This window comes from Natator depressus, chromosome 2 (genome assembly GCF_965152275.1).
Source record: "Natator depressus isolate rNatDep1 chromosome 2, rNatDep2.hap1, whole genome shotgun sequence".
NCBI lineage: Eukaryota > Metazoa > Chordata > Testudines > Cheloniidae > Natator > Natator depressus.
The window spans coordinates 99368844-99586318 of record NC_134235.1 but is presented as its reverse complement, the minus strand read 5'-3'; the positions used below and the strand labels follow the sequence as shown (position 1 = coordinate 99586318).

At 41.4% G+C, this 217475-nt stretch overlaps 1 protein-coding gene and 1 long non-coding RNA gene across 3 annotated transcripts; one reads left to right on the top strand and one right to left on the bottom strand.

The window, feature by feature from the left end:
• Window positions 1-6602: 6602 nt before the first annotated feature.
• On the bottom strand, window positions 6603-179560 carry ZNF236 (zinc finger protein 236). The gene is made up of 33 exons (XM_074944735.1): window positions 179500-179560; window positions 155771-155913; window positions 154799-154963; window positions 150847-151025; window positions 143933-144057; window positions 137263-137435; window positions 133735-133881; window positions 115949-116020; window positions 110316-110519; window positions 108554-108782; window positions 98824-99096; window positions 97746-97949; window positions 90014-90158; window positions 87765-88025; window positions 87192-87442; window positions 86386-86487; window positions 80036-80187; window positions 78434-78537; window positions 75797-75948; window positions 75409-75621; window positions 73964-74246; window positions 73240-73343; window positions 65801-66166; window positions 63823-63968; window positions 60550-60793; window positions 57871-58050; window positions 52026-52181; window positions 46916-47103; window positions 37883-38014; window positions 30522-30719; window positions 24678-24807; window positions 8943-9119; window positions 6603-8635 (listed from the first exon to the last, which is right to left on the bottom strand). Exons 1-33 carry the CDS (start codon window positions 179558-179560, stop codon window positions 8514-8516), a joined length of 5781 nt encoding a protein of 1926 aa, XP_074800836.1. The 3' UTR covers window positions 6603-8513.
• Window positions 179561-179631: 71 nt separating this feature from the next.
• On the top strand, window positions 179632-200844 carry LOC141982539 (uncharacterized). 2 transcript variants are annotated; one of them, XR_012638114.1, is made up of 5 exons: window positions 179632-179815; window positions 183863-183986; window positions 198806-199102; window positions 199479-199555; window positions 200181-200844. It is a non-coding gene; the product is annotated as an uncharacterized LOC141982539 (long non-coding RNA). The 2 variants fall into 2 exon arrangements; XR_012638113.1 differs by having other exon boundaries at window positions 198806-199555.
• The last annotated feature ends 16631 nt before the right edge of the window (window positions 200845-217475 follow it).

The following is a 217475-nucleotide window of genomic DNA, read 5'->3' as shown; positions in this document are numbered from 1 at the left end:
ACAAGATAAATGGTTTCTGCTTTCCCTAATATGAGTAGCATAGGTACATTATATTACTGCCTGGGCCCCTTTCAGCCAAAAGATGCTTCTGCAGCAAAGTCAGGCCTGCCGATGAGGCGGCAAAGGGGGCAATCGCCCAGGGGCCAGGGCAATTTAAAAGCCTCGGGCCCTTTTAAATCACCTGTGAGGGCGGCAAGGCTCCTAGATGTGTGTGACCGCTCGCAGGCCAACCCCAGAAGTGACGGATTCATCACTTCCGACCTGGGCTCCGCCCCCTCAAGGACAGCCCTGGGGCCCAGAATTCCTGTCAGTGGGCTTGAGCAGGGTGAAAGTCAAGTTTGCAGTACTTCCTAAGTTATTGATGGGTGACAATTTTGTAAGATTTCCTCTGTGGTGGCTAGCACCCCTTCTGCCCAGGAAGTTGTGATGGAGTATGCTGAAGGAGTTCTGACTCTTTGGGCAGTCTATTTGCAACTAACATGCTTCAAGTGATCTGGGATTTAGTCCCTCATCCAACAGATGGACTAAATTACTCTAGATACTATTTTCACTTTCCTTTGCATGTCCTGTTGAAAATGGTTCCAAGGAATTTCTGAAGCACTGCCACATGCAGTCTAGCCTATAGATTAATCTGTATGCATGAGACAAGACTACCAAAGAGCAGCAGGTAGTGAGAGAGGGAGGATCCTCAGTTCCATGAAACTCCAAGAATCACTACCTGGAAATTGCCAAACATTTCTTGTGATGGAAATTCTCTTGTTCTCCTTGTATCTATCTAAATAACTTTTAGATGAACGATGCTCTGTGAGGGGATCAGCAATGATGACAGTCCATCTGACAATTCTCAAAGTCAGAACTAAATCCAGGGAAGATAATGTAATGCTATAGAAGTTGCTTGACCTAATGAGGTCGCCAAAGTTTTCTTAAAAAAAGGAAAGACTGCACACAGTGGTATATCAATATCCTTAAGCTGACTGTTCTGTCTCACCTCTCAATTTATTTCATTTAATCTGTTTCATTATTTCAGTGTTGGCATGCTCTCCTGTTTCTTCATGACCTGATTTTCGAAAGTGCTCAGTGCCTGCAAATCCCCCTAAAATCAATTGGAGCTACAGGTGTTCAGAACTTTTGAAAATCAGGCCATTATAGTTTGGCAATATTTTTTCCAAAATACAAAGATTTTATAGGCAACAGTGTTCAACAAAATTTTCCCCATTGTTGGTCTGTCGTGGGATACCATGTCTGACGAGAACATGCTCATAACTAGTATTATCATTCTCAATTGGTGCATTTAGATCTCCCATAAGAATAACTATAATATTTATTGATCATGCCAAGGCCACTCTGCAATCTTTCACAGAAACAGCGTTTGACTTGTTCATCACTATAATTTATTGCACATAACACTAAACTATCACAAAACAAGTAGTCAGTATGTCTGAGTTTACAGGTTCCCACTTCTTCGGTGCTTTAGTAGCTTCCTTGCTCAATAATAAGCCTAAATCTTCCAGCTGCTTGCCATCCTCTCTTCCAGAATTAAAAAAAAGTCACACCTCCCAATGGTACTTTACCTTGTCCAGTCCATCTCATATCGTTTCAGTCAAAGTAGACTTAAGCCAAAGAATTTCTTTTCTCTGAAATAGTCTACCATGCTGCAAAATAAGCTAACATGCCAACTCCCAATTCTTGTCTTAACTTTGGCTGTGAAGATATCCCATTTCAGACAAAACTTCCTTGGGGTTTTGATTCTCCATCAATTGACAAGGAGATCAAATGATAGCTTCATCCAGAAAGAGCTTGACCACACTGCCATTAATAGGCACCGCAGAAGATCACTGTTGAACACCAGGGTATATACGAGTGCTGATGTTTTAAGTGACAACCATCTTGTGATTGGGAGAATCAAAATAAAACTAAAGAAGGCACTACCAAATAAGACAGACAGCATGCATGATACTCAAAAACTAGTAGTTCTTCTTCAAGTGATGGTCCCTATTGTATTCCACTGAGCGGTATGCGCATAAGCAGAGAGCCAGAGCTTTTTAAAAGTAGTAGTGTCCAGTGATCCGCACATGCGCCCTTGTTTCACCTCATGGTATCAACCAAAGCGATTAATGGCGGGGTGGACTGACTGCGCTCTCAGTTCCTTCTCACTGCTGCATGGTCCGAGTCGAAGCTTCTGCTGTTCTTTCATCCCCTGTGACGCACTTCAAACTTTGCATAAAAGACTGTTCTTGTACATAGTTAGCATTTTGTTTTTACTGTTAGAAGCAGTTTCCCCTAGGATTTAAGGAGTTCGGGAACACCGCTTTGGTGGTTTCCCACCAGCCCTCCCCACCCAGCACCCAGGCCAGGGTACTGGATTAGGACAAAGACAACAGGGTTCAAGATTTGCACTTCCTGCCCTTGCTCATTTTCGATCAGTGATGACCCCCAGCACTGCCTATACTGCTTGGAGGGAGCCCAGCTTGTGTCCAAGTGCAGTATCTGCCTCTCCTTCCCTGCCCGTACCTGGGAAGGCTGAGCTCTCTCACCTTTAAACAGCATCACTGCATGGTCCGCTGTTGTATCCAGGCCGGGGACACCCCTCACCCCCTCGCCATACACTGGCCTGAGCAAATCAAAGCGCGCACCTCCTACAGTGGAGCTCCAGTGCTACAGACCCCGTGCCGGGGACTAGCCATGAGGCAAGGAAGCATGTGAGTAGGCATGCCAGAAGGTCTTGCTCGAGGCCTAAGAAAGACACTGCATTGTCCATGAGTTCCAGCCACCAAGGAGCAGAGAAGAACAATGGCAGTTTTTTAAAGAAGTAAGTGTGAATGCAGCCTGGACTACAGTAAGGGTGAGAAGATCTAAGAAAGAAGAATGGAAATATTAAAGAAGAGAATTCAACAACGAGACAGAACTAAAACTGCTGTTCTACAGCAAGAACATGCGGACAAAGACAAGTAAGTCAGAAGATCAGCCAGAAGAAATAAGAAAGGGACAGAAAACAAAGCAAGAGAAGCTCAGGAGGCATGCTAGTGAGGGGTTTCCGAAAACCTTTTTCTAATATCCTAATGAGAGGAACAATTTTAGCCACAGAGGATGGAACATTTCTAGGCTGTGCTCAACCATCCAGAACCACTAATACATACAAAGATGTGAAGAAATAGTGGACTTACCAATATCACTAAGAGTAGTTGCTTTTGAGGAAGTAACTAAGGCCATAAACCAAGTAAGGAGTGGTAAAACACCAGGCTGTGGTAAGAAACATGCTAAATGCTAAAAGCTCAAAAAGAAATGAATTTGAGTTACATATCTAGGTTGTACAGAATGGTTTCGGAAAAGAAGACCTATCCTGACTGGAGAAGAGGTGTTATCCGTGAAATCCCTAAAAAGGTGGATTAATTTATTTGTGATAACAGGAGATAGATGACACTCTAATCTGTACCTGGAAGAGTGTTTTGCATTATCATTTTAAATAGGATGAAAACGGCTGTTGACAAACTACTCAGAGATAAGAAGGCTGGAATTTAATCTGATAGGTCATGTTCAGAACAGATTTTCCCCTTGACAAGACTTATTCAACAAGGTTTAGAATACTGGCAGAAGATGGTTTTTAACTTCACTGATTTTACAGAAGCGTTTGACAGTGTCCACGGACAAGCCCTCTGGAAGATCCTGAAATGCTATGGAATTTGAGCAAAGACAGTTAATCGGATAAAAGCTTGGTAGAATGAGTCTGCATGCTGTCAGGACAAAAAATGGCTTAAGACTGTTACTGGTGTAAAGCAAGGTTCAGCACTATCCCCGCTTCTCTTCTGCATTGCCATAGACTTTGAGATGAGAAAAGCGACAGCTGCTTTTGAGGCCACTGTCATTGTTTGGACAAGAGATGAGCTGCAGGATCTAGATTTTTTCAGATGACAGTCATACTGGATACCAGCTTTGAGGAAATGAAAAAAATTGAGAGTATAAAAGTGGAAGCTACCAAAGTGGGAGTTTGAGACCAAGAGTATGGAGATAAGAGAGAATATGGTCAACACTGACAGATGTGTGAGTGAGTGATGGAGAAGAGTACAAAAGGGTTTACAACTTTTTTTTTAAAAGATCTAGGAAGTAAAGTATTTCTGCTAATGGTCAGCTCATTAAAGAACTGAGGGCAAGAATTGGCAAAGCCAGTGGATCAATTACTTGTTTGCCAAACACCTGGAACAGTAGCAGGGTACAACTACATCTTGAAGTGAAATTGTACAATGGTATTGTCCTTTCAACATTACTGTATTCCTCAAAAATGTGGCAAAAGTACACAACAGGAAGCTGAATGCATTTCACCAGCATTGTTTGAGAAGGATTTTAGAATTCATTGGAGCAACTGTATAACCAACGTGGCAGCATTGCACTGCACAGGTCAGCAGACTGTGGACTTAATAAATCAGCTAGAAAACACTCTGGTGGTTTGCCCATGTCATCAGGCTACTCCATGGGAGAAGCACAAGCTACATCTTAGATTGCATTCCAACTGGATGGAAAAAAGAAGGCATGGGGGAGAAGAAATGACCTAACCCCGGACAACTGAAAAGGATGTTGCTATCATGGAAACAACTTATGGACAGCAGTGGGAAAAATGGGTCACCTCATGTGCCACTAGGCACAGAAGATTCTAAGTCGTATTTTGTTGGTTATTACAGAAGAGCTGGAGCTTAGATCCTCCTACAAAAAAAGTGCTGTTTCTGGGAACTCGCACTCACTCTGAGCACAGCCATTAGGCAGTTGTGTTAGTGCTTAAAGCTACTGTGTCATTTTGGATTGATTTGTCCCCCACAGAAAAATTAGAGGGACTCCCCTACCACACATTGGCTGCTCTGACATCTACTATCACAAACTTCTTCCATACCACCATGGTCAGGAGGCTCCATGGAAAATACATCCTTGGGCTATACTACGTTTTCTGTGAAATTTCACAACCTGGCCACTCAGCCCCACAGCCAGTACAGTCTCCAACCCCCTCCAGTATAAACCTCAGATACATTAGAATCACTGCCGGGTTCTGGGGAGGCAGCTCAGTCCCCTCTGCTCTGTGGAAGTGGAAAGAGCCAAAGGCAGCCCTCCATGCACAAATCCAGGTGGTATGATTTGGGCTGAAGTTGGCATTTAAATCACAATTAGGACTTTAAGCTCACACCACATAGGGTGATAAACTAGGGAAGGGATGAGTTCTCTCCTCTGCTGGATACTATTTGGCTGAAAATAGTTTTCTGCAAGAAGCCAACCTATTTACATTGTAATGGTTTATATCTACAATCTAAAAAGACAGAAAATCAAAAATTGCAGGATTCATGATATGATTTTTTTTCCTAGTGATCTTCTCCTGTTTATGTGAAGGAGGATTTGAGAGTTTCTTCTTTTGAGGTTACCACTATGTATTCCAATAAAAGATTCACAATGTCTCTCATACAAGGCTCTTCCAGGTTGGGCAGAGAAAATACAAAATATCATAAATGGGCTGCAGTAGCCAATCAAGGCACGGCCATAAAATGGTGTTCACAACAGTTTTTTAAAAAAAATTTAAAATACAAGAGAAAAAATAGGTCAAGGCAAAATTAAATTGATTTATTGCTAATAACTACATCTCAGCTATCAATGGTATATGATGCTCTTACTCAGAGAGCAAATGCCCAGTTGCCAAAGCAAGATGGACTAAGGTTTCTAGGGCATGCAGAGGTTATATTTGATGTTATCTTTCTCCAATGTGATGCTGTTAGGGCATGCTCCACATTCCATTTCTTTATTTTAGCAAGAAAGTTCCTAAACAACCTGATCTTGTCCTGGACACCAATGTAATTGTCACAACCTCTTCACTCCTACAGAGCATCAGCAGATATCACACATTTGAAGGTTTCCAGTTCAAACTTACCCAAATAATCTGGAGCAGCTCCTATGTTTAAAGGAAGGACATTAAATACCTTTGTGTCAGGCAGAAGACATTCAAGGCATGATTCTAAAGTATATACTGTATCTTATTAAAATGTTCAAAAAGGATATTTACCATAATTGGCAGGACTCTCCCTATTGTGGTGGGTTGAGAACTCGGGAAAAAAAGGCAAGTCTCCCTATTTACTTGTTACTTACTATACTTACAAATATCCACTCATTACCTGATTGGTATGTGATCAAGAGTCTTAAAGCATGGCCCTCTTGGAAAAATGACTATGTATTTCAAATGGCACCTCCTTACTGAAAAGATCTGCTTTCCGTGTACAGTGAATTCTGCTTATTAGCAACCTCTTGGTTCCCAGCAAAAGGCTGTCATTCTCCAGAAATTACCAATAAGTGTAAGGCAGGTTTGCACGGCCAAACAACTTGTCTGGAATGAGATACACTGCTGAAATGAAAGGAGAACGTCAGTCCTTTATGTTCAATATTGAGCTGCATAATTTTAGTCATCCACAGTTTCCTTGAAATAACTAAGAATACCCATTTAAAATTGTCTTTTAAAAATAACATACACAAAGGAAAGTTGGAAAAAATTAATATTATTAACATTTCTGACTTAAATATTTCCACATAACAAAAATGTTATTTTTATGTCACCAGCTATATTACTTATATACATATGCAAAGAGTTAAAGAAACAAGAGATTCCCTATCAAAAAAACAGTGATTTCTTTCTTCAGGAATCTAAAATGACTTATAGCAGACAAAGTATAGATAATATTTACCAAAAGGGGAAAAAAGTGTTTTTTGTATCCTAGAGTAAATAAAAGGCGATTATTTTTCAAATGGTAAAATAAAACCCAACTCTATTTTACATTACAATGAATCCAATACTGATCTAGAAGTACTCATATGAACTCGAAAACTTGATGAAATCTTCCTGCAATTGGGATTACTATTTACAAAATATACTGATCAGCCACACAGAGGCCCATATATTTGTATATATATATATACACACACACACACATATATATAACATATAAATAAATTCAAAGGAACAAAAAGTAAAAGTAAGCGAAGAGCTTTCTGTCTTTGGAATGTCTAAAACATGACTTAAGTTTTACTCCAGTGTTTCTTTGTTATGAATACACTTAAAAGTGGCACCTTTTAGAGCAGTACTAAGGCTATGTCTACACTTACAGCGGCAAGTAGAGTAAAGGCACTACACCTGTAGCTACATGCCATGGCAAAAGGCAGGTGGCATGCCATGTCACTAAAGTGAGTAGCTACATACTGCTGTGTGCAGGCAGTAACGAAAAGGCTCTGGCAGTAGAGAGGCAGTGGGACATTACACTGCAGAAATTAGCAGCATAGACATGGGAGGCCCTGCTTGGAAATGCAGAGAGGTGTGTTGGATATATACCCTGAGGGCTGAGATATGTAGGCACTCTACTCTACCCACCTAAGCACTGCCTCACCATCCTCACTGCTATTTATACCCCTGTACTCTACACACTGCCGTAGCTGTAGATGTACCTTAAGTTAACTAGGTAGTTTTACTGAAAAAATAATTAAAAAACAAACAAAAAAACACCACAGTAAAATGCTTTCAGAGTTGATGCAAAAGAAAATAATGATGCTTTTACAGATTTGGAACTATAAATGTCTACAGTACAGATTACTTTTACGTTAACTGAGGTGACCTGTACTGCAGCTTACTTCCAGTCTACTATTAAAATGTACAATTTTAGGTAACCTCCCAACTTTAGTATATGGCTTGTGCTTTCCACAAATACTCAAGTATCTGCCTGCTGATCCTTATGGCTAACCTAAAAACAGGGGTGTTCAACCAGTTTAATCTCTTTTAGTTTGGATTTTCTTTGAATATTTATTGCTGAGTTTGAAGCCTCAGACATTTTGATGGAAAAAAACCTAATAACTGTCTCTACAACTGGAATGGAAATAGCCTGGTCACTTCTCAAGAGATTAGCTACATAAATACCATTTAATGCAAGGGCAATTCACTTTCCAAAATTCCTCAAATGCACCAAAAGAAACTAAGAACAGACATTTAACATTTTACTTTGCATTGTAAAAATCAATTCTGTACTGCATGCATCTCTATTGTAACACTTTTCTTTCTAACCTCAAATGTTTTTGCTATACATTAAAAAAATAAAATAAAAAGGTAAATGACAATTTTCATGGTTTTCCCATGAAGTTACTTTTCATCTTCTTTACTAATGCAAGGGAATCACTCTTTCCTGATATGAAGCTCCAGTTAATTGTTCAACTAGATATACTGGCTGTGGATTAGAAGATGAAACCGCACGTAGTATTACCTGAGTTCACTGATTTGTAGACATCTTAACACAGATTAATTGATGTTTTTTCAATATTTTCCCACAAGCTTACAAAAACAATGATTCTTTAAGTACTTTTTGTAAATAATTAAAAAAACTATAATATATTATTCTATTGTTAATATTTTCAATGCTTGAAGCATCAACTGTAAAATCCATATGCTTTACTTTTTTCAAAACATATGTTGAGAAATTCAAGTCCTGAAAGCAAAGCTTTCAACTAAGGTGTCATCGAAAAACATTGCTTATACTCTGCCATTCATTTGAAGATTCTTGAACAACTTCTTCTAAATTCAAAGCCCGATTAATATCTTCCCCTTCTTGTTGACAGGCAGATTCTTGTATAGTACCTATTGTAATACAATAGAGAAAGAAAGGAATGACCAATACAGATAACATAAGACTATTGCAAATACAACAAAAACAAGGAATGAGGAATATGCACAAATTATTTTGGTTCATAAATCAGAACATCCCCTTGAAATGGAAAAAAAAATCAAAGGGAATGGAGCATTTCACTAGAACTGTGTATCATCTACATTCTATGTTTTAGATCGTCCCCACCTACACTACAGAGCAAAGGGGATACTGAAGCCACTCACTGATCTCTGCTTCAAAAAATGTGTGCTTAACATTACTACATATCACGTTACCTACCAGCATAACCATGAGCTCGTTTCATATGGAGTTTCATATTGCTTTTCTGTGTAAAGCCCATTGCACAGTAATCACATTTGTAAGGCCTCTCTCCTGTGTGCTTTTTCATGTGCACCTGAAGGGCACTCTTCTGGTTAAAAGCTTTATCACACAGCGTACACTGAAATGGACGTTCCCCTGCACAACAGAAAAATTTACATGGTAACTTTTCAGGTAACAGAACTACATGGGACAGAATACACTTATAATCCTTGAAGAAAGCATTAACATTTCTACTTTATATTCATATTATATTCATGATTTTGTTAAGTTTGACAGATTTGTGTTTTAGAATACCAAGTTATAAAGAAGCTTACAAGTTTGATACTTTTTGCCCTACCTCAGAAAGGTAATATAAATTAGGCCATTTTATTAATTTCTACAAAACTGAACTACTCTCAGACTTGAAAGGTGTGCCATTAAAAAATCATTTCTGCTAGATTTGCAATAAAATACCAAATGTGACCCCTGTCCTCTGTGCCAAGAGGTGAATGATCTCCATACAAGTAATATAAAAGCAAATAAACTTTTCCCTAATTTGCTAGACTTGTTTATTTACAAGGATAAACACAATTTCAATTAGAACTTATTCATTTCTAAACAAACTTATTTACCCAAAACAGACCATTACTCAGATGGTAGGTCTACACACATTTTATTTTTTTATGTTATACATAAATTATAGCACAGTGCTATAGCTCTGCTATAGTCAGTGTGTGTGTGTGTGTGTGTGTGTGTATATCAAATAGTCTGTTTTCTTTAACAGTTTATGAAGCACTGTTTAAATATACAAATGTAAAGTATTTTTCTTATTGAAAAGTGCAATAAAAGAAAAATCAGAAATTTCTTATTGGTAATCTTATGTTAGCAGCTTCCCTCTTCATTAATCACTAATGGGTAAATGCTACCCCAACCAGGGTGGATAAAATTTTTTATTTTAAAAAATGATTTTTTAAAGTTAAATCCGTTTTTTTAATTGGATTTTTGTTTAAATTAAGGTTTCAGAGTAACAGCCGTGTTAGTCTGTATTCACAAAAAGAAAAGGAGTACTTGTGGCACCTTAGAGACTAACCAATTTATTTGAGCATGAGCTTTCGTGAGCTACAGATCACTTCATCGGATGCATACTGTGGAAACTGCAGAAGACATTATATACACAGAGACCATGAAACAATACCTCCTCCCACCCCACTCTCCTGCTGGTAATAGCTTATCAAATTAAATCCATTTTTCTTTTAAAAAATAAACCTATTCAAAATTACAACATATATTAAAGCCCAAACTTACTATAAACTAGTAAAACCATTAAATTTAAAAAAAAATTTAAGCAGTAAATATTTGCTGCTGAAGTTTTAAAGAAAGTAAGTCAAGTCTAAATCACTGGCTAAGCACCTGGAACCAGAGTTTGCCAGCAGTAGCCTCTTCTGCAGTTGCAGAAGTATTTTCTTCATTTTGATTGATTCAACAAGTTTATTTCAATAACTAGTTCATTCCAAGTTGAGAAATTGATTGGGAATTGAAAAGCAGCAAAACTCGTCTTCCTCTTTCAACCTATGAATAAAAACTAGGTGAGAGGATGAGATCTACTACTACTTAAACCTTGAAGGACATGGTAACGAGAAACAATCAGTTCAATTCACTAACTATAGATTATACCTCCTTTGTTTAACACATCAATTTCTTCAACTGCAAAACATGTTTTGATAAACTTTGTTTTTTATGTATTCTTCATATTTAAGGTAGTTGTATGTAATTAATAAAATACCATTTTAAAATTCTGGTTTTGTTAATTTTCAATTGAATTTTAATTTCCATCCAAACAGAGGTTGATACAAATCACAAATACAAATTAATTATTATGCAGTAAATAGGAAATGCATCATTCACTGTTTTCCAACGTAATACAAAACATAGAAATAAAGAATCTGAATAAATATACGTTAAGTTATATAACTGCTTAAATAAATATATTTAGGCAGAGTATCCTCCTGGTTAGCAAAAAGAAGTACCAAATTTGTTGAAAAGGCTATATTAAATTGCAAATCAACATGTTTTAATGGTTCTCAATCAATGGGAATGAACCTCTCTTTAGGAAAATTACTAAAAAATACAAAGCAAAACAAAAATGAATTATTTAAATCAAGATCTCCTGCTTGCTGATTTAAATTATTTAAATCAATCCACCCTGACCTCCAGCTATAGAAATTAAGAGGCAGTCCAGTGTTTTTGCTGGAGGCTCAAGGACTACGCCCTGCCCTTCATCTTAGGCCACCAGAAAAATTCTTCCAAAGCTGAAGAAACACTGTAGCAACCAATTATTAGCATCAAGACAACCTGATATAATGCATTAATTAACCTTAAGAGAATATGTCTACATTTTCCTTTAGACAAAGATTTCCATTTTTAGTCTGGTCATTTACTAGACTATCCAAGTGGACTGAATGAGGAGAAAAGCTACGCAACAGAAAGACAATTATCAGGTAAATTACATATTCTGTTGCTCAACTTCTCTCCTCATTCATCACTAACAGAAGTAGCGAGCAGTGAATCACAGAAGTGTGGGGCAGAACAAGCAGTGTTTTAATTGATATAGTAGAACAACAGGCAGGAATGACAAGGCAGTATGTGGGAAACAACTCAGCAGTACCTTCCTACCAAAGGAAGCAAAGGAATGGAAACACTTACTTGTAAAATCATCCTCAGACTAGGCTCATGACCTGTGAATAAGTTCTGCCGGTTGCTTAGCATACTAGCTGGTGCATGATTTTAACCACTTGCCTGCAGCAATTCTGAGGCCCTAAGGCCTTAGCATTTTGGACTGAAAGAGACACCTGGCATGTGAACTCAATATGTTTGAAATATATCTTTTAAGTTCCATGAAAGCCCATTTATGTCATACTCTTCCAAAGGAGTACTAACGGTTAGAACAAAATGATGGAAGAACTATTTTCCAGGAATAGTGGAAAAAGGAACCTACTTGAATAGAAAATTTTCTGAAGCTACAAGAGTAATTTTATACTTTTGACAACCACAGTGTGGTTCTTGTAGAGACAGGAACCAATTCCAAAAACTACCTATTAGAGATAATGAGAGCAGGTCAGAGGCTCTCACTGATTAATCTTGGCATCTGATACTCAAAGGGAGAGTCTGATGTGCTACATACAGGATACCACTAGAGCTGGTACCCCCATTTCTATTGTGCTTGGTTGTAGGGCTCCTATCGACCATTCTGGAGAAACAATAAGGTGGCAGAGATCACTAGAACTTTGTGATTATTATTATAATTCCCTGCTATGTAGTTTCTTTCACATTCTTCTGGAACAGCTGATACTGGCTAATGCTACTGTCAGGATATTGGACTCAATGGACCACTGGTCTGATCCCATATGGCCATGTCTGTGGGAGTGAGGTTTGCGGGTTTGTTTGTTTGTTTGTTTTTTTGGGGGGGGAGAAAGGGGAGGTTGTTCAGAGACACCACTGAAAGAGCTGCTGAAGTTAACTAAAAGGACGTGTACTCTGAGATTTTGGAAACTTGCCTTCTAGATATGCTCCCCACCGTACAAAACTTTCTCACACAGTGAATATGCAATGGTCCAGAATGAACATTAGGTTGACTTTCTGCATGTTATTTGTACTTAAACTATGGAGGCCACCCTGCTATTTCAGCTGCTAATTTTCTCTAATGTTCTCAGAGAAGCAACTCACCTCTAAATCTGGATGCACAAGATATTTGTTTAAAGATGACTGATTGCTATTCATGGGTATAATATTACCTTTGTAGCTGCCGAGTCAGAAGCCATTGCTCATCACAGATCACATCAAAGGTCTGACAAGGTCAGCACATGAGATGTTCAACTCCAGGCAAGGATTATACTCCTAAATGAACCACCTGCTTACCATCAACTAGGTTTTCCTTACTAAGTATATGAAAAACCTCTGGTCTGAATGGCTATAGGTGAGGCTTTGAAATTGCAGCACTGTATGTCCTCTCTCTTATGGTCCTTTGGAAAAAAGCTCCCTTCTGAAGCAGTGCCTGTCTTTCACTGGAGAAGCTATTGCTGCACCAGCCTTAGGTTTCCAAAACATATTACATGTTTTTGTTATATAACATTTAGTTTAAAATTTAGTTTTGATCAGACATCTTCATTTGGATCCCAAGATGATCTCAAAGGAGGTGGCTAAGGAAAAACTTCTATTTAATAACGTTTGAAAGAGAAGATACTTTGTTGCAAGCCACTATCCTCTTGTCCAGTCTTGCACGTGGTGGTGCATGTGGTACTTCCCCAGGCTGTTTACATGGGGGAGATAGCATGCTACTGATCCTGACTTGGAGGACTACTCAGCTGAGGAGGGATACTGATACAAATACCTCAACTCAATTGTAGAAGCAGCTTGCTAGATGTCCCCAGGAACATGAAAGGTTGCCTGCCTGCTTCCCCAGGATAGCTAGCATCCAAGTATTATAGGAGCAACCTAGCTCCTCTCAGGTCTTTATTCAGTAAATCAGGATAATTTTGAACACAGAAAGGGAGTTCTCACTTAACCACTGTAATCCCATGATGGTGCAGCTTTGTGGGGAGTGGAATGTCACATCTCACAGTCAGCATGGATTTGTCAAGAAAAAATTGTGTCAAACCAACCCAATAACTTTCTTTGACAGGGTAACAAGCATTGTGGATAGGGAGGAGGCGGCAAACGTGGTATTTCTTGACTTTAGTAAAGCTTTTGATACTGTCTCGCATGACCTTCTCATAAACAAACTAAGGAAATGCAACCTAGACGGAGCTACTATAAGGTGGGTGCAAAACTCGTTGGAAAACTGTTCCCAGAGTAGTTATCAGTGGTTCACAGTCATGCTGGAAGGAAAGTGGCGTCCCACAGGGATCAGTTCTGGGTCTGGTTCTGTTCAATATCTTCATCAATGATTTAGAATAATGGCATAGAGAGTACACTTATAAAAAGTCTGTGGAAGATACCAAGCTGGGAGGGGTTGCAAGTTGTCATAACCATAAGGGTAGCCTAAAATTCCTCCTTACCTGTAAGGGGTTAAGCAGCTCAAATAACCTGGTTGGCACCTGACCAAAGGAACCAATGGGGACAAAAGATACTTTCAAATCTGGGTGAGGGGAGAGGCTTTGTTTTGGGTTCTTTGTTTCTGTGTTCGTTTGCTCTTGGGACTAAGAGGGACCAGACATCAATCCATGTTCTCCAAACCATTCTGAACCAGTCTCTCATATTACAGAAATTTTAAGTACAGCCAGGCAAGGCATATTAGTTTATCTTTGTTTTCTCAATTTGTGAATTTTCCCTTTGCTAGCGGGAAGTTTATCCTGGTTTTTTTGTAACTTTCAAGTTTTGCCTAGAGGGGAATCCTCTGTGTTTTGAATCTGATTACCCTGTAAAGTATTTACCATCTTGATTTTACAGAGGTGATTCTTTTACTTTTTCTTTAAATAAAATCCTTCTTTTAAGAACCTGACTGATTTTTTCCATTGTTCCAAGACCGCGTGGTTTGGGTTTTTGATCATTTTGTAACCAATTGGTTAGGATATATGCTCAAGCCTTCCTCAGGAAAGGGGGTGTAGGCTTGGGGAAATATTTTTGGGGACTAGGACTCCAAGTGGTCCCTTCCCTGATTGTTTGTTAAATCACTTGGTGTGGCAGCAATCCCAAGGCAAGAAAGAAATCTGTGCCTTGGGGAAGTTTTAACCTAAGCTGGTAAGAATAAGCTTAGGGGATCTTTCATGCGGGTCCCCACATCTGTACCCCAGAATTCAGAGTGGGGAAGGAACCCTGACACAAGTGCTTTGGAGAATAGGATTAAAATTCAAAATGATCTGGACAAACTAGAGAAATGGTCTGAAGTAAACAGGATGAAATTCAATAAGGACAAATGCAAAGTACTCCATTTAGTAAGGAACAATGAGCTGCACACATACAAAATGGGAAATGACTGCCTAGGAAGGAGTATTGCAGAAAGGGATCTGGGGGTCACAGTGGATCACAAGCTAAAGAAGAGTCAACAGCGTAAGGCTGTTGCAAAAAAAGCGAACATCATTCTGGGATGTATTAGCAGGAGTGTTGTAAGCAAGACATGAGAAGTAATTCTTCCGCTCTACTTCTGCACTGATTAGGCCTCAACTGGAGTATTGTGTCCAGTTCTGTGGACCACATTTCAGGAAGGATGTGGAAAAATTGGAGAGTGTCCAGAGAAGAGCAACAAAAATGATTAAAGGTCTAGAAAACATGACCCATGAGGGAAGACTTAAAAAATTGGGTTTGTTTAGTCTGGAAAAGAGAAGACTGAGGGGGGACATGATAACAGTTTTCAAGTACATAAAAGGTTGTTACAAAGAGGAAGGAGAAAAATTGTTTTTCTTAACCTCTGAGGATAGGACAAGAAGCAATGGGCTTAGATTGCAGCAAGGGAGGTTTAGGCTTCCTAACTGTCAGGGTGGTTAAGCACTGAAATAAATTGCCTAGGGAGGTTGTGGAATCTCCATCACTGGAGATTTTTAAGAGCAGATTACACAAATACCTGTCAGAAACGGTCTAGATAATACTTAGGCCTTGTCTACACTACAGGGAAAAGTCAATCTAAGCTATGCAATTTGAGTTACGTGAATAGTGTAACTCAAGTCGACGTAGCTTAGATCTACTTACCACAGGGTCCACACTACGCAATGTCGACGGGAGATGCTCTCCCGTCGACTCCCCTTACTCTTCTCGATCTGGTGAAGCACAAAAGTCGACAGGAGAGTGGTCTGCGATCGATTTAGTGGGGTCTTCACTAGACCACTAGATCAACCGCTGATGCATCGATTGCTGCGTGTTGATACCCCAGTAGGTGTAGACAAGCTCTTAGTCCTGCCATGAGTGCAGGGGACTGGACTAGATCACCTCTCAAGGTCCCTTCCAGTCCTATGATGCCTCTAATCTGCTCAGAGGCTGCCTCAAGTGTTCCTTTACACTTTAATATAGAGCCAGCTTGTGCAGTGGGGAAGGGGCAGGGAAAAGGGGCAGAGAAAAAGAGATCCTTTCCCACCTTTCAGACTATGAGCCCCTTTCTCTGGCAAAGACAGGGTTTATGGCTGATGATCATAAGGCACAATTCCCACAATTGAAATGAGTCACTTTCCCTAACAGAGAGGGGGCCCTTAGGCTGAAAGCCAGACAGACAATTCCCACTGCACCACATCCTGAGGCAAGGCTTCACAGGAGTGACCGGCTTTTCTACATGTCCACACACATGCTGGTGGGGAGGGTATAGTGAGTTTGATACAGAGCACCGAGAGCGCCTCGATGTAGGAGAAAAATCTCAGCAAACACTCCCGCAGTGGGAGAAGGGATTCAATCCTGGGGTTGCAATTGCACTCCACTTGTTATTAACAATATTAATTGCTGCTTTGCAAAAGTGATGCTTGCTTTTGCCTTTTTGGGACCTGTGTCTCTGGGGTTTGCAAGACTTACCTCTGAATAACATGAAAATCCCCTAAGTCATAAGGGGAGGAAATGGAGTTGTGTAGGAGCCCTGCTTCTTTCAATAGGGAGCTGAGGACCACTTCAGTATCTTGTGGGCAGAGTAGAGAATTTTGGCTCCTCCTCATGGATTTTTCCTTGTAGCCCACATCTGTGGTAGCCACATCACCCCACCCCACTCCCTGAGCTGGCTAGACAATGTTCTCTTCATCTTTAAATTCTCTCCCTCTCTCTATCTGAAGTGCTCAGAAGCTCCTGCCTGGGCTTTTCTGCATTTGAGTCATGGTTCCTGGAAGCAAGAGGGGACTTGACTTGCGGATTGAAATCTGAGGCCTGTACCCTGGGGTCAGCTTGCTGTGAATATGCAGTGCAAGATTTGCCCTTTGCAGAACCTGTAAATGCAGAACCTGTAAACAGGGAGCACTGTTTACATAGCCTGGTGTTTGAAGACACTGCAATCCTGGAGACAAGGTGCTGCAGCAGATTGAAACCACCATGCTGCCAAATACCTGCTTGGAGATAAGTCACTATTGCATGAAAATGAATACAAATTGAAGTTATAAAACAAAACTGTCAGGAGAAACTGAGCCACCAGAGGCAGAAAATCTGGTGGCTTGAGCTCAGAGCCAGGGCTTAGTCCTGGAGCCTCCTGCAACACAATGCACCACCTCTGAATTGTACAAGTGAGGGGTATTAACCCATTAGTGATGATGATGAGAAACGATGTACATCAGAAATATAAAGTACATCTTATAATAAAATTATTTTACACCACTTACAACACTTGAGACCATTTTTTTCTATTTAAATATAGAAATTAAAGCCCTGAGAGCTATTCTCATGCAAATTCTACATTTTAAAATTTCATCTGAATGACACCTGATAGACTCCCAGCACTTCATCAAGAAGTCTGTTCCTATAAACAGTTACATTGTATTTTTTTCTTTTTGGCGGTATTGCGGAACACTCTTAATTAGAAGAAAGCAATTTTCTCAAAATTATATTACCTAATTCATCTATAAACATCTTTGGAATCCCTGGATGTCTCTATTCCAAGTATTCATGGGTTTCTACTTGGTGAACCAACCACATTTCAGACTACTTTAATTTTATTTCTTCATGAACTGCAAGTGAAATTGTAGCTAGAAACCATTTAGAAATCTAGCTACTGAGACTAGAAAAAAGGCCAACAAGCTAAAATGGAACAAGAAGCCCAAAGTTCCCTTTTATTTTGGGACATCAAGGAATATCAGAAGTAAAAACTTTTTGCCTGATAACACGAAGGGACTTTTTCTATTGGTCCCAACTGAAGCATGAATGGACACGGTCACCTAGTACTCACTCATGAGAGAGGTTCATGGAAAAGGATGGGGGAGAAGGAGGTAGTGTAGTATGGAGTGAAACTGAATAAAATAATTTTACTAATTTCCAAAATTCACTTATCTGAGACAATTCCAGTCCATGTCACTCAAAAGAAGGATGAAACGTACTCAGAGGGGAATGAAGGAGGGAATAAGTCCACAAAGCATGATTCAAGGTTCTTATTAATGGGTTTTGTGTAAAATGGTCTAATTTAGGTATTGTAACTAAAACTGTAACTTGAGAATCAATTAATAAGGAGTATGGCAGTAGAAATATACTACCGACCACTTGACCAGGATGGTGAATGACTGTGAAATGCTCAAGGAGATTAGAGAGACTACAAAAACAGAAAACCCCATAATAAGGGGGATTTCAACTATCCCCATGCTTACTGGTATGTCTCACCACAAGGCAGGATGCAGAGATAAAATTTCTAGACACCATTAATGACTGCTTCTTGAAGCAGCTAGTCCTGGAAACCACAAGAGGAGAGGCAATTTTTGATTTAGTCCTAAATGGAGCATAGGATCTGGTCCAAAAGGTTAATATAGCTGAACCACATGGTGATAGCGACCACAATGTAATTTAATTTAACATTCTGAGGGTGGAAGCGGGGAAGAATAGCAAAAAACCCCACCATAGTAGAATTTAACTTCAAAAAGGGGGAACTATACAAAAAATGAGGGAGACAGTTAAATGGAAATTAAAAGGAACAGTCAGAAGAGTTAAATGCCTGCAAGCTGCATGGAAAAATACACCATTAATACAGGGTAAACTAAATGTATACCCCAAATAAAAAACAAAAACAGTAAGAGGACCAAAATAATATCACCATGGCTAAACAGCAGAGTAAAAGAGGCAGCTAGAGCAAAAAGGCATCCTTTAAAAAATGAAAGTCAAATCCTACAGAGGAAAACAGAAAGGAGCATAAAGTCCAGAAGGTCAAGTGTAAAAGCATAATTAGGCAGATCAAAAAATAATTTGAAGAACAAATAGCAAAACACACAAAAATTAACAGCAATTTTTTTTAAAGTACATCAGATGCAGGAAGCCTGCCAACAATGAGAGGGGCCACTGGACAATCATGGTATTAAAGGAGCACTCAAGAAAAACGAGGCCATTGTGGAGAAGCTAAATGAATTCTTTCCTTCAGTCTTCATTGCAGAGAATGGGAGGGAGATTCCCAAACCTGAGCCATTCTTTTTAGATGACAAATCTGAGGAACTGTCGCACACTGAGGTGTCAGTAGAGTATATTTTGGAACAAATTGATAAATTAAACAGTAATAAGTCACTAGGACCAGATGGTATCCCCCCAAGACTTTTGAAGGAACTCAGATAAGATACTGAAGAACTCACTGTGGAACATAACCTATTGATTAAATCAGCCTCTGTACCGAATGACTGGAGGATTGCTCACATAATGCCGATTTAAAAGAAAAAAGGCTCCAGAGACAATTCTAGAAAATAAAGGCTGGTAAGCCTAACTTCAGTACCAGACAAACTGGCTGAAACTATCGTAAAGAATAGAATTATCAGACACATAGATGAACACAATATATTGGGGATGAGTCAACATGGCTTTTGTAAAGGGAAATCATGTCTCACCTATCTATTAGAATTCTTTGAGGGTGTCAACAAGCAGGTGGACAAGGGTGATCCAGTTGGTATAGTGTATCTTGATTTTTGGAAAGCCTTTACCAAGGTCCCTCTCCAAAGGCTCTTAAGCAAAGTAAGCAGTCATGGGATAAGAGGGAAGGTCCTTTCAAGGATCAGTAACTGGTTGAAAGACAGAAAGCAAAGAGTAGGAATAAAGGGTCAGTTTCCACAATGGAAAGAAGTAAATGGCAGGGTCCCCCAAGGATCTGTACTGGGACTTGTGGGGTTCAACATATTCATAAATGATCTGGAAAAGGAGGTAAAAAGTGAAGTGGCTATGTTTGCTGATGATACAAAATTACTCAAGGCAGTTAAGTCCAAAGCTGACTGTGAAGAGTTACAAAGAGATCTCACAAAACTGGATGACTAGGCAACAAAACATCAGATGAAATTCAATTTTGACAAATGCAAAATAATGCACACTGAAATAATCCCAAATATACATACAAAATGATGGGGTCTAAATTAGCTGTTATCACTCAAGAAAAACACCTTGCAGTCATCATAGCTAGTTCTCTGAGAACATCTGCTCTATGAGCAGCGGCAGACAAAAGAAGCGAATAAAATATCAGGAACCGTTAGGGAAAGGGATACATAATATGATAGAAAAGATTATGCCACTATATAAATCCATGGTATGCCTTCATCTTGAAGACTATGTGCAGTTCTTGTCACCCCTTCTCAAAAACAATACATTAGAACCGGAAAAGTTATACCGAAGGGCAACAAAAATGTTTAGGGGTATGGAACAGCTTCCATATGAGGAGAGATGAAAAAGACTAAGACTGTTTGGCTCAGGAGAGAACTGACTAAGGGGGGATACGATAGAGATCTTTAAATAATGAATGTGTGGAGAAAGTGAATAGGGAAATGTTATTTACCCCTTTACATAACACAAGAACCAATGGGGAATACACATAAAGTAGTACTTCTTCACACAATGCATAGCCAGCCTGCGGAACTCATTGCCAGGGGATGTTGTGAAGGCCAAAAGTATAACTGAGTTCAAAAAGGCATTAGATAAATTCATGGAGGATATGGCCAACTACAGCTATTAGCCAAGATGGTTAGGGACATAACCCATGCTCCAGCTGTCCCTAAACCTCTGACTGCCAGAAGCTGGGAACAGACAACAGGGGACTGATAACTCTATAATTTCCCTTCTCTCTGAAGGGATTATGTCCATTCTCTCTGAAGCATCTGGCACTAACCATGGTCTGACCCAGTATGGCCATTGTGTTCATGAATATACCCATATAACCTCAAAAACATGGGTTCACTGAAAACCGAAAGTCTGATGTCACAGAAGCATATCTCTGTTTCCGGAGCTTGGAATTATAATCTAAGCATCTGAATTGGTAAAGAAAATTTAAGAGAACATTTATACAAAATAAATGTAGTTGGTCACTTATTTTCTGTATTTCCTTTATTATTTCAAAAATTAATGTATGACTATTAGGGCTGTCAAGTGATTAAAAAAATAATCATGATTAATCGCGATTAAAAAAATTAATTTCAATTAATCGCGCTGTTAAACAATAATAGAATACCATTTATTTAAATATTTTTGGATGTTTTCTACCAAGTGTACAGTGCTCACTTTATATTTATTTTTTATTACAAACATTTGCTCTGTAAAAAAACTTCAGTTCACCTCATTGAAGTACTGTAGTGCAATCTCTATCATGAAAGTTGAACTTACAAATGTAAAATTATGTAAAAAAAAATAACTGCACTTAACAATAAAACAATGTCAAACTTTAGAGCCTACAAGTCCACTCAGTCCTACATCTTGTTCAGCCAATCACTCAGACAAACAAGCATTCAGTGTTGGGGGAGGAGAGGGGAGGAAAGAAGGAAGCAATGACTTGTGCAGGAGGAAAGCCTGGGAAGACAGGGGGTGACAATGGGGAGGAGTAAGCAATAATTTGTGCAGGAGGGTGAGGAAGGTGTCTTTCTGCTGCTTCTGGAAGGGTGGTTTCTGGTACTGGGCTCACCAGGCTTGACTCATTTTACTGAGCTAGGTGGGCTCCCTTCATCTGAGTGAGCCTTTGTTTGCAAGGGAGGCTGGATTTTACCTCAGGGACTTATCATACTGCACGGGAGGAGAGTCTGGTGCAGGGAGGCTGAGCTGGCCAGGCCCATGTTCTCTATGGGTTATCCCCGGAGCGAAGGGCCGGCTAAAGGCAATGGGGCACGACGCAAGGGGGTTGATCCCGCGAGTGAGGGGCTGGCCAGGAACAATACGTCCCGTTTTGGCCAGGACAGTCCCCTTTTTCAGCTCTGTCCCAGCCATCGCTACTTTTTCATCAAAATTGGGTATTTGTCCCGAATACAAGGCAGAACAGAGAGTGGCGGCTGCTGCCTGGTGATCAGCTAAAGGCAGCACTGCTCGCCAGCAGGAAAGTGGAGAAATCTGCTGCTGGTGGGGAGTGCTAGCTTCAGAGCTGACCCCTGGGCGGTGCAGAGCTTGAGGGTTGTGGGGTGGGGAGAAAGAGAGATCAGCCTCAGACATGGAAGACTCAGAGCTCGGGGAGCGGAGAGATAAGCCTCAGCCGGGGGAGGCGTGGAGCTTTGTGGGGGGGGAGAGGGTGTCAGCCCCAGCTGCAAGTGGCACAGGCTCGGGGGGGGGGAGGGAGGGGGGCGGGGGGTTGGTCAGCCTCAACCCCAGGTGGCATGGGGCTCAGGAGGGGGGCAGTCAGCCCCAGCTGCAGGTGGCACGGGGATGGGAGCGGGGGTCAGCCCCAGGCCCGGGAGGAATGGGGAGGGCAGCTCGGGCAAGCCCTGCAAAGGGAAGGGGGAGCTCCAGCGAGCCCCTGGCCATCCTGTTTTTACTTTAAAAAATATGGTCACCTGGGGGCGTGGGTGTGTGTATCAACATCTCTACTTCTCCGCTGGAGCGGGAAAGAGAACCACTTCTTTCTCTAGCCTCTTCTCTTCCAGCCCCCTGGTGGCAGCTTGCGTTACTGCACCTGATTGACAGGGTCTCCAGAGCAGCTCATGCTGCCCTCCCGCCCAGAGGGTCTGTGATTAACATGTGTTAAAAAAATTAATGCATTAATTGTGCTGCATGCGTTAACAGCAGTTAATTGACAGCCCTAATGACTATATTTCCTCTTATCAATACAATCTCTCCTCCTCTATTACTTGCTAGTTCTGTGTTGGGCGCACACTGCCTGTACATCCTTTCACTCAGACCTTTTTCCCTGTCTTCCTATTTACAAAACCTAGCAGCTGTTGAAGACTAGCTTCCACCCAGGCCATTTCAGGATCCTACTTTCAAGATGCAGTTTTAGATACACCATGTAGCAGAAGTAATGAGCTTAAGTTGCAGGAAGAGAGATTTAGTTTGGACATTAGGAACAACTTCCTAATTGTCAGAGTGGTTAAGTACTGGAATAAGTTGCCTAGGGAGGTTGTGGAATCTCCATCATTGGAGATTTTTAAGAGCAGGTTAGATGAACACCTGTCAGGGATAGTCTAAATAATACTCAGTCCTGCCATGAGTGCAGGGGACTGGACTAGATGACCTCTCGAGGTCCCTTCCAGTTCTATGATTCTATGTAAATTAGACCATTTTACACAAAATTTATTAAAGATAGCAGTGCCCAACCTTTTCAGCTTGATGGTCAAACATTATTTTAAAAACGTTGAGAGACACAAACTACTGAGGGCCAGAGAATTGTTCCGCTCCCTTACCAATACTGAGGCATCACCAAAGGGGGAAAAAAACAATTAAAAAACCCCATGTTGGGATCCTTCCACTATGAGAAAGTCCCAAGAAAGCACAGAGCCATTTCCTATACCTCCCTCCCTGCAGTCTCTGGTGCAGAGGAGCCTGCTGAGAGCAAGGAGAGTGTGACTGAAGCCTGCACTCTGGCTGTCCCTCAGGTAGTGCCATCATCTCTAGGGAACTGTTGTCACCTGATCACCTAATGCAAATTAGAGACAGCGAATTGGGGAGCTATAACTAGAGGTTGTTTCTCAGCTTCTCCTCCTTTTTCCTCTGTCCTTGGCTACCCTGGGTATCTAGCTGTGTAGAGGAAAGGAGCTATCCTTTGCTAGGAGCTCCCCTCTGCTTGGACACAGCAAATCAAGCTTCTGCCCTGACATCCTTGGGCCTCCCACAGCCCAACAGGGAAGCAGGACACTGAGTAGCCAGTTAGTAACTTACTTTCCTGTTTCTGCAATCCAACAGCCAGCTGGACTGCTACTGAGCAATGGGTAGTGGAGAAAAGACAGCAGCTTCTCAGAGCTCCTGCCAGAGCTGACTGTAAGGCCTTGTCTACACTACCTCTTAATTCTACGTAAAAAAACCAAAACACCCTACTGAGCGACATAACTTACATCTACTTAACACGGTGTCTACACCGCACTATGTCTGTGGGAGATGCTCTTCCATCAACATAGCTTCTGCCTGTCATTGAGGTGGTGCCAATTTAGTGCAATAGTGAAGACAATCTCTAAGATGTAGAGCAGGCAGTGTGAGGCAGCTGTAAGTGTGGTTCCTCCAAGCTGCCTCTTGTAGCAGGAACCTGAGTCACAGGTTGCACATACTAAATTAAAATAATTAGTGTAAGTATTTTCTTGGAAAATATAGTACAAGCTATATAATAGAAATCATGTACTTACTGCCACTATGGTCTTGGAAAACAATCCATCACAGAGTAAGACACTAGTATTAAGTTTGAGAAAACAAGTAATCTTTGAATGACAATGCAGTATGATTCATAGGACTGAATTCCTATAGGCAGACAGTGCCTACTTTGTGTGTGCTCCACCACTGGCAGCCATGCAAAGACAACAGACAACTGCATGCATGTAAATGTTCACCTACATGCCTTAGAAAAATCAAGTCCAATTTTTTAAAACCCTTATATTTAAGTAATGCTTTACTGATATGTCTCTATTAGCATGTACCAGCAACTGACAAAATACCATTTATATAAAAGGGAAAAACTCATGAGAACTTTAAAATAGTAAGTACTGGGTTCTTTTTCTTTGCTTTTTGCTGTTTTCAGATTTTAAGGGTTCTGGCTTTTTCCCCACAATCCTGAGACCTAGAAGCTTTTTTATTATTATTTATGAAAGCTGATATTCTTATATATCCACATGAATCCAGGAGCAGCTTTAAGGAAAACAAAATATCACAAGATCCACAGTAAAATCGCAAGAGCAGGCACAATGTAGTTATTACCTGTGTGGATGCGGCTATGCCTCTCCAGCTGACTTGGCTTAGCAAAAGCCTTTTCACAAGTATCACATTTAAACACTCGTGGCTTCTGGGAACTTAGTGAAGGTCCAGCCTGATGGGTTTGCATGTGCTCCTAATCAAAATATGGAAGAGGAAATGGCTTTATAAATTCATTTTTTAAAAAACATGTTTATTTACATTTTTGGGCCAATAGCAGAGGACTTTAGTCATCAATAGAAACAACAGAGTGAGGAAGACGGAAGCTGATATTCTGTTCTTTAAAAATGGTGGAGGTAATTTTCTAAATGAAATCTGAGTAATGGTTGAATGATGTAAGATTTTCTTTGTCATTCCATGTAGTTTATATACTTTTGTTATTACAGTTAACAGGCTAAGCATTCATCTGGCATTTGAGAAGTCTTTTTCTCACACCCAGAAGGCATGTTTTCAAGCAAATGAGATTTTAGGCTTCAATATTTGGTTCACTGTAGTTATTAATGGTGTTTCTAATAGGTGCCTCTGAAATACACTGCCAATGGTGGAATTTTTCATTGCTTTGCGTGTTAACTGAACACTGAACATATGGGGTAATCTTGTACATATTAGACATCTAAAGCAAAATAAAGCCATCTATTTGTGTGACACTGTTCCTTGAAATTGTTTCTATGTTTTCTTTAACCAAATCCCTTTCTTCCTCACTATTTACATCTAGAGACCACAAAAAGAGTTTCTAACAGATTCAGCTTCTGGGATTCTTGTAGTGTTCGATATAATGTCAAATTCTGTCCTCAGATACAAGCAAACAAAACTTTGTAGAACACAATCATTTTCAAGGATTCATTTTTCACATAGTGCTATTTGATCCCACATGACTCATCCTTTTAATTCTTCCCTGATGCTGTATATGCATGGCCATGCAGGCACATTAAATAACATCAGAGATGATTAATCATTTTGCACACCTGGAAGCTCTGGTTCCTCAAATTACATAATCCACTAAATATGATGACAACTAACTCTGGCCATACAATGCTTAAGCACCTGCTATAAAGAATAGAAAAAATCATATTTGATAATTTTGTCTCTGTTAGATAGCATCTTCAGGACTTCTACACAATCTGGAGAATAGTCCGGTCTTCTGCAGAATTTGGAGACAGCTGAAATTTGTTGCTTAACAACAACATCTACTTTGCCATGCCTATTCCACTCAGGGCACTAGACGAATGCTTCCAAAACAATAAACTTGATTCATAAAATAGGAAGAAGGATGTTGACAAATTGGAGAGGTTCAGAGAAGAGCCACAAGAATGATTAGATGTTTAGAAAACATGCCTTATAGTGACACACTTAAGGAGCTCAATCAAAGAGAAGATTAAGGAGTGACTTGATTACAGTCTATATGTACCTAAATGGAGAAAAAATATTTAATAATGGTATCTTCACAGTCTGGCAGATAAAAGTATAACCCGATCCAATGGCTGGAAGTTGAAGCTAGACAAATAAATAAAGCATACATTTTTAACAGTGAGAGTAACCATTGGAGCAATTTACCAAGGGTCATGATGGATTCTCTATCACTAACACTTTTAAAATCAAGATTGGATGTTTTTCTAAAATATATGCTCTGGAGATTATTTGGAGGCAGTTTGGGCCTATGTTATGGAGCAGGTCAGATTAGATGATCACAATGGTATTTTTTGGCCTTGGAATCTACAAATCTATGAAATTAACAACCCTTAATTAACACTGCTTGAAACATTTAAACAGCTATATAACTGGACTAAACCTAAGCCAACTGGGGAGGATGGACTAGTGAAGATGCTGTTTAGCAGAAAAAAATTACACAAAACATTTTAATTTCCAGCCCATCGCATCTTAATTAGTCCCATGACTTCTGAGTAGTGAGCAATAAGAATGACTACTAAAGATATAATCTCAGGTAGTTTATCATAATGGGTTAGCCTCCCTGACAAAAACAGGCATTTAGACGCTATGTGCCATCTTTATATCTATAGAGATGGTCAGGTAGCAGTTTCACCTCTCTTCAGGTGTAGCAGGGGATTTCTACACTTAAGATGCTGATATTTACTTAACAGAATTGGATGTGATCTCTTAAAAGAATCAGTTGCTTAGAGGTGATCTAAGATTTTCTTATACTTTCCCTTGTAAGCCTTTGTACAAAGATGGTCTGGGCCACTTGCAGAGCTAGGCATCTGCCCCCACACGTCTGAGATCTCTCGCTCAAAAAAGTATGAGCTGGCTGTACTTCCATGGGTGAATAAATCCACATATGGTATCCCCAAAATCCTTCTGGTTTTTATTTGGAATACTATTTTGTTCAGGGCCCAGTCTGAGGTCTCTCTCCTCCAGCAGCAAACCAGTAGCCTTTTGATGTGCAGGAATCTTATGAAAATCTATTTTACTGTATCTGCTGGACTGTTTCTAGTGTTTCATTTTCAGAGGCCAACTCCTTGCTTTTCCCTGGCTATGTAGATATACTATTGTTGTGGTGTTGCCCGACTGATTAGATACCCCTACTCCTTTGTGTTCAAATGTTAGTTTTTCTGTTTTTAATTCCAAAGTCATGCTTAGTTTTTTTCCTGTTCTGGCCAATACCCCTGGGTTGTAAATTGTTGGACATAGGCTCACATTGGCTTTGATCACCTTGCAATATGGCCTTGCAAGAGACAACTATGTGCATTCTTTATGTCTTCCACCAAATGGGGGGAACTCAGGACCAATTTGCTGACCACTGTTCCTCATTCTTTTACATTGAGGTCAAATACTTGGAGTGGTGTCATATACAGCCTTGCCCAGGCAGGATCCCAATACATGACACCAGTGGTAACAGACAATGTACCCTGAACTGCTGGGATTGGATCTCTTTGAATCTACATGGTTTTATCTTGGAATTTAATTCCTGGGTTAAAACAATTGTCCCAGACACATAGGGGATATTTCTTTCCTAGGTAGCATTTTCTGAAATTCAATTCGGTATATTTCAGGTTCATAATGTAACCCTGTTCCTAGAGAACTATTTGGGTTTTCTATGTTGCTATCATGGAGATCTGACTCTTATCAGTATGTTGTCCAGAAATAGCTGACAGATGGGTGCTTGATGACCACCTCCCTACTGGTTTTGTGACAATCTTGGGAGTTAACAGGCTAATTGGAAGTGTTCTAAACTGGAAGTGGTGTCTTATCTATACGTAAATAGAGAAACTTGCAATGGCAACAGCAAATCCAGACTTGCAGGTATATATTTACCCACTCTAACATGGGGAAATAGTCTCCTGAAGAGAATGCAGCTGTTAACATTTCCATTCTGAATCTGGATTTCTTCATATTTGTTGTGATGTTTGTGGTCTAGTAACACCCTCATTTCAGGATCTGTTTTTTTACCATGAAGTCACTGTAGAACCTTTCTGGTAATGCAACAGTTCCTTTGACCCCAATTCAGAGAAAAAACTGGGTTTTTTTGATAGTTTGATGTTTACCAGCATTGAGAGAGGGAATGATTACGAAAAAAAGAGAGTGAAGTTTAAACTAATCGATGAGGGAACCCTCACTGCAGCACAGGATTTGTCTTGTTTGTTGAGGCTGCCAAACTGGATTGCTTCCCAGGGCTTTTACTGACATGCAGTTCTTTTTTTTGCCAGTCACCAAATGAGGAGGACCTCTAGTGTTTCTGTTCCAGGCATTTACCTCCAGTGTTTCTGCTCCAGGACCAGCTTTCTATTGGTTTCCATACTTCTTTTCTTTTTGTTGATGAGAACAGGGCTAACGAACTACATCCTGTAGCTGGGATTGAACTCTTTCCCTGTGTTTCTTAGAAGAATTTGACAGGGAACTTGACAGGGTATGTCCTTCGGCCTGCGCCGCTTCCAGCAGTTCCCATTAGCCTGGAGCAGCGAACCGCGGCCACTGGGAGCCACGATCGGCCGAACCTGCGGACTCGGCAGGTAAAAACAAACTGGCCCGGCCCACCAGGAGTTTTCCCTGCACAAGCGGCGGAACAAGTTTGGGAACCACTGCTCTAGCAGATCAAATGTGTGCTACAGGTGCTTGCATCAAGACAGTGACAGATTCAAAACTCTGCTGCAAAGTGAGCTTTCAAAGAAGCCATTTCTGCATCTGCCTTTGAGATCAGGGTCAGATTCCCCTTCAGACCAATAGAATTTCATAAAGTCTCATTAGGTGTTTACAAATCCTCTTGGTTTTAAGTGAGACAGTGTCACTTACCTAATTATATTCTCCAGAGAATTTTGACATGGCAGGTTTGCTTACCTTTACCTGGCTGAATACCCTGCATTTCTGCACAGGGTAACAAAATAGGCAGGGGTTAAGTGTCGTGTTCCTTCTTTTCAAGTTTTGATAAAAAAAAAAAAAGCTGTTTTCTCTAGAAATAAGCCTGATGAGTAGCGCAATCTCAAGTTTTTTGTTCTTAGATTTTTATTTCAAGGTTTCTTCCTTTTGACATTGCTCAGCTTTTTGCGAAGGTCCATGCCTTGTGTTTGAGAATGGAGTGCCTTTAAAAAAAAGTTAAGCTAGTAACAATCCAGTTTCTTTTCCTCATCTACTTCCGAGGAAAGAAAAATCTATTTAAATATGATCATCTTGACAATCTTGCATGTTTGACAGCACGTCTGCCCGTTTGCACAGGCTGGAGAGAACCCTCTTTAGTACCAAAGTAGGCACTGCATGAATTTTGGTAAAGTTATCTTAAAGAAGAGCTGTTCTTGTAGAAAGGGAGGTATTGGCATTTACCTCAATCTGAAATGTAGAAAGATCATCTACATCAGAAGTACAGCAATTTTGTAGATGTAGCCTTCCTGATACCTGTAATGAATGCTCCATGCTTGCTGCTGAAAAATTCTTGCTGTGTTGCAATTTTGCTGGAATATTATTTATATGCCATGAGTTTTTTACGAAGGTCGGTCTGTGGACCGAGAATAAGTCTGGCAGAGCTCACTGTTTGCCGAGGAAAGGAGGGGAGCTTCAGAGATGAATTTTTGCCTTTTAGGGGAATATTTGTTTACCTAGCCACATGCAGTAGTGAAAGGGAGTGGCAAAGGAACGGCAAAGGAGCACTCTGAGAATAATAATTAGAAAACTCCAAAGTAAAACAATATTTACTCCTTCCTGTAAAGTCCAAATACTGTAAGACTGCTCACTCTTTCCAGAAATTCTGAAAAAACACTAAGACAATAGTAACAAAATAAGGAAGTTAAAAAAAGAAAACTTTGGAAAGCAGGAGCTTTCACACTTGCTATCTGCCCTGATGCAGAAGGCAGAACAACTAGAAGTCAAATGGACGTGGGTACTAAGCCACAAGTCTCACCAGTCTCCATATTCTGCAAAGAGAGGAGACACCCAGAAGTCAGGACTAATGGAGATGGCATGCATTAGATTTGCAGAGTTAAAGTTAATTTCTGTTTCAGTACATTTCATCTACAGAGTTAAACACCATTAGAAAACTGAAATATTGAATTAATGTTCTATTTGAAAATGCAAAACAATATAATTCCCCACAAGTATATTTGTTTTGGTATTTTTAATAATACTAGGGCACTATTATTTAAATTCCAGAGTACTGTCTTTTATTAAGTATTTCAGCAGAGATCTGCAGTACAAAAAGATATATCTATTGCTACAGCAAGAGCGAGTGTGTGAGAGAGAGAGAGAGAGAGAGGTATTTTTGCATAAAAATGCTCATGTGATGCATGCCCTAAGGCCTAATACCAAAAAGGAAAGATTAAGCAGATGACAATTCATTTACATGACTAAAATTCTAAAGCAAAAGAATGAGTGAACATATTAACTGGGAATTAAGTTATTACCAAGTACCTTGAGATGTGTTGCCCGTTTGAAGGCTTTATTGCAAACATGGCACACATGAATTCTCTCCTTGCCATGAACCTCTTTACTGTGGTGCATTAACATCGTGGCTGAAGAAAAGGTCTCACTACATTCAAAACATTGGTGTACACGGCCCTCTTTTTCTACTTGACTGCCCTTAGTCAGGTTAGAAGAAACCTCAGCCACCTGTAACAATTTATAAAACATGATTATACATTCAAAAGTGGAGGATGACACTCTCAAAAACCAACAGAATTATTTTTCTTGTTATGTACTCTAGTCTGATCAATGTATTTTCAAATGAATCACATGAGCTGGGCTCCAAACATAAATAAAAAGAACAGAACGAGATTAGGGGTAAATATAAATTTGTGTTTGACCATTCCTCCTATGCCTCTGGCAATTTTTTTAAATGGAAGATTTGCTAGATACAGTCAATATCTGAAAATAAACAGACAATATATTGTGGTATTAAGGGTACATGGGGTACATGGTGTGCATGCAGTCAAGTCTATGGAGATCTAATTCACAATATTCTTTATGTAGAAGAGATTGTAAAACCACATATTCAGTACTGGAAAGAAAAAGGACAAAGTAAATGATGGCTGCTTCCTAAGGTGTCACTAAGAGGTTCCAAAATATATTAATTGTCTTACAGGATAATTTCCTTTGATTTATGTCCCTCCCTATCAATCCATCACTGTGAACTCCCTCTGTGTGAGCAAAGACCATAGGGAGTTCAAGCATTGTGCCTGAAAACTCCAGGCTTATACCCCAACTACTTGGCTTCCCACCAGGAGAGTACTTTCAAAGCCATAAACAATAACTCAGATTAAATATTTAATTGTGAATTATCTTTTTTGTGAACTACTGCATGTACACAAACTATCCTTGAAAGCGTATAGGAAAAAAATGAGATGTAGTCAACTGCTAGACTTGGGAGAGTCCATATTGAAAGAGACATTAATCAAAAATATTGGGTAAGAGATTTTCCATTCCTCATGTTGTCCTTTTCCCCCCACCTCCCCCAATCTATTTATCACTAGGGAAGATAGTGCAGGGGTAGTAATTTGGAGGGAGAGAGAGAGAGAGAGAGAATGTCAGAAATAAAGTAGATTTTGGTGAAACCAAGTCAAGTGAGTGGCCATTTTGGCAAGTGGGAGAGTTGATCCATAGTTCAAGATCACAAAGGGCAAAGAGGTGGTCAGGTCAGGTCGTGGATCAAATGGAATATCAACATGGAAACTGAAGTCACTAAAGATGATTGGAGATTGAGATGAGGGGGAAAGGTAGGCATCACAATCAGGGAATAAGGCATTTGGGGAAGGATCGGGGCAGTAGACAAGAGCTGTAAGTAGCTGAAGGAAGAATAAAGTCTGATGAGTGCTACTTGAAAGAGGAATGGGAGAGAATGGAGAGACCGTCTGCAGGAAGAGGAGGAATCTGACACCCTGAGTATCGTTCTTTGGGTAGGATATACAGTGTGGAGAGAGAGAATTAAAATCCCCATATTAGAACACAACTTCAAAGGTCAGGGATGTGGGGAGTAGGAAGTGGACGGGACTGTGGTATTCTTTTGTAGAGGAGTGAAAAAGGGAAGAGAAAAATAGTGGTCTTAGTAATGAAATTGGAAGCGTATGGGACCCAAAGGGACAGGAAGGGTGACAGAGCAAGGTATGGTTGGTGAGGAACAAAGGGCGATGTAGACAGGGGCAAGGTTGGGTGAGATGTTACTTGATGCAAAAAGAGTGGCATTATGGGATGATGGCAGCAGAGAGATGTAGAATGTCATGGAGTTGCAAGGAGGCTGTGAGGTGAACCTGGCAATGAGTGAAAAGAGAAAAAAGAATGGAAAGAGAAATTGTGATGTAGGGCAGTGAGAAGGGAAGATAGGGTGGAACAAGAGGGTGTCAGGAACAAAGTAATGGAGGACAACTATGATGAGCATGGCTGCTAGAAGTCAAAAATCAAATAAGTAGTGAAGCAATTAAAAATGTGTGTGTGGTAGGAAAAATCACATGAACAGCAGAAAAGTTAGAGCAATGAAATCCATTGTATCAATCAAATGGGGTAATGAATTCATGCAAAAATTATTCGGTGACAATTTATTATGAAGAAAATTGAGAGCAATGAAACAGTTAAAAATATGGAAAATCAAGTGATTAATTGATGGATCAATATGCAGAGAATGAGACAATCAAAGGGATAATGAAGTGCTCAATCACTCAAAGAGCAGCCCACTAAACGATGAATTCACTAAGACACAGCTGAGAGGGTATCTCCAGAGACTGATAATAACTAAAATTTTCACCATTGAAAGATGGCATGACACCATTGAGGAGGATTTAGAGATATGCTCCTCAAGTCCTTTCATCCTGTCCCCTGAACTCTTCAGAGATAGGAAAGATGGCAGCAGTAGTCGATTAACTCTGGATGGGTGCAATGTCCCAGTGGTGGGGACTGGGGAAGCTAGCTGTGAACAAGAAATGAGATTTTGCCACACACACCTTTTCCCAACCTCAGACAAATCTATTGTCTCCGGTGAAACAGATTTTAATGGAATATCTTAGACACAGAGAGAGAAAGGCAGATATCTGGTGTCGATGGGTCCAGGCCATTGACAACCTTAACGATAAGGATCACAACCTCTAAACTATTCCAGTTTTGACCCACATCTCCTTATTTGGCAGTTTACTATTTTGCTCTATACAGATTTCTTTAAGATTTGATTATCTCTTCAAAGTAATAATGAAATGGAACAGTCTTTTCTGCCTAGATCTGAAAGATAAGTATTACTCGTAACTTTTTCCTCTTCTTTTTGTAAAAGTGTATGACAAAGAGGATTAATAACACTACCACCCACTGATACAAATCAAAGTTGTTTTTGGCTGTGGTCCAGCCTCTCGCTGCTCATTTTTTGGTTACTTTTAAAAACCTTTTTTGTGGGGTTCCACAGACCACTCGTGGCAAGGAAAGAACTTCTTCTTGGATGAATAAGACATTACTCCCAAGTCCATGCTTTATGTTAATCTCAGAACAGGAGGTGAAATCCAAATGGCACAGTACTCCTTCATACTTTTTATTCTAAAAACAATGCTTTTTCAACTGCTTGAGTGTGGTGCTGTATGGGGACAGCCTAATTGTCAAGCAGCATTTTTTACTGAGTAGTTTCTGAAAGCTTAGAAAAATGGAGAAACTACTTCCCAAAATGAGAGGGAAAGGTCAAGAAGGATAAACAAAGGGAAATGTCCCTGCTACTTTATGAGGAATTAAAAGAGGAAAGCTCCAGGAGAACTTGAAATTGCTGCATCTAGCTACTGATGGGAGGCAGAGCTAGCAGAAACCAGAGTACTTCGGGCTTAAGCCCGGAGTTTACTGCCAAAGCTTTCAAGCTTCCTACAATCTTTGCACACAAGGGAAAGCTCCACAATAACTGATGGATGGAAGTGTTACACTAAATTAACTTTTCTGCATAGATACTTGAAAAAAATGTGGGTAAATGACACCAGGCGTTACCAGTGGACCAATGGCAAGCCCAATGAGAGTGGAAGGGAGGAAGGCCAAATTGTATGAGAGACAACAGAATCCAAATATTCTACCATAGTTCTAGACAACACAAAAGCAGAATTGGGTAAGTGGTTTTGAACAACTCCTAAGCTTTCCTCTATGTTGTCTGGGATACTAGAGCCTAGATCACCATTCTTAACGATCTGCTATTTTAAAGGAATTAATAATTTAAGTGGAGACTGTTACATGTAGTCCTTCCCTTGCATAAACTCAAAGCATTGAGAGTCAGACAGCATTTTTACTGTAATCATACTGTAACTGTGAGAAATTCAATACCCAATAAAAATTTCCATATCAATTTAAAATATTTCAGTGTAATTCTTTTATTACTAACCCGTACATAAGTGTTTTTAGGGCTTTGAAAGAAGCTCCATGGCCAAATGTAAAGGCGAGATTCAATCTGTTTAGTCCATAGAGAAAGTCTAGATTGAAATTGAGCCTGCTAAACCACAGTAAAAGGTGTTAACCTGTGTCTAGACTAGGGAAGAGGTCGATATTAGATCTGGGTTAGCTAAAACATTTTAAATAATCAGGACCTAAACTCAACCACTGAAATTTCCTCATCTAGACAAAGCCACAAACCCCATTTTTCACATATTAGGGGAGATGATGTGCGCCAGAACAAACATTTTCTGTGATGTTTTCTGGATTAATGTGTCGAGTACCACTAACGTTCTCAGAATAAGCCCTCAATTTTGCAAATGTTTACTCACATGCTTAACATTAAGCCCATAAATTGTCTCACTAATACCTGTGGGACTACTCACGTGCTTAAAATTAAGCAAGTGCATAAGTACTTTATTCTTTTAAAAAATGGATTGCATCAAAGATGTTATTAAGCTAACTACAATATGAAAAGCTTGTTCTCTGTACAGTTTCTTGAATGCAGCTAGTCTATTCCTCAAATGGTAAGATGATTTTTAAGATTTTTTAAGTGTAAAGCAGGTAAGGACTGTTTGCAAGGGAGAAAAAGTTAATTGCCTTTTATAGGGCAACCAAGGAGATTCAGGTTTATCAATGTTTTGAAACGAAAGCATACCTTATCTACGAATAAAAACTGATAATTATGATTAGAAAAAGTAATGTGTCATCTATTTGATAACAATATCCATCTGTCTATTTTTACCTAACAGATTTTTTCCCATAGGTCTGGCTTGCATGATTTACAGAAGAAATAACTAATTTAGAGAGAGTGATTTTTTTCCCCTCACTATGTAATACACGAGGAGTTTCTGCAAGAGACGAATGCTCTTTGTAAAAAGAACTGGAAGAAAAGAGTGATAATATATTTAGTGTGACTGTATTTGTGATGTAACCATTTTCTGAAGTGCAATATGATCCACTAAAACAAATTATAGGGCTAGCATTTACATGTGTTAGCTTGTTGGTTTTACAGATCATGAGCCAGAGATACTTGTACCAGATGGAGCTTCATTTCAATATATCTGTAGTTAGTGCACATAATTAAAATGGATAGACAAAAAACCAAAGACCTTCATCTCAAAGCATAGCTAGAAATACTGTTCTTCCATCTCATTAGAGAGAATGTACTTTTAATAAAGCATTTGAACTGGTAATATAAAAAGCTCTTAACCAGCTCAATGGCTATGAGCAATAGGGGTGATAAGAGGGAATGACTCTGTCATACTTCAAAATAAGGAGAGTAAGGCCTCACTTAGAAGAATTCAGTAAAAAGGCATTTATGTAATAGAAATGGAATTTTAACTTTGACCAATACATGCCTTTATGTTCTGGAAAAGAAAGAACACTGGTGGTTAGATATTTTGTGTACATTCAATGGCAATTCTGAGCATACATGTGTATCAGATGCAAGAAGGTGCATAAAGTTCTGGTGTAGTCCGTTTCTGTTTTTTCTTTAGCAAAGGCCACTTGCTCAATAGCAGAGTTAGAAAGTGACACACTTTTTACCAAACAAAATTCACAATTTTTTAAAGGATTTGGAAATGAGGGAGCGACATGCCTATAAACCTGTAGATTGTGCAAGTGACAGGATCTTTTCCATTTCTTTTATTTCTTCAGCAGAAGTAAAATTTTCAAATGTTTTAGTGACTTAGAAGTCAAAAGCCCATTTTCAAAAGGGATTTAGGCACTACAGGTGAAATGGTTAAAAGTGCCTATGTCCAATTAAAATTCAATTGGATTTAGATGCCTAAGTTACTTAGGCATTTTAAAAAATTTCACCCCACATCGTTTTTTAAGGAAATAACTTGAGGCTGCTTGAGAGCTTATTTAAAAATTCAGTAATTTCTAGAATGAGATAAACAACTCAAACATGACAGCACACATTAATGTACATGAAATTATTGAGGGTAATCATGACTAAAGAAGATGTATAGAATTTCAATAAGAACTAAACTAGAAAACAGAAATGGTAGATTAAGTTTACTAAAGTTAAGTGCAATGTAAAGCACATTGAAAAGAACAGTTTAAACTGCAAATTTATGCACTAATGGGTCCTAAATTAGCTGTAATCTCTCAGAAAAAGACTGAAGTGTAGGCAGCAAAACCAAGATGTCAGCAATGGTTAAATAAAAACAAACACGATGCTACTGTAACCTGTATGAACAGGGAAAGTAGAGAAGAGTATTATACACAATAGGTAAATTGCTGTTACTCTTGTGTTCATATTGGTCACCTCACGGTAAGAGAAAAGGGCAATGAAAGTTATTTGACACACTGCGATGGTGGAAATCATGTATATATCAAAAAGGCTAGGATTAGTTTGCAAAAAGAAGAGAAAAAGGAGATATAAATATTTGCATTTTTAAAGCATCCATTTTTAAAACAGAATTTTGGACACTACAAATATTCAAAAGCAAATTTAAACCGTAAGTTATGCACCTTGTAGCAGTGATTAGGCATAGAGCTGCAGAAACTGCATGCATAAATTATTTTTTTGTCATTTGCAATATTAAAAATCTAAGTCTATATGAATTCTAAGACAAAAGCAATGGCAAGATGGAAGTTATGGATGAGAATTCATAATAGTTATTCATAGTCAGTACATTACAGGGATGATGTAATTCTCCCAAAACCGATCATTATAAAGCCAAGAAATTAAGAGTTAAGGTTAAACTTAATGTTATGAATTGGCAATGCACAGACAGGGATACTAAACCTTTACTTGCCCTGTACTGATGCCATACAATTATCACACTATTATGAGTATGGTATTTTCATGGCTGTGGTTCCACATATGATTAAATTAATTTTCAAAGATTATATTTTTTCTTTTTTCCCCCACCTTATGGTAATTTGATACAGAATTGATAGAAAACTTGCGATTAATCTTTTAAAAATTATTCAAATGTAATCCATGCACAAGATTTAAGCAAGTTTCAACTATATTGGAAAGTATGCATTATTCTGTTATTAAAATCACAGAGGAGGTTGGCGGGGGAAGATCTGGAAGGCGGAACAGGTTGGAGTACCAACTTTATTTAAGGACCCATTTTAAAGCCTGTACTAGTTAATAGATTTACATGGAAATTCCCATAATACGTATTCTATACTCAAAAAGTGCTATACTTATCATGAAGATATCAGATATTTTTTCATAGTTAACAAAAACCCTGAATCCCTGCTTTAAGTGCAAAATCAACCCAGTCTTAACTATAAAGCTAGAGCCTCTGTAATAAGCTACTTTAAGATAAAGTTAAAAAATTGTATGAAACTCTCTGCTTCAGGACAAACGGATCATTTTCATATCTGAGTAAAGTCATGTTTTTATACATAAGAGTACACAAATAAACTACATCTACCTGATATGTTATTTCATCAGAGTTTGTAGATGTTGAATGTGGAGTATGGCTCACCAGTATGACTTGTTGTGAGCCCGAACCGCTTTGGCTGGAGAGACTAGAATCTGTGAGTAAAGCGGGGAACTGCTGACCCTATCAAAATAAAATTATTTAAGTGATTGTATTTACAAGCACAGTCAACCGTCATAATTAACCAGTAAATCCTAAAAGAATTATAAAATGGGGTTAAATAGAAACTCATTTTATCACTCAAGACTACTCTTTAAAAAGATTACTTCAAACATCAGTCTGAACAAATCACTTTAAAAGAAAAAAACCAACCAAACAAACAAACAAAAAAAAACCCCTAGCACTTTCAGGCCAATGGGGGTTAAAAATATATCCAAATAAGCATATCAACTGTGCTAAATCCACATATTTTGAAGTGTCACATTATCTGAAATTAAACCACATAATGTATTACTGCCAACTCCACAGAGCAGGAAGTCACCAGACCAATGGTATAATACATTATATCATTATATATTTTGACCTACCATTTGCATGGTATATCATGACAGATATACCTTGTATAAGCTGTTTGGGAAGCCCACCATTTTTATTTTTCCAACTCAAGATAAATATTTTTAATGCAAAGCTGAAGAGATTGGGGATAACTGGGAACGTAGTTACCTCCACAGACTGTATGTGTAAATATATATATATATACACACACACACACACACACGCACCCCAATCCACAGAAAATAAATAAGCAAACAACTTAGTCCTAGTTCAGCAAAGATAGAAGCCAGCAGTGGTTTTCACATATTAAGATTGAAGGAAAATGTCACAGAGGATCTGACTGTACATGTGGCCTATGTACAACACCTAAATGTAGTCAGTGTTATTAACGTCTAACTTTCAAGGACAACAAATGTAATTCAGCTAAAAATTATATGAAGAGGTAAGTTATTGCTGAACGTGCAAATGGTTTTGCTTTGCTACCAACCACTGAAGTCCTTTTTCATGTGAAGCAATAGGGATTTTTTCTTCATACTACTTGCCAATGCACCTTTAGCTCTATTGACGTACTGGAAAGGTTCCTAAACAGTGGCTCATGAACCACGGGCAGATAGCGTTGGAGAGCCAAGTGGTCACATGGTGCTGGCTTGCATTGTTTTTTTCAGCTGCTAACTTATTTTAAAAAGACAGTTACCAACTATAATAAATACTCTCCTATTATTTTCCACAAAAGAAACAGCTGTATTGCCACAGAAATTATGTGGTCACAAATGGATGGACAGCAGGTTCACAAGACAACATACTAAAGTCTGGTCCACGCTACAAAATATTTTGGAGGCCTGGATCTAAAGTCACTGATTACTGTGCACCAGCGTTTTCAAGATGAAAAATAAATATCTTATTTAAGTCTCTGTAGGTTTATTCACATTCACAAATACTTGCTCCTAGAGGAAGATACCACTGTCAACCTTTATATAATGTGTCTTCCTTCACTATCTCACACTGGTGTTTCTCCTGTTAATTTTCCTAACCGGACATGAAATGGAAGAGGTCACTGGGATTTACTGTTAAAATTTCTAAAATGTGTTCTTGTATTGTGACTAATTTGTCTAATTTTGATTAAGTAGAAATCACTATTACAAACCCAGTGAACTTTCTCTTGTATTGCAGTGTTACAGAGTAGACAGGAGCAAGGAGCAGAGTTACATATCCTACAACACATGGAAAGAACAGTTTCTTGCCTTACAGCAACCGTGACTCTTTGACACGATGTACACAGTGTCAATCTCACTGTAGGAGGCACGCACCTGACACACACAAGACCAGATTATACTGGATATGAGGGTTGCATAGGCATCCTTGTGCTCCCATCTGAGGGATAAATGGTGGAGGGTCATGACTCTTCCTCAGTTCCCTTGCAACTCGAAGCCCACATTGCAGACTACTCCAAAAAATGGGGATGGAGGGTTGATCATGGAACCACACTGACTACAGCATCTCAAAGAACCACAGTTACTGTAAGGTAGGTAGCCATTCTTTTCTCTTCATGTACAATGTGTGTCAGTGCAGGTCCCACTGTAAGTGACTAGCAAGCAGTCTCCCCTTCAGATGGTGGGAGTAAGAAGCCACAGCTGTACAATCAAAACCTATGTCTACACTTACGATCCTGTGTAAAGAAGACACTTTACACTCCCACCTAGCATGGATATAAGTATCAGCATAGTTGACAAGGCACGGCTTAGGTGAGCAGAGTGCCCTACCTATACAGCCAAGATGTATAGCCTACAACTCTCTACGTGCCAAAGCAGTGCTTCCCATGTCTGCACTGCTATTTTTAGGGTCCCTTTGCCTCAGCCTTTCCCCACCACAGTGAAAGGCTATGACAGCGGGGAGGTACCAGGGAACAGCTCAGACAACTATCTGCTGCTGGAGCCTTTCACTGTCACGTGTAGCTATACCCTGCAGTGTCAGGTGTGAACACAGCCTGCCTTTCACTGAAGCATGTAGCTACACATGTAGTACCTGTATTCTACACACTTCCCTAAGTGTAGATATAGCCAAAGATTGCAATCCCACTTTTGGTGTCTGCCCTGGCTATCCTGTCAGGTGCATATTTTTAAAAAGATCAAAATCTCTGAGCTCAGCACATTTCTGAAGCAGGCCAACGAGGTTGCCTGTGCTCTGTTCAGCAGCGCTCCTTGTTGTTTAGCAAGACACGCTCATTGACTAGCTGGTAACAAATGGTAATGTACTCTGTGATCTGCTTTGAGAGTCTCTGGGAAGATATTGCTTGGCGTTTACATACATCTGATAAAGCCACAAAGAGAGACACAGTGAGTTTGAAGGGCTTTGTCCTTCTAAATCGTAAAGTAGGGCTCTGGAGACATCCAGAGTGTGAAATTTCTTCTCTCTTGGAGAAAACAAGTGTGATTTTGAGAAGAAGACTGCCAAGATGAGTGACTGATTCTGATGGAATTCTAAGACCACCTAGGGGATGAACTTGGGGAGGGGACTCATCATCACCACCTTATCCCTGTTAAAACAATGTGTATGGTGTCCAGCCATAAGGGTTTAGATCTTGCTGACTTTCCATACCAACCTGATAGCAACAAAGAAGACTGTCTTGATGGTAGGTGGTATAATGAACATTTTGATGAAGCGTCAAAGGAAGGTTTCATGAGCCACAGGAGGGCAAAAAGAGGAGTCAGGTCTCTAACTGGATGTCAGGCACGAAGGAAGCCCTTAATAAATCTCACCACTGTACAGTGTGAAAAACTGCAGCAGCATACAGTCCAGAATCTGGAATCAGGTTTTCAACAAGATTTCCATTATTTTGGGCTGCCTATATGGAAAAAAAAACCCACCATTTGAAAAAAAAAAGTTCTGCTAGTTTTCTTGCTCTGCATAAGAACCTCTTGCACCTGCCACAATCTGTGTCATGAATGCTCATCCACACAGTATCCAAGACAGCTGTGTGCAGCAAGTGCAAGTACAAGTACAGGTGCAGTATCTGTCCAGTGTTCAGAGACACTATGTCTGGGCAAAGAAGGGACGCATATAGGAGGCTGGCTGGACATCTATAATAGGTCTGACAGACAAAACTGTCCCTGCCAGTTGGGGGCTATCATGATAATGGTAGCCTTGTCCTCTCTGATCTTGGATATTATCCTGGGGATCGGTTGGAAGGCATAAAAGAGACTGTGAGACCACCAAAGAAAAAAAGCATCCAGCAGAGACCCTAGGTATATGTCTCCATTGGAGTAGAAAACCTTGCATTTGGCACTCTCTATTGTGGCAAAAATAAATCTATGGCTTATTTGGATGGGTCCCCCATCATCAGAATATTGGGTCTAGGATGGATTCCACAGCAGTCATTCATGGTTAGTTACCACATTTCTGCTCAAGAAGTCTGTAAGGTCATGGCTGACTTCTGGAAGAAGAAAGTCTGGTGGAAAATCATCCCGCACTGGTAACACTATTCACCAAATTTGATGGATTCCAGATAAAGTGAGGACCATCTGGTACCCCGCTTGCTGATACAGTGTATCACCATCATACTGTCCATCACAGTTTGCACTATATTGTTTCACAGACATTGCACGAATGCTATGCAGGCCAAGCTGGTGGCCCTCATCTTGACGACGCGTAACTTCAGATTGCCTGGTGACCACACTCCTTGTATTTGGAGTTGATTCAGGTGGGCACCCCAACTTGTCCCTGTTTCATCTGTAATAAGCTTCACTGTTAGCAAGGGGGTCGAGGACGAGACCCACCTTTCCTCATATCAAGAGGTTTAGTCACTTGGTAAGTTCTCACAAAACTTGGGACGGGACAGTGACCAACAGGTTCATATTGTGTTTGGATGGGGAATACGCAGTCCTTAGTCAGTGCTGTAATGGCCACAGGTGAAGTCAGGCAAGCAATATCACATAAGTACATGCATGTATGTGTTCTAATAATCCCAGGCATATGCAAAAGTTCATGGATAGTCTCGTCCTTATGTCACACACAAGCAACTGAAAGGATCTCAATTTGTCTTTTGACATGTATGCTTATGATATCTGTGACTTGAGCAGAGTTCCTCTGAATTCTACATTCTTAGAGGGCATGAAAGATGATTCTTCATAGCTCATCAGGAGCCCTAACTGAAAGAACTGGAGGAGAACTTGATCTAGGGCTGTCTTGTCTCATCCCGGAATTTGCCCCTGAACACCCAGTCATCTAGGTATAGACAGACATGATGTCACTGTTTCCTTACAAGTGACACTACCATGGCCAAGCACTAAGTGAATATTCTTGGTGTCATGGAGAATCGAAAGGGTAGAAAGTTGCATTGAAAATGGTTGGGCCCTACTATAAATTTGAGGTTCTCCCAGTGAGGGAGGTGGAGAGCTATGTGGAAGGAGGCATCCTGCAAGTCATGAGATATGAACGAGTCTTGAGCTGGGAGCAATGGAATGATAGAAGCAAAGTGTTACTATCCTAAATCTGAGGCAGCATACGTATTTGTTTAGTTTCCTCCGGTCTAAAGACAGGGATAAAGGATAAAGACGGGGAGTAAAAGCCTCTTCCTCTGTAGTCCTGAGGCACCTCCAATATGGCTCCGAGGGAGAGAAAGAAGGCCAATTCTGTTTGTAAAGGGCTCTTGTGAAAAGGGTCCCTGAAAAGGGACATGGAAGAGGAAACAGGGGAGGGAAAGGAACTGGGTAATATAATCTTGAGTTATGATGTCCAGCACCCAATTTATCAGTGGTAATATCCGATCAATGCCCATTGGAATAAGGTTAGACAGTTTCCAAAAAAGGGCTCCACGGACCTGTCCTGGTGCAACTCTCGTCTGAGTAGTCACATCTGCTGCCATTATGTGTGGACAGAGTTCATGAAAAATGATGTCCTCTACTGTACCTCATCAGCTTCTTGGAATGGTATTTCGGCTGCCTACAGTAGGACAGCGTGTGCTGTCTTTGCTGGCGCAAAAGGGAGCTCAGTCACACTGGAGTCCTTGAGCAAGCATAAAGGCAGTGTCAGTTTTCTCTCTGATCCTTCGAATGGCAGATCCTCAACCATAGTTTGTACTCCATGAAGGCACACAGCCTGGAGCCAACATGCCTTCCACATTGGCAACACTTAGGCCATGTACCTAGTTGCAGTGCCTGCTCTGACCATAGCTGCTTACAAGGTCATTTTGGCCACCAGCTGAGTTTTCTTTTATGATGTCCCTGAGCTCCTCTCTGCTCTCACAACATTCACTCTGCCCCAAGTTAAAACGTCACATTTGGCTTGGAAACCCTGATAGCCACTTACAATTGAAACAATGCACAGAGTAGGATTCCCCCCAAACAAATCCAGTCTTTATCTTTTGGCACATTATTGGCCGAACAAGACTTCTCTTGGACAGTTGAGACCACTAAAGATCCAGCGACTGTGGCTGAGGCAAGGATGCTGCTGGAGAAGGAGATCTTTTCCTCTTCCATGACTGAAACAAGGGGCTTGGAAGGTAGAGACCTGGCAAGATGGACCGTACACCACAGGGGCCAAGGAGGCATCCCATATGCATCCATGTGGCTGGTAAGTTGCTGACTGGACCAATGCCAGTCCTGGCAGGCCAAAGATTGGGCTCTGATGAATTCCTTGGGTTTCTTGCTGGCACCACTCATGGATCACATGGGAGGGACAGCTAACTGCTAGTACCACCTCATCACCAGGATGCAAGCTGTCTATCTCTTTCATGGGTGGCACTGATGGGTAGGGAGCCCTAAGTGCTGGGGCCTTGTTGGCCCTGTTGGATACTGCAGTGCTGATGTATGTCCTGGGTGTGGTCCACGATAGTTCACCCAATGCCAGGGTTGATGATAGTACAGGTGCTTTTGGTACTAAATGTAGTCTGCTGCCCTGCAATCTACTCCTTTTCACTCATTTTTCATGTTGGATAAGGTTTATCCTCTTGCCTTCCGGTCTCTTTCTGCATGAGAAGACACTGAGCTTTTCCCCAAACTCCTGTCCCAGTGTTCTGGGTGGCCTGTTTTAGTGTCCTGTTTCAATGTCTGTGGTGGGGAGCATGGATCAGCTTTCATGTTGCACTCCCCATCAGTTTCCAGCCCAGGCTGGGGAAGCTAATGATCCAACTAGCAGACCAAATTCAGTGATGAATCCTGGCCATATGCCACCTAAGGCTCGCTGTGTATACACTAAGAAGAACGTCTATGATGTTGACTAATTTATGCTGGCTATCATACATATATTTAAAGCATTAAGTATCCATATTAAGTATTAATATAGCAGTTATAAATCCCAAATTAGTCTGTACCTTGGAAATAATCCCGTTCACCTATGTGAAATATCCCATACCACCTTGCATTAACTTTGGCTTAGAGCAGATAGGAATATTGTCAGTATCAGGACATATAATTGTTTCCTTATAGAAACAGAAAGGCAGTTACCCTCACAAACCTATTTATCCTAGTACAGGCTTAGGAGGTGTCTTCAGATCCCTTAGTACCTGAAATGCATTTACCCATACTAAAGATAAGGGTCCATCATGACCTAGAATGCACAGTGTGTTCAGAACAAAGATAAGGGGCACATCAGAAAAACAAGATAAAAAGCTAATTAGTTGAACCTAGTTTCAAATGAGGAATATGGTTTCTTTTAAGATTGCTTTAGGAGTAGAACTTTGGAGAACACACCTTCTGTAATAAGGTGAACGTAACACTGCTCTACAGGACCTCTACAGGAAGATTGGTGTCATATAGAACCTTTTTCCTATACCATATTAATAAACTTGACTGACATTGGTTATTTAGTCTCTTGACCAACTGACCATACAATTTATCAAAAATGGCATCATCTTTAATGTCAAAAGTTTTGATAGGTTCAATGCTGCAGTTGGAGACAGTGTACATCAGAGGTGGGCAAACTATGGCCCATGGGCCACATCTGGCCCTCTGGACCCTTCTGCCCGGCCCCTGAGCTCCTGGCCTCGGAGGCTGGCACCCAGCCCCTCTCCTGCTGTTCCCCTCCCCCACAGCTTCAGCTCGCTGTGTCGCCAGCGCAACGCTCTGGGCGGCGGGGCTGGGCAGCGCAGCTGCAGAGCCGCAGCCTGACCCGGTGCTCTGTGCTGTGCGGTGGTGTAACTGGCTCCAGCCGGGCGGCATGGCTGCCTGTCTTGGTGCTCTGGGCGGCACGGCTGTAGCACCACCAGCCACTGGTGCTCCAGGCAGTGCAGTAAGGGGCCAGGGAGCGGGGGGGAAGGGAGGGGGGGTTGGATAGAAGGCAGGGGAGTTCGGGGTGGTGATCAGGGGGCGGGGGTGTGGATAGGAGTTAGGGCAGTCAGAGGGCGGGGAACAGGGGGTTGAATGGGGGCAGGACTCCCAGGGGGGCAGTCAGGAAGAAGAGAGGGGGTTGGATGGGGCGGCGGGGAGCAGTAGGGGCAGGGGTTCTGGGGGCGGTCAGGGAGAAAGGGTGGTTGGATGGGGCAGGGCTCCCGGGGGAGCATCAGGAATGAGAGGAGGGGTTGAATGGGGTGGCAGGGGGCAGTCAGGGCAGCAAGAGGTGGATGGGGCAGGAGTCTTGGGGGGGGCCGTCAGGGGGCGAGAAGCAGGTGGGGTGGATAGGGAGCGGGGGCCAAGCCACGCCTGGCTGTTTGGGGAGGCACAGCCTCCTGTAACCGGCCCTCCATACAATTTTGGAAACCCAATGTGGTCCTCAAGCCAAAAAGTTTGCCCGCCCCTGGTGTAGATATTAATGTCAGTGCCAGTTGTTTTCTTGATGCAGTCTTCTTTGCTGTGGTCTTGGCATTACCTGCCTGCTTAATGGAGTGCTGGATGGTGCAAATTTGAGCAGTATGGGGATACTAGAGCCTAGATCTTCTGGGTCTCACGTCACTCTCAGACTGTTCTAAGAGATGGAGCTTCAGTCTCGCTTCTCTTGACCTTTAAGATGAGTAGAGAATGAAAGGCAAACCGAGCACATGCTGCTTGGATGAATTATACACCCCAAAACCAGGCAACTGCTGTGTCCGTCTTTAAGAAAAATTAGTCTGTCAAAGGATGGACAAGGCTTGAAGGTTTTGACTCCACCATCTTGAGATCTTTCTATAAAGGGGTATGTCCTGAGGGGGGAGGGGGAATGGGGAGAGAGTGTTGTATAAGGGGATCAAATCAAAGAAATTCAATCTGGACAGGGATTCAATTGCAGTTGAAAATTAAAGAACTAAAAGCTGTTCTAAAGATTGGTTCCGTTTTGCTGCCACTGACAGTAAGAGGAAACTTGGGGAGGATCACGGGAACTCGGGCCTTCACGCTTTCCCATGGGAGCATGAGGTGGCATAAGCTGTAGCTCCACATAAGAAATTCTGTCATGGTTCTAGGCAACAATGTGCACACTGTTAGCAGCAAAAATGTTTATTGCATCTTCATCTACTGTGCGTAAGTGCTAAAAATTACTTTCTGAAAAAACATTCAGACACTCCAGTCCCTTGAGGTTGTACTATTACTTTACCAAAAGAGCAGAGCAGTAAATTGCACTGACCTGTGAAGTGATATTAAGGGTAACTGAATCAAGACCACTAGATAACATGCCCTGAGTATCAGCCAAGGTCAAGGTGACACTACCATCTCCTCCAACTCCCGACGAAGACATTACTAAATTCTGAGCAGAAACTGTGGATTGAGACATGGGTGGTGTTGAAGGAAGATTTCCACTTGAAGTATTAAGTTCTGCAAAAAATAAAGTATGCACAACATTAAAAAAGGAAACAAGCATCAATCCTAACTACAGAGCTACCTTATTTTAGGTGAATAACTTAGGTGATAATTTCTTGCTTGCTAATTCTTTACTAAGAGTTGGTGGCACTACTGCAGATCTTTCTCCTCTTTTAGTCAGACAGGTGGCAAACAACGGGAAAAACAATTTACTTTCTTGTAACTGGAGTTTGCCAGATATGTAGCATCACAAAGATGTATGTGTGAGAGCCTTGCGCTGTGCTGCATGGATATGGGTCCATTACAAGCAGTATAACTGAAGACAAGTTTTCAGTGATAGGTAACACACTATGGAACACCCTACCACAGGAGGTCAGAATGTGTCTTCATCTGATCACCTTAGGAACTCAGAGGAAAAACTCACCTTTTTCAAAAGTCTACTTACACCAGAAGCACAGATGACAACAAAATTTATAGAAACCCAAAGAAAGAACATTCCACCACAAAACAAAAACCAGTAAAAGTGACCAAACATTAGGATAGCAAGAGCAGAGCCAGATCTTATTTTCCTGTATAAAAGGCTCAGATATTACAGTGAGATGTGTCCACCCTAATATAAAAATAACAACAACAACATAAGACCAAAATTCTGTAAACAGATTAGTTAATGCATCTGTTTACAGAACAGGGCCCCAAAAATATAAACCTACATTAGAACACATTACAGTATATGAAAATAATAGAAATGTAGTGGCTTGAAATAGCCACAACGGAGTTCCAACAGCATCTACATAGACAAGCTGCCTAGTCATGAACCAATTTATTCTGAATCTGAAATAACTGGGGTTATGAGAAAGTCATCCTCAAGGTTGAAAACAGGGTGTTCAGAAAATATTGCAATAATCTAAAAGCTGCACTGCCACTATCTAAATCTAAGGAATTCATTTATAACTATTCAGAGCCAGTTCAGACACTAAGACAAAAGGAGACATTACTTACCTTGTATAATGAGCTATTTCAGATGTGTCCCCCACTTGAGGTGTACACACACCCCTGACACATTTGATTGGAGACTTTCAGCAACAATGCTCCTTCAGTCCATGTATGCACCCTAGCCATCTTCATGCCCTGTACTGAGGACACTTAGGACTGTGATTGACAAACTATCCTCAAGTTCTTTTCTACCACAGAAGTCCCAGTGAGAAGAGACACTGCAGCTGAAGGGAAAGGAGTGCGGGTAGTCGAGCACCCACAGGGAGACATCTTGAAAAACTCTAGTTACTGTACAAAGTAAGTAACAACTTCTTTTTCTTCGATTAATGCCCCTATGCACACTCTACTTGAGTTGACTCTCTAGCAGTATCCTCTGAAGGAGATGGGCACTCCAGAACCCAGCCTAGAACTGTTCGTAGAACTGCAGAACCAAATGTAGCATCTGTTCTAGAGGCATTCACCAAGGCCTAATGTGTTGAGAAAGTATGAACTAATGCCCATGTAGCAGCTTTGTAGATTTCTGTAACAGGAACATCTTTCAGTATGGCAATGGACATAGGTTGAAATCTAGTAAAGTGGACTATTACCCTATTTGGACATGGCCCATTAGCCGCTGGATATCAGGAGACGATGAAGATGGAAACCCATTTAGAAAGTATCTGGGAGGACACTAATGGAGAGTGTGTAGGGGAGGGCAGCTGGTGGTGAGCGGGAAGCCAGGAGCCTGTGGGGCTAGGGTTAGGTTAGGGTTAGGTCAATGGAAGTGCTCCTGTTTAGGATGCGCACTACCGACCGAAGGAGGGTAGTATGGACCTGAACCACTGCAGTAATTATGTAAGATGTCTATGGAAAAATTATGATTTGAGGAATATGATTATCCTATTTGTATGAATGCATCATTTTGTATCTGAAGTTCTGAATATTAACTACGTACCTGTATTTCAAATGTTTGCTCCTATGGTAGCACCAACAAGGTATTTAGCCAGCACATTGTGAAGGAACTATCCAAGTTGAATGGCCCATCAAAGACCACTTAACTCACAATGAACCATGGAAGACACCTTAATGGACTTTCCTGTGAACGTTTTAACTAGAGTAGGAGTAATGGCCTCTGCTATAGCAGGCATGGACATGTGACTTGCCCATGTGACTCCAAACTCCATCTTGTTACAGTACCTGTATTTTTCCACAAACTGGACAGAGGGCTTTGTTTGAAACAATGGGTTTCCCTCTGCATGGCAGAAGCTATAAAAGGCCGTGGAGACATCTCCATTTTGTCTCTTTCCTACTCTAACCTCTGGACTATGGTTAGAATGCTCCCATGAGTATAAGTCCAAAGGACTGAGGACCTTCCAGTGATTTGGAAGCAACCAGAGACTTAACAAGCCAGCAGTTTAATTTCAATACTGCTACAAGCCTGATCCAAGAACCTTGCAATTATTGTATGTATTTGATTCCTTTAACCACTTTTAACTCTCACCTTTCTTTCTTTTATAAATAAACCTACCGATATTAGATACTAAAGGACTCACAACAGCATGATTACTGGGTAAGTTAGATATTGACCTAGGTCAATGTGGCTGGTCCTTTGGGATCAGAAGAACCCTTTGGTTGATGAAATCGGTTTTAAATAACCACTCTTCATTAAGTCTAGTGTTTTTGGTGGTGATACAAGGATTAGAACACCTAAGGAGACTGCTTTTCTGACTTCTTGTTAGCCAGTGCGGTGAAACATCAGTTTACTTCTGTTGCTGGTCTAGTATATCTTGTGAAAGAATAACCACCAGTTTTGGGGTGTGTTTGCCCTATTTCTCAACAGTTCATCCTGAATTTGGTATTCTCAGTTGTGATCCATTGAGGCATGGTTACAAGAGGTATTTGCCACTAGAAAAACCATTTTCATGGAAAGATTTAGAAGCGTACAAGAAGCTAATGGCTCTAAGGGAGATTATTCAAACCCCATGTTCACACTTAGGAAGAGAGTTGATAACACTTTGATGAATCTGGAAGCTGAAGGATGAGCAAATACTGAAAAACCCTCCACAGGAGAATTAAATTCTGTGATGGCTTCTAGGTGGACTTGAATGGAGCTTAACAAGAGACCTCTTTTCTTCAGAGTGAATCCACAGGTATCCAAAATCTCCAGGATGGAGAATCAACAGGAGAGAGGTGATAGTAAGTGCACCAGTGGTAAAATCGCTTCCATTTCTGAAGGTAATTCATGGTAGACTACTTTCTGCTGTTCAAAAAAAAGACTTCTTGATCCTCTCTGGAACAAGAGAGTTCTAATCCTGAAAGCCATCTAGGTAGCAAGCCTTTAGCCAGAGAGCCTCCAAGCTGGGGTAACAAATGTTCCCCAAATCCTAAACGATGGCTGGCTGGGAGTAGAAATGAAGAAGGTAAAGAAACTATACCTGTCTTGGCCAGGTTGGTGCAATCAAAATTACCATGGTTTTTCCTATTTGTTTAGAACGCTGAAGATTAGCAACACTGGAGGGGAAGGTATATAGGAGACTCTTTGACCAGGAAAGGAAAACGGTGTCCCCATGGAATGGAGACTGAGACCTCTTCTCAAACAGAATTTTGCACATCTGCGGTTGGCAGTACTGGAAAAAATGTCTATTGTTTGGAAGACGCCAGGTAAGGAAAATCTGCTTTAGTATGGATCTCTCAACTTCCCACTCGTGATCCGAGGTGAAGTGTTGGCTGAGGTAATCAGCAATGGTGTTTTAGCAGCTGTAAAAATAACCTGTTGAGATATGGATATGGTGGACTATACACCAGTTCTATTACCCGAGTGCCTCTGAGCACAGAGAAGGGGATCTCAACCCCTTGTTGATTTATGTTGTACATACTGGTCCTGTTTGTCATTAGACAAACAGAATGACCTTCTATCATGCTGGTAAGCATAATGTACTGCCATGATATGTAAACTCCAGAAAGTTGATATGTAAACTCCTGGGCGGACTATCTGCACAGGATAACATGGTCCCATAGATGAGTTTCCCATCCTCAGATGGATGCATCCAAAAACTATTGCGACAGAAGGAGGCAGATAACTGAAGGGAATTCCTGAGCATACCTTGTCCGGATTCTTCCACCATTCAAGAAAGACTAGCACATGGCTGGGAATAAAGAGCAACTTGTTCCAACTCTCTCTGCTGGGGGGGTATAAACTGTCCTGAGCCAGGCTTTGAAGCAGGGTATATGTAAGCAAGCGTGTAACGTGACAAAGTACACACTGCCACATGCCCTAAGAGCTGCAGGCACAATCTGGCAACGGAGTGGGGATTCATCTGGACTTGAGCTATTAAGTACGTCAGACTGAGAAACCTGTCCTCTGGTAGGTAGGCTCTGGATGTCGTGGCATCGAGAGTGGCCCCTATGAACTCCATTCTCCACAGAAGTAAGAGGGGTCATTTTGCAGTACTGAGGTGAAGGTGAAGCATGTGAAAGAGAAACATAGCTTTCTTTACAGCAGTTTGAACTTCAGCATAGGAACCCCCCTTAAGAAGCCAGCTATTGAAATAAGGGAAACAAATTACTCCCCATTGGCAAAGCTGTGAGGCAACTACCGTCGTAACTTTTGTAAACACTCTGGTTGCAGAGCAGATGGGCTGCAAAGGACGACTCGATACTGACAGTGGTCCTGACCTATGACAAAGTGTAAGGCTCTCTTGTGAGAGGGCTGTATTGTGACATGAAAGTATACGTCCTGAAGGTCAAGAGTACTCCCTTGTTCTCCCTTGCTCCCTGTCCTATGGGGATGAACATTTCAATTGATATGAAACATGATGGAGTCAGGTGAGAGAACAGACAAAATCTTGGGCTTTATAATCAGGGAACAAAATGAATTTAACATTCTAGATTTACTGAACAGGCCCAGCAACTATTTTTCCACACAGAAAGTTATTATTTCTCTTAAGAAATTAATTAGTGCTTACCTGAAGCGTTCAGTGATGTACCCTGAGACAGAAGTTGATCATTGCTTATAGTTAACGTAGCACCTGTTGATTGATTGCTGATTGTTGGTGTTGTCAGTCGTAAACTCCCATTCAACTCATTACTTCCAGAAGAATTATGCTGAATAAGATCTTGACCTAAAGAGAAATTACTTCTATGACATCTGGAAACTCCGGAAAAGCAATTTTTCTGCTAATGTACTTAGTACAAACAAGTTCTCATTAAACAGTATTAGAACAAATAGTACATCCAATCAAAAGGATTAATTTTGTACTTGAGGCAATATTAATAAGGAAGACTATGAAATTGTGGATTTTTTGACAGTATACTCCACTACTGTAAGAATATTTTTAAAAGGAGCAGTATGAAGTGTATTATTACAAGTCAATTCCAGCTAAATGTATAAGTTTCCTCAATTTATTAAAATGTAATTGAAAGAAATCTGTATTATGAAACTGATTTATAGAAAAGGGAAACCATTACCAGGAAATGAAGAGACAGTTCATTAGTGCCTGTGAACATACAGAATTGGTTTGCACATGTGAAGATTTTCAGATACCGGGCAGACAAATTTTTGTACACTTAACTACTGAGCTCACTAATATTTAGATATTCATGAGCAAACATGAAGTCTCATTTAGTTAGGCCTATGAAAATGTACTAATGAAGCCATGAGACCCACTACCTGGACCCAGAGCTTAATTGTTGAAAATCTGTCTGTAGATAAAACGGGTACTAGCCTGTTCTGTAACTGTTGTTCTTCAAGATATGGTGCTCATGGTCATTCCACTTCAGGTGTGCGTGCCCAGTGCACCACAGCTGGAGATTTTTACCTTAGACACCCATCAGCGTGGCACATGTGCCCTCTGCTACCTGATACTGCTATGCATAGTATAAAGGATGGAGCTGTCCCCAGCAATGCTCAGTTCCTTCTTACTGGACAGACTCCAGTATAGAGGGGAAACGGGTGGGCGTCATAAGAACAACAGTTACAGAACAGGTTAGTAAACATTTTTTCTTCTTCGAGTGATTGCACATGTCCATTCCACTTCACGTGACTCACAAGCAGTTCAGTTTGGAAGTGGGATCAGGATCTATCTGAACAATAGTGGGAGGACTGTTCTTCCAAGCTTGGCATCATACCTGGTATGCTGATATGGCATAATGAGATGCAAAGGAATACACTAATGAGCAAGTTGCAGCTCTACAAATGGCTTGTACAGACATCAGATCTGTTACACTGGTAATGTGGTAGCACATTGTTATAGAGTCCTGCACTTAGGATGGAAGAATCCAATGCACCGCTACAGACTAGGGACCGAATGGCTAGGCAGCAGTTCTGCAGAAAAGGACCTAGGGGTTACAGTGGATGAAAAGCTGGATATGAGTCAACAGTGTGCCCTTGTTGCCAAGAAGGCCAATGGCATTTTGGGATGTATAAGTAGGGGCACTGCCAGCAGATCGAGGGACATGATCATTCCCCTCTATTCGACACTGCTGAGGCCTCATCTGGAGTACTGTGTCCAGTTTTGGGGCCCCACACTACAAGGAGGATGTGGAAAAATTGGAAAGAGTCCAGCAGAGGGAAACAAAAATTATTAGGGGACTGGAACACATGACTTATGAGGAGAGGTTGAGGGAACTGGGGATGTTTAGTCTGTGGAAGAGAAAAATGAGGGGGGATTTGATAGCTGCTTTCAACTACCTGAAAGGGGGTTCCAAAGAGGATGGCTCTAGACTGTTCTCAGTGGTAGCAGATGACAGAACAAGGAGTAATGGTCTCAAGTTGCAGTGGGGGAGATTTAGGTTGGATATTAGGAAAAACTTTTTCACTAGGAGGGTGGTGAAACACTGAAATGCGTTACCTAGGGAGGTGGTGGAATCTCCTTCCTTAGAAGTTTTTAAGGTCAGGCTTGACAAAGCCCTGGCTGGGATAATTTAATTGGGGATCGGTCCTGCTTTGAGCAGGGGGTTGGACTAGATGACCTCCTGAGGTCCCTTCCAACCCTGATATTCTATGATTCTATGATCCTATGATAGGAGGAAATTCATGACAAGATTCTCTGAGTTGAGACTGGAAGAACCTTCTGCCTGTCTTCGTATGCCTCAAACACTTGTGATGATGACCTAAATGGTCTAGCCCTGTCCAAGTAAAAAGCTAATGCCCTCATGTGGTATGCAGTCTCTCCTCACTCTTATGAGAATAGGGTTTAGGAAAGAAATTTGGTAAGTATATTGCTTGATTAATTGGAAGTGAGACACTAATTTAGTCAGAATTTTCAGATGTGGGCTATAGATTGCCCTTGTAAAAGACTGTATAAGGTGGCCCAGCTACCGAGACTTGTAACTCTAGCACCCTTCTTGCAGAGTTAACAGCCATCAAAAAAGCTACTTTCACTAACAGAAGTAACAAACAGGTAATCAATGGTTCAAAGAGTGAACACATCCACTTTGTTAACACCAGATTCCAGTCCCAAGAGGGACAGGATCCTCTGCTTGGGGATATAACCAGTCCAGTCCCTTTAAGAATTTGAGTGACATTGGACTGGAGAAAACTGAGTGACAAGCAATTGGAGGGTGGAAAGTGGAGACAGCTGCTAGGTGAACCCTGACAGAACTAATGGAAAGACCTTGCTGTTTCAGGTGCAATAAAATAGTTCAGAACAAGCTATATAGAAACCCAGTCTGGTGAACCTCCTTTCTGCTGTGACTACCAACAGAACTATAAGAAGAACTTAAATAGGTAATTGTACCTAACAGAAGGCTTTCTGCTGTTCAGGAGGATGTTTTGTACATCTCTTAAACAGAACTCCTGAGAGGTTAATCATGAAGCATCCACGCCACAAGATGAAAAGCATCTGGGTTGGGATGAAGCGAGTGACCATAGTCCTGTGAGATTTGGTCTGATTCTGGAAGAAGTGTAAAAGGAGCCCTGGTTGAGAAGCTCAACAGGCTGGAGAACCAATGCTGATAATGGTAAGAATACATTAGCTTGTCTTTCCAGAGTAATAGGAAAGCTTTCATCAGAGACCCTTGAATGTGATCTGCTCTAGAATAAAAAAAAAGTTAAAAAAGGATGTCACTTCCTGTTGTGATGAGTTGCAAACAGGAGTATGCGAGGAACACCCCAGGTTTGAAAAATCAGTCTTACTATATCTGGCCAGAGAGACTACTCATGATCTCTGTGGAAGATCTGCTCAAGGAGGCTGCCAGACTGTACTGAACACCCAGAAGGTGGGACACTTTGAGGTGAATCGTGTTGGCGATACAGAACTCCAAAGCTGTATCATCTCTTGATGATCTGATCTGGCCCCTCCCTGTCAGTTCACATAGAACATTGCTGCTGTGTTGTCCATAAGAACAAGAAAAGTCTTTCCTTGATGTGTGGGGGAGAAAAGCCCAACAGGCAAGATGAATGACTCAACTCTCTCATGTTTTTGTGGACAGCTAAATCTTAGTGACACCGAAGACCTTAGTCTATAGATTCCTCAGGTGGGCTCCCAACCAAGAGAAGTGTCCGCAACCAGAGTCAATGTGGTTGTGCGGACATGAACAGAACTCTAATGCATACCTTTGTTAGATCCATCCACCAATTCGTAGTGGCTACAATTCCTATGGGCATTCGAACCAGCATGTCTAGTGATGAGTTGAAGCGTATATTGAGATCACCCACCGATGCAACTTCCTTAGGTAAATTTTGGCATGCTGAACCACATATGTACATGAGGCCTCTGGTAACTTGTAATCTGAGGCAGTTCCTTACAGTTGTGACTAGATGGGCCTTCAGATCCAATACAATGACTAACATCATCTGGAATCTGGTTTGCAGGAGGAAAGTCCTGGTTAACATAGAATCCAAGACTACTCCTATAAACAATATTCTCTGAACAGGGGAAAAGACTGAATTGTCTTCATTGATAAGCAGTCCCACAACTCTAAAGATGGACTGGATCTTGGACACACAGAATTCTACCTGGCTCTTGGAGAGACCTCCCACCAATCAGTCATCCAGATATGGAAATACTTGTACTCCTGTTTTCCTTAGGAATGCAACCACCATCACCATGTATTTTGTAAATACTCTCCGGGCCACAGATAGGTCAAAAGGCAGGAGTGTGGCCTGATAATGGGAGTTATTTCCCATAAATCTTACAAATCTCCTGTGGCTTTGACGGACAGCCATATGGAAATGTGTCTCTCTCAACTCAAGGGCAGTGTACCAGTCCCCAGGGTCCAGGGAGGGAACAATGGATGCTAGGGTCACCATGCAAAATTTTATTTTCTTTATACATTTGTTCAGCTCTCGCAGCTCTAATATGGGTCTACGACCTCTTTTGACTCTGGAATTAGACTGCATGAATAAAACTCTTTCCTTCTGTGGAGAGGAGGGACCTCTTCTATAGCTCCCAACAGGAGGAGAGACTGGACCTCCCAACAGGAGGAGAGACTGGACCTCCGAAGGGGGGAACCTCCTCATGAGAGTAGTCCCGAAGAGGGATTGGGGGGGGGGTGGTATAGAAAAACATTGAAGAATGTAGCCTAATTCCACACTGCTTAGGACCCACTGATCTGTGGTAATGTGGGTACAGGCATAGGATAACCCGTTGGAAAAAACAGGGATAGGAACTGGTGTAAGGCAAACTTGGAAGCTGTCCTCGACAAGGCAGTCAAACAGATTGCTTGGCATTTCCAGGCTGTCTAGAAGAGCTTATTGAAGACAAAAAAGTGAGGAGGGTGGGCTCTACTCTGATGACTTTTCCCTTTCCTCCTAGACAGGTTGCCTAACCATAAAGGATGCGTAGCACTGGAATGACTGGAGGGTGGAATTGCTTCTTTTTAGGGAGTGGAGTATAAATCCCCAAAGCCTTCAGACATAACCATGGAGTCTTTGAGACTGTGAAGATGATGGCTGGTGCCTCAAAAAGGAGATTCTGAATAGTTTCCTGTACCTTCTGTGGAAGACCAGATGATTAAAGCATTAACACCAATACATCGTTATTACAGATGCCCTGGCTCTGGACTGCAGAGTCTGGACCACCCAAAACAGCCTGTAGCGAGGTCATAGCCAACAGGTTACCCTCTTCCAATACTGGCCTCCTCTGGTAACTTGTCTACAAAATTAAGAACATTGTCCCAGAGGAAGAAATCTTATCTAGGCAGCAAGGCTTGTTGATTTGAGATACATATTTCCAGGCCAGCAGAAGAATAGTGTTTTCTTCCAACTTGAACTACAGACATACCCAGAGACTTAAAAAGCAAAATAACTATAGTAATATAATAAGGAGGGGACAGAGTCTAATAAGACCATCTTCAGAGCAATGCTATTCAACATTTAAAAAAAAAAAAAAAGATCTGGGGAAGCTATCTTTAGCCTTGGAGAATCTAAAATACTTCAAACTAAAGCCACGTTTGCACTAGGAGTGCTTTATCAGTAAAGGTATACAGTATATTATCCCAGCAAAGCACTTCTAGCGTACACAAAGCTATACCAGCAAAGCTGTATGTACTAGGTAGAAGTATAGTAAAACCAGCCCACACAAACAAAACAAGATTTATCAGTGAAGGCACAACTTTGGCCAGTAGAGCTGCATCTATGCTAGGCACTTTCTACAGCATATCTATGTCAGTCGGGAATCACATTCTTCACATCCCTGACCAACATAGCTAAGCCAGCAGAGGTCTGTAGTGCAGATATAGCCTTAGGCTAAACTTGCAGGCAGTAGAAACAAATGATTTCACCCTCTAATAAAATATCCAGCAAATGTTATTGTATAGCTAGCATTTTGGATGGGAACTAAGAATGATCGACCAGTGATAAATACTAACCAGATATGGTGAGGGTAATTTCTTGTGGGCTTCCTGATGAGTTTGTAGTGGTGGAACCAGCAGCATGAGCTAGAACTTGACTCAAACTTGAGTTATTTATGGTCAATGTTATCTCATGCTGACCATTCGAAGTGGACACCATACCCTGTGAGGTCATGACTTGAGAGAGATCCTGTGCACCTAAAATATAAGTTGGGAGGGAAAAAATAAATATATGACGGTACTTTTTTTGTATAATGAATACAGATCTTTTTAAAAAAATAAAATATTTTTAAACAACCAATGAAATCCTGGGCTTTACAACAATACTAAGCTGTTTAAAGTTGTGTTTTGAATAAGACATTGTTGCTAACCAATCTTTACTTTCCTAAACTTTTAAATCTTTTTGGTAACCTGTCTTTGTGCTGCAAGTTATAGTACACATCTATAACTGTATAAAGGTACAACTCTGCAAGATACAGTGCTAAGCTTATTTTATTGTAGCTGGACAGCTAATGACAGTTATAGTTTTAGTACCTCTATTCTAAATCCCATTTTCGATTTTTCCAATTTCAAAAGCTTTCACCAATGTTTTCTAGCCTGTTCTTTGCTAAAAGATTGCTTGAATTTTCAAAAATAAAACAAAACAGCTAGGCTTTTTTTGAGAATGAAAAAAAAGAGTGAAAAACTACCCACACTAGCCTCAACAGCTGTATGAAGTTGTAGTCTGACAGGGAAACCACCCTCGTTAAGACATGACTTTGAATATACTGGGGAAAATCAGTTTTATTTTTCCAAAATCTGTCATGAATCTTCAGGAAGAATTACACTTTGCGTATAAACAGTAATTTACTACTAACCAACATTCCAATCAAACTAGGTTACACTGCACATAGCTAAAAGGCTACTTTGGCTATTTTCATTCTATGCTTTTAGTTCATACAGGATAATACAGTTACTGAGGGACAATCTACACTCATTCCTATATTTGCTTTCTACAACCAACCCTCTGTATAACTCATCATGAGTGATGTACCCTAATATCTAAACTGTATCATTACGTTGATCTAAATTTGAGTTATTACAGATTATGTACTATATGTATCTTATGAGTTTTAAACAAACTTTGTATTTGTGGATAATCTAAGCACTATACCCAGATGTACATGCTTTTTTCTCAACCTGCGTATTATGTTAGATGGGGTGGGATCTGAGTTACTACAGAAAATTCTTTCCTGGGTATCTGGCTGGTGAATCTTGCCCATATCCTCAGGGTTTAGCTGATCGCCATATTTGGGGTCGGGAAGGAATTTTCCTCCAGGGCAGATTGGAAGAGGCCCTGGAGGTTTTTCGCCTTCTTCTGTAGCATGGGGCACGGGTCACTTGCTGGAGGATTCTCTGCTCCTTGAAGTCTTTAAACCACGATTTGAGGACTTCAATAGCTCTGATATAGGCGAGAGGTTTTTCGCAGGAGCGGCTGGGTGAGATTCTGTGGCCTGCGTTGTGCAGGAGGTCGGACTAGATGATCATAATGGTCTCTTCTGACCTTAATATCTATGAATCTATCTATGAATCTATATAATTTTAACATTAGCTTAATACAATTTTTAAATCTGTTCTTATCAGTTTAATTACTGAGGCTAAACATGGAGTTCTAAAGTTATAGAAAAAAATTTGTACAACATGAGAAAAAGTATGTAATCATGTAGACTATCAAAACAGACAGTTAAGTTGTAACTAAAGCTGGGTGAAAATTTTCCAACAGAGAAGATTTCCATCAAAAATAAAATTTAAATATTTTGTGGGAAGATATCGATTTCGTGAAAATGTTGATGAGATGAAATTCAAATGGCTAGTTTTGATCAGGTCAAAACATTTTGTTTCGACTTTTATATTAGTATACATTATAATACAACAAATCAAAACAAAGTTTAAAAGTTTTTACCTTATTGAAACTAAATGTTTTGATAACATCAAAATGAAATGTTTCAGCATATTTCATTTCATGAAAAATTCTGAGATTTCGACTTTTCACACCAATTCAGAATGGAAACAAATTTTGAAATCTCATTTTCTATGGGACAGACATTTCATTTTTCAGCCAGCTCTACGTGTAACCCTATTTCTGGGATTTCCTCGGTTATGCACTTAGCTGTTTTCTCAAACTAGTATTGCTGATCAAATTTTATTGTTTTGTTGAGTGCAAACTACATGTTTAGCACAGTACACCATACAGAAGATGGCAAAGTCTTTGGGACTCATACGGGCTTCTAATCTAAATGAGTCACACTTGTAACAAAGAAACAGCTTGCATTCAATGGACCAAGTTTATAAAGGAGCCTAGACCTGGCATCCACTCTAGCCTGTAGGCATAAATGTTAACATTTAGATAACTAATTTGCAAATACGATCACAAAATTAGAGGTCAGAGTGTGCCTGGAAAATATGAGTAAATATTTAAAAATCAGGCTCCTGATGTTTATGTTGTACAAATAGAACTCGCTTTATGGAGTTGTGTATTTTATCATCAAACTTAAAGCAGCAACGCATTTAATATCAATATCAATTTATTTATTTCATGAAGTCTAGAGGGCTAAGAGCAAGTTAACCAATACCAAGATTTCCATCAATAAATGATTTAAGAATTATGGCCAAAAAACCATCAAAGGCAAGAGAAAAGGGGCTATTACCACTTCTTACCACTACTGTTAGTTGTTAACACAGAGTCTTGCTCAGACAGTGGTCCTATTGTCATATTAGCTGAAGATGTTACTGTGGGCTGTAAAGACAAGCCTGATATGGGCTGGATAACCACATTAGCTGGCACCGTGCTGTCTGTTGTCTGGAGGGAGTTGTTCTGCGGAGCCATACTGGGATCCCCAGTTAGATGCTGGGCAAGTAAGTTACTCTGTTGTAGTGTCTGCTGTAAAATACTGGGATCAATCTGAAAACCAAGAGAGCCAGATATCGATATGTAAAAGTTAATATAAACCCAGAATTCCAGGTGACAGTGCCTTAAAATGCCTTTAAGTCCCTCTGCCTGTTTAGACATGAACCTTTCCTTTTGAATCTGGACCTTGCCATACTTACATGTCACTTATGAAATCTGGTGCAGAATGCAGCTGACGACTTGTTAAGCAATGAAATAGGATTAAAAAAAAAGTAACACCTGTTCCTCAGCAATTACTTTGGCTTCCTATTTGTTTTTAATGCAATTCAAAGAGTTGCCTATGAAATACTGAAGTCATAAAAAGAAAAGGAGTACTTGTGGCACCTTAGAGACTAACAAATTTATTTGAGCATAAGCTTTCATGAGCTACAGCTCACTTCATCGGATGAAGTCATAAATGGTTTAAGCGCCCGCTAAGATGCAAGTGCCTCTTTCTGCAGGTCTGCCATAGCAATTGAGATCAGCAAGTTTGAGCAACTGTAACAAATCATTAGATTTAAACATGAAGGGATTAGTTGCAGGATGTTCTCTTGTTGGAACTCAGTATTTCCTCTGTATTGCCTTCAGGTCACTTTCCTCAGTTATTTGACAGTGAAGGTGAAAGGGAGTAGAGGAAAAGAGCGGACTGAGAGTAGGAATAACTTATTTTTCCACCCTTGCTAGAGTTATATACTTACTTTTGTGTTTTATTAAATTATGTACACCCACCCTCAAGTTTTATAAATTGGTATCTTAGATAACTTTCAAATTTTACATTTATATGTGTTTATCTTAGGGCTCTCAAGTGATTAAAAAGATTAATCACGATTAATCGCACTGTTAAACAATAATATAATACCATTTATTTAAATATTTTTGGATGTTTTCTACATTTTCAAATATATTGCTTTCAATTACAATGGACTACGAAGTGTATAGTACTCACTTTATATCTATTTTTATTACAAATATTTGCACTGTAAAAAACAGAAGAAATAATATTTTTTCAATTCTCCTAATACAAGTACTGTAGTGCAATCTCTTTATCATGAAAGTTGAACTTACAAACGTAGAATAATGTACAAAAAAAACTGCATTCAAAAATAAAACAATGTAAAACTTTAGAACCTACAAGTCCACTCAGTCCTACTTCAGCCATTCACTCAGACAAACAAGTTTGGTTACAATTTGCAGGAGATAATGCTGTCCACTTCTTGTTTACAATGTCACCTGAAAGTGAGAACAGGGTGTCACATGGCACTGTTGTAGCCAGTGTCACAAAATATTTATGTGCCAGATGTGCTAAGGATTCATATGTCCCTTCATGCTTCAACCACCATTCCAGAGGATAAGCGTCTATGCTGACCATGGGTTCTGCTCGATAACGATCCAAAGCAGTGGGAACCGAACATGTTCATTTTCGTCATCTGAGTCAGATGCCACCAAGAGAAGATTGATTTTCTTTTTCTGGGTTCTGTAGTTTCCGCATCTGAGTGTTGCTCTTTTAAGACTTCTGAAAGCATGCTCCACACCTCATCCTTCTCAGATTTTGGACGGCACTTCAGATTCTTAAACCTTGGGTCGAGTGCTGTAGCTAACTTTAGAAATCTCATATTAGTACCTTTGCATTTTGTCAAATCTGCTGTGAAAGTGTTTTTAAAACGAACATGTGCTGAGTCATCAGCCGAGACTGCTATAACATGAAATATGTGGCTGAATGCAAATACAACAGAACAGGAGACATACAATTCTCCCCCAAGGAGTTCAGTCATAAATTTATTAATGCATTATTTTTTTAATGAGCATCATCAGCATGGAAGCATGTCCTCTGGAATGGTGGCCAAACATGAAGGGGCATACAAATGTTTAGCATATCTGGCATGTAAATACCTTGCAATGCCGGCTACAAAAGTGCCATGCGAATGTCCATTCTCACTTTCAGGTGACATTGTAAATAAGAAGCAGGCAGCAGTATCTCCCATAAATATAAACAAACTTGTTTGTCTTAGCGATCAGCTGAACAAGAAGTAGGACCGAGTGGACTTGTACCTCTGAAGTTTCACATTGTTTTGTTTTTGAGTGCAGTTATGTAACAAAAAAAAAATCTACATTTGCAAGTTACACTTTCACGATATAAAGATTGCACTTCAGTAGTTGTCTGAGGTGAACTGAAAAATACTATTTATTTTGTTTATCATTTTTATAGTGCAAATATTTGTAATAAAAAATAATATAAAGTGAGCACTATATACTTTGTATTCTGTGTTGTAATTGAAATCAATATATTTGAAAATGTATAAAAACATCCAAAATATTGAATAAATTTAAATTGGTATTCTACTGTTTAACAGTGTGATTAATTTTTTTTGAGTTAATCACATGAGTTAGCTGCGATTAATCAACAGCCCTTGTTTATTTATATACACACTGTATTTAAGTATATGTAATTCAGATTTACATATGGGAGTTCTTGTTTTAGGTTTAAAACCAATAAAACTACACCAAGTCCATTTTTCCCCACAGTGTGTTCAGAGTAAGCACAGAAAATTGGTTGAAGCCAAGAATTTTCTCTTGCTCTTTTTTTAAGCAAACATTTCTGCTGGATTATGTTCACAACTTTATTGTCCAAAAATTAAATAACAAATTTAGACATGGAAGGTGCTGAATAATACAGGTTTCCTGCATTAAGAGGGAGAACATTCCGTGAAAGAAAGACTGTAAACAGGAGGAAAATTTGAACTAAAATGCTTTGGAAAACCAATGTTATTAACGGATAAAAAGCAAGTTATAACTTGCATAAAATATTCAGAAAAAAGGATTTCTGGTTTGCAGTGGCCTAAGTTTTATTTTCAACACACACACAAACACACACACACACACACATATATATACACACACAAACAAAATATTTTTAATACTGTACAACATGGAATCATTACACCCTGTACAGTGAAGTGAAGTCAACAGAGCTCTGCCAGGGCACAGGTAGTCTACACACATGACACTCCATCCACTCTTATTAACAGAAATTAATAATAACCTACCTGTAATGTGATGTTGTTAATACTGGCAGCATCTATTCCAGAAATTTGAACATTCTGTCCAACCAGATTAGCAGCAAGCTGTAACTGTATGCCTTCAAGGGTGGCCAAGCTACCATCTGTCAAGGACACAGTTAAGTCACCTCCAGCTACCAAAGAAAATAGTCATATTATAATTTTTTCTTTATCATTGTTGGTCTCCTTTTTATCCAGGTTTTTTAAATGAAATCATTCTGAAATATCTAAGTATTTGCAATTCTGTGATCCAAGAAAAATAAATTAGATTCAAGTAGTCAGTGCTCCATTTTTTAAATTTATAACAAATCTGCATAATACATTTAGGGGGAAAAAAATCAAAGTATTTAAGCAGTGACCAGCTTCTTTCATAAAGTAGAAAAGTTTCAGAATGACTTTGAAATTCTAGACACAAAGGTCCAAATATTTCAATATTTTCACTTTTTGAGCGTCCACCCTCTCTGAATGTAAAACACAGATTTGCAAATGGTTGCACCATAAAGTTTGAATATGCATGCACATACGAAGGTTCTTTGAAAGTTTATCCATAGTACAGCAACACTGTAGTTCAAAGTTCCACCTATGTCTCAATAAATGCTTGTGTGGGTAGAATTTAAATACATGTAAAGATTTCAAATCTGACCTGTGTTAAACTGTTATAATTTAGAAGAATATTACATTCAATACTGGGTGTATCTTTTAAAAACTATACAATAAACAAAAAATGTCCTTTCACAAGTCAGATAAGAACCATTTTAACAGCCAGATGGACTGCCATCTGTCCTGCTTTCCCTATTTTCAATCTTTGTGCTGCCAGAAAGATAAATTTGCTCCCCACTACATCTACAGGAAATATCTGTAGAGTACTGGGCAACCTGCAGCACCAGGAATGCTTTCTAGATACTGCTTATAAGGTTCATTACCCCATTCTCAGGTAAATGAATATTCTGAAGGCCCCTCTTTCTGCTCAAGCAAAACTCAAAAGGATGTAAAACTCCCACAAATTGAACCTGACAATTAATGCTTACCAATATTGTGTGAAATGAAACCAGCCAGTTTCACCCAGTTCTACATAACAGACTAAGATCCAACTAGACAGGCTAGATGGCGGTGGTTACAACTTGATGGATATGTAAGCATTTATGAAAATGGAAGTAAATTTGTGGGAAATCCTTGCCTATAAAGAAGGCTCAATGGGCAAAATTTTCAAAAGTGCCTTAGATGCCTAAGTCTCATTTTCAAAAATGCTTAGGACGCTAACATCATTTATTTTTAATAAGGCTTAGACACTGAAATGTCTAAGTCTCTTCTGAAAATATTATCCTATACTTATGTTAATTTCTTCTGCATTGCTCATTGTAATATTTTTGTTAATTTTTGCTCTGAACAATTAACTGTAGGGAGGGATCTGTGCAACTGTAAAAGTTCTGTATTTTAAATGCTTTTTCCATATCCACAACTAATGTAAATTAATTTTCCTCTCTTTATAACCTAACACTTAAGGTTAAAAATATATTTTTAAAATGAACCATTTACATAAAACATTAATTTTCTCTTATTTTACAGGAAAGAGCAACAGAATTTAATTAAAATATATCAGAATGTGGAATCTCTAATTTAGGCTCCTATTTCATCTATACTGTCCTCATTTTTGTGTATAGCACTACTGCAATATCACAACAACATGGGGAGCTTTTGTTTTTTTTAATCATAACTTGAGTAAGTTCTCTACTCCCCTGAGAATAATGAATCCCTAACAGACAGACTACATGATATCTTCATTGCTGAAAGCACCACCTTCACCCCTGAAAGCACCACTTTATGAGGAAGAGTCAAATCACAGTTTCAGTGGAAGTCTTATCTCAACAAGAACTACAATTTGGCATATGTCTGTAAACTTTCTCTAACAGAAATCAGAGCTTAGTATTTTGGCTAACTAAACCCAAATGAAAGTATTCATTTTTACCTGACATAGAAGCAGGAAGGATCGCCTGGCTCACAAGTCCTTGCTGAAGCAAATTTTGATCAAATTGACCTGTCAGAACAGAGTTATTCATGATAAAAACATTGGGGTCTGTGGTGGAAGAATTAAGAAGATTCACTGGTTGTAGGCCCTCAGCAGATGTACGGGTCACAGGCTTCCTGGCCCTCTTGGTTTCTGGTTTATAGTGACACTGTATGTGGGTTTTTCTGCGTCCTGAAGTACGAAACCGTAAGTCACAGTGTGGACACTTAAATGGCTTTGCTCCTGTATGCAGGCGCATATGCACTTTTAGACTCCCTTTGGTAGAAAAAGAATTACTGCATACATGACAACTGAAGAGCTTCTGACCTGAACAACAAGAGAGAGAGCAAAAGAAGAAATAATCAATAATTACCAGTACTGTATAACAACGTAACAGTCAGAGTTCTAAACAAATATGAAAAGGAAGTTCAATTAGCAGTATTGTTAAAAAATATTGGACATTTCCAAAAAGCTGAGATATGTTTGGTCTCACACCAAGTCCAGAATTTTTTCCATGTAGGTAGGTAAATATAAGGAGTTGTTGAATGTCTGCCTTTTAAAAGAATCTCTCTTACATCCTCTCAACAGATTAATTTCCAGATCCTGGAACCATGCCTTCAGATGGAGAATTTGGCCTGTATCCTGCAAGAGGAGGTTTGGAGTCAACTGCAGGGTGATTGGTGGACAGACTGCCACAAGCATGAGGTAAGGATACCATCTATGTCGTGGCCATGTTGGAGCTCTGAGAACAACTCTGGCCCATTCCACTTGTACCTGGTAAAGCACTATGAACAGTAGGGAAAAGAGTGGAAAAGTATAAATGAAAGGTGCATCCCACGTAATGTGGAGGGCATCTCCCAGAGACTGGTGACCCAGACCCACTCTTGAGCAGAATAATAGGCAGTCAGCGTTTTTGAGTGTGCTGAACAAATCTATGTTTGGGAATCCCCAGTGGTTCAATATGTGTTGTAGGGCTCTTGTGTCTAACTCCCTCTTGTGAGAATCTCCTGCTCAGTGAGTCTGCCATTGTGTTCTGGTATCCAGGTTGATATATGGCAGAGATGTTGATGCCATGTTAGATACACAAGTTCCATAATTTTAGTGCTTCTGTTCACAAGGATTGGGACCTCACTTCCCCCATTTTTTAATATAAAACATGCAGGCGATGTTGTCCATCACTTCTCTTATGGCCATCTGATAATTGGTAGAAAGTGTAAGCATGCATTGTGGACTGCACATAATTCTAGAAGTTGATGTGCAATCCGGATTCCGAGGGGGACCACGTGCCCTGTAATGTATAGGTCTGTAGATGTGCTCCCCAACCAAGTAGGGAGGCATTGGTCATCAGTATCAAGGACGGTGGTGGTTGGATGAAAGGAACTCCCATGCAGACATTTCAGGGTTGCATCCACCAGTCTAATGAGTCTTTGACTTTGAGTGGTAACGAGAGAGGTTTGTGCAGGCTGTGTCTGTGGAGTACGTACAGTTCGTAGTCATCCCTGCAGGCAGCGCATGTGTAGTCTGGTGTGTTTTACCACGAATGTGGCCACTTCCGTATGACTGAGAAACTGTAGACAAGTTCTGGTGGAGATCTGTGGACTGGTTCTCACAGTAGGGATGAGAAGGATTATCGTGGAAAATCTGTGAGCTGGGAGGAAGGCTCTGGCCTTTATAGCATCCAGTTTGGGCCCAAATAAACTTCAGAGGTTGAACTGATGTCAGTGTTGTTTTTTGCATGGTTATCTAGTGGCTGAGTTTCGAGAAAAGATCCATTGCTGTTCTTATGCCTTGGAACATGTCGACTCTTGACAGAGCCTTGATGAGGCAGTCATCTAAATATGGGAATATTATAATCCCTTGTTTGCAGAGATGCACCGCCACCACTACGAGGACTTTGGAAAATACCCTGGGCATTGTCAAGAGGCCAAGGGGTAGTACTTTGTATTGGTAATGGTTAGACCCTGGACAAATCTAAGGAACCATCTATGGGAAAGGTGTATGGTGATATGGAAGTATGCATCTTGGAGGTCGAGGCCCGAGAGCTAGTCCCCATTCCAGTGCTGGAACTATTGTTGATAACATGACCATACAGAATGACGTACTTTGACCAATCTGTTGAAGTTCCTCAAGCCTAGGATAGGTCTCCACCTGCTAGATTTCTTGTGGATTAGAAAACAGTGGGAATAAAAACCTTCGCCTCTGTGTCGGAATGGGACCAGTTCTACAGCTCCCAGTCACAGAAGGTGGTTTATGTCTTCTCGCAAAAGCTGTCCATGAGAAGGGTCCCTGAAGAGGGATGGGGAGGAGGGAGAGAGCAAGGAACAGAATTGCTGACGATTGCCAACACCCACTTGTTGGAGGTGATTTGTCACCATGACTGATAGACGGGAGTCAAACGGTTGCCAAACTGATGGATTAATTCAGATGGTTGCCATACCTAGATCCGGGGAAATCTCAGGTCCTTGACTAAATCTTCAAAATGGTTGCTTGGTGGAGGATGGATAGGGCATTGCCACCTGCCGTCTGAGTTTGGGAGGAGGTCTCTGTCGCCTATGTTGCGGATCATAATGCTGTCGAGGGCTGAAATGTGGAGGTTGATATCTACTCTGTCTTCTCTTTGGTGCTGGTATGTAAATGCTGAGTGAATGCAGCATCGTTCTGGAATCCTTCAATAAATGAAGGTATTCATCAGTGCGTTCAATAAAGAGTTTAAAGTCCTTCAAACGGCAGATCTTCCACCTTCCTGGGAAATCCTGAAAGATGCACCATGGAGGCCTACCTCATTACCATAGACGTCGCGATGGATCAGGCTGGTCTTTTTCATCCTCTGGGAAATGTTGACTGAATTCAGTGAATTTTGAATAGGTCATATGACTATATTTGGCTAGAATTGCTTCATAATTAACAATGTGAAACTGGAGCATAGCTGAGGAATATGCCTTGCGACCGAAGAGATCTAATCTCTTCCAGTTCCTGTCAGATAGGATTGTCCTGGTGTTGCTGTCCTCTCTCATGGCACCACATTGACCACAAGGGAGTTGGGAGTAAGATGGGAGAATAGGAATTCCATGGGCATTGCAGGGAAATAGTACTTTTTGTGTGCTCACTTAAAGTCAGGTGGTATTGATGCTGGGGTCTGCCATATTACCTTGGCTGGGTCCAACAAGGCCTCCTTGATCGGAAATGCTAACTTTACCGACATGGAGATCTGTAGATGACGAGCAACTTGTGTTGTTGCTGTCTAACCTCCTCCAATAGGATCTTGAATCCTATGGAACAGTTCTTGAAAACATTTAAAATTATCAGCCAGTGTTGGAGGTGGTGACATGATGGCCTCGTCAGGGTAGGATGAAGTAATATTGCCTGGTGGTATAACAGCTTCCTCCATTTCTTCCTCGTGCTTTTCTAACAAATCTGGGTCTGGGTCAGGAGGCCTAGAAACTGATGAGGATGGACAATGTATTTGGTGCCTGTGTTTGATCTCCTGGCAGTTTGGGAAAGCATGACCTATATGTGGCCCAAGGGTCCCCATAGGGCCAATGGGTGGGAATTAGCACATGGGGTTACATCCATGGGGGTCCATATCAGGGACCTGGTTCAATTCTGGTCTCTGGCTGGATATCGAGAGTGGTAATATGATTCTCTGTGTCAAGCCCCTTGATATGATGGTAGGGTGCAAGGAGCAATGGAGTATTCCCTCCTCACTAGAGAAGGGTGGTGTCATCCTTAGTGTGAAGGAGAACGATGTGGTATGAGTTGGGTATCCAGAGGAGAGGCATGAACAATGGAAAGCTCAGTTCAGAGGAGCAGCGACTCTGGGGTATCAGAGACTATCAGGTCTCTCGCGCATCGGAACTCTTGCAGTACCAGCAGGAGCAACCAGTGGTTGTGTGTATTGGTGCAGAAATTGTGGATACTGCTGGTGCCAAAGGTGGAATGCTTTCTGTTGAACAACCAGTAGATGGTGCCACGTGCTTCACAGGCACAAAGGGCTTGGACAGCGCTGATGCACTCAAAGTCGTTTGTTTAGTTGAAGTGTTCAGTGCCAATTTTGAGATCCTTGAACTGTCCTTCTCGGTCCCGAGTAACAGTGTTCCTTTACGTGGCCCTGCCTTGGACCTCTCGTTAGCACCAGTACTGCAGGTAATCGGATGGTCATAGGCGTCCCCAAAGATACTGAGGCTATGACCTCGTAGGGAATGCCTTTCTTTGAGACGGCTCCTTGGTGGGTGAGCTCGGGGCCCATTTCTTCTCATCTGAGTGAGAGTTTAAATTGTCTTTTAGTAGTAGGCAGCGAGTGGGGGTTGGCTGATGACAATGCCAATAGTGAGCACTGCATAGGAGAGGTATTGGGTCCAGGGTCTGAGGCTGGTAGCACTCAGCTCTCCATTAGTAGAAATTTTAGTCTCAATTCACAGTCCTTTCTGGACCATGCCTTCAATTTGACACAGTGGCTGCACTTTTTTGATAAGTGCCCCTCTCACTCAGCATAAGCACCATGAGTGATCGTCACTCATGGAGATAGGGAGGAAAGAGAAAAGGGAATTTTTTTAAATTTATTTATAAAGGGTAGAAGGGAGAGAGAAAAATAAAAGAAATAACCAATAACTACGAACTTTCAACGGAAGCACTAATATTACTAAAGGTTCTTGGACAAACAAAGGGCTCTGCTAGGAATACCGCCCCAGATCAAGGGCAGTTTAGAGGGATCTGAAGGTGGCTAGACCACACAGCACTATATAGACGCCGTTCACAGCACAAGACAGGAAATGCTACCAAAGACCTCTGATCCCAGGCACAGGGACGCTACCACACCTACAGTGGAACAACCATAGGGACACTATTCGAAGAAGAACTTGCAGCAGCAAGGCTAGAATCAAGCTAACAACCATTATGGGTGGTAAGAAGGAACTGAGGGGGGCGAGAGGCAGCTCCACACCTTATAATTGCATGCAGTGGCAGGTGGCAGCATAGGGCCAGACATGTACTGCTGAGGGGGAAAAAATCTGTGATAACTGTGCACACATTCATGTATAGTGGAATGGATATGTGCAATCAGTTGAAGAAGTAGCAGCGTGGTTCTGGCACATTGTTGCTCAAGTAAAGCACTAATTGAAACTCCCATACTTTACAATGTTTGTTCTTTCCTATCCAAACAAGAACTGGAGGCAGCACAGTATATACCAGGGGTCTCAAACACGCGGAGTCTCTGACTCCACCGGCAACCAAGCTCCCCTCCCCCCGCAGTGCACCGCATCCCCGCTCCTCCGCTTATGTCCCAGCGCTTCCCGCCAACAAACAGCTGTTTGGAGGTGCTTAGGACTTTCCAGGAGGGAGGGAGGAGGAGGAGCGGGGACGCAGTACTCTCAGGAGAGGAGGCGGAGAAGAGGCGAGGCTGGGGCGGAGACATGGGGAAGGAGATGGATTGGGGCAGGGAGGGGGCGGAGTTGGGGCAGGGCTTTCGGAAAGGGGTTGGAAGAGGGGCAGGGAAGTGGAGGGGCCTCCTGGACTAGACGAGCAGTCTGAGGTACGAAGTTCAGCATGTATGATTCTTTGCTGTGAGTAGTTGGGAAGAATGTTTGTTAAACGTATTTTGTATGAATAGTTACTTTAAAAAGTTCCTGCTATTACAGCTATGTTGATAGACTGTTACTGTAGATCATCATCAGTGTTACTGACCACAAAGAATAGTTACAGGTGTTCATATTTTATTAAAACCCCTCTTCACATTACAGTTTTAAAAAAGTTAATACATTGACTTTTAATAGCATACTATATTACTCTTCGTTTTTTTCATTTTTGTCTATACTTTTGTATCATTGTATGAAAAGGTTTCAGTGATGCGGCCCTTGGGCCAATGTACTAGTCCTCATGGTGATTTGAGTTTGAGATCCCTGGTATATAGACACCCATAACACAGAAGAATAACATTTCAGACCTCTCTAAAACTGACTGAAGGAAGGATTTCAGCCAACCAAGTGGATGATGAGTGAACCATGACTACTATTGGCCATTTCCTCTGACAAACTCTCAAACTAACTCCTGAACAAGTTAAACTCAGTTCTTTACGGCAAGACTAACCTGCTTCCAGACACTCTGTGGGTGGCCCAATCCACAACTCTTTACAACTGAGTACTGAGGCTGTGGAAGCCTGTTTGGCCTAGAATTGTTACTAGTCAAGATGTGGCTTTAACTGATGTCACAGGACGGTTTATTAAATTCTTGAATTGCAACTCAGACTATTTAGGGAAAGATTGTATAGCCCCAACAAGGAGGTCACTTTTGTTCAGTGAAACAAGTTTGGGATAACATTTATCAACACACATACTGTCTAGAGTTTGTTAGACAGTGGGGGAAAAAATACCGCCTCCCTTGGAGTGAAAGGGATCCTCAGAAAGCACAATAATCTTAGGTTATGGCACTATAAATCACTTTTTTACATGGTCAGAAAGAGCATTATTACACAACATACTGATTCTGTAACCATTACTTCCAGGAGTAATAAATTACTTCAGAAGGGCCTGTATGAATAAGTTGTAAACGTTCAGCCATAACAACTAATACAAAAAGATACTCAGACAAAGAGTTTTGTTAATTCACACACATATTATGGTAGAAGTCTATTAGTACGGGTATTTACAATCTACTGATGCTAGTCATGGTCAGACACTGCAATTACTGTAACAATTTAGAAAAAGACTATTAATGCCAGCCCAAACTCCTTCTGCAGAAAAATGGCCCAAACACTTTCTACTTAGTGTTCCAAGATATTTAAGTCAGTTTCATTTTTAAACTCAGACAAGACAAAGTACCTTTTGGCCCATGAGCTGTATACAGAAAACTTTTCTAGTTGTATATAATCCGCAAACCCTGCCCTTCCTGGCCAAGAGCATCACTTAGGGCTTGTCTTCACTATCAGGGTAAGTCGACCTAAGTTACAGTACTTCAGCTATGTGAATAATGTCATCACTGCACCGCGTTGACTGGAGATGCTCTCACATCGATTTACCTTAATCTTCTCGGGGAGCTGGAGTACTGGGGTCGACCAGAGCGCACTCTGTGGTTGATCCCTGCTTCATCGATTGCAGCAGCATCGATCTCCCCATAGTGAAGACCAGCCCTAAGTGGTGGACTGTTCCAGCAGGTATGAAAGTAATACATATGTGCAAAGCATGGCTATATTTCCTTGACATGGCTTATCAAAAACCTTTTGTTAGAACAATAGGTTTTATCAACGACCACTAAGTAAGATATTGTGGACTCAAAAAAGTGTTATCAAATGTTAACACTGTGCTTTTAATAGTGAAATATACCATATCCTCCGATACCTACAGACAAAAGAGCCCATTAAGAAAATAGCTAATGGAGCTGCAAGTACACAAGTTCAAAATCCTACTGACCTGTGTGCGTTTTTACATGGCAATCCAGAGTAGACTTCACAGTAAAACTCTTTCCACATTCATCACATTTATATGGTTTCTCACCAGTGTGGATACGAACATGCCTAGACAAAAACATGTTTTCTTGAATACTGTGTTGGTTAACTTTCTTAAACAAACATATCAATTTCCATACCAAACAATCACTTTGTATCTTAATAGATCTTTAAAAAGTTCTGAAGTACTTAAACTTAAATTTATGGTTATACTACATACTCAGAACTCTTGGAAAGAGGGTGTTCTGTTGGGTGGGTGGTGTGAGGGGGGATATTTTTTTTTAAAGATTTTTGCAATTCTTTTTCATTCTCCAAATAGATTTTTCATATTATATATCAAAATTTTACTGCAATAAAAATCTACGTTACCAAACACCTGCATACAATTATTCATTGTAAGATTTTAAAATAACTAACTTAATTCAGGGAAATGGAAATGTGAGAAGAGAGCAACTGTAGTCAATTCTAGAGAATGAAACAGCAAGGAAACATTACAGAGACCAATATGTTTCAGTAAATCACTTTGGAAATGAAAAATTGCTATATAACTGTTAGTTAGTTCCCACAATGCATAGTGAGATAGACACAAATGAATTTAGCTATAAAAGGTTTGATGAAAAGCTAATACTGTTAAATGTTCAGTAAACAATTTAGTACACCCAAAAACATGACCCTCTGCTTCATCTTACCTGACTAAATCACTGGGTTTTTTAAAGCTTTTGGGACAATAAGTACAACAATTGGCGTATTTGGGCTCCGCTTCCAGTTCTGCATGCTTATCTTTGATCTCACTAATTCTGTCCTTTTCCGCAGCAGACTGGACAAGAACTTTTTCTGAGACTGTGGCACTTTCTCGAGGTCTAATTTTTGCCAGTTCTGCTGTTTCTTCCTCTGTGAAAGTGATGACACCAGGCCGAGACTTTCTGGAAGCAGTTCTTTCAGAATTTTCTTCATCTTCTTCCACACATACAGCTATTTAAAAACCACACAGAAAATCAGTTTAATCTAACCTGCAATTATGAACACTAACATGCCTTAATCAAAATCATATAGTTATTGTATGATGTGTCCACATGGCAAAGCTAAGGCTGTTTGGTGTCTTAACTGTGCACATTTGGGTTTCCTTTAAGTTTAACCTTAAAGCTAAATTTCCTGGTTTTATAATGCTTGTTTTTATGATAAATTACAACATCTTGATAATGTATTTTACACCAAATTACTGATAGGTTTTCTCAACCTGAACTCCACTACAACACAGCTATATTCCCAATGGGAGACTGCCTAGTCTGGAGAACACAGCTATGGGAAAGAGTACACTGGATTCTAACTCTACTCACATCAAAAAAATTGTTAATTAAGTCTCAAATACAGAATCTTTATAGTTAGTGAATTAGGAGCTAGAAAGAACCCTACTTGACTTTCAGATTCCAAGCTGGAATATGCAGGGGTGGTGTTCTGCAGAAAATAATTTCTTTACTTACACTTTAAAAAAGGAACTCAATTTAGATAGTATGGAATGCTCAATGCCATTTTTACAAGTCACTTTTTTTAGAGTAAAACTGCACTTTAAAATGCAGAAAACACTGAAAGTCCCAAAAAAATCCACTCTTGTGAGATCTTGAATTCATGGAAGTGCCCACACACATTTCCAATAAAAAGTGAGCTTTTTTCATTCCATATATGATATGAATGAAAATAACCTTTTTTTAGCTAGAGATTGTAGCCAGAAAAAGAGCAGGTTGACAGAATGTGAAAAGAAGATCTTAGTCAAAGAAGAAATATGAAAAACATTCTTACAAGTCACTTAATATCTGCCCCATGAAACAATTTTTAACAAATTACTGTGAGGTAAAAAGACTATTAAATACATTGAGATGGAATACGAGGTATAGATGTATTGTCAGCTATTGCTGGGTTGAATATGTCAGACCTATTCGTAAGCGTGTTCCGTTTCCTCTACTAGTTAATGTAAAGGAGCAATTTTACTGGCTTATTGGGCATAGCCTTGCATCTTGAAACAAGAGGACATAAATTATAGCACTAATATCACATGAATGCAATTTGTTGATAATCATTTTGCCAGGTTTGCAGTTAAGATCTAGTACAGTTAAAAAAAAAAAAAAGGGTTGTTCACCTCCTCCTCCGGCCTCTCCAGTGGCTGCTACTGCAGAGGAGACTGTTTGGTGTTTTTTCATGTGCTTTTTGCAGTGAACGGTTGTTCGGAAGCTTTCATCACAGAATGGGCACTTGTAAGGCTTCATGCTCATATGAGTTGCCATGTGCCTGGTAAGGCTGCCATTGGTAGTGAAAGCTGTATTGCAAATGCTGCAACTGAATGCTTTAACGCCTTAAAGTAACAGATAAAAGAAAGTATTTTACTTATCTGACTCACCTACACAGCGAACATTAAGAGACAACAGCAACTTCCAAAACGAAAGTCATATAAACAAATATGTATTTTCATAAGTGAGGCTTTTGTGTACACAACAAATAAACACAGTATTAAAAAGGTACTCTGTTACCTGTGTGAGTCTTCTCATGTGATTTAAGAACTCCTGAGGAAACAAATCCACGGCCACACAGCTGGCATTTATAAGGCTTCTCACCAGTGTGCGATCGCACATGCTGCTTTAAATGGCTGGATTTCTTAAAACCCTTGTTGCAATAGTCACATCTATTTAAATAAAGAAATGGTAGTTTTCAGGTTGTGCTATATTGACAGTTATTATTGCCTTTTATTTGAACTCCACTGACATAAGTCATTTTTGTTTAAACAAAGGAAAAATGGCAGTGTGAGTGCACTCCTATTCTTGAATGTATGTATTTTAAATCACGTGTCCTCAAAGTTTTCCAGATTTTGTGAAGTTTCATAGGGAGTATTTCACAACCTCAGTTTAATACAAGCAGCATTCACAGCAGTATTTTTTGTTTTACTATGGACTAGTAAGATTATGCCAGCAAAGCAGCTAAAACAATTCTGTAGGTAAACATACAGAGATATTTTCCAAATATACAGTTTTAGAAAGTATAAATGCCTCAGGTATAGACATTGTTATCTAAACCAGCGTTTCTCGCATACTGGGCAGGGATCCTCCTGGGCAGGGATCTGGGGGTGGGGGCAGAGAATCAACCCCTCCTCCTCCCTCCCTATTGCTTCTGGATGCTCCGCCCCGCACTGTCTCTGGAGACAGGAGGGACATACAACGCTGAAGGATCAAATACCTGGGGGGGAGGGAGCCTTAGAAGGCTCGGACTTTGGCCCTAGGGTAGCTGGGCAGTGGGGACTTAGGGAGCCTGGCAGCGGACCAGGGCTCCAGCCATGAGGCTTCAGGTGTCAACACCCAGCACTTGGCCAAGGGGTTTCAGGCACTGACCGCCGGCTCTGGTCATGCGGCGCAGGCCTTCGGCCAGGAGGCTTCAGGCTCCTATTCCCGGTCATGCGGCAGCCACAGCGAGCTCCAATCCCTGGCTGTGACCGTGTGGCGCAAACCCGTGATCACGCAATTCGACCCCCAGCCCTGAGAGCTTGCCCTGAATGCTGACCCTGAGCTCTAATCCCTGGCCCCAGTTGCACGGCAGCAGGCTCCGGCGGATGCTGGTCCTGGATGCCAATTCCTGTGCGGCAGCGGTCACAGATCCCAAGCACCAGCCCCGGGTACCAAACCCCAGCCCCGTGGCAGGGGTCGCTGATCCCCAGCCCTGAATGCCGAGCCCAAGTTGTGCGGCAGCAGGGTCTGACGAGTGCTGACACCGGATGCCAACCTTGACCCCTAACCCTGGCCATGCGGCAGCAGCTGCGAACCCCAAGTGCTGACCCCCAGCCCTGACCCGTTGCCGACTCTGGGTTCTGGCAGGTGCTGGTTCTGGGCACCAATCCCTGGGTGCATATCTACAACCAAAAAGGAAGCCCTCATCAACAGATGTAGCAAGGAACAGGATGGTATGGGTTCATAAGCAGAGGACTTGCTCATGATGATGCTCCACATATGCCACCGCAGCCTAGAAGGGATGACTTCATCACCACCATGGTTCTGATTGGAGGGGTGGCACAAAAATAACTGCACACTTGATTGGAACGATTCCACCACCCTAGGGTCATCAGTACATTTTGTAGTACTAGGCATATCCAAGGGATGTCTGCTCAGAATGTAAACCTATTTTAGCAAATCTTGCATGACACAAAGGCCTAATTCTGGGATGGGAGAATAGGGGACTTAGATCTTTTCTCAGTTGAAGCTTTCATAGGCAATCTACCTCTTTTTTCTCCAAGGAGTGATGCTCCTTATTCTCAGAAAGCTTTTTGTCTGTCTTCCCAGAGACAGAAGCTGGATCCTTGAATGATGGACCTCTGGATCGGACAAATCTTGAGCTCACTGAAACACTCATAGAAAAAGGTGGAACTTGTCCAAGGGGTGGGTCTAAAATACTAGAGCATTTCTGAAGTCAGTCTTATGGAGCTGTCGAATAAAAACATCTGCAAACGTTCTTCCTTGGCCTCTGAAGTTCTTTTCAAGAAGAATTTACGAACAATACATTTGCTGGGGATATGGGAGTCCCCCAGACAAAACAGGACAATCACCTAACTAACCCACTCTAATTTAACATTTACAAGACCTAGAAAAAACAGTTAAGGTAAACACATCAAGTCATGGACACTAGGTAGCTCCATCTCATAGTCATGGACAGTGCCTTTATGCCCTTGGTACAGACACTCAGTGATCATACATGGTTCTGAAAGATATTGCTGGCCAAAAGACTCAGATCTCAAGTGTAGAGAGCACATGAACACCAGGAGTGGGATATGTATCTTTACACACAGGTATATGGACAAACACTCTGAAGAATGTACGTTCCCACAACCATGATGCTAGCTTACTGAAATCTATTTGGAATAGTTCTCAGTGGGGATTCTCCATCACTTGAAGTTTTGTTCAGAACGTTGTAGTACCTTTATTCTCTAGGGTGAACCAAATGATCATCAACATGCCTTCACAAAGTATTCTTTATATTGACTTTCTACAAAGTCATCGATCAATTTTTAGATGGCACTTCTGGTTTCCAAAGGACTTAATGGTATTGGTCTTGACCACATTTAAATGGTAGTAACGTAAGAAAATATGCAAATCAAGTGACAAAGGCTAAAATGAAATATAACAGACCTGTATGAACGTCTGCTTTGATCTTCATTGTCCTCAAGAAACTGTGGGCGTTGGGCATGCAGTTCAAGTTCTTCTTGTGACTGATCTTGTATGAGGCGAGTAGTCTAGAAATCAAACAGAGATCCAAGATAAAACTTAAATGCAGAAATACTAATGTCAAGGCACAGAAGTCTGTATCACAGACTTGGGGCAAGTGTGCATCTCAAGTATTCAACAGAAATGGTATAAGAGCATAAATTTATAAATACACAAATTCTCTAAGAATTTTGACAGTGGATCTAAACATTAACAATGGGACCAACGCTCCTCTACTGTGAAGCAAGGAGAGCAGCAAAAGTGCAGAGACAGAAAAGCTACTGGGGCTTACAAAACAGGATAAACAGAGCCAGTACCGTACAAATTTCCCCTCTCACTGGGAGTCCCAACTATGTCAAATCTCCAGTCAGGTCCTATTATTTGGGTCATGTAAAGGGGAGAATCAAAGAGCAGTCACTCTAAATAGCAAGCCTCCCACCACTCAGTTGACAGCCAGGTGAAAAATAGTGCTTACAGTCTTTACTATCTTTCCATGAATGTACCCCTTTCATAGGACCAATGACAGCATAGCCTCACAGAGAGGCTGCTACATTACAAAATTTGAAGGAAAAGGAAGTTCCAATGTACATAGCTAAAAAATACTCACTTAACTCCTCTGGAGATACTAAAACTCATCTTTTGAGGTTAACTGGGGGTTTTTGGCCTTACTCTGCAGCATGGGGCATAGGTCACTTGCAGGTTTAAACTACAGTAAATGGTGGATTTTCTGTAACTTGGAGTCTTTAAATCATAATTTGAGGACTTCAGTAATTCAGCCAGAACTTAAGGGTCAATTATAGGAGTGGGCGGGTGAGGTTCTGTGGCCTGCATTGTGCAGGAGCTCAGACTAAGATGATCAGGATGGTCCCTTCCGACCTCAAAATCTATTAATCTAACTTTGCAGAGTTTCTCAGTCTTCTGATCCCCACCCACCATTCATCATAGGATGATATGATGTGGTTGTATATTATGCAATTTTATAGCACAGCTATCAGGAACACAATCTCAAAATAGTTATGGCATGTATTCAAGTTAGATACAGTAAGGTAATGCCAAGATTATATAATGGAGAAGCATGTCATTTGCACAAAAAAAAAAAAAAAAAAACCTGAGAAACATTTAAAAGAAGGCTAACCCATAAGAGTTGTTCCATAAATTAGCATAATGAATTTCAAATCTGTCTATGTAAGGTTCCTTCAATGACTCACAGTAAGTGTATCCATAGCATACACATATCTAGATTTTTTGATTTAAGAAAGGAAACTGCCAGAAAATATAAAATAAAGTGACACATTTTTATATTCCTAAACATGTGGATAGGGAAACTTATTATTTTGCCTTTTTTTTTCCGGTTTGTTTTGCTTTTGTTGTGTCTTAAAGAAAAATAACTAAGCAAGAAAAGTCTTATTGAACCTTCCCTCATTTTCTCGGTGCTTACATGAACATCCCCTGGAAGAGGCTAATGTCTTCACAAGGTCAGCCTGACAGAATGAACAACAATATATTCTATCTTTCACAGATACTCACCACATTAATAGTCTCTGGGTTAGGAACTTGAAGCAGATTTGGTTGATGGTAACTTGTTGAAAGAGCCTGAGACTCAAGTGTGCTTGAATCCTGTAGCTGCTGTACAGCTGAAAATTGATTCTGTTGATTGTAGCTATCATTCACTGTAAAACCTGTCATAAATTAAAGACTGTCAAAAGCCCAGAATAATGGAAAATGTACAAAATGTAAAATGGGACAAATAAATAGTGCACTACTTATTTAAATAGTCACTTCAAAAAAAAAGATTAAATAGTAATTTACAGCAGAAAACATTATACTCTTCACTAGTAAGCATAAGCAAAATGCATAAGCATTCTGGGCATCTACTAAATTTTCACAATAATAGGGTTACTTACCATTAGCTGGAGTTCTATTAGACAATCTCCTCCATAGAACAACAGTTTGAAGTTTCTTCAAGATGCCTCAATTACCTCAGAGCCATTGAAATTTTGAATTTCTTATACGTAAGCATGCATGTGTCAAACAGGTTGACCCAGCTCCCTTTATCCATGTTGATATCACGCTCCCTTACTTACACTGGAAGCCAATCACAAAGATGCGAAGCTCAGAGGGGAGTATGGCGGGTGAGTGGAGGAGATGACCCAATAGGAGAACTCCAGTTTCAGATAAAGTAACCCCATTTTCTCCTACTTTGGATCTCCTCCACATATTCCCACTCTTTAAATTATAGTAAAGTAGTGCCTTTTAAAGGCAAGTTGCAAAATAAAAATAAAATTGTGTTTATGTACATTACTGACATATAAAGATGGCCTCAAAGATGGGTTTTCTCTGTGGTTTTTCTTTGAAATATCAGATTGTAACCTTCCTCTTTGCTGAAGGAACAAATGAGACAGTGCCATCACAAAAGGCTAACTGAAAGCCAGGAAAGTATAGCTCAGATTTCATCCTGTTCTGTCATCAACATCAGACATAACCCTTTAACAACAACAACACACAATAACAAAAACAAGAAAAAGAAGAGAGGATCTGATATTTCTATATAAAAAACAAGTAGAAAATTTTGGTGGAAAAGAATCAGGCCATAATTACGCATCATTAAGGAACAGTAAAGGGTACAATTTTATTTTTGCTATGCAGTTTGCCTTTAATGGACAACAGATGAAGATTATGAAAATAATGTAGAACTGTACAAGCACATCAAATGACCACAACAGCATCAGAGCCTAAACAGCAATGCTTACAAAATGTTTGCAGATTACTAAGTATCATTCATTGGGATGTGTCAGATGAAAGCAGAAGTTTCCTTCCAGTCCCTCATATGGTAGTTCTCATGACAGATAAATATAGTTATCAGTATAGTAAAGTCACAAATAATTCTAGGTAAAACCTGCAACTGGCTCTAGTTCAGTTATAACGAAGCACTCAGTGTAACTGAGCAGTTTATATAACTATTTCTTTCCTAGATCAATCAAGGTTGGAAGAAAATAGGATTCAGTAACGTGAAATTCAGATGAATCCCCAAGAAGAAAAGGATTCAACTTCCGAACTACAACCCCTCTTTTTTCTAATGGTCAGCTTGCTTAACCGAGGCTGTAGATCATTTATTCACCTGACTGAGGTAACTGACAGACTCAAAAGGTATTCTGAAGAACAAAAAAAGGTACCCTGAAGAACAATGCCTCCCCCCATCCAAAAAAACTCAAAACAGTTGTTAAGTATACCAGAAGAGACCACCTACAAATCCAATCAAGCCAAGATGAGGTAATGTGGTATCTTTTTCCCTCAACAAGGGTGCTAAAATGTCACTATGACTGAACATCATCCATTTCACTTCATGGTTTTACAGTAAAGGGATTATGAACATCCTGAACAATTTCCAAGAAATCCTGAAACAATCTCAAAGTTTCAAATGAAGTGCTCAGAAGGAAGATCTGTACAATCAAAGTTGTTGTTTGGTCACACTGAAGAAGTAGGCCCTGCTTGTGAAAGAAGTTCTGGACTGAGTATAAACTGAAGGTATAACAAGGAGTATGAGAGACTCACATTGGTCTGCTTAATTTCTTGTATTAAGATCATATTTCAACAGTTAAGATTTTAAATGACTCTGGGAATTCAATACAGCAACTTCACTGTTCTGAAGATGCTGAAGGTATCTACTACTACTGTACTTCTACATTGCATCTATTTTATAGATGGGACTATAAGGGACGAAGCAATTCTGTGTCTTACCAACCGTGGCTACATATGAAGTCTGTGATAGAGCCAGATATAGAGCACAGATCTCCCGGACTCTCAGTCCTGTGCTTTAATCAAAAGACCATACTCCTCTCCTGAAGACCCTTACATATCTTCTTCCATCACCTGACACTGAATAGGGAATATCTGGAATTGAGTCACAGGGGCCTATTACTGGAGAATCCCTGTTTGCAGTGTGTTGTACCAGTGTTGGTCCCAGGATATCAGAGAGACAAGGTGTGTGCGGTTATTTCTTTTACTTTGTCAGCTTCTGTTGGTGAAAGAAAAGCTTTTGAGCTTACACAGATCTCTTCAGTCCCTCTCAGTCCTGGATGAGATGCTACACCATTTGCAGCATGACGATCAATTTGTGAAGCTTGCTCTTTCTTGGCTTGAGGACATTGTCCAAGAAATCTTCTTTCACTTTCACATGAAGTTATTAGAGAAACACTCTGGAAATCAGCTCATTATCAGAAAAAAAATGTCTTGCATATAAAGGACCACGGACAAACTATAGTATCCCATGAGAAATATGGCATTTGAATTTTCAGTCATGATCTGGAGTCTTCACTTCCAAAAGTGACATCCTTTGAATGGTAACAATTTTCTGGCAAAGGACTGCCTCTGAACCTCCAAATATGTCCTCAAATGAATAGGAATTGAGCATTCACATGTAGAAGCTATCAAGAAAAACTCAGTGCTTCATCATTCTGAATGTTGTCAAAACCAGCTCAAGTGAATAATGGATTATGGTGCTGGCCTATACTGCCATCAGAGGAGGAAATCAAAACTCTTTAAAAAGTCTGAATGGCAAAAGGAAGGAAGTCTATCTGAACAAAATAGGCACCCTGTAAAAGGCTGTGATCCCTACAAGAAAAATGTAATGTATGATCTATATAGACCTGCATAGGTCTATGTCTGTTCTTTGACAAATACAGAGGGTGGTTGGTTGTTTATTTGAAGTAATAATTATGAAAATGTCAGAACACTCCAACATTGTTTTATTAAGAAATTAAACATTTAACCAATATATTTAACAAGAATTACAGCCTATAAATACCAAGGAAAGAAAAGACGATGTCCGAGACTCAGATGTCCTACCTAATTGGCAGGAAAAAAGGAACTAAGGAGCATGAAGCACAGATGCAGACATAGGGAGAGGGTCGACCAATTTAACGCATGCATCCGCGCATATGCTTACCTACCTGAAATTCAAAAAAACTGAAGGGCTCCAGGATCTTCAAGGAAACTTCAAAGAGTTGGGAATCTGTGGATGAGATTCCAAGTAGAATAGGAGAAGTCTTATACAAATGTGATTTTATCACTTTTTAATAAAACATGTTGAGCAGTATAAATTTCTGTGGTAAAAATGAATATTACTAAGACTCCAAAAAAACAATTTTTTCAGAAAAAGCATTTATCAATCTATATTTGCCAAATGACAAGAAACACACAGAAACTGAAGCATAAATTACATAATACTTCGAAATGAAAACAGTGTAATTTCTCCATTTGAAATGAACGTCCAAAATGGAAAATTAACAACGGAAGAAAAATCAGTAATTCTGCCATTTTTTTTCCATTTGGAAAGATCTCAGATGGGATGGCCAATCACAAAATTCCAATGGACTTTAATGGATCCAGATCAGGCCTGTTTAATAAATCTAGAGACATTAATACCTTCTCTCAACTCTTATTTAAAATGCATTGTAACAAAGTATCAAAATCAGCAAAACAAAATAAAATATCCTAAATTGTATAACACACTGAAGTAATAAGAGGCAGTTATATCTTTATAAAGGGAGCTATTTAACTAGACAAGGAACCAAATTAAAAACTGAGGAAATAAAAAACAATAGTAATTCAAACATTTATGTGTAATTAGGGAGCATCAGTAGGTATTATGTAATTAAGGTCAAAACTAAGTGCCCATAAGTCCCAATTTTAGACCACTCCTCAGTCACAATCAGAAACAGATCATCTTCAAGATTTGCATGCCACATTCTACATTCCACAGGTATTTTTCTAGAAAGTTTTGTAAATACCAGAAGTAGTTTTCACATGACCCATTAATGACTACAGGCCTTACTGTTGCACGACCTCCATGAGGGCATGTTTAAACTACAGATTTAAGGGAGAGGAGGGCGGGCTTCTCGCCTACCCGCCAGGAGCAGAACCCTGAGTGAAGAACTGGGCAGGCACAGCCCAGCTGGGAACAGGGGACAGCCAGGCTCTAGCTGCCAAGCTTTCTTGTCAATTTCAGGGCTCCAACATGGAGCCGTGAAATTGACAAGACAGCGGACAACCAATGTAAGTAAGACAGTGTCTATATAGACACTGTCAACCCTAACTACACCAGCGTAAGACCTATGCTTCTTGTGAAGGTGGAGTTATTATGTCGGTATAGTAGGGCACTTACATCAACAGGACAGGGCTGTAGTCTGTACTTAGGTTAACGTCAACCTAAATGTGTAGTGTAGACCAGGCCTGAGTCAGAAATAGGGGTAGGAAACCAGGTAGAAGTATGTCAGGGCAGAAGTCTAGGATGAGATATAGTGGGGGGGTATTAGAAGACTGGGGACAGTGGTATATGGAGCAATGGCATGAAGTAGTGCTCTCTAGTCTCTGAATGAAAGACACTGGAGAAAATGGGAAGAGGACAAGCAAGATGGGCAGGAAAGGCAGAATATCCATCCATGAGAGTTGAAAGGGACCTAGGGATACAGAGGAGATAAGGTATGGAATGGTAGCAGAGCAGAGAGGACAAAAAAGACACATAGGTGCATACAAGGGACTAAAGGGAGGTGTTGAAAGGGTGTGGCATGTTTCAGAGGTAGGAAGAGAGATGCATGCAAGGACACAGGAGAGTACAGAGGTCTTGGGTGGGACATAAGTGTATTGGAGGAATCCCCAGGAGATGTATCTGAGTTAAGATGGGCAAGAATAGAGGGGACAAGGAACCAAAAGGGAGGGAAGGAGTTTATCAACATCAGAAACTTCTAAAACTTTTGAACACTAAAAGTTTGATCTCTAGTAAAAAGCTCTTGAAGTTTTCTATGTGGATTAGAGCCTTCCTGTAATCATCTGCATCATCCACTACCCACCCCTTATCCCATCCAGGTATATATTTCCCCATCATACACATCTCTCTTCTGGACTTGCTGAAATTTGCAAAAGATGAGCTCCGCTTTGGTGGGCCTTGTAAAAACAGAACTTCCCTTCTGCAGACTTTATATGACAGCCATATTAAAAACTTTTAGTGCTCATTCAAAGACATGACCATTCCTGAACAAAAATTTATTTAAAAAGAACTGAAGTTGAAAGTAAGTTCCAGTGAAGTGTAGAGAACATCCAAAATTATTATGCTTCCTTTAAAAAGTTATTATACAGCTTCAGAAAGCTCCAATGTTAAGGTATCTAAAATCATTAAGTCATGGATCCAGCCAGTTCTTAATGCTATTATCCTTCCCTCACTCACTCAAATACCACCAGATTTACACCACTTGCCCAACCTTGATAACACCCCCACAAAATTGGCAAAAATACACGTAAACGTCAAAAAAACAAATTAATAGATGTTTGTATTTTGACTTTTGCATATAGTTTTGCAAATTTTAAAGGGCATTGCTATGGCAGTATATAAATTTGATAAACTAATGCTGTGCATTTATAGCACCTGGTGCTTTTTCATCAATAATCTCAAAGTTCTTTACAGACATTAAGAAAGCCTCAACACCTTTGTGAGGTAGACAAATGTTAGTGTCTTCCATTAATTTGTTGTTTAGTTGAGACAGAAGACGTTATGAAGACTGCTCATGGTCACTCAAACTAGAAACAGAATACAAAATGCCTGACTATAAAACTCATATTGTAACCACTAGATAGAGATCATTTTAAAGGAAAATCTATATAAGTTTAAATAGCCAAAAACTCAATTTTTTCAGATTACAAAGTCTATTTTCAAAATAGTTAACATCAGGTTTTCAGACGGTCTCCTTTTTGTGCATGCACGAATGGGACAGCTAAACACATGGTTACCCATATGCACAGAACTGAGGCTTTTAATAATTCTAACACTTTAGGGCCAAATTTACTAAGAGCTGTAATTTAAAATATTTTTATCTATAACTAACCTTGTGATAACCCTTGCTGATCAAATGACTGCTGTGTTAAAGTTTGCTGTTCAAATTGATTGATGTTCTCCTGTAAAGTATGTTGGGATGTCACAAACCTATCTGAAATCAGGAACATAAATTCAAGAAAAGAACACATAAATTAATTAGGTAGATATACAATTAGTCACAAATACATTTATTTAATATGTCATTATTCAAGCTTTTAAAATCTTTTTATTTTAAAATTATCTGTCAGGCACAGTCCTGCAGATTTAAATCTTTAGGTGGTGTATTTTTTTTTTAAAGTTTTAAGTTTTTTTAATCAATTCTATTGGTCAACTGCAAACAAAAACATCTCATTTAACCAAATCTACCTAACTTTTTGATACTGGCAGTGGCAACTAACAAAATATTTTGTATTCTTTCCACCAGCTGTGCACATGTGCTTTGATAACAACCTGAAAAGTTGTGCTGGAAGATCGTAATTTACAAAGAAAATGTTTGCATAAAGTATTACACAGCATATTTTTGTAATATATTGTTTAGATTTGTTTGCCAAATAGAAATGGGTAAGGGTTAATATAAAATATTTTATATTTCCCAGTATATTTTACACAATTATGCAGGGTAAGAAAATTAAGTCATTTATGTAAATTTTAAGTAATTATTGTACACTTTTACAGAAAATATATATGTTTTTCTAAACCATTATTTCAGATGTTTTAAAACCAAATTCATAAAAGTTTTCAAGATAAAATAATTTAAGAACTTCCCCTAAAACTGATTTTTTCTTCAGTGTAGTTTTTCATGTTCTGAATATATACCTTCATCTTGCTCTAAAGGTTGGTCAGTCAATTGTTGCCCCAGTCCTGTTTCTTCTGTGGTTACCACCTGCTGCTGGTCTAGTTCTAAAATAGCTTCCTGATCTGTTGTGACAGCTTCTGGCTGCTGGAGCTCATCACTTTCAATCTCTACTTGCATCTGAGTGGAAACATGAATGCTCTGCTGATCTACTGTTGAATCATCTATTGAAGCAGCTTGCTGATGCTGCTGAAGCTGCTGTGCAAGCTCATACCTGAGAATGAAAGAAGAGATCTTTTATTAGCAAATGATGCACACACCTAGACACTATTTTAGCTCTTTATATGACAGTTTTACTATTTTATCATCATTTATTTGTAATAAAGTACTGCCGAGGAGCTTCGGTTATAGTCTAAGACCCATTATGCTAGATGCTAACCAGGGCTTTTTCCTAATTATACCAAATTACTCTTAACTCTTTTAGAACCCAGATAATAATACATAGCTCCTAAATCAAAGCTAGGTTTCAAGGAAGTTTTAAGGATGAACTACTGCAATGTACTGAAAAAGAGTTAAAAAAAAAGTTTTATACCTACCTATGAGTTTTCATGTGCTTTTTGCAGTTTAATGAAGTTTTGAACGTTTTTTGACAATATGGACACATATATGGTCGAAGATCATTATGGATCCCCATGTGTCGCCTGAGGCTACCACCCGTAGTGAAGGCCCCATTACATATAAGACACTTAAAAGCTTTCAATCCAGTATGAGTTCTAATATGCGCTTTTAGCACTCCAGCCGAGACAAAACCTCTTCCGCACTGAGAACACTTAAATGGCTTCTCACCAGTGTGTGATCTTTTAAAAAAGATTAAAAAAAGCAAAAGCACAAATTGGGTTTGATTTCTCAATGTCATCAACAGCAAAATAAGAAAAAACATAACCAAAGAGCATCTAACATTTTGTTCAACAAAACCTGAAAATATAAGCTAAAAAATGGTTATATAATTACACTTAAGCACGTAATTATGGCAGAGTTAGTAGAAACTTCTTGCTTATAGCTTTGCCAAACTTAAAATATTTGAGCTGAAATTCTGCATGCCAACCTTCTGCCTAAAGCTGATTATTAAGCATTACTACAACTTCTACTGGAAAATTTCAGCTAAAACAATTCAGCCATTTCCAAGAACGAGGTCAGGAAAAAATGCTGATGATCTTTTTTTGACCTCTAGTGCCACCATGCTTTGGAGCAGGGACTTGAAATTGGGCCGGGGGTAGCCTTTATATCCAGGATATGCCTTTTGCTGTTCCCATGAAAATACATGCAAATTTAGTAAAGTCTTTGAAAAATCTCAGTTTGCAAATGCTCAGTTGAGACTTGCAGCTAAATTCCCTGAACATTTTGTCCACACTGAGCGTGCTCCAACTCTGGGCTGAGTAGGCCCTGGGCTGCTGTGAGCTCAAAGCAGAAAGACTGTCTCTTCTGTGTGCACACCGCCCTCCCCAACCTGGTTAGGTCCAGCAGCTCCCTGATTAAAATGCAGAGCCAGACAGGGATGGAGTGGGAGAGCAGACTGGGAGAAGGAACGAGGGCAGGGAAATGCAACTAAGAATTAGGGTGTTGAGACTGGGAGCCAGTGGGTGAAGGTGAAGACCGAGATCAGATGAGGAGCTGATGGGGAGGGAAACCGAGACCAGCTGTGCAAGGAGACCGGGGCTTCTATGAGAAGCCTGAGTGGTAGAGAATGGAACTGGAACTAAGGAGACATGACTGGAACAGGCACAATTTGGAAGCGATGGGGCACAAAGGATCAATCTTGCGGGAGAGGGGAAGTAGAATGTTGCAGAAGAGTGTGACTACTACAACACACTCCCCTATAGAGTCTGGAATGGAATCCAATACTCCTGAGTCTCACCATTCCTCTATCAGTAAATACCTGTGAAACCTACTGGCAAAATGTATGACTCATCCCCTACTAGTTCTGATCCACAGAGAGGATGACAACCTACTATTGCTATGAGTAATTCAGTTAGCTCAAAAGGCAGAGGTCTGCGTAGTGGATCTAAAAGTTTAAACTCTGCAGATGAACCATGTGGGTGCCAATATAATGACAAATGAAAATTTGTTTTTCCAATTTGCTTTTTTTTAAAAAAGAAATTACACACACAGCCCCATACACACAAAGCCGATCTTAAAAGAACATTAAGGTTGTACGGTCAAGCACTAAAAAGTTTGGAAATGCCAGAATTAAGATTGCCTGTTTAATCTTATGGTCTTTAATTACATAATCAGATTTTTCCCGCAGGAATCATACTGCATACATAATGCATACACAAAATTATTTCTTAAATTGAACTTCAATCAAACCACCAGTAAGAAAATATGCACAGATAACCACTAGCTGTGAAATGTGCATGCAGTTACAAGGCCAGTTTCCTTTTCTAATTACAACAGTTAAACACATAATTTGCCCCTTTACCATAAACTCACTCAATTTGTGCAGTAAATGTCCATACAACTGCTTGCACATTTTTATACATAGTTTAGAAAAATCCGGCGCTTAAGAGTCAATAGGATAAATTCTGCACTAATACCCCCAAGCAATCCCACTGATATTGATGGCAGTGCACAGAGTACAAGTTAGCCAAAAATCTGGACCAACCTGACTTCTTAAGTTAATTCTGTAGTTTCACTAGCTAAGGACAGCAAAATAGTAAAGCTGAAGCCTTAGCAAAGAGTCCTATATAAACACCTCCTACAAATTATTCTTCCATTTTAACTGTCCTCACATTAAATTACTTTTATTAAATACACTTATTTCCTTTCTATTTTGTGTTCATTTTACCTGATATGTTGCTTAAGGTGGCAAGATTTTTTATATGCTCGATTGCAGTAATAACACTTGTATGGCCTGTCTGCTTCATTTCCAAAACTATTATTAAAATAACTTTGGAAAAACTGGCTATTCCTTGGGATTGGCTGGATAAGACCTGCAAATATAAAACAAAAAACAAAATGGGATCATTTGGTAAAGCTGCAATGTTATAAAGAGATTAACCATTTTTAAAAACAATACATATTAAATATAGTAAATCGGTAGTAACAGAAAAAAAACTAAACATCTTTACACTATCTTTTTAAAATTAAGTGTGGTACCTTAGCTGCACAGTTCCTTCTAGCACTAATGGCTCTAGCCCTTTACAGTAATCCGCAAATATAATCCTATGAGTCCACATAAGACATTCATTTCCAAAAAATCCAAAATAAGTTCAATAAAACGTGAATTATTTACTAATTCACTACCGACTGACTTATATAGGGATCTTATTTCAGTCATTTCACATGACACTTAATTAGCTAGATTTCATTTTATCCTACTGCTGTGTAATTTTGTTACATTAAATTTAATTGGAAGAGTTTATATAAGTGATACCCCATCACTGTAGCACTGGTCTTCCTCACATTACATAAAACCTACATTTGAAACAGAGAATGGAAATTACCAATGCTTGTTTGCTCAATATCTACCTCCACTAATTGGTGGTTATCTTTTCAGTGCCGTCAGAAATTCATTCGGGAAAAAAAAAAGCAGATGTCTCAAGTAAAAAGGTCCAAACCATTCACATATCTTTGAACCGAAAATAGAGTCCTGTGCACAGCAGTAGTGTGCAATCTTGTAAAATGTTACTGTACAATTTATCTTTTTTACTAAGAGACTACATAAATCTGTTTGTGCTGCTTATATTCATAGAAATAGCCAGTTTTTGCCATCTTCCAGATTTTTGCCAACTTCATTGCACTGAGACCCACTTCCAACAACAAAAATTACTACACAACCCCAGTGTCCTGTATTAACTCTAGATTCTGGAGCCTAGATTTTGGGCCGGCATTAGGGGGCGGTTAGCAGGGTAATTGCCCTTGGCCCCATTCCACCGGGGGCTGAGCGAAGCTAAGTTGCTCATGTGTTGGCTTCAGCCCCAAGCAACGGGGCTCACGCTTCAGCTTCCACCCCCGGCAGCAGGAAATCTACCACCACCCCTGGCGACCCCATTAAAAAAACCTGCGACCCACCTTTGGGGTCACTACCCACAGTTTGAGAGCAGCTATTCTAGCTCTTCATCCTGCCCACCCACCATTCTGCCTTTCTTCCTTACAGGTGTTTTATTTCTCCCCACAAAGGAAAGTTCAGAGGGTTTCTTCTGCCTGGCTGCATACTGCTAACCTTGAAGGCAAGAGCACGAGAGGAGAGGAACATCCTTTGGGATTAAAAACAGCAGCTAAGAAAAGACTATGTGACCAATTAATTTCTTTTAGCACTGTTTTGTGGGGTAGAACCAGGAGAGGTCTACAGAAGATGATCTGGGTCTTCTAAATCAAGCAGGAACAGAGCTTCACTTGGCAAATGCTTTTCCTGCTGTGCAGTTCCTAAACCTTGATAGAAGTGGAGTTCCTCTCAGTAGAGACTTAATAACTATAGATGGCAGTCACCTCCTGCTGCAAACCTATCCTTGCCCCTCTCCAAAATAGTGCTTCTATCCCCTTTCTTGCAGCTTAGGATCCATGGAGCTACCATATCAAATTTTAAACTTTACAGGTAGCTCCACACAAATTAGTATTTGGAGATCTCTCACATACACTACAGGCAGGTGTACGGTAGTGGGAAAGCATGTGCCCAGTCCACACTAGAACCATCACTCATGCTACCACTGGCATTGAACAAATATTTGGAAAAGTAATGAAAATTCCAACTGTGAACACACCCAAATATTCTCTAATTATATCTATCTATAATTGATAAGATGAATGAGAAAACATTTGAGATAGCCAGGAAAGACAGGACACACTTTACCCAGGATGCAGCAACTTAACTAGAAGTTTTTGAGAACTTATGCTTTAAAATAACATTTCTTCCCAACCAAAAGCAGGAATCAATAGTATTGGACATCAGTCAAATTCAGAAAAGTGATTGAAGTCATAATGGCACCTCTTGGTCAATACTTTAACGAAAAATACCACAGGGAACATATAAAGAAACCTGCCTTAAAATATCTGGACCCAGGAGCAAACAAATAAATAGATACATGAATAAATAAATAAAAGAGTAAAATATTTTCAACAAAAAATAAAACCTACATCTTTTTAATTTTCTGTCAAGAAACAGTTTAACCATACCACCACCACCACAGAGCAAAGACATTTGCAGCTTGGAATTTCTTGTCACCATTCACACAAAAGAAAATGATAGTTCTCAGAACACTTAAATGTGACTAGGGGGAAGGTGCATGTGCTACCTGTTGGAGGAGTAGCAGAAGTTCAGATTCCTACGCAGCACATTTCAAACCTAGTAAGGTGCAGGAATTACAATGTATCTGTAAAAAAACCTACTTTTCCATATATTTCACAATTCTTAACATTCAGAAATGTGCACTTTAATCAAATCAATCTAATCATTGACGATATTTTACTACAGAACAAAATATGCTTCTATTTCTTCTTTGGTCTAAAAAATTCACTCCAAGCAAAATTCCTGGCTGATCTTATTATTACACACTAGGACTACATTTTTTGATGTAGACTAACATGATTAATGTCAAGAGATTCTTAAAACAAAAACATGTAGGAGGGTGTGGAACCAAGATGTATACCTTCCTTTTACAAAGGGAAAAAAGATTTTACAAACTGAATAGGCAAACTGTCTACTCTAAAATATTAGCAACCTGTAAGAATTCTTAAAACCAATAGAAGCACAATGATCTATCAAGACAAGCAATGATAATAGAGAAAGGATTCTATCAAAATACAAAAAGAACAAATGCATTACTGTGGCTATGGACAGCACAATAAACAAGACAGAGGAGAAAGTGACAGATCATTAGTGAAGTTAACAGGACTGGAAAGATTCATTTTGCTATATCACATATCAAAACATGACCATCTAAATTTCACAGCATTCTCAGTAACGCCCTGTTCAGTCACTGATTTGCAGTGGCAGTAATGAATTCTATAATGTTCTCAATGGGAAGAACTGACCTAAGAAGAGAAAACTGCGACCCCCGATGAGAAGAAGTCGGCACCAGGAAGTGTCTCTTCCCAGAGTACACCCTGTTCTTTCCTGAGTGCTTAATGGTGGACAGTACCGTGGAGCTTGATCATCTAGTGGAGCTAAGTCTCAGCTGCTTATACAAGTTTGCCCTTTTGCATTTCTTTCTCACTGACTTTCAGAAGCCATGTCCATAGGGCCACTCCTTCCTGATGCCAAAGTATTCGGTGCGTGCCCTGAGTGAGAATGTTCTGAAGGGGGACACTGGGCAACCTCCCTGAGATTGTGACGCAGTCTCACTTCTCTGTCCTTTTTCGTCCAGGGCTCCAAGTCCCTGCAAATCTGGCAGAGTTTTCTAATGTGACTTCTGCCAAGGCACTTTAGGCAGGTGAACAAGGGTATCCCACTGGCAAAGATTCATAGAATCATAGAATAACAGAGTTGGAAGGGACCTCTGGAGGCCATCTAGTCCAACTCCCTGCCCAGAGCAGGACCAATCCCAACTAAATCATTCCAGCCAGGGCTTTGTCAAGCCTGACCTTAAAAACTTCTAAGGAAGGGGATTCCACCACCTCCCTAGGTAATGCATTCCAGTGTTTCACCACCCTCCTAGTGAAAAAGTTTTTCCTAATATCCAACCTAAACCTCTCCCACTGCAACTTGAGACCATTACTCCTTGTCCTGTCATCTGCTATCACTGAGAATAGTCTAGATCCATCCTCTTTGGATCCACCTTTCAGGTAGTTAAAAGCAGCTATCAAATCCCCCTTCATTCTTCTCTTCCATAGACTAAACAATCCCAGTTCCCTCAGCCTCTCCTCATAACTCATGTGTTCCAGTCCCCTAATCCAGTCCCCAGATTCTTTGCAGCCAGCACACAGCTTAAATCTCAGAGACTGACGCAAATCCCTGTACTGAATATTGGCAGCCTGAGAATAAGATGGAACCGATGCTTCAAGAAAACAAAGACCAAAATAAATAAATAAATAAATAAATAAATAAATAAATAAACTACCAGCAACAAAAACCACTACTAATCTAACATATACCAATAACTATGTACAGTAAGGAAGATATTTTTTCTGTAACGAGAGAGAACCTTGCAGTAGCAAGTCAATGTCCTCTGACTACCAAACACGTGCAGTAAAAAGGAACTAGCGTCTAGGGCGGGTCCATCATTTATCCCATCGTGCAGCAGCATGAGGCAGCAGAAGCACCTGTGCGGCCCCCACAGGTACCGCCAAGGAAAAAAACCTCCAACTCCGGTGCACTGGGTGTGCATACCTGAACTGGAAAGGACATGTGCAATCACTCGAAAAAGAACTATTGATGCTTCCACAACTCTGAGAAATGGAACTTACTTGCTCTCCATGGAATGATAACTATAAGAAACAGTAACCATTTGAAAATCATTTTTTGAGAATGATGGCAGTCTGAATACAAGTTTGAAAAATAACCGACTGCTGAATTTACTTTGTCAGTTCTAAGAAACAGCCAAACAAATCTTATATATTCTAATTGTGAAGCAAGAAAAACCCTGAAGTTCAACATCGGAGAGAAAATGAGAAAGTAAACAATAAAAAATTACTTCACAAATAATTTAAAATATTTACAAATATTTTAATTCACAGTAACTAAAGGAGTTACATTTAAAATAGAAAAAGTTTTGTGAAAACAGCAGTAAGGATATCAACATATATGTACTATAACAAAGTTCCTGCTCTACCTTGGAGGGTCTTGCGCTTATTGGTGGATTTGCTTGCCTTTGAGCTTCACGGCAGCCCTCAGCTTGGCCGTTTTTCTGAATTCACAGTCCAGGTCAACTCCTCCTGTGTCTGACCAGGAGTTGGGAGGATTTGGGGGGAACCCGGGCCCGCCCTCTACTCCGGGTTCCAGCCCAGGGCCCTGTGGAATGCAGCTGTCTAGAGTGCCTCCTGGAACAGCTGTGCGACAGCTACAACTCCCTGGGCTATTTCCCTATGGCCTCCTCCCAACACCTTCTTTATCCTCACTATAGGACCTTCCTCCTGGTGTCTGATAATGCTTGTACACCTCAGTCCTCCAACAGTCCGCGTTCTCACTCTCAGCTCCTAGTGCCTCTTGCTCCCAGCTCCTCACATGCACACCACAAACTGAAGTGAGCTCCTTTTTAAAACCCAGGTGCCCTGATTAGCCTGCCTTAATTGATTCTAGCAGCTTCTTGATTGGCTGTAGGTGTTCTAATCAGCCTGTCTTAATTGTCTCCAGAAGGTTCCTGATTGTTCTGGAACCTTCCCTGTTAACTCAGGAGGGTGGAAGACCACGAGTGTCGAGGAAGCCCCCCCCGCTCTGGGCCTGGGCTAGCCTGAACACCTCTCCCTCCTGAAAGCTGTTGTGTTATACCTTCTGATTGCGTTGTTTTGTTGCTAAGTTTTTCTTTATCTTCTTGTAATCTCTGTAACTGTTACAAATAAATTTCTTTTCTGTTTCAAAAAAAAAAAAAAAAAAAAAAAAAAAACCTTCCCTGTTACCTTACCCTGGGAAAAGGGACCTACTTAGCCTGGGGCTAATATATCTGCCTTCTATTACTCTCCTATAGCCATCTGGTCCGACCCTGTCACAGTACATTAAGCTTTTCATAGGCCCTTTTTAAAGAATGCTAAAGCTTTCTTTTTGTGGTAAGAAACTCAGAAAAAGTGTTTCTTCACTATTGGTAGAACTAAAATGAACTGATCAGGCCATGTTCAAGGGAAATGAAAATGTCAAAGAGAAAAATTTTCTGATAAGCCCAGCCCATGTGTCACTACAGCGAAGTAACTGGAAGCTGCCAGATCTCCCTTGCTGGATTCACCCAGAATGGTTCCTATATTGCCCCTACCATCATCATCCATAGCCCAGTGGGCGGGGGATGCTGGGTTGGGGAGAGGGCATGGCTGGAGCACAATATGTTCCAACAATCCCAAGTTAGATGAGAGCCCCTTGGCACAGGTTACTAACAAGTATTTTAGATCTCCCCATTGCTATTTCAAGGACGTCTGGACTAAGATTTAAAAGGTGTATTGTTAGAACATGTTTGTCACTGATTCTCAGCGAACTATGGTGGTCCTGACACAGTGACAAACTATGCACAGTCATGTGCAATTTAAATGTAACATTTAAGAGCTTTTTAGACACTTGGGCCCAAATTCTCTTCTGTGTCCAGTCTTCACTGCAATAGATTACCATTTGTTGCTCCTTATTTCTCAGCCAAGCTGTGTGCTGGTGCTGGCATAGTTTAAGCTTGGTCTTGACTAGCATTTAAAAATGTGCTAGTCAAAAGCATTTGCTAACATACTCTACAACTCTGTCCAATGCCTTGTCCACAGTAGAGCTTTGGAACATGTTAGCAAACACATTTTAAGAATGCATATTTGAATCCTAATCAAGACAGAGCTTAAACTATGCCAGCACCAGCAGAGTTTGGCCGAGAAATAAGGAGCTGCAAATGGTAATCTACTGCTGTGAAACTGGACACGGAAGAGAATTTGGACCCAAGTCTCTAAAAAGCTCTTAAATGTTACATTTAAAATATACATGACAAAACACGGCTTTTATTGAGGCTACCTTTATTATATAAGTAACTAAAATAGTTTTATAATCCTATGATCTTATTGACAGTTTCTCATTTAAAAAAAGTAATTTGTGGGGTTTATTTTCATTAATAAAATAACGGGGCCCATCTGATTGTTATGGCCATGTTAATATCTTTAACAATTTAGGAATATTCTAGGTCTATAGTTTGATCTTTTTCATTTGAAACTCATGTGGTTATTGTCCTCTGGTTGGAGTTTTGAAAATAATACCATGGTTAGTATATCTAGTTTAAGGTGGACAAAGCAGAAAACTGCCAGTCACTAATGGAGTCTAAATCAACCATTTTTAAGTGAAAATGTAAGTACATATATATCATAATCCCTTGTCCACTGTCACCAACCTCTTATTTATGATACAATTCTTCATCTAAAGCTGAATGACAACTAATCTGTTCCAACAAAATGGCTTTAAAAAGTGATAAATAATATTACATCCTATGCCAGAATAGAAAGATGCCATGTGAGCTTTCTAAAATGTTATAGCTAATGGAATACTACTTCAATTGAGTTCCCACTTACATGAAATCCACTAAAGCCATATAAAATTATAACTATCAAGAATAAATGTGATTAGATTAAAGAGATTTTAGAATATGTTCTCTAAGCATTAGCTCAAAAAAACTAAAGGAAACACATGAATATGTTCACCTTTTCTACACTGCATATTTTACCTTTTTTTTTTGGTTAAGCTTTATAGGATTCTATAATATAAAAAGGCTTTGTTATAAATTCATAAAGTACACTTTCAATTCAAACAGCTGACACAGTACAGCTTTCTCTGCAGCTGCCGAACAGTTAATTGCAGGTGCATCTTATTTAGCGAGTTTACAGACTGCCTTTGCTTAATAGTGTACTCTACGTCATTCTAAACCCAAATTTCAGGATTAAAATGAGCAAGTTACAGCACATACTAACTCAGTCTTCACCTAAATCAGTGATGAGTATGGGTTCTTGCAAAGGAATATCCGGTACAGGAACGCTGGTCTTTCCTATTCGAACTTTTGCGGGTTTACGCTGATGTCGCATCTTTCGAAGTTCAGTGTGTTTAAAGTGTGAAGCAATGTGAGTCTTTCTGTGGCCAGATGTTCTGAACTTTTTATCGCAGTGAGGACAAGCAAAAGGTCTAACACCTGGAAGAAATTAAAATATATTACTACATGGTTTACTTCCATGTCCCCAGGAATAAAAGCTATGGCATCCAAATAGTAAAATCATAACCGTGTGCTTGCAGAGACTGACATGACCAAATGCGGGGAGGATGTGTGTGTTATTTTGACTTAGGGTAGACAGCAGAAATGGGAGATTATGTGTGTTCTGTTTAAGTACATGGCTAACCTAAAAGTAAAGGATAGATATTTCCATCCACGCTCCATAAACGAGAGGGAAACCTGGAACAAAAATTCCCAAATTGATGGGAAGAGGGAGTAGTGACTACGTGGCACACTCTTCACTAACAACTACAAGCCAGTAGGAATGCCTGAAGGGTGAACTCCATTCTAGAATACTACAAAATTGGAATCTCAGAACTACTGCACTCAGCAGCTTTCAACTCAGGTGTACAAGCTTCTACCACCTTCAGTGAGTCAGTAGCTTCATAACTCAAGTAAGGGTTGTTGTCTGGAGGCCTGAAATAGCTAAAGAACTGGCCCTCCAGGTATATGTTCCAGGAGAAAATGAAAAACAAGAGTGAAGGAAGGAAACAACATAGGTGGACAGTTGTGGTTTAGAAGAGAAAAGGGCGTGAAAAAAGTCATACACCAATGAGAACTGGGACATGAACAAGTTAAAATATTTGGCGAATAAACGTTTAAAATACAAGAATTCAACAGGGCTACCATTTAAATTCTTATGACATTATTTGTCAGAGACAAAATACTCCATTCTATATTCAATATTTATGAAGGTATCTGATCGCCTTCATATCTACACACCAAACTCTATCCACTATTCTTGGAGATCTTCTGAACATCATATAAAACCATAAGGATAACTCACAGGCCTTACCTGTATGCAGACGAATGTGAACTTTTAAGCTTCCTGAGGTGGAAAAACATTTCATACAATACTGGCACTTAAAAGCTTTAATGCCAGTGTGTGTTTTTGTGTGTGCTGTGAGAGTGCTCTTCACAGCAAAGGCGCGGAAACACTGGGGACACTTGAATGGCTTCTCATGCGTGTGAATTCGAATGTGGCGCACTAGATCACTGGGTTTTTTAAATTCTTTAGAGCAGTATGGGCAAACATGCCACCTTATTCCATTCTCTTCACGTACAGAACCTGAAATAAATAACACTGAAATTAGATATTTGTATATATTATATATATTTATAAGTTAATGAACAATCTGATAAACTGACATTGTCACACAAAAGATGAGAATTAAAAATGAGCACTGAAGACGCTTGCCAAGACTTAGTAAACAAAGTGTAATGCACTTCTCAGATATCTTCCCCTTAGAGTAAATACTGCTTATAGAAATATGATTAAAATAAAATCAAGATAATCCTATTTAATCATAGTTACGAACATACCTGTAACGAAAGAGGACAAAAAAAAAACAACAAAATACACCTATAGTAACGTTTTATTCTACAGTGTGGAGTGTGTGTATGGGAACAGTATATCATGTATTAGCCATTTTTGAGCTGTATATTTGTGTTGACAGGATTTAAACATAGCATACCAGGATGGATAAAAATCAATGATTTTCTAAAAAAAATTTTTAAAAATCGGATTTTGATAAATGCTTTTTGAGGAAAAAACCTATCTAAAGATAGTTTTAATTAAGATACATTACAGCTCAAAGATATCTCTTCATGGAATAGGTATTATACATTCTAATTCTATAGCATGAGACAATATATTCATGTAATGTTTAAGAAAAGTTTTGTAAATGAGTTCCAATAGTTCATGGATTAGGGACCCAATTTATGGGGTTCCAGGAGCTTCTATATAGATTATTTAGGTTAATCTTTCTATCTACCCAATGGGTCTCAGTGCTCAGTCTAGAAGATACCATCAGAGATGCTTAGTTTTGCAGTTCTTAGATGTGGATTTGTGTCTCCAGAGATAACATGCTTGTTAACAGCAAAAAATGTTTTTAAATAAATAAATAATATGGAGAAGTGAGAAACAAACCTCAACCCTATTGTCCCTCTGTGTATACAGAGCCAATCCCTTACCTCTCTCTAAAAGTGCAAAGTTTCAAAAAGTTCAATTAATAGAAGGTTGTTGGGGGCGGAATAGATCTGGACAAGGAGAAGAAGTCTGGAGATAAATGTGAGAAGGAAGGGACAGGCAGTAGAAACAAAAAAGTGAAACTGTTTGAGCCGCATATTCCAGAAGTCTTGAGGTCTTTCTGAGTGTAGCCTTCATTGATTTGAGATCTACCATACCATTCTCTCACGAGAAGGGAAAACCTACAATGGCAGCAAGCCGTAAAAGAGACCCAGTTTGGGAATATTTTAATGAAGTTCCTCTATCTGTGGGTAGGAGAGGCACATGTGCAAAATGCAAACAGAGCAACAAAGAAATGCAAGGCCTGGTTGCCCAAATGAAACAACAACATGAGAAGTGTTTCTTCTCAGGAGGAAACTGCGTTGAAGATGATGAAAGGAACATGTCTGAACATGCAAGATCTTCAGATTGGTAAACTTTTTTATTTCATGCTTCATTCTTAAGGACTGCCTGTCTTCCTTCTGGACTATTCTTGAATTCTCATGTTTGAGCAAAAAAATATAGTTGTTACTCTATGGTACTATCATTTCAGATGCAGTTGTGATAAAAAAAATAAATAGCTGAAATAGGCAGATCTTCCTTTTACAATTTCACCTTTAAAGTAGTACTGAGTGTCAGTAAATGCAATGAGTAATACTAAATGAGCAGTATGGTAATAATAATTAAATAACTGCACTGACTTATTTTGTTTAGGAGAATCCATCCTCAACATACAGGATTCTGAAAACTATCCACCTTCAAGGGGTGGAGGTGTAGGAGAGTGCTCCAGGCTGGGAGGGTTCAGAGGGCGGGAGGGGAATCAGGGCAGGGAGTTAGGGTGTGAGAGGGGGTCAGGGGTGCAGGCTCCAGATCGTGCTTATCTCAAGCAACTCCCAGAAACCAGCTCCTACGGGGAGGCACAGCCAGGGGGTTTGGCATGCTGCCCCATCCGCAGGTGCCGCCCCTGCAGCTCCCATTCACCATGGCTCCCGGCCAATGGCAGCTGAGGAGCCTTTTGTCTGACCCTATGCATAGGAGCCAGAGGGGGGACATGCCACTGCTTCTGAGAGCCGTGCAGAGTCACAGCACAGGCAGAGCAGGACAAGCCACAGACCCCGCTCCCCAGCAGGCACTCGAGGGCCGGATTAAAACGTATGAAGGGCCGGATGTGGCCCCCCCGGGCCAGTTTGCTCACCCCTGGTCTAGAGGGTGAAACTGTTAACCCAAGTCTCGATGGGTGGAGCAATGTCCACAATGATCATGTGGTATGTGCTTGTGTGACAACAGAAAAAGGGAATGTCTTCCTTACAGAAACAACTGATACATCAGGAAATGCACACACAGCAGAATACTTACAAGAAGAAGCAGTAAAAGCTATAACAAACTGTGAAAAAAAATTCAAATGTCTAGTACGCAGCTTGGTCTAGTAGCAAAATGAGAAGAAATTTAGAAGAGAGAGTCCCAAGCGAATAACATATGCTTGCAGTGCTCATTTGATGCACCTCCTAGTCAAAGACTTCAGTGTTTTAGAAATAAAGGCTACTGTTGTTGAAATTGCAAAATACTTCCATAACAACCACTTTGCAGCAGCTGCTCTGAAAAAAATGGGAAGAACCAAGCTCTCTCTCCCCCAAGATGTGCGATGGAACTCAGCAGTGGACTGTTTTGAGCACTAGATCAAGAACTGGCCTAACCTGATGACAGTTTGTGAACAAAATCGTGAAAAAATAGATGGCACTGTCACAGCCAAAGTTCTCAACATTGGGCTTAAGAGAAATGTTGAACACATGCTGAGCACCCTGAAGCCTATTTCTGTAGCCTTGAACAAAATGCAGAGAAATAGCTGTTTTACTGCTGACACTGTTGAAATTTGGAAGGAAATGAGAGAGATCTTAAAAATAGAAATATGCAATGAAATATGCAAGCATTAAAAAAACAAATGGGACAAGCACTATCTCCAGCTCATTTTCTTGGAAATATTCTCAGTAGTCGGTACCAGGGTCAAACCTTAATTGCTAAAGAAGAGGGGTTGGCTATGACATGGACAACCAGCTATCATCCCACCATAATGCCATCTATAATAAACTTCATAGCTAAGGGTGAACCATTCAAGAAATATATGTTTGTTGATGATGTTTTAAAGAAAGTCACACCAGTGAACTGGGGGAAGTCACTTAAGCACTTGGATTCAGAGACTGTTGAAGTGATAATCTCACTTTTAACAGCAGTAGCTTCTTCTGCTCGTGTAGAAAGAATATTTTCTTCCTTTGGACTAATTCATTCCAAATTGAGAAATCGTTTGAGACCTGAAAAAGCAGGAAAGCTTGTTCTTCTTTTCCAGATTATGAACAAACAGGAAAATGAAGGTGAAGACAACTGAGTTAGCTGCAGAAGCCAATATTTTAAGTTTCTCATGTTGACCTGGCTGACCCAGTCGATTTAATTTGTTTGTTTAATATTTCATTTAACTATTTTAGTTAAAAACAATTTTAACAAAAACAAACCTGATTTTAAAAAAGTCAATGTTTAATTAAATTCAAAAATTCATATGCTTGTTTTGTTAAAATATTATATGTTTGCTGTTGAAGAAAAAAATCCAGAATACATAACGTCGTTGTTTTAGTTAAATGTCCGTCTGGTGAGGTTTTCCTCCTAATACAGCATGACAAGAAAATCCTCTAAATATTAATGATTAACCTGTTGAATTGGAGATATTTATGAAGTCATTGGGAGGTGCACTATCTGCTTCAATTACCTTTGGTAAATGAAATAACCAAACAATCATTCATTTTCTGATATAGCTGTAAAACTAATCTGAAAAGTTTTCAAAATAAATCACTTAAAAAACGTATCATGTGTACCTTCTAAAAATGAAACCTACATCTGTCTCTGAGTTGTGAAGAATATGTATTAAGAGAAAGCACTCCAACAGGCACTGCTTGTGAAGGTTCCACCATTAGACTGCACGAGGTAGGGAACATGCAGAGCCACTTGAAGAAAAATTCTCTCTTACATTAAGAGCATTCTGCCTAAAGAAATTCAACTTAGTGCACACCCTGAAAGAACTTAAGTCAACATACTATACATGTACCACTGAATTTAAAATAATTTAGGCTACAAATCAGAATTTTGTTCTTATTACATTTATAAAAGGAGAACAGAACTGAAAGATTAAATTTAAGCAATGTACTTTTTCACGGAAACAGGATTCATTCTTCCAAGTTTAATCTTACATTTAAGAATTTTATTACTAATACCTTTCATATTTTACCCCCTACATTTGCAAAATAGTCTTAATGTTTAGAATCCTGTTTGTAGATTATGTGTCATTTCCAATGTATTTGTATTAGCTGCAAATACCAGCGTATCAGGTCTTCACAAACTTGCTTGATGCCCATTCAAATGCAGTAGAATTCCCTTCTTTAAAAACAAGTTTCATATGTCTGACACCTGGTATTTTTAAAGTTTTTCCTTTGTTCTAGCTATCTTAAAAAAATCAAAATTAACATAAGTTACTTTTGATATTAATGTTACACTTTGCAGTACCTTGGTACGTAGGAAATGGGCTCTACACACCTAATAGGCTTTTCACTCCCTATAAAACTGAGAAGCATCAGACAACACTGGGATTCTCTACATAAGCAATGTATTTTTCAGTCATGTTAGCTCACCTGAGGTAGCTAAAGTCAACTCAAACTCCCCTCTCAGTGCCCATGTAGACACAGTTTAACATCATTTAAGACGGTTGCACAGTAGATTTGATTAGGCAGTTAAGACATAATGCTGACTTGCTCACATCCCATCCTTTCCCAAAGAAAGGGATTGTGATGTCACAAACCCAAAATTATTATTTCACTAAAATAAAAAAAACTAGAAGCTAAACTAGGAGAAAATAAACTTCAAAGAAATTGTTATTAATACAATGTTGTAATTGAGAGTTTACACTTACAAAATTATAATTCCCATAGCAACCTTAATTCCGTGTTCTTACACATGTAGTATTTTCTATATATTATACATAATGTGTTAATTTTTATGTCTCATTACTTTACTGTAATGTACCACATAAGTGATGGAAATCACATATCTCAAAATGTGTAACTCACTAGGTGGAGTGTGTTATCTCTTTCCCTCTATGCCCAATCAACTGTGGACAGTTAAAGATGTAAGCTAGAGAGCCAGGCTCTTTAGCTGAGGCTGTAGAGACTCATGCTTTTAGCTCTGGAGGTCTTCTGTTCAGTTTCTGCTTTCAGCCAAGATGACGGCCATTCCTCAAGCACTAATATGTCAACAGATAATTTAGAGCTTGTGAGAACTGAAACTTCCCTTCCAGAGAGTTTAGTAGATGTACTGGAACTTGGCTTTAGCCAAGCAGAACTTCAGCCTATGCCACTCTGGAGAAGAGGAGGTTACTTATCTGTAACTGGAGGTTCTTTGAGATGCGTAGTTCCTATCTGTATTCCACCAAGAGTTATATGCATGCACCATGCATCCAGAGCTGGAGATTTCAAAAGCAGTAGCATCCGTTGGTCTATGCATGTGCCCTTGCTCTGCTTCATGGTTTCGTCCAAAGACATAAAGGACAGGATGGACCAACCGTGCCCTCAGTTCCTTCACCACCACAAATCAAACAGATCCGCAACAGAGGGGAAGGAATGCAGGGCTGGAATACAAGTAGGGACCATACATCTCGAAGATCCTCCAGTTACAGATAAGTAATCTCCTCTTCTTTGAGTGATGTCTCTATTGTATTCCACTGAGGGTAATTAACAAGCAGTACCTAGTTAGGAGGAAAGAGCGAGGAAGACAATGAAATCATGTAACTGAGAACAGCCACGCTGAATGAGGCATACATCGTAGAGTCTTCCACTAAGGCATATGGGAAGAGAAGGTATGTACCGAACTCCACGTGGCCACCCTAAATATGTCCATAATCAGTCCATTGTGAAGCACAGCTGTAGTCTATGCTTGCACTCTCGTGGAATGGACTTATACCCCAAGGGGTGACGACAGTAACGATAACTAATAGCAGAGCATAATGCACCCCGAAAGGCACATAGAGATCCCTTTGAGTGAAGGTCACTTGACCTTTAATCCTTTCCGCTAGAGCAATAAACAGTCTAGGGAACTTTCTGAATGATTTCATCCTCTGCAGGTAGAAGGCCAGGGCCCTGTGGACACTGAGGGAGTGAAGGTGCTGTTCCTTCGCTGAAGTGTGAGGCTTCAGAAAGAAAACAGGTAAGTGTATGGGCTGGTTGAGATGAAAGCGGGATACACTCCAACTTTTTGCCAAAGTGCAGGGAAACCTTGTCCTTAGGGAACTTAGTAAAAGGGGGGTCTTCTATTATAGCCTCCAGTTCGCCTACCCTTCTTGCAGAAGTAATAGCTACCAGGAAGGCAACCTTCGTGGAAAAGAGAGACAGGAAGCAGGAGGCCATATGTTCAAAGGGCAATTTCATCAATACCGAGAGGACAAAACTGATTAGCCTTGCTGGGGGAATGGTTGGTCCCATTGCAGAGCAAAGGGTTGAACAGGCGGCTAAGTCTAGAGGAGATCTGGTAGTCTGACCTGGTAGTCAAGTGATGCGTAAAGACAGAATGCCCCTCCACAAGGGGGTGCAAGACACTGCCAGTGGCTACATGAACCTTGACGGAGTTGAGAGCAAGTCCTGAAGCCTTCAGGGACAGGAGATAGTCCAGAAGAGGAGGGATGGCCATGTGCTCAGGGGCAAAACCCCTCTGCTGGGCCCGTAGGGTGAAACGCTTCCATTCAGCCCTATAGGACCCGCCTCGTGGACTCTATTCTGCTACTCGAGAGGATGTCTTGTACTGCTGATGAACATTCCTGCTCTAGAGGAAGATGTCTGTTCAAAAACCAAGCTCTTAGGTGAAGCATCTGCAGATTAAGATGCCTGATCCTGCAGCCATGTTGCGTGAGGAGTTCCAAGAAAGCTGGCAGTGGAAGCAGGGGACACGTCAACATGCACAGGAGGAGGGGAAACCAGAAACTGTGAGGGCAGAATGAGGCGACCAGAATGACCATCACTCTCTCCTGTCTGATCTTGTGTAGGTCGTGTGGCAGGAGCAGTAGGGGAGGAAAGTCATAAATGATTTGGTCTGACCAGCGGATAACTGAGGCACTGCCTTGAGAAAGGGCACTGATCTCCTCTTCCCCCCCACCCCCCGCCCAGCCCCCGGAGCAGTACTGGGTACATTTGCTGTTGGTGTGGGATGCAGGAAGTCCCAAGTCGGAGTCCCCCAGCGGTCAAAAAGGTCAGCAGCCACAGTGTCATGAAGGTCCCATTCATGGTCAGCCATGAATTTCCTGCTGAGAGAGTCCAGCATTATATTCCGAGTCCCAGGAAGATACACTGCTGACAACAGGATTTTGTGGGTAATGCACAAATCCCAAAGACAAACAACTTCCGCACAGAGCACTGACAACATCATGCTCCCATTTGTTGATGTAGGAAATGGTGGGGGTAATTGTCCGACACAATGAGAACATGACAGGAGTGAATGGATGGGAGAAATGCACTACATGTTCTCCGTACTGCCTGAATTTCCAGGATGTTGATATGCATTTGGGATTCCTGAGTGTACGGTTGCCAACCCTCCAGGTTTGGCCTGGAGTCTCCAAGAATTAAAGATTAATCCTTAATTAAAAATTATGAATCTCCAGGAATACATCCAAACCAAAACTGGCCACTCTATCTGAGTGGCTCAAGTCCCGTATCATGTGCTCATCCATGTGGGCGCCCCATCTGATGAGTGACACGTCCATGACAATCGTCATGCTTAGTGATGATGAGAAGAAGGGTATCCTGGTACAGACCTGACCTGGGTTTGTCCACCATTAGAGGGAGGAGACAATCTTGGGGGCAGGGGAACTGTCAGTAGGAAGTCCATGGTATGGTGCGCAGGAGAATAGGCCCTCAGAGCCACACAGTTGCAGGCAGTGAAAGCAAAGACGAGAGAAGGCGGTAATGTACGTGCAGGTCGCCATGTGACCAAGGGAAAGGCAAATCCTGACCGGAACTGAAGGACTGGAGACCACCTTGGTAACTGGTTCTTGTAGAGTCTGGAAGCTGTCCTCCAGTAGGTAGACACATGCAGAGACTACACTGATGTGGGCCCCAATGAACTCTAGGGACTGTGTGGGATGAAAACTTGATTTTTCAACCTTTACACTCACCCGCAGTGAGGAGAGGAATGTGAAGATTATGGAGGTCAAGACTCGAGCCTCTGCTTTGGATCATGCTGCTATCAGTCAGTCGTTGAGATAAGGGAATATAATGACCCCTTGACATCGAAGATGGGTCCCTACTACCGAGAAAACTTTGGTGAAGACCATAGAGCATTGGTGAGTCCGAACAATGGAACCCTGTATTGGAAGTATTGAGGACCTGCTATGAATCTCAAGAAATGTCTGTGGGTAGGATGGATGTCTACATGAAAGAAAGCATCCTGCATATCAAGAGCCGTAAACCATATGCCCTTTTCTAGCAAAGGTATGATGGCTGCTAGGATGACAATACAAAACTTTGGCTTGCATATGAAGTGGTTGAGATGACTGAGGTCTAAGATCAGTCTCCACCCGCCCTTCTTCTTGAGAACCAGGAAAAAGGTGGAATAGAACCCTGCGTCCTCATAGGTCATAGGAACAGGTTCAAACATTCCCCCAGCAAGGCTAATCCATCCCTGGTGACCCCATCGACCCACTTTGGGGTCCCGACCCACAGTTTGAGAACCGCTGATTTAGTGAATAGAGCCAAGTAATTTGAGATTCGAAACTGAAGGCTGACAGAGGACAAGACCTTTCGACCCAGAAGGTCCAGTCACTTGCCCTCTTTAGCCACTAAGGTGGAGCGTGGGTGGTGCTGCCAGACTCGCTCCATCGCTGCCTCTGTGACCAGGGAATTGGATGGGGGGGATGGAGGGGGGTGAAAGAACAGAAACTCAAACCCCTCTGCAGGCACATAGTACCTCTCTTCTCTGCTCCCGTGGGGGTGGGGATGTAAGTGGTCGGAGTGTGCCAGACAGACCGAGCTGGTTGAAGAATGCTGTAGGGCATGGGATTCCTGTTTTGGGATCAATTGTAAGTCTCTGCTGCTTACACAAAGAACAAGCAACATAAGATGACTATTAAACTCTGAGCAGCAGAAGCTTAAGTATTGCTTGTCACAGAACTCCAACCAACTGGCACTGAAGTAGTACCGGCAATGCCTTTACTGTACTGATCTTCAATCTGATCTAAGGATGAATAGGAAAAATCCAAACTTGGATGCACAGAATGGGGTAGAGAAAATGGAAACCAATGCGCACACACAAGTTCTGTTAAAAACAAATAAATAAAGTATTAGTGTTTTTGAAATTCCATAAGCATTTTATTGATATATCAACTGCATGTGTTTTAGGAAGTTCCTATACACTACAGTGACAGGTTCTACAGAGAACTGTAAGATATTGTAGTTATTACTGCACAAAAGTTGTATGTAGAAAACATTTCCAACATTACCAGGTAAAAATGGTGACTTTTTCTTTATAACCTTTTTCTCTTTTTTATCCATCTTATCTGGGCTTTCTTGCTCTTTATCTTGTTCTGCATTATTAGGGTCAGCTTGATGACTAGAAAGATTCTGAACATCTGGATTGTGATCCTGAGTTGTAGGATTCTTAGCCTGGCTGCAGTCTGTAGGATGCGCTGAGACTGGAATTGAAGATAGCCCACTGTTTTCTAAGGCTTGCTAAGGCAAAACAAAACTAGAAGATTAGGAAAGAAAAACTACACAAGTTATTCTAAACCTCTGCTCAAACAACTATAAAGGAAATTCAATACAGTTATGATTAATGGCATTTAATCAAGTTTCTTACAACTACAAAATTTTAGCTGAATTTCAAAATTGCAAAGATTTAGAGATCTTTCCTGTACAAAGGTGGTAAACAGTAATATGTTTAGCTAATCACATTATTCAACTGGAACTGTTTTTTTCCAGTAATACGTGTACATTACATTATTCGACTGGAACTGGATTTTCTCCAGCAATGTGTACAAGCAATGACTCCCCAGAAAACTAACCAGATCTACAAAGCCCAATTAAAAAGATGTTTTCTCTTAAATCTCCATTCAAATTCTCATTTTTATCAGTTACTTCTAATTTAAAAAAACAATAAGAACTAGATTTTTTTTTTAAAATTGTATTCCATTAAAGTTGGAGAGATGATATGTTAAATTGTACTCCAAAAATACAGACCTATACATCCAATAACTGGAAAAACTAATCTCAAAGCAGAACAATTTCTTCTCTTTTGGTGGGGAGAGGGTAGTTAGGATTCACAGAATAAGGATATGTTTACACTACAAATGCTAGCCCATCAATCTAGTGGTGTCTACACTAAGGCTTAGGTCAGCTTAGTTACATCGCTCAGGGCTCTAAAATTTTTCACAGCCCTGAGCGCTATAATAACCTGACCTAACTTTGTAGTGTAGATAGCCCTTAGGCTTTGATCCTATTTCATTGTACCCGCAGAAAACCCCACTGACCTGATAGGGCTCTGCTCAGGGATAACAGCGCATTGCAGAATTAAGGCCTGAATGTTTCAAAAAGGGGTTCAGATGAATACTGTGGTTGGCTGGTGCTCAAGAGAAGAGACACTAATATATAAATCGTGCGCAACCTTTTCAGCTTGAAGACTGAACAGATCTGAGAAAGATCAAGGGGCCACGACCACTATTTAAGATGAATGTTTTCTACCCTGTTCTGTTCCCTTTCTTCCAGCTGAGCCCCGGAAGCTATAAAAGAAGCATTAAGAGGCAATTGGAAAGCAATGGGTTTGAGAGAGGGTTGATCCAAATAGTCCAGCTTAAACATCACAGGGTGCAGCTCAGGGAACAAATTCTCAATTCATAATCAAATAGAAAATTTCTTAACATGCTCATCCTGGATGGCCTCAATTTAGGTCCTTGAATGCCACAAGTAATCCATGGACCACAGAAAAACAAAACAAAAAAAATGACAACCTTAATTTTAAAAAATATTTAGTGTCATTCACTTCCAACTAGTATTTATTGCATTCCAATCTGATCGCATAATGGGGCCAAAGAAACATCTTGCTGCGCTCTGCACTTTCATTATTTCAATTTTTCCTGTTAGGCAAAGAAGTCAATTCAGGCATACAGACACCTTATTGTTGTAATCAACTGCTGATTTCACTAGAAAGATAAGATAATTACAAAGACACTGTTGAAAGACACTACTTATTATGTAAATACGCCCTACCTGCAAAATGTCTCGATTGAGTCCCACTGCAATATTGAGTTGCTGGCCAGGTTGCTGGGGCTGGTTATTTTCTACTGGACCTGGCTCTGACAGCTCAAGGAGCTGCTGGATGACATCTGTTACAGCCTGTTGCCCTTGTTGACCTGCAGCTGAAGTTATTTGGTTTTCTGTCTGTTGAAGAAGTGGAGACCGAAAATGTGTGGCCTGAAATATACAGCAGTATATGTGTAAAGGAAAATGAAAGAGATAAGTATAAAGAAAGTTTGACTTACCAGTCTATTTTCTCTATCTGAAATATGTCTGCTAATTGTCCATTGTGGGGATGTCCACTCATGTAAGACTGGGGGGTTTACAGAGCTGTCATTCAAGGACTGCTGTTCCACTAAAGGACTGCTCCTCTAGTCTCCTTCCAGAAGGAGTTTTTCCCAAGCTATACAGCTGTAAGCTTACAGCTTGAATTAAATTTATGATAAAATATTGGCCCCTCACCCATTCTCACAGCTTGGGGACCTATTTTGAATGATTGAATTTTGCAGGTAAGGGTACACAAAAAAATAAATGTAATCACAAAAAATACTTCAAAAAGCTTTTATTTTTTATCAAAAATACTTAAGTATATTAGTAAACTGTCTAGCATATTTAATAAAAGTAATGATGCCTCAGTGATACACAGTTTCAGAGTTAAACTCAACTGTTAAGCCTTTGTGAAACAGACTATTGTATATATGTGTGAATTGGTAATACAGTCCACAAATTATATAAAATAAACTCTCTGTGAATAAGTGTATCATCATATTGGTAGACCTATTGCTGAGAAAGAAAGTCAACAGTGGCCATCCAGGATTTCCCTTTTCTCCTTGAAACCATGTACAGGGCTGGAAGACCTGGGACAGCCAACCCTGATTACTAAGAAGCCACATTTGGGAGAAATCAGGAGATTTCCCTATAAAGATCAGCAGGAAGCTGCAAGAAGGGGGGAATGCTCAGGGATCAGAGACTGATAGGAGTGAGCAGGCTCCAGAAGAAAGTCCCAGGAGTTAGGACTGAGAGTCCAGCCACATAGGGCCTGGAGTGGTCTACCAAAGTATGGAAGCAAAACCTTCATTCTGTATGGACTTTGTTTTGGAATCTTGATTTTTCTTTGAAGTTTTATTTAGGTTAATATGTTCAGTCCGCAAGGAGAGGTATTTCTGACTAAGAAAAAACCTTGGTGATGTTTTATTTCAACAGTCCAAGAGGGGAAATTGGAGGCTCTCCGCCTGCAGTCTGCCCACAAGACTGCCTTATATTACAGGCCTCCTTAACCAATCCTTCATTGTAGGAAAGTGGCCAACAAAGGTGAGCCATCTGGTCCCATCTCTACCACTTTTTTTCAAACAACTTTTATTGTATTGTATAGAGTAAGTTATTACTTCTAATAAAATTACTTCATACTTAGGGTGCTTTGCAGATTTCCAGTGTCCCTGTCATCTGCTTTAAGCAGGAGACCACCTTTTATCACTTCCTGTTGACAGATAGTGCTCTTCCATTTATCTGACACTTTGGTATTCAGCAGAAGCTAACAATTATTTTACTTGGCTCTCAGTTTTACGTCTCAGTCACTACAGTTGAGACACTATATCTTCTGCCAGCAAGCCATCTGCAGTTTGTTTGTTTTAAGAGAGTACCTGGGGGCACCTGCCACAAAGAAAAATAATACAGACATGATCCGAAAGACAATTTTATAGATTTATCCTTACTGGGGATCAATTCTTCAGATCTTTGAAGAAATATTTTGGTCTAAACGAGCAACAGGCACAGGGTACTGATTGCTTTCTTCTTAAAAGCCTCCCTCACTTTATATGCCAAGTCCCTTGGAAAATCTCCTTCAATAACAATTACAAGGTTGTTAATTTAAAAACAAAAACAAAAAAAAATAGTGATACTACAGCGACATTCTTCAGACAAGTCAGGTTTATCTTTTTGATTTTGTTTTAATCTACAATCTTCTGCCTTTATATGAGGAAATTCATCCTCCTTGTCTAACCTGTTCCAGGCTAGAAAGTAATAGACCATAAAACGTCCTCTCTGAACTATAAAGGTAATGCCTCCTTCAGTTTCTTCACTTCTTTGATTCAACCTCTTTTTACTCCAAAAATTTAAATAACTTTTGAATGACAAAGTACAATGATGAAAATAATTTTTGTTCTAGTCTAAAAATCAAACTTCTCCACCCATCTTGGCTCGCTCCCTTTTTCTTTTCTCTTCATCCTTAGAAAGAAGGATGAAGAAGAAATCCAAGGACTCATTCTTCAGCTAATTTTATTTTTCCTTTTTAGAACCTGGAATAAAACAAACAGGGTGGCTAGCCTTATTCTTTCCACTTAACTTGAAAACCACTCAAATATACACTTACTCAGAGAGCTTTTCTTTTATTTCCTTAACAATAAAAAGGATACTGCAACATACATTCGCTGGCCATGCAGTTCTGTTCTTGAGCATACACAGACTAATATTCACTTCTGTTCCTCAAGCAATGAGAAGCCACCTTATCGCTTCAGGGTGCACTAAGTAGAGTCCTGTCTGCATACTACCAAAGTTGCTTTAGGATGAATTTCACTTAGTCTTTCACTGTAATTTTGTTTTCCATTTTGAAAAGCTATTCCTCCACGGCTCTTTCCATAGCTGAAACACTCTCTTGCAGACCTGATAGGGTAAAGACCTTGCCTTCACATTTTGTGATGATTCCAAATAATTAGGATAAAAAAAAATTGTTTCACCTTGCAGTTCCCTCCTTGGAATTGGATGAATAGTTCTGAATCAACATTAAAAAAAGTGAGCTGACACTCACAAGAATAGATATTTGTCACCCTGTACACACACACACACAAAGTGTTTATCTTTGTTCATCTTATTGAGGACCAGGGTGGCACGATCTCTGCTTAGATCTCAATTTGACAGAAACTCTGTCTAAACAGATTAACAATAATACATATATTCTTCATTTTGTACTTACTGCTGTTAGACCACAGAAAACAATTTTATATACGGAGGTGCAACAACTTCAGAAATAGTACTTTCTGGGAGCAGAATGTAGCAGAGGTCCTTAGAGGAGCAAGCAGTCCTAGTTTGACAGCTCTATAAGCTGCCCACTCTTCAGCAAGAGGAGGATAACCCTTCATTGAAGGGCTGGCTGAACATAATATTAAGGGGAAAACAATCGATTAGACAATTTAGACAGCATGTGTGTGCATCTGCACTTACACATTAGACTAGGTGTTATGTATGTTTGTATATGTTCACACATAGGTCATAATGTTTCAATGAAACCACAGAAAAGTTTTAGTTACCATTTCCATAATGTTCCCCCATTATATTTGTAAAAGTGCCAAAGATTTCCTTCCAGGCTGTAACTTTGAATGCTTATCATGTAGCCAACTTATAATACAGCACAAAGAGCCAAATGTTTTATTACCATTCTATAATAAAGAGGTCTGCCATCCAGTCCTTTTAAGAATAAGAAAGGATGGTATTGTTTAGCTTTTAAAAAAAAAAAACACACACTTTTACTCTTTCCTATCATAAAAATAGTAAAGAACTGTATTTGTCAGACTCGTAATCAACAAGGGTTTGTACCATTTACAAAAAAAAAAAAGTGCATTTTAGTGAAAGCAAAATATTTACAAAAGTTTTCACACTTAAGAGCCTAAGAGACTTAATACCCAATTTTGAGAAGTGCAACCCACTGACTTCAAATTTGAGTTGTAGGCAATAACATATGAAAATCTGACGTTTTTACCAAGAGCAAATGTATATAGCAAAGGGAATGCTAATCAGGTGACTATGTGGCTGAAATACCTGCCCTCATCAACTGTTCTGGGGATGAAGTCCTGAGGGGGAAAAAAAAAGTACAGTAGACTAAAGTTTCCCCCTCAATCTCTACCACTCAGTCTTTGCTAGCCACCTGCTCACTGCTGATTCTGCTCTGGTTGCTGAGTTACTAAATAGCGGACTCCTTTCTCTGAACACCTGCTTCTTTCTGGAGCCCCACTCAACATCTCTGTTATAATGAGGAAGCAGCAAAGGCTAGAAGCAATGTAAATTCAGACCACCAGGGTGCTCACTGACTGCTTAATCACCAGCTGCATAAGAAATGGTTTCGCCTATCCATTAATGATAAGAGGGGGAAAACGGGTGACCAGTTAAGAACATAAGAATGGCCACACTGAGTCAGACAAAAGGTCCATCTAGCCCAGTATCCTGTCTTCTGACAGTGGCCAATGCCAGGTTCCCCAGAGGGAATTAACAGAACAGGTAATCATCATGTAAATCCATTCCCTGTCGCCCATTCCCAGCTTCTGGCGAAGTTTTTCCTTGAGTATTGTTTGAAAGCTTTTGAATAATCTGGCATATACATACATGACAACTGCATCTTATTCATATTAAGCCCTTGTCTTTCTTAAGCACCAAGCCGTCATGCAAAATATATAAGGAATGCCACTTGCAAACCTAATGGACTATCAGAAAAGGAGTACTTGTGGCACCTTAGAGACTAACCAGTTTATTTGAGCATGAGCTTTCGTGAGCTACAGCTCACTTCATCGGATGCATACTGTGGAAACTGCAGAAGACATTATATACACACAGACCATGAAACAATACCTCCTCCCACCCCACTCTGTGCGTATATAATGTCTTCTGCAGTTTCCACAGTATGCATCCGATGAAGTGAGCTGTAGCTCACGAAAGCTCATGCTCAAATAAATTGGTTAGTCTCTAAGGTGCCACAAGTACTCCTTTTCTTTTTGCGAATACAGACTAACACGGCTGTTACTCTGAAACCTAATGGACTATGTATACTGTATTCCAAAGCATTCTAGCTAAAATATCCTTCGTAAGAAAGTATTTTTGAGTCCTAATTTTATTTCTTCTCTATAACAATACCTTTCTCCTCTCAGGTAATCTACTTATTTTTGATTATTTATAAGTTCCCCACTTTCCACCAAACAAAGGTAGTTGAGCTTGTAGAGACTGATTCAACAAAACAAGTTGAAATCTTCCAAAGAAAGCAATATATTTTAAAAGACAACTGCCTTTTATGAAGGTCAGGGATGGGGGTTTTAATTATAAAATGATATATTAAAAAAGCATTTCAAAGTACACCGTCTGCCACCAGCTCTTATGCTGGTGCTTCCTAGAGAGTCCTGGGAACGCAGCCTTGAAGTTCTCTTCCACAGTTCCTGCATTGCATGAGTCCTCCCTAATGGATGCACTCCCTAATGCTTTTAGAACCCTTTTATGGTACACTAGTCATCTTACCCACCATACAGGGACTGGAATGGGAGTATCTGACATGTGTTTTCCAAGAGTTTTTGCATGGAGTTGTGTATGCAGTTATCAGGAAATGTTTATGAATTGACTTGTTATACTCCGAATTAACCGTTTACAAGAATTAACAGATTTTCATTCACAAATTGGGCACAGCATTATATAAGGCCCTTTAATCAAATATCAATCCACCTTCCAGAGGACTGTGTTTGTTAATACATAATATTAATAAATGTTTGCAAAGTTCTGAGAGCTGCAATTCCCCTTTTAACATGCCTGCCATCTCAGTACTGACACAAATAAATTAAGAAAATCTCTATACGTACATTCTTCCATTTATTATCAACAGGTTGCATCAGGTTAGCAGGAGACGTCATTAGAGGCTGGGCCACAGGATCCTACAAACAGAAGAATGGCAAAGACAGTAAGCTACTGTATTAAATGAAAAAAAAAAACATAACTTTATATTAAAGTGTAAAACTTACAAATTAGCTTTCAATAACATCAAAACCACAGCTAGAGTAAAAGAGACACTTTAGGAGTTGGATAGATTTCCAGGGTTCTCTTCATAATGCATATACATTAACTTAGGGGTTCTCACAACAAATTTTTTGGTGGCCTCAAAGTGCAGCCACCAACTCTTGCTGGTGGCCACTCTGAGAATTTTTCCTGAAGTACTTAATTCACTTTAAGAAAAAACAAATAAATATGCAAATATACATGTCCATTGCAATTTATTCGTGTAGCGCTAAGTTCCCTCTAAGCTGTGCGTCTGGGCGACTGCCCAGCAGGCTATCAAATGCTGCACACTTCAGGTGTCCCTCCCCCCACTGCCGTGCTGCTCCTGCCCTCTGCCTTGAAGCTGCTCCTGGGAGCCTCCTGCTTGCTGCGTGGGAGGGGGCACTGATGTCAGGGTGTCCTCCTCTGCCCACTCCTGTACCCCATCTCCACAGAGCAGGGGGAGGGGGAAGCTTGCTGGCAGCTGCTGCTGTGTCTGAACATGCCAATCTACTTAAAAGGGCAGGTCTCTCTGAGAGCAGGTCTACACTACAGGGCTAAGTCAACCTAAATTATGCAACTCCAGCTATGTGAATAATGTAGCCGGAGTCAACATACTTTAAGGTCAACTTATTGCGGTGTCTACACTGCCCTAGATTGACGGGAGAAACTCTCCCGTTGACTTACCTTATGCTTCTCGTTCCAGTGGAGTACCGGAGAGCGATCAGCAGTCAATGTAGCGGGTCTTCACTAGACCCGCTAAATCAACCACCAGTGGATCCATCGCTGCAGCGTTGATCCACAGTAAATAGAGACAAGCCCCCCCCCCACACACACACAGTCTTTCACACTCACCTCCCAACACATTGTATTACTGTTGTTACTTCTTCCAATGTGTGTTATTTTAGTTTTTTGAATGGTCTATGCATTTCATAATCTTTATTCCTCTCTTACGCTTAAATTTAATTCTTTGAGTAGTGAGTTATAAAATGCCTAACCCGTCCTGGCTGTAGTAATTATCCTTATGGTAATTTTTGAAAAATATATATTATATTTAGGTTTTTGGTTTCTGCTGGTGGCACACATCCGCACATTATCTCAATATGGGGCACGTAACAAAATTCTTTCTGCACATGGATGGAAAAAATTAGAGGGAACACTGATATAGGGTTGTTGGGTTTTTTTGCAGACTCAATAATAAAAATAGTGTACAGTTGCCTCTATTCTTTACTGGACCTAAACAGAATAAAAACAAATAAGGTGCTTTTCACGTTCTTGTCTTTTGCTGTTGTAGTTTCTTTTGCTTTTTTGGTTGCTTCTTTTTTTAAAAGACTTACTAGCTAGCAAGTCTGCTTCTTTGAAAAGTGATATTTGTACATTTGTTAATATCATTTTTCACAGCAGCAGACTTGCTAGCTAGCTGGGAGGTAGCAAAAAGTGATATTAATAAACCATACAAATATCACTCTTCACAACAGACTTACTCAGCCATGGCAAGCCAGAGGACAAATTAAGTCGCGGATGAGCCGATCAGTGGGGAGGCAACAGGGGCCAAAGGTGATGGGGGTGGGTTGGTGAGCCTCTGGCCAGCACCCACTGCCATGCAGCTGGACGCCAGAGCCGGAACCCAAAGCTTGGTGGCTGGCACCACGCAACCAGGATCAGAGAACATGGCTGAAACCCAAGGTTGGAGAATGCAGCAGGGGCCAGGGGCAATTGGAAGGGGGTGGTTAGCCCACTTCCGCCACCACTTGGCTGCTGGGGCTGGATCTGGTGGCCCCGCAGCCACAGCCTGAAACCTTTCGGCCGAGGGACAGAGCCCGCCACCATGTGGCCACAACCCAGGACCAGAGGTAGCAGCGGGGGCCAGGGGTGGGGTTAAGCCAGGGGACAGAGCCAGGTGATGGTGCCTGCCACCCCACGGCTGAAGCCGGAAACCCAAGTCCCACTGCACCCGGCAAGGTGGTGAACTCACATCGGCTGCCTTCTCCTCTAGCATCTGTGGCTCCAGAGAAGGGCAGGGTGCGAGAGGTGATACTGCTTTGTCCCCTCCCCCGCACCCCCCATCACCACCCAGGCAGCTGTGGACACACGAAAAGAGAAACACTGTCCTAATATATGCCTTCCAGTAACCAGACAGTTACATTTAGTATCAAGGCAAGTTTCTTGGGTAGGATGTGTGCATAGATTTTTTTGTTTACTTGTTTGTTTTACTATTAATTAGCATTACCATTGTGCCTAGATGCCCCAGTCAAGGAGCAGAACTCGACTGTGTGAGGCACTGTGACAAACAAAGAACAAAAAATGGTCCCTGACCCAAAGAGCTTATAATTCAAGTATGAGACAACAGATGGATACTGACAGACAGTCCAAGGAATTAGAGAGATATGGGATATATAGATAGAGAGAGAGAGAGAGAGAGAGAAAAAGAGAGAGAGAATATCAACTCCTATCCCCAAATAGATACAAGTGAACTTAATAGTTGCAGGGAAAAATATGCTTTTCAAACAGTATTCACGCTTTTTAAAACAGAAAAGTAAATCCCTTGACCTTACAGTAATAATACTATAACTTGTATAAACAAAAAAGCCATTTGGCTGCCTTTATTGTTATCTGAGCAATTCCTCCCACAAACTGCTTTCTATCATTCTGTTTCTATCCCAACATTGCCCCCAAAGCATGCTAAGCTCTATATATCCAACTGGACTGAGACACAATATAAGTCTCATTTGCTATGGTCGTTTTTAGAACCAAGCAACTATTACTAGGTTTGGTTTTTCCCAAATCCTTGGAATTCAAAATGCATCAAGGTCAGCAAACCTTGGCAAAAAAAAAAAAATGGGGGTGTTATGTGACCTTTGGCTTCAGCCCCACAGGGCACGTCTACTGGGGCTCATGGCTTCAGCCTCACTCCTGTTGAAGCCCCAAGACCCAACAGGCGCCTCCCATGGGGCTGAAGCCCCGAGTCCCAGCAGGCACACTCCAGCTCTCGAACTTCTGAGGATTGTCATATGTGGCTCGGAGGGTCAGTAAGTTTGGCCACCCCGCTCTAGTGGTTCTTTCTGAAGGAGAAAATCCTTAATTTTGATATCTTGAACAAATACTTGTTCAGGTTTGTGAAGTCCAGAAAGAGTCTTAAACCAACAACCTTCGTGGGGGATAAAGAAATACCAGGAATTCTTTGCTATCAATAGATTAGGAAGACAGCTTTTATGGATTCCCTTGATAGCAGAGAGTCCACCTTCTATAGGAAGACATTCTCATGAAATGAGTCTTTAAGGAGAGAGGGAGCGAGGAAGGAAGTGAGAGCTAGGACCTGGTGCAGAAGTGGTTGGATAATGCTGCCTGCTTCTTGTTTACAGTGTCACCTGCAAGTGAGAACAGGCGTTTGCATGGCACTGTTGTAGCTGGCGTAGCAAGATATTTACGTGCCAGATGCACTATAAATTCATATGTCCCTCCATGCTTCAACCACCATTCCAGAGGACATATGTCTATGCTGATGATCATAGAATCACAGGACTGGAAGGAACCTTGAGAGGTCATCTAGTTCAATCCACTGCACTCATGGCAGGACTAACTAATAAATAGATCATGGGTTCTGCTCAATAACAATCCAAAGCGGTGCAGACAGAGCATGTTCATTTTCAACCTCGGAGTCAGATGCCACCAGCAGAAGGTTGATTTTCCTTTTTGGTGGTTTGGGTTCTGTAGTTTCCCCACCGGAGTATTGCTCTTTTAAGGTTCTGAAAGTATGCTCCCCACCGCATCCCTCTCAGATTTTGGAAGGCATTTCAGATTCTTAAACTCTGAGTTGAGTGCTATAGCTATCCTAACGGTTAACTTTTTAAACAATATTTACATCCCTAATCTGCAGTGAAAGTGTTCTTAAAACAAACAACATGTGCAAGGTCATCATCCAAGACTGCTATAACATAAAATATATGGCAGAATTTGCATAACACAGAACAGGAGACATACAATTCTCCCCCCTAGGAGTTCAGTCTCAAATTTAATTAATGCTTTTTTTTTGTTTTTCTTTTTTTTAAACACACTTCATCAGCATGCCCTCCGGACTGGTGGTCAAAGCATGAAGGGAGGGGAGGGATAGCTCAGTGGTTTGAGCATTGGCCTGCTAACCCCAGAGTTGTGAGTTCAATCCTTGAGGGGGCCATTTAGGGATCTGGGGCAAAAATTGGGGATTGGTCCTGCTTTGAGCAGGGGTTGGGCTAGATGACCTCCTGAGGTCCCTTCCAACCCTGATATTCTATGATTCTATGACATAATGTTTAGCATATCTGGCAGGTAAATACCTTGCAATGTCTACTACAAAAGCACCATGCAAACGCCGGTTCTCAGTTTCAGGGGACACTGAAAGTAAGAAGTGGACAGCATTATCCCCCGTAAATGTAAACAAACTTGTTTGTCTTAGCAACTGGCTGAACAAGAAGTAGAACTGAGTGGACTCAGAGGCTCTAAAGTTTTATACTGTTTTATTTTTGAATGCGGTTATTTTTTGTACATAATTCTACATTTGTAAGTTCAACTTTCATGATAAAGAGAGTGCACAACAGCACTTGTATTAGGTGAATTGAAAAATACTATTTCTTTTGTATTTCACAGTGCAAATATTTGTAATCAAAAATAAACGTAAAGTGAGCAGTGTACACTTTGTATTCTGTGTTGTAACTGAAATCAATATATTTGAAAATGCAGAAAAACATCCAAAAAAATTTAATAAATTTCAGTTGGTATTCTATTGTTTAACAGCGCAATTACAATTGCAATTAATCGTGATTAATTTTTTTTAGTTAATCGTATGAGTTAACTGATAGACCCTAGTCTATTCCACTTCAGGTGACTCCCAAGCAGTTAACTATGGAGAAGCGTTCAGAATCTATCAGAAAAGTGACTGCAGAAGAGCCCTCCCGAAGTCAGCATCATCCCTGGGGCCGATGAAATGGCATAGGCTTGGTAAATATGTGAATAGGAGTCTAGGCTCTACATATATCTGTCAACACAATGTTGTTTAAGAAGGCCACGGACGCTACTTGTACCCTCGTGGGATGTGCAGTTTTCTTGAAAGGCAGTGCTCATTTTACAATAACAATACATCGAAATGCAGAAGGTGATCAATCTAGAAATATGCTATGATGTAACCACCATTCTGTTCACGCAGAAAACAAATAATTGCAGTGAAGATCTAAACGGTTTTGTCCTGTCCAAATAAAAGGCAAGAGCACAGCAGGCATCCAGGGAATGAAGTTTTATCTCATCCTTGTGAGAATGTGGTTTAGGAAAAAAGGTAGGTAAAAAGATGATGGTTGAGATGGAAATCAGTAACCAGAGAGAAACTTAGCAATCTTATCTTTGTATATAAAAAATAATCATATATATGGAGGGAATGCCATTAATGCTAGCAGTTTTCCAACCCTCCTAAGTGGAAGTAACTGCCACTAGAAAAGCAACCTTAGTCAATAAATACCAGAGAGGATAAAAAGCCATTAGTTCAAACTTAGGAGCCATTAACATGGACAACACTAAGTTCAAATCCCACAGGGAAAATTGTCTCTCTAAAAAGAAAAAAAAGTCTAGATATTCCTTTTGAAAAATCTTACTGATACAGGATTTGAAAACATCCGATGGCCACGCACAAGAGGATAAAAAGCTGAAATTGCAGCGAGGTGTACTGTTAGGTAGCTGAGACAAAGATCTGACTCATTCAGATGCAGTAAATACTCCAGAACATTCTGAATCCTTGCCTGGGCAGGAAAAACATTCCTCTTGCTCAGCGACAAACTTTCCTATTTGTGCAGGTAAGTGACTCAGGTGGACAATTTTCTACTATTTAGTAAAATATTCTGCACTGCTAGTGAATAGTCTTTCTCTCCATTGAGAATTACCCTGGGCATCAAGGGTATAAAGAGGAAAAGCACAGAGCAGACCCACACTCCGTAACAACAGAAACGGATCTGTGAGCAAACCTAGACTTTATCCCGTTCTGCTGCAGAAACAATGGCATTCCCTGTTCCACTTCATAGTGAATAGGCCCACAGTTAGCATACCCCAAGTTTGAAAAAATGTTCATAGTGTGTCAATCTTCAGTGACCATTCGTGATCTCTGCTCAAGGATCTGCTGAGGTGATCTGCCAGAGACTTCTGGAACCCTGATGTTCTGAGTTATATTTCATTTTAGGGCTGTCAAGCGATTAAAAAAAATTAATCATGATTAAAAAAAATAACCGCGCTGTTGAACAATAATAGAATATCATTTATTTAAATATTTTTGGAAGTTTTCTACATTTTACAAATATATTGATTTCAATTACAACACAGAATACAAAGTGTATAGTGCTCATTTTATATTTATTTTTGATTACAAATATTTGCACTGTAAAAAGAAATAGTATTTTTCAATTCACCTAATACAAGTACTGTAGTGCAACCTCTTTATCGTGAAAGTTGAACTCTCAAATGTAGAATTATGTATGAAAAATAACTGCATTCAAAAATAAAACAACGTAAAACTTTAGCGCCTGTAAGTCCACTCAGTCCTTCTTCTTGTTCAGCCAATCACTCAGACAAACAAGTTGTTCACATTTGCAAGAGATAATGCTGCCTTCTTCTTGTTTACGTCACCTGAAAGTGAGAACAGGCATTCGCATGGCACTGTTTTAGCCTGCATCGCAAGATATTTACCTGCCAGATGCGCTAAAAATTCATATGTCCCTTTATGCTTCAACCACGCAGAGGACATGCGTCCATGCTAATGATGGGTTCTGCTCGATAATAATCCATAGCAGTGTGGACCGACATATGTTCATTTTCATCATCTGAGCCAGATGATACCAGCAGAAGGTTGATTTTCTTTTGTGGTGGTTTGTGTTCTGTAGTTTCTGCATTGGAGTGTTGCTCTTTTAAGACTTCTGATTCAAACCTCGTCCCTCTCAGATTTTGGAAGGCACTTCAGATTCTTAAACCTTGGGTCGAGCGCTGTAGCTATCTTTAGAAATCTCACATTGGTACCTTCTTTATGTTTTGTCAAATCTGCAGAAAGTGTTCTTAAAATGCACAGCATGTGCTGGGTCATCATCCAAGACTGCTATAACATGAAATATATGGCAGAATTTGCGTAACACAGAACAGGAGACATACAATTCTCCCCCCTCAAGAAGTTCAGTCTCAAATTTAATTAACACATTTTTTTTCTTTTGTAAACAAGCATCATCAGCATGGAAGCATGTCCTCTGGCATGGTGGCCGAAGCATGAAGGGGCATATGAATGGTTAGCATATCTGGCATGTAAATACCTTGCAATGCTGGCTACAAAAGCGCCACGTGAATGCCCATTCTCACTTGCAGGTGACACTGTAAATAAGAAGTAGGCAGTATTATCTCCCATAAAAGTAAACAAATTTGTTTGTTTTAGAAATTGGCTGAACAAGAAGTAGGACTGACTGGACTTGTAGGCTCTAAAGTTTTATATTGTTTTGTTTTTAAGTGCAGTTCCGTAACCAAAAATAAAAAAATAAAAATCTACATTTGTAAGTTGCACTTTCACGATAAAGAAATTGCATTACAGTACTTGTATGAGGTGAATTGAAAAATACTATTTCTTTTATCATTTTTACTGTGCAAATATTTGTAATAAAATATAATATAAAGCGAGCACTGTACACTTTGTATTCTGTGTTGTAATTTAAATCAATATATTTGAAAATGTAGAAAAACTTCCAAAATATTTAAAAAATTTAAATTGGTATTCTATTGTTTAACAGCTTGAGTAAAACTGCAATTAATCGCGATTAAATTTTTTTTAGTTAATCGCATAAGTTAACTGCGATTAACGGACAGCCCTATTTCATTTCGAATGCAAAAATTCCAGAAAGGCTGGCTGTTATGAGGCTGTCAAGCTGATCTGCCCTGTCAGCTGATCTGTCAAACTGATCCTCTCCACCCAGCCCCTCAGGTAAAACGTTGCTGTCATATTGTCTATATGTATTTGAACATACTTGCCCTTTCTCTGGTGGAGAAAAACCTGGCAGAAAAACTCTGAAAATTGCCCTCAATTATACAACATTTGTGTGGGGGGTTTGTTTGCCCACAGACCTTGAGCTTGCAAGGGACACAGATGTGCACCCCAGCCCAAGGAAGATGTGTCCATGATCAGAGTCAGAGTAGGAAGGGAAGAGGAGGAGACAAAGAAACATTGAACTGGACTCTCCACCACTTCAAGGAAGATGGCACACTTGCAGGTCTGTGAATCAATGTGTCCAGAGGATGAGTTAATGGACAGTAGATGAATTTTAACCAGCCTTAAAGACATCTCAGGTATAGTTTGGCACGCTGAGTCACCTACATGCAAGAGGCCACATGTCCTAAAAGTTGCATCCAGTTTCTCATCATTGTTTGTAGATAAGCTTGGAGGAAACTGCACAATTCCAGGATCACTGGAAACCTGACCTGAGGAAGGTATGGCATTGTTGAGGTTGAATCTAGCAATGCTTCGATAAACTCAATTCTCTGCACCGGAAAGAGACTGTATAATCAGGCTCAGCTGGTCAAATACAATCTGAATTGCTCTGATGCCTTCTGTTGTTAGGAATGCCACCAAATAAGCCAGTCATCCAGATAGTCATCCTGAATAGCGATTCTGTGAAGAAGGGCAGCTACTCCAACCATGCATTTGATAAACACTCTGGGAGCTGATGACAGACCAAAGGGAAGGACAATAAATCTGAGAAACCTGTTCTGGTGTGATGAATGACCACACGAGAGCAGCATACCAGTCTTCAGGATTGAGTGATGGGATAAACGACGACAAGGATATCATACAAAACTATCGTTCTTATTTCAGAGTAACAGCCGTGTTAGTCTGTATTCGCAAAAAGAAAAGGAGTACTTGTGGCACCTTAGAGACTAACCAATTTATTTGAGCATAAGCTTTCGTGAGCTACAGCTCACTTCATCGGATGCATACTGTGGAAAATACAGAAAATGTTTTTATACACACAAACCATGAAAAAATGGGTGTTTATCACTACAAAAGGTTTTCTCTCCCCCCACACTACTCTCCCGCTGGTAATAGCTTATCTAAAGTGATCACTCTCCTTACAATATGTATGATAATCAAGGTGGGCCATTTCCAGCACAAATCCAGGGTTTAACAAGAACGTCTGAGGAACAGTGGGGGGGAAATAATAAACAAGGGGAAATAGGTTACTTTTTATAATGAATCAACCATTCCCAGTCTCTATTCAAGCCTAAGTTAATTGTATCCAGTTTGCAAATTAATTCCAATTCAGCAGTCTCTCGTTGGAGTCTGTTTTCAAAGTTTTTTTTGTTGAAGGATAGTCACTTTGAGATCAGAAATCGAGTGACCAGAGAGATTGAAGTGTTCTCCGACTGGTTTATGAATGTTATAATTCTTGACATCTGATTTGTGTCCATTTATTCTTTTACGTAGAGACTGTCCAGTTTGCCCAATGTACATGGCAGAGGGGCATTTGTCCTTACCCATAACTATTTTACATTTGGGGACAATGTATACCTTCAAATCAGCAGCACTGTTATGGGTACCCGCATGGCCCCACAGTATGCCAACATTTTTACGGCTGACTTAGAACAACGCTTCCTCAGCTCTCGTCCCCTAACGCCCCTACTCTACTTGCGCTATATTGATGACATCTTCATCATCTGAACCCATGGAAAAGAAGCCCTTGAGGAATTCCACCATGATTTCAACAATTTCCATCCCACCATCAACCTCAGCCTGGTTCAGTCCACACAAGAGATCCACTTCCTGGACACTACAGTGCTAATAAACGATGGTCACATAAACACCACCCTATACCGGAAACCTACTGACCACTGTTCCTACCTACATGCCTCCAGCTTTCACCCTGACTATACCACATGATCCATTGTCTACAGCCAAGCTCTGCGATACAACCACATTTGCTCCAACCCCTCAGACAGAGACAAACACCTACAAGATCTCTATCAAGCATTCTTACAACTACAATACCCACCTGCGGAAGTGAAGAAACAGATTGATAGAGCCAGAAGAGTTCCCAGAAGTCACCTACTACAGAACAGGCCTAACAAAGAAAATAACAGAATGCCACTAGCCGTCACCTTCAGCCCCCAACTAAAACCCCTCCAACGCATTATCAAGGATCTACAACCTATCCTGAAGGATGACCCAACACTCTCACAAATCTTGGGAGACAGGCCAGTCCTTGCCTACAGACAGCCCCCCAACCTGAAGCAAATACTCACTAGCAACCACATACCACACAACAGAACCACTAACCCAGGAACCTATCCTTGCAACAAAGCCCGTTGCCAACTGTGCCCACATATCTATTCAGGGAACACCATCACAGGGCCTAATAACATCAGCCACACTATCAAAGGCTCGTTCACCTGCACATCCACCAATGTGATATATGCCATCATGTGCCAGCAATGCCCCTCTGCCATGTACATTGGGCAAACTGGACAGTCTCTACGTAAAAGAATAAATGGACACAAATCAGATGTCAAGAATTATAACATTCATAAACCAGTCGGAGAACACTTCAATCTCTCTGGTCACTCGATTTCTGATCTCAAAGTGACTATCCTTCAACAAAAAAAACTTTGAAAACAGACTCCAACGAGAGACTGCTGAATTGGAATTAATTTGCAAACTGGATACAATTAACTTAGGCTTGAATAGAGACTGGGAATGGTTGATTCATTATAAAAAGTAACCTATTTCCCCTTGTTTATTATTTCCCCCCCACTGTTCCTCAGACGTTCTTGTTAAACCCTGGATTTGTGCTGGAAATGGCCCACCTTGATTATCATACATATTGTAAGGAGAGTGATCACTTTAGATAAGCTATTACCAGCGGGAGAGTAGGGTGGGGGGAGAGAAAACCTTTTGTAGTGATAAACACCCATTTTTTCATGGTTTGTGTGTATAAAAACATTTTCTGTATTTTCCACAGTATGCATCCGATGAAGTGAGCTGTAGCTCACGAAAGCTTATGCTCAAATAAATTGGTTAGTCTCTAAGGTGCCACAAGTACTCCTTTTCTTTTATCTTTCTTATGTATTTGTTTAAGTTTTGTAGGTCTAAGATGGGCCTTAGCCAGCATCCCCCCCACACACACACGCTTTGATTTCTGTGTAAGGAAACGCCTCAAATAAAAATATCTCCTCTAATACAGTGAGGAAGAACCACTAACATGAGAAGGAACCTGGTGAGGGACAGGGAAGGGGAAAGGGAAGCAGATCTAGTTCTTTGCTGTAACATGTAGCCCAGTTCCACAGTGCTTAGAACCCATTTGTCGATAGTGATGGCTTTCCAGGCACCTAGGAAATCAGACAGTATGTTTCCAAATGGAGGTGAAGAAGAAAAAGAAGATCCCCGATAATGAATATGTTGCTCTCTGACTGAGCACTGCTTTGACATAGTAGGGTGCTGTTCCAAGGTTGAGACGTGTGCTTCATTCCAGATAAGTCCAGCTATCTTTGAGGGTAACAGGATTGCCTCTGCAGCTGCTATTGAGGAAACTGATTCCTGGAGAGAGGAGTAGGGAGTCACCCTAGAATCTGAGGGTGTGTAACACCTCTCTTCTTTTCCCAGAAAACAGTGAGGAACCCTTAAAGGACAAATGCTCAATAATTTGTTGTTCCTATACAGATATGCTCAAATATTTCATCCACAAGGAAGAGTGCATCGTAACTGAAATCACCACCACTCTCACTACGAAACTCATTGCATCTAGAGCAGCCTGGAGTGATAGTCAAGCCAATAGACAATCCTTAGTCAGCATAGGCCAGAGTTGTTCTCTGGCATCACCAGAAACCTTATCTCCAAACTTGGACAAAGTATCTATGTTTCAATAATCATATCTTGCTAGCCAAGACTGATTGGCTATGTGGACAGGAAAGCCTTCTTGAAAGGAAGATGGAGAGATGTTGCCATAGAGAGGTAAAGGAGTTTCAGTAATACACCTGTCTCGGCCATGACAGTGCTGTGAAAATAACCTTCGCCCCTTCCTGTTTGAGCAAGATCTTGAGAATTAATTAGAGGTAGGGGTGGGTAAGCATACAGCAAGACACGGGGTCATGGTGTTATTAAGACATTTCCCAACAAACTGTGACTGCATTCTCCCTTGAAGCAGAAAAAGATGACATTTTGTATTGGTTGCGGTAGCAAAAAGGTCTGCTCCCAGATTTGGCAGATGCTGTGGAAGACTTTGGGAGGTTTTCAATAGTATTCTGCACCCCTCTCAGGAGTACAGAAGACTGGAGCCAAGATGCTCTCTGCATAACACTGCAGTAGCTAATGATCTAGAAGTCATGTCAGCTGCAACAACTGCCCCACAGAAATGAGGGATTGGAATTACTCTTTTTGGTTCTGTGGCAAGCATTCAGTAAGTGTGTAAATTGAATTGTTAGAATCATATTTCCCCATCAAGGCCTGGTAATTTGTGACTCAAAATTGAAGAGCCACCGATTAATAGCTTTTCCATCCCAGAAGGTCTAATCATTTTGACTTTGTCCGAAGGAGAGGGTCTAGAACGAGCCTGATTATTTCTTTCATTAACTGCATCCACCCCCAGGAAATTAGGAGTGGGATGGGAGAAAAAGTGCTCTATTCCCTTGGCTGGAATGTAGTATTTTTTAACTGTCAGCTTGCAGGGGTTTGCCATAAGGTGCATGCAGTTGATTTCAGTGTCTCTTCAATCAGCAGAGCAATTTTTCCCTGGGGGCTGATATTTAAAATGCCCACCAGGGAACGCGGAGACTCCTGAACAGCTTCTAATGGGATCTGGAAGGATTCCACCAGATGTTTTGTCTTTTCCTGGGAAGCCCTAAAGTCAACAGCATAAGAGAGTGGCAGTGGCATTACCATCTCGTCTGGGGAGGAGGAGTACTTGGCTGATGGAGGCAAGCTTACATCAGTCTGTGGCTCTTGGTCCTCTTGTGCCTCTCTTACTGCCAAGGGAGCATGTGGTGCCAGAGAATGCTTTGTCGGTGCCTGTGCATGATTATACAATGCCAATGGGTGTTAGGGTTTCTTTCTAGTTGGCACCCCGTAAAACCATTTACCAAAGTACTCCCAGGGGTTCCAGTAAGACTACTGGAGTAAGGGAAGGTCCGCAATGGCATTCATATCATCTAGGTCTAGGGCACCTGGAGGGCTCCAGAAGGTTCTCTTCAGTAAATGGACTCATAAGGGTGTGATGGTATGGTACTGAGGGAGAGCTCTGTACCGAGACCTCAAGTCACAAGTATCATCCCCTGGGCTAAAAAGGGGGGGGGGGATCCCCAGGCATCGGTGCCAGTACCGAGGGTTGGACATCTGACAGAGACTCAGGCTGCAGCTGGCAAAACAGTACTAAAGAGGGTGCTCTAGTAGACCACCTTAGCAGGGGAGACACCGGTTCATTCGAAACAAGAAGCTCCTGCGGGAAAAGGAATGTGGAAGGTGGTGGAGGGCAATGATAGCCTATGGTCGGAGACTAAAACAGTGACAGTCAGGAAAATGGATAGGTGCCAAGTGCCAAGGAGACGTTGGTGCATGCAGTACCAAAAAGCCAACAAAGGAGCTTAAACAAGGCAATGGTGCCAGAACATGGGGGAGAAGACCTATGAAAGCTAAGAAGTGCTGGGATAGAAGCCACACTGTGAACAGAACACTTATCTGTACAAGACTTCTTATGGGGTACTGACACCTCCGTTTCCACTTCAGTTGGAGCCTTAGCAATACTCCTTAAGGGACACAATGTCTCCCAAGAATGAGATTTACAGGATGACCTACGCTTCTTGTTTCCCTGATAGATGAAAGAGGCTTCTTCCTTCATGAAGTCTTAGCCTCTGGGGATGCTGTCAGGGTTGAAGCAGTAACTGAAGCAGCATGGGATGTTGAGGCTGATGTACTGGGGAAAGCACATCCCCTGGAGCTAGGGAGTATTACATTAATAGAAGTTTCAACCTAGCCTTTCTGTCCTTCCTAGACCGGTCTTTAAACCGTAAGAGACCCCCAGAAGCTTTTGAACGTACCATGAAATCTTTCTATTTATTTATTATTATTGCTATTGCAGTGTGAAAAATGTTTCTCTGGAGTCTGGACCTTGACCAAGAAATTTGGTTCTTGACAAAAAATAATTGACTACCACTGGTGTAAGGTGTTGACCATCCTCCCAAAAAGGTCTTAAATTTTTTTGAAATTGCTTAGAGCCGACATTGCAACCAAACCAATATTCTTATCCAAGGAAGTGGCATCCACTGTGTCCCCAGTCGGGTAGTCCTCTGTTTCTTGAGGGCCTCAGCATCCCACACATCAATATACTAAATGCTGAGTGGAGGTAGTGTTTGGTACTGGTGCAGAGAGACAAAGGTCTGGGCTGGTGCAAGGTGAGATGGAAACTGATGGGAAAACTCCTGAAGTCTGATGGTCTATTGGAATATGATTAGACTTCAATGCCATGGTGAGAACCTGAAAAGACTCTTGGATATAGGATCACATTTGTCAGGGTCACATAGAACCCTGCATCAAGTCTTTCAAGAAGCCCAATATCTGAGAAGGGCTAAGAAGAGGCTGAAGGATCCCATGTCTTCGTGCAGAGAATGGCATAGGGAATTCTCAAAGCCCCCTCGATGGTACTCTGTACCATTCATGCAAAGGTGTGAGCCTCTATGGTGGGCTTGGAAGAGGACCAGGGCTTGACAACAAGGCATGCAGAGAAGAGGCCGGAATTGGTACTGGAATCTGGTGCTTATGCACAATGACATGGAGGGGGCCCAAAGCACTCTCAGAAAGGAAAACCCTTTGCACATAAGCACCAACATGCTAGGTATGCTGTTCTGGTGCCAATAATAGTAGGAAATGAACTGCAAAGACCAGGCCACAGGGTTTCTGCACCAGGACAGGTGAGGAAGTGTGGTGGTATTCTTTTTTCTTTTTCAAGGCTCCTCAGAGTCAAAATACTTGCAGTTTTCCTTCCATTTGGAAGAGGGTCCTTCAGGGATCTCAGCCACACTTCAAGGGTCTATGCCAATACCCAAAGGGACAGTTTGGTGCCAGAACAGCCAGGGAAGTCCCCTTGGGAGTAACTCCAGGTGTTGGGACAGGAGTAGGTGGCAAATTAATCACTGGAGTAAAGGTAACCAGGCACTGGGACCTTGTCAGATGCCAATCATGTTTAGTAGCAGAGATCTTGCTCTTGATTGAAGAGATACATCCACTGATTGAGCCCTTGATAGCAGCTGGCACCAAGGCATCTAACTGCCTCTTAAGCACAGAAGTGGGCCATTCCAGACAAAGTGCAGAATTCAGATTCAAGGGTAGTTTGCGCACCTTCAGTCCTTTGAAGAGCAAGTGGTCTGAAGCCTTAACTGCTGTTCCTGGTGTCTCCTGGGGAAAAAACCTCACACATTGTAGACGTGAAGGGGATCACATGCTGCCCAGGCATATTGGGCACCAGATGCGTACATCCAACTCCAGAGCAGATGGTGGGTATGACATGCCCTTTAAAAAAAATAAAAATTAAAAAAAAAAATCTATTTTGGGTCCCAATGCCAGAAGATTCCCAAGCACTCTGTGGGAATAAGGGAATAAGATTTACTCCTTTTTTTCCTTCTAATTAACACAGAGTAAACTATTCTATAGTAACTGTATACACTAAAAACTGAGAAAAACATATATAACGAATTGGTCAGCTACCTAAAATTTAGAAGTAGCTTCTAGACATGAATGAGATCACTTCTGTTGTCTGTGATGGCAGAGAAGAAACTAGGGCAGCTGGGAGGGGTTTACATTCCTATAAACAGACTCAGGCATTTGAACTAAGACGCCTCATGAGGGTGCTCATGCACATACACAATGAAAACTGTTCTGAAAGAGAGTTGCATATGTTCACTTCTAGGAGGTGCAATCCTGTAAGTGGGAATGTACAGACAGGCTTGTGAAGAAGAGTCCCTCTTATCTGACTCAGCAACAAATGTCAGCAACAACAATCTTAGAGAGAGGCTCTCAGAAAATGCAGTTAAGCAGAATGTATCAAATACGAACAACGATATTTGAAAGCAAGTCTCATTCAGTTATTTTCAGCGGTTGTCAAATCACAGAAATGTAGGGTTGGAAGGGACAATAAAAGATTACGTAGTCCATCAAGTTATATTGAGGCAGAACCAAATATACCTAGACCATCCCTGACAGATGTTTGTATGACCTGTTCCTAAAACCATACAATGAGGAGGATTCCATAACCGTCCTCAGTAACCTATTTAGTATTTAACAATCCTTATAGTTAGAAAGTTTTTCTTGATATCTAACCTAAACTTCCCTTGCTGCAGACTAAGCTGATTACTTCTTGTTCTATCTTCAGCAGACATGGAGAACAATTGATCATCATCCCTTTTGTTACAGCCTTTAACGTATTTGAAGTCTGTTATCAGGTCTCCTGTTAGTCTTCTTTTCTAAAACTAAAACATACCCCCCCCCTTTTTTTTTTAAACCTTTGCGCCTTTTATCATTTTTTGTTGCTCTCCTCTGGATTCTCTCTCTCTGTCCATATTTTTCCTGAAGTGTGGTGCCCCAAACTGGACACAATACTCCAGCTGCATCCTCAACACTATCAAGGCGAGTGAGACAACTACCTCCCAGGTCTTATAGTTACAAAAAAAGGCTAATATCATTCTAGAGGTTAATATGTCCAAGATTATTAGCTGTTTTTGTAACCACATCATACTGTTGGATCTTATTCAGTTTGTGGTTCACTAAAACCCCCAGCTCCTTTTCAGCAGTACTACTGCCTAGCCAGTTATTCCCCTTTTTATTTGTGCATTAGATTTTTCCTTCTGAAGTGTAATACTTTGCACTTGTCATTATTGAATTTCATCTTGTTGATTTCAGACCAATTCTCCAATTTGTCAAGCTTCTTTTGAATTCTAATCCAGTTCTCCAAAATGCTTGCAACACCCCCCCAGCTTGGTGTCATTCATAATTTTGTTAAGCATACTCTCCACTTCCTCATCCAAGTCATTAATGGAACTCTTAAATAGTACCAGACCAAGACAGATCACTGAAGCCCACTAGACATGTCCTTCCAGCTTGACAGCAGACCACTGATGACTATTCTTTGAGCCATAACTGATGTCTGTCATAAGAGGAGAACATGATGGTTTTGATTTACAAATGTGTTGCACACCTAGAACTCCAGCTGAAGTTAATGATACTCAGCAAATTTGAAAAAATCAGGCCTGAAAATTATTGGACCATGAGGTGGAAGGGGTTGCAAAAAGGTAGAGCTGATTTCCCCTATGAAATAAAAGGGAATTCATAAAAGTAAGACATCTTCTGTACTTACATGCTCCATCATTCATCTTTAACACATTTTCCTATTGCATGCACCGACTCTTCATAAACTTGAATTTTCTCACACTATTCTGTACAAACATAGCTAGTTCTTTTAAGAACTCAGAAGAAACCCATAAGAAAGATATTAAGAGTTCTAATACCATCTGAAGGAGAATCATATCTATTAAAAATATCCAATTTTATTAAATTCTTAAAGTCACTAGCATAGCATAGAAAGTAAGTTAAGTTTACCGTTGTAACATGAGATGCTTCTGTAGTAGTGCTTGCTGAGTTCTGTGGACCACCCATATGCATCTTGCTGATGTGAGTATTTAAGCTGCCTAAGCTTTTGAAAACACAGCTACATTCTGTACAGTTATAGGTAGGGCCATTCTTCACCTTAAGGAATAAAGAAAATGTTTTTTCACCAAGATTTTCCAGTTGTAATTTTTTCTTTATTTATGAACACAATAAATATACTATAGTCTTAGCTCATTTAAAAGAAAGTTGTCTATTTCTTCAATGCTATTTACCTCCAGCTAACAGAGCAATTCAGTATCACTCTTTGGACCAAGGCCATCATCATTCAGTGACATGACTATCATCTGTTATCATGGGGAGCTTCTGTGGAACTTTAGGGTATGTCTACACAGCAAAGAAAAATCCATGACTGGCACGTACCAGCTGACCTGGGCTCGTAAGGCTTCGGCTCCAGAGCTCTGGGACCCACCCACCCCACAGGGTTTTAGATCTCAGGCTCCAGCCCAAGCCCAGAAGTCTACACAGCAACAAAACAGCCCTGCAGCCCAAGCCCCGTGAGCTCAAGTCAGCTGTTACAGGCCAGCTGTGAGTTTTTCTTTGCTGTGTAGACTTACCCGCAGAGAGTAAATTAATATGTAAAAGAAAAATGCCCTTGGCCAGTGGTTTTCCAGCTTTTTTCATCTCCATCTCATCTTTGCATTAAAGCAATATTTATATGGAAACAAAAATCCAATAAGGCAGTTTACAAATAAGAACAAGGTTCCTAATTGAAGAGGACATCCAAGTAATGTACAGATGAAAGACTGAAAGCAACAAAAAGCAAGTGAGTTAGTGGTCATGCTTAGAGAATGCATCTTGTTCATTTGCTTTTTTGTCTTAGGTTTTGTTTTGGAATTTTTGTTTTAGGTTTTTTGTATTAGGTTTAGACTTTTGGAGAGTTTCTGTGTAGACCTTTTTAAAATTGTGTGTTCCTCAAGGAATGGAAGATGGAGGCAGGGTGGACTTTGTTAGAGACAAATAGGGCTGCATGGAAGAAAGCACAAAGACTAAAATGCAAAGAACACATGAAGGCGGAAGCAAGGAAATTTAATCTTGTAGCTTGAACAGATGAAGAAAAGACAAGATCAGAAAGGTAGGCAACAGCTTGTAAAGGATTTTGAAGGCAAGGACAAAAAAATTGATAATCAGGTGAGAAGAAGCCACTAAAGGGATTTGTAAGTAAGTTAAACATAGCTGGAGTGGTGGGCAAGGTAGATGTTCTGGTGGCAAGATTTGTACAAACTGAAGAGGGGGGAGGCCAAAAGAGAAGAAGGTTGCAGTAGTTGAAGCAAAAGACCAAAAAATAAGGATAGACAAAAATTTTAGCAGAGGAAAAAGATGGATTTTTGAAGAGGATGTAAAGAAAAATGTTGATAGGATATAGCAACTATAGTGACATGGTGGGAGGAAAGGAAAGAATGAGCTATCCAAATTATCCCAGTGTTGCAAGCCTGTAAAAGAGTATGGCATGCATGGCTGCCAACACAGTAAAACAGAGGGATGAAGTTCTGCTTTTCCCAGAGCTGGTAGCAAGATATTCAGGAAGAGGTATCAGAGAGAATAAGAAATACAACACTAAATGGAGGAAGAAAGACCCGTGAGCCATCACGGTAGAGATGGTAGTTGAAGCAATGTGATCGGAGACTGGTCAAGAACTGTGGAAGAAAAACAGGAGGGGCAAGTATAAATTCTTGAGAAAATACCAGGGAATGTGAGAAAGAGGAAGTGGAAGGATCCACCAAAGATGACACTAGAGGCAGAATCAGAACAAGGACTGCATAGCATGACAAGGCCTTTGGAAGAAAACGTTTCTAGGAGAGCATGATCAAATGATAGATCTTAAAATTGGGAAGGGGGGGGAATCAATACATGGGGATGTTTTAGGAGGATCCCACAACAGCCTGATGCTATTCAATAATTTGATCAATTACGCTGAAGAAACTCATTGCTAATGAAGTGGTAAATAATGAGGACCAGTCACAGAGACAGATCTGAATAACTTGACAAGTGGGGCAGAAATAAAATTGCAAGTTCTTAGATGTGCAAATAGAAGAATACATAGTAGAGGCTGCGAGGTGATACTATCTTGGCATTGGTGAGATAACTACTGTACTGGAGTGCTGTTCCATTGTTTTGCAGTCCATACTAACACACTCCAATTTTGTAAAAAAAAAAAAAAATTAAAGAAAGGCAGAAGAGTGATTTGAGGTCTGGAAAACACACTTTAATGAGAGACTTAAAGGCTTAATATGTTTATCTTATTTAAGCAAGGCTTCTCTAACAATTTAACTTTATCAGTCCTGAAACACATACAGTTCTATCTATGCAACTTCCTAGCCTAGATGTAGTTATCCTGGTACAAAGGTGCTTCCGTTGTTACAGCTTATCTCCCTGAGTTTACCAAAATAAGCTACAATGATATAGCCATTTTCATACCAAGACAGATAACTGAGTCACTACTAGGGAACAGCACAGAATTGTATCTGTTTCAAAACTGATATAGTTAAATTGGTACAAAACCTGTGTGTAGACAAACCCTAAATCAAAGTCTACAAGTAGCTAAACATGCAGAAGATACCTTATACTAGCTGACAAATTGAATTTTTCTAGCTTCCAGCCAATGGATCTTGTTTTCAAACTGGCACAAATTTTTTTAACAGCGAGGGTAATACACCACTGGAATAGTTTACCAAGGACATGGGAGATTCTCCATCACCTGAAGCCTTTAAACCAAGATTAAGTTTCTTTCTAAAAAGATATGTTCAACCACAAGTTGTTGGGCTCAGTGCAGAAATTTCTGGATAAAGTTGTATAGCCAGTGTTATGCAGAAAGTCAGACTACATGATTATAATGTCCTTTTTTAACTTAATATCTATGAATATAGATGTCAAGAGACCATAAAGAACAAAGTCAGAATGAAGAGTTCCTATACCATTGTTTGTATCTTCCATGGTAGTTTCTTTTGCTCCAACTGTAACCCGGAAAGCCCCTTCTAATGGCGATGAGCGGAGGGGTATTGTCTGGGTTTGAAATCTCTGGCTGGTTGTCTTATCTTATAGTTTTGGAAAAGCTGCTGGTTATATATATCTTTACCCATTTGTATTTTCAACTATATCAAAGGCAGCAAGAGCCAACGATAGTTTTTTTAAAATAATACAAATTGTAATAAATAAAATTATCTTAAATTACTCAACTGATACATCATTAACCAATATACTTGAAAGGTAAGAGTAAATGAACCTTCTGCTACTAATAAAAAAAATGTTAATTCAGATTAATGATTTTAGCAAGTCTAAATTACTATATCAAATTGAGCAAAACTGATCAGTAATCTCTGGTTTAGCATATAATCCATGTTGGGTGCAGGCAACAAGGTACAACATAGGAATATGATGTAATATATATAGGGTAGGTTAAATACTGAGGGGAAAAGGTTAAACATTGATAAGCAGTATATTTAACAGCAAAATTGCATTTACCTCTGAATGAACTCTCTGTATGTGAGACTGAAGATTGCCTTTCTGAGAAAAGGCTGCTGGACAAAAGGCACAAGCATGGGGTTTTTCACCAGTATGCTTAATCATGTGTGTCTGTAATGCCCCCTTCTGGTTAAAGGCTTTTCCACATTCACTACATGTAAATGGTCTTTCACCTAAAAAAAAAACCAAAAAACATAAATCCATTACCAATGATCACATTATGTATGAGAGAGAAAAATAATGCCATCATAAGCAAAGCACATTACATGTACAGTAATAGTCTACCATCTGTTGTCATTGCATCTAACATAATCACTAAACTGGCCATTTGTTCTTATTTGGATGTAGCTTGCTAGCATAGATTATTTGGTTTTTAAAAATATCACTTACGTTACCTTTAATGTTTAAGTTATCCAAAAAGTATTTTTTCCTTTTTTTAAGAGATTAGAATTTAGATGCTGCTTTCTAGTATATGAGGCCTTTTTTAGACTGATTAGATGCGCTAACTAGCAATTCAGATTTTAGAAAATACTGAAAATGCTTCCATGGCCCTACAGGCTAATTTTTTTTTTGAAAGTGCTTGAAGACAGCAGCTAACTATGAAACAAATGTTGTAACTATGGCTCTCGCTGGTGAGATGCTGTACAATTATAAAAAACGCATATTATAAAACGACAACAAAATTGTTTTATTTTTATTACATTTGTACAGCATCTAAATAGTGTTTGGGGCCCCACTGTGTTATCTATTGATTTATCTACTGATCTATTAAATAATAATGTGGTTTGAGTAAAGTTAAATTAACCTTGCATATTCAGATACGCTATAACGGATTAGAATTTAGGGACTAACCCATTACATGTGCAGTCATTTCACTGAGATCATATCTTCTCTCCCCCATTCCTACAACCAACACATACACCCTTTTTATTCTTCCTAGTGAACTGCAAATTTCTAAAAGTTTAAAGGATTTAAGGACTCCTGTTCTCTACATGAAGTACAATCTAGTTTCTTAAATTTACATTAGAATATATAAGTATGTAGAACAATAAATTCAAGACAGAATGAACTCAACAGGAAAATAACTTTTCAATTAGCCTTTGGAAGTACAATAATGAATTGTGAGACTACTTTTAAAATCAGTTGCAAGAGTGACCTCTTGTGTTTCTTTTCTGGATCTTCAATATATAAAACCTAATACAGATATCCCTATTAAAAAGTGAACTGGCACCACAATTCTGGGAGTAAGTTTGACGGATAATTCACATGTTCCCCTTTTCAGTAAACTAAGCTCTCCACATGTACTACGGCTGTTACATTAAGGAGACTGGTAAAGAGGGAACTGGTTGGGAATATTACCAAAATGATTCACCTGTGCTCTCCTAGAAATTAGAAGAAAGAGTTCATTTATTCCTGCTGTGTATTTGTCACTAGGAATAAGATATCTACATGAGTATGAAGAGTTAATCTCTGCAATTTTTGTTAATGACTGCATTTAGAGCCCAATGCATTGCAGTACCATGCTGAAATGTATATATTTCTAGCTCTATGTTTGCCATAAATAGAGCCCTTCATTTTCTATTTTGATTTTATTTTTCCCAGGAATTTATCGGTCTTTATTACAACAACAAAAACAGCTGAAAATTGGTGCAAAAGATACACATTTTTCTGGGTAAATATCAGCATTTATTTTGGTGGACGGGGGGGGGGGGGGGAAGTATTCAGCAGATTAATGCCTTGCTTAATGGAATTCAATGTGGTTTGAAATGTGTACGTGGGGGGCATTAGATTTATCAGTACATTCAGATGCACACGCACTCCAGAGCTTGCATGCATGCCTGTGTATTGTGTGCATCTTCTAGACTAATACATAGACTTATTTCAACAGGCAGCTTTGCATATACACACAGATTAATGTATTATCATAATACATATCTCATGTAATTTATTGTATTTTTATAATAAAATAAATTATTTTTATATATTTGAATGATACAATAGTAGGGTGAAATAAAAAATTTTTTTTTTTAAAACCTGGGATTTTTCTTGTAAAAGATCAGTTTAAACTGAAAACTAAGGGCCTTAGCCATAAAATCCCTGAAAACATACAATATAGTGTAGCGGGCAGATGGCTTACAAGGATAGCTAAAGTGCTTTAACTGCCCCATTCATCTCAATGTGTTAAGTCTGAAACCTAAATAAAAGAATGTAAACGCAAACATCTATTTATTTCAGTGTTGATAATTTTAGCAGAAACATTGAGCTAATGTGCCTATCCTGCAATTCTGAAGTGCCTCCCACTCATCTCTCCACCAACACCTCCAACAATGCAGTTATACCTGAAACAATCAAAAGAAAAAACTGAAAGTGTGGCGATCACTTTAAAGAAATAGACTTAACATAAAAATAAAACTCTGTACTATTATTCATTTTCATGTTCCACGCTTAAAAAAAAAAAAAAAAAAGTCAATGCAGCTATTGTAGTATTTCCAGTCTGCCTCACCATACATCAAGAGAATGAACGAATTCTGACACAGAATTTAGATCCTACTTTCTGTGGAGTATTTTGGGCCTTGTTTAGAGTATTTAGATGAACTATCAAGCAATTCAGATTTTAGAGAATATTGAAATTGCTTCCATGAGTATAAAAATGGGTATTCCCTGAAAATGAATTTTGTAAAGCACTTTGAATAGCAGAATCCAGATTTAGAATCATAGAATATTAGGGTTGGAAGGGACCTCAGGAGGTCATCTAGTCCAACCCCTTGCTCAAAGCAGGACCAATCCCAGACTAAATCATCCCAGCCAGGGCTTTGTCAAGTCTAACCTTAAAAATATTTAAGGAAGGAGATTCCACCACCTCCCTAGATAACGCATTCCAGTGCTTCACCACCCTCCTGGTGAAAAAGTTTCTCCTAATATCCAACCTAAACCTCCCCCACTGCAACTTGAGACCATTACTCCTTGTTCTGTCATCAACTACCACTGAGAACAGTCTAGATCCATCCTCTTTGGAACCCCCTTTCAGGTAGTTGAAAGCAGCTATCAAATCCCCCCTCATTCTTCTCTTCCACAGACTAAACAATCCCAGTTCCCTCAGCCTCTCCTCATAAGTCATGTGTTCCAGTCCCCTGATCATTTTTGTTGCCCTCTGCTGGACTCTTTCCAATTTTTCCACATCTTTCTTGTAGTGTGGGGCCCAAAACTGGACACAGTACTCCAGATGAGGCCTCACCAATGTCGAATAGAGGGGAACGGTCACATCCCTCGATCTGCTGGCAATGCCCCTACATATATAGCCCAAAATGCCATTGGCCTTCTTGGCAACAAGGGCACACTGCTGACTCATATCCAGCTTCTCGTCCACTGTAACGCCTAGGTCCTTTTCTGCAGAACTGCTGCCGAGCCATTCGGTCCCTGGTCTGTAGCAGTGCATGGGATTCTTCCGTCCTAAGTGCAGGACTCTGCACTTGGCCTTGTTGAACCTCATCAGATTTCTTTTGGCCCAGTCCTCTAATTTGTCTAGGTCCCTCTATATCCTATCCCTACCCTCCAACGTATCTACCTCTCCTCCCAGTTTAGTGTCATCTGCAAACTTGCTGAGGGTACAATCCACACCATCCTCCAGATCATTAAGGAAGACATTGAACAAAACCGGCCCCAGGACCGACCCTTGGGGCACTCCATTTGATACCGGCTGCCAACTAGACATGGACCCATTGATCACTACCCGTTGAGCCCGACAATCTAGCCAGCTTTCTATTCACCTTATAGTCCATTCATCCAGCCCATACTACTTTAACTTGCTGGCAAGAATACTGTGGGAGACCGTGTCAAAAGCTTTGCTAAAGTCAAGGAACAACGCGTCCACTGCTTTCCCCTCATCCACACAGCCAGTTATCTCATCATAGAAGGCAATTAGATTAGTCAGGCATGACTTTCCCTTGGTGAATCCATGCTGACTGTTCCTGATCACTTTCCTCTCCTCTAAGGGCTTCAGAATTGATTCCTTGAGGACCTGCTCCATGATTTTTCCAGGGACTGAGGTGAGGCTGACTGGCCTGTAGTTCCCAGGATCCTCCTCCTTCCCTTTTTTAAAGATGGGCACTACATTAGCCTTTTTCCAGTCATCCGGGACCTCCGCCGATCGCCATGAGTTTACAAAGATAATGGCCAATGGCGCTGCAATCACATCCGCCAACTCCTTTAGCACTCTCGAATGCAGCGCATCCGGCCCCATGGACTTGTGCTCGTCCAGCTTTTCTAAATAGTCCCGAACCACTTCTTTCTTCACAGAGGGCTGGTCACCTCCTCCCCATGCTGTGCTGCCCAGTGCAGTAGTCTGGGAGCTGACCTTGTTCGTGAAGATGGAGGCAAAAAAAGCATTGAGTACATTAGCTTTTTCCACATCCTCTGTCACTAGGTTGCCTCCCTCATTCAGTAAGGGGCCCACACGTTCCTTGACTTTCTCCTTGTTGCTAACATACCTGAAGAAACCCTTCTTGTTACTCTTAACATCTCTTGCTAGCTGCAACTCCAGGTGTGATTTGGCCTTCCTGATTTCACTCCTGCATGCCCAAGCAATATTTTTATACTCTTCACTGGTCATTTGTCCAATCTTCCACTTCTTGTAAGCTTCTTTTTTGTGTTTAAGATCAGCAAAGATTTCAAAGTTAAGCCAAGCTGGTCGCCTGCCATATTTACTATTCTTTCTATACATTGGGATGGTCTGTCCCTGTAACCTCAATAAGGATTCTTTAAAATACAGCCATCTCTCCTGGACTCCTTTCCCCCTCATGATATTCTCCAAGGGGATCCTTCCCATCAGTTCCCTGAGGGAGTCAAAGTCTGCTTTTCTGAAGTCCAGGGTCCGTATTCTGCTGCTCTCCTTTCTTCCCTGTGTCAGGATCCTGAACACGACCATCTCATGGTCACTGCCTCCCAGGTTCCCATCCACTTTTGCTTCCCCTACTAATTCTTCCTGGTTTGTGAGCAGCAGGTCAAGAAGAGCTCTGCCCCTAGTTGGTTCCTCCAGCACTTGTGTTGTACCAATAAAATAAAAACCAGCAGGATCTTATTAAAGAGGAAAAGGCAAAATACCACATTTATTGTGAATACAAAAAGAATCATAGTAAGCAGTTAGTTATAGCTATAACATTCCATTCAATCTCATATTTATTCACACATTCATTCATACAAACACACACACACACACGCAGGTTCTGCAAGGTTATCATCATAGTTACCAGTCTTAGAGTTGCTCATGCCAAGCCACTGGCCAGGTGGCCTGGACATGAGGAGGGAGCAGGGCCTTGTCAGATGCTCATCTGATGCTCCTGGAAGTTGGTTTGCAGAATCAGACCCCCCAAAGTTCTCACTTTCTAGAGTCCATTTTTATAGGAGTTTCTTCCTATGCCAGTCTATGGGAACTGCTTCATCATGCTGTTGCTGAATCAATCAGCAGATAACATCTAGCAGCACGGAGCCATCAGGAATGTGCTATCTCGTTCTTTGGTTCTCTCATTCTTGAGGCTGTTGGGTGGATTCCAGTCTGCCCTCCGGGCGTCCTCTGGTTATTTCCACTTGACGCCTTCTTCAACCGATGGACGCTGGATTCTTAGGCTGGCACCTCCCTGATCATTCAGTTATTATCCACACCAAGCATCCATCCACAAACATCTTCTATCTCTATTTTAATCACAATTGTTAATACAACAAAAGGGCGGGGAGTCTCTGGGTGCTGTTTCTGTTGTTACAGAGTATTGCTTTGAGTCTCTCTCTGTGTGAATTGCTTTGAGAACAGACTCTGTCTTAGAATGTACTAACGGAATTAACAGCTTGCAAGTTTCACACATAGAGGGAGAGAAACAGTACCAAAAACCAAGAGACCTGTTAATTAGTAATACCCTGGAATTTAAACTATGGGGAATCAAACTCATTTGTGATTTTAATACAGAACTTCTTTAATATGATCCAACACTTGCACCAGGAAATTGTCCCCTACCCTTTCCAAAAACTTCTTGGATTGTCTGTGCACAGCTGTATTGCTCTCTCAGCAGATATCAGGGTGATTGATCCCAGCAGATATCAGGGTGATATCAGGTCTCCCATGAGAACCAGGGCCTGCGATCTAGTAACTTCTGTTCGTTGCTGGAAGAAAGCCTCGTCCACCTCATCCCCCGGTCCGGTGGTCTATAGCAGACTCCCACCACGACATCGCCCTTGTTGCTCACACTTCTAAACTTAATCCAGAGACTCTCAGGTTTTTCTGCAGTTTCATACTTGAGCTCTGAGCAGTCATACTGCTCCCTTACACACAGTGCAACTCCCCTACTTTTTCTGCCCTGCCTGTCCTTCCTGAACAGTTTATATCCATCCATGACAGTACTGCAGTCATGTGAGTTATCCCACCAAGTCTCTGTTATTCCAATCACATCATAGAAAATTTGTACCACCAGGAATATAAAAAAACCACCGAACAAAGTTTTCCTTGGCTTAATACAAAGAAAATTATGCACAATATGCACTAACTGCAGTACATAAGTCTCTAGTACAAAGATAAGTAACCAAATAGACGGATGCTACTGCCAGAACCAGCTAAGAGAAAACAGTGCTTACACATCTCAATTTTTTTTTTTTTTTTTTGAAAGAAACTCCCACTCCTCCTTACCTGTATGTATTCTAACATGTCGGGTTAACTGACTTGGTTTTTGGAATGTCTTTCCACAGTGTGGACACGAATATGTAAACCCACTTCTGTCAATGTTTCGGTTGTAAGATCTAGTATTGGATACCCTGGAAACATACACAAAGTAGTTACAAATAAAGACTTTTTATCCTCAGATTAAATATTTGAAAAAGATGATTTTTCATCACATCTACTTTTTCTGGATTTACAGTAAATTTAGGTCAGAAATGCAGCTTCATTGACCCTGTACAGCATGTGCTGTAGTTTATTGTTAACATTACAGAACTAATTAACAGCTGCAGCACCAGTACTTTTTATTTTTTAACCCTTCTGCCTCCAACAGTCACTGATCATTTTGAATTTATTTCTCCAGTGACAGTGATAGACACTTCATGAACTATCTTAAGACCTTCTTAGTGTAATTGGGTAAGTGTGGTGGAAGACACTATCACAACTTTACAAAGTTGTTTGCTAGGTAATTTAGTAAGAAAAGAAAAAGCCTCTGTCACTGGATTAGGCTTCAAATACACCTTTAATTAAACTAAGGTGGTGTCAGGAAGGTCCATATCTAAACCTCACAAATTTGAATATCTGGTATTCTCTAATCAGGTGATAAATGGGACTAAGATGGAATGAAGCAGTTTTGCAAGCTTCTATTAATTCACAGTGAATAAAATGTCTATGACTTTGAAAACATCAATCATCGTAGTAAGTGGTAGATGAGCAAATTCAGTTTCTGACTTGGTAAATTTTGCAAGGTTGATAAAACAACTGCAGTATCTTTCTATTCTAAAAGAAAGTATGAGCAAGTAGGACCTTCTCACTCAAGAAACGTGCTTACTTTAGTGACAAAAATAACTTTTTACCACTTTTTACTCACGTTAGCCTAGCAGAACCTGAACAGCTAAGAAAAAGCAAGCTATATTCTGTTCCATTTCATGCATCATTACTACATCCATGAATATCCATTGACAATAATGAGGTAGTAGTTGAATGAACAATTTTAGAACATGGTTACACACTAAAGAGGGGTTTAGCATGTCCTTCAGACTGGTGAAGAAAAACTGAAGAATTCAGGAAAAGAAGAGGCCCTACATACTCACAACAAACAACAACAACAACAACAAAATCAATCAATCATCTTCAGTTTTACCCGTACTGGTGTTCACTTAATCACATTACAAACTTGAAAATCTGAAAAAGGACAGCCTTTCAAAGGTTTTTTTTTTTTTTTTTTTTTTTTCAGAAAAGAGAAATAATCCTAATACATAGAAAGGAAATGCTGTCTTTTCATTGCAGGAACCACATATTAGATTCTTTATCCATCTGTAATTAGTAACAGTCTAATAAATCACAGTTACATATTCATTTCAGTCTTTGTTTTCCTTAGTCTTTAAAAATTTGTGCACATTACAAGAAGGAGGGGTTATTTTCCCAGTACAGTAAATGGAGTTCTTCAAGATGGATGTCCTATGGGTGCTCCACTTGGCGTGCACGTGCACCTTTGACCAGAGATTTTCAGCAACAATGTCCCTTCAGTCTGTGCATGCACCCTAGCTATCCTCGTGCCCTGTACCAAGGGTATAGAGGGCTGAGGCAGACAAACACCGCTCAGTTCCTTCTCTACTACAAAATCCCACAAAGATCAGACTCCGGAGCAGAGGAAAAGGAGCATCCACAGGCATGGGTGCAGTTTGGGGGAGGCGATGCCCTCCCAAACTCAAGCCTCAAGCAGGCACAGCATTTGCTCCCTCATACGCAGGCCCCATTGGCCTGACTGGAGCTGCCATTCCAAATATAGAAGTCAAACTACACCTGTATCCATAGGTTCACATATCTCAAAGAATATCAGTTATTTACATGCTAAGTAATCTCTCTTCTTCGAGTAGCGTCCCTCTGGTTACTCCAGAACCTGACCTAGAACCGTTCGAAGAACTGCAGAACCAAAGGCAGCATCTGTTTGTGAAGCATTCACTAGGGCATAGTGTCAGGAGAAGGTGTAGACCGAAACCCACATTAGCAGCTCACCATATTTCCTCCATAGCAGGAGTTTTCAAACTGTGGGTCAGGACTCCAAAGTGGGTTGCAACCCCGTTTTAATGGGGTCACCAGGGCTGGTGTTAGACTTGCTGGGGCCTGGGACCGAAGCCCAAGCCCCACTACCCAGGGCCGAAGCCGAAGCCTGAGGACTAAAGCCCTGCGCAGTAAGGCTCAGGCTTCAGCTTTAGCCCTTGGTGGCGGGGCTCAGGTTACAGGCCCCCGTCTGGGGCTGAAGGCCATGGGCTTGGGCCCCCCGGCTGGGGTGGCAGGGCTCAGGCTTCAGTCCCCTCCTCCTGGGGTCATGTAGTAATTTTAGTTGTCAGAAGGATGTCGCGGTACAATGAAGTTTGAGAATCACTGCTCTATAGGGACATCTTTTAGCAAGGCAACAGATGTGGAGTCCTATCTGGTGGACATCTGGTAGAATGGGCTATGTCCCTAAGTTGGCATGGTACATTAGCAGCTTCACAGCAGAAGAGGTACAGGCAGAAACCCATTTAGGAAGTCTCCAGGTAGACAATGGAGTTCCTTTTAGCTCAGTCCACAATACAAATAAAGATACAAATAAACTTGGAGAGAGTCTCAGAAGGGTTTAATCCTGTCCAAATGTATGCCAGAGCCCTCTTAACATCCAGTTTATGGACGGAAGCATTTTCCCTACTCTGATAGGGTTTAGAACAAAATATAGGGAGATGAATTGTCTGATTTAGATGCAAGTCTGAAATGACTTAGGTAAGAACTGTGGATGTGGTCAGCATGTGGTCAGAAGGACAACTTATCTTTGAAGAAAACAGTGTAAGGAGGGTCAACCGTCAAAGACCCTAACACACTAACTCTTCAAGCAGAAGTAATGGCCACTAAAAAGACGGTTTTCATGGAAAGGTGGGAAAGCATACCGGTAGCCATTGGTTCAAAAGGAAGTTTGTGGATGGCTGCCATATGGACTTCAATGGAGCTCACTTCTTTTCTTCAGTATAAGAAGTTATTCTAAAACTTCCGAAACAGGCTAATCATCGGGAGACAGATGTTGGTGAGTACACCATTGGTAAAAATCTTTTCCACTGCTGAACTTAAGTTTTTCTGAACTCCTTTTCAACCGTTAAGCAGGACCTTCTGCATCTGCTTTGAACAGGAGAGCTCCATCTCTACAAGCCTTCCAGATCCCAGGCAAGCTTAGAGGTTGGGGTGAAGAATGCTACCTGAGTCCTGCAAGAGAAGTCTGGAGGGTCAATGGTAAGTTGATGGCCAGCCGAGAGAAGAAGCAGGGAAGGTGCCTTGGACAGGTTGATGCAATCAATATGTGTGGGGCTATGTCTTGCCTGACATTTTTCAGGACCATGAGGATTAATAGCATTGCAGGAAAGGCATGTAGAAGGTTCTTGGATCATGAGAGGAGGCATCACCCAGAGAACAAGCACAAGTTTGTGCGTCTCCACTTGATGGTGATGGCAAAGTGATCTAGTGTCAGAAAATTCCAGGTGAGAAACAGCAGTCTGAGTATGGACTTGTTGAGTTCCCACTGCTGATCCAGTGCGAAGTGTCTGCTGAGGTCATCAGCTATGGTGTTTTGAAGATCACCTAGAGAGACTGATGAAAGAAGGATACATTGAGCTATGCGCCAGTTCCATAACTTCATGTCCTCTGTGCAGAGGGAAGGAGATCTTTCCCTTCCCCTCCCTCCAGTTTATGTAGTGCACACTGGTCCTGTGGTCTGTAATTATGTGAATGAAAGGAAGTACTGACAGACACACCTTACTGCCATAAGTTCCAAGATGTCGATCTGAAGAGTGGACTCAAATGGTCCACCTGCCCTGTACACTGTGATCCTGTAGGTGAGCTCCCATCCGAGGAGGGATGTGTCAGCAACTATTTTAATAGTGGGAAGGGGATAGTTGAAAGGAACCCCTAAAATACACCTTGTTCAGATTCATCCACAGTCAAAGGAGACTAACTTGTTCAACCTGTCCCTGTTTGGGGTGTAGATTGACCAGAGCCAGGCCTGGAAGTAGTGCAGGTATAAAAGTGGGCATATATGACGAAGGTGCACATTGCCATGTGCCCAAGGACCTGGAGCCAGGATCTGGCCAAGACCTCAGGACTTAATTGAACTTGTGTCAGGGTGAACAACCTGTCCCTTGGTAGACAGGCCCTGGATGTTACAGTATCAAGAGTGGTGCCTATAAACTCTGTTGTACAAGTACAAGGGAGAACTTTGCAATGCTGAAGACCAAGCCTTTTGAGTAGAGAGGTGGCTTTGTTTACTGCAGTTTGAACTTCCGTGTAATAAGGCCCCTTTAGGAGCCAATTGTAAAGATAGCGAAAAACGGTTTCTCCCCACTGAAAAAGCTATGCAGTTACTATTGTCGTAACCTTCATGAACGTCCTCAGGGTGGTAGATAGCCCTAACGGAAGACACAATATTGATAGTGGTCCTGGTCCACTAGAAAGCATAGAAAAGTCTTGTGAGAAGGCCATATCGCAACAGGAAAATACATGTACTAAAGCCTGAATGTCTTGAAACAGTCCCCAGGATGTAGTGATGGGATGATAGCCACAAGCGTCTCAATCATGAACTTCTGAATCTTGTGAAAAGTATTCAGCATCCTGAGATCTAAAAATTGGTCTCCATCAGCCTTTCCTTTTGGGAACAAGGAAATATTTGGAATAAAATCACCTTCTCCTTTGTATTGAGTGGGAACTGGTTCCATGGCTCCTAAGCAGAGAAGAAAACAGAACCTCCTGTCTCAGGGGAGACTCATAAGATTTGTCCCTGAAAAAGAGATGGAACAGCCTAATGTTATGACTTCCAATCTGTCAGAGGCAATCTGCTCCTAACAACTGCAGAAATGATCCCCAAGAGGTGGGAGGATAAGTTCAACAGGATAACTCTGCTTCAGATTCCCCATCATGTTTGTGACCCTCAACCAAGGCATCAAAAGGGACGCTTCACAGATGACACCTGCTGCATCAACAGGGCTGTAGTGGAGAAGGGTTTCCCTTTGGGTAGTCTCAGTTTCCTCTTCAGTGGCTCAAGTCCTCTGTGGGAAGTGGAAAACTAGGATGGACAGAACCTCTGAGCTATTAGAGACACAGACCTACTGAACCTCCTTTTGTCTGCAGACGTATACGTACCCATCGAGCAAAGGGTCACTCTACAGTCCTTAAAGGAATGTAGGGATTCATCTGCAGATGAATAATTTCACACCACAGAAGAGGAGGTCCATTACGGTGTTTTAGACCTCATGAGGGAAGACTGAAGAATGCATTGTGCATGACTGCAGTAGTGGACATGGATCAAGCTACTGTGCCAGCAGTGTTGAGGTAAGCCTGTAAAGTCCTCCCCAACAGGAGCTTTTCCTCCACAATGATGGCATGAAATTGCTCCCTGTGTTCTTGTGGGAGGCGCTCGATAAAAATTAAATTTGGTTTAGTTGATGTGATTATAGTTCACAAGTCTAAACTGCAGGATGCAGACAAGTATGTCTTGCTACCAAATAAATCTAAATATTTTTTGGTTCTTGTCAAGAGGGTTGCTTTTAAATGGTGCTGCCCGTTCCACTTGTTGACTGTATCCATCACCAGGGAGTTGGGAGCAGGATGAGAAAATAAAAACTCCAAGCCCCTGACTGGGGAAAACCCTTTTTTTTTTTTTTTTAAATCTAGCCTCTTAACTTTGGGGATGGCGGGGGAGCAGCAATGGCTTGCCAAGCCATTTTGACAGGCTCCAACAGCAGGTATACTGTTCACAGCTCATTCACAGAAGATGAGGGTGTAAAATTTCCAACAATTTATACTGGGTCTCTGGGACTTTTTCTAATACAATTGGGAGAGAGTCCACCATTCTCTTCACCAACTCCTAAAAGCCATCCCCAATAGATGGGTGGAACATAACCACTTTAACCAGAGAGGATGATGAAATATTTGTCTGAAGAGTAGCCTCCTCATCAATCCTTCTTTGTTGCTACTCAAATGTTTCCTCCTGCAATGCAGACTGCTGAAGGGGAATGAACGGAAGCAGGGAATGCTGGCTCTGGTGTTCCACATGAGGACAGGTAGGGCATATACCAAACAGTCACTGCTGCCAAAAATTTCAGAACAAAGGTGCACGGGGCACATGCACACCTCAAGTGGAGCACCCACAGGAACACTAGTCAAAGACACAGCACTATACGTCAGGAACTCTAAACACATACTTTACAGATGCATGTCAACTGGAACTACAGTTTATATTAGTAAGTCCATAAATATTAAAGAAAAAGAATCACGGCCTACTCCAATGAGGAATTAAAAATAAAAAAAAAAAATGATTTCAGTTCCATTTACATTTCTAAACTTACCTCAATAAATTATCTCATAGAACTTGAAGTTAATTATGTCATATTTTTTTAATGCTCTTCCTTTGGCTTTTAAAGTCAATATTTACATAAGGCTAGTGAACTCTCTCACAAACACAAACAGAAGTTACCTGTATACACTTAAAAAGAGCCAAACTACAGCCTCAGATAGTCAGCAATATGAAATATAATCCCAAACAAGGGACTGATTTGTTAAATCCACATTCAAGCAAAATTTCAAGCTAAATCCACAGAAGTTTTACTTGAGCACACTCAGCAGCATGAAGTCCTACAGCACTGCCACTTTCTCAGTAAGACACTTACAGCTGATGTGCATGAATTTAAAGTGCTTGGTCTTGAAGGGGGATGGAGAACCCTCACAAGGGTGCTGCTGCTGGACAATTCCCACTGCCTGTAACAGTCAATACTGTGTAAATTCTTTTCAGGCTTCTCTATATTCTGCTGCTGCAAAGGAGCATCCCTTATTACATGAATATGCATAACTTATCCAAGGATTCACACCTTATTTTGTAGTGAGTTTTCATGTGCTCCTTAAGCTGTGAGGAAGTCTCAAATTCCTTCTTACAGGACTTGCAGCTATGAGTCCTGCTTCCAGCCAATTCCTGACGATGTTCTTCCATATGCATGGACAGCTGGGTCTGCAAAGTAAACTCATCTCCACACTCTGAACAAATAAGATTCTGAAAAAGATAACAGAGAACTTGATTCTCTAGATCATGAAATACTCAAAATATTACCATAAACAGAGTGATTTTTTAAAAACCTATTCAGAAGCTACACCAGATCTAACTTTTGCTTAGTTCTGAAAAAGTGGGCTTTCCTCCTTGGACCCTCAGGGTATGGTACACAGCAATTAAACACCAGCAGCTGGCTCGGGTCAGTTAATTTGGCTCATGGGGCTTAGGCTTCAGGGCTGTAAAACTGTGGTGCAGATGTTCGGGCTTGGTGTAGAGCCCAAGCTCTGGCATCCTCCCACCTTGTGGGGTATTCCAGAGGTCAGGTTCTAGCCCGTGCCCAAATGTCTATATGACAATTTTTCAGACTTGCAGCCCAAGTCAGCTGACCCAGGCCAGCCGCAGGTGTTTTTAATTGCTATGTAGACATACACACAGAGAGACGATTGCTCATGCCCTGAAATATAAGAGTTTAAAAACCTTTCAAAACATGTGGAATTTTTTTTAAAGCTTTAATAACAACTCTGGATATTCTTATTATCTACATAAGTGTCCAATACCTTTGGATGCTCTTGGCCTCCACCATGTCTTGTATCAACAAGATACATAGATTAATTGTGCATTCTGTAAAAAGAATTGAAGTTGGTGCCTTTCAATTTCACTGGAAGTCTTCTTGTTCTTGAGTTATGAGAAAGGGCAGACAGAAGTCCCTGCTCTATCTTTTCTATACCATTCACTATTCTGAACAACTGTCACTGTACCTACTTATCTCCTCTAAACTAAAAGAGTTTCAATCTCCTTAGTCACTCTTTATGTGAAAGTTTTTCCAAACCTCCAATTAGTTTTGTCACCCATCTCTGAACAAAAGCTTATGCCACTGGAAAAGGGGGAGGGACCATTTGACATTCTAATAGTACAAAGTGCCAACTTTTACCCCCGATGAGACATGAGATACTGGACATTAAATCTGCCCCGGCACAGAACTGAATATTGCCCATCCTGAACGTCAGACCAGGGTCATTTGTAGGATATGGGGGAAGAAACAGGATTACTTTGTGTGGCTGGGGAATCAAAAAAGTAGTGCCATTTTTAAACTGCTAAAAGAAAATGTGAGAAGTAATAACAATAGAACTATATTATTTGACACAGAACAAGTGAAGAGTTCAAAATGCATATGGTTAAATTGCATTTTTTCAGCACTGTATTTTATCATAAATAGGGCACTACCAAATTCACAGGCATGAAATCTGGTCTCTCCGTGATATCTGGTCTTTTGTGTACTTTTACCCTATTTCTCAAACTGGGGATCCTGACACAAAAGGGGGTCACACAAACTTATTGTAGGCGGATTGCAGTATTGACACCCTTACTTCTGCACTGCCTTCAGAGAGTGCCAGCTCCTGGCCCGACATCCAGCTCTGAAGGCAGTGCCACCAGCAGCAGCCCAGAAGTAAGGGTGGCATGATATGAACACATCCGCAACATTTGCTATTTATGCCGTGACCAACCAAAATGTGTGATTTCTCCATGATTTAAATAGACCCCTAATCATAAGGTTAGCTTCAAGAGCGTATGTGTAGGGGGCAAAAGTCTGCCATATAATCTTGGTTCAATATGCTACAATATTCTTTATAGAACACACTGAGCATCAACCATCAAAATCTGATTCACAATAAATTTTCGGGTCAATACTGTATTCATTAAAAATGCAGTCTTCAGAGACTAATAAAGGTTTAACCAGTGATTCCATAAGCTTGATAAGCACTGTACTAGATCCATGCCACAGGAAGGTGGTTGTACATGGGTGAGGGAGTCACATACCACTGATGGAAAGAAATTTATAACAACTGACGGTGCAGAGAGATTCCAGGATGAGAGGAAGAATGGTGTTGTGATTAAAACACTGCACTGGTAGGCGCGCCCGAGTTCAATTATGGCTCTGCCAGTCTTCCTGGGTAAAGACTGGGCAAATCACTCGTTATTCCTATGCATTAGTTCCCATTATATAAAAGACATCAAAATACACAGGGGTACTGAGCGGATAAATTCATTTGTGACTGGGGGCTCACAACACCCTCCTCTATCCTGGCTAATAGGCATCTAGTAAATGTTTAAAGTCTTTCTTGCATGATGAGTTTTAATTGACTTTAGGGATAATCCATGTCTAGGAGAACGCAAAGGCATGAAAGATGGAGATTTTTTGCTCTACTGAAACATCAGAAGAGCCCTCATAGTTGAGAGACATGAATCAACACACAAAACCAGCATTGGAGCAGACTCTGCTGGAACTAACTTTGAAAGAACAGAAGTTTATTATGTGAAGTATCACCTATGCTATTTCCATTGGCTTCAAAGACTCATTGGGTCCATAACATTTATTTATTTCTGGACCAAACCTAAAATTTGAGGCAGTGGGTATGCTTTTGTGAGACGTGTCCCTCACCAAGACAGCATATACACTGCAAGTGACCATCGCTCATGGGAATAGCCTCACGACAGGAAAGGCACCTCTTGAACCCAGGGATGCGGGCATAACCCCGAGAAGGGAGAACTTCCCATTTGGGAAGGGCATAAAAAAGGAAACCTACTAAGCTAAAGAATATCAGGGAGCGAAGAGTAACGGAATTCTTTTTCCCCACCAGGAGAAACAAAAATAAAGGAAATGGCTAATATTTACAAAATTATAACGGAAACATTACCATTACTAAAAGGATAAGGATGTATGAAGAGCTCTGCTTGGGATTCCACCCCAGACCAAAAAGCAGTTGAGAAGGAACTAAGGGAGGTTGGACGGCACAGCGCTATATAGATGCCGCTCACAGCGCAAGACGGGGAGGAGTGCATGTGCGGCCCAATGGGCACTGCTACCGAAGATCTCTGATCTCAGGCACAGGGGGGCTATCGCACCTACAGTGGAACACCCACAGGGACACTACTTGAAGAAGAATCTGACATTTCAGAAAGTCCACAACTGGCTAAATTGGTGCCAAGACTACAAACGGAGCACAGGACAAGGCTAGAACAAAGCAGAATTAACCATAACTGTGCAGAGAAGATCTTACATTCTCTGTGGATAGCACATCTTTTTCTAGTTCCTAAATTTTAGTTCAAGTACGTAAGTGATAGAATCCAACCTCCTCCGGCAGATTTTACAAAATGAGCCTCTAGATCGCTATGAAGTTATCTCTAGGGAAAACGTATCCACTAGGGAAGATGCATGCAGACCCAATGGGCACTGCTATTCTAGAAGGTTCCAAACACTGCACTGCTAAGGGACTGAGTTCCACAGGTGAGACGAGGTATTTTTGAAATTTGAAACAAAGAAAATTTAGGTTTCTTCAACATCAAATTTTTGAAACTAGATGATATAAATAGCATAGAAGATTAAACAGATATGAATCTTGAAATGTTATTACATTCTCATTGAAAACACTTTCATGTTATCTGAAAGCAGGATCAAACTCATTCTTATTTGATGCTTTTAAATCATTTTTACTTGAATTTACAAAAGGTAAATATTTATTTTCTTGTTACTGCCCTTGACTCTCAATAACCTATTTGCCAAAAATGCAGGGATTCATTTGTATCAGCAGATCAGAATAGAGGGGTATGTCCATTTTTAGCTAATATTATTAAATTGTTTATGTTCTCCATTATTAACTTTATAGCTCTGCCTCATTTACTCACCCTTCTGCGCAAAAGCACATACGCTCAAGAAATTAAGTAACATTCATATCACATTCTGTGTTTCAAAAATTAAAAATGAGGTTAAGAATTACCTCTTCTTTCTCATGTAGCATAATATGAGCTTTGAGACTAGCCACTCTGGAGAATTTCTTGTTGCACACAGGACATGTAGGATCTTCCCCATTGTGAGTACATTTGTGAAGTGTCAGGTTGAACTCAACATTAAATGACATTGGACACTGGTCGCACCGATGAGGCTGTTTGGGGAAACAAGATAAAGATAAATATATTAGGTCTAATCTTCTCACAGATATAGACTATAATATACACTAAAAAAATCCACATAATAATTAAAACAAAAACAGGCAATTCAAGAACCTATCTACAATAATGACACAAGAGAATCCTCCTGATTATTTTCTCTCCTCATGGTTCCAGGTCAACAGAAATTCTGACTCCCCAATTTTTCATAATTCCATTTGATTTTTTTTTTGGGGGGGGGGGGGAAGAGAGGAGAAACTGGCAAGAGAGAAGAGTGGAGACAAAAACTAAATCTCTGTCTAAAAATGTAAATAATCCTGAACTCCTCTGGGCTCAACCAATCATCTGACCAGAAAAGCAGAGAGCATTTAAGAGAATTACTATCTTGCTTATTTCAAGGTTTACTGTGCTACTCTACAATTTTGTATACAATCATTTTTCATTTACTATCGAAAATCTTGATTAAAAGGTATCTTTTTACCAGTTTCCTTAGCCCACCTAAATACTTTGCAGAGACAATGGATAATCTGTGGATACCTAAGCAAAAACTGCTTCAACTGGGGATAAGATCATAACTGAAATGCTATCCAATGCAAGGTTTCTTTCATTCCTTACAGACTGCACATGTGATGAGGCAGAAGTAAAAAAGAAGTTTTGTCCAACCAAACTGCAAAGTTTGGCTGTCAGCACCATTACTGAACACAGTTAAATGTGTCTTCAACTTCATCTATTAAAATGCTGGATTTAACTTTTGATGTATTAATATTTTTTAGATTTTTATCTAGATTTACTGAAATACATACCTTGTCATTTCGTTCATGATCCCTCATGTGGCGCTGGAACTGTGTCACTTTTGAAAAGGATAGCAAACAGATCTCACACTTATGGAAGCTTGGTACTTGGTAGGAACAATTACTGTTCTCTGTATTCAGTGTCAGAACACCATCTGCAAAATACGCATTAAACACTTTTGTACAAAGTTTTATTTTCAATTTTTAAATTAGGTTTTAAAAAAAAAAACCCACAAGTGTGGTCTGAAGTGGCAAAGACCCATGGAAACTTTAAAAAGATTTGAACCAGATTTGCAAGATTTCAGGAACAGGAAGGAATATGTTCCTGCTTCAGATGACCCAGAAATTAATCACCATTCCAAACTTTTTATCTCCCTATTAATTTGTAGCTTTATGGACATACTTTTCCCTTTATTTTTAAAATTGATTCTCTCTCCCTTCTTGCTTCTGTATAAAAGGCCCACAGAAACAGGGGACAGAGAAAAAGAATAGCATAAAGCTGTCAAATGAAAAAAATTCCCTTCCAATCTCTATGTTATAGTGAACATGTTTACTTCCAAAGGGGGGGGAAAAAAAAAAAAAAAAAAAAAAGGTTTTGGGTAACCATTTAAGACAGTATAGTTAATAGTCCCGAATGTACAATGCCATTTGTAAAAGTCCACGCAGGTGGCTGTGCAATGAACCTTCACTCTCCCTAAACAAGCATAAATAAAAACAAAAACCACAAATGTAAAACCCTCAGACACGATTACAATACTACTGAATTTTAAAAAATAAAAATAAAAAATATATATGCAGGCACCTCTTCTCTCCCCCACCTTTGGTCCCTGCAATCTCTCCATTTCACCAGTCACATCTTGAGAGCTGTGTAGCCAATACTGATTGTTCAAGATGGTTGAGAGACATCAATCCATCAGAGTGTTCTTGCACTTACATTCAAAAGAGAAGTAACATTTTTTATAGGCCAATCCAATTAAGACCCTGTTCACCTTTCCTGCTGTGAAAACTCATAAGGTGATATAGACCCTGAAATATAGTTTGAGGTTTGCATATCGTTGCAGAAAATGGTTGGAGTATTATTGAATCTTGCTTTGTATGTAAGCTGTTCTTCAAAATTGTTTTACCAAATTATCCAGAAAATGGAAATCTCGGCTCTAAGGAAATTTAAATATTTAAATTTTGGAAGACATTACATGACTATAAATGTTATCTGGTTTGTTTTTGAAAAATTCAATGGAAAAACTTAGCAGCAGATTTTTAAAAAGCATCTGGTTTAAGATCCTTCAAAGCTTTATTTACAAACAACATTCTGAACTCTAAATTGACTCATGATGTACTATCAGAGCACATGTTCTTCAGGACCAGAGTTTTGTAAATATACCACTTCTCTTCCTATCAAAACAGAACAAAGTGTGTCAGTGATGACAAAGAAATGAAGAGAAAAAATTGCTATTACTAGTTACAAAAGCATGGGATGAGGGATGAAGTCATTGCTCCCCCTCTCCCCTCACAACAGTCACAATCCTCTGAAAAGGTTGCAGCTGAGGGAGGCCACGGTAAAAGTCTATGGGACAGGGTTTTTCAGCAGTAAGACCTTGACTGTGAATACAATCCAATGAGAAATCAGAAGCAGCTCAGACATAACCATCTCCAGAAGAAAAATGAGGACTCATGTCTTTGCACTTGCTTTGCCACATCAGAATGGTGCTGAAGCACTGGAGATAAGCACTAAAACAAATTATTTATATATGCAGAGTAATAGGAAGAGTGGAAAACAAAAGCCTTCTGATGAATTTCTGCTTCACATAATTGTGTTATAATTAGGAGGAAAAGAGTCTGTCTAGATATGACAAATATCTAGCCTCTATAAATTTAAACCTTTTGCATACTTTCACCTACAGATTCATCCAGTGCTGTAGAAATTCTCTGTAGCTTGTGAACATTACCAGTAACAAGAACTCTTTCCTTCCCTGAAGTGGTCAAAATTCTTAGAAAACCTAGCAGCACAGCTCCAATTACAAGGGACTTTTATCTTATTGTACTTGGGATAGCACACTTATTCAAGTGGCATACAAAGAAGATCAGTCACTAGTCAACCAGTTCTTGTAAATTCTAGTTAGATACATTGATGAGAGGGGAGAGAAAAGAAGAGTAAGAGAGCCAAATTGTGCAAAGTCATTTTTTAAAATTCAGCAGTGTTTTATGCATACATATATCATTATATAGTTATCTATATAGAAATGTACTAAAATTACTTCCAGAATTCAATACGAGGATTCAAAGTGCTGTTAGAACCAGAAACAACAATGAAGCCAAATACTATCCTAACAAGATTTTTTGTAGGTAAAATTCTGTTTTTAATTTTTTTCATTCTCACAAAGCAATAATAAGTAACAGTCAGCAGTCTCTTCATACTTCTCCCACCCCTTGAAAGCACATGATCCCCGAGGACCAGTCACATATTTGTATTTATCTCCCTACTTTGTCTTCCTCTCTTACCGACCCACTAAATCCACAAATATGTTCAATTACATGCACATACATCCCACCCAAATACGCAACCATCTACTCACAGGCTTTTCTTGTCCTCCTATCAGCAGTTAACTGCAGCAGCTTCTGGGCCACTCTGCTCTCCAACTTCCTCTCCCACCATTTCCAGATGGTAATCAACACTAAGAATTTCAATCAGAAGAGGACTCGGCAGCTGCTATCGAAGATTAAAAGTGTAATATTCTCTCGCTAGTCCAATTCCACTATTAAGCAGTTTGGACTAGCTAGAGGTTCCAAGTGACTGAAAGGATATGAATGCTAGTTAATTTACTCTTCCTTTACATTTTGACAAAGCTGAAGTTCTGTAATACAATCATAGATATTTAGGGCTGGAAAGGATCTTGAGACGTCATCTAGTACAGCTCCCAGCACTGAGAAAGGAAGGACTAAGTAAACCTAGACCATCTTTGACAAGTGTTTGTCTAACCTGTTCTTAAAAACTTAGAATGACTAGGATTCCGTAATGCCCCTTGATAAAAGACAGTTACCTTTTCCATAACTGGTGTTCTTCAAGATGTGTTGCTCATGTCTATTCCACAACAGGTGTGCGTGTTCACCACGTGCACTGGTGCTGGAAGTTTTTCCCCTAGCAGTACCCGTAGAGGGGGAGTGCCCACTGCGACCCCTGGAGTGGCGTGGTATAAGTGCCTGGTGCGGTATAAGGGGAGCTGCGTGCTCCCCCCACCCTCAGTTCCTTTTTGCCAGACAACTCCGACAGAGGGGAAGGAGGACGGGGTGTGGAATAGACATGAGCAACACATCTCGAAGAACACCAGTTACGGAAAAGGTAACTGTCTTTTCTTCTTCGAGTGATTGCTCATGTGTGTTCCATAATAGGTGATTCCAAGCTATATCTGTTGGAGGTAGGAAGGATTTCACAAGTTCCCAAGATGGAGGACAGCCCTGCCGAACCCGGCATCATCCCTGGTTTGGGGGATGATCACATAGTGCGAGTGAACGTGTGAACCGAAGACCACATGGCAGCCCCACAAATGTCCTGGATGGGGACCTGGGCCATGAAGGCAGCCAACAAGGCCTGTGTCCAAGCCGAGTGTGCCCTCTCAGTGGGTGGCGGGGAGACACCCGCCAGCTCATAACAGGAACAGATGCACGAAGTGATCCAATTGGAAAGCCGCTGAGTGGAAATCGGCTGGCGCCTTGCATGCTCAGCCAAGGCGGCGAACAGTTGCGAGGACTTTCTGAACGGCTTGGTCTGCTTGAGGTAGAAAGCCAGAGCCCGCTGCACATTGTGTAGTGACAGCGCTCCTCACTGGACGCATGAGGCTTGGGGCAGAGGACCGGTAGAAAAATCGTCTACCACATGGTAGGCGGAGACCACCTTTGGGAGGAACGCGGGGTGTGGGTGAAGCTGGACCTTGCCCTTATGAAAGGCCGTGTACAGCGGCTCGGAGGTCAGGGCCCTGAGCTCCAAGACTCACCTGGCCGACATGATTGCAACCAGGAAGGCCACCTTCTACGAGAGGTGAGATCAGAAGCACGTGGCCAGCGGTTCAAACGGGGGCCCTGTGAGATGAGCCAACACCAGGTTTAGGTCCCACTGTAGGACCGGGGGTCTAGAATACGGAAAAATATGGTCCAAACCCTTAAGGAGCCGGCCAGTCATAGCATGGGAAAATAACGTGTGCCCTTGCACTGGCGGATGGAAGGCCAATATGGCTGCCAGGTGCACCTTGACTGATGAGGGCGCCAGGCCCTGGGCCCTCAGGTGGAGGAAGTAATCAAGAATAAGATGGATTGGGGCGGCCACAGGGGAGACACACTGGTCCACCACCCACCTAGAAAACCAGGACCACTTCGCCAAATAAGCGTGGTGAGTGGAGGGCCATCTACTTTTGAGGAGAATGCACTGAACCTGTTCTGACACGTCCTTTCCTCTCCACCTAATCACTGAGCAGCCACGCCGTGAGGTGAAGAGCCGCTAGTTTGGGATGGAGGAGGCGGCCCTGGTCTGAGAGAGCAGGTCCGGGCAGAGCAACAATGGTCACGGCGGAGCTACCGCCAGGTCCGTGAGGGTCCCGTACCAATGTTACCTGGGCCACACCAGGGCAATCAGGATGACCCAGCCTTGTCCGTGTTTATCTTCTCCAGGACCCTGCTGATTAGAGGGAACGGGGGAAAGGTGTAGAGAAGCCGGCCTGTCCAGGACAGGAGAAAGGCTTTGGAGATAGCGCTCCTCCCCAGGCCCTCCCGGAGCAGAAGCAGGGGCATCACCAGTTCTGCCGAGTGGCGAATAGGTCCACCCCTGGGGAGTTCCCCACCTTCAGAAGAGCTGGTGGGCCACTTCTGGGTGGAGGGACCACTCGTGTTGCGAGGAAAAGTCCCTGCTCAAGCAATCCACCTTCTTGTTCCGGGCGCCTGGTAGGTGGAAGGCCTTCAGGTGGATGTTATGGGCTATACAGAAGTCCCAAAGCCTGAGGGCTTCGTGGCAGAGGGCAGAGGATCGGGCCCCGCCTTGCCTGTTGATATAGAACATAGAGGCCATGTTGTCCGTGAGGACCCTGACTACCTTGCCCTCCAGGTGCGAGCGGAAGGCCATACACGCCAGCCGCACCGCCCTGAGCTCCCTGACGTCTATATGTAGAGTCAGGTCTTGAGCCGACCACAGGCCTCGGGTCTGAAAGTTCCCCACCTGGACCCCCCAACACAGGTCCGATGCATCGGACACCAGCTCCAACAGCGGGGCCCTGTTCCTGAACAGGACCCCTTGGAGCATGTTGTTTGGGGCAGGCCACCACCATATGGAGGTGATCACAGAGTCCGACACGGTGAGGACCTTGTCCATCCTGTCTGTGGCCTGGGAGAACTTTGAGGCCTACCAGAGCTGGAGGGGCCTCATCCTGAGTCTGGCACGATGGACCACGTACATGCAAACCGACATGTGACCCAAGAGCTACAAGCAAACCCTGGCTGTTGTCACTGGGAACCTTGTGACCGAGTCGATGAGACCTGTCAGGGTCTCAAATCTGTCTGGCGGAAGAGAGGCCCTGGCCGACGCTGCGTCCAGGAGTGCCCCGATAAACTCTACAAGTTGGACCGGGACTAATGTGGACTTGGTGTTGTTTACGAACAGGCCCACAGTGGTGCACATGGACAAGAGGAGCGGCACTTGATCCCTCACCTGCAACCGGGAGGTGCCCTTGACAAGCCAATCATTCAGATAGGGAAATATCTGGACCCCCCGCCGTCTGAGGTAGGCCGCTACCACGACATGCATTTTGTAAACACCCTGGTGGCAGTGGACAGACCAAACGGGAGGACCATGAATTGGTAGTGATTCTGTCCCACCACGAAACGGAGGAAGCGTCTGCGCCCCTCGAATATGTGGATGTGGAAGTATGCGTCCTGTACATCGAGGGCAGAGTACCAGTCCCCAGGATCCAGGGAGGGGATGATGGACGCCAGGGAAACCATGCGAAACTTTGGCCATCGGGATAAGGAAATAACGGGAGTAATACCCCTTGCCCAGTAACTCTTCGGGCACCGCCTCTATCGCTCCTAGTCCTAGGAGCTGCCCCCCTCTTGCTTGAGCAGAGCTTCGTGTGAGGGGTCCCCCAAGAGGGACGGGGGGTGGTTGGGTGGGGAGGAAGTAGGCTGGAGGGTCTAACCCCAAGAGATGGTGTTGAGGACCCATCAGTCTGAGGTTAGCAGTGACTATTCCAGGAGGAAAGCACACAACCGGTTGGAGAAGGGGAGCTGTATTGGGGGTGGATCCCTGATGAGGACTGGCAGGGTGCGCCCAAGCGTCCCATCAAAAGCGCCTTTTCCCCACCTGCTTGTCCTTGGAGGACCTAGGCTGGGGGCAGGCTGAGACTGCCTCTGAGGGCGTCTCTTATAGTCCTGCTGCTTCTTATGGGCAGCCTCAGACTTCAGGAGGGCGGCCTGGGTGGGAGTCTGCTGCGGCTTGAACTTAGGTTTTGCTGGAGCCGGGACACAGGGGCCCAGAGTTTGGAGGGTCATATGGGAGTCTTTCATGCCATGCAACCTTGTATCTGTTTCCACCAAAAACAGAGCTTTCCCATCAAACGGGAGATCCTGCATGGAAGACTGCGCCTCGCTGGACAGCCCAGAGAGCAGGAGCCATGACGCCCGTGTCATGGACATCGCGGAGGCCATGGATCATGCGGCCGTGCCCGCAGCATCCGAGGCTGCCTACAGGGACGCCCAAGTGGCCGCTGCCCCCTCCTCCACTAGCGCCTTGAACTCCTTCCTATCACGCTCCTGGAGGAAGTCCTCGAATTGGTCAGGGAGCCCCACAGATTTAATTTTTACCAGCCCAGGAGAGCTTGATGATTTGCCACTCGTAACTGGAAGCTCAAAGACTAATACATTTTCCTTCCGCAAGAGTCCAGACTCCGAGAGTCTTTGTTCTTTGCGGGGTTGGCTGACCCTTCCGTTCTCTGTGGTTTACTAACTCGGCCACCAGGGAGTTGGGCGCCGGTTGGGCATACAAGTACTCATGCCCCTTGGTGGGTAAAAAGTACTTGTGTTCCGCCTTCTTATAGATGGGGGCCAACGAGGCCGGTATTTGACACAGGGCATTTGAAATCTTACCACCCCTTCATGGAGAGACAAGACCACCCTACCCAGTGCCGGCTGGGACAGCACGTTAAACGGGGGAGTCTGAGGGCTCTTCCATCTCCTCTGCCTGGAGATGGAGGCTTGCTGCCTCCCTCTTTAAGAGTTCTTGATGGGCCCTGAAGTCCTCCTGCGGGGCGGAGGGGAGCAAGGCCTCAATCGCCTCCTCCGGGCGGGGCAAGGAAGACAGTGCAGTGCTCTGGGTATCAGCCGACATCGGAGGGTCCACCACCTGGTCAGACTCCGGACACGGTGCTGAGGATGTACGTCCCACCGACTCCTTTCTCTGGGGTCTGGAGAGGGAGGCTGACAGCGCTTCCGAAGCTCTGGACACTGAGCGAGCTCCCACCAGGGGCTGCGCTGGAGGCCAGGGTGCCTACTGGTACCACTGAGCTGGCCACAATGCTCCGTGCCACTGCACCTGCTGTGAAACCGGCGGGGTCAGCTGTTCGGGTTGGCTGGCCTGCCCCATTGAAGGACGGCTAAGAATGGAGGCCGGGCTGGCGTAAGATCTGCTGCTGTTTCTGGACCGGGAGGAGAGGCAGTGCTGGGATCTACGTCAGCCACGGGACTGCGATCTCAACATGGAGGACCAGTACCAATGGTAACAACTGCTCCATGAACCGAGATGCCGGTGATTGACACCCGGGGCTGCAATGTCTTGGTGGAGACTTGGAGCAGGAGTCCGAGTGGGAACGGCGTCGACAACTGTGCCATGACCGACTGCAGTACCCCTTCCGAGACGAGGACCATTGGTGACGCCTGCCGCGGTCCCGTCGATATTCGCTCCTTGAGGACGAGCAGTGCTGAGAGTCTCAGCTGGATGAAACCCAGACAGACAGTCTGGTCAGCGTCGAGGGCGATCCACATGGACTCTGCCCCAAATGGTGGCTGGGCAGTGAATGGCGTCAGGGACGTTCCCTCGACCGAGACCGGTACCGGGCCGGAAGCGACTGTGGAGATCCCAGCGGCGGCTTGCCTCTGGAGCGTGGGGCCGACATCAGCATCGCTCTGGGCACCGGCATGGACATAACATCCCAGGCTGCCTGGAGGGCTTCAGGCGTGGATGGCATCCAGACATCCAGAGAGGCCTGTTCTGAAGGGGCTGGGCTACTCCGCTCAACGTGAGTCGGAGGCCTAGGGCCCAGTGGGGATCGAGGACTGCCTGACGTGGGCCTAGCCTCTGTCCCAGACTTCCCTCAGTGCCGCTGCAAAGAGGGAGTCTTCCTGGCCCTCTTGGTGTGCCCCGTGGACAGGGAGCAGTGCCGACTGGTCGATGGCACTGGAGGGTCGCCGCGTACCAACGCCACAGTGCCAGGTACCACTTCGGAGCGGCATGCTGGAGTCGGGGTCAGCGCCAACTCCATCAGGATGACCCGGAGCCTAATGTCCCTTTCTCTTTTGGTCCGAGGCTTAAATGACTAGCAAATCTTGCACCTTTCACTAATATGAGTTTCTCCCAAACAGCGCAAACAGTCTGCGTTTGGGTCACTTCTTAGCATAGAACGCCTACAAGAGCCACACGACTTAAACCCCAGGGCACGGGGCATGCCCCGGGCCGGGCTCACTGACTAACTAAACAGCTAACTACAGGTACTAACACTGAACAAATGAACAGTTCTGGGGAGGAGCTACAGCAAAAGCTGGAGCAGAGTAGTTCCGACGCACCTTCACTGGTGGCAAGAAGGAACTGAGGGTTGGGGGAGCGCACAGCTCCCCTTACACCGTGCCAGGCAGGCGCCACTCCAGGGGTCACTCCCCCCTTACGGGTACTGCTAGGGGAAAAACTTCCGGTACCGGTGCACGTGGCGAGCACGCACACCTATTGTGGAATACACATGAGCAATGACTCAAAGAAGAACCTACTCCAGTGCTCAGCTATGCTTATAGTTGTAAAGAGGAGACTATTGGGAAAACTTTCTAACAGCGCCTAATGTATTTGCAGGCTGTTATCCAGTCTCCTCTCAATCGTCTTTTCTCAAGACTAAACATGCCCAGGTTTTATTTTTTAACCTTTCCTCACAGATCAGGTTTTTGAAACCTTTATCATTTTTATAGCTTTCCTCTCAACTCTCTCCAATTTGTCCACATCTTTCCTAAAGTGTGGCACCCAGAACTGGACACAGTACTCCAACTGAGGTCTTAATAGTACCAAATCGAGTGCAACAATGGCCCGCGCCGTTCCAGGCCAATGCGGGCTGCAGGAACCAGCGCGGGCCAAGGGACATGCTGGCCACCCTTCCCGCAGCCCCCATTGGCCTGGAGCGGCAAACCACAGCCAGTGGGAGCCGTGATCGGCCAAACCTGCAAACGAAGCAGGTAAACAAACTGGTCCGGCCCGCCAGGGACTTTCCCTGAATAAGCGGCGGACCAGCTTTGAGAACCACTGTTCTAAGGAACCTGGTTTGAGTCTTTCCTCCTGTAAGAAAGATTGCTCCCACAAAAAGATTTAAATCTGTGCTTTCTTCTGTAATGGAACCCCATTTTGAACATTTATCAAGCTGTCCAATTCACCTTTTATCGATGAAGGTGGCACACTTTGTGGCAATTACTTCAGCATATAGGAACATTAATGATTAACCCTCCCTACATGGTTTTTCATATGGAGAGTAACTATGAGACCTCACCCGTTCTTTATTCCAAAAGTATTGTTCAACTTTGTATCAATTTATTAACTTGTGAACTTTCGTTCCAACTCCTCATTTATCTTCAACTAAAATTATTTCACACTTTGTGTTAGGAACCAGGGCCCACAGCACAGCCAGGCTCTGGGTAGCCGAACACTTTGACAGCTGGTTTATAATAGGCAGCCTGGTTGGCTACACTGTCTGATTGGTTAGAGCAGGCTGGCTCTCAAGACCAGCAGTAGCTTCTCAAAGCATTTGTCCACAGCTGCTATAGCTCCTGTGTGTACTTGTTCCCAGCCTTGCTCCGGTCTTGCACCCAAGCTTTGCCTCACTCCAGGTAACACAGTTCTGACCCTCAGCGCCAATATCTTTCTGACACAGATAGCGGGACACTTACAGACCTTGTAGGCCCAGGTTACTGCCCTACAGGCATAGAATGCAGTCCTCCTGCAAGCTCAGGTCGTGCCACCTTTAGTGCCAACTCCCATGCCCCATGAGCCCAAGCTTCCCCTACCTGACAAGTTCAATGGCAAGCATGACAAAATCTGTGGGTTCCTAAGTCTGCATCATCTCCTATTTCTGCTATGTCCAGTCGTACCCTATTAACCAACCCCAAGTGGGACCGTCAGCCTGCTTAATGGGGAGGCCCTGGTTTGGGAGTCTCTGCTCCTGGAAAAATAAGCCCGCTTTTGGGATAATGTGAGGTCTTCATTCAAGTTATGGTGGTGATCTTTGATGCTGCGAGAGCACAGCCAAACCCGCACTTTGGGTGTTGCCACAGGGACACCAGCCAGTTGCTAAATATGTAGTGGAGTTTGACACTTGGTAGTAGACACTCAGCACTATCATTTCCTGCTCAACTTAAATGGTGAAATTAAAGATGAACTAGCACAGGTGGAATCCTTGTCTGGCCTCAATGCCTGACTCAACTTATGCATCAGGATTGATGACTGCCTGACCAAACATCACCCAGAAAAAAGGTGGTCCTCTCAGCTCCAGCCAGTCCTGCTAGCTCCAGAGCCCTCATCATCCATTACCCAAGCCCATGCAAGTTGATACGGTCTGGCCCCATCTCTCTGATGAGGAAAAGAGCAGATGCCAGGCATCGTGGCTATGCCTACACCATAGGGAACCAGGACTCTGCATCAGACCGCCCTGCCAATGCCCAATCTATGCCCAGATCAGGAAATGCAAAGCTCCAGCCCTGCTAGGGGTCCAAGCTGGGCTGACACTTCCCCTGTCCCACTGACCCACACCAACACTTGCCCATCGGCTCCCTGGTGATGCCCAATCAACACCCAACACATCTCCCTCTCTGGCTCCAGCACCCTGTGATGCCCAACACCAACCTGGTGGACTTGGATGCCTCAACCAATTTCATGGATCTGGAATTTCCCCAAACACACAATACCCCAACCCAGCACAAGGACTCCCCCAGGTTAGTAGATTCCATAGACAGGTCACTCTTTCAATTGGGACTGGTCACCCACCACATGGCATCCTTAGAGGTCACATTGAAGTCCTTCATTTTGGGTTAATTCATGGACTTCATTCATTAGTTGTCCTTAGCATCCCCTGGTTTGTTGCCCGTGATCTGGGCAACTGCTGGCAGTCAGGCACAGTACACTTTGACTCCCCATCTTGCCAACAATCCCGTTTACCTGACACCCACCCCAGGACCAGCAACCCTTTTCAGTCTACTCAGTCTACCCTTTTTAGTCCTCAAAATAATTCAGAGGTGTGAAGACAGTATCCAGAGGATCCCAGAAACCCCCACAACCCCTCCAATGGCTCCAGGAATTCCTGTTAAACATCAACACTATGCTGACATGTTCAACAAAACAAAAGCCAACATTCTACCACCTTATCGCAGCTATGACTGCCTTATTGACCTCCAGCCAGGAGCAGAGGTTCCCTTTAGGTGCATTTACAATAGAACCTCAGAGTTACGAACACCTCAGGAATGTAGGCTGTTCAGAACTCTGAAATGTTCATAACTCTGAACAAAATGTTATGGTTGTTCTTTCAAAAGTTTACAACTGAACATTGACTTAATTCAGCTTTGAAACATTACTATGCAGAAGAAAAATGCCGCTTTTAACAATCTTAATTTAAATGAAACAAGCACAGAAACAGTGTCCTTACCCTTGTCAAATCTTTTTTTTTTTGGGGGGGGGGGGGGGGGGGCCTCTGCTGCTGCCTGATTGCGTGTTTCCAAATGAGGTGTGTGATTGACTGGTCAGTTCGTAACTCTGACATCCTACTGTACTCCTTCTCTGAACCCAAATTATAGGCACTCTGGAACTATCTTGAGGAAAACCTGAAGAAAGAGTTCATTTGCGCCTCCATGTCCCCAGCAGAGGTCCCACTGATCTTTGTGGCAAATACAGATGGCTCCCTTTGGCCTGGTGTGGACTATCAAGCTACGATCCAAAACCAGTACCCATTACCACTGTGATGCTATATAACTGAAGATGACCATTTACATCAGTGTTTCTCAAACTTTTGTATTGATGACCCCTTTCACACAGCAAACCTATGAGTGCGACCCCCCCTTATAAATTAAAAACACTTTTTTTGTATTTAATACTATTACAAATGCTGGAGACAAAGCAGGGTTTGGGGGTGGAGGCCGACAGCTCACAACCCCCCATGTAATAACCTCGTAACTCCGAGGGGCCACAACCCTCAGTTTGAGAACCCCTGATTTATATCATTGATATTACCACTGTTATACAACTGAAACAAGTCTTGTATAAAGTATATCAAGTAAGGTGTCAATGGAAAAGTTGTAATATGTCAAGTGTGATTATCCGGTTTAAATCAATGTATCATCGCTGTATCTGAAGTTATGAATATTGACTATATATTTGTATCTGTTCTTGGGGTGATATGCACAAGGTAGTTTATATCCAGTCTTGCGAGCCCATTGTGAATAGACTATTCAACACTCCCGGTGGAATTCCGTGCCAAAAAATTAAAAATTCTGCACATAATATTTTAAAATTCTGCAAAATTCTGCGTATTTTGTCAAAATTAACACAATATAAACATGCCAGTTTCAATTATTTGGTCATTTATTTCAAAATACCAGTCAGTAAGTATGTCTATAAAAATACAGATCCCCCCCGCCCCAAAAAAAGAAAAAGAAAAGATTCAGGAAATGTTTTTTTGACAAATAGATTCCTTACTAGGCAAATGAACACAGAACTTTGAGCAATTAACAAACCACAATACAGAAACGTATTTCCCACACCCCTCAGAAGTAGAGCAAAGGCTTGGGGTGGGAGGAGTATGAAATGGGGGAATGTGGGGATTGGGGGAGATTGTTAGGGAAACTCCTCCATGCAGACCCTGACTAACTCCTAGCCTCTTCCATTCAGTCAGGTGTGTCCCTGCACCACCCCTCCCAGCGTGTGGCTCTGCAACCCATCCCACCCTCTCCATTCAGCCCCTGGCTCAATGCTGCCACCGCACTGGCTCCTGAGCCTCCACCTCAGTCCGTCCTCCCCACTAGCCCTTCTGAACCCCAATCTGTGAAACCCCAGCAGCTCCATGTTCCCCACTCTGTCTGCCCCCCCCTTCGCCCTGCACATATCCCATACCTCCTAACCTGGCTCTGCAGGCAGGATGTTGGGATGCTGTTATTGTCGGTCAGCCGCTGCTGGCTGTTCTGGTGCCACAGTGGCCTCTGGTGGGCGAAAGACAGAACTGTAGCACTTCTTGGGCAAAATGTATTTTCTGTGCAGAAAAAGATTCTGTGCTGGACATGAGTTCTGTGCATGAATAGTGGCGCAGAATTCCCCCAGGGGCAATTCAAGCTTGATGGGATATTAAGAAGAATCAATTTTCCAGACAACTCTTCCTAAGTACGCCTAAGACTGCAAGCAAAACATGTAAGGGCATGAGATGTGGACAAGTGACCTTGGAGTTCATCAGTAACTTTCCATACACAGGGGCTGTGGGCTTTGTTTGGGACAGTAAATTTCCATGGTAGAGGATATAAAAGACACCTGAGACATCTCCATTTTCCCTCATTCCTGCTCCAATTCTCTGGACTGTGGATTTATAACTAAAAGGAGTATTTTGAACAATGGACTAAGAACCTTCCAATCTTTTGGAAGTTACCAGACTTTTGAAAGCCACCAAACTATTCCATCACTGCTACAAACCTGACCAAAGGACTTTGCAATTATGGTCTTTTAACCACTTTTTCTTTTATTAATAAATCCTTAGTTTACTAAGGATTGGGTGACAATGTGATATTTGGGTGAGATGAAATATATATTGACATGGGGGTAAGTGTCTGATCCTTTAGGATTAGCAGAAACTAATGTCTGGGGAATTGGGTTTTCAGTAACCTTTCACTGTCTGGATGGGAACCAATGGCTGGAATGCCTAACAGGGACTGTGTTTAGCTTCTTGTTAACGAATATTATGCTACATAAGCTCTTTTGCTACTGGTTTAGTGAATCTAATTATAGATTAAAGCACTAATATTGGGGGTTGTCTGTCCTGTTTCTTGCAGTCTGCCTTGAGTGTGGCATTCTCAGTATGGTCCATTCTAGACATCTGGTCACAACACTTGTTACTGAGCTGTTTCAAAAACTCCACTCTGCCAAGATCTTCACAAAACTAGACCTCCGTGGAGCTTACAACCTGGTGAAGATCCAGGAAGTAGAAAAATGGAAGACCACTTTAAATATTTGGTCATGCCATTTGGGTTGTATAATGCTCCAGTGACGTTCCAGCAATTCACAAATGACATATTTAGGGGTATGCTGGACCAATTTGTCATCATTTACCTGGACATCCTCATTTTCTCCAAAAGTCAGGACCTCCATAATCATTGTGTGTGCACTGTCTTGGAGAGACTCCACCAAAACTAACCCTACATGATGCTCGAGAAATGGAAGTTTGATAAGGACACAGTGAAATTCTTGCGATTTATTGATTCGCTCAAGGGACTCACCATGCACCAAGGTCTAGGCCACACCCATGGATATATGCAGGGTACAGCGATTCCTAAGATTGGCAAATTTCTACAGGTGATTTATTAAAGGTTTCTCTGGCCTGGTTGCAACCATAACAGTGATGCTGTAAAAGGGAGTCTGGTTTGCTTGATCCACAGAGGCTCAGTCGCCCTTTGAATGACTGAACAAAGCATTTACCTCAGCCCCCATCCTAATTCACCCAATCCCACTAAAGGTTGATTTGCCACATGTGCAGTGTTATCTTAACATGCGATACCCCCCCCCCTCCTTTTTATTCTCAAAAACTAACCCCAGCAGGAAAATATATAATATCTGGGACAAGGAGCTACATGTGATCAAGGCAGCTTTCAAGGAGTGGTGCTATCTCCTATAAGAAGTCCAATTCTTGATCCAAGTCCCGAGGGACCAGAAAAACCTGGAATACCTAATGGATTACTATATGCCTTAACCAATGCCAGATCCACTGGTCCCTCTTCTTTCCTCACTTCAACTTTCTTGTAACCTGTTGCCTGGAGACAAGAAATGGGAAACAGATAAATATGTCGAACTTGGCAAAGAGCCTTCTGCCACCATGCTCAAGATGTCAAATGTCATCAACAGGACAACTGACAACAATCTGTTGCCCTACATTTGCTCCAAGCTCCCCAACAACCCAATTGCAGCTCAGATCCACCAGATCCCAAACAATGTGGGTATCCGAACCATCTCCAAGTTCCAATGCCAGAATGGCCTCTTATCACAAGGGTTCTTAATTATGATCCAGAGGGACAACCTAGGCTTCAGGTATTGACACGATACCATGATTCACTGCTTCAGGGCCATTTTGGCCAATTCAAGACTTGGAATCTAATCTCCAGGAGCTTCTGGTGACCAGGCCTATGAGTTTACATCAAGGATCATATAAAGGTCTTCTTACCTCTGCGCCCATACCAATATCGCACCATCAAAACCCTCAGGTCTCCTCCAGTCCTTTGGAATCTCACCCATCTTCCACAACTTTTAAAAGATAATCGTTAATGGCTTAGATATCTCCTCAGTCAGCTGCTTGACTATTCTAACTTGTTTAAGTAATTCTTAACTTGTTCTTTCCCTATTTTAGCCTCTGAGCCTACTTCATTTTCACTTGCATTCATTAAGGTAGATGTCCAATTGCTAATAAACTTTTTGGTGAAAACTGAAACAAAAAAAAGTCATTTACCATTTCTGCCATTTCCACATTTTCTGTTATTGTTTTCCCCCTCTCCTTGAGTAACAGACCTACCCTGTCCTTGCTTCCCATGTATTTGCAGAATGTTTTCTTGTTACCCTTTAAGTCTCTAGCTAATTTAATCTTGTTTTGTGCCTTGGCCTTTCTAATTTTGAGCCTGCATACTTGTGTTATTTGTTTATAGTCATCCTTTGTAATCTGACCTAGATTCTACTCTGTGTAGGATTCTTTTTTGAGTTTCAGATCATTGAAGATCTCCCACTTAAGCAAGGGTGGTCTGTTGCAATACTTCCTATCTTTCCTAGACATCGGGATAGTTTGCTCTTGTGCCCTTAATAATGTCTTCAGCTCATATGTTTACAAAACATTACTAGTTAGTGAATGCTTCTAGATCAAATGTCTGTTTTGGAATAACTCCTGGATCCCAACTCTATTTAAGGTAATTATGAGTGGGATCCACATGTGCAGTATTCAAAGAAGAAAGAGTGGTTACTTACTTTATAGTAACTGTGGCTCTTTGAGATGCCTGAACACATGGATCCTACGACTCTCCCTCCTTCCCTACAGCCTGGAGTCTTATATATCTTGGATTGTGGGTAGTGAAGGAACTGAGTGACAGTTAGGGTTGCTCTGCTCTTGAAGTCCTAGGGAGGGGAAGCTCAAAGGGGTGCAGAGCACAATCTTGACCCCCAATGGACACTCAGTGAAAATGTGGCACCTCAGCACAGTAGCTTGTAACATCACTGGGCTCTACATTTTGGAGAACTACAGATACTATAAGGTAAGTAACTGCTCTTTTCAATAACTACTGTATAATTAAGATGTAATCGTGAGAGTTGGGGATTCTTACCACCTCATAGGATCAGAATCAGAATTCAGTTTCTTTTGAAATGAAGAAATTGCTGCCTGAACTAGAAAAAATATCACAAGTTTTGTCTAGTTTTTACTGGAACCACCCCCCAACCAATCAATTTTTATAGAATTTAAGCTTCTATTTTAAAAAAATGTTCTAGCCTAAATCTCTGTAAATATAATCTTTTAAATGTATATTCAATGTAAACTGATTAAAAAAATGCTTTCCCAGTATGCAGACAGCTTCAATACCTCTTCTTTTGATTACAGCATATACTTAGCAGCAAAGTGAAACAAACAAGACTCTTGTCAGTTTCTCTTCTGCTATTCAAAGATTGCAGGCAACAATGAATCATGCTGCAGTTGTTTATGGAAAGCTAAGAATAGCAGAAAGGAGGGGGAACCTATTTATAGAGGAGGAAAACCCCAGAAGAAAAAACAAAAAATGAGGCTGGAGATCAGAGTAAAGCAGTAGAGACAGCATCTTCTCCCCCCTACGCGTGAACCAAACAGGAGTCTCAAGGCAATGGTAAAGTATGGACATGCACCCCCTATTCCATATGAACAGTGTAGGCAGAATTCATTATTTTTTTCTTTTAGAATATTGACAAACATCCATTTTTATCTTTAACTGATATTTTAGCAATTTCAATTTTCAGTTTCACAGCAAGGCTGCAGGGGACTGCCTGTGTGGCTGCGGGCTAATGACAGTGGAGCGCAAGGAGCTCATTGTGGGGCCAGGGTTAGGTGATCCCTGCAGGTGCTATGTGCCGGGAAGGCTGTGCTTGCTCAGTGGAGCTGAGACCCTCCCCCGGCTGGGACCACAACAAGGACTATGAGCCCCAAGCCACAGGGGAAGCCACGCTGCTGCTGAACAGGGATGGTCCTTGCACTCCAAGCCAGTAAACGTGTCAGGAAGGCTGCAATGGCATGGCTGCAGAGAGCTCCCTATGCAGCCAGAAGGCCAGTGACAACGGTGTTGCAGGGGCTTCCTCATGCAGCCAAAGGCCCAGGATAGCCGATCTCTGTAGGTGCTAGGTGCAGCCGAAGATGCACTCTCTGACTGCTATTGATGGATTTTATTTCTGTGTCAAATGAAATTAACATTTACTGACAACTATTAATTTATTTCATATCCTGCCACGCCTGTAGGTGAGTAGTCTCCATGGGTTACAAAATGATGTAAACACTTTTCTTCCAGAAAAAAACAAAAACAAAGAACAGGGGATGAAGCTTCAAGTTTACCACATAACTACCAGCCAGAGGTTTATGGAACTCCTACACAAAGTCCAGGGACAGCCACCTGGAAGAGCTCCCAACAGCCTCCGAAGATTTTGCAGAGAACATCATAGCTGAGACCTCTTTCCTTCTATTTTGTATCTAACTCTGACTAGTAAATGTGATACTTATTCAATTTAAGAGCAATTTACTCCTGAATTCATTACACCACAAAATTGTTTCTTTCAAATAAAAGCTCTATAAAATGACAGATGCCTTAATTTAAGAAATTCTTTAATTCAAAATGTCTGTATATAATCCAGTACATATCAGTGAAAGCTATTACACTTTTTTCTGATTTGAGAAGAAATTTCAGGCATTTCCACCTCCTCCAACCCAAGAGATCCTTGTAAAATGAGGTTTTACTGTAAATGACATATTAAAATGTAAAATGACACACTTTGTTCAAGGTGAGTTAAAACAATTTACAGAGTACATCAGAAGCAGCCAACTATGCTGCACTCTTCATTCTGACATATGAACTAGAACAAAGACTCAAGGGTATGTAACTTATTGTTGGCCCTCAGCTGCTCCTTATTTTCCCCTTCCTACCTGGCACAGTGGGAGTATGCAGGCAGAGCCCTGCATGGAACTATTGTTTTAATCCTGCTCCCATCCCGCAATACCCACTCCCATATTGTTTCTTGCATTGTTATCCCACTCCCACCCACAAAAACCTTGGATCTGGCAAATCCCACAAGAGACAGATTCCCCCATGCCACTAAAGAAAAAAAAGTTGGTTAATATTATAAACAGAATTCAAATGCAATTTTTACCATTAAAAGAATAAAACAAATCTTACTCATATTACGTAAAAAAATCCTTTAGCTCCTATTATAATAGACATCAAATCTCTTTCTACTCCTCGCTTAAATTTAAGTATTAAAACCTTTATTAAAAAAAAAGAAAAATTTGCTTCACATTACTAAAATTCTGTTTATGAGAAAGATTTAGTATTTTCCTGCAAATTACCACAATGTGTTTTGTTTTTTCCCACCTGATCCCACCCAAAACAAAGTACATTTTACCTGCTCCTGCTATTATGGCAGCAGGTTCTGTGGGACCCTTGAGATCCCAGCCCCACTATACAGCTCTAAAAGCAGGCATCTTTTCCCAGGTCCTACTCTTGGATTAGAGCAAGTCAAGCCCCTACCTTGCTCTCCCCAAAGATGGCACAGCCTAACAGGGAAGTAGGTCAGGGAAAAGCCCAACCTATCCCTACAACTGATGAGAACTTGCACGAGGATGTGTACTCAATCAGGGGAAATCATACCCTTAGCCTGTAACGAACACACAGTCCCAATTTCAGGAAAACTAAAGCCATCTGCTGTTCATGATGTTTATTAATGATCAATGAAGGAGGCACATCAAAAGCATAATTGTTCCGTATCATAACATACACTGTACAGTTTCTTCTGTACAAGTCAGCCTCAACATCAACATATGGATTAGTTACTTGCAGATCTGGGCCAAGAACAGCAATTCTGTTCTGCAGAGCATTGAGATTAAAAAAAAAAAAATTCCAATTTGGAAATAAAAATTTTTTTTACAAAAACCTCTATGAAACAAAAGTCCCCCCCCCCTTTTTAAAAAAATAATAATAAAGTTAGAAGATTTTGTTTTGATATTTTCTAAACAAAATTCTACCTGGTAGGCTGAAAGACACAGTAGAAACTGAAAGTTCAAGAGCTTGGAAACTGGTGCCCCACAAACCCCTTCAGCTTGAGGCTAACAAGAAACTGGGAGCCTGTAAGCCCTACGGGTGCCAGCTCAGAGCAGGCTTCCAGGCTCTCAGTTCTGACCACCTTATAGGCCTCTAAGGAGCCGAAGAGCTGGGACTCCCATAGCTCCCTGATCCCCTGGAGCCTTGGACTCTAGGGGTATAACTATACAGCAATTAAAAATCCGTGGCTGGCCCGTGCCAGCTGACTCGGGATAAGGGCTTGTTTAATTACAATGTAGACGTTTGGGCTCAGGCCTGGACCGGCCACAGGTGTCAGACATACCCTAGAAGCCCCGAGGTCCCTGGAATATCTGCTGGCAGGTTGCCCTAGAGCTGCATACTCCAAAAGCTCAGACTTCTTAGGAGCCATGCAGGCGAGATGGCTGCAAACTTCCTTGGGTTCTTTCAAAGCTTCACTGAAATCAAACCTGGTTTTTGTCCGAGTCCCATCAAAATCAAACCAATTTCAACTAACCAAGAAATTCCACTGAAAGAATATTGTCACAATTTTTCGAACAAGCTCTAGTTAATTGCCTTTTCTCTGCATAAATCTGCCAATTATCCATACTTCATTCACAATTATACAGCAGATGCCACTTATTAGCAACTTCTTGGTTCCAAGCAAAAAGTAAAACCTCATTTTATTTATCTTAAAGCTGCCAACAAACAAAAGGCCCATGCCTGAAACAACAACCAAGGCGGAAAGCCCTACAGCCAGGGAGCTGCCACCCACACAGAAGGTAACCGGGAACTCCTTCTGAAGTCTCGATGCTGAAGGCTGGTAAGGGAGGCTGCGGTCAGGAGAACAGCAGAGAAGGTAGAACTGAGCGCCTGCAGAGTTGCACAGTACCTCTCCCTGCACTGTCCGAGTTGCACCCTACCCTGACACTAGGGGCTCGGGTTTGGCACAGCCCAGTGCTTCCTTCCCTGCCTACAGCCCTACAAACCTGTAGCCAAGGTTTTCTGCAGGAAGTAGGGACGCTAGGTCAGCAGTGTGGGCCAAGGGATGTGCTGGTCGCTGCTCCAAGCCAATGGGGCTGCGGGAAGCAGCGAACCACAGCCAGTGGGAGCCGCAATCAGCCGAACCTGCAGACACAGCAGGTAAACAAACCAGCCCGGCCCGCCAGGAGGCTTAACCTGGCAGGCCACGTGCCAAAGGTTGCCGATCCTTGCGCTAGGTTATCAAAAAAGTTGTCAATAAGCAGCATGACAGTTGCTAATATACGAATCCAATTAACATTAAAGTCTATGGGAATGTGTTCTTGACAAAAAATTGCTAATAACCAAAAATTATCAAGTCGGCTAATAACCAGCATCCGTTGTATTACATGGCTTAATTTACACTTTGAAACTTAACTACACCTTGTTCTTGAGAAATATTGGTATTACTTTTTTTAAAAATAACCTATACAACAACCGGTAGTTAATTGTCCTCAGCACATCACATTATACCTAAATAACGTACGGGTCTGAGTTCAAAGTATGATTTAAATATCAGAGGGGTAGCCGTGTTTGCTGCTTTTACAGATCCAGACTAAGACTCTTTGCCGCTTTTATGATTTAAATGTTATTGGATATACTTTTATCATATCAAGGCTGAAGGTCAGAATTTTCATACAGTTTGAATGTCTTTGTTTTGGTCAGCTTGCATTATAAGCTTGACAAACATTTTTACCCATTTACGTTACCATTATTCAAAAGCCTTGTGTATACATTTTAAGTGTATAAAGTACATGCACTGAAAGATAATTGCTTTGTTTTCAAAACACCAAAAGCAATTGTTACAAAACTGACTGCTGATCTGTAGTAAAATCAAAACTGTTTGAGTGTCATTTTTTATTTTTGCATTACTTAGTTTAAAACAGCAGAAACGATCGCTTTAAAAAAAAAAGTCTTAAAAATGCTTTCAGACTGAAACTTGTTGGGGCACATTTGCGTTGTCCGATTTTTCTATACGGAGCATAACATTCTTCGTTAGTACACATCTCCTGTTTCACAGCACATCATCACTGTTTTTCCCTGAAAGCATAAAGTCCCAATCCTGCAAGGAGCACCTCATAGATTCCGCCTTGCAGAAACGGAACTTGGGACCCAAATCTGCAAACATGCATTTAATTTTTCCATACAAGTAGTTCCATTTAGCTAAGTGTGATTACTCATGCAAAGTTACATGTGTAAGCATTTGCAGGACCAGATCCATAGTTCTGATAAATTATTCCAATTAACTAACTCCAGAACAAATATAAAGGGCATGCTATATGAATGACACTTCTTAGAGCATTTCCATGCCCAAAAAAACCTAAATCACCACCAATTCTCATATTAGTTAAGTAATCATTCAGCTGCTATAGAAATATTTTCTACTCAACTTTCAACATCATAATATGCATCTGTGGACTATGGGTGGAAAGAACATATGATACATGCTTACCCTCCATTACCAAATATTGCAATTTATTTTATTTTTAAGCCTGCATAATGAACAATACAAAAATGTAATACTTCAACTAAGATAAGAGTTTAATTTAGGAGGGGCAGGGTGAGATTCAAGTATTGTGGAAGGCCCTGGCGCAAGAGAGTCCTTACACGTAGTTTAAGTCTTTCCAGGATCAGGACCTAAGACACTACTGCAGAATTTTCTCACTTCCCCTTTTAAAAAAAATCAATATTAAATAGTATTTTCAAAAATTGAGTGAGATTTTTAAATATCTAACAAAACAAAATCTTTCATTGTAGGGTTAAGAACTTTAAGGGAGTTTAAAAAATTAATTCAAGATTAGGGAGTATCTATCCCACAAAATAATAAACATTTAGCCCACCTCCTGAGAGAAAATTAAAAAAAAAAATCAGTTGCTGCATAAGAGAAAGAGTGCTGTTGAATGTCTGTACATCAAAGGATGAATTAAGTCCCTACTCTATGGGAGGGACTCTTCTATGCTGTTACTTACAGGTTCCTGCAATCTAATCCATCATTTTGAAAGCGAGTTGAAGGTAATCAGAGGCACAGACCTACCTGAGCATCTGTGCTAGTTTTTTGGGCTGTTATGATCATGCTTTCCCTCTCTGGTTTCTGTGAGGAAGACCCAGATAAAAAGGGAAAATTGACTATAAAAAGTGCTATCAAATGCACAAAGACAACTACCTGAAAAAAAAAATCTGTTCAGTGATAAATAATCATAAAGGGCCAGAGGAAAAGGCAGAACCGTGTGGCTTTTATGTTGATCGTTTCCTTATGCGCAACACACATGGAGTGACTGTTTTAAAACTCTCTTAAAAGTTATTTCTTGCAAGGAGAGCCCCGAGTTCTCAGTCCGCATTGCACGGCTGCCTCTGTCGACAGCTAGGTCGTATATTTCAAGCCTGTATTTGTTCAGTTTGGGGGGTGGGAAGAGAGCAACAGGCGACCCCTCATCGCCAAACTGTCTCCGGTCAGGCTCCTGCTCCGCTCGCCGCCCAGCCGGTGCTGCAGGGCCCGGGCACCATCGAAACGCGCACCCGCCGGGGAGGCTACTACACGCCTCGTCTCGCTTTCTTATGCTGGCACACCCCCCCTCCCCCAACGCCGTTTAAAAGCCGTTCAGAAGCTCCCCCACCCCCCATGCGAGCGAATATAAACGGGCCCCGGGAAGTGCCCGCTCCCAGGCGCGCTGGCTCCGGCTCGATGCCGCGGCGCTGCCGCCGCTGCTACTGAACGAAGCAGGAACAGCGCAGGGCCGCCGGCCCGGGATCTGCCCGCTCCATATCATTCCGCAGGGCCTAGCTCCCCCTCCCCCCACACAATAGACCCGGCCTCCCTCCCTCCCCCCCATATCCGGGGACTATATGCGGGACCCGGCGGAGGCTTTTCGCTACCCCTAGGGCCCCAGTCTCGAACCCCACGGCGCGCATCGAGCCTGTCCGGCCGCGCTAGTTACCTGACTCGGCGCCGGCCTTGTTGTCCTCCCTGCTGGGTTTGGAAGGCCGCCCCCTCGGCATGGCTGCCCCCTCCCCCCACACGCGCGTGCGCGCGCACTCACCCCCCCACACTGCAACGGCGGTGGCGGAGGAAGAGGCGGTTGAAGGGTGGGGCAGGCGAGGAAAGAATGGACCGGCCCTATACACAGAGATTGAGGAACTGCATGGAGATGCGCCAGACAAGTGAAACGCGCACGCGCGTGAACCGCGAGCGTGGGGCGGAAGGGAAATGCGCGCGGCAAAGGCGCTTGCGCTTTACCCGCGCGAACGCAAAAGGTCTCAGGTCGCGAGGGAAAGAAAAGTGATTCTAGTGAAAGGCGGCAGCGCATGCGCCCTACCCAGGATAATGGCAGGGGGTTATGCGCGTGCACTCGCGAGTGGGAGGGAGAGGTGCACGGTGACGGATGGCTTTGCCTCTGTGACATCCGGGTACTGTGGAATTCTGAGAGTGGAGCGGAGTTCTAATCGCACAGCGGCAGCTGCTGGGCGGCGGGGTAGGGATGGAGAACCTGCGGGCCGCGTGCCTGCAGAATGGGAGTGGAGCCAGGGAGTGGCATACACACACGTTACCCTTCCAGGCAGGCTCTGGAAATCATGACACTAGGGTAGCCAGCCTGGGTCGGACCTGTTGCTGGAGTTTCCTCACAGGATATAATCTTTAATTAAAGAATCTTGAATTCCTGGAGACTCCAGGACAAAATCCTTGGGGGTTGGCAACCCTACGATCAGGTCACAAGTATTGCCTCACACCAGCCTGAGTCAGGCCCTGGTCCCCTCCCCATCACAAGTGGCTTAAAAACACCATGATTTTATCCAGCAATGTTGGGTGCTGGACTCTTTTTCTTTGCCATCTGGGGTCTGAGAGCCTTTAAGGGGTGCACATGCTCCAGCTTTTCTCCACAGCTCTGACAATTAGAAATTTAATATTTTTTTAAAAAATGAACACAGTCTCCCCCTAATCCCTTGTCTGAAGGAGTTGGGGTTTTAAGAAAAATCATACAGTGTGAAACTCACCCAGAAATCAAGTGGGCTGGCATCCCTGAGGTTTTTGGCTATAGTCTTCTGATCTTCAAATTCAGTGAGAAGTTGCCCCTGAAACACACACATGCAGCTGCAGTGCACTTTGAACATCTGAGGGGAGAGGGGTATAAAATGTACTCACAAACACTGGAGTCTGCCTGTGCCTCAGCGGTGAGAGGGACATGCTCCCTTTTCTGCCTCTAAAATCCTCACCACATAGGGTTGCCAGTTTTCGTTGGACATATTCCTGGAAGTTTCATCACATGACAATCTTTAATTAAAAGATTAATCTTTAATTCCTGGGACTCCTGGACAATCCTGGAGGGTTGGCAACACTACTCCCATGCCAGTTCTATTCTGAAAACATTCTCCCCAGTACCTCCCTGTCTCACAATACTGCCCTGAATCGTACACCGCTGCCCACATATGGAATCCAGCAAGCATGGGGAGCTTTCATAGCCCTTGAGATCAGAGAGGACCATTAGATCATATTGTCTGATCTTCTGTCTAATCCAAGCCACAGAATTTCATCCAGTTACCCCACCATTGAGCTTACATTTGACTAAAGCATACCTTCCAGAAAGGTCTTGCTGGTGACCCCCCATGTCTCTTGGTAGTGGGTTTCAATAGTTAATCACCCTCACTATTAAATATGTCTCCCTTATTTCTAATTTGAATTTGTTCATCTTCTAACCTTTGGTTCTTGTTATGCCTTTCTCCATTAGATTAAAGAGCCCGTTAGTACCCAAACTAAAGGGGTATATTGTAATCAAGTCGCTTCTCAGTCTTCTTTTTGATAAATAGCTTGACTTCCTTAAGTCTTACTGTATGGCATTTTCTCTAGCCTTCAAATAATCTCAGGCTCTTTTCTGCACCATCTCCAATTTTTAACATCCTTTTTAAACTGTGAACAGAAGTGTACGCAGTATTCAGTATCAGTCGCACCAATTCCATATAGAGTGGTAAATCCACCTCCTTACTAATCTTCATACATCCAAGGACTTCATTAGCCCTTTTTGCCATTCCATCGCACGAGGAGCTCATAGAACCCTGCATGGATACAAAATTTGTGTCTGCATCCAATACGCAAACATGGTCCACGGATGCGGATATAAAGCAGATATCCACAGAGTAGAGCAGTGCTCTACTCATGTTGAGTTGCTATCTACTGCATCCCCTACATCTTTTTCAGAGTCACTGCTTTCCAGGATAGTCACCCATTCTGTAGGGATGGTCTGCATTCCTTGTTCCTACATTTGGCTGTATTAAAATTCAAATTATTTGAATGTATGCAGTTTATCGAGCAACCCAGCTTGCTCTGTATGACTGATGTGTCGTCATGATTATTTACCATTTCACCAATCTTTGTGTCAGATACCAATTTTAACAGCAGTGATTTTGTATTTACTTCCATATCTTTGATGAAATGTTGAATAGTGTCAGGTCAACTACCAGTCCCTGCGGATCCCCACTCCCATTCAGTGATGGTTCCTCATTGACCATGACTTTTTGAGATCTGTCCATTAGCCAGTTCTTAATCTATTTAATATAGCTCCATAAAATAACAATGAAGCCTATTTTTAACCAGAATGTCATGTAGTACTAAGTCAAGCACCTTACAGAACTCTAATTATATTACACCTAGACTGTTGCCTTTATCAACAAAATTTGTAATCTCAAAGAATGAAATCAGATTTGTCTGAATGTAATTGGGGCTTCTTTCCAGCAAGCTGAGTTTGCAAAGAGTACACTTAGTTCCTTTTCTTCCCCTGCTCTGCCAATAGATCACATTTGGTGTTTAGCCCACCCCAGCTTGGTAAATGAGGGGAAAGGGTTTGAGTTGTTGCTACCCTTGCATTGGATGCCTCTGGGTTGATTCCTTGCCACTGCCCACGCTACACATAAGAAAGGCAAAGAGCAGCAGTGGCCTCTGGTGGCTGTAGGCTAGAACTGTGCTAATGTTGCCAGTATCTGCAGCAGTAAACCACATACATTAGCCAGTGATATGGCAGCTGTTTACAACAAGTATCTGCTAACTGGACTGAGAAAAACACAAGAGGTGACAACTGCATATGTTCATTACCCTGAAGCTATTAGCCTATATCATATCTTGCCACATTGCCATGGATCCCTTTTGAAAACAACTGCACTTCTCTTTTGGTTGTTTTCAAATGTCTCAGGCTCAAGCGCAGAATATTAACACATAAGAAAGAGAAAGAGCTAAGACACTGCCACATTTAGGCTTTATTACTTCCTCTACGTATGCACAGTCTTCTCTCATTGGGCACTTCCTGAAAATAGAGTTCTCAATGAGTATGTCTACACAGCAGCTGGTAGATGTAATTCCCAGCTGAGGTAGATGTACATGCACTAACTCTGCTCAAGTTAGCTCCAAAAAATAGTAGTGAGGCTGTGGTGGCAAGGGTAGTGTCTTGGGCTACCCACCCAAGTACGTAGCCAGGGGGTCAGGAGGGATAATACTCAAATGGCAGCTCAGATAGCCGCTCATGTTGCTACACCCATACTGCTATTTTGAGGCAGTAGCTCAAGCAGAGTTAGCATATATACCAGGGGGTGGCCAACCCGTGGCTTGTGAGCTGCATATAGCTCTTTGACAGTTAAAGTGCGGCTCTCAGAGCCCCCCGTGCACCCCTATTCTCGGCCTGCCAGACTGGTCGGGGGCAGCTCGGGGCTTCTGCCTGCAGCAGGGTGGTTGGGCAAGGGGCTTCTTCTGTTCATCAGGGAGGGGGGATCGCGGGGCTTCAACCCCATGGGGCACACTTGCTGGGGCTCAGGGCTTCAGCAGGAGTGGGGCTGAAGTCCCAAGCCCCAGTCGGCACCTCCCATGGGGCTGAAGCCCGAGACCCCCTGCAGCCCAGGGCAGAAGCTCCTAGCCCCACCACCCCACCGCAGGGCTGAAGCCGGGAGCCCCAGCAGGTGCACCCTGGCTCTTGAACTTCTGAAGGTTGTCGTATATGTCTCGGAGGCTCAGGAAGTTTAGCCACCCCTGACATATACATTTACCTGAGTGCGAATTACACCTCCTAGCTTCCATGTAGATATGCCCCATGACATTACCCTATATCTAGGCATACTTATCATACTGTAAACACCCCTTACTAGGAAACTATCTATCATAACACAGGCCGTAAGCACAGAATGGTTTAAAAGAAAATTTGCTTTTAAATATATTAATGAACTCTATGTGGTTGCATTAGCAACAGAAACTTGTTAAAGGTTGCAGACTGTAGGCCTGAGCCTATACCACTGAAGTCTATAGGAGTGTTGTTTTTTCCTTCATAGACTTCAATAGGAGCAGGATCACAATCCTCTATTCTCAGTGCACTCTGCATGAAAGTTGGAGGGGAACTGGATTATTGCTGCATTATTCTACCGTGGAGGAGTGGAAGATACTTGCTAGCATCAGGTAGGTGGATGAGCTCATTATCTTCAAAATTTAAGCAGAAAGCTCTTAATGCACAGTATTATTTAGATAGGTAGTTGAGTTATTATTTTAAATTACAGAAATCATTTTCCTAAATGTTGGGGAGATATACTGTGACTGAGACTATTACACCCACAACATAAAGTGATGTAGTGGAGATCACTGTAAGAATTCTAAAAATGACTTTTTTAGAAGTGTTTCTTTAAAAAAGTAGGAAACATTTTCTCCTTTTTAGAAAAGTCAGACATCATTAATTTTCTTTTAAAATCTAACAAACCTGAAATTGTACAATTGAACATAGTTTCTTCACCTTGAATTTTGCACCAAGTAGTATGGTATATTAAATAAAGTTTTACACTTCTGTGCTGTTTTTCACATGAAAGCAATTTAATTGCTATATACATACGATACAACTGAAATGCAGACAAGTTGGAGATGGAGTAGAACAGTCCATTAGCACACAGCATACTGCAAAATAGTGGAAGGAAAAATTTTGGCCAGTAATATCAAGGCAAGACGTGCCACTGATCATTAATATCCACACATAGCAGAACCTTGTTTTTTAAGGTCTCATCCAAAATTTCCACCCAATAAGCTTTGTGGTACCCCATTGATCAATTACAGAATGCTCAAAGGAAAAATTTACCTCACCAAGGGAATAAGGTTCATGAAGTGCACAGAAATATAAGGTATAGTCAAGAGAAGAGCTGGATTACAGCCCCTGGGTGCTTGACTTTAGCTTGGTGTACCTTCCCCTAAACTACAGAATATTATGTGATGAGGATCTTGCTCTCACTCTGAGGCACTAGTCCTGCAAATATGTATGTTCTTTATTTGATGCATGTTAATAGTCGCTTTGCTCTCTGTGAAACTCCAAAAATGAGTAAAATTAAATATGTACTTAAGTGATTGCCATATAGGACCCTTAATCTGTTAACCTATAGTTGGGGGTGGGGGGTCTCCATATTTTATGAACCAAAACTTTGTTCACATAGTTTGTTTGGCGCATTAATGTCTGTGTTTAGAGGTACTAAGTTTTTGCCAAACCATGTAAGAAAACTTATTAGAAATCCATTTTCTTTTTTTATAATTTTAAAGGATAAAAATCATTGCTTATTTTAAAGCATGCGTTTCTATTTTTTACCAATTTGAATTTTCATGGTTGCAGGAAATTATGGGAGTCGGGGGTCAGACAATTATTAAATGACATTTAATTTTTATTAAATAAAAAGATGTTGACATTCAAAAAGTTAAATCTTTATAGCCACTAAAATACAGATTGTCAACATCACGTGTCAAAATTTACAAAGTATGTATATCCTTACATCAAACTCTAATAAGTTCTCAAACATCATTTTTGTTATTTACCCATCTGTAAATTTCAGTTATTATTGATGGAAATATTTTTGTCAGTCTGTGAGTGTGTGTACAATGAAATCAATGTTTACTAACATTTACTGATAAATATTTAATTGTTCTAAGCCTACATGTAGGACCTGCAATATTTCAGATGTTGTAGGATTTCTTTTCTCCTCAAAAAGGAAGGAATTTGTATTATTTTGTTAAAGTGTAAGCTACAAACATTAAATTATCTGATTGCTTACTTCAAGGCACCAGGTTCCCCCTCTAGTGACATAAATAGACACATTGACCGAGTGAGTTGGGAAGGGTATAGTCCTTAGTTGGCATTTGCAGAAAATACAACCCCAACAGAAAAGGAAGCAAGGTTATAACAAGACAAATATTCACCATTTTTAAATTCATCATCATTTAAAAAGTAAAAAATTATATTCAACTCACTATCCATTGCTAATTCCGCTTTTTTCCCCCTGTCCAAAATAATAATAACTTTACCTGTCACATTGAGACACTAAGCTCGTTTCACAGAAGCCTCCAACAAGCTTTCATATAGTAAACTGTTGTTCTATCCAGTGGGTTGATTATCTTGGTCTGAGGTTAAAGACACTGCAAGTGTGCATCTTAATTAGCTTAACTGAGTAGCAGGTGAGCATAAAGCGTGGAGTCAGAAGGAAAAGTGTGAGTGTTGGGCTGCATAACACCAAATAGAGACACTGAGGAGTGAACTTTGCTCATATCAACTGTAGTTTTGGTTATATTCAGCTTCTTCTGACCTGGCTTAGAATTCAGCTGGTGATGTGCAGGTGAAAAGCTCTGTAAACAATTACATAGTTGTAGACTTAACTGGAGAGTCAAGGAAATTAACATCTTTAGACGACATTTTCTTAATGATACATTGCATAAATTGTACAGCTACAAGTGGTACAACCTCAAAATTTCCTAACTATACCAACATCCAGTCATATGAAAAACTCATAATAATACTTCACTTCTTTAATGTTCTTTGTCTGAGAGTTTCAAAGCATTTTACTCACATTGATTAAACTTCACAATAGCCCCATAAGGAAAGCTGTTTTAATGATAGAAAACAGATGCACAGAGGACTTTTCAAAAGTCATACAGAAGTTTGTGGAAAACCCAGAGTTAGAATTCATGCATGTCTCCTAACTTTAACTCCTGTGCTATCAGACCATCCCAATTCTTTCTTTAAACTCTTGTTTAGATCCTAGTCAATGGTATCTCCTGTACAATAACAATTTTAAGGGTTATAGGAATTTGGATTGGAATTACTTGAACTGTATGATTAAGAATTTTTTCCTAGTTTGTCTGTAACACAAATAAAGTACTCTTATATTTTGTAAAGAAGAAGGATGTTCTTGTGGTTAACGCAAAAGATGTGATCTTAATTTCCAACTATGCCACACTGCAGACAATCTTTATGTCCATATTTCCTAACTTTTGAGGGCTTGACTCTGCAACAGTTTTTTTTCCTAAATATAATTTCCTAGATTTTTTAAAAGGTTATTTGAAAACAAACAAACAGAAAAAAACAGATTATTTTGTATGGAACTACTGAGTACATCTACACTGCAACGTAAGCCCACGCTTACTAGAATTTGAGTTAGGAGACCCTGGGTTTGTTAACCTAGGATTTGAGTGTCTACACTTATTTGTAATCCCAGATTAGGAATTGTTGAACCCTGGGGCCCAACCTGGGCCAGCATCTATGCTGCATTATGCAATCCCAAATCCAACCACCCATATCCCAGACTTCTTAGCACCCTCCCAAAAATGTGGCTGCTCTAGCCCTTTGTTCATGATGCAGTGTGTGAAAAGCTGACAGTCCGCCAAACTTGACTATGCAGAGGAGAAAGAAAGTCAGCCTATGGAGGGCTCTCAGAGCATGAGTCCAGTGGGGCTGCATCTACACTGCAAAGTAACAGGGCTTGAAGCCTGGATCCCCTCTTGACTCAGGCTTGGACCCTCGGTTAGTTTTGATTTGTGTGTAGATAGAAGGGGGATTGGGCTCAAGCCTGACTTTGAACCCTGGACTTACGCTGCAGTGTAGGCAGTGCCTAATTTTTGCCACGGCACCTCTAGACTAGGCAGTTCATAGCCCCATCTGGCTGCTGCATTAGTTATGAATGTAAAAAATTTGCTTGAACCCTAGCACCACGTTCATTACTAATTAAGCACAGAATGTAGACATACCCACAGTGACCCTCCACATGGGTCATCAATATGGTTGGGCCCTTTAGATCCACAGCACATAACTCTACTACAGTGGTTCCCAAACTGGGGTTTGTGAATCCCTGGGGGTTTGCAGAACGTTACAGGGGGTTTGCCAGAAAAATGTCACTAATGGCAGCCAGAGGACACTGGGCATTGGCGGCAGCAGGTGGGACCTGGTTGCAGGGCAGACAGCCTGAGCCCCAGGGAGAGCAGGGCAGGGCAGCCCGAGCCCTGCCCCCATCAGCAGGGGAGCCGGCCACCAGAACCCCAGCACTTCACGTGGGGCTGGCAGCCCGAGCTCCGGCGGTCAGCGGGACCTGCAGCCCAAGCTCAGTGGAGCTCAGTTGACCGGAGCGGTCAACGGGGTCCAGCAGCAGGAGCCCCATGGAGTGCAGAGGAAATTTAAACTTAAATCCCTGGAAATATTCATTTTTAGGAGGGGGTTCATGAGATTTCACAGTTTAGTGAAAGGGGTTCGTGGGCTGTTAATATTTGGGAACCACTGCTCTACTGCATATGCGAATGGAGTAACTGGCAGCAGTAATAGATTATTACCTTCTGCAAGGACTAGCCAGTAGAGATGAATGGAGATGCACACTTTGCTAGTGTGTTTCATAGCTATTTGCTAGACAGCAGAAGAACATTCAGACTCTAATCCTGGGTTAAATTCTGGGTTTTGTAGGCGAGTATTCTTTAGGGATTATAAACTCTTCTGCCGCGGTCCTTTCTGACTACCTCTTTCTGCCCCTATCATCTGCTTGCTTGTCTGGGGCCCCTTTTGCCTCTACTTCTTCCCTAGAGCCTGGCTCTTTGCCCCGCCCCCCACTCTGTCCCTATTCTTCCCTGCAGTCTGTATTGCACCCCCCCACTCTCATCATCCCCCCTACATTCAAACAGACTTGGGGGGCATAGCCAATGTTTCCCCCTTCTGTCCCTTTTCACTCCTAGAAGCTGGAATGAGCAGCTGTAAGAAAAGTCCTGTACAGCTCCAACTTGAAGCATGCTCATTATGGACAGAATCTTCAGAGAATTTAGCTGCAAAACTCTAACAGGTGTCTACTGAGCATGTGTGAATTGTGGTTTCCAGAGACTCATAATTTGGCTAAGTGTGGGTGGATTTTCTGGGGGGACATTAAAAGGCACATCCCTCCATGAGTAGTGTGACACACACACACGCGCTAAATTTCAAATCCCTGCTCCAAAGCATGGAGGCACTAGCGCTTTTCCGTGAAACAGTTGTATGAATTTTTTTAAAAACATAGACTAAACAATGTATTACTCCCTAATTTCATTCTTCAGTACCACTGAAGCATTTTTCCCTGAAACTTAAAAAAAAAGTTTCTGGCAGACACCTACCCATGAAACATTTCAGACCAAACAGTTAAAATTTGGCAAAAATTATAAGCAACTGAAGACAGGGTCTCATAACAGGAAATGATAGGCAACCTTACTGTAGGTACACTATCATTTCTGCCTCTGTGAATAAGAATGAAAATAATCTGGTTAAGAAGTTTCAACCCCATCCATTAATTCCTTCAATTCTATCTCAGAAATAAGGAGCTTTAATATCAGAAACTGCTTTTCAGGTATTGTTGTTGCATGTATATTTATTTAACTAGAGTCAACTTGGAATGGCTGTAGTCTAATCAACTCCTTGTCTGCTTCCTCCACCAGCAGCAGAACTAGCACGTCAGAAAACATGGCTATCATTTGTGAAGGCAAGTGCCAAACTGCAAACAGTTTTAATTCACACTACTGAAAGCAGTGACTGTATATGCAAAATATGACATCTGAGAAGTATATAACATTTGCCTTGTAGAAGGACTTGCCAAGTAAGAGAGGAGATAAATAAGCAACTAGACTAATGGAAATAACAGACTTAAAACTGAAAGGGACAGAGACCAAACAGAATACAGTACCTAAGATATATTTGAAGAAGTGTACTAAGAATGGAAAACATCTAGCAGAGAGAGTCAGTGAAGTATGTGGCAATACATTTAATTATCTGGAGAGCTAGTTGAACAAGTTGTAAGAAGTTAGTGAAATGAATAATAATTAGGAACACCTGATAACTAGTAAAATAGTGTTTAGAGGGAAAAAATAGAATCTTGCAGTGCTATTATCTTATTATCTTACGCTATTATCTTGGACTCCCTCTGGGTGTTGTCTTCTGTTCTATTTTCATTCCATCACCTCCAACCACCTACTTCTATGCTGGATGCAAGCAGATGTTCTTAGAAATGTAGATCTCTGGAGCTGCCTGTGATAGTCTGTCCACTTTTTTCCCCCCTCTCAGTTGCAACTTTCCCAGCCCCCACATTGTCAGGATGTTTAGCCTTCATTAGCTGAGATAGATGCTTGTGAACTTTTCTGCCTAATTGTCAAAAAGATTTTCTTTTTTTAAAGGCAGTGGTAGTCATAGTTGGGACGGTTACAGGCATATGCTATAACAGATCAAATAAGAAGTAAAAATCTTGATCAAGCCAGAGGACACATGAGAGAAGTACTACCTGAGTTTTCATTAAACAGATCTGCTGTATATATAGATTCTTATGTGTGTATGAGGGATTCAAAGGAGCTGCAAAGAAGCCACATTTTCCCACCTGAAAATTCCCTTGTCACAGGGAAATGCTCAGCTGATGCTAATCTGATTTAGTGAACCCCATCCCCACCCCCAGCTCCCGCTCTTGTACAGGTGGGGAAGCAAAGCTGCAGGACAGTACCCTTCAGCTATACCCAGCTAGTGTGCATTAAAATCACCTCCACCAGGGTTTAGGGTGAGGTCAATCTGCCCTGAGAATTATGGAGCCATAACTACCCTCATCTCTTCCTCTCTCTTTGCCTTGCCAAATGAATCTGAGCCCTAGTCCATATTAGATACTCATATGGCCTCATTACAGTAATATCTTAGTACCTCACAATCTTTAATGTATTTTATCCTCACAACCCCCTGTGAGATAGGGAAGTGTTATTATCCTCATTTCATAGGTAGGGAACTGAGGTACAGAGAGATTAAGCGACTTGCCCAAGGTGACACAGGAAGTCTGTAATGGAGCAAGGAATTGAACCCCATTCTCCTGTGTTCCAACTTAGTGCCCTAACTATTGGACAATCTGATATAACTGGCTGAGGAAAGGTATCAAACAGCATCATCTGTTGTCCCTCGATGTAGTTGCAATCCAAGATTCTATATGGCTGGAGCTGATTAAAGTACAAAAGAAACAGGCTACACCTTAAAATGCTTATAACCCCTGCTGAATTGCCATGGGAATCTTATAACTGTGGTGCTGGCAAACCAGCTAACCTGTACATGATCCTTAGAGGCTTAACAAGTGGCACTGCAGTTGTAATCAGGACAATTCACTTGTGTGTGGGTATCAAAGAAATGTTAAGTAGACCAGCAATCACTATCCTATTCATTTGTAGTAATAGGAATCAAGAGTAGATGCTAAATGTGTTTGTCTGTGTACCTATGTCTTGTTTGAAGTTTACCAATGTCATCAAATTAGCTTTTAGATGCTAAATCCTTTTTATGTCTTAATTGTCTTTACATTATATATGCGGCTCTGTTCAGTCAACCTTAAGATCAAAGATGTATAAACATTGCATGAACTAATGATATTACTTATATTGTCTTCAGCTTATCTATCCCTATTATAACAAGTGACCAGCAATTGCCTTATGTAAATCAGTGTAGAGGAATTACCTGTGTATGCATAGGAAATGTTATGTTAACTTAAAAGGATGGGTGGGTCCTTGTGGGCTCAATAAAGAGGAATCTTTGAACACATGTTGTGCTCAAGAAACTTGGTAGCTTGTTTCAACTATAAAAGAGAGGCGTTGGGTATGATCCTGTAATCTCTAGTCTGCTGAACTTTTAAACAGGGAAAGTTTAAGCCATTAAATGGAGATCTCCAAGTAACTACTTGGATTGTTCTGGATAATTCATGGAAGGCCTCTAAAAGACTCTACATCTAAGATGTTCTTTGGACTCTAATCTTTTTTGGGTGATCCAGAGAGACTTATTGCAAGCTAGCAGATTTAACATCACTGCTATTATCCAGATCTACAAACTCTGAAATTAACTGTAATGTATATGATTCATTTTAACCTCTTAATAACTCTTCCTTTTTTATTTTAATAAAGGTTTTATGTTTTAGTTATTAAAGGATTGGTTATCAGTGTGATTTGGGGGTAAAATCTGAAATATATTTTAACCTGGGGTATGTTTGAGCCTTTGTGATTGGAAGAACTTTATATGTGATTTCTGTTTTTAATAATTATTTATCACAGAAATCTGGTTGTCTGGGTGGTAAACCAGGGACTGGGATGCCTAAGGGGACTATGTTTGGGCTTCTTGTTAACCAGTGGTGATCCAGCAGCTCACTTTTGTTACTGGCTTGGTGAAATCTAATTCTAGAATAAGCCACCAGTTTTGGATTGTTTCTTACAGTCTGCCCTGAATTTGGCCTTCTCAGGGGTGACCCATACCAGCATGACAGTAACAAAGGGAGTCACCTCACCAATATAGTGAAGGGAGATACCCTGTTGAGAAGAGGCTGTTGAAGAGGAATTACATCCTTTAGAATTTGATAATCCAAGTGAATTAAACTGGACAAAATCTTCAGTGTCAGGCATTTCCACTTCTGAAGCCCCAGCTTCCAAGGCATGAATGTCTATTGACTTCCTCCTCAAATGATTTTCAGCACTGTTAAAATTATAGATTTGGGGTACTTCTGGTGGATGAAATAAAAAAAAAATCTGGTCTCAGGTTTTGACTCTTGTGGATTTTTATCCTGTTGAAGCTAAAAATTCATAACTTAATTTTGGATTTTCAGTTCTGCTATACTAGTTACAATAAAGAATACTTGTGGTAAGAACTTTTTATGAGCCATAGTACAGTGTAATATTGTGTATGATATCCACATGTCCAAGAATGAATATCACAGGATAGAAGTGCAGGAACAGTTAGGGTTAGATTAATTCAATTTAAACTATTTCTCTCCCCCTACCTCCCAGTTGGGTCTTGGGATAGATGCAAAATTAAATCCCTGGCTATTTGCCACTAGAATTTATCTTAGAAGACATTAGCAGAAGGATTCTGTCCCTACTATGGAAGAGTGTATGGAGCCCGTGGGTACTTGTCTTTCAATGAGCAAAATTGTGTATATGATAAGTAGATAGAAGAAGGCTGTGTCAGTGGTTAGACTACTGGCTTTTGACCTAGGAGACCTGTGTTCAATTCCCTGCTCTCTCACAGACTGCCTGTGAGAGTTTAGGCAGTCATTTAGTCTTTCTGTGCTTCAGTTTCTCATCTGTAAAATGGGATAATTGTACTTCTCTACCTCACAGGGATGTTGTGAGGACAGTGATTGTGAGTGATCAGATGCTGTCGTGATGTTGGTTCTTTTATTTATTTATTTATTTATTTATTTTATTTAGGATCTCCCAAAATACAGGACTCTGACATAGGTACTATATAATGCTGAACAGTATTAGAGTTAGTATGGAAATCAAGAATATTGTCTTTCACCATTCTTGTATGAAGACTGTGCAGAATTATTGTAGCTACTACAACATTCAGCTTTAAAACTCTGAAGTCCTACTGAATGCTTCTGTGCATTGCAATGGCCAAGTCACTCCTCTTTAAATGTCCTTAGTAGCTTTTCCTTGTCCAAACTACAATGTGTCATGTTTGAGCTTCTTTACTACATCTTTAAAGCCTTTCACAACTCTGTTCCTCCCTAGTTATCTGCTCTATCACCCCTCAACACATACCCCACCAATGATGCCAACCTGAATGGCAACACTCTGCTTCACCCACAAGCATGTGTGTGTGCTTCTTTCCATGTTTATGTATGGCATGCTCGTCCTGAACCACTCCATAAAGTTACTAACCTGTCCTTCAGTTCTTCTTAAGAACTACTCCTACAATTATGTCTGCAGGAGATCAACTGATAATGGCCAAGCAGAAAAACAGTGAAGATTGCTGATATTTAAAACAAAGATTTTATAGTATATAGAATTATGAACGTATGCAAAAAGTAAATGCATAATCTGTATTTATTTCCTGTTATTGTTAATCTGATCCTCCTTTTTCATGACCCTCCTACTGGTTGTTACATTCACTTGTTGCACCTGGTCTTAAACTAGATAGAAAGACATGGTCCATACCCTAAAGAGCTTACGGTTTATACAGTAAAAGAACGACACCCACTCTACACACCTGGAAGTCAATGAGAGTTTTGCTGTTGACACTGATAGGAGCAAGACCAGGTCATAAAAGCAGCATATTCAAAATTATACTGACAGGTACACCGTCTCGTCTGCTGAATAATTCATGCCTTTAATTTTAGTCCTTTCCCTCATGTGGGCAGTCTATCAACCATAAATCTAGTCACACCACCTAAATTATAAGATGAGAAATATATCTGAGTATTCCTACTTTATAAGTACTCCCTCCCCTTGGCAAAAAAATCAGCTCTCCAGTCTGAGAAAAGAACATCAGTGCTATGTGCAGCAACACAGTGAGAGAGGAAAGGGTTCATAAACTGTCTCTGAATAAATAGGTTCACTTTTTCTCCTTTTAGGTATTTGTTTACTCAAATATTCTTAACTGACTTGGTCTTTATTTTCAGAACTAAGTTAAGCCTCTAGAGGCCATGACAGGTTAAACGAGGACTTTTATCACAGAGATGATATCAAGCAACCCTTGAAGACTATGTTCATGTCGATAATCAACATAAGAGTCCTTACTGAATCGCTGTTTGCAAAGGTGCTAAAAAGAATGATGCATTCTGAGGAATCTGTGATCAGCACATTATAGGATATTCTCGTACGCTTCCATGATGAGATTTTATTTACATTTTTAAAGATTATTATTAATTCACACAGAAAATTACCATACAAACTCTTAAGGCAGCATAACCAGCCCTCAATAGGAAGGAAATTAGAGCGCTCACCATATTCTTAACTGACTTCTGATATCCAAATCTTACAACAAATGTGGTACAATAACATCATGCAGTAATCTTATTCATTAGATTTAGTGAACGGGGTAGATGTAGTAAATCTGCATTGATAGATGCTTTTGTGTGTTCAAACATGAAAGTTTTATATTAAGAAAAGGGTGAAACTGAATAAAAAAGAGAAAAAAAGGTTTCTAAACTTCTCACCTTTTTACTTCTGTTCAGTTCCATCAAGCTACATTTTTTTCTGGTTCTAAAATTAACACATCCCTGCCTCTCATAACTAAAAGCATATGCTAGTGCCATTTCAGCATACTGGGAGACCAGCAATACCAAGATAATGGTAAGAATCTTTTAAATTTAGTAAATAAAACCAAGAGGTATAGTTAAAAGAGGCCATTAGCAAGTCCCTCTTCTAGATCTGTCACTAAACTGCCTGCTCCAAAATAAAGAGTCCATACATATTGGGTTTGAACATCATGATTGAATAACGTTGTGTATTTTATTGATAAAAACATTATGCATAATTCATATATAATTTTTTCTAGTAGTCATGGAAAAAATGATTCACTTAGCTTGAATAGGTCTGTATGCATAAGAATGACTCAGTAAATACAGTCCACTAAAAAGAGGCCAGAAAGAAAGAAACACAGTGCCCCTAATTTATATAATCCAAAAGAAACACAGTAGTCCTATGTAATCACATGACTCCAGGTGCTGGGGTTTCAAGAAAAACAACAGATGTAGTGAGAATCATCATAAAATTGTGAAAAGTGACAGTACTGGAAAGAGGCTACCACAGAGCCTCTTCTAGAGCTGTTACCCTTTCAAGTTCTGTTTGAAACGCATTTGTCAAGTCTTTGTCAGAGCTGGTTTACGCTCCTTGAAGTTCAGAAAGGTTCCTGTTTGAATGAAACCAGTTTTATTTTGTACACTTATAACTGCGAGACAACAAGCAAGGACCGAGAGGTTCATGTCAGTTTGCTAAAACCAAAAATGGACCTTTGGCAAACACATTTCCTCTTCTGAACCTGTGATCCAAAATATAAAAGTAATAATGATAATACCCTGTAATTACAGAAAATAATGATGTACTTGGGCCACTGGCATGACAAGGCTATTCTGCATACTTGTGATCCGAGAAGGAAGTAAGAAATAGCTAAAAGTCTATGGTTAAGGCTCACATTCTGAAAGACGACAGGATTACATAGATAAGTATTGCTCACTATAAGCATCCAGGGTTGCAGCATCCACCCCTAAGAAAGTAATAATAAAATACCAGAAAGATGCTCCCTTCCCATCATTATTTGAACAGACTTGGATATCATCGGTAGGGAGCTGACTGTGGTGGATAGAGCATGGAATGTGGGAGAGGAGGTGTGATACATGAAGGGGGAGGGGGTGGGAAGTAGCTCCCTTTGATAGACACCCAGCCAGCCAGTTAGCTGTAAAATCCCTCTTGGTCTGTTCTCTGCTTGCTTTACCTGTAAAGGGTTAACAAGCCCTCAGGTAAAAGAAAAGGAGTGAGCACCTGACCAAAAGAGCCAATGGGAAGGTAGAACTTTTTAAAATTGGGAAAGAAACTTTCCCTTTGTCTGTTGTTCTCTGGGCTGCAGGGACACGGATCAGTAATGCTGTAACCAGCTTTAAGCCAGGTATGATTATAGAGTATCAATTCATACCTCGAACCTACTTATCTGGAGCCTCAGATATGTAAGTAAAATTAGAGAATGTCGAAAAAGACATGATTTGGGTTATTTCTTTTATTTCTTATTGGCTTGTGGACTCCTCTGTGCTAACCCTAGATGCTTTTGTTTGCTTGTAACCTTTAAGCTGATCCCCCCAAGAAAGCTATTTTGGGTCCTTGATTTTTGGAATTGCTCTTTTAAAATCTAGCAAAAGCCTAAGTTCCAGATGTATTTTCTTTCTTTTTGTTTTTGATAAAATTTACCTTTTTTAAGAACAGGATTGGATTTTTGGTGTCCTAAGAGGTTTGTGCATATGCTGTTTGATTAGTTGGTGGCAACCACTAATTTCCTTTGTTTTCTCTCTCAGCTCTTCCCCGGAGGGGAAGGTGAAAGGGCTTGAGGGTACCCCAGAGGGAGGAATTCCCAAGTGCTCCTTCCTGGGTACAAGGTTGTTGGGAGTTTTTTGTCTTTGGGTGGTGGCAGCGTTTACCAAGCCAAGGTCAGAGAAAAGCTGTAACCTTGGGAGTTTAATACAAGCCTGGAATGGCAAGTATTAATTTTTAGAATCCTTGTGGGCCCCCACCTTGTGCACCTGGAGTGACAGAGTGGGGATTCAACCTTGACAGGAGGCCACAGTGCCTAATAGAGGAGCCGGCAGCTGATAAGAGTTTTATTACAGAATTATGTAACAAAGACTGGCATTGTAAAGGCAATTTCATATTAGTTTGTTCCTTTAGTTCTCAACAACTGTTAGTCCACATCACATAACTATGTATTTCTGAGTTTGTGAGAACATGTATGGTTCCTCTGCAGGCAGTGCAGCTGCAGGTCACATGCAAGAAAAGTCCCAAATAAGAAATGACAACTTTTTCCCCCCTCTCATATCTGTGATTCTTAGCACACCTTACTGACTTGCAGTAAGGTACTTCAGAGTGCACTGAACTGGTTGTCAGAGCTACGTCATGGCTAAAAAGTAACAGCCAAGCTAAGAGGAAACGTTTGTGTTAGATTTGTTTGTTGTTTTATTTATGTTAATTATAAAGGCAAGCCCCAGGGATAGCATGAGTATGAACGATATTCAGTCTTAGGTTTCAGAGTGGTAGCCGTGTTAGTCTGTATCAGCAAAAAGAACGAGGAGTACTTGTGGCACCTTAGAGACTAACAAATTTATTTGGGCATAAGCTTTCGTGGGCTAAAACCCACTTCATCAGATGCATGGAGTGGAAAATACAGTCGGAAGATATATATGTGTGTATATATATATATATGTGTGTGTGTGTGTATATATATATATATACACACACACAGAGAACATGAAAAGATGGGGGTTCCCTTACCAACGCTAACAAGACAAATCAATTAAGGTGAGTTATTATCAGCAGGAGAAAAAAAACTTTTGTAGTGATAATCAGGATGGCCTATTTCAAACAGTTGACAAGAAGGTGTGAGTAACAGAAGTTGGCGGGAATTAGCATGGGGAAATAGTTTTTAGTTTGTGTAATGACCCATCCACTCTCAGTCTTTATTCAAGCCTAATTTGATGGTGTCCAGTTTGCAGATTAATTCCAGTTCTGCAGTTTCTTGTTGGAGTCTGTTTTTGAAGTTTTTTTGTTGAAGAGTTGGCACTTTTAGGTCTGTAATCAAGTGTCCAGGGAGGTTGAAGTGTTATCAGTGTGCACACTGTGAGGAGGTGGGTGTGAATGCCACCTGCTTATATCCAGGTGCTTCACTTCAAAAAGCAACAAGGAAAGGAAAAATTAGATATTTTGTTTGTTTTAGTACTCTGCTGAAGATTGCAGGACCATCTTTTGTCACACATAATGCAAAAGGTAAGAATGTGACACAGAAAGACTTATTGGACTCTTTAGTATGACATTAGCAATTACCAAAGTAAAGCGCCAATAAACTTTTGGGATGGCATACAAAGATGAAATCCTGACACCTGCTCTAGCCCCTTTAGATTGGATAAAAGGGCTGGAGCAGCATGAAGGTGCACTAATGGTATTTCTATATTGCAGTGTAAGCCTGGACTTGTGCCTGGGCTCAAGGCAACGCCCCCTTGCATCTACACTGCAATTGCACTAACCCATGGTTCAGACCCAGGTCCCAGGACCCTGTTGGGTCTGAGCTCAAGTCAAGCCAGGACTTAGGGTCTGAGCCTTATTGCTTTGCAGTGTAGATGAGGCCTCGGCTTGACTTAGCTCCCGGGAGTCATCCGAAAGTATCCACAATTCCTTGGGGGCAACTTCCTTAGTTCTCTCTATGCCAACAATCTACAATGCACTCTATTAAAAACAGTGCTGCTTCTTGGTCATGCGAGCACAGCTAAATTTTGGTGAATATGTGGTGTGAGGCCAGTAAAACTGTGGACTTCAGCAAAAGCACCAGGAATGACCACGCTTACCAGCAGATAGCTAAAAATCTGGCAGCTCTGCAGATTTTCCGGACAAGTGATCAGTGCAGGAGTGAATACAGGAAGACAAGGGATAAGAATCATACCTCAGGTAACTCAGAGCAGCATGCCTATTTTATGATGACCTTGATTGGGTCCTAGGCACTGCCCCAGCACAGAGCTAATCTTGCTTCATGATGACCTGGTGATCTGGGATGGCCCTGAATCAAGAATGGGGAGTGATAGAAGCCAGAGGCCATGGGACTGATGAGATCCCAGCCAGAATCATGAAAAGACTCTTTTAATGAAACCAATCCCAGAGCAGGCTGTGGATCAGGATCAACAGCAAATTCTCGGTCCCTACTCAGAAGAGTTGTTTGATCCACGTCCCACAATGAGGAATAGCCAGCTGCTGAGTCTGCAGAGAACCCAGTGGGGACAGAAGCTGCCCCAGAACTGGTAAGTGCATGATTCAAATAAAAAGTTTATTATTACAGTAATGGAAGGGATTTCTGCTTTAAGAGGCAATGCAAAAATGGTAAGCCCCAGCTACCAGCATTTGGCCACTAATGGTGGATTATATCACAGAGCCTAGGCATCCCTTCCCTCTCCGTCTCCCCAACCTTCCACCAGGGGTAGTTCAAAACGGCAACTTGGAATTTCAAACTTTCATACACAGCTGTAAAGTACGTTTGCTACAGTCATTCTTGTTTTCCTTTCACTAATTAGAAATTTGCCATTCTGCAATCACTTCTCCTGGATATATGCAGCTACCTGTAAACAGTGAAGAGTGTGTGTGTATGTGTGTGTAACAGTATTCTATTTCCAAATCTAGTCCATTGCAGAGGTAATCCATGCAGAGGTGGAGTAAAGCTGCAGATTTCAGAAAGTTTTGCATTCATCAATAACAAGGTAAACCATGTGTGAGCTAACACAGCATCATGTTAATTCCCTCATGCATTCTGACTCAGTCCTGACTGCTGATAGCTGCAAACTTTTCCTGAAGCAGGAACTCAGATAGTCACACTGTGGGGAAGAGCATATTTTCCAAGCCATCTGTACAGCTAACTAGTCCACTCTACTCACAAGTGTGCTGTTCAGTCACTATTCATTTGAATTCTTCTGCTGCATACACTGCAGGTTTCCATCCAGCAGCTTGAAATCACATCTCTCTCTGCCACTAAGGCACCCCAAGAACTGTTATGTCTTCTAAAATATGAAAGGCCTGAAAAGAGAGTAAAAAACCATTTGCAGTGAGGGTGCTATACACACTCCCCTCCTTCATAAGGCAATTAGTTATACATTTTTATGAAACAGAATAAAGGTGTTAATTTTAAACTTACCATTGCCTCTGCACTTCTGTAACTACGATTAACAAGGCTATGTTCAGAGACAGAGGACTGAAGCATCCCTTTCACAGTGTAGGATCACTTTAGAACTGTTACAGTTTATGTGCTTGAGATTCCACAGTAATTAATTCTGTGCTCTTCCACAGAGCTACTTTGAAAATAACCCTCTGTTTCTTGTCCTGTTTCAGGACCCTCAGCCTATACTGCCTGCTGTTCTAAGTTCAGGAACTTGATCCTTGGCCCAACATGGACTCACGGACCATTCCAAAAGGAAGTGTTCCCATGATGAAGTTATGGCTGATGCTCTTGAGAGGGCAGACCAGCAGGTCCAGTACCAGAAGAAGAAGGATGAAAGACTGGAATAATGGCATGCTGACAGGCAGGAGGCAAGGCTGAGGCTTGCCATCCAGGTGGAGAACAGGGTTTCATCAAGGCAGCTGGTACTTGCAAAGCAGTTCCTGGAACAGGAACAGTGGCTAGAGGAGGACAGAGCTCTGCGGAGAGAACTGTTTCAGCAAGTCCTATCTACAATGGCTGCAAGAACACTGGCTCCTGCTGCCTCCCCATAGCATGATGCCCCAGCAACATACCCTCCACCCAGCAGTAGCTTGGACAACTCCATATCGGGGCGGCCCATGAATTCAGGACTCTTGAGCAGCTGGGCAGGGCAGCTAAATACTGTGCAGCTTCCCTTCCTTTTGTCCACTCCTCTTGGATGGAAACTTCCAGCCCTATCCCCATTGCAAAGTGAGGGGTAAATGTGTAAAGAAGAGAAAGGAGAACCTGGGACCAGGGGCATCGGATTGGGTATTAACTCTTTCCTGACCTTTCTTTTTGGGTGTGTGGTTTTGTAAGGGCAGCTGGCTTGCACAAGACTGTGTGAGCGGTTTAGTGTTTTAAGAGCTGTTTACAAATAAAGTATGTTATATTTTCAAGAAAGTAGAGTATTCTCATTCTCATTTTCTAGCACTGCATAATATCATACAATCATGATTTCAGATAATAAAGCTCAAAACATGTTGAGTAATTAAGCATTACAAAGCAAACAGTATTCCTCTATTTATGGAGGTACAGCAATTCAAATGTCAGTAAATTCTATCTCTACAGCCATTGGCCCCCCCCAAACCACAACCAAATTCATTTTTCATCATGTTCATTGTGTCATGCTGACTTACATTGTATGGCAACCAAGACCACTCCATTCCCAAGCACTGTCACCCCAAAAAATAAATCAGCCAGTTTTTCCCTGAAGCACATTCGTACAGGTACTATCCCGCCTCTTCAAATAGGCCAGGCAAGTACATAATGTGAGAACACAAAGCATCCCTTACTTCTGCTGCCGGGATGCAACCAGCTTCCCTCAGTGGTAGCTGCACTTTCTGGCTGAGGGTACTGATCCAGTGTCTTCTCACTGTCATAGGTCCATTCAGGGGGAAATGGCTCACCTCTGGCTTCATAAAGGTTGTGAAGAGCACAGCAAACCACAGTAATGAGGACAGCATTGATTACATTGGCATCCGAATGGATTTGTAGACACCTCCAACATGATTTTAATCTGCCAAAATCATATTCAGCCACCATCTAAACCTGTTGAGAGTGTAATCAAACCTTTTTGTGTGTGAAGGCCTCTGAAATCAGGGTATAGTTTCATAAGCCAAGGCAACAGAGGGTACCTAGGGTCCCCAGAAAAACAGTGGAGACAGTAACACCATTTATGTCAATGTAATTTGGTGGAAATAGGGTCTCTGCCTGTCCATGAAAGTAGACTCCTGAGCAGTGAAAAACTCTGGCACCATGATTCTCCTGTACCGCCCACACTGACATTCATAAATCTGTCTCTGTGCTACGCTCATGCCTGCATAACAATGTGGTAGTACCCTTTGTGTTTTATATAGTCATGTGCTCCTTGAGGAGGATAAACTATGGGCACATCAATAGCCCCGCTGCAGTTAGGAAACCCCATTCTCTCAAAGCCAGCAATTACCTCTAAAATATCTTTAATACCCACCATCTTTGGGTAAGCCACACATCTGATTGCCTCAGTTACTTCCACCTCTTCTTTACACACAGGTAACTTTTCAATCCCAAACTGGTTAGTAATGGACCTGTAGCAGCCAGCTTTCAGACAGTTGTAGCAACCCCCTGCTAGACTGGCCTGGGTGATCTCAGATGTGTCTCTTTATGTTGGAGGTTGGGAACAAACTGATCACAAAGCTCCAGAAACGTGACTTTCTTCATGCGAAAGTTCTGGACCCACTGCTGGTCATCCCAGGTCTGCAAGACAATGTGGTTCCACCAGTCTCTGCTTGTGGCCCTCCACCAGAAGTGGCGGTCTATATAGGGAACATAAGCAGCTATGACAATTGTACTGAGCAATATCAGCCAGTGAGAGTCTATGATGCCAACTTACTCCTCTGCCTTCGGAAATCCATCAGGTACCTTTGGCGGGATGGAAAACGCCACTGAAATGTCCACCAGCGCCTCGCAGATGCTCTGCCAGCTTCCTCACACTGGAGTGAAAGTGCAAGCAAGAGAACTTTGTCAAAAGGCACCGCCTCCATGTTGCTGGCTCTGGTAGCTGGGAGTGCACAGAACAAAATAACCATTAACAAAATAACAGGCTGTATTGGTGGGCAGTTCAGACTGTCTGTAATGTGCAGGGTGGGCAGTAGAGTATTCTCATAGTGCCCCATGTTCCTAGAGCTACAGCAGCCACATTTGGGGGTGGGAAGGCACTAGAGACTCTGGGATATGGTAACTTTGTCTGAGATCTACCCATTGAAAGGTTGGACCCACCCTAGGTTCAAGCATGGTTCAGAAAATTCTTAACCTAGGGTTAGAATACAGTGTAGATGCTCAAGCCTAGGTTCCCTATCATGGGTCAGCTGACTTGAGTCCTACAAACCTTGGGCTTACATTGCAGTGCAGACATACCCTATAAGCCCGGGATCTGACTGGGAATCCCTACTGGCACAGGCACTGGGGAAGACAGCCATAAGACTGCCTTCTGAGGACCCCGCTCATGGGGACATACTGGGGTGGATATATTGGGAGCAAGGCCACATTATCTCACCCACACAGTAGTCTGAGGAGGTTTCCATATGTAGACTGAGGACTTTCTAAGTTAGACCTGGGGCCACAGCACAGCCGGGGACTGAGAGAGTACAAAGGTGGTTTAAAGCCACCTTTAGCCCCCCTCTGCCTAGGCTGAGAGTTCTATGCTGTGCTGCTTAAGGAGCAGCACAGCATCTCACTCAGAGTTGTCACCTATAGAAGTAAATTGTGTCTGGGGGAGAATGGGAGAAATCAAATTATGAGTCCTGCTCCAGAGAGACATAGTAAATGATTCTGGATTAACTGCCTAAAGGTAGTTATGTCAGCGCTGCCTCCCCTTAAGAGCAGTAATAATGATCGTTTTCTAGTCATTTAATTCTGGGCCTTTAAAAAAAAACACTGCATCACACTTTACATTGTTAACATACAAGGATATTTGTATTAAGTTGTTTGCTGTTTAACAGATGACTAAGCATGTATGTTGTTTAAAAAAAGACTGCTTTTATTTTTACTTTAATATATCTCTCTGATTTTACTAGAAAATATTTTTCATTCAACTGGGTCATACTGCATTTCTGTTAGAATTTTATAGGACTCTCGGTTGTTTAAAATCTTCATATAGATTTCATATGTCACATCACACTCTTGAACCACAGAATGATGGCAAAAACAATAACAAATCTTCTCTTTTATCTTCTTGTAAGATACATAAATATAATGGCAATGAGTGTGCCGTAAAAACCTAGATGGATGGATGGTTCATTGGATGCACAGCTAGATAGATATATAGATGTTTTAGTTATGCATACCAGAGAACACCTTGCAGCTGCAGGGTCCTAGAACCTGAGCTCCAGCCTGAGCCCAGAAGTCTACACAGCAATGAAACAGCCCCGTGAGCCTGAGTCGGCTGGCATGAGCAGCCACAGGTGTCTAGTTGCTATGTATACATACCCTACCCTGTTGGAGAGTAGATTAACTGTGGGGCTGTGTTGGAGGTATAGAATTATTGTTTGTGGTGACTGAATTAATTGATGGTGTTCTAGGAGGCAGAATTGATTGGTTTTTCATGGGGAGGATAAAGTAATGAGGAGAGTGGTGAGACACAATGCGTTACAAGTAGCTGGATGCTGAAACCAGAAGAAAAAAAATCAAACTGAAAACAATACGCAGATATTTAACAATGAGGGCAGTTAACCATTGGAACATTTAATAAGGGATGTGGTAGATTCTCCATCACTTGAAGTTTTAAGGCCACAATTCATCAAACACTTAAGTATGTGTATAAAGGGAATCATTGGGATTTTAACATATGGTAAAAGTTAAGCATATGCTTAAGTGCTTTGATAAATTGGAGCCAAAATCAAGACCGGATATCATTTTAAGGATATACAGTCTAAGACAAGCACAAGTTGTTGGGCTCAATGTAGAAATTTCTTGATGAAGTTATATAGTTAAGGCCCTACCAAATTCCCAGCCATGAAAAACGCATCATAGACCGTGAAATCTGGTCTCACCCCTGCAATCTGGTCTTTTGTGTGCTTTTACCCTATACTATACATATTTCACAGGGGAAACCAGCATTTCTCAAATCGGGGGTCCTGACCCAAAAGGAAGTTGCCAGAGGATCGCAAGGTTATTTTAGGGAGGTTGCAGTAATGTCACCATTACTTCTGAGCTGCCTTCAGAGCTGGGATCCTGGCCAGCAGCCACCGCTCTCCAGCGCTGAAGGCAGTGCCGCCACCACCAGCAGTGCAGAAGTAAGGGTAGCAGTACCACAACCTCCCCCTCTTACAATAACCTTGTGAACCTCCCACCTCCCACAACTGCTTTTTGGGTCAGGATCCCTACAATTACAACACCATGAAATTTCAGATTTAAATAGATGAAATAATTCATGAAATTTATCATTTTTAAAATCCTATGACCAAATTGATAAAAGTGGACTGTGAATTTGGTAGGGCCTTATTGGTAGTGTTATGTAGGAGATCACGCTAGATTATCCAAATAGCCCCTTCTGGATTTAAATTCTATGAATCTGTGACTTCAAAGTAATTTCTATTGCGTTTTACTTGTTGGTGCAGTGCATCAACCAGACCATCTAGTCCATGGGTCTCAAACACACAGCCCGCGGGAGTTATTTCCTGCGGCCCGCCATAGCTCTCCCCGCCTCTGCCCCCGCCTCTGCCCCCCCCCCGAGCGCGCTGCGTCCCTGCTCCTCTGCCTACCTCCCAGCGCTTCCTGCCCCCCAACAGCTGTTTGGCAGCGCTTAGGGCTTTCCAGGAGGGAGGGGGGAGGAGCAGGGATGTGGCACGCTCAGGGGAGGAGGCAGGGCTGGGGCGGGGATTTGGAGAAGGGGTTGGAATAGGGGCAGGGAGGGGGCGGAGTTGGGGTGGGGACTTTGGGGAAGGGGTTGGAATGGGGGCAGGGAAGGCGTGAGAAGAGGCAGGGCAGGTGCTGGGTCTCAAGGAAGGGGTGGAGTGGGGGGCGGGGCCGAGGGCAGACATGGAGGGCTTTTGTATCTTCGTATGAAAAGGTGTCGGTGATGCAGCCCTCGGGCCAATGTACTAGTCCTCATGTGGCCCTCGTAGTGATTTGAGTTTGATATCCCTAATCTAGTCCTTTCTTGAAGTCCCTGGGCATTTCACATGTAAAATGATGCTCTCTAGAGGTTTTGACTCAAAGAGGATTTCATTTATTATTTGAATGTATTGATGGTAGTGATTCAATTAGTATAAGATCTGCAACAAAGTTGCAACAAAGTTACTTACTCTGGGTCAGATCTGATCCTGGCATAAGTGTGCACAATTTCACTTAGTCAATAACCCACCTATGCCAGAAGTGAATTTGGTCTGTAGTTAACTGTGCTTTTGTTCTGAGCCAGCATAATTTTCCTCTAAGAATAATGGGCCAGATCCTCAGCTGGTGTAAATCAACATAGCTCTATTGAATTTTTAAAATATATTTCCTTATCCTGAAAACTCTATGTCATTCTCACTATATAAAATTAGTCATGATGACAGTAAGTCCCAACTCTGAAACCTTTTCAAATAAATCTTCATGCTGAATATAAATGGTTGGAATAAAAGCATCTAGGCAGAGGATGCTATAGTGATTATGTCATCCCAAAAATGATTGCTCTACAGCTGATCTGAGTGCAATTCCAGTGTAAAAAGTTCCTGGCCAAAAAAAACAAAACAAAAAAAAAACAAAAAAATTAAACCCCAACCTTGCCTTATTGTCAGAAACAATATTATTGTCGGGAGTAATGTTCTTGGCAAGTAATTTCAGATTTAGTACAATTTTTCAGCTTGTTCTGAATGCAAACTCAAAGAAAGTGAATTAAGGGTACCTCTGTTATTCAGCATCAGTCTCTAAAATAAAGTGCTCCTCTCAGTAGTATTTCTTCTTTTATATCACATTCCATTCTTTTATGCACAGTGAAACATGAACTAAACCTAAAATCACATCTAGACTCCATTTATGCAGGACGAGAAAGACCATATGATGGTGAAGCTTGTGCCAGTGAGTGGTAAACTCTGGCCCATGATTATAGTAAAATCTATTTTAAATAGAAGCTGAGGGGTTGGGGAGAAGAGACATCGCATACCAAAGTGAAGACTGAAAAGGTGCCAAGAACAGAGGCAGGCAGGCAGAACAAAAAGTGGCAAACAAAAGCAGGAACAGTTCATGTTGCAGGATTAAGTGGATTGCACCCAGCTCCCCCACAGACTTCAGGGAGTGACTCTAAAGATGTGATGCAATTTCTGGAAGCAGATCTCCCACTGAATAAAAGTGATGGTCAGGTCACCATCCATCAAAGCAGAACAACCGACTAAATAGTAAATTTGATTATCCATTCTAACTGAAGAAATGAACTCATTGAAACAAGGAACACAGGGAACTGGTAATAAAGTGGATGAGGCAGAGAAACTGACTGAAAGGTGGATACAAAAATCTAGACGAGAAATGCAAATTAAAGATTCCTAGGCCATGCTCGAGCCACTAGATAATGTGGAGAACATATCAAAGTGAAATAATATCCCTCCAGTCTGTAATAGGAAACAGTCATTCAAAAATGACTTGCTAAAGTATGTGTTAATAATAATATGTTAATACCCACGCAGTGGTCAGCCTATTGTGATAAGATAAGTTACTGTACTCATCCTAAGAGTCTTTGTAGAAGTTGCTCAAGGGTCTTAATTTATAAAGAGTATTATTAGGGTTTGTCACTTTTGGGGCAGCTATATAGGGAAGATGTGGTAACAGCTGAAATAAATATATATAGTTTCATTAAAATACATTAAGATAAATACAGAAAAAAATCTATAGATGAGAAAAAGTGTGCAAATATGAAAGGAAAAGGCAACACAATTGGCAGCACATTAACCTTGCTCTTGCAGAAAGTTGGAGGGCTAAATAACATGATCAGAAGAGTAGGGAAAGAGGAAGTTTATGCTAAAAAGACAAGAATACAAGATACTCTGCTTCAGAAGCTACATCTGACAAACACAAAACAAAGGAAACGAAAATAGGGTGGAAAAAAAATCTATTAGTCTTACTCCTGAGCCAGAGGAATAGTGGAATAGGAATAGCCAGGGGGAAAGCATTTCATGCAAATTTAGGGCCAGTCTGTAACAGAGAGTATGCGCAAGGCAAAGGCCTCAAGGAGCTTTTCCCATATGCCTTGCATCCCCAGCCAGCAGCCACTCACAACTGCATTACCCCCGAGTATCCTTAGTAGGCATCCAGAGAGGGATGGGGAGGAATAGGCAGTATGTAGAACTAGGGAAAGTAGGCTGGTGCAGAGGGGAGCACATTGCACCATCCCATTGTCTCTGGGCATCTATATAAGTTGGAGAGGTGATGATTTTTTCGTTATTTGCAAATTGGCATGTACTATTAAAAGTGAAATGTGTACACAGTGATATGGAAAATTTTGGAATTCTACAAGCTGATGAGGATACAAAGCATTTGAACAACATCATATTTAAGTTCATATGCTTTGTATGGGATTCTTCCAGTAACCTATGAACATGAGATACATAAGAAATGCATTCTGATAAAATGTGGATGGGTCTGTGTGGGGGAATAAAACAATATCCATAAATGCTAGGTACAATCTAGTGTACAATAAATTTATACACAATGCATTTGAGGCTGGATAAACAAAACAACATAAGACAAATTTAAAATGTACCCTAATGCAAGCTGCTGTCTCTCCTTTGGACTGGGAGTGCCCCATTAAGGGATACTCGTCCAAAGAACTAGAGATATTAGTGGGCATCATAAAACTCCTAGCCCAGAACTGTATCTTAAGTAGAAGTTCATTGCACCAACGTGAAAAACTCAGAAATCCTGGCACTGACACTGCTCTTGGCAAGGAGGTAGCTTTTATCTAAACAGAAGAGGAAAACCTGTATAAACAATCAAATACGGGCTTAAACACAGAATACACAGTGCTGCAATGGAGGAAGTAATATGTGACAGACAGGAAAATGCAAGGAAAAACAAAACAATGGCCCAAATTCAGACCTGGTGTAAGTGGTCCAACTCCACTAAAATCAATGGAGTTAAAGTAACCCTTCTTAATTTAGCCTTCTTTATAGATTATATGGAAACAAACAAACAATTTGGTAGAATATCTGTAAGGTGGAATGTGATACAGCATGGCCAGAGGGCAGCAGGAAGGTGATCCTATTGGGATCCAGGAAGTGGGCAGCTGGAAGCCCGCCCACTGCTAAAGGATCCCCCCCTCAGCCTAAGAGGGGGATCCACAGGACCTGGAAACCAGGGGGGGCAACTAATGAAATAACAGGGACGGGAGTGCGGTCAAAGGGTCAAACGAAGAGAACCAGACGGGGACACCGAGCAGAGAACCCCGGACAGTGCCCACTACTCCTCAAAGGCTTCAAGGGAGTCAGTGGACGCTGCCCAGAGGAACTCTGCCCGGAGACGCAAACGGACAGAGGATTGGAAATAGGCCCCACAGTCACAGGCAACTCCATCGGCCAACCTCCTCACCCTAGTTTTATAAATGGCCATTTTAGCCAGGGCCAGGAGGAGGCTGACCAGGAGGTCCCGTGACTTTGTGGGGCCACGGATAGGGAGTGCATAGATAAGGAGGTGAGGGGAAAAGTGCAACCAAAAACATAACAAAATATCCGTAAGGAGCTGGAATAGGGGCTGCAACCTGGTGCACTCCAAGTAGATGTGTGCCAGGGTTTCCCTCACGCCGCAAAAGGGGCAGGTGTCTGGGATAGGGGTGAACCACACCAAGTACACACCCGTGCTCACAGCCCCGTGAAGGAGCCACCAACTGATATCCCTGGCGGGCCTCGGGACCACCAAGCTGGCCCACCAAGGCTCCTCACCCTCTAGAGGTGGCAGGAGGTCCCGATACTTTGTGTCAGGGCGGGACGCGAGGGTGAGGAGATGAAGGGTATGGAGCACGAGCGTGTATAGATGTTTCCTTGGCGCTGTCTGGAAACAGACTGGCTGCAGATCGTGCAGATCAGGAGGGTGATAGAGGGGAGATATGTAAGCCCCAGGATGATAAGAGCCTTATTCCCTGTAGAGGGAAGAGAGGTTGTTATAGATTAATTAGAGCACCTGAAGCCAATTAGAGGACCTGAAGCCAGTCAACTGATTAACCCCCCCCCCCCCCCCCGCTTCAATCAGACAGTTGAAGGAGTTGAAGCAGAGTGGTTTGGTGTTAGAGCAGAGAGCAGTTTGAAGGAAAGCAATTTGGAGGAGTTGAAGCAGAGTGGTTTGGTGTTGGAGCAGAGATTAGTTTGAAGGAGTTGAAGCAGAGTGGTTTGGTGTTGGAGCAGAGAGCAGTTTGAAGGAGAGCAGTTTGGAGGGAAGCAGAGGAGAGTTTGGAGAAGTGCTGTGGTGGGCCAGGAGACCAAGGCCCTAGGTAAAGGGAAACCTGGCTTGTGCAGAGCAGAGGGACTCCACAGACACAAGGAGTAGGGAGAAACCTGGCCCAAGCAGAGAGAGGGTAGGAAGCCCCATAAGCTGAAGGGCCAGAGAGGGAAGTAGCCCAGAGGAAGGAATCGCTAGTTCAAGTGGTTTGCTGCTATCCCTAGGGCCCCTGGGCTGGGACCCGGAGTAGAGGGCGGGCCCAGGTCCCTCCCTCTCCACTCCCCTTCTCTGGGATACTAGTGGGACAGTTAATACCCCAGATTGGGGCGAGAAATGGGGCCCTGAACCCCCCCCAAAGAAGAGAAAGCGTGGGACCCATTATAGTAGTGCCGGCAATTTGCCACAGGACACAAACTCTTTCTTCTGGTCATGAAACTTGCAATAACTGCACACACAGATTGGAATCTCAGATTTTATTATATGGTTACTGTTCCGGCTTATTAAAAATGAATGCTGAATTGTATGTTTATGTATAATTTAGCAAGCTATAGCACACAATAGTTATGTATTATTTTCTATTTTCAAACCAAGGAGCTAAGAAGAATATACATAGATGTTTTTAGGTATTTGATATATTTAAGATTTGGTTTTGTAATAATTCTAAATCACATCATTTTATAATTGTAATAGAATTTCTGGGAACGCAAACTGCAGTTCTGTTCGTCCTCCTCTCACCCACTCCTCTCTTTAATTTCTTTCATCACAGCTTTTTAAAAACATTTTTTAAGCCTCCAGTGTGGCATATATGGTGGTCCCTTAGCCATACAATCAAGGAATTCACAGATTTAAAACACAGATTTTATCTACATTCTACACATATTTGATGTTCCCTTCCTTTTGTTGTTGAAAAATTATTTAAATCAGAAATATTCATGACACTGAGGTTATAGAAAGAGTTATTATACTAAACAAAGGATTCCATAGCATTTTAATTTTGCTACATACGTGATTGTGTTGTGTCTCTCAGTCACATATTGGTTCCCACATTTGGGCCTTGGTATCTTAAGAGATAGGATCCTATATATATTATCTAAGTGTGACACAGAGGCTTCTTGAAAAAGGACCCCCTGTTTCTTCAAAAAAACTCTTACCTCATACCTGATGAATTCACTACACCAAATACATGTTTTACAGGATATTTATCCATAAAGAGTAACATGTAAGGTAGCTACAGAAAGCACATAACTTGTCAATACTCATACCCATTGTGAGATGTATGTACGGGTAATATTTAGGAATAATGTATTTATACTGAAAGTATGCTTTATGGACATGGAGTAGAAGTTAGTCACCAGGAGATAAATCTGGTGTTGACCCGGGATCCTAGAAATCTATTTGCCATGGAAAAACACGGAAAAACACAGAATTTGCATTTTTACAGAGAATCTTTAGTTTTTACATTTTGTTAAAAAAATAAAAACATATACAGTAGAACCCCATTTAACCAATCCTCCATTATCCGGCTCTCTGTATTAACCAAACCACCAGCCGCCTGGGGCTGACCACCTAAGCCCCGCTGTCAGCTCCAGGTGGCTGGTTGTTTGGTTAATACAGAGAGCCAGATAATGGAAACTCAGATAAATGGGATTCTGCTGTATCTCAATAAAACATAGTGTTCAACTGATACCTATATATATTGTGACTAGGGAAACTAAAGTTCAGCATTTTATTTTAATCACAGAAAAACATGGATTTTTAATGTTATCAGAGAATTTTTGTTTTTTTATCGTGGAAAACTAGGATCCCTGGTGATGACGCATTCAAACATGAGGCAGTTGTGATCCTTCCCTATTCAGCCACTGAGATAATGCAAGCTTCTGTTGTCTATCTTGCCATAGAACAGTCGATGGAAAACTGTCAAAGACAATTGCAAATGATCAAAACCACTTGGAGGTGAAAAGGAACATTACATCAGGCAGGGGATTGTCCTGGCTATGAAAAAAGACAAAAGACAGTTTCAGTATAATAGAGTCTAGGGAAAGATACTCTGTGTCCATTCACTAAGGAAACCCCTTAAGGTGCAGAGAGCTTTCGTGAACAGTTGAATCCTGGTTTATATGAAAACATCCAGCTCTGCAATGGACTGAACTTTGTGGGAAAGCCTACTTTATTAGATAGGAAAGGTAACTGGGGATAAGTTTAGACTCAGGTTTGCATTTTATGATGTTGTTTTGTGTTGTAACCAGTGTTTCCATCACTTTCTCTCACTTATAGGTAAATCTTTATTCTTTCTTAAATAAACCTACTTTTGTTTTATTGTAAGTGCTCACAGTGCTTTACAGAAGAGGTGGTTTAAGGTAAAACTGGTAAATTGGGGTGCACTACACCTTTGAGTGCAGGGGATCTGGAATTCCTGCCACTAGCCAGTGTGAGGGCTGGATATCACCTGCATGGTGAAGTTAGGGCTGGCATATCCCAGAGGAAAGTGCTTGAGTGGCTGAAACACTGATTGTTTCAGGGAGCTGACACCCAGCTCTCACAAGAAACACTCTCTCTGGCTGGAGGCAGAGGGTAACAAGGTGGCTCACTGTTCTGGGTGCCTCAAGAACCACCACACATGCATTTGTAGTAGTAGCCACTGGAATCAGTGGATATTGACACCTGCCATGTAACTAGGCTATAACATTTTTAATCTTGTCCCAGATCATGTGCCAGGGGGTGAGGAAATTAAGTCTCATCTAGGCTGTGCCTCAGACCCTCATTACTGCTACATAGCTGGATATATTACAAACTAGCTGTCTGTGACAAGTCATGTTCTGTTAAATACATACAGTAACCAAGTAATTGCCTTTCATACTCTGATTTCTACCTATAGTCATTCCACACATATCTATTGTCTAAATTCAGACATGTTAATACTGTGTGACAAAGTTCCTGCTCTACCTTGGTGGATCTTGCGCTTATTGGCGGATTTGCTCGTCCTGGAGCTTCACGGTGGCCCTCAGCTTGGCCGTTTTTCTGAACCCACAGTCCAGGTTGACTCCTCCTGTGTCTGACCAGGAGTTGGGAGGATTTGGGGGGAACCCGGGCCCGCCCTCTACTCCGGGTTCCAGCCCAGGGCCCTGTGGAATGCAGCTGTCTAGAGTGCCTCCTGGAACAGCTGTGTGACAGCTACAACTCCCTGGGCTACTTCCCCATGGCCTCCTCCCAACACCTTCTTTATCCTCACTATAGGACCTTCTTCCTGGTGTCTGATAATGCTTGTACACCTCAGTCCTCCAACAGTCCGCGTTCTCACTCTCAGCTCCTAGTGCCTCTTGCTCCCAGCGCCTCACACGCACACCACAAACTGAAGTGAGCTGCTTTTTAAAACCCAAGTGCCCTGATTAGCTTGCCTTAATAGATTCTAGCAGCTTCTTGATTGGCTGCAGGTGTTCTAATCAGCCTGTCTTAATTGTCTCCAGAAGGTTCCTGATTGTTCTGGAACCTTCCCTGTTACCTTACCCCAGGAAAAGGGACCTACTTAGCCTGGGGCTAATATATCTGCCTTCTATTACTCTCCTATAGCCATCTGGCCCGACCCTGTCACAACTGAAATAAAAGACTTTCAGCAACCATTACTATTTATACCCTTAAATCCTGTCTTTTTTGATCCTGGCTTGATAGGTAGATAGGTTTATAAATAATATCCCCCAGGCAAAATACTCTAATGCTGCATATAAGAAACATTAGGAAATGTGATATGTGAAAATGAACTAAGATACACTGTTGGTTTTTTTAATACTATTTCTTTATATTCAGTTTGGACAACAAGAGGCCAAAACATTAGTAATACTTCAGAAGCATTTGAAGATAAAATAGGAAATAACCATTAAAAACAAGGTAGAGTTTACGTCTTTTCAAGAGTGATAGCACAGGTAATCTATCCCATAGAGAGAGAAAGGAAAGCTGAATACAGGGTAAGGGAAAAAAAGAATCAGATTGCCTACGTGAAGAGTTCTCCATTACTCAGCAAGCCATTATAAGTCTAAATATAATGGCGCCACAGGCATTGCTACTGCTATAATCGGGTGTGTTAGCATATTTATTATCAACTCTATTTTTAGGGCCTTATAAGTCAGTGTTAAAAATTAGCTCTGGTCTGAAGCTTGGTATATAACATAAGCAATTTGTATATAATGTGAGCAATTTTTCATGTAAATGATTGGATTGTTTTTAATATGGGGGAAAAAAAAGAGTAGCTTACTGGTTTCAGATGTGGTTTTGTGCTCCTCTATCAAAGAGAAACCAGGATCTACAAAGCAATCTCATTTCAAAGTGGTCTCTGGTATTGCACCACTCAGAATACACACATAGTCATTTGGTGTAGCCTAAAACCTGCATGTATGTGTGTACCCCTGAATTTGTGTGCTCAGATTGGGTCACCTGACACACAATTACTTGATTTTTCTTCAGTTGGTTGCAGACACATATTCCACTTATGTGTGCATGGGCCCAATGTACTGAAGCCAGAGAACTTTGCTTAGCAATACTTGTTGGAGTAGCGCTCACATCCTCTGGCCCTTGTAGCCTTGTGCTACAGCCACAGGCTGAGAGAGCTTTCTCTGACCTGGTGCAACCGGAACCACTGATGCAGTTAACTGTTATCTCAAGAGATTCCAGTGGTTCCGCTTACCTTTTCACCAGATAATGCTACAGTGCCCGAGTGCTCATCTGCAATACCAGAGGATTTTAAATAAATTGTGTCGAAACTTCTTGAGACAAATGGCATCATCTGTGGGTATTCAGTCTGGGTTTGTTCAGGAGAACACCCATAAGGTATTGGATATTTTTCAAACTTCAGCTCCTGGGAGAGTCGCTCTCACTATGAAATGATACTGGAGCTTGCCAAATCTCTGTGGAATACCCCAGCATCTATAATATCCACAGCTAAGGATACTGGCAAGGTTTAGAGTGGTTTTTCCCTCTCATCTGCTTCCTAATTCCCTGATTGTGACTGAGGCAAATGAGAGAGTAAGTCAGGGTAGGTATAAATCTACTCCTAAAACAAAGAGTCTAAAAAGGTTAGATTTGATAGGAAGAAAAGTATATTCAATATCTTCATTGCAAATGGACTTTGCCAACCAGCATGAAGTGAGCTGTAGCTCACGAAAGCTTATGCTCAAATAAATTGGTTAGTCTCTAAGGTGCCACAAGTACTCCTTTTCTTTTTGCAAATACAGACTAACACGGCTGTTACTCTGAAACCTGTTATTATTTAAATATGACTTTGTAAATAAATTATCAGAATCCTCCAAGGAAGTATTTAAGGCATTTATTACCGTGGGCTGTTTGGTGGCAGACAGCTTTACAGTCAGCACTGAATGTGGTAGATTCTTCGTCCAGACTTACGGCTTCAGCTGTGACAATGAAAAAGGCTTGTGGCTACAGAACTCCACCATAGCTTCTGAAGTTCAACATACCATAGAGGAATTACCGTTTGATGGTTGTTTTTTGCTTTCTGAGAAAACTGATGAGACTTTAAATTTTTTTAAGGACTGCCAAGCTATTTTACAGTCTTTGGGGTTTATATCCAGGACAAAGATACATCATTTTGCAGATCACAACTCCAGCAGTATCGCTCTCAGCAATACTTTCATCAGTTGTACTACTGGGCTAGGCAACAAGACTTTCCCAGAAAAGGACATAAATCATAGAGGAGATGATCTTCTGGGTTTAATTTTAATCAGCCAGCCCATCCTTCTCCACCTGCAGGACGGCAGCCTATTTGTCTTTCATATCAAGAGCAGCATACCAGTTGTGAATGTTTGAACTCTGTCTCCTCAGTTCAGAGACATTGTGTCTCACTCCTTCAGTGTTTGGGAAAGAACAACTATGGACAGATGAAGAAAAGGAGGACTTGTGGCACCTTAGAGACTAACAAATTTATTTGAGCATAAACTTTCGTGAGCTACAGCTCACTTCATCGGATGCATTCAGTGGAAAATACAGTGGGGAGATTTATATACATAGAGAACATGAAACAATGGGTGTTACCATAAACACTGTAACGAGAGTGATCTCTTAAGGTGAGCTATTACCAGCAGGAGAGCGGGGAGAAAAAACCTTTTGTAGTGATAATCAAGGTGGGCCATTTCCAGCAGTTGACAAGAACATCTGAGGAACAGTGAGGGGTGGAGGGGGGGAATAAACATGGGGAAATAGTTTACTTTGTGTAATGACCCATCCACTCCCAGTCTCTATTCAAGCCTAAGTTAATTGTATCCTGTTTGCAAATTAATTCCAATTCAGTCTCTCGTTGGAGTCTGATTTTGAAGTTTTTTTGTTAAAGAATTGCAACTTTTAGGTCTGTAATCGAGTGACTAAAGAGATTGAAGTGTTCTCCAACTGGTTTTTGAATGTTATAATTCTTGACGTCTGATTTGTGTCAATTTATTCTTTTACGTAGAGACTGTCCAGTTTGACCAATGTACATGGCAGAGGGGCATTGCTGGCACATGATGGCATATATCACATTGGTAGACGTGCAGGTGAACGAGCCTCTGATAGTGTGGCTGATGTGATTAGGCCAAATGGTGTCCCCTGGTGTCCCCTGAATAGATATGTGGACACAGCTAGCAACGGACTTTGTTGCAAGGATAGGTTCCTGGGTTAGTGGTTCTTTTGTGTGGTGTGTGGTTGCTGGTGAGTATTTGCTTCAGGTTGGGGGGCTGTCTGTAGGCAAGGACTGGCATGTCTCCCAAGATCTGTGAGAGTGATGGGTCATCTTTCAGGATAGGTTGTAGATCCTTGATGATGCATTGGAGAGGTTTTAGTTGGGGGCTGAAGGTGATGGCTAGTGGCATTCTGTTATTTTCTTTGTTGGGCCTGTCCTGTAGTAGGTGACTTCTGGGTACTCTTCTGGCTCTGTCAATCTGTTTCTTCACTTCAGCAGGTGGGTATTGTAGTTGTAAGAATGCTTGATAGAGATCTTGTAGGTGTTTGTCTCTGTCTGAGGGGGATCCTAAGCACTGTGGGACTGGGTTCTGCCATACAATTTCTGTCTTATAAGCCACTGCTTCTTCAGCAGGTCCAGACTTTGTGTGGGAGCTGTAGAAGAGATTCCTCGTCTTCATCAGGGAAAGAGATTCCTCTCTCAGTACTTCCTGATCCCTGAGTCCCAGGAAGGGGTGGTACCTATCCCCAATCTCTGCAAATACACCAAATATGAGATTCTGCATGGTCATCTGGCTACTATTCTTCTTGCATTGAATCACGACTGGTTTATTGCTCTGGATCTTAAGGACGCCTATTTCCATGTTGTGATTTTCCCATGCCACAGGGAGTTCCTGAGATTCCTTGTCTCTGCTCAACATTGTTAGTAAACGGTTCTCCCCTTTGGCCTGTCATCTGCACCACGTGTCTTTACAAAGTGTATGATGGTGGTAGTGGCCTATCTCAGGAGGGGAATTCATGTCTTCCTGTACTTAGACAACTGGCTAGTGAGAGGAACAAATCCTCAGTCATGTCCAGTTCACAGTGGACTTTTTCGTTTGACTGGGGTTGATTTTGAACAAAGCAAAGTC

What these genes read in the sequence shown, in the direction of transcription:
- ZNF236 (XM_074944735.1), bottom strand. Translation starts at nt 179,560, where the DNA reads ATGCCGAGGGGGCGGCCTTCCAAACCCAGCAGGGAGGACAACAAGGCC. An exon ending in TCAATCGAGACATTTTGCAG is followed by an intron (nt 108,783 to 110,315) that starts GTAGGGCGTATT and finishes GTTTTGCCTTAG; the next exon opens with CAAGCCTTAGAAAACAGTGG. An exon ending in AACGGGCAACACATCTCAAG is followed by an intron (nt 24,808 to 30,521) that starts GTACTTGGTAAT and finishes TATTTTGATTAG; the next exon opens with GAGCACATGCAAACCCATCA.